This window comes from Pristis pectinata, chromosome 4 (assembly GCF_009764475.1).
Source record: "Pristis pectinata isolate sPriPec2 chromosome 4, sPriPec2.1.pri, whole genome shotgun sequence".
In the NCBI taxonomy this organism is placed as follows: domain Eukaryota; kingdom Metazoa; phylum Chordata; class Chondrichthyes; order Rhinopristiformes; family Pristidae; genus Pristis; species Pristis pectinata.
Window position 1 is genome coordinate 90,892,459 of NC_067408.1, and position 207,132 is coordinate 91,099,590.

At 40.9% G+C, this 207,132-nt stretch overlaps 1 protein-coding gene across 1 annotated transcript; it reads left to right on the forward strand.

The window, feature by feature from the left end:
* Window positions 1–70,595: 70,595 nt before the first annotated feature.
* Window positions 70,596–194,058, forward strand: LOC127570071 (immunoglobulin superfamily member 3-like). The gene is made up of 10 exons (XM_052015328.1): window positions 70,596–70,999; window positions 121,147–121,524; window positions 154,243–154,650; window positions 157,400–157,789; window positions 160,469–160,870; window positions 162,095–162,496; window positions 176,495–176,902; window positions 181,095–181,505; window positions 186,528–186,950; window positions 193,044–194,058. The coding sequence occupies exons 1-10, from the start codon at window positions 70,960–70,962 to the stop codon at window positions 193,217–193,219; spliced, it is 3,438 nt and encodes a 1,145-aa protein (XP_051871288.1). The 5' UTR covers window positions 70,596–70,959; the 3' UTR covers window positions 193,220–194,058.
* Window positions 194,059–207,132: the final 13,074 nt, after the last annotated feature.

Sequence of the window (207,132 nt, forward strand, 5' to 3'; positions counted from 1 at the left end):
CAGGAACTTGAGCACAGCTGCCTTGCTGGCTTTTAACAGAGCCAGCTGTCACCAGAAACATCAGTAAACGAACAAGGGATGTGCTCAAGTGATTCTTCCATTGCCTGAACCATTCCTGGTGACTTTTGCAGGAATCCAAGTTAGAGGTTGTCTGCTACATGTTCCAAAACTGTGGGATAATGAGGGACTAACCCTTGTCACCAACGAGGCATCAAGCAACGAAGCAGGAGCTTTTCAGTATCCCTGGCTGGCAGAACTTTTGGAGAACAGCTCATGAAAGCATCCTACTAGCAACGCTACCTGAGCACTCCCATGTAACCCCTTCTACTATCCTTACTGCCACCAAGCAATTACTTTCTGTCACTGGAAATGTAAGGAGCAAATCCAAATCAAGAGTGAATGCATCAGACAACTGGATTTCATCTGCTTGCTTTTATTTATTCCTTCACAGGATGTGGACGTTGCTTGCAAGGCAGCACTTGTCCATCTGTAATTGCTCCTTGGACTGAATGACTTATTTGTCCATCTCAAGAGACAGTTATGAGTCAAGGAACAATCAAGGGACAAGCCAAGTAACTATCAAAATGGAAGAAAGTTCAAAATGGGAGCCCAGTCCCAGATAGGTTAAGTTGGAAATGTCTGTTTGGAACCAGAAGTTAAAATAAGCTGATGTGGGCTGGCAGGAAGTCCCCATCAGAAAGTGGCTGATGCTATGTTTACAGTGCTGCCATTACTGGTAAGAAATTTTAGGTTACTTTTGCCCCCGTTCAAGGTCAATTATGTTGTCAAACTAGAGGGTGAGGGCAAGGAAAGAGGCCATACACAAATGCAAGAGAGAATCCTATTAGTAGAAATAGAGCCAGATATTTATTGGTTTATTATTGTCACTGGTACCAAGATACAGTGCAAAACCTGTCTTGCATACCATTCACACAGATCAATACATTACACAGTGCATTGAGGTAGTACAAGGTAAAAACAATAACAGAATACAGAGTAAAATGTCACAGCTACAGGGAAGTGCACTGCAGATAGACAATAAGGTGCAAGGTCACAACAAGGTAGACTGTGAGGTCAAGAGTCCATTTCATCGTATAAGGGAACTGTTCAGTAGTCTTATCACAGTGGGATAGAAGCTGTCCTTGAGTCTGGTCGTATGTGCCCTCAGGATCCTGTATCTTCTGCCCGATGGGAGAGGAGAGCGAATGACCTGGGTGGGTGGGGTCTTTGATTACGCTGGCCGCTTCACCAAGGCAGTAAGAGGTATAGACAGAGTCCATGGAAGGGAGACTGGTTTCTGTGATGTTCTGGGCTGTGTTATTTGACAGACTTAATTATGTCCTACAGGACTATCAAAATCTCATTTAATGAAGTAATAGAAATGCTGCAACTCAGTGTCATTGGAGTTTGTGAAAATTTATAAGTTTTTGAAACTAATAAGAAGAGACTAGAGATAAGGCAATAGGAGCAGAAGTAGACCATTCGGCCCTTCGAGTCTGCACCGCCATTTTGAGATCATGGCTGATCCTCAACAATCAATATCCTGTTCCTGCCTTGTCCCCATATCCCTTGATTCCCCTATCTATAAGAAACCTATCTAGCTCCTTCTTGAAAGTGCCCAGAGAATTGGCCTCCGCTGCCCTCTGAGGCAGTGCACTCCACAAATTCACAACCCTCTGGGAGAAGAAGTTTTTCCTCCCCTCTGTCCTAAATGGCCTAGCCCTTATTCTTAAATCATGCCCCCTGGTCCTGGACTTCCCCAACATCTGGAACATATTTCCTGTCTCTATCCTGTCCAATCCCTTAATAATCCTGTATGCTTCAATCAGATCCCCTCTCAATCTTCTCAATTCCAGCGTGTACAATCCCAGTCTCTCCAACCTCTCAGCATAAGACAGTCCCGACATCCCCGGAATTAACCTCGTAAACCTACGCTGCACGCCCTCTATAGCCAGGATATCCTTCCTTAACCCTGGAGACCAAAACTGTACACAATACTCCAGGATTGGTCTCACCAGGGTCCTGTACAAATGCAAAAGAATCTCTTTGCTTTTGTACTCAATTCCCCTTGTAATACAGGCCAACATTCCATTAGCCTTCATCACTGCCTGCTGCACTTGCTCATTCACTTTCAGTGACTGATGAACAAGGACTCCTAGATCCCTTTGTATTTCCCCCTTACCTAACCCCACACCATTCAGATAATAATCCACCTTCCTGTTCCTGCTCCCAAAGTGGATAACCTCACACTTATCCACATTAAACTTCATCTGCCAAGTATCTGCCCACTTACCCAACCTATCCAAATCACCTTGAATTCTCCTAACTTCCTCTTCACTTGTCGCACTGCCACCCAACTTTGTATCATCAGCAAACTTGCTAATGTTATTCACAATGCCTTCATCTAAATCATCAACATAGATCGTAAACAGCTGCGGTCCCAGCACCGAGCCCTGTGGCACCCCACTAGTCACGGCCTGCCATTCTGAGAAACATCCATTCACCCCTACCCTTTGTTTCCTATCCGCCAACCAGTTTCCTATCCATGTTAATACCCGCCCCCCAATTCCATGAGCCCTAATTTTACCCACCAATCTCCTGTGCGGCACTTTATCAAATGCCTTCTGAAAGTCAAGGTATACGACATACACTGAATCTCCCTCGTCTATTTTCCTGGTTACACCCTCAAAAAAACTCCAGTAGATTAGTCAAGCATGATTTGCCCTTAGTAAATCCATGTTGACTCGACCCAATCCTATCATTGCTATCCAAATATGCCGTTATTTCATCCTTAATAATGGACTCTAGCATCTTCCCCACCACAGATGTTAGGCTAACTGGACGATAGTTCCCCGTTTTCTCCCTCTCTCCTTTCTTAAAAAGTGGGATAACATTAGCCATTCTCCAATCCTCAGGAACTGACCCCGAATCTAAGGAGCATCGGAAAATGATCACCAATGCATCCACAATTTCTAGAGCCACCTCCTTTAGTACCCTGGGATGCAGACCATCTGGACCTGGGAATTTGTCAGTCTTCAGCCCCATTAGTCTACCCATCACCATTTCTTTCCTAATGTCAATCCACTTCAGTTCCTCTGTCACCCTCTGCCTTTTGTCCATCCTTACCTCTGGGAGATTTCTTACGTCTTCCCCCGTGAAGACAGATCCAAAGTACTTATTAAATTCGACTGTCATCTCCCTGTTTCCCATAATAATTTCACCCGATTCGGTCTTCAAGGGCCCAACATTGTTCCTAACTAACTTCTTTCCCTTCACATACCTAAAAAAGCTTTTGCTATCCTCCTTAATATTCCTGGCTAGCTTGCCTTCGTACCTCATTTTTTCTTCCCGAATTACCTTTTTAGTTAAATTCTGCTGCACCTTAAAAATTTCCCAATCTTCTATCTTCCCACTCAGCTTGGCTCTGCCATACTTCTTCCTTTTTAACACAATGCTATCTCTGACTTCCTTTGTCAGCCACGGTGGCCCCTTTCCCCTCTTTGAGTCTTTCCTTCTCTGGGGAATAAACTGATCCTGCACCTTGTGCATTATTCCCAAGAATACCTGCCATTGCTGTTCCACTGACAATTCTGCTAGGATGCCCGCCCAGTCAACTTTAGCCAGCTCCTCCCTCATGGCTCCATAGTCTCCTTTGTTCAACTGCAAAATTGACCCTTCTGATTTGCCCTTTTCCCTCTCCAATTGCAAATAAAAACTTATCATGTTTTGGTCACTACCTCCCAATGGCTCCTTTACTTCGAGTTCTCTTATCAAATCCTGCTCATTACACAGCACTAAATCCAGAATAGCCCTCTGAAAACTCTATTGCGGCAGTTGTGCTACAGTGAAAGGGAAGCAATGACAATATAAAACCATAGAAGGGAGGCTTGCATAGCTGAGATGGATGAGAAATGTAAAGAGTATACTTTAAATAGCACTGCTGGTGATTGAACAAAAAATTTCAAAGTTAAAGTCAAGACATTAATATTGACCCAGCCACTGTGAAAAAGGATACATGTGACCAAAAGTTTAGTGAAATGCCATTAGCAAGAAGCTCATTAAATCTGAGAATATATTTTGATGAGTCTCTAAGAACATTTAGACAAATGGAATGCATGATCCTCCATGGTGAATAAAAGCCAAGATTAGAGTGGCTGATTGTGTGATCAAGCCCAACTCAAGGGAGGGATTGGCTTATAAATTATTAAGGATCTAGCGGGTAAGACTAGAGGTTACCAAAAAAAAATCAAAGGACAAAACTGAAGGCTTTTTACCTGAATGCATGTAGCATTCAAAACAAAACATTTGAATTGAGAAATATGATTTGACAGTCATCATGGAGACACAGCTGCAGGATGAGATTGAGACCTGAATATTGAAGGATATGGGACATTTAGGAAGAACTGGATGGAGGAGTGGCTCTGCTGGATCCAAAATTGGCTGGGAGTTAGGAGCAAGACAGTAGTGGTAGATGGGTGTTTTTCTGACTGGAAATCTGAAACAAGTGGTGTACCACAGTGATCGTTACTGCGGCCTTTGTACGTAATGGATATAAATGAAATAGAGAATGTGGGGAGTATGATTTATTAAGTTTGCAGTTGACACAAAAATTGGTGGAGTAATAGATAGTGAAAAAGATTGTCTAAGGATACAGTGGGACAGATATCAGCTGGAAAGTTGGGTGGAGCTGTGGCAGATGGAATTTAATCCAGACAAGTGGGGTAATGCCCTTTGGGAAGTCAAATTTGGTAGGACATATAGAGTAGATGACAGGGACCTTAGGAGTGTTTTTGTACAGAGAGACTGTGGGGTGCAAATCCATAGCTCCCTGAAAGTGGCAACATAGATGGACAGGGTAATGGAGAAGGTATTTGGTATGTTTGCCTTCACAGGCCTAGGCATTGAGTATAAGAGTTGGGAAGTCATGTTGCAACTGTACAAAACATTGTTGAGACTGCACTTAAAGTACTACATACAGCTCTGCTTGCCATACTGTAGGAAGGATGTAGTAGCAATAAGAAAAAGTGCAGGAAAGATTCCCCAGGACATTCCCTGGAACTGGAGGGCTATAGTTAAAAGGAGAGATGGATTGGTTGGATTTATTCTCACTGGAACGTAAGAAGCTGAGGAGTGACCAATAAGAGGTTTATAAAATTATGAGGGGCATAGATGGGATTGATGGAATGTTTTGCCCAGGGCAGGGGGAGTCCAGAACTAAAGAGTGTGGGTTTAAAGTGAAAGGGGAAAGAAATTAAAGGCAATCTGAAGGGGAAGTTTCAACACAGGAGGTGGTGAATATTTGCAATGAGCTGCCAGAGGTGGTAGTGGAGGTAGTTACTATTTCGATGTTTAAAAGGCATTTGGATAGGTACTTGGATAGGAAAGGAGTAGAGGGGTATGAGTCTAATGTGGGCAAATGGGATTAGCATGGTTGGCATGGACAAGATGGGCTGAAAAGGCTCACTTCTGTGCTATACATTTCTATGATTCTATATTAATGAAGGTCTTAGTGAAATAAGGAAACCAAGTTCAGGAAACCAGGGTGCAGAATTGACTTGCTGGAAAGGAGAAACAATAAAGCAAGGTGTGTACAGATCCCCCAGTGGTAGCCATGGAGTATAATGAAGAAATTTTAAGCACTTGTCAGAAAGTTAGGGTAATAATCATGGGGGAGTTTAATCTATATTTAGAGTGGAAAAATCAGATGGGCAAAGGTAGATTAGATGAAAATTCATTCTGTGCTTGAGCTAATTTCTTTGAACAGCACATTCAGCAAACCAGAGAGCAGACTATACTAGACCTGTATTGCATAGAGATAGGATTAAATAATGAACTCAGTGTGAAGGCACCCATAGTCAGCAGCGATAATAATATGTTTGAATTTTACATTCAGTTTGAGGGAAAGAAGAAAGGGTCCAAAACTAACATCTTAAACTTAAAGACAACTGTGAGGGCATGAAAGCAGAGCTAGCTGACGTGACCTAGCAAATTAGGTTGAAAGATTGATCTCCCTAGATACAATGGTGGGCATGTAAGGGGATCTTTCAGAATGCACAAAATTAAGACCCACTATCTATGGCTAACTAAAAAAGTTGAAGATATTATCAAACTAAATGAAAAAGCATATAACACAAGTGACTAGACAGAAGATTGGACAGAATAGAAGAGAATCAAAGGTAATCAAAAAGAATCAATGTTAACTAAGTGAGCACTGGCCCAATAGAAGTTGAGTTCTGGAAATTAATAATGGAAAATAATGACCTGACAGTTGAATTAAACACTTACTCTGTATTTGTCTTCACAATAGAAGGAATGACTAACACCCCAGAAATGGTTGTGTTGGAAATCAGAAGGGAGGGAGGAACTCTGGAAAATTACAATCACCACATAAGTGGCATTGGGCAAATTGTTGGAGGTGAGAATTGTGGGCTTTCTGGGTCCTAATGGACTTCATCCTAAGATCCTAAAGAAAGTGGCTTGTGAGATAAATGATGTTTTGGCTTTTAATTTTCCATAATCTCCCATAAACCTGGGAAAGGTTTCATTAGATTAAAAACTAGCAAATATAACTTCTTTATTCAAAAAGGGAGGAAAGTTGAAAACAGGAAACAACAGCTCAGTTCGCTTAACATCTATTAAGGGGAAATATTAGAAGCTATTTTTAAATAGGTTAGAGCAAGCACATAGAAACATTTAAGGTAATCGAGCAAAGCCAAGATGGGTTTTATGAAAGGGAACTTGTGTTTGACCACTGTTTTGGAATCTTGTAAAGACGTAACACATGCTGTGGTTAAAAGAGAACCTGTGGATGTGCTATATTTACATTTCCAGAAAGCATTCGATAAGGTACCATATTAAAGGTTACTGAAGTGAATAGAAGTTCATGGTATAGGAGGTAACATATTGGTGTGGCGAGAAGATTGACTGGCTAACAGAAAACAGAATAGGCATAAATGGGTCTTTTTCTGATATAACAAGTGGTGTTCCACGGGGGATCAGTGGCAGGGTTGTAATATTTTCCTTGGAATCTAGAACTAGGTGCCTCCCTTAAAAAGGGATCGCCCATTGAAGTAAGAGATGGGGCAGAGTTTCTTTTCCCTCTCAGAAGTCTCGAGTTTTTGTACTTTCTTCCTTAAAGGGAGGTGGAAGCAGAGTTTATGGATATTTTTAAGGCAGAGGTTGGTAGATCCTTGAAAAGCAAAGGGACGGTGGGTTACTAGGTAGGTAGGATTGCAGAGTTGAGGTTATAATCAGATTAGTCGTGATCTGATTGAATGGTGGAAGAGGCTTGAGGGACCAAGTGCCCTATTCCCTTCTCCTAATTTGTATTTTTGTACAAATGGAAGACTTGAGGATAGATTGGGAAAATGTAATTACTATGAATATATCACAATCATATTTAAAGAAGATCTGTAGCAACATGAAGATATGTTTAAGGATTTGTATACAGGTCATAAGGGGGATCAAGCTCACAAATGTATTAAACAAAATGCCGATCTAGCCTCCTGCAAACCCAGACTGGTTCTGTACGCATTGAAAATAAAAAAAGCACTGCACAAATTGGAATGACAAGGGTTAGTGGTGAAAGTGTAACAAAGTGATTGAGTGACACCTCGTCACAGTGCTACCTAAGTCAAATAAGACCGAATGGCTCTGCAGAGATTGTATATTGACCCTTAATAGAGTTGATAAACAATTTTCTCCACCTGCATCTCAGGATTCATGTAGCTAATTGGCAGGGGTGAATGTCTTCTCTAGATTAGACTTATCTCACCCCTATGCTCAGCTTAATGGAGATCAAGAAAGACAAGAATACTTGCCAATCATCACCCACTGGGGGGCTGTACTGTATGGGGTAAATTCATCACAGAAAATATTCCAGGATAAGATGCTTCAAGGGTCCAGCACTGATTGTGCAATCAGGATGATATCTTAATCCTAACCACCACAGAGAGGGGAAATCTTTAGGTACTGGAGGAAGTGTTCAGAAGACTGCATCAGCATAACATCGAATTTTTAAAAAAATGCACTTTTGAGCAGAAGGAAGTAATTTACTTGGACCTGCAAATAGATGAAAGTGGGCAATTAAAGAGAAGGCTAAGGCCATCATAGGAACAGGAACATCTGTAAACATTACCAAGCGCTGGTCAGTCCTGAAGCAGGGTTTTGACCCGAAACGTAGACAATTCCTTCCCCCCCAACAGATGCTGTTTGACGTGCTGAGTTCTTCCGGCAGATTGTGTGTTGCTCCAGATTCCAGCATCTGCAGTCTTGTGCGTCTCCAGCAGTTAGGACAAGGGGTCAGTTAGAACACTGGTGCTCTCTCCCAGAGAACAAGGTTGTACATGAGCTCTATGGTAAAGCCTCTTGATGGGGTGGCCTCCAGAAGAAGGGTATTGAATGCACACATTTTACATGATACCCGCAAATACTTTTCCCCCTGTCATTCCAAAAAAAATGGTGAATAATTGCCAACAGCAGCAGCCAATAGACTGGAGGCAAATGCGCCAGCATCACCTTATCCCCATGGCGGAGATGCTGCTGGCCATTAATGAGTCTGTGGTGTGTAGCAGGGCAGAACTAAGACACAATCCTCCTCCTCACTGCCAATACTTGGTGCAATGGCAGGACTGCAAGCAAGTCTGTATGTAATGTCAGGAAGGTCCAGCAGAGGGCTTTGTGGAACTTTGGAGCCATCCCTTCAACCTTGGAAGTGCTGGGCAACTCCATGAGCACACATGTAGATCCAATGTCTGATAGCTGATGTCTCTGTTTCCATTGCAGTTCATGCAGTCACCACATGACTATGCTGCAGTGGAAGCTCACATTGCTGCCTTCATAGGTCTACATTACAGTAGCAGGGGTGTCAGAGTGCTCCAGCAGTTCCTGCTCTGACAGATTACGAGGACTGCTGTGCCACCAACTGTTGGCATATTCCCTAGGAGTATGAATTTTCCAACAGGGACTTGACAGGTTAATGACTTCCTTCTGTGCTGTAAATTTCCATTATTCCATGAATCTCTTGTCCTCTCTCATGGTGATAACTCTCTGGATCCAGCCACTGTAACTCCACCTACCTGAACCTCCCTGCACAACCCTAACCCTACCTCAGCAACGGAACACGACGGACTACTCTTTGCACTACCCTACCATGGACCATTGTGTCTTTGTTATGTTTTTGCACTGAAGTCCTGCATTTGTATGGTATAATTTTATGCATAAGTTTATATTCAGCGTGTACCTATGTACCTGTGATGCTGCTGCAAGCAAGTTTTTTTATTGTATCAGTACCTCACCATAACTTGTGCACATAACAATAAACATGACTCGACTTGACCATTGACCTTAATGTTAGCTGCCAGCCAGCCAGTCCAAAGTGCTGCCATTCATACTGATTGGTGCAGTCTGAAACAGGGCCGCCTTGAACCAGAGCAGCTTGAGGTCATCCTACAAGGTCTCTACCACTGTAAGATGGCAGCCTTTCACCAGGCATGCCAGGCACGAGGTAATGCTGAGCTGAAGTTCTTATACACTAAAATGCACACTGACCACAGACACAAAGATGCTTTGATGAACAAAGTTGTTCTGGGTTTTAATTTAAATTTTTATTCTCCGGTGGTTTTCATTTTTCATGTTGTGGCCAGATGGATGTGACTGTCACAACAGAGAGTGAGGGAAGAAGAACATGGGAACTGTTAATGAATAGGGAATATGGGATGTTTTCCTTGTTAGTTGGATTAGTTGGTCCTAAAGGCATCCTCTTTATTTGATCTTTCTGCTCCAGTCTGTGGTAAGGGTAGAGCCATCATGATAGTGAGATTTTGTAGACCAAGACCCACTCTAGTGAATACCATGTGCCCCTTTACAGTAGTCTAGTTAGCAGTATACTTAAATATCCCAGTAGCTTACAAGAGCAACATTACTAGGCTTTTGATGGAGGTATGCCGCCCATGTGTACATGGAGTCAAGGGAGTTTCCTTGGTGTCCACAGGTTGCTACTAGGCTCATTGTGGATTCTCAGATATCATTGATACAGAGGATTACCACAAAATGAAGCATCATGACTGCTGCTTGTATAGCGAGCACTGAGCAGTGTGGTGTATAACCACACACCAGCTGGACATAAGGCAAAGCAATCCCTTCTGCTAGTGGTACATTCTGCATTGATATTCTGGGTTCTCACAGTGGCGTGACTGTAGCCAGAACCACCCTACATCCGTGGGAAGCTCAGAGTCTTCATGAATTGACTCTGCCTGCTGCTCTTTTACAAGGGAGAATGAGATATGTGCAGCTCTGCTGGAATAGAAACACCCATGAACTCCATCCTGTAACAGTGCACTGTAAACCGGGACAGGTCACATGTACCTCCTGCTCCAGTAAGGAAAGTGCTCAACAAGTGATAGTCCGTGCCCACTGTGACTTTAACAACCACTGGCAAACTGCTCCTCCTATGACTCTGCAGTTGTATTCCTGGTTGCAGCATGTGACTTATTTAAGTGAGCACATTCTCACCAGATGTGGACTACTGCTTGTGGCCCTTCTCTCCCTCATCTTCCTCTTCTCACTTGTCCTGCGCTTGTGTCCTCTCCTCATTCGCCCTATTATCTGCATGTGGAGAGAAATGCCTGTTAAAACACTGATTTCTGGGAGGTCACGGGCAATACAAACATATAGTTCCACTCCCTGCAGCCTCTACAAACCCAAAAGAAATCGAGATGTCTCAAACACTATTTTGCCAACGCAGTAGAAATCAATCAGCAACAAATTGGCATGTAATTAATATATCTTTAACTGTGCAGATTAGGTTATGGTGCAGGAGGTGTCACCTACCCTGTTGAACATGTGGCATAAGTTGCAGCACTGTTCTAATTTGGCAGCAATAGTGGTAAACCAGCATGGTGTGCTCATTGACAGCACAGTCTGTCTACTCTGGATAACGTCAGCAGACAAGAGCCTCAGATGCACCAGTGCCCTTAGATAAATGGCAATTACCACAATTCCTACTGTAAGTGCTCAAAGGCATTCATCACGTGCCAATGTGGACACAAGGCAGTCAAGTATTGTCCAAACAATGAGCTTCATGTTGCTGGATTTTGCACTTCATGCACCTTAGGAATGTACAGCAGTATACAAGGAAATGAAAAGAGATTATTTTACAGGGATGTGGTTCAGCAGTGAGACAAAAGCTAAAGGGATAAATTTAGAGAGAGATAAAAGTGAACCATTATAAGCTGAGCAAAGCACGAACAAATTGTCCATGGAAATGGTTTCAGACAACAACAGTAGTGCTTCCCCTGGATAAATGAAACCATCATATCAGGAACATTCTTTTATAACCATCAAGATCAAACATCATTGATGTTGCCTCTTGTGTATTCATGATTTCAGATCTTTGTGGACATACATGAAAACTTTGAGAGAAAAGAATATGCAATCAACTACAAATGTCTGGAAACGGTAACCAATGCAGCATGAGTTACATATCCCAGAAAGCAGCCTGATGTTGTTGTGAAAGACTTCTAAGATTTTTGGCTGATAACAAAGGAAGACAAGACATAGAAGGAAATGGACCTAATGCAAGAAAATGGGATTAATATCAATGGGCAAAATGGTCAGCATAGATGTAGTGGGCCGAAGGGCCTGTTTACATACTGACTCCATGACCCTAATAGAATACACGAGGCTGTAAAAGTTTGTGGAGGTCTGGTAAATGCAAAAGCAACTTGTGATGATAAAATGCTTGTTATATTATTTCACAAATTCTTTTAACCAAAATAAACTTTATTCATAATAAAAGACAAACTATATACAATAATAAAACAGTGCAAACCTTTACATTCGTTTACAGATAAAATTTTAAAGCTGAATTTCTTACCTCTCAACTATTTTTATTACATGTCAAGTGCAAACAGCGAGTTGTTGGCAGTGCTGAGTGAAAACCACCCAGCTCTGAACATTTCACAAATATGCTATAATAGGGAGAATGAAGTTGAAAAAAGTATAAGGATATTAATAGACTCGGCGTCCACCAAAATGTGATCAGACCACACTTAAACTACCGTGTCCAGCTATGTCACCAATACAGAAGGGAAACTTTCATGGTCGAGCAGCAGTGCAAAAACGAGCTGCAAGAATTGTCTTTGGAGAATGAAATTTTTCTCTTGCTGTAGCAATCGGAACAATTTATGCAAATCAGGAGCCGCCTTCATGGCACAAACAATTTTATTTTGCTTTGTTATCAATCCAATTAAAAGTACCATCATTGACCAATTTAATCGTTGAATGTATGATGAGAAAAGACTAGTGAAACTAAATCAGTTAAGAGTCAGTTAAGGCTTGAATTTTGTAATAGCTAACAAACACCTGTGTTAATTATCACATTGGGTTAGAAATTTCACAGTGTCAGAAAGTCATGATCAAGTGGCACTGCAAAAGGAACCACCCAAGTGGCTAAGTTCTATTACACATATGGCCAAAGGTTGAGCTAGCGTGGGAAATTGGATGCGCTGTGGATGACTGGAATGGGAATAAATTGGCATAGGTCATAGCATCAGGAACAGGAAGCATGGGAGCAAGGGGTTGATGTCAGGGTGATGTATTGGGATCAACAAAGGTCAGGACCAACAGGAGCTGGGAGAACTGGCAGCATTGAGATTCAGTTATGTTAAGGTCCTGCAAGTGGTTTGGGCTGGAATTATGTTGGGATCTTGGAACAGTTGATGTTTCTCATAAATCCCATTGGAGGCCCTGAAGACATTGGCAATGAGTTTGGTCGGTGGGAAAATATCACCAAATCTAGTTACAAGAGGTCAAACTGCAAATCTGAAATCAGACCGGGCCCTTAAGTAGTATAAAGGAAGAAGGTGAGAACTTAAACAGGGAATCAGGATGGCTAAAATGAGCCATGAAAAGTCTTTGGTGAGTAGGATTAAAGAGAAACCCAATGCATTTTATACATGCTCTAAAAGCAATAGGGTAAACTAGGGAGAGGGTAGGACCACTCAAGGGCAAAGGAAGGAACTTATGCCTGAAGCCAGAGCAAGTGGCCGAGGTATTAAATGAGTACTTTGCATCAGTATTCACCAAGGAGAAGAACATGGAGGATAGTGAGATCAGCGAGGAGTATGATGATATTCTAGGACATCTTGAAGAGCATTAAGGTGGATGTCCCAAGGGCCTGATGGGATCTACCCGAGATTATTGAGAGAAGCAAGAGAGGAGGTCGCTGGAGCCTTGACAGGGATCTTTGTATCCTCTTTAGCCATAGGTAAGGTCCCAGAGGACTGGAGAATAGCCAATGATCTTCCTCTGTCTAAGAAGAGCATTAGAGCCAAACCAGGAAATTATAGGCTGCCTTGCATCAGCGGTGGAGAAATTATTGGAGAAGATTCTCAGGGACAGGATCTACTTGCATCTGGAAAGGCATAGATTTATTAGGGATGGTCAGCATAGCTTTGTGCAGGGTAAGTCATTGTCTTACAACACGACTGAATATTTTGAGGAGGTGAAGAGGATGATTGATGAGGGCAGGGCAGAGGATGTTGTATTCGTGGACTTTGGTAAGGCATTTCAACAAGATCCCTCATGATAGGCTGATCCAGAAGGTTAAGGAACACAGGATCCATGGAGACTTGGTAGATTGGATTCAAAATTGGCCATGGAATAGAAAACACAGGGTAGTGGTGGAGGACTATTATTGTGACTGGAGGTCTGTGACCTGTGGTGTTCTGCAAGGATCAGTGCTGGAACCCCTGTTGTTTGTGATATACTGTATATAAATGATTTGGTAGGCTGATTAGCAAGTTTGCAAATGACACAACAATTGGCCAAGTTGTGGATAGTGAGGAAGGTTGTCAAAGGACTCAGCAAGATATAGACCAGTTGGAAATTTGTCAGAGAAATGGCAGATGGAGTTTAATCCAGACAAGAATGAAGTGATGCACTTTGAGAGGTCAAATGTAAGAGGAAAGTATACAGTAAATGGCAGAACAATTAAGAACATTGATGTGCAAAGAGATCTTGGGGTGCAAGTCCATAGCTCCATGAACATGGCAACACAAGTAGATAGGGTAGTAAAGAAGGCATATGTCACATTAGCTTCATTGCGGGATGTTGAGTATAAAAGTTGGGAAGGCATGTTGCAGTTGTATTAAACTTCACTTAGGCCACGTTAGGAATATTGTGTGCAGTTCTGGTCATTGTATTACAGGATGGATGTGGAAGCTTTGAAGAGGGTGCAGAAGATGTTCACCAGGATGTTGCCTGGATTAGAGAGTATTAGGTATCAGGAGCGCCGGAGGCTGAGGGGCGACCTGATAGATATATAAAATTATGAGAGGCATAGACAGGGTCTATTTCCCAAGGTGGAAATGTCAAATACTAGTGGGCATGGGGTTGAAGGTGAGAGGGGGAATGTTTAAAGGAGATTTACGAGGCAGGTTTTTTTACACAGAGAGTGGTAGGTGCCTGGAACGTGCTGCCAAGGGAGGTGGGGGAAGCAGATACAGTAGCAATGTTTAAGAGGCATTTAGACAGACATATGAGCAGGCAGGGAATGAAGGGATATAGATCATGTACAGGCAGATGGAATTAGTTTGGATTTGTATGGTTGGCACTAACATTGTGGGCTGAAAGGCCTGTTCTTGTGCTGTACTGTTCTGTAACACAAGACCCACAAAGAGAGGAAAAATAAGAAGCATAAAATTCTTGGCTGATGTTCTACCTCTTTTTCCAGCACTATGCCCATTTCCATTGATTCCCTTAATGCTCAAACATCTACTTCTGCCTTCTTTGAATGAACATAACAACCGAGTTTCCATCGCAATCTGGGACAGAGAATTTCAAATGTTTTAACCACTCTTTGAGTGAAGAAATTTCTCCTCATCTCAGTCCTAAACAACCTTCCCCTTATTCTCGAACTATTGCAACCCCTGATCCTAAATCTTCAGTTGGGGAATGCATCCTCTCTGCATCTAGCTTGTCAAGCCCTTTAAGAATTTTGTAAGTCACAATGAGATTTCTTCTCATTCTTTTAAATTCTGAAGAATACAATCCCAGTCTATTCAAACTCTCCTTATATGGCAAACCTGTTCCCCGTCACTAGTCTGGTGAGTCTTCCCAGCACTGTCCTGATGGTAATTACCTCTTCTTCTGTAAGGTGACCAAATCTGTACACGATACTCCAAATGTGGTCTCACCAGTGCCTAATGCATCCTAAGACTTCCCTATCCTGTAATCAAAACCTCTTAAAATAAAGGCTAACAATATCTTTGTTCTGAAATAAAATACCTATATGTATAATAATTGGGATACCATTTGCCACCCTAATTGCTTTCTGCACCTGCAAGTTGGCCTTCAGTTACTTGTGTACAAGCAGACCTGGGTCCCTTTGAACATAATTACAACCCAGTCTCTCATCATTTAACCAAAATCCTGTTTTTCTGTCATGTGAATCAAAATGGATAACCTCACATTTTTCCACATTATATTCCAGTTAGGGTTCAGTAGAAAATTTGAATGGGAGCTAACCATTGAAGGATTTATACACTAAACTCTACAATCATGGGTCTGGTCAGGCAGCTTCCCACCAAACTGAGAGGAAGCAGACCTCAAATGCATCATAAAAGCCTGCTTCTGCGATCATGGTCTGGGCCATCCACTGGCAATGCATATATAAATGAATTCACCAGTGGTTACAGCAAAACATTAGATGAGCGCCATTTAATGCCACTATATCCAAGCATTTTCATGCATAAGTGCAATACAAACATAGAGGATCTGGATCGACATCCCACAAGAACTGCTCAGTAAGCACACAGTTGCATTTGCCAGTCAAGTTTTTCTGTTCTTTCATGCAGCTCACAAGAAAATTACACTTTGGGGAAGAATTTCTAGCTCCTGGAGCTCAGTCATTCAAGTAATGCGAATCCACTATTTACCCCTGAGAAAATGATAACATGGGTGCAACGAGCATTCAGGTGTGAATAAAACAGTCCATCTACTCTTTTTATTCTATCCATTCTTTCCTGGTATTATTATAACAGATTTTCAGTAAACCCTTTACATGGCTCTTATCTTTTCTATAATGGAGTTTCCAAGATTGCATTCAATTTTTCATTTGTGGTCAGAACCCATGTTTTATACAAATTCAATATAATTTCTTTGTTCCTGAACAAAATAGTTAATTTATAATACTCAGGACCCTATTTGACCATTCCCACCTGCACAATTGTAGTTCTGCCCAAAAAATCTATGTTTCTCTATTATTTAAATTATATTTCTTTCCATTGTTTTATTTTCTCTCCAAATACATTAACATCCATTCATTGAATTCAACTGCATATGTCTCCTATCACATTGCTCTAACCTGCCTACGTCTTTATGAACCTTTCCACATTCTTCCTCAAATTGTCACATTTTTCTTCAAATCGTCACACTCTTTAATTTGGTGTCACCAGGAGGGTAGAAGATTCCCTAAAGCCAAATCATCGACATAAATGAAAAACAAAAGATTCCCCTCAAAATATATCTTCTAGGATACACTACTAACCGCATCGTGTCAATCCAAAAAATATATACATTTACCTTTAGTTACTGGTTTCTGTCCATTAATCATCCCTGCTTGCATTCCCTTTAATTGTTGCATGTCCTCATTATTCTGATGAGTCTATCACGTCTTATTAAATGTCCAAAAATCCATATCACTTTCACTGTTTGCAATTTCCACAAAGAATATCAGTTAACTAAGTCACAGTTGACCATAATTTTTTATTCTTCATTTAATTGTAGAGATTCCTCAGAGTAGTCTTTCTGCAATTCTAATAATCTTTCCTATAGCCTGGTGCCAAAAGCTGCTTTCAATACCCTGTGTGACTTGAATTAATGTGTTGTACAAAATCTATGTACATTTTTCTTACATAATCAATATCTCTATGCTCTTCACAAACTTACACTGACTGATCCTGATTATTTTCAAAATGGTCACTAATGTTGTCTCATATTATGGGTTCTAAACAAGTAACTGTCCATTTTTAGGTTCCAGGTTAGGGGCTCCACCTGATGAAACACCCATCGGAAAGCCAGAATGATGCAGTGAATTACTTCCTTAGTATTAACATTGCAAAGTTGTGCACAGCATGTGAATGGATTTCAAACCTGTGCAACCAGTGCCTGAAGCTTCCTGCAAGGAGCATGAAGTCTCAAAATGACCCCTTTGAAGTTTGGTCATACCTGAGGTGGGAATAATAAGCCTACAATTTCCTGGATCATTCTTTACTCCCTCTTTCCAATTCATTTTTGTTTTCAGTCCCTTCAACACTCATCAACCTTTCAAGGGGACTAATGTCAGAATTCCCTCAATCACTTTGGAGCTTGACATAGTTTTTAAATCATTTTTGCAATGTAGGTAATGCTGGCAAGGCCTGCATTTATTATTTGTCCCTTTTCATACTAAACCTAAACAAACCAGGAAAATAACTCTTAGTAGGATGAAAGTGTTTTTTGTTTTTGGGGCTAATTTTAATTCCATCTTCCTAACAAAAAGGAATAGTCAAGGTGTTGAAATCACACAGTCTTAAGGATGCTAGAGTTATTGGGAGCTGACCATTTGCAATTTAAACCTGCTCTTCTGAGGCAAACATGAAGGGCATTGAACTCTAACGGAAGCCGCAGTGAGTGTGAGGTGTTCTTTTATCTGTTATTCTCAGCTACTGATATACTTGGTAGATAATGTGAAATATTTACCGATAAACTTCAGTTCAAATTGTCTCATACTTTTCCTATTTCTCACTCAAATATTCACCACCTTAAATCACATCCACACTTTGTACCATTTTGTGGCTGCCACTGTAATAGTCTGGCCAAGATGGGGGAAGAGCATTTGTGTTTATTCCTGTCCTTATTTCCTTGAGATCCACTTTGAAGATAGTTCTTTCACCAAATATTTAGTCACTTTTTCCTTATTGCTTTCATTGGCCCCATGCTCCTTTTTGATAATGCTTTTGTGAGACACCCTGGAACATTTTCCTGCATGTAAGGTGTTGTAACACAGAGAAATAGAGCAGCCAGATCACAAGCACTTCACAGAAATATTGCTCAAGGTGGAAAATTGTTGGCTTCTCAGGCCCTCTCCACACACAGTCAGCATACATGTAGCTTGGATGAATCTGAATTTCCAGTGGGAGGAACATATTTTTGATTGCTCATGCCCAACACATGAGGATTTTTGATGTACTCACCTCAATATTCCATTCCATTGACAGGAAACCAACCGATGTGGAGACTAACATTGAGCATCAGCAACCAAAAATAAACCTCCCTATTTACACCATACTTCTCTCTTTGAGCAGCCTTGGCCAAACTATTCCCTTTCTTGCTTTCAAACATTTCTGAAGTGTTTACTCTTCTTATATAATTCTCTTTTGCTTATTTTGCTCTTCCAGTTATATGTGAAAATACTAATACATTCCAAGTTGCTGTTCAAATGGCAGTGATTTCCCCTGCTACCAAAACCAAAGGAAATGAGCAAGCATAGACTGCTCTGTTTTTGGAAGGTTTTGCAACTAAACCTAACCTTGTCTACCCACTATCTCTAGAGTAACCAACAAAGATCAGTGGGCAGCAAATAGCAAGACCCATGGCAAACCCTTCCTTCCTCGTAAGAGGGGTCAAGAGCAATTATTGCAACCAGCTGCCATCTTGCTTGAGGTCAGCAAACTCAGCACAGAATTACGGTCCATCTGACAGAGCCATGCCAGGAACCGATCTCAACCACTACACTACTTGGAACGTTGCCATCAGGATGTCTTAAACCCACTGAGGATTTTTTTCTACTGTAATGTATTCAAAAACAGCATTTAACCCCATTGAACAAACAATTATACTAATAAGTATTTGCAATCAACAGCCTAGATTTACTGTGTAACATGAGGCTGAGAGCAGCTTTCCTTTCAAAAGCTGATGTATTGGCATATCCCTGGTAGTCATTTGACCTTTCTGAGCAAACCTTTCATCTTTAACCCATGTGTCATGAGCAGAGAGTTCAACTGTAACCTTGTGTGTTTGCAGAATGATGCAGAATGCAATACATTTTCAAAATTGTTGTGGTCATGTTATGATCATCCTGTGAACGTTGGTAGGAATTTTAGCTGTTAGAACTTTAAACGGGTCAGTTAAAAAGTTGCAGGTCAGCTAAGTGCAGGGAATTTGATGGCGCTGTTATTAGTACCCCTGACCAGAATCAGAGCAACCAGCCCTACTACATGAATAGCATCCAATTGGACATGTGAGTCAAGTGCCTGCCTGCTGCAGCTGTTCATTCTGTGAAAGGTGAAACTTCCCTTTATGGGGCAAAGGGGAGCAGGAAAATTCCAGTAGGCTCCATTAGCGAATTTTTGGGCACTGTGGCTTCTGACGAGCTCTTCATTTCCTGTTGGAAGATTCGAATGAAAGCCCCGCCTCACCACTCAACCACAAGACAGCAAATATCCCAGTGGGCATCTTTAAGCCAGTCAGCTGTCAGCCAGATGTACCAATTTTGGGTGGGGTGTTGCCCAGGGGATGGAAAATGGCAACAAGAGTCCAGATCTCAAATAAATGAGTGGTTTCAAGGAGAGGCTGGCATGTATCCCAGCCAACCCCCATAAGCATGGGTGAAATGCACTCGTAGTTAAAGTCCATATCTCCTGCGTACGCCTTAATACATTTTCATGCTTGGACTTGGACACAGTGCTGTTGACACCTCGAAGAAAGGAGTTGGATCAAGTTTAGGAAGGAGGTTTATGCAGAGCTTGAAAAGACATGAATCTGTTGGGGTGAATGGCCTGTTTCTCTGCTGCACGAGGAGAGATTAAACATCAAGAGCAGTCAAGAGCAAGAAAACAGAAGTAACAAGAGGAAGTGTAAATGCAGAATAGTTATCTGAAATTACCAATGGAATATGGATTGAATACTAGAATCTGAGTTAAACACACCAGAAATGCTGATCAGCTGAAATTGTGGCACATGGTGTTGAGTTCACAAGGCTATGATCTGCTGTGTCAGGTGGTGAGGTAATGTCCCGTAAGGTTATGTTGAGTTTCAGTGGAATTGGGCAAGTGCCCAAGGATGGAGAGATCAGAGTGAGATGCGACACAGAATTTCAGAGTCAGGCAACTGGAAGCTAGGGCATTAAACCTTTCATTTTCTCCTCCTTTCCCCACTTTTTTTCTGCATTTTATACCTTGTTTCAGCTTTGGTTTTTCCCAATTCTGGTGAAAGCTCATCGCCATTTTTCTCTCTGTCTATGGATACCACTGGAAATACTGAGTTCTTTCACAATTTCTTGGTTGTATTTCAGATTTCCAGTATTTGTACCTTTTTGCTTATGCACATTTAAACCTGAGTCTTCTCTTGAGACTTAGACAAATGGCCCTAGTCATCAAATCCAACTTTTCTCATCTCCTTTTCCAGCTTCACCACCTGCAAGGTCTACCTTTCTAGCTTTAGTAACTGTGGGTGGTTAAATGACCTCCCAAGAATGGACTGGTCATCTTTTGCCCTCCATCCCACCCCCACCAAACTCCCCATCCCACATCCTGTAAGACCTGAAGTGGGCTTCTTCAATGCAAGTTAAGCTTCAGTTTGAAGAGTTTAAAAATGTAACTTCCCAGGCAACCCAAACCCAGAATTTCTTTGGAGTTTAAATTATCCCCAGTGTGTCTGTCACTGGATCATCTTTCACAGAGTCCCAAGGCACTGACAAAATATCATCTTTCACTGTATTTATTAACAGCATAAATCTTGAGGTGGCTAATAAAAAATATATTAGTTTCAGTATCCAGATGTGCTTTATATCCCATGGTAGATAGATTTGAAATACAACCTTATTACACCAGCACTAAACCAAGTGGATGAACATTCAAGCAACTACACCTGAATGTAGCTCAACACTTCTGAGTCCAGAACTTTTCAAGGTTATCATAGAAATTCAATCTGTTTGTATGGCATTACTTTGCTTTTTCATAGGAAGAACATGTGTTATCCTGAATCAGCTAAAACTACTATTAAGGTAACAGGTTAATTTTACATAAATATATTAATGATTTAGAACATTGTTAGCACAGTGTAATTTTTCTATGAGTTGCTTCAATATTAAAAATATTTCTCCATTTGACCAGAAAGAATATCAGCAGGCATTTACTTTTCTTTCTGTTTGGTTAGACTTCCTATTACTTATCAGTCTTCCTCCTCATATTATCAATTGTTGCCTTCTTGCACATGGGAATAAATGCCATGGTTGTGATAGTCTATTGGCTCAGCAGAGTAATAAAAACCAGAAGCAGGCTTGAAAATGTAGATGATAATCAATCAATTTTATAGAACCTTAGAGTTAAATAGGAACCCTGGAGAACACAAAGTCAATTTGGATGTAGAACCTCAAGATGAATAAAATAAGCTGGATGTTATTGGCCTAGTTCTGGTTCCTGGAATTACTGCTCACTGTCTGCTCTTGTGCACATTATTTGTGCTGGGTGACATTCAGAAACATATAAAGATTATAAAAATTGCAGTAAACAATTAAAAATAAAAATTAAAATCCATTAGCTAAACACACACAAAACTTGACACAGGGTTGGAGAGTCATCTTCACTGTGCTATGCTGGGGAACTCCAGCAAGAGTGGGCACGGTGAAGAGTCTAGTGGTAGACTGAGCTGATAGACTTGGCCTCAGGATCTGCCATTAAGCACCAGACCTCTGCGGTTCACAGCTTGTGTGGTTAACAGCTGAAGTCGGTCCAATCTGCTCCAAATAATCAATTAAGCAAGTCCACATGTCCAAGGGAATGTCACTGTCTGATATATCAAACTATTGTTTCAAATTCCATTATGTACTCTTTTAACAAAGTCTCTGACAAAATGGAGAGATTGCTGTATGTTTCCCTTTTTTTTGAGTTCTGAAATAATATAGGAGTGGTGCTAAATCCAAATGAGCCTGAGAAGGGCAAAGGGATTGCTAACTTGGTGCTGCCTGCTCACTTCAACATCGAACTGTTCACACCAACCATGCTGGATGCATCATCAGAGGGTTTCTAAATAGAGGTAGCTTGCATTGTATAAAGCTAACATGTATTGCTTTAGGGGAAGATTCGATGTGACTATCACAAGTGCTGGCAGTCAGATGGAAGTGAATCTGGCCTGGGAAACACTGAAGGATGTTATGTCATGGGAGTTGCTGATTCACTGACACTGCACTAGAGACCTTGGTGGAGAAGTGGCAAAGCAGGAGAGATGTTCTATATCCATAGGAATCAGGCAATGGGTTCAAGATGGATGTTGAGGTCAATGGCAGTAGTCAAGCCTCAAAGATGTATGCAATGCCAAAACAAGCCAATGGTGGCTTGTACCACAGGGATGCATGCAGTCGTGACTAAGTCAAGGCGGTCCTAATTGTCCTCTATTTAAATCTCATTTTGGCAAACATCTCCCAACCCTACCAAAATAAAAAGTCACCTCCACCCTCACTAGTAACATGGACAAAATGACAAAAGTGTGATGTCCTTCCCAATATGCATGGCTACAGCCTCATCACCCACCAGCAGCACTGGGGTCAGCTCTCCAGTGCATGCTGATGGATGTGAAGGTCCACTTGCAATACACACTGGACTGTCACTGCGCATGCTCTGATGGGCTCCCTGGTATGGTGACCGGTGCAAGTTGACCCAGAATTTTCCCCAAATGGTACCTTTTTGAGTTCTAAGGTCAGCCATATAATCAAATTTCTTAAGCAAGTTAAAATAGAAGTTTGGAGGTATATTTTCAACAGGACTAATCCAAGTTGATTGGCCAGGAAATTCATCAACAATTCTGTGTTTATTAGTAAGATGATAGATGCTAACATTCCCTAATAAAAGGCACCATTCCATGTTAGTAGTTAAAGATTATCTCATCAGACAGGCAGAAACCATATGCAAAAGATCTGAAGATAAGGACAGCAGAATCTCTTGTAGTTTTTGTATCTGTTCCTTTCAACCAATCATATTGAATTTACACTGATGGCTGTTATCTAATTGATTTAATGCCCAGAGGGGAAGTGAACAATTTGTTCAACTTCGAAGAAAATACATAGCTGTAAAATTTCCTTTTTAATTAAGGATACTTAACATTGCAAGCTACATTATTCTCCATACTTATCTTTAAAATCTCCAGCCTGCTTCTTAAACAAATATTGAAACAGTTTGTCTTCGAAGTTGTTAATTAACATAGAATTGTTTTTTTGTTTGAAGTTTGTTTCACACATCAACTATTCCTTGGGAAAAACAGTTCTTGTAAAGTCTGGTCTCATTATATGCTTGTTAACTTTGTATCCAATACATGAACTTCATGTTTCATATTTTAGTTGCAGAATGCAATGAAACATGAATGCACATCACCTCCGCTTTCATTGTTTGGGGTAAAATAAGATAAATTTTGTTGTTTGGTGTAAAATAAGACAAGATAACATGTCCAAGTACCTTTTACAAGTCAGAGAATAAGTATAGCCATGCAGAAATAGAGGAAAATTTGGAGGTCAAAACAACCATTCAGTAGGATTTATACATATCCTTTTGCAACCAAAGAAGATTGTGAGATTGAAAGAATGCAGAAGAAAGTATGAAAGGAGAGGGTGCAGTGGTTAAAAATATATAGTACTGGAAACAAAGGATAATCTGTGTTGAATGTAGGAGAGGCCATGTACCAGGGTGATAAATTCCATATTCTCATCAGGAAATGTGAATAAAAGGGCTCCATGTCATTGTAGACTTATTTTTGTCAAACTCCTGTCAAAGGTGCAGATTCAGATGCTTTTATCTTCAGAGCAAATTGTCCCTTAAAGTCCTTCCGTTTATTACGTGAAAAAATATTCAATGATGTAAGCCTCTTGTCTGTTTATATTTTTAGTTCTCTGATCATCCTACTTGCTCACTCTGAAATCATTCCATTATTTCAGATGGGTAGGGATCAAGTGAGATGGAAAATGTTTAAAGTCAAGGATTCTACCACAACATGGCTTCACCCGCTTCTGGATTTAGCTGTAGCAATGACTTTGAACACTCTTAAGCAAATTCCACTTTTCTCCTACTTTTTAAAATTTCTTAATTACCTTCTGAAATGATGTAAACGTGTGTGACTAGTCTGTGACTTGTCTGTGCTATTTTCTTCTGAAGTCTCAGTACTAGTACATACAATTATAATTAAAGTGAAAAGTATGGCTCAATGTTTCTTAAAGTATGAATTAAAAATAGAGATTTGTTTGTTTATTTTGTCCCTTCAGACTTCATGAATTAAACCTACACTGTTACAAAATTAAGTTCATATTATTTTATAGGAAAATTGACCTTGAAACATTAGCACACTAAGATGCCAAAAGTGGTTTTAGAAAACTCATAAAGTGCACCTTGTGGTCAGTGCAGGCTTCTGCTTGCTGGCTGTGACAATGCGTGTCTGTCTACACCATATGATATTTCCTGCCCAGAGAGCGATAAAGAGTATTGTTTGAGGGTAAATACAGTTTCATCCAGAGTTCATTAGAGTCTATGATTGTTCTAACTGTATTATTGAAGGATTTTCTAAGAATCATCTGAGAAATGTCAGGAAATAATATTTGCCCAGTTGATCTTAGTATGTTCAGCTGTAACTAACTGAAGAGCACCTTGTCACAGACCTGCCACATTTCTGCCTGGTCAAGTAATGCTATGAATTACTGACACTGCAGGCAAACGATTTCCTCTTACTTGCTAGTCAGTGAACAAGTGAATTAGCTTTATCTCCAGTGGACTCACCAAGAGATTTAAAAGGATGTATAACTGCAATTTTCAAAGGTAAAGGAGTTAATCTGAACTGGTGATTTAAAAGCTAAATCCATTGATCTGAGTTGCTGATTTTTATTTACAAAGCTTGAAGTAGATACCTCTTGCTCTTGGAAAGTGAAACAACTATCTTGTCACAGAATATTATTTCACTGTTGGTTGGAATAAAAATCGTAACCAATGTATTTTTGCATATATGCATTGTCTGCTAAGATACAAGAGTGTGTTGTGATTCCTATGACCATAAGCATTTAAACGAGTTGTAAACCACCTGTCCACAGGACGGCTGAGGACATAAAGATATGACTTGTTGTGTTGTTAGCTGATCACAACCAAGGATCATTTGATCTCAGACCCACTCAGTTGGGGCAGGGCATGCAGAAGGGTGGTAGATGGATAGGTGAATTAAATAGGGTGCCTGATCCTGAATGTTATGTAGTGACATTACATTTGTATGGACACTCGATGAGGGCAGGAGTTGACTCTGCTCTGATCACCCCTCGACAGTTGAAGGAACTGCTGACAGCTGGGAACAAGATTCATCATGAATAATAGCCTCTAGGCTGAAAGAGCAGAGGACTGCTGTACTGTGACAAGTACCTTCAGGAGAGAAAAAGTCACAAGGAAGCAAAATAGAATTTATTCAATTTATACCACACATTCTGAAACTAATGTACAAAATAAAGGATCTCTATTTTCTCTCCCTGATCAGTGAAGCTAAGCAAATAGACTCCTATTCAAACCATTATTTGGCCTGTCAACAGCAGGTGTGGAGAGATCTGTCCTTTGAATTTTTCTTCCAATATTTGGGAAGCTGTTTCTTTCAATTTCCTGTGTCCTGGAGTCAATTTCAGAAATGGACTCTCTGGGGCTTACAAGACGGAAATCTGTGCTTTTCATACCTAACACATCAAATCCGTTCATGAAATATTCTGGAGTACTCATTTTATTCCAGAGTACACATTAACAGCTGTACCATATGCAGTTGAATATTGAGGTTGGGGCCAAATGACTGTTTTGGAAATGAAAAGCCCCAATGTCCTTCATCAGTTCATAATTGTATGCACTAAGTTCACATTGTCTAGGAAAGCTTATCGGAACTCTATATGTTCATGCCTGGCTCTCACACTCCAGAGGCTAACCTAACACTGAAGCTCATGGAAATATAGAATATGCACTGTTGGGAAAATGTACCCACCTATACCAGTGCATGAACCAGTAACTATGTTTAAAAAAAACACCAACCAGTGGACCCAGCTCATTAATCATACCACACAGTTAAAATTCCCTGGCTCTCAAGCCAATGCTGCCTTTCAGCTCTACCAGACAAAGAGCCACTACCATCAATCACATTCCCAGCCTTCCACTTCTATCCCCCGCCCTGAACACCGATCCCAAATTAAGATGAAACCCAGCAAGTGAAAATCCTGCACCAAGAGGCAGCCTGAGTTATAAAAGGAGCATAAATGGGAAATGTTAGTGGACAGAAACTCATCATCGTGTTATCTCTTGGGAAATATAATTATTAATATGAAGATGGGAAAGAAAGGCTGCTCTTTGCTAACTGTTAAAAATCGACACTTCATTAGGTATGAGAGAGCAGCACTAAATCCTCCATTTAGGATGTGAGCAAACACAAGCTGATTGTTGCTGCACTACAGCAACATTACTGAGGCAGAAACACTTTAAAGTTCCGTGCTTGACCGACAGTTTAAAGTGTGCTCAGTATTCAAGCCTTCAGTTTTGTAGCAAATGAACAATTAGTAATTATTCTTTCTAATTGCTCAGTATCCTGGATGATTTTCATTCACATTGTGGTAGTTCCTCATTTCACTCCACATTAAACATTTTTTTGGATATCTTATGCAATTATTAGGCAGATGGGGGTAAGAGATTAGTGTGTTCTTAGACCTAGACCTGGTGCTAAATAGGACATGCTGAAGATCGGTCCTTAGGCCTCATTTGCACATTTGGGGTGAGTTGTTGGTGCTGGTCACATCTCCACAAGGAGAAAGCAGGCTGACGTTGGATGAGGTGGGGGTGAAGTGATAGAAGGTTGTAGGACTGGAGGTCAAATGACAACTCCTGTGGAAAAAGGGGGAGCTATCTTGTTCTCTTTGACTTCATTGATTGCCACTGATTGACTGCTGAGAAACTCAGAGTGGAGCTGCCTCAAATTCTGCCCTGCCTCTGAAGCAACTCATGCTGGGCTCCTAATTTAATATCATCTGAAGAATGATCCCTACAAACTGGGCAGCAGAAACTTTGACTGTGCTATGTAGGTTAACTTTGCTCTTTTTTCTGGCTATAAAATGGGTAAAACTGTGGCTGTGTTTCAGGAGTTAGTCACACCCATTAGATTAACTACTTCAAATTCGGTCTGTGGTCAGAGACAAGAGGGTGTGACTGCAAGTGAGGCAGGGAGGGGGATCCAAGAGGTAGTGCTGGAGGAGTCTCAGCCCTTGAGCTTGTCCAACAGGTCTGAGATTCTTGCTCCCTGTGCAGATGAGAGTGGGGGCTGTAGGAATTTGAGCAGCTAGGGACAAAATTAAAAAGCAGAACCAAAAAAGTAATAATCTCTAGATTGCTACCTGAGCCATGTGTAAATTGGCACAGGGTATATAAGAACATAAGAAATAGGAAATAGAAATACTGCTTCCCTGGGCAGAGAATTCCACAGATTCACCACTCTCTGGGAAAAGCAGTTCCTCCTCATCTCCATCCTAAATCTATTCCCCTGAATCTTGAGGCTATGTCCCCTAGTTCTAGTCTCAGCTACCAGTGGAAACAACTTTCCTGTCTCCATCTTGTCTATCCCTTTCATGATTTTATATGTATCTTTCAGATCCCCTCTCCTTCTTCTGAATTCTAGTGAGTCTAGTCCCAGGCGACTCAATCTCTCCTCATAGGCTAAGCCCCCTCTTCTCCAGAATCAACCTGGTGAACCTCCTCTGCACCACCTCCAAAGCCAGTATATCTTTCCTCAAGTAAGGAGACAAGAACTGCCCGCAGTACTCCAGGTGCGGCCTCACCACTACCCTGTACAGTTGCAGCATAACCTCCCTGCTCTTAAATTCAATCCCTCTAGCAATGAAGGCCAACATTACATTTGCCTTCTTGATAACCGTTTGGACCTGCAAACCAACCTTTTGTGATTCATGCACAAGCACTCCCAAGTCCCTCTGCACAACAGCATGCTGCAATCTTTCACCATTCAAATAATAATCTGATCTTCTATTTTTCCTTCCAAAGTGGATGACCTTGCATTTACTAACGTTGTACTCCATCTGCCAGACCCTTGCCCACTCACTTAACCTATCTCTATCTCTCTGCAGACTCTCCGCATCCTCTGCACAATTTACTTTTCCACTCAATTTAGTGTCATCAGCAAACTTAGATACGCTACACTCGGTCCCCTCTTCCAAATCATTAATGTATATCGTGAACAGTTACGGGCCCAGCACCGACCCCTGTGGCACCCCGCTCACCACTGATTGCCAACCAGAGAAACACCCATTTATCCCAACTCTCTGCTTTTGATTGGTTAACCAATCCTCTATCCATGTTAATATATTACCCCCAACTCCATGCATCCTTATCTTATGGATAAGTCTTTGATGTAGCACCTTATCAAACGCCTTCTAGAAATCCAAGTTTAAAACATCCACCTGTTCCCCTCTATCCACTGCGCTCATTATATCCTCAAAGAACTCCAGTAAGTTTGTCAAACAGGAACTGCCCTTCCTGAATCCATGCTGTGTCTGCCTAATGGAACCATTTCTATCCAGATGTCTCACTATTTCTTCCTTAATGATAGCTTCATGCATTTTCCTGACTACAGACTTTAAGCTAACTGACCTATAGTTACCTGCCATTTGTCTACATCCTTTTTTAAACAGTGATGTGACATTTGCTGTCTTCCAATCCACCGCGACCTGCCCAAAGTCTTGAGAATTTGGTAAATTATCAAAAACGCCTCTACTATAACTTCCACCATTTCTTTCAGTACCCTGGGATGCATCCCATCAGGACCAGGGGACTTGTCTACCTTTAGGCCCACTAGTTTGCTCATCACTACCTCTTTAATGACAGTGATTGTTTTGAGGTCCTCAACTCTAATCACATCCATAACATCTCTCTGTGACATGTTAGACGTGTCCTCCACCATGAAGACTGACACAAAATAGTCCTTCAAGACCTTGGCCATTTCCACATTACCCAATATTAATTCCCTCTTCTCATATTCCAAGGCTCCTACATGCACTTTAGCCACCCTTTTCTGCTTTATATAATTATAAAAACTTTAAGATCAGAGAGTTAAATGCATGGCTCAAAGATTGGTGTGGGAGAAGTGGGTTTGAATCTGTGGGACATTGGCACCAGTATTGGGGAAGGAGGGAGCTGTTTTAATGGGACGGTCTCCACCTGAACCACGCTGGGACCAGAGTCCTGGCGAATCACATAACTAGGGCTGTGGATAGGGCTTTAAACTAAATAGTAGGGGAGTGGGTTCAACAGATTGGAAAAGTATGGATAAAGTAAAAGGGAAGGAAAGTGCAGGGGAGGTTACTGAAGTCTCCAGAATAAAGAATAAGACAGAAAGTTTAGAAAGGGATAAGAATTTAACTTCAGGCAAAATGGAGACAAATTTGAGAAGAAAGGTGGTGAATACAGGACTGAATGTTTTATATCTGAATGCATGCAGTATACAAAATAAGGTAGATGAGCTCATAGCGCAGTTAGAAATCGGCAGATAAGATGTTGTGGGCATCACAGTGTCGTGGTTGAAAGAATATCACAGCTGGGAGCAAAACATCCAAGGTTACACATCCTATTGAAAAGACAGCAGGTGGGCAGAGGGGGTGGGGTGGCTCTGTTGGTAAAAAATGAAATCAAATCCTTAGCAAGAAGTGACATAGGATCAAAAGATGTAGAATCCTTGTGGGTAGAGTTAAGAAACTGCAAGAGTAAAAAGACCCTGATGGGAATTATATACAGGCCTCCGAATAGTAGCCACGATGTGGGGTACAAGTTACAACAGGAGACAGAAACGGCACCTAAAATGGGCAATGTTACAGTGGTCATGGGGGATTTCAACATACAGGCAGAATGGGAAAATCAGGTTGGCACCGGATCCCAAGAGAAGGAATTTATAGAATGCCTATGAGATGGCTTTTTAGAGCAGCTTGTGGTGAGCCCACAAAAGATGAAGATGAACTAGATTTGATAAGGAAACTTAAGGTAAAGGAACTCTTAGGAGGCAATGATCATAATATGATAGAATTCACCCTGCAGTTTGAGAGGGAGAAGCTAAAATTGGATGTATCAGTATTACAGTTGAGTAAAGGTAACTACAGAGGCATGAGAGTGTTGTTGGTCAAAGTTCATTGGAAGGGGACCCTAGCAGGGATGGCGGTAGAGCAGCAATGGCAGGAGTTTCTGGGAGTAATTCGGAAGATGCAGGATCATTTCATCCCAAAGAAGAGGAAGCATTCTAAAGGGAGGATGAGGCAACCGTGGCTGACAAGGGAAGTCAAAGACAGCATAAAAGCAAAGGAGAGGGCCTACAATATTGCAAAAATTAGTGGGAAGGTTTTAAAAACCAACAGAAGGCAACTAAAAAAGCAATAAGGGGAGAAAAGATGAAGGTAAGCTAGCCAATAATATAAAAGAGGATACCAAAAGTTTTTTCAGATATATGAAGAGTAAAAGAGAGGCAAGAGTGGACATCAGACCACTGGAAAATGATGCTGGAGAGCTAGTAATGGGGAACAAAGAAATGGCGGACGAACTGAATAAATATTTTGCATCAGCCTTCACTGTGGAAGACACCAGCAACATGCCAGAAATTCGAGGGTCAGGGGGCACAGGTGAGTGTAGTCGCTATTACTAAGGAGAAAGTGCTTGGGAAACTGAAAGGTCTGAAGGTAGATAAGTCACCTGGACCAGATGGACTACACCCCAGGGTTCTGAAAGAGGTAGTTGAAGAGATTGTGGAGGCATTAGTAGTGATCTTTCAAGAATCACTAGAGTCAGGAATGGTTCCGAAGGACTGGAAAATTGCAAATGTCACTGCACTGCCTGGCCTGCTGAGTTCCTCCAGCATCATAGTGTTTTTCATTCAGACCACAATTAGAGTATTGTGAGCAGCTTTAGGCCCCTTATCTCAGGAAGGATGTGCTGGCTTTGGAGAAGGTCCAGAGGCAGTTTACGAGAATGATCCCAGGGATGAAAGGGTTAATGTATGAGGAGCGTTTGATGGCTCTGGGCTTGTACTTACTGGACTTTAGAAGGAATGAGGGGGGATCTCATTGAAACCTACCGAATATTGAAAGGCCTGGATAGAGTGGGCGTGGGGAGGATGTTTCCAGCAGTGGGAGAGTCGAGGACCAGAGGGCACAACCCCAGAATTGAAGGATGTTCCTTTAGAACTGAGATGAAGAGGAATTTCTTTAGCCAGAGGGTGGTGAATCTGTGGAATTCATTGCCGTAGACGGCTGTGGATGCCAAATCATTGGGTATATTTAAAGCGGAGGTTGATATGTTCTTGATTAGTAAGGTTGTCAAAGGTTACGGGGAGAAGGCAGGAGAATGTGGTTGAGAGGGAAAAATAAATCAGCCATGATCGAATGGTGGAGTAGACTCGAAGGGCCAAATTACCTAATTCTGCTCCTATGTCTTATGGTCTTAAACACCTACGAAATCCTACCCTTTACAGTGTGATAACACTTGATCTTTAGATAGTGTTTAAATACAATGTTAACTTTAAAATGTGATGCTGCTCATTGGTATAATTAACTTTTGGGTATTCTCTAGGGAATGAACAGCTGTAAAAGGAATTTGGTTGCTCAACATACTTCAAAGGACACCAGCAATGTTATGATGTCACAAGTCAATCTGGCAGTATAAGTTTTCTCTTGGAGATGTTTAAGAGATTAATTGTCTCTTCCTTGCATGATAGTACTTTAATTTTAAATCAAGTTTAAAGGTTCCTGTTGATGTTTCATTAATATTCATAAGACTGAGGAGACTTCTACAGAAAGTATATTTTAATTAACCATAACAACTGTCAAGTAAGTGGTTCTGCTGGGTGAATTACAGAAATCCCATTAATTGCATTGACTATAGATTGGAAGAGGAAGCCTATGTTGCAATTAAGATATCCAAGTGAAGTCTCATTGTCAGACACTTAGCAACATATTGGACTGATTATGCTGAGCCAGCAGGTCCATAGAGAACGTGTGAGCCAACATGTTCCAGACTTTCACCTGTGTGCACTGCAACATAGAAATCATGATGCAGAGGAGGTCAGGTGAGTTCCTGCTCTGTCTTTGGATTTGTGAAATAACCTGAGCTGTGAGACTGAATATACTTTGTATCTGGTCCCTTGGCTTTACATCAGCTGGGGTGGCGTTGTATCCACCCTGGCTCCAATCATTTGAATGAGGCTGCAAACCTGCAATAAAAAAATGAGGATTGTGTTCTTTTAACTTTATTTTCATTAATTTTTAGTAAGAATTGTTATTTTTTAAAATTGTTTACATCTTTTCAGGTGCTTCAAAATGATCCTGCTGATCATTTGGAACTAGAGAAAAGGCTGTATGCCAGCATGAGGACAGTCTGAGGGCAGTGTCTTACTTATGCTGCCTGATGCCTCGTTGGTGCTCAATGCTTCACAGGATGGCTGTGGTGGTGAGGCCTTGAGATTGTTAGTTGGGTTGGTACCGCTGCAGGATGGGCATAGTGGGGGAGTGGAGGTGGTGACTGCATGCCCAGGTTAGCACAATTTGGCCTGTTCTCAATGTATAATGGTTAACTCTGACTCTTGACTGGCACTTTTACTTCTGAGTTGGAAGGTTGTGGGTTCAAGTCCCACTTCAGAGATTTGAGAACAAAATCTTAGGCTGACAATCCAGTTTAGACTGAAAAAGATAGTATATCTTCAGATGAAATGTTAAACTGAGGGCCAATCTGGTGAATATAAAATTAAAATCAGAAAAACTGCAGATGCTAGAAATCTGAAAAAAAATCAGAAACTGCTGGAAAAACTCAGCAGGTCAAGCTGCATCTGTGGGAAGAGAAACAGTTAATGTTTCAGGTCAAAGACCCATTGTCAGAACGCATGAATATAAAGGATCCCATGTGACAATTTTGAACAAAAGCATAGGAATTATCCTTAGTATCTTGGCCGGTATTTATCCCTCCACTGAATTTATGAAAACAGATTAACTACCTGGTTGTGATGACGTAGCTGTTTATGGGAGCTAGTTGTCACAAATTTGTTTCTTACATTGCAAGAGTGGCTGATTTCAGGAAGCATTTTGTTGGTTGTAAAGCACTTTGGGATGTCCTGAGGTTGTGAATGGCACTACATAAATGTAAAATCTTTACTTCATGTGAGCTGCGAAGGTAATGAGTTGATATAATATTTTCTGAAACAGTCAGTCCCACAATGTTAGAATGATAATAAGAAAAGTTCATAGAACTCTCATTTGACAGCATTATTTTTCAAGTTGAAAACTAAATGGCAAAGGTGATCTACAGTGCAATATGTTTGACCCTGGAGTCTTGCCAGAGTCGACCAGTGCTGACTCTCTGGAGTTCATGGGGTCAGCAAGAGTGTACCCCATTGATGTGGTTTGGCAGATGGTGTTTTCAGTTTGAGCTCATTGCTGCTCAGACTGCCACATACAGCGAGGAAATCTAAGGGACCTGACTCATTGCCTGTGGGAAGATGGGCAGGATGTGTCTAGGTTAGTTCCAGGTGATCAGTCCTGTTTTTTTACTTTGTTCTTTGTGGCTTGTTGGATAATTTCAGTGAACAGTTAAGACATTTTTTGATGACGATTGCAAAATATTCAATTCCATTCCCAATTGCATCAAATGAATAAATTGCATCAAATTGATCAGACTATGACCACTTGCATCACTTTGCACTAAAATAGACCTTGTTTTTTTTGTTCTAATTCTGTCCTTTCTTGTAAATATTGTATATAATTTATGTTTAATGTATGTTTTTCTTGTGAATGCTGCTTGTCTGATGCAATGTGCCTGTGATGCTGCTGCAAGTAAGTTTTTCATTGCACCTGTGCAGACATGTACTTGTGCATATGACAATAAACTCGACTTTGACTTTGACTTTGACTTCTGACTTTTCACTTTGAGGCAGATGATTACCCACGTGCAGCAAGCCCTCAACATTTGGCACAGGCTGATAAGTGACGTAATCTTTACTTTGTGAAAGTGCTAGGCGCTAACAATCTCGAAAAAGAGATTGTCTAACCATTTTCCCTTAAAAGTTAAAGGCGTTACCGTTGTTGAGTCCCCTTCTATCAACATCCTGGTGAATTACTGTTAACCTGTAACTCAACTAGTCCAGCCACGTGAATACTAGAGCAGGTCAGAGGCTGGGTATCCTGCCATGAGTGACTCACGTCCTGACGCCCTAAACTTTCCCCACTGTCTATAAAGCCCAACCTCCACGCCTGAATGAGTGCAACCCAATAACACAGAAGAAAATTGATAGCATCCAGGACAAAGCAGCCTGTTTAATTGTTACCCTGTCCACCAACCTAAACATTCATTCCCTCCTCCACCGATCCATGGTGGCTACTGTGTTTATCATCTATAAAAAGTACTGGAGTTACATGCTCAGGCTACTCCAGCAGTACGTCCCAAACCCACAAACACTACCACCAAAAAGGAGAAGAACAGCAGGTGCATGTGGTTGCTGCCTTTGCCAGCCATTACCTCCTTCAGGGGCTTCCATCCCCATGTAACTCACCTTATTCTGTGGTAATTAAAATAGCAAACTGTCTTGTACAGGCATTCTGAAACTAGGTGGCTTCCATTGCGGCCTCCAGCCTTTCCCAGCCACATAACTCACGGCCTCCCTGCCTCTGCCATTCACTGGCCTGCTGGTTTACCGGCTAGGCCACGGCAACATCCGCGTGATTTGTCCTCAGAGAACACCTTGTCACCATTACCATCTCTGCCATTTGCTTTCTGCCTGCACCTACCTCAGTGTCGTGCCCTGAGCAAAACTATTCTTATTTTTCAGCGCCATCTCCAGACTGGTGGCTATTCTGCAGGTCCCTTCAGACATCAGATCCACTGTGTCAAAGAATTTTGCCTGAATTCAGTGCCACTTCCCTGCACTAACACCACATCCTTTGATTTGTTTAATTTCCAGAGACCTTTTGATCTCTGTATTGAATCTAGTCAGCATCTGAGCCCCCACAGCCTTCTTGGGAAGTGAATTCCAAAGGTTCACGATAATCTGGGCAAAGGAATTTCTTCTCATCTCAGCCCTGTGGGTCTGAGCTCTTATCTTGAGACTGATCCCTTGTTTCAGACACCCCAGTTAGGGTAAACATCATCCCTGCAGCTCCCTGTAAAGATCTAACAATTTTGCTTGTTTTACTGAGATCAGCTCTCATGCTTCTATACACCAGAGATTGTGTATTTTGTCATTGAATCAAATAGCACGGACACAGTCCCTTCGGCCCAACTTGTCCATGCTGACTGTGTTGCCCAGCAAACTAGCCCATCTGCCCGCGTTTGGCCCGTAGCCCTCTAAACCCCTCCTATCCATGCACTTATCTAGATGGCTTTTAAATGTTGCTAATGTGCCCGCCTCAACCACTATTTCTGGCAGCTCATTCCAAATACGCACCACCCTTTGCGTGAAGAAGCTGCCCCTGATGTCCCTTTTAAATCTCTCACCTCTGATCTTAAACCTATTGTTTTTAGCACTCCCTCCCTGGGGAAAAGATTATGTGCTTTCACCCTGTCTATGCCCCTCATGATCATATACCTCTATCAGGTCATCCCTCAATCTCTTATGGTCCAGAGGATCAAGTCCTAGTCTACATAACCTCTCCTTGTAACTCAGGCCCCCAAGTCCAGGCAACATCCTGGTAAATCTTTTCTGTGCTCTTTCTACTTTAATAACAGCTTTTCTATAATAGGGTGACCAAAACTGTACATAATACTCCAAGTGCAACCTCGCCAACATCTTATATAATAGCATCATAACTTCCCAACTCCTATACTCAATGCCCGGATTGATGAAGGCCAGTGTGCCAAATGCCACCTTCACCACCTTATCTTCCTGTGACACTGCTTTCAGCGAACTATGTACTTTGACTCCTAGGTCCCTCTGTTCCATAAACATGACCAAGGGCCATATCATTCACTGTATACATCCTACCCTGGTTTGACCTCCCAAAATGCAATAGCTCAGATTTATCTGGATTGAAAGCCATTTGTGAACCCTCAGCCCACATACCTAGCTGATCTAGATTCCCCTGTAATTCCTCATAACCTTCTACACTATCTACAACACCACCTATTTTAGTATCATCTGCAGACTTACTAACCATGCCTTATACATTCACATCCAAATCGTTTATAGAAATTACAAACAACAAAGGTCCCAGCACTGACCCCTGTGGCACACCACTAGACACAGGCCTCCAGTCGAAGAAACGACCCTCGACCATCACCCTCTGCTTCCTACCACTGAGCCAATTATGAGTTCAATCGTCTATCTCTCCCTGGATCCCATGTGATCTAACCTTCAGACTAGCCTGGCATGAGGGACCTTGTCCAGACTGCTTGAACTCTCCTCATAGGACGTTTCTATTCCAAGAGTCAGTCTGGTGAACCTTCAATGTACCCTCACTACTGCAAGTATGTAAGAAAAGAAAAGATAAGATTTCTTTATTAGTCACATGTATACCGAAACACACAATAAAATTCATATTTTGTGTAGAGTGTTCTGGGGGCAGCCCGCAAGTGTCGCCATGCTTCCGGCGCCAGCATAGCATGCCCACAACTTCCTAACCTGTACGTCTTTGGAATGTGGGAAGAAACTGGAGCACCCGGAGGAAACCCACACATATAACCCTCCTATAATAAAGAAATCAGAGCTGTACGCAGTATTTCAGTGCCGTCTCATCAGGAACCTATTTTTGCAGTAAGACCTCTTGACTCGTACCTAAATACTCTTGTGATAAAGTCCAGCATACAATTTGCCTTCATAATTGGTTCCCAGCCGAAGGAACTGAAGAAGACTGTGGTAGATCAGCCACGATCATATTGCATGGGGTGAGGCAGGGCTGGCTTGAAAGGCCAAGTAGCCTACTCCTGCTCGTCTTTTCTTGCACGCTCTCACCATTTAAAAATACACTACTTTTCTATTTCTCCCACTGAAGTTCCACATTATATCTGCCTTGTCCTTGCCCATTCTCTTGAAGCCTGCTCCTCCCAACCCACACTACCGCCTTGCTCTGTACCAACAGTTGCTGTCTTTCAGCTCCTTATACTAGAAAGGCCAGGGGCTTCTGTCTCTTGTAGTCCCAGGCTGCAAATGCCAAACCTGTACTCTTAACAATCTCTAAAGGTGCTGGGTTTAAAATGTCCCTTCTGGGTTTTTACAATGCTATCATAAGAGACCTCGCCTATGCTCCATGGTGCTAATAATCTCCTCAGCTTCTCACCATGCCTCTGGCCCTAATACCAGCAGCAATATCGCTTTCCTCTTTACACACATGGCTTCATTGCTCTATTTTGTGTCACATTGTTTACACTCAGGTACATCTCCGACTCATACCATATACAGAGAAAATGGCTGAGACCTCTCGTCTTTCTCAAGTCCACCAATGTTCCTGCCTCATCTTCAGCCTGCCATCATCACTGTTCTTCCTAGAAAACTCTGTTCTCTTCCCTCACACTTGATTCCTGCCTTGCTACTTCCTTGGGTGGAAGTATCCCATCCTCGTCACCAATGCAGCATTCACAGGCTCCTTTCTAGTGTTATTCAGTAAGGCAATTAACAAGGGTAGAGCTACTAAATAAACATCCTTTTACTGAAGGCAGTGAACACTCATCTAACAACAGTGGCTGGTACAACAATGTATCATAAATCCTGGCAAGTGGTACACACAGTTATTCAAGGTACATTGACTTAGAAATACTACAGCTATCATTTGCAAACAATATTTCTTTCATGTGTTTCCCTTTTGTCATCACCTTCGGGAGGATTCCCCTTTTCCCGCATACTTCGCACCCTGCATACTTCATGCCTTACTATTCTTCACCTGTGAGCCTCAGCAGACAGTATGGTTCACTTATTGTTCTGATAGCTTCGATATCGACGATTTGTAGACAATGTGTGATTGTTGGGAATGAAAATAACAAGACAAACAAATCCAACTTTTTCCATTTTCCTTGGGCCTATGAATCTTAAGGCAAATATGTAGAGATGGGTTTGTATTCCCGAGATCTTTAATGTAAAGTTTTGAGACAAGCAGACATGGATCACATTTGAGTAATTGGTCATAATGTCTGTTTCCAATATATTTTGTTTCATGTGTCTGGTGCTTTACCTTGATTAAACCTTTTGAAGTTTTACTCAGTTTTTGTGCAAGGTTGGTTGCTACAAAAACTGCTGCTTGCTGCAAAAATTTAGTAGGCACTTCCAAAGAAAGAAGTGTCTTCTCTGTTTCTCTGTATATGAGTTATTACATCATCTTGGTTCAACATCAGCAGTTGATCAAAGAGTGCACCATAATTTATGCACTCTTCTGTTGAATGAGTCCATTAAAAATATGCCAAACCATTACTTGTATATAACAATCTTCATTTGTAGGCATATTTTGAGCTTCATTGAAGAGTTAATCCTATTATCTACTTTAGAGTGTAATATGATTAAAGATACATTAGAAATTTTTCACTCCTTGAGTTGAAATGGCAGTTCATCCAGACCCTCAAGACTGACAATGACAACATTATTGAATGGAAAACAGACCTGACTAACAAGAACAGCCATAATCTTACAGAATGGTGCATCATAACAACGAATTGTGGGACCTGGCCAGTGTTGCTAAGGCCGGCATTTATTGCCCATCCCCAATTGCCCTTGAGAAACTACTAGTGGGCTACCACCTTGAACTAGTGCAATCCTCTGGTGAAGATACCCCACAGTGCTGTTGGGTAGGGAGTTCCAGGACTTAGAATGGCGACACATCTCATAGTCAGGATGGTGTGAGACCTGGAGGAGAAACTGCAATTGATGGTGTTCCCGTGTACCTGTTGCACTTGACCTTTGCAGCAGTAGAGGTGTTAGGCTTGGGAACTGCTTCAGAGAAGCCGGGGTGAGTAACTGCAGTACAGTTTGTAGATGGTACACATTGTAGCCACCATGTTTAAAATTAATGTTTAAGCTGGTTAATGGGTCAAGCAGGCCATTGAGCTTCTTGAGTGTTGTTGGAGAGGCATTCATCCAGGCAAGTTGAGAGTATTCCATCGCGCATGTGACTTGGGCCTTGTCAATGGCGTAAGGCATTGAGTTGTCAGGAGGCGAGTAACTCACTGCAGGATACTCAGCCTCTGACCTGCTCTTTGTCGCCATCGTCCTTTTGTGCCCAGTCCAATTGAGTTTTTAGTTATTGATGTTTCCAAGAATATTGTTGTTAGGGAACTTGGTGATGGTAGTGTCATTAAAAGTTATTAAAATTAACATTTTCACTTTGGTGTAACTACAGATTGGAAAAGAATTGGAAAGCCATAAAATATCAGGTGATTTCCTGGGAAGAAAACACAAAAGTGATGTTGTATTTCATATTAATATTTGTGAGAGTGAAAAGTTCATTGATCTGACTACATGCAGCTAAGGAGCTTATTCAGGAAGCAAAGGCTAGCAAGGCAGCAGTATGAATACTAGTATAATAATGACATTGCACAAGAGAGCAATATATCCTCATGGATATTGGAGTCAGTGTTAAATGTAATGTGAACTAAAAGATGTAATAGTAGTCAGCTGTGTTGGGTGCAGCATAGAGCTTGCTTCCTATTCTTAGTTGTTATTTTATGCCTTTCAGTCTAAAGGGTTGTAGGTTCAAATCCTAGCTGTAGTTTGAGTATATAATCTAGAGTGATGATCTACTATAGTACAGAGTGAATACTTAGTACTATCAGCTAAAGGCTTTTTGTAAAAGACATTAATCCAAGTTTAATCAACCTTTTCCAGTGAAAATTGCAGACAATTACAATTGAAGTTCAAAGAATTTCTTGAACACTCTTACCAGCACAAGCATATATATGATTCCCTCCTGTACAAAATGGCTGCAGTGTTCGTGTACATTTTATGTTGTGTGTTGAAACTTAGTAAGGCAACTCTTAATTATAATCGTTCTTTTTTTCTGATGAGGAAATTTCCTAAGGTTGCATTAGAACATGAAATATACCTGGTCTCCACTTTAACCTGTTTAGGCCTCAGTTGCCAAAGACTGTTCCCATAGCTGAGCCCTTGTTTGCTACAAATTGGAGTAGGTCTTTATTGCACAATATTTGGTAATGTTTTATAGCCCAGAGGTTGGACAGAAACCCACAATACTATAATTACCTTACAAAATTGAGTTTTTTTCACAGAGTGGAAAAATAAATACCCCACCAGAGTCTGCAACTAGCAACACAAAGTATAAATCAGCTTTATTAAATGTGAAACCAAGACAATGACAAAAATCAATACACTAGGCTTCCCTTGTAAATACCTGACTTATACCTCCTCGGGCAGTGAAATTACCTCATTTATTCCAATGGCACTAGAAAAGCTGAAAGCATGTCCATAACAGAACTTGTTGAAAGATATGAGACCTGGGGGCAGGGGCAGGGATTGAAGGGGTGGATGTGGTAATCTATTACTGGTAAACAGATAGTAAAATGATAACCTATAACTCTTAACAGGTAGTATGAGGTGGTGGGGGGTGATGTTGGATCTGATTAAAGACCAAGAAGGTAATCTGTGCAATATTGGATGAGCTGTGGATGTTGACCAGGAAAACTCTGAGCTAGCATTAACTAAGAGTTACTTCACTACAACTATCCCTGCCTGACAGAAAGCAGAGGCTGCAGCAGCCTGACTTCTAGAGGTGATCCTGCTGAAAGGCAGTGAACCCCAAAACAACCACAACTCCTTTTCCCAGCTTGATAATCCTGCCCCAATAGAAGTTAAGTCCAACATGACTGATTTGCCATTTTATCTGCTGGAATTTTCTCTCAAGTCCTCATGAGGCAGTCTACACACAGAGACTATTAACAGAGCAACAAGGCCATCTTAAATGTGTGAGGTAGGTGTCCAGTGAAAACATGGGCTGATTCTTCGTTGCTTGCACAGAGGAGCAGAAATGTCATTTTGGCTGTCAGTCCTAAGTAGGAAGCTATCAGGCAGCAAGCTATAATTACACATGCTTCCAACAGAGGGACCACATTATAGCATATGTGCTCATAAAATTCAGAAAATAGGAATTTCTCCTCAGTTGCATTCACAACCCAATTCCACTTCCCACTGTTTGTGATGATGGCTATAATTAGCCAATGTCCCATCTACAACCATGAGCCAGTGATCCCTGCCTATGTGGAAAGGTTCAGACCTATTTGTGAGAGTATAAAAATAGCCACTCAGATGAAGAACTCAACATCACCTTCCAATCCTGTACCTGTAAATCACCCTGCACTCTTGCCCTCTACCACTGTCCCAGTGAATTTCCATTATGCTAGCTTCAAATTCTTCAGTCTATTACACAAATCACTGCCGTGTCTCATCTACTTTTTCACTCGATACAACTTTATCCCTCTGTGGCTGCCTCTTCCATTTTGACTGGACACCCCTTCTCCACTCCTGTAAGCTCCCTCACCACCAGCAGCAACACTGCTCAACCCCTCTTCCCCCATCCCACCCCCACTTTCAGTGTCAGAGTCATCAGATTCACCTTTCACTTACCCATTTCTCTGGAACCTGCAGCATGATGTTACTCTATAGAACATGTCTTGCTCCTGGCCTTCTCTCGTAACTTTTCCTTGGTGTCTGTTTCTCCACAGAAGCACTGCAGGTGATTCACAACATCAAAGGCACTTTAGTGAAGGAAATTGTTATTGGCTGTCCAGACTTGTAGCCTGATGTCCCAACATGTCAGCACCATCAGAGAAGGAAAAGGACAAGATTATGAAACACAACCTTTGGGTAAGTGTTTTCATGATGTTGCCAACTGATTCCTTTATAACTTGGAAAATGAGGCTGTGGACCAACTTGGTTGCTGACCAGAGAAATTTCCAATTAAGATTGTTGTTCTGCAGCACATTACATGATCTATTTATCCTGTGATCCATCAGCAAGTTGTGTCCGTTTTTAAGTAGTCAGACATATACTAATTGTATTTCAAGCTCACCAACTCTAAAACTATTCCACTGATGTAATTAGCACCATTTAGCCAACAACATATTGATCTTAAAAAGAGGTTTGATCTCCACAGAAATAATCAAACACTGCAAGAAGAGAGTTAGGTGGTTTGAGAATTGTATGGAAATTGAAAGAATGTGATCTTTATCTAGATCAATTTGCATTTTGATATGTCCCTTTAAAAGGTGTTCCTTAATTGTCCTAGACTCCACTGCGACTTTTGTTTGGTAACAGTCTGCTTGTCAGTCAGAAAGTCCTAGCATTAAGTCCCACTCCAAAATAACTCGACCCTTGTGGTACTAGGGGAGTTCCACAATGCCAATGGTGCAGTTTTTAGAAACAATATTAAACTGCTTTCTTCTAACATTAACACAGAAGATACCATTGCATTATTTTGAAGAGCAGAAAGGAAGTTACCTCTCATGCCCTGGACAATATTCATTCATCAGCCACCACTGCAGGAACAGATTCTTTGATTATTATCATATTTGCTCATGTGGGAGTTAGTTGAAGTGATAACTGCATTAAAAAAGTGACTACCCTTCAAGAGTACTCCATGACTATAAAGTGCTTTGGAACAATGTGAAAATGTTAAATAAGTATAGGACTTTCTTTTTAATGCCTCATACATTATGAGCATGAACCAGTGTGGAACTGAGGCACACAGATCTAGAAGGTGCAGATCTGATCTCTAATCTTAGGGTATCACTTGGGGTGTTATAGTAAGCATGCTCACTTGAGGTAATCAGTGGGAAAACCCATGTGTTCCCTTTTCTAATGTATCTGGGATTCCTACTGAAAAATATGTGTGCATTGACTTTGTATTGGCCATCATGATGAATTAGACCTTGGTTCTCACTAAGTTCACAACAAGGAAGGGTTACTTAGACAAGTAGCAAAGGGGCTATGCTGTGGATACATGAAGAACATGGAGGAAATAAAAGAAAGTTTGCCTTGTCCCAGTGCACAGGTTTCTACCATCTCTATTGAATGTGTAGCACTGCTGAGTCATTGGGAGAGAACTGTAGAGCTAATTTGGAGATTCAGTTACATGGAGTAGTGTGTTTTATTGTGTTGATGTTGAAAAGGTAGCACAAGGTTAACAATTTCATATCATCAGTCAGCACTTGAGAGAAAATGCACAGACATGATGGTATTATTTGAATTATTGCCAGATCCAAGTGATTTGGAACAAAATCAATTGTACAGATTATGTTGAAAATCAAAAAGCTACAGATGCTGGAAATTTGGAATAAGAACAGAAAATGGGCGAAACACTCAGCAGTGTTTCAGTGAAAGGTCTTCAACCTGAGACATTGTCTGTTTCTCTCTCCACGGATGCTGCCTGACCTGCTGAGTGTTTCCAGCATTTCCTGTTTTTATTTTGGATTTTCAGCCTCTGCAGTATTTTTTGGATTTTCAAAATGTACTCATATCTGAGGCCATTCTCTTGTAACCCTCACAAGGCATCAGGCCCAACAGTGTACCTGGCAGGGTACTGAAAATCTATGCCAAAAACTGGCTGGAGTGTTCAAGGACATCTTCAACCTCTCACTGATGCAATCAGAGGTTCCCACCTGCTTCAAAGGGGCATCAATCATACCGGTGCCCAAGAAGAGCAGGGTGAGCTGCCCCAGTGACCATCACCCAGTAGCACTCACACCTACTGTGATGAAGTGCTTTGAGAGGTTGGTCATGGCTAGAATTAACTCCTGCCTGAGCGAGGACCTGGACCCACTGCAATTTGCCTACCGCCACAACAGGTCTACAGTGGATGCAACCTCACTGGCTCTTCACTTGGCTTTGTGGTGAATTCAGCCATCAATTATGGGGCAAGTGGATGAACAACACAACAGGACACATTAAGACGAATCCATTCATTAGAGGGGAATTTCCTTTTTTGTAACTTGACTTGTGGTGTCCTCCAGCTATTTTGCTGTTCCCAGTGGGTTACCTGGTTGCTGGTGGTGCTATGTCAATGAAGGTCATGATACTCAGTTTCCTAGTAATTCAATGGCTGTTTGCCTTTGGGACATCCTGACATAATGAAAGGCACCTTAAAAGTCTTTCTTTAATGAAATGTATGAGGCAACTCCAAAAGACCAGCTGATCTTTTCCTGCCAGTTATTTTGCAAGTTTATTTTTCTGATCACTTAAACCCTTGTTTCTTTTACCATTCTGAAGCCTTTGTATCCTTACCAATTATACTATGAGGTATGATACCACAGTGAGTAAGTTACTGGCTAAGTAATTCCGAGGCCTGGACTAATAAGCCAGGGATATGAGTTCAAATCTCAACTGAATATAAATGACATCAATAAAATAAATTTGGGATAAAGCATTAGTAATTACATAAAGATGACCATGAAACTACCAGATTGTCCTCTACAGGAGAATTGTCAATGATATAAGTGATACAGCACAATCATAGAAACGTTACAGCCATTAAGAATATCCCTGCAACCCTGTCAGTCACATTCCCTTCCCTATTGACCTGCAAATTATTCTCCCTACTTGCCCATTGAATTCTCTTCTGAAAGTCCTATTTGGTCCTGTTTCCCCTACCTTACAGACAGTGAGTTTCAGATCATAATTATTCCTTGCATCAAAAAGTTTGTCCTCACATCCCCCTTGTACTTTTGCTCCAAAATTTAAATCTACGTTGCTGATCCTTGAACCACTCACAAATGGGAGCAGATTCTTTCTATTTACCTCATCTAAGCCAGTCAGGATTTTGTGCACCTTGTCAAATCTCTTCTCAACCTTCTTTGTTCCAAGAAGAATATCCCCCGCTTTTCCAGTCTGACTTTACAGCCAAAATCCCTCATCCCTGGAAACATTTAACTAAATCTTTTTTCCACCCTCTCTAGGACCTTCTTCATATCCTGCTTAAAATATGATAACCAGAATTAGGATGTAATACTCCAGCTGTGACCTAACCAGTGCTTTAGACAGTGTTTCAACATATTTTCCTTACTCAATGCCTGGAAAGTTTCTTACTTCAAGAGCAATATGAGATTCCCAGGATACCAGCACTGTCCACATCATATGAATGAATGAAATGAAAAAATGACAAGGATAAAGAACATATGTAATGCTAGGAATTATAATTTGTGGATCTGGTTCTAAATTAAAGGAAAGGGTTGCAGTGATATATATTTATATGTCAAAAGTAAACTGTAGTCATTTATAATATATACAAGAAATACAAAAAACAGCACATTGGCTTTCTTTACATTCATGGTGTTGTTCAGTCTATACATTCATTGTGCTATTGGTTCCATAGATTTGTAGTGTTAGCACATTTTGTGTACAGAGCACCATTGCCACCATATGGCTCCTGGGACAATACAAATTTCAAGTATTTGTGAGTCTTCTACCCAGGGCTTAGCCCCTCAATATCTAGTGGTAGAAGGACATTAAAATGCACCAAGCTTTAGTGTGTCCATTAGCATTTCTTCCTGCAGCCTGGAATGTGCCAGCTGGCACACTTGTGGACATCTTGTTGTATTGGGAGATCACAAGTTTTGGGCAGACCAAAATGTGCCTTTCACTGAGCTAATGATCTTCCAGCAGCACTTGCATTTATAAATATTTTTCAATTATGTATTAGACTGGTATTAATGTGACTTTATCTGGTGATTAATTATAGTATGGCAGAATGTGGGCTACACATCTTCTTAATGATGACCTTTTAATTCATCCTCTGCAGATTCTATGGAACCCTTGGTGAGTAGTCAAATTCTACAATATGCAAGCAACTAAAAAATATGTACAAGGCATTCTAATTACTGTGATGTACTACTCGATCAATTAAATCATAAATCGTCTGAACACAACTTCAATGATTCCCTCATTTACATGATAAGTAGCGTGCCATAGCTAATTATTATCTGTCAGTAGAAACTTCCAGGTGCAAAGACAGTTTTCATTGAGGACCTCAGGCAATTCCTGCCAGCTATTCCTGAGATTTGCTTTGGACTCCTGTAAATGAACAATTAAGATATAAGTCATGTTCATACCAACATATCATGCAGGAATTTTAACAAGCTTCCATAGGTTTTCTATTTTTTATCAAATGCTATAGGCATTTTAGACTGAGAATGAAGACAATTCTTGATTTTAAATATGTTTATAACATTAGTGAACAGATCAATCTTGCTAAGATCAGTAAAAAATCTCACTTACTCTCAGCTTTTTATACCACAGAGACCAAACTACTGTAGTGATTCAATCTGATGAGGCGTTCTACAACCTATCCATTGGTCGAACTGGATTATTTCCTGTCATAAACATAACCTGGTTAAGGGAGGAAGTATACTGAAATCCGAATGGAGCAAATGATGAAGAAGACTCTGGAAATGATAAATTTGTGCAGTTTGCCGATTTTGCTTCCAAGTTCCACTGGGATGGATTCCATGACCTGACTACACACTGGTATAATACTACCACCTGACTACACATTTCAGTCTACCTGGCATTAAATGAAAATGATCGGGAAGTTGATCTGGCTGAAGTATTTACAGCTTTTTAACTGCAATATTCAGCAGCCTGGTATCTATTGACAATGTGAACTCCTCTAATTTCCTATGTTTTGAGGATCATATGCAAAAGACTGGGTGGAAGTGCTTAGGAGTAAGCATCATTATTTCGCTGCCCCCTGTCTGTCAATGCCAGTCATCAGAGTTTACAGACCTAGAAGACTTTAGCTGGATTTCTTTGCATATCCTGTCCTCTTGGCACTATGTTTCTTCCTGGAGGTAAATGAGGAAGCATGTCAATTTCTGAATGAAGGCCTCTAGCCCACTTCCACCATTAGCTACATCAATCAGTCACTGGAGCATTGAATTCCTTTGCCACTGGCTTCTTCCAGCTAGTTTCTGATGAACCTTGCCAAATAAATTTGGCAGAAGCTTAACACTACATGAAATTTCTTGGCACTCTATTGAAGAAGGCTGGGCAATTAATTTCCTTCCTTATGAAAAAAGCTAAATAAAGCAAATGAATCCATCGACTGCAAGGTTCCCACAGATGCAAGAAGTAATTCACAGTAATCATACAGCACTTAATGCCCTAAATGAGAACTGTCACAACTTCCTGAACTGGAAACCATTTAATGTAATTAGTAAGGAACATGAGTCCAGTGCCAATCAGTTTATCTTCCACAATAATCCATGACATCAAAGTTGATGTCCCAAGGTTTTCACCAAATTCTAATTCATCATACCTGTCCCAGTGGTGCAACCCATGACTGGTAGTCAAGGCTATATTGGCCTTGTAATCATTGATTTAACTCTAACATGGCTTCCCCGAGGTTAACAGCAGATATACTGAGCCCTGTGGAGTTTAAAAAGAGTAATAAAACAAAAGAGCATTCCGAAGTGTCATGTTTGGTCCTTGAGTAAATCTCCTGCAGCTCTGCAATACAACTCAATCATAGGCTTCAGAATCATTCTCACTCCCTGTGTATCACATAACATGGGAATGAAGAATGGTTGCTATTTTCTGCAGATGAAGGGTAGATTGAAGCACATGGTAAAGGACGTCTACCCCAACAGAATGAGTAATAATTCAGGGTCTTTACAGTAGTGAATTTAAACCAATTAAAAACTCATTCAAGCACAATCTGTTAGGACTGGAATTGAAGTGGGGGCACAGGCACAGTGAAAATAATTTAAAAATAAGTAGAGTGCTTCTTTGTGTTGTACTCTGACACATTGGTCTTCCTTTTTAGAAATGTGCCTTTTCACCTCTAGGATGATATATTGAAATATAATCGGTAAATGCCTAGCTAGAATTGATTGGTTAAGACATGATTTTGTAATCGATCAGCATTGGTCAAGTGGTAGTCTTACAACATTAAATTTAAGATGTTAAAATCTACATAAGTAAATAAACATTAATATTTAACAATATGTAAAGACTGTTAGTAAATATTCCTGGATTTTAAGAGTTAACCAGCAATATGCAATCCTAAAAATGAAGAAACAAATCTTCCACAGAAAAGCACAATTCCTATTTCTGGATTCACTTAGATGGTTAAGATACTTACTCTTGTGGGAATGTAAGTAATTGAGGCAGTGTTAAAAATAGTTCAAATTATATGGAATCTGTGCAAAAAAAACTGTGAGTTTAATGGACAAAGTGGGCTTTTATGCAAAACAATGTATCATTATATCTTATGTTATTTTTATTGTGAGGGATAATAGCATGAACATCTTGAAGACTGTACTGAATAGTAATTGTATTATGCATGGTTTTTCACATCCACCAAATCTTGCTGTCAGCCACACATTTGTTAAACTGATGAAAAGTTGCTTTTGTACAAGACTCTCCCCTGCTTCTCCATTATTTGGAGTTCTAGTATGCTCAACAGAAAGATATTTAATGCCATCTCAAACAAGACATTCTGATAAGATGGCATTCCATATATTTCTTATTACATCAACTGAAGAAATAGAAGCATGTGTTGCATGCCCTGCACAATTAAATATGGTATCAGTGTTAGCATAAAATAAGCAGTAAAGAAAAGCAGTAGAGTGAAGTTGAACAAGTACTTTGAAAGAGGCATGTGCCAGGTGAATTCAAGTCTTTCTCTTATAGCACAAGTAATGTGGTCTGTAGCCAAAACATAGACAGAAAGAAGATTTGTCAGACTGATCCCGAAGGAGAATGCAGCTGTTGAACATCTTTTTGCTGTGCAGTTCTCAAGGCGTTTTGAGGCCAATGTCAAAGAAAGTGCTTCTGTTTCTTCAACACAGTTCCACCTTTAGTAAAAAGAACTCTTATTATCTCAGGGATTTTCCTGACACAGTACAAGGATGTTCAAGGCCACTTAGTTACTTGTCATTTATTAGGAATGTCTGTCAGCCTTGACTTTGGCTTGTGTGGGTATCAGCTGTTGCCAATGATGACAGGGAAGAGCAAATAACTTCAACAGTAGCTATTAAAGGACAATATTCAATGGTTCTCCAAGGAACACACACCCCTCCAGCTGCACTAACAATATGAGTACATGTTGCATACAAAAGACTTCCATCACACTTCTTAGTTTCAAACTTGATTATACTTAGCAGCACACAAAAAAAACCTTTGCACTTAATTGTGGCTCAAGAGTCAGATATCAAGAAACAATATAAGATAAGATATCCTTATTTGTCACATGTACATCGAAACACACAGTGAAATGCATCTTTTTTTCCTCAAGTGTTCTGGGGGCAGCCCGCAAGTGTCGCCACGCTTCCCGAACCAACATAGCATGCCCACAACTTCCCAGTCTTTTGGAATGTGGGAGGAAACCTGAGCACCCAGAGGAAACCCACGCAGACATGGGGAGAATGTACAAACTCCTTACAGACAGTGGCTGGAATTGCCGCCCGGGTCGCTGGCACTGTAATAGCGTTACGCTAACCGCTACACTACTGTGCCTGCCCTCCAATATCCATGGGCAGGTAGCAAGTGTGCCTTAATGAAGATTGAGGAGTTAACAATGTGGCTACTATAAGATAACAAGTGAAAGGATAAAGGGAATCTGGATTTCTTGTTGAAGAGCTCAATTGTCCCACTTTTACAGAGAACTTGCAAAAAATTCTTTTGCAAATGTTATGGGAAAACGTGGCTAATGCAAAATGATCATGTCCATCAGTCCAGAGAAAGACTTGCTATAAACCGACTTGGTTCATTAACTCCAACAGTTAGAACATAGAACATAGAACAATTACAGCACAATTCAGGCCCTTCGGCCCACAAAGCTGTGCCAAACATGTCCCAACCCTAGAAATTACGAGGCTTACCCATAGCCCTCTATTTTACTCAGCTCCATGTACCTATCTAACAGTCTCTTGAAAGACCCTATCGTATCAGCCTCCACCACCGTTTCCGGCAGCCCATTCCATGCACTCACCACTCTCTGAGTAAAAAACTTACTTCTGACATCTCCTCTATATCTACTCCCCAGCACCTTAAACCTATGTCCTCTTGTGGCCACCAATTCAGCCCTAGGGAAAAGCCTCTGACTATCTACCCTATCAATACCTCCCATCATCTTATACACCTCAATCAGGTCCCCCCTCATCCTCAGTCTCTCCAAGGAGAAAAGGCCGAGTTCCCTCAACCTGCCTTCATAAGGCATGCTCCGCATTCCAGGCAGCATCCTTGTAAATCTCCTCTGCACCCTCTCTATGGCTTCCACATCTTTCCTGTAGTGAGGCGACCAGAACTGAGCACAATACTCCAAGTGGGGTCTGACCAGGGACCTATATAGCTGCAACAATACCTCACGGCTCCTAAATTCAATTCCCTGATTGATGAAGGACAATACACCATATGCCTTCTTAACCACAGAGTCAACCTGTGCAGCTGCTTTGAGCATCCTATGGACTTGGACCCCAAGATCCCTCTGATCCTCCACACTGCCAGAGTCCTACCATTAATACATTGAGCAGAAAATATGGGATTCTGGCGTTTAAACCAATTCTGAGCAGGTATGATTTTACACCCAAAATCTTAGTTACAGCTGTACCTGAACTTACCATTTCTGGCACATCACAGAAATTGATGTCACAGTGTTTTTCCTGCTATTGCTTTTTAATAGTATTCAAGCCTGACATTAAAAATTGAAATTCTTCCACAAATGCACTTTCTTGAGTACGTTCAACTTAATGTATGTAAGTGATTGTTTAATTACTTTGAGCTTTAATTTTCATTATATCAATAAAGAGATTTAAATGTGGAAGATGGCATAAATTCCATTGTTCCCCTGGCCCTAGTTGTCTTTATTGATTTCCACCTGTTGCTTGCTGGGTTTTACATTCTGTTGAATGTTAATACAATTTTCAGGAAACTTGAACAAGAAATTAATGAATTTTCCCAAAAATGTGATCCAGGAAAATCAAGGGCAATGAAACCAGTCAAAACACTTTTCAAAATATTTTAATCTGACCCCTTTTTTTAACCAGTCATCTGAGGAAATGGTGCTAAATGAAATGTTTCTGCTGTAGCTTAATGGGCCAAATGGCCTCCTGTGTCATGAGGATATTTGAATTATGAAGTATGAACTCAAAATTGCACAATTCTCAACAAAATCTAAGAAAACTTTCAAATGTGATGTTCTTTCATCTACTTGAATTAAATTACTTAATGCACAAGTGTGTGGAGAGTCTGAACCAGGAAGTCATTGAAACTCACAGACTGCAGCTCCATCACTACGGGACTGTGGCCACAATTTACTGAATGTGGGTGAGCAGTGCAGTGGATTACTTGCCACCTGCCTGGATGATGGATCTGTAACACTGAAGAAGCCCAGTGCCATTTGTGAGATGCGAGTTCATTGTGGACGGATTGCACACAGTCTTTTTCCCAGGGTTGGGGAATCAAGAACTGGGGGATACGGTGAGAGGAGATAGATTTAATAGGAACCTAAAGGGCAACTTTTTCACCCATGGGATGGTCCGTTTATGGAATTAGCTGCCAGAGGAAGTGGTTGAGGCAGATACATTAATAACATTTAAAAGGCACTTGGACAGGTACATGGATAGGAAGAGAGAGGGATATGGGCCAAAAGTGGGCAAATGGGACTGGCTTAGCTGGGAATCTTGGTTGGCATGGACCAGCTGGGCTGAAGGGCCTGTTTCCATGCTGTATAACACTGTCTAATTGAACCCCTCTGCTTCTTGCTAAGGATCTGTGATGTGTGAGGCTCAATTGCAGCCTTGGTCATGTGATTTCAACCCCTCTCCCGCAAGCAAAGTGCCTCACCCATTTGCATCACTGCTTCACATACTTGAGCGCTATTGCTGATGTAACATGGTCTTTTGCAATGTGTTCCTAGAAATGGCACAACCTCCAAACCCACAACTAACCCTGCTCCCAATGTCAGCTCCAAAGCTACAGTTTTATTCTCTGCCTTAAGACTGTATTCACCTCTCCCTTCAGCCTGAGAGTGGACCATGTTCCCAGTCAGAGAAAGATTATCTTTGCCGTATAATGGATCTGAACTCCACATCACCCACCACTCTCTACTAACACCATTTGTTTCAGCCCAAAAACCTCACAAACTTCATATCCAGCTTCATATCAAACCTGCTGAACACAAATGACATGTGACACATTCACTGAGAATGAGAAATTAGTCAAGATTTACCAATAGGATGATGGTATTTTCTGTGGAACAACAGACCAGCCATGCTGTCTGCTGTGGCTTTACATAAATATTCCATGCTAGCAAACCCTATAGCGGTGTGGACGTACCTTCACCAGAAGGACTGCGTGCTTCAAGAAGGTGGCTCACCACAACCTTCTCAAGGGCAACTAGAGATGGGCATTAAATTCTGGCTTTAATTATTCCCACTTCCTGTAAATGCATAAAAACAAGAGAAATATTATTGCCCAACAAACTGTAAAATATTAGTAACTGTTTGTACTGTGGATTGATATCAACTCTATTAACCTTTTGCCTTTATGCCTACTTACTTACTTCACCAACTTTGTTCATTGAACTAGAAGCAACATATGTTTGCACATTATTTTGCTTTTATATCTGCTTACTTTTGTTACACATCCCTCAATGAAAGAATATAAATACAAATAAAATAACTTTTCAAGAACTTCTCAATAAATTGTTTTTTTGAAGTCTAATGACTTGTTCTTAAATAGACAGTTAATTTACACCCTGTGCAGTGTCACAAACAGCAAAATAATTGAGTGGAGAGTTAATCTGAAAGAATTGGAATAAAGCTACAAACACTGTTGTAACGTTTGGGTTTACATGGAGATCATAAGAGCAAAAAGTTGCTTTTTATTCTCCATGTATAAGCTAAGCATGGTCAGGTTAAACTACCTCATTATTCCTTTTTGCACTATTTTCTTTATTTATTTTTTGGTAGCATAGTAATTTTTATGCCTTGCTCTGTAATGCTGCCGCAAAACAACAAATTTCACCACATATGTCAGTGATAATAAACCTGATTCTGATTATATCAATATGATAATTTGTTTACTGGAAAATTCATAGGAGTCTCAACATGTTCTCAGTATCTAAGAAACGGGAAAGGAAACACAAGGCCATGCATATGCCTACAGGCTAAACCTGTTTGATCAGATGTATTTATATATAAAAATTTACAGAAGCAACAGAATCCAGCAGGATATTAATAAATAGTAAAAGTGAAACTTACAAATTATATGACTTGCTGACAAATAAAGGAAGGTACAGCTGTAAATCCCTTTAGCTCTTCCATTGAGTTTAGAATTTATCATCCATACCACTAATGGTGATTGTGAAAGGAAGGCAATTTTGCTGTTCATCATACTCCAAGTTAAGGCTGGATAACCTTGAAGTCTAAGAACAATGAGAGAGTATGTGAATAATAAAACATTTTCAACTTTGAAGACCATATAGCTAATAGCGAGACAATCCGCTGAAACCACTTAAACACATAAATTTACAATATATTGAACAGAGATTTTTGTTTGATTTAATGTTTCTTCTAGCACCTAAATCTGTCTGTAGGACTGAAATGAAATTAATGTATGAAATACTATTTATGCTAGAATTTTCAGAGCAAAGACTCACTAGTTTTAAGCCAAATACACTGGGTTGCATTATCTCCACCAATTCCACTAGAAATGGAGAGAAAATGTCCCTAATCTGCTTTGAGCAAATCCGAAGCAAACATCAGAGTGAACGATTCTGAGTGTCATTAACTTTGTTTACCCATGTCGAATATTTAACATGTAAAGTATTTCAGTAATTTCTTATGTTTAGAAATAGAGATCCAAAGTTTCAGAAAATAGTGAGAAGTGACCTTTAACTAGTCCATTTACTCCAATAATCACTGTACACCTATGTTTTTAAGCTAAGTGATCATTGGTTAGTGGACAACAAACTGGTCGGAAAATGCACAATTTCAGCAATATTCAACATATAATCCCATCAATTTATTAGAGAGGCAAATGGGAGATGGCTAAATTTTGTAACCATTAACTATGTATGTATGGTAAAGGTAGCCCTGTGACGTCTTGCAATGGTGCACTTATATTATATGAAGTAACTTATAAATACAACAGCATTCAACTGCCAGCTCATGTAAATTGTACTGAAAATGAACACTGATACATATGAACAAATTATGCATTGCAAAAATGACAGTGTAACTATCCCAATACAATCTCTAGAAGGGCAGAGCATATGAATTAGAAAGAGGAGTAGGATGCCCTAGCCCTCATGCTTGCTTGTGTCTCCTGCGTCACATTAACTTTCAGTTTTTTATGTACAAGGACATGCAGCTCCCTCCAAACACCAATGCCTTTCAATCTCTCACCATTTAAAAAATACCCTACTTTTATAGTTTATATATAGAAGACTTCACATATTTCTGCTTTATATTTCACATTAAGCAGTGATGTGGGAAGAGTGGTGTACTAATTTTGGCAAATATTTTTGGGGTTATTTACATATTCCCAGGAGGCTACTGGCATGGAAAATCTATTATTGAGATTGGACAGGAGATTGCATGCTGTTGCAGAATTTATAGATTGCAGTTTGCTAAAATTGTGTTTTGTAAGGTAGCAAATAGCTCTTCAAGCAGTTCAACACTGCATAAACAATCCTATTTCTTTTGTAGATCTCTTAAAATTCTGATAGAGAAACTGAGACAAGGGAAAGGAGCTTAGTTCATAATGGAACACCACAGGACCTTTAATGAGATGCCCAACATAAATGTCATGAGCAACATGATGCACACCTGGGCATTAGGTAAGGTGTTTAATGATCTGAACAAATCAGTGAAGGTAAGAAAATTCATTATTATTTTAGTATGTTAAACATCTGTGATAATACCAATTACCTCCTGCTGTAGAGTCTTGAGTCATTTTCAGTGTTTGTCACTAACTGCACATTTAGCATAGGGTGCACATTAACAACACATCCTTCCTCTGCAAGCACCCATTCATTTATACCGTTTACCCATTTGGGCCAAAGTAATCCTACCATTAAATGTGACTGCATGCTGACATCTTAACTGATCATAATAATTGCCACCATTCACTTTAACAATAATTGCAGAAGAAGTCAGCTCATAACAAAAGAGAGAGCAACATTGAAGAGGAGAAACAAAAGAGAGTGACATGAAAGAGGAGGACTTACTAAAATCAATATCCTAATCATGACAAGATTAGTGAGGTGAAATGAATGCTCAAGTTACTTTGATATCTCCTCTCTTTTCCTTTACTAAAGTACTCCTAATGGAAATCATAAGGACATTTATACGATTGCTCCTCTTTTCCTTCTGAAAGTACATTAAGGGAAGCCAATGCAGACAGAGTTGTATAGGATCCTTAATAGCACACAGTGTCAGCCATTCTATATCTGCTAAAGACCAACTCCAATCACTCCATCATGTGAAATTTAAATTGTGAGAATGTCTGGGTGAGACATGAGGAACAAGTGACTAGTCAGAGCTGAGGAGGAACAGCTATCTGTTCCTCTGAACCTCTCAGCACTAGACTAATATCTAATATCTGCAAGGATTACATACAATCTGCTCTTCATACTTTTCCATCACCAACTCATTTCTAACCCCTATTATTGTATCAGAGATGTGATTAGATCTTTTATTTCTCTACGCTAATACTTGCTTCATCCCTTCTCTCATCCTGCATTTCCATTTCCCATCAATCTCATTGTATTTCCTGCTCTTCCTGCTCCATTTCCATGCGTTTCTGCAGTGAACCCTTTCGGCTTACCCCAACCTTTCCATTGCTTCTCCCACCCATTCACCTTCTCGCCATGGGTCACCTGCCTTCTCTACCATTTCTCAGAGAAACAAAGGACTTCAGACGCTGGAATCTAGAAGAAAAACACAGTGATGCTGGAGGAACTCAGCAGGCTAGGCAGCATCTGTGGAGAAAAGCACGAAATGTTGACTACCTGCTTTTCTCCACGGATGCTGCCTGGCCTGCTGAGTTCCTCCAGCATCATAGTGTTTTTCATCTGCCATTTCTCAATCTTCTGTCATTACTACCTGCTTCCCCGTAACCCCTTTCCAATTTTCCTTCCCCTTACCTCACCACAAGATGAAGATAAACAACTTCAGGATGCTCAGTGTTCCTCATGCAATCTTCTCCCATGTTGACATTTGTGGCAGAATCATTATGTCATCATGTTGTCTCTGTATGTGCTTAGTGCCATTGCAAGGACTTTAAAAAATCTTAGTCTCCTCTTGAAAGTCTAAATTCCTAAATGACAAAAGACAATGAGAGAATTTTAATAAGTGGAGTATCGTGAAGCTGCAATGAACTAACAATGATTTAAATTAGGAAAAGTGTACCATCACAAAGAAGGTGTGTCATACTAAACTCTGCTGGAAAAGTAATCCAAAGAACTTCAACATCAATAATATTTGGAATGCAGTTATCCCACTAAATGAGAAACAGTGAATTGGAGATCCAATTTATATGTTGGTGCTGCAGTGTTAATTAAGAATATCACTATGTGCAATTCTGTTTGTTAGGTTAACACAACTTGAAAAGGTTCCTAAATCCCATGAATTTCAAAGACATGAGCAGCCATCGTGTAACCAATAATGATTTGAATACACCAATATAGAGTTTTTAAAAAAGGCAAGAATTTGCCTTCATGTAGTACCTGCAACAACCTTGGTTCATTCAGAATGTTTCACAGCCAACGAAGTTCTTCTGTAGTGAAATCCAGAAAGCAGTTGACACACAGCAAAGTCCCACAAATTGATAAACACCCAGTTAACTTGTGTTTGGTGTTTGTTGTTTACTGAATAAGTATTCAGTAAATCACTCAGTATTTTTAAATAATACTGCAGGATTTATAAAATCTACACGACAGAGCATGCTTAATATGTTAGTGGTTTAATATGTTGTCTAAAAGATCTCATACGTGATAACACATGGCTTACTCAATATTGAATTGAAGCTTAGTTTGTGTGCTGCTGTTTATGGAATAGAGCTTGAAACCACAACCTTTGGTCTCAGAGGTCATACTATAACTGCTGTGCCAATGCAAATGGTTTTACTGGACCTTCTTGTTGTATTTAATGTAGTTTTTATTTCCAACAGTGTTTTCCCCTACTCCTGAAGATGATAAAATATGTTGGGCTATGGTATCAAGAGCCCAAGTAAAACCTCATCCATCATTTGTTACATATGAATTTAAGCAACAAATAGGCTTCACAAGTAAACCTGACTTTGCTCTAAGCTATCATTCATTTTTGGGTGAGGATCTCTGGACAGCAATGAGGAACTTGAAGCCACTCTGATCATTGGACACTGAAACCACTTGTACCAACCCACCACCATCCTGTTTGAAGTCAATTAACTCAATACAGACAAAGGTTGATTTGGGATTTTCCTGTATTGCTTTCATAGGATCGTAGAATTATCAAAAATGTATGACAGAGAAGGAAGCCCCACTTGTCAGAGTTCTCCACCCTAATCCCGTGTTCCTTTAGCGCTGCAGGTTATGGCGCTTCAAGTCCACATCCAAATATGCAAGTATGATGAGGATTACTGTCAACACCATGCTTTCAGGCAGTGAGTTTCAGACCTGGACCACTCCCTGGATGAAAAATGTTTTCATGCTTCTACCAATTAATCTAAATCTATGCCCCCTAGTTTTTTACCCCTCTGCTAGGAGAAATAAGTCCTTCCTACTTATCTCGGCCCTCATAATTTTATATTCCTTAAATGAGTCTCCCCTCAGCTTCCTCTGTTGCAAAGAAACCAATTTTAGCTTATTCATTCTGTCTCATTACTGCATCTTTTCAGCCCCACAAGACCTTCAGAAACCTCCTCTGTGCTCTCTCCAGTGCAATCACATTGTTCCTGTAACGTGGTGAGCAGAACTGGTCAGTGGTCAATTTGTGGGCCAACTAGTCTAGTATACATTTCTGGCACAATCTCCTTGCTCTTATATTTTATGCCTCAACTAATAAAAAAATCCCTCATGTAATTATCTTCACGTTATCGATTTGTCCTGCTACCTTTAATGAGAAGAGCACATACACATACACAACTCAGTATCCTCCCATTTATTTTGAGCTCTCTTAACTTGTTCCAGCTCCCCAGATGCATCACTCCACATTTCTTTGGATTAAATTCCATTTGCTATTTTTCTCCTCAACTGACTTGACCGTCTGAATCTCTCTGCAGTCCAAAGCTTTCCTCCTTCCCGTCAAATGCATGACCAATTTATGTATCATCTGCAAACTTCTTTACCCTGCTCCTACAATAAATTCTAAATTAAAATATATTACAAAAAGCATGGAACCCCAGAGCAAACGGTCTTCCAGTCACAAAAACACATATCAAATATTACCTTTGCTTCCTGACACTGAGCCAATTATAGATCCAATTTACCAGTCTCGATTGAATCCCGTGGGTTTTTACTTTTCTGACCAGCCTGCCATGTAGGACCTTGTTGAAAGCTTTGTGAAAATCCACCTAAATTAGCCATTTGCTGTTGTCTTGTTAAGTCAGATCTCAGCCTACTAAAACTGGCTTTACCCCAATTTAAAAACCTCCTCATTTATCTTTGACCTTTTCTGAATACGTTAAATCTTAATGAATTATAATCGCTACCACAAAAATGTTCTCCCATTGATATTCTGTCCACCTGCTCAGCTTCATTCCCAAAACTAAATCCAAAATGTCGCCCCCTCCCCCACTCTTGTTGAAATTTGTTACATACTGCCTGGAAAAGGTCTCATGAATACAATTTTGGAATCCTATGCCCTCTATGCCTCCTACACAGACTGTCTCCCTTATATTATGTGGGCAATTGAAATCCCCACAATTGCTGTATTGATGATTTTGCTCTCGGCAGAAATTTGCTTGCAGATTTGCCCTTCAATTTTTCTTGGACTGTTTGTAGGTCTCCAGCACACTCCTAACAGCATAATTGCTCATTTTATCTTCTTTAGTTCAACCCATCTAACCTCGTAATGTATCATCCATCCCCACAGTTGTGATTATTTCTTTAAATGATATTGTCCCCCCACCCTCTTTCTTATTGCTTTCTCCAGCTTGTCTGAAAATTCTGCAACCAGAATAAATTAGTTTCCAGTCCTGCCCCTCTTTAAGCCACAATTCTATAATAGTTATAATATCACACTTTCACATGCCTCTTAGCTCCCGCCCCTGCCCTATTTACCATATTCCTTCCATTTAAGTGCATTCCATTAGCAGAGCCAGATTTCTTCTCTGAATATTTTGTAAACTTTGTTTCATTTGCCCTTCCACCTCTTTCTAAGCAATTCTTTGGCCAATCAAATTATTGAAGGGGTTATAATGGGGAGGGGAAAAAAAACATGTTTTAGCAATAAGAAATATCTTGCAGGCACCAAACTTTGTGGGCATCAGTATCAGCAAAATTCAAAGATGGTATCTGGTGCTAACAGTTATACATTGATCAATTTAACGAGTTTCGCCTTGTATTTCAAATTACATCTTCTAGCTGATGACATATGTTAATATAGATGGATGATAATTCCAGACTTGCTTGTTAAATGATTCATAAATCTGTACAATATGTAAAATCCTGCAGGCATCTCTCTAACTTCTAAGTAACATTCAAATTGTATTGCTGGGATTCACATGCACCACATTTATACTCACTGTCAGTGAAGAACTATTTATTTATAAAAAATTTGAAACACTGACATTCTTGGTATGCCTTAGTCTCCATCATTCTCTTTCTTCTTCTGCCTTTTGTCTTTACACTTTTAAGTCTGCATCTTTCTGCCTCTCACTTCCTTTTCCTGAAGCTTTTTCTTTCTTCTATCTTCCTTTCATTTTGCTTTCGTTCCTTTGTTTTGTGTCCTGTTTATGTAAATCGGCTCTTTCATTTTCCAACCAATTAGAACTGAATGCAGTTTCCAATCAACATTTATATTCATCTTTCCCACTCTTTTTGAGCCTCAAGCGGTCTCTAATACCCAATTAAATATCCATATTATTTTTTGTAAATATGTCTCCCCATCAAAGGAGAAGTTGTGATTTTAGAGTCAAAGTTCCCATTTCTTTCTCTTAAGATCTTTGAGTTGTAGAGTAGGAGCTCTGTAATAGTTACTAAGAAATTAAAGGATCTAGCTCAAAACTTCCAAGGATTGTGATTACGAATATTATTTCAGTGCTACATTTACCGGTGCCCTCTATTACAGACACTCCCACACATCCATCTCCCTAAAAAAAACAACCTGCCAACACAATCTCACCAATGTTTCTGGAGTTGATGAGCATATCTCATTTACACAAAATGGTAGGTTTAAACATCATTGTTGATGCCTGTTGATGTCTGTTATCCCTTTATCCCTGAGACCATGCAAAACCAGTGGATGCAAAATATTTTATACCATTGAACAAAATCAAAATCTATGCTGAAGAAATTAGATACTTTAACCTTTCCTTATAATTTGGAATTAAGCCATTGCAGCTCAGCTTCATTACCCTTCCCTGCGCCAGGATTTCCCAATAACCAAAACTGAATGCAGAGGATGAATTATGGCAAAAGCTAAATCTTAAACAGATTCACCATTTCAACTTCTGGTGATGATGATCAAGAATGTACCATAGGTGTTTTTAACCACTCGTTTTATATATGCCAGCATATGTAGAACAAGTGTGTCAAAGTAATATTTGAAAATGATATTGATCTTAGCATGAAAGTTGTTAAAAGATAGACTATTATGGCATATTGTATGTCGTTCTGATTGATGATTTAGTTGTAATATGTGATTTTGGACTGGAAGCAATATCACAACTCAAGAAGCATAAACAGATCTACAGGATCTGAAGCCCACAGTCCAATACACAACACATGACTTCAAGAACAGATGGTGGGTGGAAAGTACAGCCAGCTGATAACCATGACACTCATGGATTAGAACAAGGAACAGTACAGCACAGGAACAGGGCCCTCGGGCCACGATGTTGTGCCGAACTCATTAAATTAGTAATCAAATGCCCAACTAAACTAATCACTTCTGCCTACTCAATGTCCATATCCTCCACTTCCTGCACATTCATGTGCCTATCTAAGAGTCTCTTGAACACCTCTATCGTATTTGCCTCCTCCACCATCCCTGGCAGCACATTCCAGGCACCCACCACTCTCTGTGTAAAAAACCTGCCCTGCACATCTCCTCTGAACTTACCCCCTCTCACCTTAAATGCATGGCCTCTGGTATTAGACACTTCAACCCTAGGAAAAAGATACCGGCTGTCTGTCTATGCCTCTCATAATCTTATAAACCTCGATCAGATCTCCCCTCAGTCTCTGCTGCTCCAAAGAAAACAACCCAAGTTTATCCAACCTCTCCTTATAGCACATGCCCTCTAATCCAGGCAGCACCCTGGTAAACCTCTTCTGCACCCTCTCCAATGCCTCCACATCCTTCCTGTAATGGGGCAACCAGAACTGAATGCAATACTCCAGATGCAGCCGAACTAGACTTCTATAAAGCTGCAACATAACTTCCTGATTCTTGAACTCAGTTCCTTAACTAATAAAGGCAAGCATGCTATACGCCTTCTCTACCATCCTATCAAGCTGCGTAGCCACTTTCAGGAGCTATGGACTTGGACGCCAAGATCCCTCTGCACATCAACACTGTTAAGGGTCTTACCATTAACAGTGTACTGCAGATTCTTCAGCACTGTCAAGAACAGCTACAAACCTGACACCCAAGGACCAAACTGCTAAGTGCCAAGATCGGAGGGGAGTTCACATAGTCGAAAAATGTCAGCATCGTGTCCCAGACCAATATCCCCAGCATCGAGGCTCTGATTATGCTCGACCAGCTTCGATGGATCAGGCCTGTTATCCACGTCCCTAGCACCTGACTTGCAAAGCAGGCACTCTACTCTGAGCTCTAACAGGGCAAGCAATCCCTAGATGGACAATCATAGAGTTAGAGGATCATAGAATTGTACAGTGCAGAAAATGACCCGTTGGCCCACCACGGCCATGCCAACCTTTTTGCCCATCTATACTAATCCCATTTGCCCATATTAGGTCTGTATCCTTCTATGCCTTGACCATTTAAGTCTTAATGCCTCTTAAACATAACTGTACCTGATTCCACCATCTCCTTTGACAGCTCATTCCAGATGTCAATCACTCTCTGTGTATAAAACTTACCCCTCAGATCCCCTTTAAAACTCCTTCCTCTCAATTTAAACCTATGCTCTCTTGTTTTTGATACCCCTATCATAGGAAAACGTTCTGACTATCTACTCTACCTACGCCTCCTATAATTTTATATACTTTTATCAGGTCACCCCTGAGCCTACTTTGCTCCAGAGAGCACAAGGCCAGCCTATCCAATCTCTCGCCGTAACTAATGCCCTCCAATCCAGGCACAAACTAGTGAATTTCCTCCTACTCCCTCCAGTGTAACCATATCCTTCCTATAATGTGGCGACCAGAACTGCACACAATACTCGGTGTCCAAACCAGTGTTTTGTAAAGTTGCAACATAACATCTTAACTCTTATATTCTATGCCCGACCTATGCCACTTTCAGGGAACTGTGGAGTTGGACCCCTAGGTCTCTTTGGTCATCAACATTCCTTCATGCCCTACCATTTACTGTGTATATCCTACCCTTTTTTACTTCCAAAAATGCATCACCTCACACTTGCTGGGATTAAATTCCATCTGCCAATGCTCTGCCCAACTTTCCAACTGATCGATGTCCTGCTGTAGCCTTAGACCACCTTCCTTGCTATCCAGAACATCACCAACTTTTGTGTCATTTGCAAGGGAAATACTTGAAGGACGTCCTGAAAAAATTCCTTGGAAAAAGTAACTTCCTCAGCAACTCGTGGGAATTCCTGGCATGTCACTGCTCAAATGAGCGAAAAGAATCTGGGAAGGTACTGAGCATGTGGAATGCCTCCCCCTCCGTCATGCTTCCCCTTCCCACCTGTGGCAGTCTACAGGTCTTGCATAGGATTCATTAGTTACCTCAGAACCTGCAGTGGAGGTAAATCATTCTTGTCCCCGAGGGACTGCCTAAGAAGAAGACAAAGCTTTAGACTTCTAACAATATTTAATTTGACTGTCTCCCTGCCTCTGACCATGTGGGTTCCTTGGAAACTATTGTTTAATCCAGAATTCAGAGTTGACAGGTGAATTCCCTCAGCAGCAAACCTTATAGTGTTGATCGCTAAATGTATGTCAGATTTGGAATGCAGAACAAAACATCTTAATTTGCTTGTTAGCCCATATTAAATCCTTTTTACTTATAAAATAACATTGAGTGAAATGTTACACACAAAACTTTTTAAATTAAATAATAAAAACATCCACTGTAGAACGTGAAAGTGAGATAATCAGAAAGTTTTTTTTGTTCCACTAACACAACTTCAACGAAATTAGAAACAGCTCATAGTTAAAAGCACAATCATAATCTCTTACTGTATTCAGAATTTTAGATTATTCTATCTTAAAACACATAAAGGGCAATATGCAGCTACACAAAATTTTTAGGACAATGAACATTACCATGTTGTTCATAACCAGAGAAGAAGTATTTGCAGTAAAATTGCAAGAAGTTACCAACAACATCATGAAGAAAATGGATTCCAAAGCACATTTTTTGGGGGCACTAGAAGTGTTCTTTGACACACCAATCATTGTGTCCACCATGATCCTGGGAGCTTTGAGCCTCTCGTGAGCTCAGCAGTGAATGTAGGAACCTATTCTGCAGTCAGACATTTGAGATTCAGAGGATAGATATACCTGGTCAGATCTCAGTGGCCATCTTCATTGAAAACGATAGCCTCTGGACACATTGTTTCTGAACAAAGTGCACTGTCTGGGTTCTTTCAGTAATTTGCAGGTGAGAAACTGACCAGATTCAGAGCTCACCACAGCATGACTGTTTATTTCCAAAGACCTCTCCAAGCTAGTTCAGCAAGCCTCTCCAGACAATTGTTACAACCCAGAGAGCAGTCAGACCAAATGACTGTGTACTTAATGAAAGGGGAGCCTTAAAGCCACAATTACCCTTTAACAACCAATTGTAAATGCACTATCAGTATTGGTATTGGTTTATTATTGTCACTTGTACCAAGGTACAGTGAAAAACTTGTCTTGCATACTGATCGTACAGGTCAATTCATTACACAGTGCAGTTACATTGGGTTAGTACAGAGTGCATTGAGTGTATAGGTAAAAACAATAACAGTACAGAGTAAAGTGTCACAGCTACAGAGAAAGTGCAGTGCTTTAATGTGCAAGGTCATAACAAGGTAGATCGCGAGGTCATAGTCCATCTCATCGTATAAGGGAACCATTCAATAGTCTTATCACAGTGGGGTAGAAGCTGTCTTTAAGTCTGGTGGTATGTCCCCTCAGGCTCCCGTATCTTCTACCTGATGGGAGAGGAGAGAAGAGAGAATGACCCGGGTGGGTGGGGTCTTTGATTATGCTGGATGCTTCACCAAGACAGCGAGAGGTTATGACAGAGTCCAAGGAGGGGAGGCTTGGGAAGCAAGAGTAGTTTAGGATCCAAGTACACAAATCTAGCACCAAGATGGGGGAGACAGGGTTAGCAGAGTGGACTGCTTATGTTAATTTAAGAAAGGTTGCTTGGTAGAGAAAGAGAAATTAATAGTGGGTCCAAACATGGACCAAACATATTATAAAGGACAAATTATGATTTCACAGACAATGAGGTTCTGTGTATACAATTGTTTTATGTTTATCTTGCAGAAATAAGCACAGGGCTAGTGAAAATAAATCTTTATTTAGATACCAGAACAAAAATATTGGCTGGTAAATATGATCTGTTTCATTAATGCCATTGCTGCATTGAAAAGCTTGTACATTAGGATACTAAAACAAGCGAGAGTTCCCCTTCAGAGGACCTATGTGAATGATCAAAATGATTGTTACTCACATTAAGAGAAGTGAATGTGCAAAGAGCTTCCAGGTATTGTGCGTTAATAGTTTTGTCTATTGTTTGCCTAGTGTATAAATGAGATGGGTAATGGTTTCCCACATTACCCATCTCATTTATATTTATATTAAATGTTAATATACTAAAACTAGGCAAACAATGATGCTTTGTATTTATCTAAATCAGTTTTAATTTTTCAAACCTATTTGATTCAACAGGTTAGCTTTGACAAGTTTGAATTAGTGTTTATTTGAAATCAGGAACAATCTGGTCATAAAAGGTGAAATCCTCCCCTATGACTTCGCTTTTATTAAACAGAATAGTCCTTTATTCATCTGACTCCAAAACAGTCACAATGACAATCTCACCCAGAGAGTGGTGAGTACTTGGAATGCACTGCCTGAGAAAGTGGTGGAAGCAGAGTCACTAATAACATTTCAGAAGTGTTTAGACAAGCGCTTGAATGGCCCAGGCATTGAAGGTTACAGGATTAATGCGGGAAGGTTGGATTAATACAGCTCGCTGCCCACTGGTTGGCATGGATATCAGAATCAGAACCAGGTTTATTATCACTGACATATGCTGTGAAACTTGTTGTTTTGTGCAGCAGTACAGTCCAAGACATAAAGACATAAAAATTACTATCAGTTACAAAAATAAATAAATAGTACAAAAGAGGAACAACAAGGTATTGTTTGTGGGTTCACGGACCATTTAGAAATCTGATGGCAGAGGGGAAGAAGCTGTTCTTGAAATGTAGTGTGTGTCTTTAGGCTCTTGTACCTCCTCCCCAATGGCAGTAATGTGAAGAGGGCATGTCCCGGATGGTGAGGGTCTTTAATGTTGGATGCTGCCTTCTTGAGGCACCGCCTCTTGAAGACATCCTCAGTGGTGGGAGAGTTGTGCCCGTGATGGAGCTGGCTGAGTCAACAACTCTCTGCAGTGTCTTTTGATCCTGCACATTGGAGCCTCCATACCAGGCTGTGATGCAACCAGCCAGAATGCTCTCTATTAGAGTGTGGTGGGCTGAATGGCCTGTTTCCATGCTGTGTGACTCTATGACTCTATGGCAGTCACTACTGTAGGGCTCTGTGAGAGACATAGGAGCATGGAGATTTATTTCCTCAATTTCCAGTTTCCGTCTCTTCCTCTCCCCCACCTTCAGTACAATTTATGTTGTGTCATTGCTCGTTAACCTCTAGCACCTCACCCTGGTGGCTATTCTTTAAATGTGAGCCTGGACAGACCATTCACAGAGTGCATTTCTATTCGCACTCAACATTTGAGACGAGACGAGACGAGACGAGACGAGACGAGACAGCTTTATTAGTCACATGTACATTGAAACACACAGTGAAATGCATCTTTTGCATAGAGTGTTCTGGGGGCAGCCCGCAAGAGTCACCACATTTTCGGCGCCAACATAGCATGCCCACAACTTCTTAACCCCATACATCTTTGGAATGTGGGAGGGAACCGGAGCACCCGAGGAAACCCACGCAGACACGGGGAGAACGTACAAACTCCTTACAGACAGTGGTGGAATTGAACCCGGGTCGCTGGCACTGTGATAGCGTTACGCTAACCACTACACTACCATGCCTGCCCATCCCCATTTCTGCCCATTTCTACACATCCCTGCACCCATCTTCCAGTCAGCCGTGATCATTAGGATTGGATATCCTTTTTAATTTTGCTGCTTTCCCCAAGCAAAGATGAGATCAGATCCAGGTCCCTTTAACTCTCTCCGGATGAACACTCTGTTGATTGTGGTGGAGCAGAAATATCTAAGGGAGAACCATAGGTGTCCGTGAGTGTGTTGATGACAGGGCCCAAATTTATGATGGGTAGCCTGGATGTTAGTATGTAGAGTTAAGTTATTATGAAATAAGTATTTTTTTCTTTCTCCTATAATTTCCTTTCCTCCCCTCTGGAGCGGAACAACTCCTTGCTCAGATATTTTTCCATTCTTGTCATACACCCTCTAGTTCAAGTGCCACGAATCATGTCAGGCAATCTCACCTGATAGCTACTCAATGCAGCAGGTATTACTGTTGAGCCCAAATCCAGCTTCAGCTCTTATCAACACACTTCACTTACTGGTAAAATGATGAGAAGCAGGAATCATCCTCCTTTTAATCTCTTAAAAGGAGACACATTGAGGATAATTGGAACACCCTTGCTTAATCCCTGGTTGACAGCACCTAATTCCATCCAATGCATTTTGATAGTCTGACATGCAAATTTATGGATCTGTTTGACTTTGCTAATCATTTGGGAAACTTAGAGTGCAATAGGAGAAGTTTATACCAGGAAAAGTGTAATAATTGACTAATATTGTGTTAGGGGTATCTCAGTGGTGCTACTGTTTTTGAAGTTACTTTGTAAGATTCTTAAAAATAGTAGTGTATCTCATTAATATTGTGAATAATATGCAAATTACATAGAACCTACCAGAGGGTACTTTTATTTCCTTGACAACCAGTGTTTTGTAATATTATTGGTTATCTGGTGCATTGTTCTGCTCAATGAAATGAGGGACGTTTAGTCCCAGAAATAGAACACTTTGCTATTTTTTCCACTCATTATAACATAACATTTCAAACAAGTCACTGAGGAAATGTAGGTAAATTACCCTCTAGCTGTACCATACAATGAATAGGAAAGAATTTCATTGCTCTAGGTGGTGAAATATGTCTAATGTAAAGTGTTACTTGTTAGAGCACATTTTCAATGGTAATTGTGATGAGATTAATTTGAATGGCATGGTATTGCATTAATAGTGTGTGTGGAGGAAGTGCCTAAAGTAGCCATTTTACCATATGCATGTTATTTTTGTTTTCTACTCAATAGAGACTGTTAGTTAAGTTTGGGTGTACTACATGGAGCAGTGTGGGAGGTCAGAGGTGAAATGGGGGGGGGGGGTTGGTTTGCATTAGTGACCTTGATTGTGTGTTTGAGGTCAATAAACTTCTTTTTGCATTGGATCCAGGCCCTTGGGATCTACATTGAGATCACCTGCAGCCTCATCCTACTGGTGCTTGATGGTGCATCCTGATGGCTTCCAGGATGCCTCTCCTTACATCCACCTCTTCCTCCAGTGGGTCTGGGACAGCATCTGAGAAACAGGGAGTTTGCTTCCTTCCATGCTCGGCCACCTCCCGCCACAGTGGTCTCCTGGCTGTCAATGACTTCCACCCCCAAATGCACCCACAAAGGACCTCCCCTAGCAGAGTCTGGATTTGATCACCTTGGGGAAGAATAGAAGGTGATCAAATCCAGACTCTGCTAGAGAGTACCAGGGCCAAACTCCTCAAGCTCCTCATAAGTAACGCTCTCATACCAGGAAGCGAGGTAATGACTCTTTACTACACTGCCTCTGGGGTAAATGTGTCTTCTCTTAAACAAGACCAAAAATGTATACAGTTTTGGTCTCACCAAGCTTCTGCAGATTTATTGCAAAGCTTCCTTACCTTTGTATTCCAAACGCCGGTAATAAAAGCCAACATTCCGTTTGCCTTCCTAATTACTTGCTGCACTATACTTGCATGCAGACTTCTCTAAGGACATTCAGACCTTTCTGAATGCAAACATTTAAGAGTCTCATGCCGATATCCGGCTTTCTTATTCTTCTTGACAAAGTGGATAAGGTCACATTTACCTACATTCAACACCATCTCCCAGAGAACATATGGATTGATAAGTATGAGTCATCTTTCTTACTCTCAGTGGCCAATCAGGGAATCAGATTGCATCTAAGGTCACCACCTTTCGCCAAGTCCACAACCAGACATGATTAGAGTCATGGAGTCATAAAGCATGGAAGCAGGCCCTTTGGCCCACCAGGTCTACACCAACCATCTAGCACCCATTTGCACTAATCCTACACTAATCCCATTTTGGTTTTGTCACATTCCCATCAATACCTCCAAATTCTATCACTCCTCTATACACATGGGAAATTTACGGTGGTCAGTTAACCTACCGACATGCAGGCCTTTGGCACGTAGGAGGAAACTGGAGCACCTGGGGGAAATCCACATGGTCACAGGGAGAACTCCTGTACACCAGAGGTAGAGCAGCAGCTGCTGGTACCACTGAGACGCCCCAAAATAGGAATGGGCAGGAAATGGGATTGTGGTTTTTACTGCTGCAGAAAGCTTATTAAATACTATAATATAATTGGTAAATTGATTTATTATTGTCACATGTACTGAGGTACAGTGAAAACCTTGTCTTGCATACCGTTCATACAGATCAATTCATTGCACAGTGCATTGAGGCAGTACAAGGTAAAACAAAACAGAATGAAGAGTAAAGTGTCACAGCTACGGAGAAAATGTAATGCAGGTAGACAATAAGGTGCAAGGTCATAACGATGCAGATTTTGAGGTCAAGATCTACCTTATAGTACTAGGGAACCATTCAATAGTCTTATAACAGCAGGATAGAAGCTGTGTTTGAGCCAGGTGGTACACCACGTCATGATGCTCTCTATTTCCTTCCTGTACTCCGACTCATCGTTATTTGAGATACAGCCCACTATGGTGGTATCACCTGCAGACTTGCAGGTGGAGTTAGAGCAGAATCAATGGTTTTTACAGTCTGCCTAGGGAACCATCCCACAGGATCCATCATGTCCTTCAGGACATCCCATGCTGACCACTGCCTGATCGACTTGTGGTCAAAGGTATTTTCTGAAAGAACCATTCCATGAAGGACAGGTTGTCCCATTTGAATGGGACGTTGCGTGGCAATGAAGCCAGGCCCGTCCTTCGCAACCGGGGACGGGTAGAACCTTGGCACATAGCGACACTAGGTGCTTGTGTACTTCGGTTCCTCGCACAGTTTGAGGCAACCCTGCACAGTGATGGCCATCAGGACAAGGGTGAAGTTGGGTACGCCTCTGCCCCTGTTGTCTGGGGACTCAGGCACGGTGATCTAGCGGACACGTTCCTTCTTGGATCCCCAGATGAAAGGGAGTTGTGTATGGGTAAAAGAAAGGGACCAATTCATCCATCTCTCAACTCGGACAGATGTATCAGGGAAGATCAGCTCTGTGATCCGCTGCACACTCCAGACAGCGAGGTTTCACATGCATTAATAAATTAGCAGATTAGGAACCGGACTAATTATAGTTCTATAATTTATGTTTAATTTATTTCAACTGGAAATGACCAGCAGCGACAGCACAGGTTTTTAATCACGTTATTTCCTTTCCTAATTCCTTCCCGTTATTGGCTGTGTTTTGAGAGCGGCGCACGACACAGCCAACCCATATTCCTTTGTCTCTCTCTCTCGCTCTCCCTCTCTCTCTGTCCCGCTGCGTTCAGCATCTACTTCTCCGGCCCTCCTACCTTCCCCCTTTGTAGCCCCTCTGATTTTGCGTCAGGGCCTCCCTGTGCCTCTCCATCCTGTTTCACTCTGTCCTCCCCAAACTCCACTCATGTTTAGCGATCTCGGATCCATTTACCTCTCTTCCCCCCCCCTTTCTCTCCTGTTTTCCAGGCTTGTTCAGCCCACATTTCCACCCACACTTTGACGTCGAGATCCAGCCCCTTCTCCTGCACTCTCGCTGTGTAATTGGATCCCATTCCGGCTGTTCCAGGGCGGATCCCATGATTCAAACCATCCTATAGCCGGGGTGCGTGTGTGTGTGTGTTCGCAGTGTAGCCTAGTAGCTGCTCGAATGCAATGAAACGCGGAGGAGCCCCGGAACACACCTGGTTCTAACCTCAGCGAAATCCACCCTCGCCCTCTCACTGTTTACATCGGTGTACTGGTGTTTGGCATCGCCTGCCCTGAACTCCGGCACTCTCTTCTTCTCGCCTCCAGTATGGAGGCACGGGAGTCAGGCTGAAGCCGGGACCTTCAGTGATTTCGGATAGTTGTGAAACAAACCGAGCTGTAACGTGTTGCGAGCAGGAGCATTGTTCAAGCAATTGAATCTGCGGCGAAAATGAGCTACCTTCCCATCCAGCTGATGGTTTTGTTTTTGGGTGAGTCGTTTTATCTGTTAACCAGTGGAGCTCTACCTTCTGGGATTTTGAATTGTTATTAATGGTAAATGCAGTGGTGGATAAAAAAAGTACATTTTAAACAGGTTAGGAGTTTTCGATTGACTATGATTTTTTTGGTGTGCATGTGTGTGTATTTAAGTAGCTTCAAAGATCCTCTGATGAACTTCTGACATTTTGCAAGCTCTGGACTGAACATATTTAAATCACATGTGCTGAAAATTCAATCAGTCTCAGAAGTGATTTCTACCTGATCCAAGTGTACAATGCAACAAACGTCAGGTCTTTGAATATCAGTTGTCAGTTGTGCCATATTTTTCACTTGTGCAAATTTTTCGGGGGATGATGGCGCTGGAAATTCAGTGAATGCTACAATTAGATCTCGCTCTGTGCACCCGTTTTCCGTTTTTTTTCATTGATAGTTTGCCAGAGGTTCACCGTCAGTCTGTTACCGTTGAATTTCGGGACTGCAAGCCCCATGTTTGTTTACATGGCTGTCATCAGGACAGGCTGATCAATTTCGAGTCCAAATTGGTTAAATGCTCATAAAGATTATTGAATTATGATCACTGTTCCTTTGGTTTTAAATTTCTTTTTTGTATAACTTGTGATAATGCCGTAGGCAAAGGATATTAGAATATCACTTTATGTGCAGCTTTAGAATCGAGGGAACAGTAGACTAATTCCAGTCAATGAGATCGGGTCTTTAATATCCTCTGATCTCAATTTAAGCTGTATACTCAGCTGTACATGATTAACAATATAAGACTTCCTTTGAATTTATTAGAATTTGTATTATTCCTTTGGCACATTTTCATTTTTGACTTGTATCCCCATAATCCCTGCTGAAGTTAAAACCACAACATTGAGTTGCCTCTTGTGCATTTTTAGAAATTAAAAATCACCTCAATGAGGTAGTTCATTTTAAGAACATTTATTGTATTCCTCAAAGTGAGAAACATCGATTGGGGGATGATGCCCTGTTCTATTTTGAGCTTTCAGCAGTCATGTCAAACATTTTTGAGTTGGGCAAAAAATACATCTGTCCAACCATGTGTTACCACAACATGCTCAGAAAAGCAGGACTTACTTTTCAAACAGAATTTTTTGACTCCCACAGCACTCTCATATTTGAACTAAACTATTGAGTGGTATGAAAAAGAGCACACACAAATGCAGAATCACTTCCATCAAGACAGATCCAACCATATCCACCCGGCCCCTGTGCAATTCTAGGGAAGAGGAAAAAACAAACAAACCTCTGGTTCTGGGAAAAAAATTCTGAGAAATTCCTCAGTCCCTCCCTAAAGTAATTCAGGGAGACCATGGTAGCAGTTAACAAGTAACATATCCCATATGGCTGGAAACTTATTCTCACAGGCAGCTGTGAAGTTTCCACTTAAAGAACTGAATCCTTTCTGCATGTTTTAGCACTTCATTCCAGAGAGCAATGAACTGCTAACTCGTTGATAATGGATAATATTGGCATGAGTCTTGTCCTGCATTTCAATCCCATGTTAAGTAATCTTATCTAATTAGGCTGTCTCCAACCCTTTATTTTAGAGAGTCATATAATTCCACATTTCTTCCGCATCTTCCCCCCCTCAATCCTCCAAGCCAATGTTTTGGTTCTGCCACAATAATTCTCAGAATCAGTTTCCTTTACTAAATGTTTAAAGGATGAGTTACATTCTGCTCACCTTCCTGTGCATTTCTAGAGCTCCAATATCTTTTACTGTGTACAGGGACTGAAACAGGACACAGTATTTTGTGACATAACCTTACTTAAACCATTGTGATGCCCCTTGTTTTGTATGCTATGTCCTGGTGAAATCCAAGCCATATTTCTAGTTCCCATTACTTTAACAAGTTCAATCAGCATATATTGTGCAAATCCTTTACATCCAGCAGTGCAAGACTGCCAGTGGTTAAGGAGCTGAGTGTGAAAATGAACAAAGCACATGAATTATGAATTGAAGTGCTATGATCTGTGCCTTTTTGAACAGCTGGTGACACTCATGCCCAGTTAAATAGGAGCATTGCCATATTTTACTCTTCTGTCATAAAAGCTGCCAACACCATGGGAAAGTATTTATTTGACATGAATACATGATGTTACCTTGGCTGTCCTTTTGAATGCACTCCCGTGCAGAGGCTGGTGCTCTGCATGTAACCATTATTGTTTACATTGTGCTTCCAGTAATTTTGATCTTGTTAAGATAAGTTCAATACTGTACAGATTTCGTTGCTGTAAAGATTTGCATCCATCTTTGTGTTGGGTGTGAAGCTGATCTGTATCCGTCTGCAATGAGGGCTATGATAGATTTTTCCATTAGTCCTTAAAATTTGATCCCAATCCGTCTAGAATTCCTAGTCTTAGAAATAGGATAGTTTGAATTTTCCATTGTGCAATCTGAAAGTTCTTTGGAATTTAATCTACAAAAATCTCAGCAGATGTATTTTGTATTTTTGGATGTGTATGTTAAAATAATTGAAGGTAATGTAAAATAGTGGGAAGAATGGTTGTTGATAAGATATCTTTATTAGTCACATGTACATCGAAACACACAGTGAAATGCATCTTGGCATAGAATCTTCTGGGGGCAGCCCACAAGTGTCGCCACGTTTCTGTTGCCAACATAGCATGCCCACAACTTCCTAAGCTGTATGTCTTTGGAATGTGGGAGGAAACCAGAGCACCCGGAGGAAACCCACGCAGACATGGGGAGAATGTACAAACTCCTTACATACAGCGGCGGGAATTGAACCCGGGTTGCTTATGCTGTAATGGCGTTATGCTAAATGGCTACACTACTGTACCTGATACTGTATTTGGCACTGTTTTTGTTCCATTGCTTTATTAAAATTCATTGTTCAACATTAAGAAAGATATTCAATAATATAGCATTCTTCATGACCCCAGCAATGATATCAATTGGTATGTGTTTCACACAACCACTTTTAATGGAAGATGTTTGGTCATTTAAATTGGTATTGGTTTATTATTGTCACTTGTACCGAGGTACAGTGAAAAGCTTGTCTTACAAACTGATCGTACAGGTCAATACAGGTCAAATACTCTTATGTCTTCAAGTGAACTCTTAATGAAAACTGCATGGCAAATTTGAGACTCCTAGTTTAAGTTGGATATACTGGGGGACCCCTTGTTTGTGTGATACTGACACAGATCCTTTGTTTAAAACTGTAGCGGTTCAATCCTGCTCACAGTTTGAGCTCAACAATATTTTAAACAACTTTACCTTCTGTTGCACATTAAACAAATCAACAGCCTACCCAATGCACCCCTTTGTAAGGAATCGTAGGCATATGGGGGAAATTTGGGAATTCTGCTAGTCTCCCTTTGCCAGCTACTGCTACCTGATGGTTTTCAAAATATCTTAGGTGGGTGTAAGCAAATTAGATGCTAATGAAGGAAGTCCATCATCTGATGCATTTGCTATTATTACATTCCTAAGAGGCAGGTAATTTTAAATGTTATTATACTGTGAACTATAGAACAATTCATTGCAATTGACTTGTGTACTGAATGTAAAATGTTGCAAATATTATCTGTGGGCTTTGGTTACCCAGAGGCAGCTGTCCGTGGAATTACTCAAGGCCAGCAGTTGCAACATGCCTTTCCCCCCCACTCCCAGGCAGATTCCCAGAGTCAGCCAGAAATTCCATCAGGAACCCGCTCGAGAGTAATTAAATGGGTTGATTTTGGAATTATCTTCCCTGGTCAGCATCAGTGACCACATGTTTAAAGCACAGGTATAAATGAATTATTCCAAGAGAAAAAAATTGAGCCCCACATGATGAGAAAATTGGGTTTCTTTTCAAATTCTATGATAATGGCAATAAAGCGCTCGCTGTTCACTGTGGCTTTGTTTTAGTCATGTATAATACCTACAACACAAAAATTAGATTTAGATATAATGGAATGAAATTATAAAGTTTGGATATAAGTAATTTTTGAGAGTTTTTGAAATGGAAGGAAATGTAAACCAATCTTGGCATTTCACAACAATGTGATATAGATCTGTGATTGCCAGCTATTCTTGGAACAGAGTGCGATGTACAGTCTCACTAAGTGTTGTGATTAGATATCCCTGCAGAATCTTGTTATACTTGCTTCACCCCACCTGCGGTGAGATAGGAATTTGCTAGATGTTCATCTATTTAGTTTTTGTTATTTTTTCCCAAATAAGGAAGCACATAGGAAATTTAACTATTCAACTAGCCCGACAGCTGTGGTCAAACCAAGCATGATCAGCATATGTAGCTTCAAATTGTAATGTGTTTTGTTTGAAAAGACTCTCCCACTGAACCAGTATGAATTTATTCATTTCTCTGAGCACCTATACATGTGGAGTGTTTATGTGAGATTGTCAATTTCTGTCCACTTGTGAATGATTATGGGATGCTCACTAGTGTGATTGAGCAATAGGGGTAATATTGCAACATCTTGTTTCCCAGAAGAACCCTTTGGCCAGCAGGCTGAGGAAACTTTTGTATTTGAATTTTGGTTGGTGCCTCTCATCTCTCTGATCAATTGCACTTTATAGAACCTGTGTAGGTATGTGCAGCATTTACCTCTGTACACACTTGAAGATGCTATGGAAGACAACTGCTGATAGATTAGTGGAGGACCCATCATTGTTATAACCAAAGCATCTCCCTAAACCGGCTCTCAGTGGTTTAGTTATACTGAGCCTATATTATGGCACTGAAGGTCAGAGTGGTAGGGAACTAGTACCTGCGTTTGGGAAGGGAATAAACCTGTAAACCTCTGCCGAACTGTGCTGATAGCATTGTTGCTGAAGGTTAGAATAGATTAAAGGTAGTGTGACTCTATCATGAAATGTTCTGCTTCTTGCATACATTTCCTTGTCCCATTTTGTCTTCACGAGTGACATTATGACAGTTGTATTTTACACTGCTTGCACTGATTAGAAGTATTATTTTACATATGGATTGCTTCCCCCTACCTAACTAAGAACAGCTATCAGATTTCTTAATCAGGATAACACTGTCTATTGTAGATTTTTGTTTTAAATTTTGCACCAACCTTCGGTTGATAATAAATGCTGCAAATGCTGAACATCCAAAATTTAAAAAAAAGCTTGAAGTACTCAGCAGGTCGGGCAGAACCAAGGAAAGGTTATTAAGCTGAAATGTTAGCTCTGTTTCTCTGTTCACTGATGCCGGGTAACCTGCTGAGCACTTCCAACATTTTTGATTTTATTTCTGTTTGTCATGACCTAGCCTTTATGCTCTTATCACTTGTCCTGTAGCGTTGCCCATCAATGCTTACCATGTGTAGCCACTGTCAATTTATCAGTTGCATACAAACTGCTTGTGCTGTTGGTAGTTTGTTCTCTGTAAGACCAAGTAAATCACACGTCATATAATTGCTGTCCCCTGCCCTGTATATGTGGGAACATATTACCCTTTTATAAAAATTTTAGTGCTGAAGTATCTTACTCATATTGTACGTGTTTGACTAACATTGTATTTCTTGAACTGCGATCTACCAAGTTTTCTGCGGATTGGAGCTTTGTCAATTGACTGGCCACTGTTTTTGTATCATACTCATTAGGGGTTGTTAGGTAATCTTGGCTTAAAAATATCAGCCAGGGTATGAAGCAGAGAAAGCAATTAATAAAAAAAACCTGTAATGCTGGAAATCTGAAATAAAAACACAAATTGCTGCAAATACTCCAATAGGTCAGGCAGTATCTGTAGTGAGAGAAACAGTTAACATTTCAGGTTGCTGACCTTTCATCAGACATGCTGACTATATCCATTTATTAATCATAATCTAAACTCATGTTTGTGCTGGTAGTTTTTTTTATTAGGAGTGGATGGGGGATAAAAAAACATGCACGTGCTGTTCTTTGCACGTACCTGAACCAGTGGTGGAGGGATTGAATATTGAAGGCGGTGGATGGGTTAGCACACAAGAAGTTTTGAACTTCTTGAGAATTGCTGGAGCTGTAATGAAACAGCTTGGCCAGTGGTGCTGATGATTCTGGATCCAGGTCTGGCATAAAGCTGGAGCTGATATCTGATAGAAGCTCGTATCTGGGCCAAGCCACAGGGTTGTTGTAGGAAACAACTTCTAAATGATTTTCTACTCCAAACAACTATGAAGATTTAAAGTTATGGGATATTGAATCTTTCAAAGTTGCCTCGCACTCTTCTACCCCTGACAGGTATGTATTCCTCTCCCCACTCCTATTAGGAAACAACCGGTACAGATATAATGTGATTTAAAATGGAAATGCTCAGCAAGTCTGATCAAATAAATGGAGAGCATTCTATCAGTCTCCTGGGCGTGCCTTGTAGATGGTGGAAAGGCTTTTGGGTGTCAGGAAGTGAGTCACTCACCATAGGATAGCCAGCCTCTGACCTCTTTGTGTAGTTACTGTATTTATGGGTGGCACAGCTGGTAGAGTTGCTGTCTCACATCTCCAGTAATCCAGGTTCAATCCTAACTGTGGTGCTGTCGATGTGGAGTTTGTGTTTACTCTGTGATCATGTGGGTTTACCCTGAGTACTCTGGTTTCATTGCACATCCCAAATATGTGTGGGTTGGAAGGTTAATTGGATTCTTGATCCTTGCCCACTTGTAGGCTTCAGGCTTGTAGCCAACTTAATAAACCAGTGGAGATGTACCAGCAATGTAGTCTCTGAAAATTGCTCCAAATCAATTGACAGGATAGGGGAACCACTGTCATTGCTACTCCCAGGTCAACACGTCCCACATAGAGGTTCTGATCATGCACAGCCAGCTCTGGTAGATGGGCTACATTGTCCACATGATTGGCACCAAAATCCAGCTCCATCACAATAAGAGTTATCCAGAAGGAGAGAGAAAACACTTCAAGGATGTTCTTAACGTCTCCTTGGAAAAAAGTGTAAGAACCTTAAACAACTTGTAGAAATCCCTGTGCTGTGACCAGTCAGAACTGAAGAGAGGCATTCAGGGCAGTACTGAGCAGCTGCAGTCTCCACCTTGGGAGCTCACAGAGCCATGTGAAAGTAAGAGAAGGAGCATACAACATTCCTAACTACTCACTCACCCCATCAAATATTACCTGCAGATCAGGCATAGACCTCATTGGAACTCGGAGAACTGGAAGCCAAGCTTGACTCCAAGAGGCAACCTAAGAAGAGACTGTTCCTGCGCAATGCACCAATAGCCAGCCCTAATCACTTCCATATTCCTTAATCCAAATGAATAACCAGTAAGTGTTGATAAATTAGCTTCCGGTCAAGAACAATGATCCCATTTTATGTTGCCTGTAAACACTATGGTAGCACAGTTAGGCTCACTGAAAGCTTTGATTAATATATAGAATGGCTTTATTGTCAATTCTTAGAATGCCAGCCTCATCTAATATTGTTACATTGAGTAATAACACAATGATGAAGAGTCTTTTAGTCAAATTCTATATTTTCTTATTTATTTTCATTATTATTCATGAAGCTTTGTCTCTGCCAGATCTCGATAGAACTTGATTTTACACTGCAGTGAACAGCAGGGAAGTTCTAAGTTTCAGGGCCCTCATGACCCATCAAGGAAGCCGGCAGCACACAAAGGCCATTCAGCCCTTCTTGCTGCAATGACTCTTTGTAAGTTTAGTCTTATACCAAAACTAAAATGTAGACTTAACTGGATTAAAGTAGATTGGGCTCATCTCCTGTTTTCATATAAGAAGACATGATCCAATGAAGACTGTTAAGCTTTTAATAATAGAAGTAAGCTACCCAGCCATCTGAAATATAAACAGAAAATGCTGGGATACTCAACAGGTTAGGCCAGGCAGCATCTGTGGAGAGAGAAATGGTTATCACTTTTGGTTGAATACCTATCTGCTCATTTCCAAAGTAAAATTGTCATGGTACTTAAGACTCAGTGATGCAGGATTCTCTGTCCATAGTTTAACTGCTTGGGAATCCACCTTTATTTTGTGGAGTTGTTTCATGAACCAACCACTTTAGGAATACCTGGGACTAGAAATTCCTCTACAACAGGAAAGACATACTAAAACAGTACCATGCAGTGGATTCCACTGGCTTTGTGCAACCCCTCCAGGCAGTACCTTTCTGTTATACATGACCCCAAGGTGCTTGTGTGGTGAATCAGGCCTTCCAAACTTATGTTGAAATGAAGGCAATAATGGAACTAGTAGAGGAAGTCAAGAATGACTGTAGATACTGGGGGTTTGGGTTGGTGAATGATAGAACTAGGGTTGGACAAGTTGGAATTTTGGATACAAGTGCTAGTGGTGGTTGGGGTGGAGGTCAGATACTATTTAACTTTGCAGAGTTAGAAAGGGGAAGAGCAGTGAGGTGGGATGGGAGTAAATAGCAGGGAAGCAACTTATGGGAGGACCTACCTGAAGGATACTAGATGCTGCATTCTCTCAACCACAACCCAGATCCCTTTTATTCAAATGTCAAGCCAGGCTTTGTGTCTCTAGCTAATGTCTGCTTCAGTGGGAGTGACTTGCATTACTCATAGACCTTTGATTGAATAAGTGATATAAGAAAGAGCAAGCTGCTTGATGTCATTGCATTTGTCTGGAGGGCTCATTATGTCCTAGAGGACCTGGTTGAAATTCGCAGAAGGGTATTGTGCATACAGAAAGGACCCAATCACATTTCACAATTGAGTTTTGGATACAATTTAGTGGTACAGGGCAAAAAATGTTGCACTCTGAGTTTCTATACCATGATAATTGGCAGCTGTTCCTCAAAGGTTTTCTCCAATTTAATATGTAGGAATACATTTTCATGTACAAGCATAGACTTTTTTCACTCTTCAATGAATGCTCCACAACAATTTTAAATTTGGAGTCAAAAAACAAACTGTTGGAGGAACTCAATGGATCAAGCAGCATCTTTGGAGATAACGAGATAGCTGAGGTTTTGGATCAATGCCCTGTATCAGGGTTTGGGCTGATTAAGATCCAATGTGGACCATATTCACACTGAGGCACAAAAAGGAATCAAGATATTTATAAGATCACAAAGGTATAAGGTATTATACAGCTTTAAACTTTATATTTCATCTGTGTGCTTACTTATTTATGAATTGTAGTCTTGTTTTGAACCAGTTTTCTGACACATTTTATTCTGACATATTTTACAAAGGTTCAAAATAAATTACATACAAGGAAATTTAAAGAATAACCAAATTCCATTAACTTAATTGCACGTCAGATAAACATCAATCTCCTTGATAAAATTAGTAGGTTTAACAAGGATTCATGTGAAAATTTCAGGGGGGAATGGATTACAGAACAAAGCATCAAAGGATAATTTGGTAACTGGAAGTCAATCTTGCATTACGGTTGTGGTAGTTGTCTCTGTAGACAGCTGCACTAGTAGCAACCAGAGAGAGAACTTCGACACTGAGATGTAACACAACATCAATGCTGTAACCCTGATTAAGTTATGGGCCATGAATCACCTACGTTAGATCATTTATCATCTTGCCTTTGTACTTAATTGCTTTCTTGGTTCAACTCCCCTGGGGTTACTAAGCATCTTCTGCTTTATAGAAACAAATGATTGTGTTTGTCATTAACTAGTCAACTGGATAAATTGCATCTTGTTTATGATGAGGATTGTACCTGGTTATGAGCAATGGGAGATCACAGATATGCAGTGTTTCTTACTCTTTATTCAAATCAGCCTGGTGGAAGTGGGAAAGTTTATCCAATGGTAAGAAGACACAAATTTGACGTGGTGAAAATCATCCTCCATTCCAGCGTAAAAAGGGAAAAGGAGAAACTCCTCTTTGTAAAACTGAACTTGTTGCATTAACTCTGAGTATTCCAGATCTTTAATATCAAAACCACCATTTTGTTATTGATGGAGCTCATTATATGATTTTTAGTCACGTGTCTGATATGTGAACAGTAAGATTCTCAGCAGAAGCATCAATTTTTTTAAAATAGGTTTTACTTTTAGATTTTAGGCTTGAGGATGATGGACATTGAGGTGAAGTACTGGTGCCTAAAAGGTCCCATGAAACATTCATCCCGCATCAGCAGTGCACTACCTGGATTATTGTCCTTTTAGTTATCCCAGGAGAGTGGAGGAAGTATTAAAGTGCCTCCAGGTTTCCGTGCTTGTTGTAAGTAGCTTTGGAGAAATTAGTACATCTCAGCTCTGCCTCAACAATGGACAAACTTCTCCAGCCAATCGTGCTTCTGACAGTTAGCAAAGATCCAAGGCACCACCATACATTCATCATCTGCATTTAGGCAACATTTTTTTACACAGTGGTTGATATCTTGAATTTGCTGCCTGAGCAGATGGTGGAATTGGAAACGATCACTACACTTAAGAGACATTTAGACAGGCAATTAAATAGGCAAAACATTGCTGGGTAGTGCGGGCAAGTGGAATTAGTGTAGATGGGCAAAAAGGTTGCCATGGACATGGTGGGCCAAAGGGCCTTTTTCTATGCTGGACAACTCTATGACGTGGATGCTGTGAGGAAGAGGAGGAGAAGACCATATCCACAGTGGGAGTTCAGGCAGCACTTTCAGTCATTCAGGTTCAATTAAAAGCAATGATCTGGGAACAGTACTTCACAAAGGAGGCGATGACCGAACTATGTCAGATGCTGCAGGCACAAATTAAACCCCAAACCTTGCACAGCATTTCCATTAACTGTCAAATCCACCATTGTTCCACGTTGCAGCAACTGTCATCAGTGACAACTTACAATTTGCTGTTCTATTACTGTATCGGGTGGTGACCCAAGCACTCTTCTCCCAGGGAAGGACACAATTCATGTGGTGATCGAGATGCCCTAGATTGCACTTAACTTTTTTGTCAGTCCTTAATATAATGCATGGTATTGTAGCGGTTAGCGTAACGCTAATAGAGTGCCAGCCACCCGGGTTCAATTCCCGCTGCTGTCTGTGAGGAGTTTGTACGTTCTCTCCATGTGTCTGCATGGGTTTCCTCCAGGTGCACCAGTTTCCTCCCACGTTCCAAAGACATATGGATTAGGAGCTGTGGGCATGCTATGTTGGCGCTGGAAGAGTAGCGACACTTGTGGGCTGCCCCCAGCACATTCTCAGTAACTCAAAAAGACGTATTTCTCTGTGTGTTTCGATGTACATGTGACTAATAAATAAATATCTTATCATCCTGCCATCTTTCTCAATAGAAACGAATATTAGTCCCAGAAATCCATTGATCTCTGCCAGATTTCAGGTAGCAGTCATGATTCATTTATTTTGCACAACTTCTCTGTTATTCCTTTATTCCCTTACAGCCAGGTCTGAAACTGGCAACTGGAGTTTAGACCAGCCATTGTTCCTCCAGTATGTGGGTTTGACTCCTTGTCGTAAACCAGAAATACAACTGAGATGCCATCAATGTAGACACGCGGTGCTTCTACTGCCTGCACTGCTGGGGGAAGCCCTGACCGCGTTTCCAGCTTTGTGGTGGATTGTTCCCTGACTCTGGCACACTTCAGGGTCAACACCGGCAGAAAGAGGTGGAGGGGGAGCAATCAAAGGGCCAAAGATAGGAAGAGTAAGAGCTACAACGTGGGTTAGGCAGAAGAGTTTTTCTCGGCAGTCTGTGCCGTAGGTGCATGCTGTGGGTGGCAGTGATGGGAATGAAGACTGCCAGACTGTGGGAATGAAGCAGCCGTCCTTCCTGAACCTGTGTCTCATCACTCCCACCACCCTGAGTGATAACCGGATGTAGGTGTGGCAGTATTCCAGAAAAAAAAATCCTTGACATTGACTTCTGGAGCTACTTGAACTTAATTCAGCTGACCTCTGAGTTTCTTTTATTGGACAGCTGATCTGGATTGCGTTTTAATTCGCATGAGGCAAACTGGATCTCCCTCTTCCTGCCCAACCTCTGGGCTCGGTTCTTCAGTGGTGAGGAGCTGGGAATCCTCTCCTGTGATCCCATCGTACTTCTTCGTGTTTCATGCCGTTATAGAGAGGGGAGTTCCCTTTTAAGGGTGGCCAACTCTGCCTGGCGAATTCCCAGAACCTATTTCACCAAGTCCCCATACAAACGTGAGTGGGGAAATCAGTGCATGTATCACCTCTGCTCCACTTTTTGAAGGTGATCAAATTTCTTGCAGTTTTAACTGCCCGTAATAACCCGATTTAAATTAAGTTACTACAGAGGTAGAACCGGCAAATAAAGCAGGCTGATGGAGAGTGAAACAACTTAAATGGAAACTTTTTCTCTCTGGAACAACTGGAAGTTACACAATTAGTGTACAATTTGCTTGTTCAACCTCATGGTTCAGAAATAAGTTACTGTGTGAAATGCTTTGGGCTGTTTAAACATGATGCAATACTATATTAATGCAAGTAGTATTATTCTAATTTCAGCTTCGGGATAAGTGAGTTTAAGTTGATAAAATGATTTTAAAGCAAGAATGACGGCACATTTTTTGAATGGAAAATGAGCAAACCTTCAAATTACTTTTTTGAGATGATGAGCAAAATACCATTTAGTTGCTAATATCTATTGATTGCAAAGACGATAATTATCTCGTGGTCCTAAAATGTATTTGATAGGTATCCAGAATAGGGAATCCTTATCTCTTGTACTGAAGAGTTTTGGTTGTACTGAAACATTGGAAATGACTCACCCCTCCTCCCCAATACATTATCAATTATGTCCATTCTTCATTTTGAACTAGATTACAAGTGTCCTCAAACTATTCAACTATGACTATTCATTCTTTCCTCCTACGACATTCACCTTTTCTATTAGCTTCAGTTGGAAAGTGACTGGAAGTAGAAAACCTGTCTGCTCCTTGGGATATGACATTAATTTTAATTTTGTGAACCACGTTCTAGGCTGCCACTCTACTCCTGAGGAATTGCTGCAATGTTTAGATTGTTTAAGCCAAGCACCTGTCTGTCCTCCCTGGCGAATGTGAAAGATCCAAAGGCATGCTTAAAAGAAAAGCAGTGGGATTCTCACTATCTGGCCAATATTTATCTCCTAACCGACACCGTAAAAATAGATCATCTGATGGTTATCTCAATGCTCCCTAAGGGACCTGGTCTTGTGCAAGTCAGTCACTTTATTTCCCTGTACTCAATGGCATCTGTGCTCGTAAAGCATTCAAGCATTCTGCAGGCTGTAAAAATTGCTGCTGTCCAGATAGCCAAGTGGTCTCCTAAAATACATATTCTTTCTTGCTTTACCTTCCTTTCCATCCTGAGGTAGAATGCAGTATTAATCCTTGAATAAGCTAAAGTTGGTCATGATGTCAGCTACCCCAAATTTTCCTATTGCTGGATGTTGTGAAATGCTGGTTAACATATCACTCAATGAATCTTTACTTTCCATGCACACAAACTACTTGTAGTAACACGCAACACCTGTGTTCCTAACTCAGGGACTTGTTAGTCAAACAAGTTGTAGCAAGCGTCAATGCGCACTGTCTTTTTCCCAGGGTTGGGGAATCAAGAACTAGTTGGCATAGATTTAAGGGGAGAGATTTAATAGGAACCTGCGGGGCAGCTTTTTCATCCAGAGGGTGGTCAGTATATGGAATGAGCTGCCAGAGGAAGTGGTGGAGGCAGGTACATTAACAACATTTAAAAGGCACTTGGACGGGTACATGGATAGGAAAGGTTTAGAGGGAAATGGGCCAAATGCTGGTAAAATGAATCAGCTTGGATGGGAATCTTGGTCGACATGGACCAGTTGGGTCAGCGGGCCCGTTTCCATGCTGTATGACTCCTGACTATGAGTAGCCCAACAAGATTAAAAATATTAGCAATAGTGCAAAGTTCATTACAATGTATAGGTAATGAACTTTGTGCTCTTGTTAATCTCTATAAATGGAAAATCCTCCTGCCTGTGTGTAGTTTTGGGGCCGATAGTGAACAAGGCGATTGATGGATGTGAATTACAGAGATCTTTTGATTTCAATGCCTGTGCCATTCCGTGAATATACTATGGAAAATTATACAATTGCAAGTGTGAATTTTCATCTAGTAATCACTGAAAACCAAAGTTAGCTTGCCGGGATTAACAATGCAGATAATTCCCCTTCTCCTGGGTAGTTACGGGAGATCCACACTGTCACAAGCAGAACTGATCAGACTTTATTATTTTAAAAATGTGGCAACAGCAGCACAGACCCATCCTGAAAGTGCATTTTAGGAACAGAGCAGTGTAGAAGTCAATGCCCAAGTGGTGTTAACTCATGTGAAATCTTCATATTTCAACTGAAAATAGCCAGTGGCATAATTATAGACTTTGTCTTTATAATACTGGGGTAGTTGCTGGAGAATGTATTTTAAGTCCTGTAACATGAGGGTGACGTACTGGCAGTGATGGTGCAAGCAACCTACACCAATTTAGTATTGTCACTTAAGCTATGTGTTGGTATGGTGTTAAAGCAAATTGGATTTCTTAAAAATTTATTGGTACCCAGATCACTGGGCAAGGTAAATGTTGGGAAAATATTGTGTCCTTCTTGGCACCTTTAGCTTACTGTGCAAAGACCAGAAAAATCACAAGATCACAAGACAAGGGAGCAAAAGTAGGCCATTTAGCCCATCGAGTCTGCTCCAAAGAAAAGGGAAAAAAGAAAAAGAAATGAGACATTGGGGGGGGGGGTGGAGAAAACACTATTCTAACCCCAATTTCTGGCCTTATCCCCATATCCCTTGATACCCCGACTATTTAGATATCTATCTATCTCTTCCTTAAACGCCTCCAATGATCTGGCCTCCACTGCTGTACGTGGCAAGGAATTCCACAAATTCACCACCCTCTGGCTAAAGAAATTTCTCCTCATCTCTGTTTTAAACCTGTACCCTCTAATTCTAAGATTGTGCCCTCTGGTCCTGGACTCACCCACCAAGGGAAACAGCTTGACCACATCTACTCTGATGACATTTCCATTTTAAATGAGTTTATAAACAAAGTAGTAAAGCGGGAAGAGAAAAAGAAACTCTGGTGCTGCTGGGTGACTGACCCACTAATGATGGATCTGTCAGAGGGAGCTCTACAGAGCAGAATTTTGATACTATTAAACTTCAAAGTACAGAAAATCAATTCAAAATGACTGAGGAAAACGTAATGCTGTCAAGTAACACTACAAGGGTGCAATAAGTCCAGAACCATTTACGTAGCAAGCGCAAGTCTTGAATAATTCTCAGCAGCTAAGATTATTTGGGGTCAAGGGCTCCATAAATTTGTTTGATTTTTGGCACTGAAACCATCTAAAGACATCATGAATAAAATGTAATGTTTGGCAGCATTGACAAAATCAAGTGATTTATGGGTGGTTTGTTCCATGTACGTGGAAAGTTCTCACAGTGCTACTTGGGAACCAGCACAATTCAAGGCTGGGGCATTACACAGGCACACTTTTGTTTTCATTAACATGTTGGACCATTGGTGGATGGTGTGGTATGTAGCAAGTGCCACGTGCTTTCTGGTGATAAATAAAAACACTGATTCTGTAAACAGACTGTCCATAGGCAGCATCTATGGAGAGAAGCAGTTAATTTTTGAGTTGATGATCTTTTATCAGAACTGGGAATAGTTAGAGGTAAAACAAATTTCACGATGCAGGGAAGGGACACCATCAGCTAACTTTGCAAAGTTAAGCAATTGAGTCTGCTTGATGGCATTCCTATATTAAATGAATTCATGGAATTGGATGGAAGGTAGGAGATTTAAATGACAAATAGGGTGATGAGCAAAGAAAAAGAAGGTGGTAATGGGAAGCAGGTGTAGTCTGGAGGAGATGCAGGTGTAGAATAATTACCTGATATTATCATAGTGGAGTGTATGCTGAAAATGTGGAATAAAAATGCTCAGTGCTGATTATCCGAAATGACTGAGCTCCATGTTAAGTCCAGAAGACTGATGCGTCCAGTCAGAAGGTGAGATGCTGTTCCTCAAGTTTCAGTTAACTTTGATGCAGCAGTGTAGGAGGCTGAGGACAAAGGGCTCAGGATGAAGGAGGGACACAGCATAAATCTGCCAGGCCAGGACAATGCTTGTGAAGTGAATGGCGGTGTTCCACAAAGTGGTCGACGAGTCAATGTTTGTCCTCACCAGCATACAGGAAGCAGCAGGCACATTCTACCAGAATGGAAGAAGCACAAGTAAAATCACTGCTTCTCGTGGAAAGGGGTGTTTGGGCTCCTGACATTGGGGAAGGGAGGAGGTAAATGGGCAGATGCTGCATCTTCTGCACTCCTACGGGATGCTGTGATGGCAAGGGGAGGAGATGTAGGTGGAGTAAAGCAGAACACTCTGGAGGGAATATTTCCTTTAGAATGTTGGAAGGGTAGGAGAGGGGGATGGTGCTGCTGGTAGTTTGGGAAATTACAGAAACTGTTGATTATTAAGGCTGATGAGATGGAATGTGAGGTCAAAGGGAATGATATCCTGGCTTGAGAGGGGAAAGAGGTGAGAGGAGGGATGGTCTGATGACTACCACATCCACAAATTGGACTATGAGAAATCTTGCTTTCCTTAAAGCAGTCAGATAATGTGGATGTTGAATTGGTTGGATGGATTCTTAAGCTCTTCGTGATGTTTCATTGGCCCTTGAACAAATTCCAGTTTTCTGGACATAACATTTTCTTTGTTTCACTGAGGACATAAATCTTTCGTTGCCTCACTTCCTCTTCTAGGACATCCTTCACTTCAAAGAGTGACCTAACCAGGCTCCAATCATGAGAACCTCCCTTGTCTGGCTGAACTCTTTCCTCAGAAACCCTTTCCTTTAACTCTACACATTTTCTCCAGATAAAATTTGCTGCTATGGAAACCTGCAAAGGTTCTTGTCAAACCTGCTTTTTCAGGATATGTTGAACATTCTTTTCCCTAGTATGAATTGGACAAGTTCTTGACTTCCAATACATGCTGCTTGTGTGTTAATATACTTAATTAATTTTTCTTCAAATTTCCATGCCTCCCATACCTTTTCACACAGCCCATGTCTGATTTCTTCCCTTCCTTTCCAAACTTTCTCTCTTTCTCTCCTACTCTCTGGTTCTGTGGAAAGAGCTTTCCATTTGCCTCTGTTATTATTCCACTGACTCTCACATTTAGCTGGAGTGTATTTCTTCACACCCCATCATGTGGACTCCATTCTGTTCTGCCAGTTTTGTATCTCCTTTGTGTTTGGTCTGATGATGCCATTTTCTACCTTAGAACTTCAAAAATGTCCTCCTCCCTTCTCAACTGTGGGCCCTTGATTGAGTCCTTTCCATTCCCTGGACATCTGCCCTCTCAATTCCCCCTAATTCACAAAGCCCTATTTATGCCCGGGATGTGATAGTCTATCTGCTTTATACAGATCACCTACCATCACTTCGTCCACTTCCAATATGACCTGTCCAGGCCTTCAAATATTTCTTGAAGTAAGCCAGCCTTTTGTTTTTATTTCCTTCCGGGCTGGCACACTGGATCAATTGCTCATAATACATTCTCCTCTACAGGGATCAGATAGGTGAACATCTTATTTTGAAGACTGGCCATTAGAATGACCAAGGGTGCCCCACTTAACACTATGCTGCAGGGCACTGATTCATTGTAGTACTCTTGGTCCTGCAGTCCAAACAGGAGCAGATACATATCCTCTATACATTAAACAAAAAGAATTTCACTTGGGCTGCGTACTGTTGTGCTGGGAAGCCCTGCCCTCCACTGGTACTGTCCCAGCAATGAATTGGTCTGTGGCTCGGTGTTAAGGGGCTGCTGTTGCTCAACACATGGAGCAGGTGCTACCATTGGTCCACATCAGCTGTTCTGGCTAGGGTGAAGCCCTGAACCCCACACCACTCACAGAGGCCGACTGGGATGATTCATCGTTCGATTTCTGCCTGGTCACGGGCACAATGGTGGACAGCAGGAGGGAGGGTAAGCGTTCATGCAACTCCCAGCAGCTCTGTCAGTATCATGTATATTATGGCAGACATGGTCGTGTAGCGGTCAGTGTAACGCTATTACAGCGCCAGCGACCCAGGTTCAATTCCAGCCACTGACTGTAAGGAGTTTGTACGTTCTCCCTGTGTGTGCGTGGGTTTCCTCTGGGTGCTCTGGTTTCCTCCCCCTTTCCAAAGACGTACGGGTTAGGAAGTTATGGGCATGCTATGTTGGCACCGGAAGCGTGGTGACACTTGTGGGCAAAAGATGCATTTCACTGTGTGTTTTGATGTGCATGTGACCAATAAAGATATCTTACCTTATAATGCCAGAATGACTTCTTTTGGTGCTAATGCTCTTATAGCCAGGTACAAGTGTACAAACGTGTTAAATAGGAGCAGTAGGCCACTCAGACCTTCGCCTCCTCCATCGTTTAATGATTATGCTTGCTCTAATTGTAATCTCAGCTCTCCTTTCCTGTCCACCCATAATAATCTTCCACCCTTGTACTTACTGAAAGAAGTACTTACTGAAAGATATTCAATGTTTCTGCTTCCATACCTATTGAGAAATAGAATTCCAGACTCATAACTCTCTGATACAAAAAAAGATTCACCCATCTGCTTTAAGCTTCAACTCTCTGTCCCACTCCCACTCAGTGTTTGACCACCCATGCAGCCCCAGTGAAACTCAACGTAAATGGAAGAGCAGTGCCACCTCTCTCCACATTGCATTTTGTAGCCTTCTGACCTTGATACTGACTCTGATAGGTTCAGACCTTAATTATACAATTTTTGTGGTAGGATGCATTGTGCCTGCTGTTATTTCCCATATTGATTAAAAGGAGTAGGTTGCTGCTTGGAGTGGGAACCCTCCCTTGGAACAATATATTGACAGGATGGCCTGTTCCTTGATTTTTTTTTCATCAGGCTGTTGATACCTCCTTTGTTTTGCCAGTTTTTCGGGACTCCTACCCATCTCACATCTGCAGCTATTCACATGCTGTAAGCAACCCCTTTTGCATCCAAAGCTGACTATTATTGAATTTATTCTTGAGTGGGAATTGCACTGGTTTAACGGTGAAATAAATTGTCAACTTGTCCTCTGGTTTAATGTGGACAGTTGATTGTTGGATGCTGAAGGGCTGGTGATATTGAAACATAAAGTGGAAGTAACAGAGGTAATTGGATAAGAGGGGAAATTAAATTGTGTGAGAAGCCTAGTTTATTCAATATCAGCATCAGCCTACTTATTTTAAGACATGACGTGTGTGCTGCTGAGCTGGTTGACATTGATGGCTGATTCATTGTGGGATGGTGATTCAAAAGGAAGTGGACTGATCGGATATCAGTCTGGAGTAAAATCTTTGTGATTGCTTATTGTTTGTTACCAAATTACTGTTAGGTGTGAATAATGTCAGTAAGGAATGTTAACAGCAGGACTGCTGAAAGCTCCATAGTGATAACTACTATAAAATATTTAGGTAACATGCTCATTACTGATTTCAAGGTGCTCATTACCTATTTCACTTTTTAGTCAGACTAAAACTAGGACCTTGAGGGCTGGAAATGGGCATCATACAAAAGAAGAGAATGTGATGTGAAGATGAAACGTGTAGGAGGAAATATACTGACTCAATCTCAGATGCATTTAAAAACAAATGAAAACCCAAATTTAATGCCTGGAAGCTTAATTGTGCATTTAACTGACTCTTCAGATTGCTTTGGGTTTAAGCTAAAATTAATCTACTGCTTGACACCCACAAAACGTCTGCCTGGTTTGGAACAACTGGGTCACATGTTAATTTGTTTGGTTGCTTTTTGGATGTGGGTCTGTTGGATTTGTAAAGAACTAGATTGCAGGAAAGGAGATTACTCACCACCCAAATTTCAATGAAGTAAATTGTCTGATGCAGTAAACCTCTTGCCTGTTATCTGCGCTGACAGCTAACTGAAGTGTCCATCATGCTTTGAACACCAGGATCTAGACTGTGTTGTAGTGCAAGAGACGTGGTTTTTGTGAAGTGGACGACATTGAAGTTACTTTTATTCTTTCTTGTCATTTTGAGAGAGAACACCATTTTGTATTGTGTTGCTGCCAAGCTCAGAGGTAGACAACTGGTACAATTCAATCAAGTGAAATGAAAAGATTTGGTTGTGATTGTAATAGAGGCCAGTCAGATGTCAACTGATTCTCTTGCTTAGTTGCTGTAGCCTCAATTTTGTGATTATAAACATGGTTTAGATCTGAAGGCTATTGGGAGGACCTAGGCAGATTCAAATGAGATTTTACTAATGCACAGATATCAGGGGGTGCAGGGAACAAAGTGATGAAAGGGAAATTTGTATGCAAGTGAAGTTTTAAGCTAAAATCCAGGTAATTTGGAGTACAGTGGAAGAACCCTGAAGGGCTCTGGAAAAAGTTGAGATGCAATCTGAATTCATCGACGTAGGTCAAGGAGGTTGGGAGAAGAATAGTGCTCAGCGGCACAACATTCTCGTGGCTTGGCATTGCAGTATGTCTGCAGGGAGGTGCTATCAGGCTTTAAGCCACAAGTGACTGTTGCCATCAATATACTGTAGCTACAGATATCCATACATCGGATGAATCCACTTTTCTCTTGCCTTGGGCTCTGAGACCAAACTTGTTTGTGGTCATTACCAGCTAGGTGTGCCCCCACCTTCGGATGTTGTAGGGGGCATCTATGCAGCTAAAGAAAATCGGTAAGCTCGCTGTTCATTGTTCTGACGAACACGACGTATGATAGCATTGAAACTTGGTTGTCCATGGCAGTTGCTAACATTTCAGTTATTCTGGAAGACAAATAAAGATGTTGAAACTGCAGAGGATGGAACTAGAATTCTTTCTACCCCATGTCATATTTTTATCAGTAGAGTTGGTCACTTGGGGTAAAATTCCAGGTGCTTCATTTGGAATTTTTTGTAGTGTCCATTGACTCTTTCGTATTGCTGTTCAAGTAACAAGGACAAAGCTACCAACAAAAAAAAATCATTTATTGAAAGTGGTTAACATTTTAAGTAATCAGTGGCTAGCTGATGTACACAGTTCTGGAAGGTACTTGTATTCATATATACTGCACTACTACATCTTTAAAATGTAATAAACCCATGCAAACACCACCTATGTGTTTTGGTATTTGGGCATTGCTGGCAAGGCCAGTATTTGTTGCTCATCCCTTGAGAAAATGGGGGATGAGCTGCTGCCTTGAACCACAGCAGTCCTTCTGGTGAATAGACTCCCATAGTGCTGTAAGGAAAGGAGTTCCAGGATTTCAACCCAACAACAATGAGAGAGAGAGGGGCTGAATTTCCAAATCAGGATATGTGCAACCTGGAGGGAGTATGAAGGAGGCGGTGTTCCCAGGTGTTTGAAGTCCTTGTCCGTGGCACCTCCCAAGTCCACAATCTCTACCAATATCAGAGTAGTCTAGGTGAATAATTGCAGTGTATTTTGTAGATAGTACACTGCAGCCAGTGTGTGCTGGTGGTGGAAGGAAGGAATGTTTATGTATACATTGTTATTTCAGTGGCTAATTATTTGCCTTCAATTCATTATTGTAAAATTATACAATGAGTTCTTTTAAGAGATGAGTACACAGTTCCTAAACAAATTTACTCATTTCCTTCGTTATCTTGACTACATATTTCTAACCTACAAGCTAAACTTAAGATCACTACAGTATCCATTCCAGGTACAGGTAATTCCAATAAATCACTTCCCCAAGTAAGTTTCACACCAACTAAACTTCCATCCAGGAGCACAATTGTTACTTTAATTATGTATAACCATAAATATGTTGTATAACATATTTTCTGAAGATCGATTGTGGGCTAGTAATACTTGTTAACTACTATAGCAGTTACAGTTGTACATTGTTTTTGTGACGTTAATAAACACCATAAATCAAACCATATCACATGATTCCTTCTAAGGCTTCTCATTTTCATGCCTCTGCTCTCCCAATGTCGTGGATGTTGACTTCCCATAGATTTGAAACCTTTTCTCTTTCACGATGACCCAGTTGAAGTTGCGCAGAAATTGCCTCTGTCCTTCCCTTTGGTCACGGTGCATTGAGTTGACGTCAGTAAGTCCAGACCTAATGTAGCATCACTCATGGGTTTTTGAACTCTTGAATTGCCTCCAAATGCTATACGTTCCTCCCTGAAGCTCAGTCTGAGCTTAATTCAGCCCATTCAAGACAGCAAACAACAGAAGCCCTGTAAACATCAAACCCTTTCCCAAGACTTGAGCTGTCTCATCCAGCAAAACAGCATCATCTGACTGACTGACTTAAAATGACCTTGCTGCAGCACACCATACCAAACTTCTTGCCTTTCATCTTATCTGTGGATCATTGCAATGACAGAGCTGTGATACTAGGACTATAATGAACTGATTGCCTTGTTCTGTCCAAAATGCATGCTATTGAGGACAGCCAGTATTCCCATTACCCTGAAAATGCTAAGTCACTGTTTAAATGATACTCTGAACTTAGTCTGTTCAAAATGTGCTGTCCTCCTCAATGGGACTTCTCACCCTGGTCTGTTTTACTGGCTCGCTTGCTACTTTGCACCAGCTTGTCGGGGCCTCTGGCAGATGCTACCACAATGAACACCTTCAACCCAAAAATCTCTCTGCCATCATAAGTCAGTATTTGCAACATAAGCATGCCCAGCTCTTGCCTCCAGGCAATTGAACTGTCAATGCTATAAACTGAAGGTTTCAAAAAAATGTTGTAAATGTATATTGTTGATGTTTAAAAAATCTCGTAATAAAGCCACACTTCTGGGACTGTCTCCATTCTGTTCACTGCCCAACCATTTCACCATAATCTTTGGCTCTGTACCACTTGATCTTCTTTTGATCTCCTTGGCACAATAGGCACAATACCACTGCATGCATTGGCCAACATCTGGCTTGTCTCCTCCTGGGAAATTCTCACTTTCAGCTCTCGGGTCGCTTTTCAATCCAGTCCTTGCGTTCGACATCAGACAGTATGTCATTAAACTCCATTTCCACAGGTTTTGGTGTTTTGCATACCTTGATCACCACACCTGCCCCTGGAGGGAGCTGCCCCTCTCATCCTGGTTATATTTTCTCTCTCCCACTCGGATTGTGAAATGGTAGATATCAGTCTCTGGCTGTGATCACTCTGTTAGACCTGTAGCTGGCAACTCTTGTATGTCTGCGAACCCTCAACTTGACGACACCTCAAATCCATCTGACCAGTGGACCATCTGGGTGGGGCCTGTGCACCTCAAGGTGTGTGCAGCTCCTGCATCTTTTCGATTCCAATGCTGCAATTCTTTCAAACACGCATTCCTCCAATCCATTTGAATCCAATCAATGTCCATGTAAGTGGATAAGATAAGGTATTTATTAGTCACATGTACATCGAAACACACAATGAAATGCATCTTCTTGCATTACTGAGAATGTGCTGGGGGCAGCCCGCAAGTGTCGCCACTCTTCCAGCGCCAACATAGCATACCCACAGCTCCTAACCTGTACAGCTTTGGAATGTGGGAGGAAACCGGAGCACCCGAAGGAAACCCACGCAGACACTGGGAGAACGTACAAACTCCTTACAGACGGCAGCGGAATTGAACCCGGGTCGCTGGCTCTGTAATAGCATTATGCTAACTGCTACGCTACTGTGCCACCTCCAAGGGCACACCTCTGTCTATAACCATGATGGGTAACTGGTCCGATCTGTTTCCACGGGCAACCTAATATTTTATCTTCCTCCATAACATGGAGAGTCACCTCTGGCATAGGTGCTGAACACTATTTTGCTCTTCCTCCGAAAGAGAGCATTAGAAGTGATTCCACGGCACACTCTGCATGCTGAAAGACCAGCATGCAGCAGTATTGGTAGGCATTCTTATCATGGCATTCTGAATTCATAAAGTGGCCTTGAATGAAACGTCATTATGTTCCTCTTTAGGTGTGCAATAAATTCTGTTCAGTATATCCACTTTATCCAATACCAGCAGGTGGTTGATGCACTCCCTCATCCCCATGGTCTGAGGCAAAATGGGACTACTGTTGTTGGTGGAATTTAAAAGAAATCTCATGGCATCATTAAAAGAAAGAGCAGGGCGTTCTCTCTGGTTCCTGGCCAACATTCATCTCTTAATCAAAAGCACAAAAATGGATCATCTTGTTATATATCTCAGCTCAGTCCTTGCTGTTTGCTAATTGGCTGACAGTTTTCTCTAGATGCAAAGGTAATTACATTTCAGCTACATTTTAATTGAATGCAAACAATCTGGGATGTTCTGCAACAACCCATATTAAAAGTAGATAAAACTAGAGGATACAGGTTTAGGGTAACAGGAAGATCTTTTGAGGGGAAATCGGAGGGACTTTCTTCACCCAGAGAGGCACTGCCTGAGAGACTGGTTGAAGCTGGGTCACTGACAGCATTGAAGAAGTGTTTAGATGAGCACCTGAATCACTTTGGCATAGAGGACTGTGGACCAAGTGCTGAGCAATGCGATTAATACAGATGGGTGTCCACTGGTTGGTGTGGCCAAGTTGGGCTGAATGACCTGTTTCCATGATGTAAGATTCTTTGAATCAGATTTGCTGCATAAATACAAAGTTGTTTTTTGCCCCCATTTATTCAGACTTATCCAGACTTATCTGTAGTTACTGTAGGATCAAATAAACTCGTACCTTTTGAAATAAACCCAAACTCATTCTCTACAACCTGGTAATCAGTATTAATTATTTCTTTCACTGAGACTTGAAAAAACCTCTGGCGAATGCTGATAACCCATCGTATTTGGGGTAAAGCCAATTAAAATTCTATGTTTGGGTGGGCAATCCCTTTCCCTTCGTGAAACCTTATGATTTGCAAGCTCTCAAATGTTACATCTTACAGAAGTGTATTTCTGTGCGACTCTGAGCTGATGCCTCTAGACGTGCAGCTCTGCACTGTCTGTAGGGTCTCCAGCTGCTTACCACTAACAGTAGCCTTGTCTTTGATTTAAAAATCCCAGCGCCCAGCTGAGTTGCAACTTAAATGAGAAGAAATAGTAAAGAAATTGTTATTTGCGTGATGCAGACTAGAGCATGTGTTCAAATGTGAATAATTTGGGTTTGGTCTGCTGTTTAAAATGTGGAATTCAGTAGACATTTACACAAGTGCAGGCTAGGGTGAGCTTTTAATAAATATTTTGATAGCTGTCCAATAGTTTCCAATGGCTTACTGTGCTTGCAACTTGCAAAAATCATGATTCTATCCTGATTAGTTATACCCATTGCTATATAGAACTCTCATGAATTTGCTCTCTGGAGAGCTCGGTGTCATTTGGGTTGGCTGCTTGCTTTTATCTATCTTCCACTTTTTGCTAATGAGAAGGCCTAATTATAAATTTTGATATTGAATGGTTGTCAGCTCTGGTTTACTGTGCAGTACAGTGGAAGGGAGATATAGAGTCACTTTCAGGCAGCAGCTGTCACACAGCTGTTCGAAGCAATATTAAAGGCTCTTTTATCTATTTCATTTGGAAATCTCGCTCTTCATTAACTAAGACAACTGCCATCAAACTGCCTCCTTTAGTTACAGGATACAAAGGATCTACCACACGTGACCCATTGTTTGCTAATAGACATGTTGCTAATGGGGAGCTGTCAGACAGACAAGTCCACCTTTGGTGTTGTTGACTTACTGCTGCCTTGGCCCCAAGATGATTGCATTTGTTTATCCTTTCTATTCATGATGATATGGCAGCAAATAAAAATGGCTCTTGAAGGTCAAAGCAAGTCGTAATTGCACTATATAGGGAAAACCTCTTCATTTTAGGCAGTCCCTCAAGGCCAAGTATGACTTGCTTCTGCTCCAGTTTTCTGTGTTCCAAGGTGACTGATCAGGCCATGATGCAATATGCAGACTCCTTACACAGGTGGGGCAGATGAGTAGTATCGAAGGTGGTGAACTCCTATTTTCACTGGGTTTCTTGTGTGAAAAGACAGTGTTGATAGTATCTAACTTATGTTTAGAGGTGCCTACTGTAGGTAGTCCCTATACGTGAGTGCAAGGATAACTGCTGCCTAGTAGTCCATGAGCTTTGTGCCAAGGTCTTGACCTTTGAACATTCCTTTTCTTAGACAGCCACTGTGCAGGAGATGGCAGTGAATTTCATTGCCAATATCTGCCTTTGCTAAGAAGTGGTTCTCCAAATACAGGAAGCAATCTTACTTTCCAGATTCTTGTCATGGATCTTTATTGTCGAGAAGCCATACTGAAAGCAGAGCAAGTTGGCACAGGACCTTTTTGTTTGTTTTTTCAGGTGTTAAATGTGGAGCACATCCCCTAGTGTGCTCCATGAATGAGTAAACAATAACTAAGATCATGGCTTGTGAACGTGCACATACACAACTCGTGTCTGTACTGCAGCTTGTTCACCAAGGTTGGACTGGTCTTGGTTCTGGAGTGGAGGTGATATAGGCTGAACAGTCTTACATATGAAGACAGAAAAGACTGAGGATTTTAGAAGCTGGGGGACTATAGAATGCTGGAAGAATTCAGCAGGTCAAGCAGCATTTGTGGAGGCAAAAAGTGTAAATTGATGTTTTGGGTCAGAACCCTGCATCAGGACTGAGAGAGCAGAGGAAAGGATGCCAGTTCTCAATGTTTCTGTCTCCACTGCATCTGCTCTCAAGATGAGGCCTTCTGCCTTAGAGCTTCTGAAACTCCCTCCGTCTTCCTGAAACGTGACTTCCCCTCTGCCGTACTTGATGGAGCCCTCGCACTAATTTCCTCCATTTCCCACAATTTTCTATTCACACATCACACCACCCCTCCACCTTTCATCCCACCAGCCTCTGCATCCAACAGATCATCCTTTGCCATTTCCAACAGCTTCAATGTGATCCCAACATCCCTTCCCATCACTGGCACTCTCTCCCCTGCAACTGCAGGAAGTTTATGTAATATCTGTCTTTGCACCTCCCCCTCTCACCACCAGGGACATAAACAGCCCTTCCGAGTGAGTCTGAGGTTCATCTGCACCTCTTCCAACCTGGTCGACTGCGTTCAATGCTCACGAGGTGACCTCCCCTACACTGGAGGAACCATGTGTAGACTAGGCAACTGTTTTGTGGAGCACTTGCACCCTATCCACAGTTAACCATCTTGAGCTTCTGGTTGCATGTTATCTTAACTCTCCTTCCCACTCCCACACCGACCTATCTGTCCTTTGCCTTCTCCATTACTACAGTGGGGCCAAGCACAAATTGGAAGAGCAACATCTTGTAATCCTTTTGGGTAGCTTATAACCCAATGGTATGAACATCTGAATTTTCCAATTTCAAGTAACCCACATGCCGCCGGTTTTCCCCTCCCACACATGTCCATCTGTCCACCTAGATATCTTGAACATAAAAACAGAACAGTGGGTTAAGCAGCATCTGTGGAGGCAAAAGGTATAAGTCAACATTTCAGGTCGAGACCCGGCATCAGGATTTAGAGAGAAGAGGCTCTCTAAGCTGAGTCATGGTTTGCTTGCCATCATGGAGCAGACAGAGATTGGAGATGAATTTCTGAGGGCGGCCAAGTTTGAGAAGAATTCTCTACTGTTCGTGACAGAGTCAAAGGCATTTGAAAGGCCAAACGAGCCATGTGGAATGATTGATGTGGCTCCCTCCATTTCTCTTGGTGTTCTTGTGGTGAAGGTGATGTTTACTGTGCATATGGGTGACCAGCGTCCACACTGTGACTCGGGGAAGACCTTCTGCCACTGGGTGAAGGTGGTTAAGGAGGACCATGGCGATAACAGCAAGCTGACTACTCTGCAGTTACTGTATTTCTTTCTTTTTCAATCTTTTTATTAGTTTTCAAATTAATACAGATTAATATATAACATCAATGTTTGTACATGTAATACAAAGAGGTTGGGAGAACAATCGTGGCATAGATAATCATAAAAAACAATAAAGTATAAAAAAATCTGTAGATCCAACGATCTCTTAGTGAATGAATATAATATAAAAGAAAAGAAAGAAAAAGATTTATTATAAAATATAAAAGAACCAGGAAAAAAAAATCCCCAAAACAATAAGAAAATTTATAAACAGTATATCAAACCAAAGTAAGCTAAAAAAAAAATTCAAAAGGAAAAAAAAAAGCTGGACTAAAATTTCTCGGTAGAAACAGCAAAATTATGTCGTCAACATTCCTCTAAGTTGAAAGGTTATTACAAGGGGATTTATATCATGTGAAAATATTGAATAAATGGACTCCAAACTTCCTCAAATTTAAGCAAAGGATCAACAGTACCACTCCTAATTTTTTCCAAGTTTAAACATGATATAGCTTGAGAGAACCATTGAAAAGTAGTAGGGGGTATTGGATCCTTCCGTTTAAGCAAAATGGATCGTTTGGCCATTAATGTAACAAAGGCAATCATACAGTTAGTGGTGCAGTTACTGTCTTGATGACGGTCACGACTATGGTGTCTCTGAGGTCCCTGGTGTGTCTTCCTCTTCGCAGATGTGGAAAATGAGGCTGTGAATTCGTGGGTGAAATTCCTCTCTGTTAAGTATTGAATTTGTTCAGAAACTGTTTGCTCCAGCGTGTAAGAATGGCTTCCGAAGATCAAAGTTAAGTAATTAAATTCCTATCATGTTATAAATACAGTGAAAAATCTGACCTCATTAAACTGAATAGTTTGTGTTTGGTAAGTCAGACTGGCCTCTGAGTTAAGCTGTCATGAATAGCACAGTCAGTGCCAGAGTCACTAGTCTTTGAAATGAATATAAGTAACCAAATCAAAGAGCGATTTTAGCTGGCTGAGAATCGGGGATGGGAGGCTGAAGCGAGTGATAATCCAAGTAGCTCCACAGACTCCGATGCTGGGTTGGTTTGTGCTCCCAGGCCTCATTTATGTCTCCCTTCACTAAGCCTAACATGAAGCCAGTGTGCATGACAAAACTGCACCCCCCCCCCCCCGACAAAATTATCCCGAGTCCGCCTAAGTTTTGATTTTCATTGTGTAATTGTGTAATCATGATCCAGATAATGTACGTACCAGAAAGATGTGCATTACTTTCATAAACCTTGGTGGTGGTGAGAAGCATCCTACAGGGATTGTGTCCTGGCCTGTTCCTTGTATATGTTTCATTATCCGTATCTGTAAAATAAATGAAATGACCAAATCCACACCTCCATTTATTTCATCTTCTTCTCTCCCTGAAATGGAGGCATGCTGTCATGCGGAAAGTGATTACTACGGCCCTTGCATTCACAGCAACGAAGAAGTACGATGTGGCTGGCTCTGAACTCCATTGTCCTTTGGGATGTGGGGCGTCGCAGACCAGGCCAGCATTTGTCACCCCTTCCTAACGTTACATTATTTCCGAAGGCAGCTAAGAGTTAACCCCACTGTCGTGGGTCTGGAGTCATGTACAGGCTGGACTGAGTTAGGATGGTGGATATTCTTCCTGCAGAACATCAGTGGACCAGGTGTCTTTTTATGACGATCCATAACTTAAAGGTCACCATTCGTGATAACATCATCTTCCCAGTGTATTTAGTTACTTGAAACCCAGCTGCTGTGGTGGGATCTGAACTTGTGTCTCCAGATTAACAGCTGGCTGGCTGGCACTCCAGTAAGTAGTAAATTAATCACCATGCCCACCTTGAGTTTCGTGTTCAACAACTTCTATTGAAACCATTGGTTTCTTGACTAATTTATTTCAGTATTCCTTATAGACCAATGCCTAGGGATTGGATTTCCCCTTTGACAGAAGTGTTAAATGGGTGCTATGTATAGAGATAATACCCAGTTACGTCCCCTACAGTGTTTGTGAAATTGGCTAAAACAAGTCAACAGGGTGGTTGACACCCAGAAACCTGCCCTATGAGACCTCGCCCAATTTAGCATAGCTCCTGACACCAGTGACTATGGTGGACCAACGGCAGGAGGGCATCAATCCTCAAAAGGCCCACTTCCTGTGGCAGTCAGACAGCAGCAAGCTGCACTTTGGACGTCCCCAAAATTTGGTAGCTTAGGGAAGATGCATGATAGTGGGGATGCCCCATGCACTGGGGGTATGAGATGAGGTGGAAGGGCCTGGCAAGAGGAGGCAATAGTGGTCATCTCCAGGAGGGAATGCCCCAATGCATGCCAGAAGAAATGTCATGGCCTTTGTGAATACGTCAAGGTGAGCTTTACACCCACACTAAAACAATTTCATATTGACTCAGACTTGCTCATTCACTTGGACCCACTCACACACAGTGTCTGTTAATCATGAAACTTGCTGTATCCCTGCTTCTTTCCCATATATCCCACCCTCTTCCTACCAGTGTGTGGAATCCCCTCTACTACCCACATAGGTCAAGTCTCCAAAGGGACAAGAGATAAGATAATATAAGGTTTCTTTATTAGTCACGTGTACATCAAAACACACAGTGAAATGCATCTTTGTGTAGAGTGTTCTGCAGGCAGCCCACAAGTGTCGCCACGCTTCCGGCACCAACAGAGCATGCCCACAACTTCCTAACCCATATGTCTTTGGAATGTGGGAGGAAACCGGAGCACCCAGAAGAAACCCACGCAGACACCGGGAGGACGTACAAACTCCTCACAGACAGTGGCCGGAATCGAACCTGGGTTGCTGACGCTGTAATAGCATTATGCTAACCACTACACTACCATGCCTGCCTTACCTCCGTTTATGCAAAAGCAGCAGGGAGTAGGAGAGAGACCACTCTTGTGGGAAGGGGGACCCAACAGAAGTGAAGATGCTTCAACTAATGGGCAGTGGGGCCACAGAGCCCTAAACTTCCTCCCGAGGGAATGTGGTCTGCAGTTAGACATGCGCTCATTAACAATCGTTCATTTGTGAATACCGCATTTCCTGCAGGAGAGAGAATGCATCGCCCTATGAGGTATTTCTGTCACAGCTTACTAGTGCAATTATGTTCAGCGTATAAATATTGGCCACCTCTTCCCCGTCCCCAGAAGAGGAGAGCTTGGGAGTAGGAGGGAAAACTGGAGGAGGGGTTGGGTGAACGATGATGAAAATCACAGTGCATCATTGCACCTGACGTCCCACAGTACTGCCTCCGAGACTAGCAACGTGAGGGCTGAGCAGAATAGCTTAGAGGGATGCCTGTTGCTAGAAGGTGCATTTGGGCAGTAGCAGAAGTCTGGAACCATGCCTAAGGAATCTGGCCTCGGGGCTTGCTGGAGAATCCATGCACCCCGACTGCTTTGGAGCACTCTGACGAGATTGCCACGCTTTCATGACAAAGCTGGTGTCAATGGCAATGTAGATAGTGAGTGCAATGCCAGACCTTCCTTACCACATGAAGGAATTCTTCAGCTCTGTGCAAGAGTTTGAGTGGAGCGGAGAGAGCCATGATCTCCACTCTGGATGTCGTGAGCACTCTGCTGGGATTATTGACAACTCCATCTCACTAGGAGTGCAGGTGGCAACTGCTGCAGGGCGCCAGTGGGAGCCACACCAGTCTCACTGCTTCTGTGCAGCTGCATGTTCATCCCGCTGGAAGAATGATCTCTCTGCATGGGAGCAGCTTGAAGCCATTCCGGAGCAGTCATGCGCCACCAGGCAGTAGTTTGATACCCTTGATGAGCAGCGAGATGCCTTTTAGAAACAGATTGCTGTAGTCAGTGGATACAGTGATGCTACCCAGGAGCAACTTGCGGTTCCCGAGGAGCAAAGCAGGATGTCACCTGTGAGCAGATTGCTCTCCTGCAGCAGCAGAGGTATGGTGTTCAGGAGCCAGTCCGCAGGAGTGCGGAAATGACCTCCTGCTCATTACCTCTTCTTGTTGGTCGGAGTCCTGCCCAGCTTGTGCAAAGAGCTGGCTTCAAGGGGAGGAGTGAAGGCAGCCGGAACCAGACGCGTGCAGTTTGGGGGCTGTCAGCCAGCCGGCTCAGGGTTGTGCCAGGCGATTGAGACAAGGGTGACGTGGTCTGAGTTGTGGCAGATCATTGTGCCCTTGTCCACCCAGTCCTCGATGTCAGCTGGTGTGCAGGTTTAGGACATTGAGGTCTCACCTCCTGAAAGGCACTAGTTCACCCCTCACTGCAGTCAGGTCCCAAAGCCAACCATCCCAGGCTGTTGTTTTGATCAGTCCTGAGGCCGACCCAACCGGGGCAACACCTTCTCATGGGTCATTAAGGGTATCTGTGAGGACGCAAAGAGAGCAGGATGGCTTTCCTGCAGCCAGAATGTAGCCACACAGCAGCAGTGCTGGGATTTTGAGACCCCCATATAAAGTAGCCAAATGGGAACGGCAGAATTGCCATGATCTTTGAGCTTTTTTTGAATTAGTTTGTTTTCGTTCTCTAAATGATTCTGAATGCACTTACACATTTGTAACTGTGCCCTCAATTACAGCAAAATACCTCTTTCTTTGTGCAGAGATAAGTGACACTGGGGTGGCTACTGCTGGCACTGCAGCCATCCCATAACGCCTCACTTGGACAAGTTGCTAATGGACTGATACTGCACAGGCACTTGTTGAATGAGTGAGTGAATGTCAGCAGCTAAATGCTGAAGAAAGCATCCTATTAGTTGCAGTGTTTGGAAGGTGTTTGAGCAGTCTGCAGTCACTTCTGAAGCTAGCCTGTCAGAGCTTCCACTTAAATGGCACAAAAAGCAACCAGATGCTCCTAGTTGTTCCATGACTGTTCAACTTGGGTTGCTCTGATTAAAACTGGTGAGAGTGGAAAAGGGCATTTGTGTGAATAGTGATATTGTGTACACACTGCAAAAAGTCGGGAGCATTAATGTGATTAGTGCACAAATGTCCCCAGTCCAGGTTCCCAATGGGTGCTATTTCACCCAGAAAGGACTGTGAGCGCTTGTGTTAAATAACTCTATGCACAATCAAAAATCAGGCATTAATTGATGCAAGTTCTGGGCAAGGGAAAGAATAGTATTACTCACTATAGCTGTCTTCAACCAGATTCAGTTGTGGGCTGGTGGAAGCACTCTGCTTCTGAGTTAGAAGGCTACTCACATAATCTAGGTTGCCAATTGAGTGCAGTACTAATGAAGGGCCATCCTATTGGAAAGTTTGCCTTCTATATGTGAGATAGTAAAACAAGGTGTCACATCGCATCTTATGCAATCAATGGAATCCAGATTTCGTGAGCACCCGCTACAGTTTTCTGAGCAGATGCTTTTACTAGTTTTGAACTTAAAGCATTTCTGCTTTAAAATCTTCTGCAATGAGGTGAAAACCACAGGAACCAGTTTGTTAAGGGGTTAGCTGATCTAGCTTTAAGTTCCACTTGTCAAAATGCACACTGTAGTCAGTCAGACAGGCATGAGTTATGATGACAAGTGGGTTGGGGAGTGACGGTTTCAGAATGCAGACAATGGCTATAGTAGGTGCTGGGTCTGTCTGTGATAGCTAGGAGCACTCTCAACTGGCAATGATCTGACAGTACTCTTCACAGTAAAACCAGCAGAGAGTTGGGACCCTTTGGGGGTGAGGGTGGGAGGTATTGCAATGGATGCTTAAAATCTTAAGTTTTATTTAACTTCTTCAGATATCGAATGTAATTCCAACCCCTAAGAGCATCATCCTCACCGGTAAAATATGGAGTTGTGGAATTCAGCAATGTAAGAATGGAATAGTCGTTGTCCATTTGTCATTATGATAAAGACCCCAGTGGTGATTGAGCTCCCTATCAAGTTACAAAGTGATTGAGAAGTATCCAACTGAACTGTGACCATAAAAATCTAGAACTGTAGGGTTGGAGATGACATGATTCATAGGAACATATGCTGTAATCTGTTTTCTTGTCATTGAGTTGACAAGGAAATATCAGAGTAATCGGAAGAATTATGATATTGCGATTATGATAAAGGTTCATACCTGGTAAAGGTGTACACTAAGTTATATAATATTAGTACAGTGACCCATTATCCATCTCTGTCCTTTAATCATCTTTCTGTTTAGCCTGTTTTCTCCCCTCTAGAAAAGCCTTGGAGGAGAAATTGTTTTGCAGTACGTGCCTATCCTAAGCAACCAGATGAGCAGTCGGAGGGTTAGTGCTCAATCCACACACTGCTGAACTTGGACCAATTTTTCAAAAGCATCATGGGCATGTGCATGAACCAGTGATTGACCGCCTTAACTACCTGACCAAGAGGCACAATGCTTCTTCCCACTGAGAAATTTGTCAAAAATTTAGGCCTGTACAACTTGTTTTGTCTTTGACCTTGAAGTCATTGGGGAAATACAAATTGCTTTTATGAAGGAAAATATCCAAGTAGAGTAGAACTGTTGTTCACCCAGACATCACAAGAATTCCTATCAGTAAGGTGTTCCACCATTCCCCCCACCCCCAATCCTAAACAGAACATCCAGATACCTGGCTAAGGGCCATTGCTGGTGAGGTGGCTGACTCAAAAAGTGATGTCTCTGCTGTGGTGAGCTGCCTTTGCAACAGAGATCAGCGTTCACAGCTCATGGCTTGGGACCACTCTGTTCAGGAATGGGCAGGGTACACAGAGTGGTGAGTCTTGGCCCAAGGTTATCCCTAAATCAACACTCTAGAATGTATACATGACATTGATATTCTATTAAATAATTATTGATATTCTATTAAGTAATTTTCCCCTTTGTGCTAAGCTCTAATGTTGATTGGTTCAGAAAACAATCATGTACTTCATTGGGGAGTAAAATGGAAGATTTGCATTTATATAGCACCATTCACAATGTCCCAAAATACTTTAAAATCAATATGAAGTTGACCACTGTTGTAATGTTGGGAACATAACAGTTAATTTGCATACAGCAGGCTCTTCAAAGAGCAATGTGCTAATGATCATATCCACTATTTTGGTAGTGCAGAATGAAGGATAAGATTGGTCAGGATACCACAGATATTCAGGTGCTTTCTTTAAAATAGCATCTTTTACACCCTTTTGAGAGAACTGATGAGGTCTTGGTTTACACTCTCATCCAAAAAGCAGTTCCTTCAACAATGAATTACTTACTCAGTATTACATTTTTGTGGCCAGATCCCTGAAGTAGAACTTGTATCTACAAAACTGTGACTAATGTACAATTGTTATCAACTGAGCCATTCTTGTCATTATGGTGTTGCGTCATTATGGTGTTGCATCATTATGGTGCTTTTAGAGCCATATTCAGAATCCTTTCTTCATTTATCATTATCTAAAGGGCCTTCCAGTGTATGTTTTCCTGTTATGTTGAAAGAATATGCTACCATTGAACCTCTGCAGTTTACAAATTTCTGCTTCTAAAATACGTAAGGCGTTGGTATACAGGTGCCTTCATGGAGTGATCCATTACTGAAGCTAGTTTGGACCAGTCAAGATCTTAGGACAAATCTTCCACAGCCGTTAGAGATATCAATGTGTGAGGTAATAACTGTTAATGGAAAACTTCTCAAGGAGTTTTCACAACCTGATGAAAGTAGCTACTGAAATGGGCCTCCACTGTATAACATGAAGACTGCCTCATCTCAAGATTGAATTCAATGAGCGTATGGGAAAAAAAACTGCTTTTATATAGAACTCAAAATGTCCCAAAATATTTACAATCAATGAAGTACTTTTTGAACTATAGTCACTGCTTTAATATAGGATATTAGCTTTTTTTTGATCCTTATAACCTGATAACATTTAATTCAGAACACAGAATTTTTAGCAGCATTTTAGGATTGGATCATGCATTGACTTTGATGTACCCCAAGGGTTTTAATGGTTGAGCCTGTTGGAAAGGGAGAATGCTTTCAACTAAATACTGTTTGCCAGTAACTTTCTGCTCTATTTTCCATCTTATTACCACAGCCCTTTTTATAACTCCATCTGCTCCTTAGTGATCTCCTTCTGCCAGCAGAGCTGTTTTAGTGAAGAGCACTTATAATGAGGTATCGCAGTGCTGGCAGGAAGAAAGTTTTTTTAAAAAAAAGTCTCTCTGGTTGAGCGGTAGGAAATAGTCCCATATTGACTTGCACGGAGCATGTCAGGGTGACACTCGATTCACCTCCAAGTTATCTTTGTAGGTTATGTTCTGTTTTCTTTTAAATTACAAAAGGAATGTTCTATTAATTCTCCAAGGCTGCTGAATAAGCGTGCATTAGATAATGTGAAAGCTATGTTGCAATTAACGTGTTGACTACTGTGCATGGAGTGATCCATTCCTGATGTTATTCTTAAAACTGTTTAACACCACAGGAGAAGATTCTCTCTTGCTCTGTCTGGGTGTATAAAGGAAATCATTGTAAATCATGCAAATACTCTCACCGTATAAACCTCAAATTCCAGTTCCTAACCATATAGATGGACAATCTACTCAACACACAGCAACTATCAGTGCAGTGAAAGATCAGTGAGTTAGTGGCAGGGTGGAGTGGAAGATCTTACTAACCTCATGAGCAAAATGTTACAAATCTTTTGAAGAACCTCTATTACTTCACTTTAGTTTTAAGTAGCAGTTAAGTTGAAAGAACAAATGATTTTGTGTGAGATTTTAAAAGAAGGAAACTCATCATTAACAGAAATCAGAATTATGTTCTTTTTGGCTTCTGAAAAACAAATAAATCTGTGGGGTTCTGACTGGCTTATTGAAGAATGGGGTGAGCTCATCTGAATCAAAATTATCCCAATAATGTCAACTTATGAATTGCAAACAAAAATGCTTCTTGTTTGATTCCTAGGGAGATACTAGGAGCACTCCACACCCAATCTGGTGGATGCAGGGGACCAACCTATCCCTTGAGAATTGGTGGTTATTGATGATTTACAGATTTTTTTTAAAGGAATCTGGCGCCTGACTTGGATGGACTTTCTGGTCAATCAATATTAGCCTAAGAAAAGTTGGTGTTGGCTACACAATCAGAGGCTAAATGAAGCTGACTTCCCAAAGCAAGCAGCATTTCAACCATGTTCCTCACCTTTCTCTGAGTTTTTCTCTGAGTAATGAACTCGTGCCATTTTGAAGGTATTTAGGTTTGTATTGTTTGGGCTGTAGACGCTTCAAATGCCCATTTGTGAGATTTCCACTGCTTCCCTTTGCCAATATTTTTGCTATGAATTCAGATTCATTGCCCCCACATGAGGAAACATCCCCTCCAGATCCACCTGTGAACACCCCTCCATGGTCATGTTTCAAATGAGTCTGCCTTCACTCTTCTCCTCTTGGGGCTGGAGTCCAAAGTTTCTTCATAAAACAACCTGTCCATTCCAGGTATCAATCTAGTAAACCGTGTCTGATCAGCTTCTAGTGCATTGCCATTCTTCCTCAAATAAGGAACACGTGGTCTCACCAGTGCTTGATATAACTGAAGTATTATTTCCCTACTTTTGCATTCATTTCCCCTAGTCGTAAATAAAGTATTTCATTAGCTGTTAGCTTGCTGTAATGGCTTTCCTAATTACCTGCAGACGAGTCTTTTGTGAATCACGTACTTGGACACCCAGATCTCTCAAAGCTCTGCAGTCTTTCACCATTTAGATAATGCTTTTTTAAAATTTTCTTGTCAAAATGGACAATTTACCATTTTCCCACATCATACACCACTTTGCCAGATCTTTGCCCACTCAGTTAACCTCTCTATATCCTTCTGTAGTCTCCGTATACCCCCATCTCAACTTAATTTCCTACCTATCATTGTATCATCTGAAAATTTAGCAACCATACCTTCAATGCAGGACTAGCTTATCTGAATCAGAATAATCCTAGTCGTGTATATATATAAATCAGAAAATGTTGAGGCCCCTGCACCGATCCCTGTGGCACACCACTTGTCATATCTTGCCAAGCAGAAAAATATCCATTTATGCCTATTCACTGTTTCTGATTGGCCCGCCAACCTTCTGTCAACATGCGCTAGTATGTTACTTGCTCCACCGGGGGCTTTCATTTTTTGCAATGTCCTTTGATGCGGCATCTTATCAAACACATTCTGTATATCTAAATTTAATACATCCACATTATTCCCTTTATCCACAACATGTCTTACTTATTCAAAGAACTCCAGGTAATTAATCAAACATGATTTCCAAAATCATACTGACTTTGCCTGATTACCTGGAAGCTATAGAACTGGTGAGCCTCACACCAGTGGTAGGGAAGTTACTGGAGAGGATTCTTAGGGATTGGATTTATGAACATTTGGTCGTGTCTTACTAACTTGATTGAGTCTTTTGAGGAGGTGACGATGGTGACTGAGACAGTGGATGTTGTCTACATGGATGTTAGTAAGGTGTTTGACAAGGTTCCTCATGGGAGGCTCATTCAGAAGATTAAGATGCATGGGATCCATGGTGAATTGGCTATTTGGATTCAGAATTGGCTTGCCCATAGGAGACAGAAGGTAGTGGTCAATGGGATTTATTCTAGCTGGAGGTCTGTGACTAGTAATGTTCTGCAGGGATCTGTACTGGGGCCTCTGCTGTTTGTGATATCTATAAATGATCTGGATGAAAACGTAGATGGGTGGGTTAGTAAGTTTGCAGATGATGCAAAGATTGGTGGTGTTGTGGATAGTGTAGAAGACTGCCAAAGGATACAGCGGGAAAGAGATCAGTTGCAGATATGGGCGGAGAAATGGCAGAAGGAGTTTAACCCAGCCAAGTGTGAGGTGTTGTCAGTTTGGGAGATCAAATGTAAAGGGACAGTACATGGTTTATGGCAAGATCCTTGACAGTGTTGATGTACAGAGGGATCTTGGGGTCCAAGTCCATAGCTCTCTGATAGTGGCTACATTGGTTGATAGGGTGGTAAAGGAGGCTTGGGGCGTGCTTGCCTTTATTAGTCAAGGAATCAACTTCAAGAGTCAGGAAGTTATGTTGCAGTTTTATAGAACTCTAGCTAGGTCGCATCTGGAGTACTGCATTCAGTTCTGGTCCCCCCATTACAGGAGGGATGTGGAGGCTCTGGAGAGGGCGCAGGAGAGCTTTACCAGGATACTGCCTGGATTAGAGGGGATGTGTTATAAGGAGAAGTTGGACAAACTTGGGTTATTTTCTCTGGAGCGGTGGAGGCTGAGGGGAGATCTGATCTAGGTTTATATGATTATGAGAGGCATAGATAGAGTAGGCAGCATCTTTTTCCCAGTGTTGAAATTAATACCAGAGAGAATGCATTTATGGTGAGGGGGGCTAAGTTTTTTTTACACACAGAGAGTGGTGGGTGCCTGGAATGTGCTGCCAGGGGTGGTGGTGGAGGCAAATACAATAGAGGTGTTCAAGAAGCTCTTAGATAGGCACATGAATGTGCAGGAAGTGGAGGGATATGGCCATTGTGTAGGCAGAGGGATTAGTTGGGCATTTGACTACTAATTTAATTAGTTCGGCACAACATTGTGGGCTGAAGGGCCTGTTCCTGTGCTGTACTGTTCTATGTTCCAGCAATTTCCTTATGATGGATCGAAGATAATTGGCCTGTAGTTTCCTGCTTTCTGTCTGCCTCCCTTTTCGAATAAAGGTGTTATATTTTGGAACCTTTCCTGAATCTATGATCTTTGAAAATTAAAACCAATGTATCAACTCTCTCAGCAAAAACCGCAGATGGTGGGAAATACGAAACACTCAGCAGGTCAGGCAGCATTTGTGGAAAGAGAAACTGTCAATATTTCAGGTCAAAGACATTTTTAAAAAAACTCTGAAAGAGAGAAACATTAGTATCAAGTTGAAGGGAGGAGGGGGGAGGGAATGGACAGAGGGAATATGTCTGATGGGGTGGGGCCAGGGTTGCGCTGAAGATAAGCTATAAATGAGGTCATTTAGTTGATGGGTTAATAGGGACAGATAGGAAGACAGAACATGAACCTTTATTTGTAGAAACTATGAGCAATTAAAGAGTGAGAACACAGACAAAGGAATGCAAGTGTTGTGAAATGAAAGGCTGCAGAACAAACCATCTGAGCTAATGGAGAAAGAAAACCTGAGCCATGTCACAGATGGATGATCAGACTTATTCTGATACAGACAGAGAAAACCAGTTACCCGAATTTAAGGAATTCAGTTGAGAGACTGGAAGGTTGCAACATGCCCAGACAGATGATGAGGTGCATTTCCTCAATGAGGAAGAGCATAGGGTCTTGTGTAACAAAGGAGGAGGCCACAACGTATAAATCAGAGGAGGAGTGGGATAAAGAATTAAAGTGGCAGGCAACAGAAAGCTCTGAGTTGCCCCTGTGGACTGAATACAGGTGTTCCTCAAGGCAAACATCCAATCTGCATTTGGTTTCTCCAACTAGAGCAGATCATCTTGTGAAAACAGAATGCAGTATTGTGGATTGGAAGTTGACTATATGAAAGGAAAAGATGAAAGAAAAGGTGTTGCATCTGCTGTGGTTGCACGTGAGAGCCGTAAGAAGGGGAGTGATTAGTGGAGAGAGAAGAGGGGACAAGGGAGTTGTGAAGGGAACAGTCCCTTTGAAGTGCTGAAAGGATAAAAGATGGGGGGAGGGGAGGGAAGTGTATGGTGATGGAATCTCCTTTGAATGTAGTAGAAATTGAGAAAGATTATCCGTTGAATGCGGAGGCTGATGGCTAGAAGGTGAAGACCTGGGGAATTGTCTCCTTGCTCGGTGGTGCAGCCAGTAAAGATGTTCCCTCACAACTGCAGTGACCCAGCTTCGACCGGTGCTGTCTGTGTGAAGTCTGCAGGTTCTCCCTGTGATGGTGTGGCTTCCCTCTGGGTGCTCTGGCTTCTTCCCACATCCCAAAGGCGTGCAGTTTGACTGGTCACTGTAACCTACCCCTAATGTGCAAGTGAGCGGTTAGAATCTGGGCTGGAGAGGGGTAGTTGACAGGAAAGTGGGGAGATTTGTGTAGGATTCGTGTAATTGGTTGTTTGATGATCGGCATGGACTTGATGGGCTGAAGGGCCAGTTTCCATGTTGTATGAATCCATGATTTTGAGGATCACTCCTATATCTTCTCGCCCACTGCTGTTTGATTTCTTTTGTCATCTGTATCATTTCAAAAACAATCTTTTTAATCATTTCCCAGGTCCCTATTAATCAATTTGTGTATGCTTCCACTCGTATATTATAAATGCATCTGCTGAATCCTTCCCTTGTCTGTTTCTTTTCTCCTTTCCTCCTTTGCTTAATTTAATGATTTGCCTGGTTATGCTCAGAATGCACTTCAAAAGATCACACTCTCAATGCATCAAGAACTCATCTTTTCTCTCCACAGAGCTGTGTATTTGCATTATTTTCTATTTCTACTTCAGATTTCCCTCATTGATTCTTTTATCTTTTCTTCTTCTGGAAAATTCCATTAAGGTTTAAAAACCAATAAATCAAAAATTGAACATTATAAAATCTAGAAATTATTTTTTTAAAAAGGGAAGAAAGATCAAGGGATGGAAATTGCTAAGTTGTTCCAGTTTGACATCCTGGGAAAATATGAATCAGCACCTAAATGGCGAGGGCAGGGTACTTTTGGAGCCCTGTTGTCTTCCATCCTGACTTGTGTTTGTGCTAATGGCTGTGGCTGGGGCTGCAGCTTTGTCTCAGGGAGTCATTCTGATGTTAATCATCTCATCATGCGAAGCTCCACTGCCAAATGTGCATAATGCCGGTCGTTCTGTGGTTGTCGTCCATTCACCCTGACTGGCAGATTAGCATTTGCTAACAAACAGCACACACTGCCTTTCTCTCTTGGGGGATCTCCTGCTGCAACCCAGTGGCAATTGCCTGAGGGTGGAGTGTCCATTTCTTAAATATTGTCTGACATAGGCAGCAACTTCACTGGCAAAGGAAGGATGTATAAAGAGACTTTCTGACAGTGAGATGCTCCAGAGCTTTCTGTCAATAAAGTATTGTTTGGGATGTAGTGACTGTCATAATGTGGGGAAGAGGGTGGTTAATTTGCGCACTGAACATTCCCATGTGATAAGTGGAACCATACAACAGAGGCCAAATGCTGCAAGACAATAAACTTGGAGGAAGGATCTAGCTGGGCATAAACAGAAGTGGGAACATTTTTTGCTGCAGTCAGGCACAAAAATAGTGATCCTTTAATGTGCTGCAGGCTTTTAAGATCAGCTCTGGCAATTCCAGGGCCTGAAATTGCTTCCTTGGAGAGTGGGATTGCTCCCAAGGCAGAGCACCATATGCACCAGGCACATGGCCATTACACTGAGCTGCGACATTGGGGAGTGGACTGACTTAACGCCTGTTCACTGCTCTGTTTGCTGTGAACACGAGCACAAGCCGCAAGTGACGATCAGCTCTGTAATGTGCTGAGTGGCGTGCCTGTTTCTTTTAGGATATTTATATAATTGAGCACCGAGCTTGTGAATAATTATTATTCAAAGAAGAATTCTTTTCAGAATTTGCACTCAGCCTGCAGGCAATTGGCAGTTCCTCAGCATCAGCTAATTTATGCAAGTTGCAAATTTGAACAACATCAAGCATTTAAAATGAAGTATAATGTAGAGCACGCCGTTTATTGCGTTGACAACAAAAACCCGAGGGCACCTTTCCATATCCTGGTTGATTATTACTGTCATTTTTATGGATCTTGGCAAATTTCAGGCTGCACTTTGAGCAGCTACCAGATCAGTGACAGCAAGGATGGGTTTCTGAGTGATTGGTGAACGAGGTCAGAAACATTTTGTTCAGGGACAGATTAAAGTTATTAAATTCACCCACCCAAAAACGTCTTTCTGCCTGTTGCTGTGCACTATTGCGGGAAGGTGTTAGCAGAAGTTTTAATTGACTTTTGGCTCATAGGTCAGGTTTTGAGCTCTGATAGTCCTTATCCCCATGCTCTGCCCATCCAGCTTCTGGCTTTGACTGGGTTCACAGGACTACATTTAGATACTCCAGTACTTCAACTTAATTACTCAATTCATGCCAACTTTGAACAGATGGTCTGATTAAAAATAAAATATGCAAATATGCCATCTTGCTCTAATGAACTTCTGTATTACATCAATCTCAGCCAGGTTCCAGGAGTTTATACAAGTGTTAGTTTGTGCTCAGTTTTTCAACCCTGTAACTAGTAAGATCGCTCAGGAGGTTGAGTAGGATCTTTTTGAATGTTTGGTGTTACTCAATCAGTGAAAAATTTCCTAGCTCTAATATTTGTAAATTGGGTTTTCTGTATTGATTTAATGTTGACTCTAAAGGTTTAATGAATGATGAAATATTGTTTTGCATTGTGGCTGAATACAAAAATAATTCATTTTTGGAAGTGTGGCCACGTAACAAGGGCATGAATGTCCTTCTCTTGCCTGCCTGCCTTTTTAATGTGTTCCCTATGAACCCAAAACATTATTAATTGAGAATATTTAATGATTTCTTAAACTTTCAAAACAAAATTATACTACATGTGCACTAGCAATACCATTTTGTAATTTACTCATTCTTCAGGACAAGTGCCTCAACATTAATTGTTCATTCCTAAATGCCCATGATGAGGAGCTATTGCCTTGAACCACAGCAGTCCTTCTGGTGAAGGTGTTCCCACAGTGTTGTAGGGTAGGGAGGTCCAGCATTTTTACACAGTGCTCAGGAAGTACAAGACATACATTTCCCAATAAGGGAGGTGTGCTACTTGGAGGGGAATGTGCAAGTGGCAGTGTTCCCATGTGCCAGTTGCCCTTGTCCTCCTTGGTGGTGGATGTCACAGGTTTGGGAGATGCTGTGAGAGTAGCCTGAGTCAATGTTGTAGATGGCCCACAAGGTGGTTTGGTGGCAGAGGGACTGAATGTTTAGACAAATGGATGGGCTGCCAAGCAAGTGGGCTGCTTGTTTCTGGATGGTGGCAAGCTGGTTGAGAGAAGTTGGAGCTGCACTCATCCAGGCACTTCCATTTGTGACTCTATGGGTGGTTGTTTTTAACCAGAGATTTCCACCTGATAGCCACACATGATACAAATGTCCGAATAGTAGCTCTAAGAACTTGTTTAGTGGATCTTTCAAATAGGAATTGTTGATTCCTACGGGGGATTTAAAGGGACAGAGGCACAGGGTAGAGAAACTGCTCAAAATGTTATTGAAGGTCCTATATCTCTGCTTTATCCATTTCGTTGTTTACTGACTGCCCCCACCTCCATCCATTCTGTACCATGGAGCGTTTTCTTGAAATGCTGTTTGTCTGAACTTCGTGAAAACCATGAGGCAGTTGTCAGCAAAGTGAAGCTGAGAGCTGATTAGGACTTTGAATAGAGGCCAGTAGGTCACCAGCAACTCTCCACAGATAGGTTTCTTAAAAAGAATATTTAACTATCTTTTGATGGTAGTCCCAGCTGCCTTGTTAAGGAGCATTGTTAATGTTAGATGTGAACTTGATTATTTCAGTGCACAATATCTATTCAGCAGAGGCCAATTTTGGGAATAGGATCTGAAAACGGTATTGGATCCTCCAGTTGCGTTGCATGGAATTATGATCTTGTATCTATGCCTGGGACTAGTATATCTGGGTTTGACTCTCTGGATTGACATGTTGTATCTGGTATTTTAAGAATATTCCTGGGTTTAGGGTTTTACGACCATCTCTGGGTCACTGAATATTATTGTGATGTTTGTAGTAAGGAACTGTACCATTAATGCAAGTTTCCTAAGGGGAAAAATGATATAATATTCAAAATATTATAAAATTCAAAATAAAAATGAATTAAAGGTTCCCTTTATGATATTGAGATCTTTGACAGGTGGTTCTTGGCCTTTGATTACTGCTCAAAGCCACATATACAAAGAGATTTGAGGCAACATTTCAGGAAGGGTTTAAGCAATAACAAAAGTTTTAAACAGTACACAGGGACCTAGGGATATACATGCATAAATAAGATGTTAGTAAAGTGCATAGGATTCTGGAATTAATAAATATGAGGCAAAAGTTACAATGGCCACAAGGAGATATTGAGCTTTTACAACCCTGGCTAGGCTACAACTAGAATATTACTTCCAGTTTTAATTGCAACATTTTAGAAAGGACTTGAAGGTAGCAGAGAGCGTGCAGAAGAGATTTCCCAGAATTTTTCCAGGGGTGAGGGATTTCGGTTGTATGGGTAAACTGGAGATGCTGGGGTGGTTCTCCTTGGAGCAGAGAAGGTTGAGAAAAGATTTGATCAAGGCGTGCAAGATTCTGACTGGTTAAGAGAAGAAGATGGAGAGAAGCTGTTCCCACTAGCAAATTCCCAGGACACAGATTTAAAATTTTAGGTTGAAAGTGGATGTGAGGGGGGGAGAAAGATTTTACTCAAAAAAATGCATATTGTCTGGAACTCTGACTGTAAGGACAATGGAAACAGTCAGTCAATATCTTTTAAAAGGAAATTGGATATTTCATTGAGAAAGAAGTATTTGCAGGCCATGGATAAAGAACAGCCACTAGGGCTGGTACAGACTAGATGGACTGAAAGGCCTCTAAAACAGAAAATGCTGGGAACACTTAATAGTTCAGGCAGCATCTGTGGAAAGAGAAACAAATATACTCTTCAGGTCGAAAACACGATGATGCTGGAGGAACTCAGCAGACCAGGCAGCATCCACGGAGAAAAGCAGGCGGTCAATGTTTCAGGTCAGGACCCTTCTTCAAGACTGAAGACAGGAAAAGGGGAAGCCCAATATATAGGAGGGAAAAGCAGAGCAGTGATAGGTGGACAAAAGAGGGAGGTGAGATGGGCACAAGGTGGCGATAGGCAGATGCAGGTAAGAGATAGTGATAGGCAGGCGCGGGGCAGGAGGGGAGAGCAGATCTACTGGGGGATGGGTCAAAGGTAAGGAGAGAAAGGTGAAAAAAGGTAGAAAAAAGGAGGCTAGGAAAAGGAAGAGGAGAAGAAGCATGGGGGTGGGGGGTCCCCAGTTACCTAAAGTGGGAGAATTCAATGTTCATGCCGTTAGGCTGCAAGGTTCCAAGACGGAAAATGAGGTGCTGTTCCTCCAGTTTGCGCTTGGAGTTCTCCTGGCAGTGGAGGAGGCCGAGGACTGACATATCAGTGATATTGTGGGAGGGGGAGTTGAAATGACTGGCAACGGGGAGATGCAGATCCCACCCCCCGCGCCCCCCCCCCCCCCCCCCCCCCCACTCCATCTCTGATATGTCAGTCCTTGGCCTCCTCCACTGCCAGGAGAATTCCAAGTGCAAACTGGAGGAACAGCACCTCATTTTCCGTCTTGGAAACTTGCAGACTAACGGCATGAACATTGAATTCTCCCACTTTAAGTAATCCCCACCCCGCTTCCCCACAACCCCCCTCCCCCACCACCACCACGCTTCTTCTCTTCTTCCCTTTCCTAGCCTCTCTTTTTTACTTTTTTCCCCTTTCTCTCCTTACCTTTGACCCATCCCCCAGTGGATCTGCTCTCACCTCCTCCCCCACACCTGCCTATCACTGTCTCTTACCTGCATTTACCTATCACCACCTTGTGCCTACACTGCCTCCCCTCTTTTGTCCACCTATCACTGCTCTGCTTTCCCCCCCTATATATTGGGCTTCCCCTTTTCCTATCTTCAGCCCTGAAGAAGGGGCCTGACCTGAAACGTCGACTGCCTGCTTTTCTCCATGGATGCTGCCTGGCCTACGGAGTTCCCCCAGCATCATAGTGTTTTTTCATCTAGATTCCGGCATCTGCAGTCCTTTGCTTATCTGGCTTTTCAGGTCGCCAGATGCTGTCTGACCTGCTGAGCGTTTTCAGCATTTTCTGTTTTTATTTCAGGATTCTTGCATCTGCCGTTCTTTTTGATTTTTATCCTATGCCATAACTGTTCCATGGTTCTGTGACGGTCCCCAGTTTAACCCGCAGACTCTGTTAGATTAGCTGCAGAATAGGCCTCACCTCGAGCAATCTAGTGAACAGCCAGGTTCTCATTCTTAGTCATAATCCACTGCTGCTGTGGAACAGGATCATGCTTCATTGTGATGGAGACGGTGATTATTGACTACTGGACGAATGTTACTATGGGTGAGGTTCTGCATCGCTGTCCTCCAAAAGGAGACAAAGGGAAAAGAAAAATAGAATCCAATTTTAAGGAAAATGATTTCTTTCATAGCTCTCAAGAGAACTCTGTATGCTAGAACAGTCTTGCTGATAATTTAACTTCTAGGGACCCAGAGCAGGACTATTCAATTCATGCTGTTTGATGTATTTGTTTATTTCAACAGTAATTTCATATAGTGAGTTTGATGTGTTTCTTAAATCAATCCTGTGATAATTTTTTAGAACTGTCTTCAGAAAATAGGGAATGAATAATAACCTTTGTGTTAGTTTAAGCAATAACATGTCATCAAGGATTGACTGCATGTTGCAGTAAATGGTTTGGTGCGGTGAAATATATCTCTGTGTATTGTGCTTTGTACAGTCAAGCAGTTTTATTCATATTTGTACCTTAACAAAGGGAGAATAAAAGGAGAGCTATATCACCGAGCTGTGTGAGCATGGAAATGTATTCATGTTTTCCTGTCATTTCTTGATTTGAGATATTGTTCTTGTAAAATAATCCAAGTTCAAGAACAAAATATGAAACTGTAGCAGTTAACTCTTTCTTTTCTTGAAAATGCATTTTGAAATAATAACTCTGATAACTTAATCTAGAAACATGAGTGTGTATAACTTGTTTCAGCTCCGCTTGATACTCTAAGTCACATCGGTCCCCAGACACTGGACGTCTCTTCTTTGCTCAAAATCGAGGTGGTATGTAATTCCTCAGCAGTCCACAAACACACCTCTGTTAACTTTCGTCCTGGATTAATGAGAACTATTGACTCCACAATAGAACTTGATCCTTGCCTGTTATTCAGTTTTTAAATTCAGGATCTGTCCTTTTTATTAGATTCTGTTCATTCTTACTTTTCCTTAATATATCTGCACCATTGGCATAGACTAAGTGAGCTATTATGTACAGTGGGTAGTGGACATTTTATGTTATTTGATAGGGAGGTTTTAAGTTGGTTTCCTAAAATGATATTTGAAGCTGTTTCAGATATTTTTCACTTTTTTCTGTTGATTATGGGTTTCATTTATAGTACTTGAATGAATGAAATTGTGATAGTTAGGCATCCTCAAGCTGTGTAGAGACCTGTTCCTGTTTATGGTCTAACCTGTTCCTGGCTATTGTTTATAGCCATAGGAAACATCTTCTCTCAAGTGAATGTAGTTTTGGAAATTATACTCTAATTGCTGTTTGTGGACCCCTGTCATTTCAAAAATTCCAATCATGAGTAAGAGGGCAGTGTCAAATATCTGTGAAGTTATGCATTCTTCATAAAAGCTCCCGTGATGGCTCAGCGAGTTTATTCAATGAATAGTAAATCCTGTTTGATCCTCCTCTGAACGCCTTTATGATGCATTTATACGATACATTCTCACAACTGACTCTCAAACTTGTGCAGTGTACCTTGTTTATTAAGGGCCAAACTGAATGGTACACTCTCCTCCATGAAGTCTCACTCAGGTTAGTCTTGACCCATGATTCAAGCTGGGTTTCTAATTGCAGTGGCAGTTATAAATAAAGTTTGGATAGTCGTGTTGTGAATGCACCTGTGGCAGATTTCAACAGAGGGTATTTTACAACCAAATTGTAAACACCATTTATTTACCAAGGGGAAATTAGCTGTGGTTTATTTGCTGTGGATTGTGTGTGTATGTGCATGTTAATGTGTGCTTGCACACGAAAAGCATAAACCTTTGAGGAGATGATTGAATCTTGCTTCAGTGGTACCTAGAGGAAAGTTTTGGTTATTATTTCCAATGACGATTCATACGTCTGAACCCAACACTGACTGAAGGGACTGGAGTGTGCCAGCAGCCTAGGAGCTGTTCCCCAGCAAAGTGTGCACATCTTAAGGAAAAGAGCATTGTCCAGAATGGAAAGGATATTCTTCATCATCTGTCTGTCAACAAGAAAATAGAAGCTGATGCAAAAACATAAAATGCACGCAGCAAGTTGGGTAGCACCTATGAAAATAGAAACCAAGTTAACGTTTCAGGCCATTAGAGCCTGGAAAGAGAGAAAACAAGTTAGTGTTAAGTTGCAGAGAGGGTGGGGAAAGGCTGGGTAGGACAAAGGGAATATTTTTGATGGATGGGAGCAGGATTGTTACGGAGGTAAATGGTTGAAGAAGCTTTCCGGTGATAGATTAATGAGGGAAGTTGGAGAGAAACCAAAGGACCTGCTAAAATTGTAAAATGCAGGTCAGAGCTTTAGGAAGTTTCCAGTAGATCAGGCAGGGTCAGCGGAGAGAGAAAAACTGATTTAATGTTACAGGTGGATAAGCTACAGCAGAATTGCCCAGTTCTGATATAAATGGAGAAAGCGAGTTACTCGAAATTGTTGAAATCAACACAAGAGTCCCATAAGCTTTAAAGTGCCCAGATGGAAGGAGAGGTGCTCTTGCACAAGATTATGCTAGGCTTTGTTGGAATAGTGCAGGAGGCCACAGACAGGTCAGAGTGGATTGGGACGGTGAACTAAAGTCACAGACAACTGGAAGACCAGGCACACCCTTATAGACTGAATGTAGGTGCTCTGCAAAGTGTGTTTGGTTTCTCCAGTGTAGAGGAGGCCACAGTGTGAGCACTGGATGCAGTACACTGGACTTGAAGTATAAGTGAATTGCTGCTTCACGTAAATGGACTGTTTAGGTCTCTGATTGGTGGGAAGGAATGAGGTAAAAGAGCAGTTGTTTCTCTAGAGGTTGCATGGGAAAGTGACAACTATAATCTGTTGCATGTACTTTGACAAATCATAATCTTATATTTCCAGTGATTTAGTGGTAAAAGTGATCCAAGTCTGGTGTCTGGCTGAACAGACCAGTGTGCCTGTGCAGTTAGGTGACCTTGGCCAGGCCTTTGTGTAGAACACTCCGACTGGCCTTGAGGCCCTCGGTTATGGAGGGAAACTACAGACCATTTCATTCCCTGTTATTGTGCAAAGACTGTTGGAAAGAGCAGGAGTTGTGGACCTTCTCAGGCCAAACTGTGGTTCTCATGTTATCTCCACTCAAGGTTAACTGGAGCTGCAGTTTGTGCTGTCCTGGTTGACAAATGAGGAATTCCTCATGGGGTGTTGTCTTCAGTGGTGGTTGGTGTTCATGGAATGCAAACCCAGTGAGAATCAGAGCCAGCAGCAAAAGTTTTGAGGGTTCGGGAAACATAATTCTGATTTGCTTATCTTGCATGGTAGATTAATTTTGAGAAATAGCATGTTTCTAACCATACACGTCTTTTTATATAAATTCACTTTTACAGGCTTGTGCACTGCTCAGAGGCGAGTTCAGGTACAGGAAGGCCCCCTGATCAGAACAGAAGGATACCACATAACCATATGGTGCAATGTGTCTGGATACTCAGGATCTACGCAGCAGAACTTTGAGTGGTCAATCTATCTGCCTTCAGCGCCCGAACGACAAATCCAGATGGTCAGCACAAATGATCCCAACTATGCCTATGCGGTGTATGCAAGCAGAGTGCGGAATAAGGAGGTCTACGTTGAGAGAATTGACCGAGACTCGGCCCTATTACACATTACCAAACTACAACTGGAAGATGCAGGGGAATATGAGTGCCACACTCCGAACACAGAATCTACATATTGGGGATCCTACAACGCCAAGGGGAATCTGACAGGTAGGTGACTCTTGGCTTTGCAGTGATAGCCATTGTCTTTGTTAATTGATGCACACATATCAAACATCTAATGTAGAACATTCTCATTGTTAAAACAATGAATTTTAACAACAATTATTTCACATTTCAACAATGCTGAAACAATTATTTTGAAGCACATTTGAATGCAGATTTTTCTCTTGAGGATAGTGAATAGTTTTACCTGGCCTGTTTTATAAAAAAAAAGACTTAATTTTTGATTAGTTTTGTAGACATAATACTGTATTATTATACAATACTGTATTACAACTTATTAAAGTAGGTTTCTGCTTATTTATTATATCTGTACTGAAACTTCAATAAAGTTGATATTACGGGCAGGGGCCTCTTTGGAACTGATCCCAGATGTAATATGTAATTCAAGGCAGTTTGTTGCAAAAGTATTTTGCATGCCAGGAGTCTGAATAATGTGTTTCATCTGGGGCCAATTTTACAGGTAAAGGTATCTGTCTCTAATGTGAAAAACATGAAAGGGTCCAAAAAAAATGCTGTTGCATTTCCCTTACAGCAAGTGGTGTTGGGAAAATTGCATTTCAGTATCACACAGCTTCATGCTTGAGAAATTTCTATTTGTGCACCATTAGCCACAAGTTTACAGTGGTACAAATAACGTAAGCTGCTTCTAAGTCAGTCCAAGAAGAAGATCTGGTCATGGAACAGGCTTCCTTAAACTACAAAGGATCATGATATTCAAGCAGCTAAACATGTCTTTGCACTTCCAGCTTCTGTGGTAGAATGCAACAAAGAGTTAAATGTAATGTGAAGTTGTTAGCTCAGCCTCCAGATAAAGGAGTGTTTCACAAGCCCTAATATTCCATGGCCTATCTTGTTTGCAGGCAACCCCCTGCATTACAGCCATTTGGATAATGGAAAAACATCCTTATAGAATTTGAAAATTACTTCCGAAAAGTTTTAAATATGGAATAAAATTGGCTCTCACAGAATTTATGTAAAGAATAAGTAAACAAATAAAGAAATTTCTTTCAACTTCCGTTCCTTGACACATATAGAAAGGACACTGCTTCATATCACAGAAAATCGCTGTTACGGACCGTTTTCTGGGAATAAAATCTCCCTCCCCTACCCTGTAACATGGGAGTTGCCTGTACTTGCTATGCAATTGAATTTTATAAAATTTGGAGCTTGCTTAAATTGGACCCAGAATCAGAATTATTATCACTGAAGTATGTTGTGAAATTTGTGGTTTTGTGGCAGCTGTAAAATGTAAAGACAAAAATCTATAAATTACTAAAATAAATAAATAGTGCAAAAATAGCAATAATGAGGTAGAGTTCATGGATCATTCAGAAATCTGATAGCAGAGGGAAAGAAGCTGTTCCTGAATTGTTGAGTGTGGGCCTTCAGGTTCCTGTACCTCCTCCCTGATGGAAATAATGTGAAGAGGGCATGTCCCGGATGGTGAGGGTTCTTAATGATGGACGCCTCCTTCTTGAGGCACCGCCTCTTATAGATGTCTTCGATGGAGGGTTGTGTCTGTGATGGAGCTTGCTGAGTCCATAACCCTCGGCAGCCTCTAGTGATCCTGCTAGTCAGAATTCTCTCCACAGTACATCTATAGGAATTTGTAAGAGTCTTTGGTGACATACCAAATCTCTTCAAACTCCTAATGAAGTAGAGCCACTGGCATGCCTTCTTCATGATTGCATCAATGTATTGGGCCCAGGATAGATCCTCTGAAATGTTGTTGCCCAGGGACTTGAAGCTGCTCATCCTTTCCACCGTTGACTCCTCAATGAAGACTGTATATAATTTGTATATACACAGCAATCACCAAGACTATGCAATGACGTCAAACAGCAGGCTTTAATAAATGTTTTGTTTGCACAAAATATTTCTACACATGTGATCTGAACACTCAGGCCTTAAATGAAGGGCTGAGGGCCTACGTAGTTGAAGGGGGCCTGACCTTGCCAGAACCGCTGCTGGGGAGTCCAAGGCATTCATTAATCCATTAATCATCCAGCTTGGTCCTCCTATAAGTGCTTAATTTTAATTTCCCTCTATCCCTCATACTTGATGACTTTGGATCCTTTTCACCACATAGATCTTCCCAAAACTGACCCTCTCCACCAGCCATGCCTCCAACCCCCCCCCCCCCCCCCCCCCCCCCCCCATGATCTGCAGCCCAGCTGTATTCTCTACAACTTCTGCACGGTGGACACGTGGCCTTTGTGCACACACTGCGGCCACTGACTGCTGCATAGTGCACAGTTTGCTGGGCACGACGTATGATAGAAATCTGTGGCTGGGGAACCTTGCGCGAGCCCATTCTCATGCACACCCGGATGTTAACCCATCCTTTCAAGTTCCATCCAATTTCTAGTTCCCCATATTTGCAACATGAATATGAACAGACATTTCCCTAATTTGTTTCAATGCCCCTCCTGTCTCCCATGTAGTGTGAAAGGTCATGGCTATCATGTGACAGTGACAACACTGACCCCTCTGGTCGGATGACAGCACTGCTCATTGGGTTGGAAGACACGCCACTGTCAATCAAGGTTTGGCTCCACCCCTGCCCCTCTGGGCACACCTAAACATTGGCTTTTGTAAAACACCTTTGCACCTGGCCCCGAGCGATTGGCTTGTTTGAATCACCTGGGCTGGCTCCACCCCCAGCCCTCCAGCAGTATAAAGAGTGCCACATGCTTGTTTGCTGTCTTTTTGTCTTCTCTGAGGGAGGTGGAGGTAAGCTGTGCACTGCAAGGGTAATTAGTTAAGGATCCCTGGGACCTAAGAGCTGATGCTTGCACTGAGTCAAGGAGGGTGGCCGGTATCGTATTGTTTCTTCCTTGACTTGTTTGTACCCAGTTTGTTTTGTGTGTGTGTGCATCTCATCCCCATTGCTATTTCCCCCACGTTTCGCGATCACCAGTGTGTGTGTGAGTGTGCATCTGTTCCCATCCATCCTGTTCCTGCGTCTGTCTTTGTGAATAAATCATTTTTCAAAATCCAAAGACTGTGTCCAGTGTCCTCTACCTTTGAGACCCCAAAGGACCTTTTCTCACAACACCCTGTCAATCAACGTGGTGAAACAAGATTACTAATTCCACATTAAATACCTGGTTTGTGCACTGCAAAGCTGTGCCTGCACTCAAATTTGAACTTGGGGTGGTACAACTGCTGTGGAGAGAGCCTGAGTGCCTCTTTTATGTGGGTGCTTAGGGTAGCTAAAGATTACCTGAAGTAATGTGGTGTCCGGTACATCAAAAGTGACAGGCAGTTAGACTGACCAGGTCAGCTGACCTGTCCGTATCGTTGTGATACGTCGTGCACTACAATACGTATACTCTCCACTGCACCTGAAAAGCTCCTTGAAGAAACACCAAGATCAAATTCGTAACGGGTCAGTCACAGAGAAGAAAATGGAAAATTCCTCTCTGAAGCTCCACCCCCTCTCTGCCCACCATTTCTTCTCTGATACCCTGCAACTCTGCTGTCATTTCTTGTTCGCTGATTACTGTTCACGGTAACCTCCTCTTGTACGTGCTCAACACCGCCACATCAAGAAACAGATCTCACTTGAATGAACACAACAAATAAATATTCACCAAGCAAGCCAGCAATCTGATCTGTGGGGCACGATTCCCTGTAACAGAACTACTTCCTGATATCTACCAGCGTGCTTTGCTTGAAATTGTGACCCCTGCTTCTCCTCACCCAGTTAGTTGAAACAAATATCATTTCAAACACAGTCTAGTTCTTTCATCATCCCTTTAAACCTCAATCAGGTCACCCTCAGGCTATGTCTCCTTAAAGTGTAGCAGCCCAATTTCTTGAGCCTGTCTTCGTAACCAAGATGGTTTAAACTGCAAATTAATCATGTAAGCTCTCTGCACCCTTTCCAAATCTCAATGTCACCCAGTGTGTGAGAATATTGTAAATGGGGCCTAAACAAGATCTTGTGTAGGGAAGAAACAGTGATCTGATTCATCCTGGCTTGTGCGTGATGATCTGCAAGCATTCGGCTGCTCCCACGCAATTGCCCTGGTGTAGAGTACGGATGTGTAGATGCATCCGTTGCTCTGCTCTGTTGCTAGGCTTGGTGTGTGGTCCAATGGAGAAACCCTTTCATGCTTTGGTCCCCTAGCATTAAATGAGGGATCCTGTATTGGCCACATCCCTGGCAGATGAGCAGATCCTGGTATGATCCACAAAACAAAAATGGAGTTACTCGTCTTTGGTCAGCATCACTAAACTCAAATACAATTCTCAGCCAATGACTGTCTTTGCATACATTAATTCTGTTTCTTTCCCCCGATGTTGTTTGACTGACGGAATATTTCCAGCACTTTATTTTAATTAACCAGTTTATGTCTCTTTTCAGCCTATTGTACATCCTCCTCACAGTTTGCTTTCTGTTCCATATTTGGAAGCTGAGTTGCCAGCTCGGTCTCCTCACAGAAGTTGTAGATGCAGATTGTTCACAGCCGAGGTCCAAGCATTTATCCATATGGCACTCGGGGCTTATCCAAATCCACCTACAACCACTTTCAGCCATTTCTCAATTCATCACTTTAGCTTGCCACTAAACCCAGGGTATCAGCTATATAGAGAAGCCTCTTGTGCAATACTTTAGCAAAAGCTTTCTGAAAGCAGCATTTGAATATAACAGATAACTGCACAAAATTCAAACGTGTATTGCTATATTTGTTCCAGAAGTATAGGTATCCATAAATGGAATTTCTATTTCTGCATTTTCTTGCTATTATTATTTCTATATACTGCTTTTGATTTATTTAATAATCTTTCATATGGGAAGCCATGATATAGGAACTTTCACTATTTCATTTTGTTAAAGCATACTAAAATAAATCAAGAATATTTTCCAAGCAAATTGTTTTTATCTGATGTACATCCTTTGTTATCTTTTAAACCACCTTATAGGCCCTTGTCCTATCTATTCCTATAATTTCAATTCATTGACCTATATTGAATACACTGTTCTCCTCTAAATACAGCTTCTTTTTCTGTGGGGATTCAGGCTCCTAAAATCACAATTGCAAGTTGTTGATTCTGTCAAAGGTGAGTTTCTTTTTTGGACTGTGACACAAATTAATTTTTCAGTGTGTAAAAAGCATGAGAAGTCTCACGTCGATGCTGTATTTCAATTGCTGAGCTGGTGCCAGAGGCAGCTCTGACTGTCAGCGACGTTGTGATATAAATGAAGCAACTCAAATGCTTCAAGCAAGGAGACTTTTGTTCCCTCTTCTGCTGACAGTAGGTACTCAGAGCCACCACAGGCTGCTGTTTCCTTCTGGCTGGAGGCCACTTGATGTGCCTTTTTTCAGTATTGTTAGCCTGGTTGAGCTGCAATTTCTTTCTTTTCTCTCTCTCTCGACAGCCAAGTTTGCATAAAATTGATCAAACCCACACGAGGTGACAAATTAAATTGAGAATGTGGACTTTTAAGGGTATATAACATCCACTGCTAATGAAGTATGGTTTTAAAACATTTTAAGTGTCTCATTTCTAAATTTAACCACATCATAGATTGAACTAATCACCATTTTGCATTTCTACTAATTATGCTCTTTTGCAGACCTGCACGGCGCCTCCTACATGAGGCTGCAATTTATTTCGGGTCTGACTACTACACACCAATGTAACTGGGAATGGTTCTGTATAGTATTGTGAATTTTGTTCTGTTATTAAAATAGAGTGACTTACAACTGATGGATTTGACAACCTGATTAAAAGTGCATGTTTTGTGATGAAGGTATTTCCAATTGTATTATTGGCACGGCACGGTAGTGTAGCCGTTAGCGCGACGCTATTAAAGTGCCAGCAATCGGGGTTCAATTCCCGTCGCTGTCTGTAAGGAGTTTGTACATTCTCCCATGTCTGCGTGGGTTTCCTCCTGGTGCTCCGGTTTCCTCCCACATTGCAAAGACGTACGGGTAGGTTAATTGGGTTTAAAATGGGTGGTGCGGACTCGGTGGGCCGGAAGGGCCTGTTACCACGCTGTAAATAAAATGTTAAAAAATTTAAAAAATACCACATCCAGTTACCACTCAAACGTTGAGGATTTTTAAAAATATTTTTTGTTTTGCTATTATGTTCTAAAACAATGACTTTTATGTTCAGTGATGTGCAAATGAACTTAAACGGAGATGTAAGAAAAAAAACTGCTCAAATCTGGCTATAATCTTTCCTGATTGTAAATTGGTAACAAAGTAAAAATTTTACCTCATGATCTTTGGTAGTAATAATGTAAGAATTCCAAATCTTGTGAGGAGACTTCCCATTATCACCAATCCTATGATATGTGCTCTACTATATAATTATGTAGTACTCCAAACTATTAGTAAGTAGCAACGGTATATTGGAGAACCACTTCAGTGGAGGAGGAACTGACAGCGTTGATTTTCTTTATAGCTGAGGTCCACATAATGCAGGACTGACCAATTCCTGTAAATTGCACTCAGTCTGAGACAACTGTCTAGTCCTATTGTCTATGCAATTCTGTGCACTAGGGTAATGTCTTCTTTGATGAATAGATTGGCGTATTGACTGTCAATACTGGCTGTTATATTATCTCCAATGATCACTTGCAAAAATAAAAGTAAAATTTAAGCAGTTACACAGTATTCTATCTAATTCTGGTAAACTTTGCTTGAGGCAGGGTACATTCTACACAATATTACAAGTTTCAAATGTTAGCTATAGATCATGCTTTCCTGGTGTTTGTGTAAGCACTGATCTATATCTGGTGCTGGAGTGTGCAGCACTAATACACTGGGGTGTCCTTCCATCCCCATTACCATCCCCATTGAGTCTTCCTACCTCTATTATTATTGACATGACATCTTTCCTCAACGTTCCCCCGTGATGATTCATGCCACTATTTCAAAAGCTGTACCACTCCTCCACTGCAATCTTCATATGTCAATTCTGCAAAACAATGAATGTCTGTGGATTATTCAACTGCAGGAAGCATTACATTGTTCACAGCCAATGCTGTAAATCTGTACTTTCCACCAATTGTCTTTGGCTGGGAATTGGAAGAAAATCTCTAGTGTTTTATTTCCTGATTTTCTTGCCCTTGTCCCAGATTCATCAGGTTCCTCCCTCTGTAACTGAAAGGGTTGCATCAGGTGAAGATTCACACTGGACCAAAACACCTTTGTTTTAGTGGATACTCAAAATGAGTAGCTGAAAAGGAGAGTCAATGCAGAGTTTGCTGATCTCAAATGGGCACCAACTGGGTCCTATATATTCCTTTGCATCTAAAGTACAGAAAGGAAGTCCACAAAATAGCTAGTGACCCCTTGCAGAGCGTACAGATCAATATCAACCAAGGGCAAGTTCAGCCTCAGCTGCAGAGCCTTTAAGACTGAACAGCCTATTGGCATCCATTGTCAAGTGTCATACACAGTATTGGCAAGCAGCCAACAGCTTTATAACTGTCCCAGACGAGAGTCAAGTGCCTTCATGGAAGAGACGATTAACAAAAGAAGGACTTAAAACTTCTCTGCTCCCTGAATCCATGTAGTACTTTCATCCACAGAGGCATCAAAGGCATGTCTCCGTCAGTACTAACACTATCTTCGAGAATTTTCAAAGCATTTGCACATCAGTCAGTGTAAACAACGCTGTCTGGCAAGGGCATATCTCTTGTTTCCAGTCATTGTTTTTTTTCAACTCTTACATTTGACCCTTGACATAGGTCAATCCTCGGGCAGTCTACCAAGGCACTGTTGAAGCATACTTAAATCAGTATTTCAATATAATTGTCTGGCAAACAATTTTCCAAATAATTTTCTGCCGAGTGCCATGGATTTCTGAATTTGGGTGTTTGAGCTGATAGAATGGAAGTTAAATCTCCTTCTTGGAGTGAAAGTCGAGTAGCTATGGGAGTACAGCAGGGAAATCCAATCCTTCTGACTGAAATTGAGTCCCGGGCTCAGTTTAATTCAAACCCATCTGTCCTGAAAGGCAGAAGGAGCCTGGATTTTCCAGTCAGCATTATTTTAATCCCGGCAGTGATCCATGTAAAAAAAAATGTTAGACAGTTCTGATGAAGCAAATGCACCTAGAGCATTCGGCTGTCTCTCTTACAGATGCTGATTGAGTATCATTTGATATTCAGCATTTTCTGCTTATATTTTCAGTTTTACAGTTTTTATTCTCTATATTTAATAAAGAATTCCAATCTGTGCGAGTCACAAGTTAAAAAAAATAAAACTCATAAAACTCTACTGTTTCCCTCCATTGCTGGTGATTTCTTAAAATTGACAGTCCAATTATGTGAGAGAGCTGAATTACTGTGCAATTAATCTGATTCACAAGTCACCTAGGTATAGCAATTTAGAATGGGAAAAGGTCGCTCGGTCTCTCAAGTCTCGTATGCTGTTCTGTCTGATTCTGGATTTTCAGTGTCTCGGCTTCACTTGTCTGCCCGTGATCCGTCAGGGCCGAACTTTCTAATTGTTAGGTGGTGAGAGTGAAAAATCACTATGGTAGCTATCTGTTTTATTCCCTTGATAGCCACAAAAAATGTATTTCTGAATTTGTCACTGGCAGTCGGAGATGTTTTAATCACCTGTAATATTTGTTGGATAGCACTGGCAGGCGGTGGTAGTCATATATGGGCCTGCAGCAAAATGTTCAAAGAGTGTCTCACCACAGCCCTCAAGGTAAATCCACGTACTTCTGGAAAGCCCAGTCCAAGGTCTTTGTCGATGCTGATTGGCATCTCTCATCTTGTTCCATCATTTCAGCAAAGCACTCTTGTCTTTTGGTGCAAAATAAAGAAGTCTAAACTAGTTTGTGTGCTGAACCATTTCCTCCTGTTATGCCAGTACTGACATTGTAAAGAGACGTGTAGGAGCCTCTGTAGTTCTGTACTCCAGTATCTCGTATCCCGTTCTACTGGCTGTTTGTGACCCAGGCTAGGACGATCGCAGTCAGAATGCTGTATGGGAGCTTGCTGGTGGATCTTAGCAGCAGGGCATCATTTAGTAAGTGTGCAGAGTTCCGTGTGGTACCAACTATGGGGGAGGAGGAGGACAGCTGTGGACACTATATCACCAGAACAGATAGGGCTCTGTGATAGAGAGCAGTATGGGTCTGTGTACAATCTTGAGAAAGCAGGAAGAAAGCTCAGGCCTGATGGTAGGATGCATGGGGGAAGGAAGGGAAGGCAGGCTCTGTGCAGTGCTTGTGTGTGTGCTTTGTAGAATAAGGTGGAGTGGTGCCATTTGATGAGTGTTTGCAAATCCTTCTGGCTATTAGTTTTGTTAATTGTGGGAATGATAAACTACATGCAAGTTCAGCTCTAGCATAGGAGTCTTTACTTTCTAAATAAACATAAGAACATAAGAAATAGGAGCAGGACTAGGCCACCTGGCCCATCAAGTCTGCTCCACCATTCAGTAGAATCATGGCTGATCTGGCCGTGGATTTGAGATCCACCTACCTGCCTTTTCCCCACGACCCTTAATTCCCCTACTATGCAAAAATCTATCGATCTTAAATGTATTTGTGTCTTTAATATATTTAATGAGGTAGCCTCCACTGCTTCCCTGGGCAGAGAATTCCACAGATTCACTACTCTCTGGGAGGAGCAGTTCCTCCTCATCTCCATCCTAAATCTATTCCCCCCCCAATCTTGACGCTATGTCTCGTCGTTCTAGTCTCACCTACCAGTGGAAACAACCTTCCTGCCTTTACCTTAGCTATCCCTTTCATAATTTTATATGTTTCTATAAGATCCGCTCTCATTCTTCTGAATTCCAGCGAGTATAGTCCCAGGCGACTCAATCCCTCCTCATAGGCTAACCCCCTCATCTCCAGAATCAACCTGGAGAACCTCCTCTGCACCACCTCCAAAGCCAGTATATCCTTCCTCAAGTTAAGGAGACCAGAAATGCACACAGTACTCCAGGTGCAGCCTCACCAGTACCCTGTACAGTTGCAGCATAACCTCCCTGCTCTTAAATTCAATCCCTCTAGCAATGAAGGCCAACGTTCCATTTGCCTTCTTGATAACCTGTTGCACCTGCAAACCAACCTTTTACGATTCATGCACAAGCACTCCCAAGTCCCTCTGCACAACAGCATGCTGCAATCTTTCACTATTTAAATAATAATCTGATCTTCTAGTTTTCCTTCCAATGTGGATGACCTTGCATTTACCAGTGTTGTACTCCATCTGCCAAACCCTTGCCCACTCACTTAACCTATCTCTCTCTCTCTCTCTCTCTCTCTCCAGACTCTCTGCATAATTGGCTTTTCCACTCAACTTAGTGTCATCAGCAAACTTAGATATGCTACACCTGGTCCCCTCTTCCAAACCGTTAATATATATTGTGAACAGTTGTGGGCCCAGTACCGACCCCTGTGGCACCCCATTCACCACTAATTGCCAGCCGGAGAAATGCCCATTTATCCCAGCTCTCTGCCTTCTATTGATTAGCCAATCCTCTATCCATGCTAATACATTACCCCCAATTCCATGCATACTTATCTTACAGTCTTTTATCTGGCACCTTATCGAATGCCTTCTGGAAATTCAAGTACACAACATCCACTTGTTCCCCTCTATCCACTGCGCTCATTATATCCTCAAGGAACTCCAGTAGGTTTGTCAAACAGGGCCTGCCCCTCCTGAGTCCATGCTGGATTCAGATGTCCCCACTTTTATCCAGATGACTCGCTATTTCTTCCTTAATGATAGTTTCACACATTTTTCCTGACTACAGATGTTAAGCTAACTGGCCTACAGTTACTTGCCGTTTGCCTACATCCTTTTTTAAACAGTGGTGTGAAATAAGGAATTGAGACCAATCTGCCAGGACCTGCCCAGAGTCCAGAGAATTTTGGTAAATTATCACAAATGCCTCTACTATAACTTCTGCCATTTCTTTCAGTACCCTGGGATGCATCCCATCAGGACCAGGGAAGTTGTCTACCTTTAGGCCCACTAGTTTGCTCTCGTGGGCTGAAAGGTAGACAAGTCCCCTGGTGGGTGAAAAGGTGAAATTGGACTGTTCCTGCCTCTCTCAACATTCACTCACTAGCGCGCACACACAGATGTTAAGGCATTGCAATCCGTACAATGGTCTAGTTACAAGGTTTGCTTTCTAACCCAGCAAGCCTGGTTGTAAATTGGCTTTGGTACGTTAAGCCAGGACCAGGCCTGAGTGCAGTTGAAGAGGCTGTGATTGTCTCATCACTCACATGATGACTGCCGAGGGGGGTAACTGAGTAGCTGATGCGGGGACTCATTATCCACACATTCAGATTGGTAGAGTTGGTGTGGGGGATGTATAGGTAGAAAAATGAAATAAGGAATTGAGACCATTGAAGTGAAAAGTTTATGGATATTTATTACCATTACCTTTACAGATAGACAGATGGATTGCATATTTTAACGCCATATGAAACCGCTGCTTATCTCCATTGTAAATTGATTTAAAAATCCATTGAAACCTGTAACCAGCTGGAATGTACATTACAGAATGAGGCCTCTGTGGACGCTGCAATTATTATGAAATCCCAGCTTTTCTGAGCTCATTAAAGACTGTGTTTTTGGGTTTGAACTAGACAATCAGCCCTGTGTTGTTTCACAGAATGATTTGAAGTCCTTTTAAAGTTATTTGTTATAAATTAATTGGTCAAGAAATAAGTGCCATTGTCAGCGTATGTAGAGATTAACTGTAATTTATTTAATGCTATCAACCCAGTTGGCTGCATTTCCCCTGGTGATTTGTGGGCAGAAGAAGCTTTACCGTTCATTTGCCAATTGTAGTCTCAAGATGTTGAAATGTGGAATCCAGCATTAGCAATTCTATGAGTGCTACAAGAGAGAAAGGGATCACTAAGGAGATGTGTCCTGTGTAGATCCATGTTTGAATCTCTCCAATTGGGTTGCCAGCTATGCCATTACATTGCAAAGCTTCATGGTCTCCATGGTAAGCTATCCTTCTTCATCCTTTTATTTGTCTGTAGCCTTTGATGTGGTTAACCACTGTTACCCCTGTGCCCTGTTGGATGAAGGATTGATCTCATCTCCTTCCATTCTATCCACTCATTTGTAACCACCTGCTTCTATTTCTGCTCCATCTATTAACCCTCCCTTTCACCACCTCAAATTACCCTTGATTCCCTCCCATTTCCTCTCTACACACTGATCCTCAATGAAAACATCCAGAGCACCCAGGGAAACCCACACAGTCACAGGGAGAACATGCAGACTCTACACAGATAGCAGCCAAAGTCAGGATTGAACCTGGGTCCCTGGAGCCATGAGCCAGTAGCTCTACCTGCTGCACCATTCTGCTGCCCATCTGACACACAAACTACAGTGAAGGGGTTGAAAGATGCAATTATGAGACGCACTTCAGTGTCATCAATGTATACTTGGAATCAATATATTTTTGAATGTTTTCATTGAAGATCAGTGTGTAGATATGAAATAATAGAAGGGAATCAAGGGTAACTCCTTGAGGTGGTGAGATGAGGCGGTGATGTATTAGATGGAGCAGGACCTAGAAGCAGATGGTTAAAAATAGGTGGATGGAATGGGAGCAGATGAAGCCAGTCCTCCTGACTGGATGACCTGGAGGACACACAGTCACGGAGAATGCGCAAACTCCACACCGTCAGCATTGGAGGTCAGAATCAAAGGCGGGTCACTTGAGCTGTGAGGCAACAGCTCTACCAGCTGCGCCACTGTGCTGCCCATTTGCCAATTCCACCAATCCCAGCATAGGCAAGAGGCCTTTTCTACATTTGTTACCACATACTTGACTATACCAGTCTGTCCTGGCAGCCTTCCATCTTTCACCCATTGTCAGCTTGTGCTCCTTCAGACTTTGCGGCTCCTATGCAATCAAGGATCACCTCTTCACCCCAGTGGTCACAGCTCTATATTGACTCTTCATCAGGTATACAACCCTCAGATTTTTGCTGTCTTCCAGTTCTGATTTGAATTGGTCCACTATTTGTAGTTGTGCTTTTAGCTGCATGGGTCTGAAGTTCTGAAATATCCTCCCAAAACGTCTCTTCCTTGCAATATCCTCCTCCTCCTCCTCCTATGCAATGCTCAAAATCTATTTCCATCTCTTTACCTTTTTCACTGCCAAATGTTGTTTGATAATCACCTTGAAGTGTTTTATGATGTTAAAAGTATTGTATAATTGCAAGTTGTGGTTGTGCTGCACTACAACATGCACACACCTTTTGTTCTTGAACCAATTCAGGCATGGTTGGAAATAGAGCCCCATCAGTGAGACCAGAGTAAGCTTATTTCCCCAACCACGGCGGGGGGGGCGGGGGGCGGGGGGCTGGAAGCAGCATGTGATCTCTTGGTCTTTTATCAACAGCATCAACTAATTAGAGAAAAGGAAGGTTAAAGCAAGAACAGTTTTTTCCTACCACTCTTTTGAATTTTCTCTTTTCTTAACTCCTTGTTTGGTTCTTGGTAAGTCTCCTGGAAATTTTATTCACTTCTTGGAATTGCACTGTCAAAAGGGAACATTCTGAATATATTGGGGTTGGAGTGGATCTGTGACCTTGACAATTCTAATCAGGATAGGGTAAACAATTAAAATTGTTTAATTGGAGAGAGAAAATGTAACCAGGCTTAAATTCGATGTGGGAATTCTGCAAAATGTGAATTTAATAAAGCCAACCCATTGAAAGGTACAACCTGAGTCTGTCAGCAGGATGATGGCCAGCACCCCCTCTTCACAGGCATGTAAACGAGAGAAACCAATATGCACTTTAAGGCTTGCTGTTCATTGGCTAAGGGTGGCATGCTATAAGAAAAGCAAAAACTAGAGATGACAGAAATCTGAAATAAAAGCAGAAAATGCAGGAAGTGGTTGGGTGGCATCTGTAGAGAGAGAAACAGGGTTAATGTTTTAGGTCAGTGACTTAAAAGCTTGTTGCATTGTGACACTACAAGGACCATCTTTGCCACAGGCCCACTGCAGCAAAATTCGGTGGCACCCAAAGCATCAAGCTTTGCTGAACGGCCTGTAGACACTTTCCCATGGGCTGTCTGCCAATGTGGAGCGCACTGGAGGAAATTTGCAGGAAGTCTGTGAGTGGGGTTGAGTTGGGGGAATTGCAGGGAAGAGAACCGGGCGTTGCAAGCCTCATAGCAGCTGGCATAGGGGGAAAGGAGGTGGTGAGTAGTGGCATTGGAAGCTTTTTTTTTCTGGAGTCCATGGATGATGGCTCACAGGGAAGAGAGGACAGTGGGTCAGATGTTCAAGTGGACCCTGGGGTGAAGGGTTGACAGATTGGGGCCAAGTGGGGGAGGGGTGATTGGTGAGGGGAGGTGTTCAGCTAAGGTTTGGTGGGCATGGGTGACTGCAAATGGGGACAGGGTGGAGCCAGCAAGTAATTAATTGTGCAGGGAACCTGACATAGGTCCCCTTCAAAAGGCTTGGACCTTCTCTAGGAGGTCCCATTACATTATTGCTGCAGTAGAGAAAGCAATGCTATGAAAACCTGGAGCAAAAAAGCCACAGATGTGGGAAATCTAAAACAAAAATGGAAAATCTAGAAGAGGTCAGAATTCATCAGTGGGATAGAAACAGATGTTTAGGGTCAAGGACCCTGCACCAGAAGTGAGGAAACGAGTGCTTTCAGTTGTAGAGAGAAGGAGGGGTGGAGAGATCAGAGGGAGTGTTGGTGATAGACTGCAGACTAATGTTGTTAAGGTAACAATTACTTATAGAGAAAAATAGCAGTTGGAACAAAATGATACAGAGACTATTTGAAACAAAGGCACGCTCACATTGGTGGGATAAAGGGGGAATATGTGAAATTGGTACATTCATTATCAAAAACAGCTTGCTTCAGGAGTTCCCAATAATAGGTGCACCTCGTGACCTAGTTTCTTAGTGTTGCAAAGGGAATGATGTCATTCCATGGTTATCATATAACATAATTTTATGTACATCCAACAAAGGCACACCCACATCAGTGGGGATAAAGAGGGAATATAAACACATTATTTGCGAAATTGTAAATCGTGAGCCTGGTGAAAATTCTGGAATGGTACAGTGCACTCCAGAAGTGGTCACAATCACATTGCTCTCTGAAACTAACCCATTCTCATTTACTAGGAGTTGGGGGAAAAACCATGCAATGTCACTGAGTTTCTAGATCTACAAGTACTAACTTTTTTCTTAGTATAGTTTTACTTGAATTGAAATGACCTTGAAATGGGAATCCACTAATATCACATAAAGTGCTTTGTCACTATTTGGGTCTATGATTTGAACATCCCAGTTTCGTGTAGCGTGAATTTCTCTTTCTTGAGAAGTTACAGATTTGACGGGTTCTCTTCTAATCCATTTCTTCACCGAAAGCATGAAAAATGCTTCCCTTTTTAGTCACATGTCAGTATAATTGCAGGATTAATTTTGAATCCTTAATTTAAAATTCTCTCTTTTTCTGAATAATACATGATTAATCTGTGCTGATGCTTTGATTGCTAAGTATCTCATGCTTCAAATTGTACCAATCCCCTTTCAAAGTCTTGGCCCAAGATTTCCTGACGGTGACAAAGCAGCCTGCACTCGCTGCTCAACTAGTTGATCTCTGTGCTTTAGCACATTTTCTGGTGACATCTTCCTCAGTTAAACCACCTCCATCTCACTCAGCAAGTACACAGTGAGGCCCGTGTAAATATAAATAGCATCATGCTGCTGTGCCTGAGCAAGCCCCACCCACAGAAAAGCTATGTGTTTAATGTCCATTAGAAATCATCACTTAACAATCAGTGATTTCCCTCTACAGCTGCGGTTCATCTGATCCCGTGAATAGCTTTCATTGATGCCTCCGTGCAGCTTCCTTGGAAAACAGCCCCAGCGACACCCAGGGATTCCTTCGTATATGACCTCTGAAAGTGGAGAAGAAACATTCGGGTTAGCACCAGGAACCTTAAGTCCATACACTGGAAGCGCACACAAGTCCAGTATAAGTGGTAGAAGTGCACTACCTCTCAAAACACCCACTCACCTCTCCCATTAGCCACTATCTGCTAATATAGGAGGTATTATAGGAAATCACAACTTGAGTAGAAACAAATCATTCTTAGTCCTAAGGGACCTGTTAAGAAAAAGGGGAAAGAACACCTGTGGCTGTCCATACACCCTTCATTTCTCTTCCTGCTGTATATGGTAGAGATTTTATCTTGGTTCAAAATGGCCTTACGTGCTACTTTTGAAAATAGGAATAGTATATAATATTTTATTCACTGATGGTAGCTCCTGAGAGAATTAATTTCTTGCATTTTCTTCATCTAACCACCGCCATGAGGACTTTTAGATTTTACTATGTAAAATGCTGTCTTAATATACTTGATTCAAAAAAGATTTGGCCACCGAAGAGACTTTGAATGGTTTGAAATAAGAGCATTTCCAGGAGGTTTACAAAGACAAATATTAATAATCTTTCACATTTAACACAAGTGGAGATGACACAGACAGGTTGACCTATTCTACTCGATTCAATATGCCCAGAGACTAGTACAATAATCTGCACATGCAGAGTGAGGTGCAACTATTTCTAGCCTGCATATAAACTGACTGCTGGCAATACCAGATATTCTTTGTTATGGTTACAGTTCACGTATGTTCATGGTGTGTGTGGTGTACTTATGTATTATATGTAAAGGATTCGTATAGACAGAGGATGTAATGACATCAATATTGTAGGCACCATCTGTAGTGCATATTTTCCTGTTAGGGTAAAATAAACATTCTCGTTTGAAGCTCCTATGCCCCGTAACTGTATTGTGAGTGGAACCTCCCAGCATGGTTCACCCTGGGATATATTATGGTGCAGTCTTCAATTTCAATGCAGTGCAATAATAGGCAAGTGAAATGTTTTTACCGCATCCATTATGTGGTGAAAAACTTCCAGAAATAATGTTATAGATTTTGTTTTTTATGTAATTGGGTCATATCCCAAGGGAGTATTTTAAGTTGTGGACTGTAGTATTTGCACAATGGTAAAATGTATTGGGTTGAAAGTCATTTTCACTGGCCATATAATAACAGAGTAAATCTGGTAACAAACTGGCAGCACAACTCAAGCACTGTTGGGCTAGTCCAAAATGTTGTGAATGATGAGCTCTTGAGGGAGCATAGCCGACTCTGGTCTTTGCTAGGAGAATTCCAAAAAAAAGTAGTTTTGCACATTCAACAAGTTCTCTTACTCTAGTGTGAACAGTTCTCATTTGCTGCTAGTATTTTGGGATATTTTACAATATTAAAAGCACGATATCAATGCAAATTGCTGTTGTGACATTTTTTTGATATATTTAGTCTGCATCCGTTTATGTAACTACGATCTTTGTTCAATTTTGTAATTGTAAATAATTATATGTATGAATTTGCATAATATGCCATTTATATATCATCACATGTAAAACGACTTCATTATCAGTAATGCCACTGAAGATCTAGAGGCATTAATGATATTTTGCATTTTATGACCACTCAAGCCCTAAAAAATATAAATCTGATTGAATTAAGCTCCTCATGTGGCTGTTTCCGTCATGTAAAATGAAGATAATCCACTGATGAAATAAGGGGGCAGCTCACACACACATTCTAATCATTATGTGATGTTAGGTTTTCTTTTGTTGCAACACCTTTTCATACATTGTTTTGTTCTGTATTGGATACCAGACTGTAGAGTGTGATTGATCCAAAAGATTGGAATGAGGGAGAAGTGTCACTGTTCAAGTACATTGCTACACTTGTGTACAGAATTTTTTAGGTGGTACACTGGTTGGATGTGGTGTGTATTCTTCCATGGTTCTTATTTTATTTGGGCAATTTTGCTAACCAGACGGAGGTGGTAAGCCAGAGAAACGAGCCAGATTGAGTCTCAATGAGTGTAATAATTTTCTCACACGGGACTAGTTTCCATGAAGCATCAAACCATATTGACTGTGTGGGGATCATATTGTCATGCTGCTACTTTTGTACAATGCACTGGCTGGGATATACTGTCTCAGGATCAAGTGGGGAATGACAAACACTGCAAACTGTTTCTACCATGGGAGTTGGAATTGATCAAATGCTCTTTGTGTGAAATCGAGTTTGCTGGTTGCTATGATAAGCAACATCTGGCTACAGCTGAGAAGAAAGCCAGGAATCTACATATGTTTGGGCCCTGGATGTACTGTATTTAGGAAGAAGAGTGCTGGAAGATTGAGAGGTTCTGCAGTCTCTTTCTGGTTGGCTTGGATTTTGAACATGACCAGAAAAGTGCAGTTCAGAAACGTCTGCCACGTTCTATAAAACTGCTGAAATCTCTCTGAATCCTTCTAAAAGTTAACAATGGCTTTTGGTGACTATTGACTCATTTCAAAAATGACTCTTTCCATGGTCACCATATATTAAAAAAAAGTCTGGAAACACATTTAACAGTAAAGACGCAGACACAAGAGATTCTGCAGATGCTGGAATCTGGAGCAACACACAGAAAATGCTGGAGGAACTCAGCTGGTCAGCCAGCATCTATGGAGGGAAATAAACAGTCAATGTTTCAGGTCAAGACCCTTCATCAGGACTGATTCTCAATGAGTGTAATAATTTTCTCGCACAGGATTAGTTTCTGTAAAGCATCAAACCATATTGACTGGGGATCAAATTGTCAAGCACCTACTTCCGCGCAATGCACTGGTTGGGGTATACTGTCTTAGGATCAAGTGGGGAATGATAAACACTACAGATTGTTTATTCCCCTCCATAGATGCTGCCTGACCTGCTGAGTTCCTCCAGCATTTTATGTGTATTGTAACAGTAAAGACCCTTACTGCTTGACTAAATTCACAATGTTTACTTGGACTGGGTTAGGTCAGACAAAAAGTGGCTGAAGAGCTGGTTACTTGGTATTGCATCCTGACTATTGCCACCATTTTACACCCATCTCATCAGCATTTCAGAAGGTGGTGAATCTCTTTAAAAACAAAAACGTCTGTGGCTCACACTCCAGGCAGCTGTGAGAGTCCAGCCTTTAAAACTAAAGAAGTCAAATTTAAATTGATGAGCTTGGATGTATAAATATTACTTAAGCTTGACTCTTTCTTCCATAACAAGATTGTTTTTTCACATTCAAGCATGCAGTGCAATGTTGAAAATAGGACACAAGATGCACAACCTTTAAAAACAAATATAACAATAATTATTGAAAATGAATTCTATGAACAAGCAATGTAGAACACTGATTAGTGTTATTAGCCATTCAAATAACAGCACTTCTGCAGTAAAATTATGATTTTTAAAAAAATGTACATTTTGCTTCTTTTGGTCACGATCACTATGTCTCTTGCTGCAGGGTGCAATACTAACACTCTTGCATTTGGTGAGAATATTGGATGTACAGTATGACATTAACCTTCCTTCCTCAGGTTGCAGCCTTTTAGATCATGCCAGTAATTCCTGACTTCTCAGAGTGACCTATTCCTTCCTGGCACTTGATCATCAGAAAAAAAAAGTCAAGACCTGTGCCTAGTTGTGACAGCTAAAGGTTAATGCTATATCAAAGCTGTTATCTCCACAGGTTTAATAAAGGTCCTAGGCTTGTGCTGAAATAACTCATTCTCAAATTGAATTTTACAAGAGAAAATGCACCTGGAAATTCCCCAGCTACACGAATTCTGAAGGAAACATAGTGGAAAGAAGAGGATAATAAAGAGCCATCGAAAAACACTTCTTCAATGCCATGTTTTACTGCACTGAAAGTGACTGTTCTCTCTGTGCTAGTGATGATACAATTGTTTGCACTGTATATTCTCTCACTCCGTTGAAGACAGGAGTATTTGAAACATGTTACTCAAGTCTAATTATGTGTGCCTCTCAAAGCTTTCCACTGGTAAAGTGATGGTAATGATTTTAAAAATAACCAGTGAGATCAGCTCATTAAAATGTTTTATGCAGTTTGATACAGTATTTTAAAATGTTTGATACAGTGAACCATTCAAATATTCAGAACCTGTTTTCCAACAAGGCTTCACACCATTTGCTCTAATACTGCAGCCAATATGCAAATCTCCTGGATGTCAACTCTTTGATGGAACATAAACTGACAATAGAAAGAGGGAAACATTTGGTGTTACTCAAATTGAAAAAGGGTCACACATGATATAAACCTGAGATCAATACTATGCCCACATTTGTTCTTGTTACATCCCAGTCCATATCGTCTATACCAAGTACAGTCTTGAAATTTGATTCAAATTAAGGCTTTGGCAAGTAGCAAGAAGGATCATGGGCAAATGATATTCTGGTAGACATTAGCAGGTTATTAGAATGATCAGGCAGGTGGGGGATATAATCTTAAGTGTCTCATTACTAGGTAATACATATTGTGAGGAGGAAACGGTGGTAGTTTACCTTCAACAGAGTGTGTGATGGACAGGGACGCAAATGCATAATTTCTTAAGTGCAAGCGGAGTTGATGAAGCATAAGAAAAGGGCAACTAGATTTCATGTTTTACCAATAATTTCTTGGAATTTAGGACTAAAGAAGGGCATCCCATTACAGAGAGGACATTAAATCCATAGACATGGACAATCTGGCTTTATCAGCACAATGCCAGACACAGGTACAGTAATGAGGAGAGATTTGAGACTGTGTCTCAAAATAAATAGAATTTTGATGGCATGAATAAATATTTACCAATTATGCAGTGAGGGAAAAGGATTGAAAAACCTCGCTCAGAGGATCGATTGCTAAGTGGAATGGTTTGCCACTGGAAGTAGATTGGTTTGAGCCCATTGTGCCCACCATCTTGGACATGTTAGCTCCTGTTTTGCACTTCAGATCAACCCGGCACCAGATGAGTGAACTGAATGGCATCTTTCTGTGCTGTGACCTTTGGAGATTCATAACAGTGATTGGTTGAAAACATTTCTACCTTCACTTGCCATGTGGCACAGTTCAATCACTTTATTCCATGACAAAATCAGTGTGCCATTCTCAGCAGAAACTCAGTTTAAAATAATTCCAAGGACCTGCATGATTATGCCCTCTACCACTTCTTTACACATCAATGTTTCTGATGGGAAATGATGACTTAGACATCAGACAGTCTGAAAACCTGCTACTGGGTCTCCGACACTCTATGGGAGTGACCTCTGTTCATTCTGTTTCCCTGAAGAAACCCCAGCCTTTAATCTGCACTTTGACACAGTGGTAGAATTAGGTGTAAGAACTTGTGTATGGGGTCTCACTTTCATGACTGCACACCTTGCTCAATTCAGAAGCATGCATTGTTTTAACACCAAGTTGACTTCATTTTAAAAAAAATTATTGCAAGGTCAGGAAAGTGGTGAAGGAGAAAATCATCTAAGATCTTTTTGAATTGCAGAGCAGCCACAAGGGGCCAAATAGCATTCACCTGCTCCGGTTATATTCTTAAGAATGCAGACATAAATGAACTTTTCAGTACTGTTTGAACTTTTCCTTTTTGTGTTTTAGGATTATTTATTATGCAGGATGGAATTTGTATAAGACAAAGAGGATACATTGAATTCTAAAGTTGATCTTCAGTAAAATCAATCAATGCTTCTCACTCTAGCTGGCCTTTATTAACATTGGTTACCGTTGCAGAAGTAATATTAAAATAAGAATTCAGATCTCAGCACTTGGAATATAGAGCAAGATCTTGAATATCATACATCGTATAAAATGCAGATTAATTAATTAAAAAGCTGAAGTTTGATCTTCAGTGTGATTTTTATATGATTGCAACCCATAGTGTAAAAATCTGCAGTTTTTGTAGGTTGATTAATAACACTGTTTTCTAAAGAACATATTACCAGATGGTACATTCAAATATGTGTGTAATTTTTTGAGCTCTGTAAACAATATATTATGTAATTTTGGTTCTTGCCAGAAGAAATGTTTTGCCGAAAGCAAAAATGAAGTTGAAGGTTGTTGAAGTTCTAATGGTGGCTTTAGTTTTCAAATCATTTGCTTAGCGGTATTATCTTCCTGAAAACATTATACATTGAACTGCAGAGTCCATTCCCATGGTGCTTCAGTTTTGTGAAGGTGTCATAGCAACATTTCGCCTCAAAAGTGTGATGGCTAATTCATCAACACTCTTTATGCATACACTGTATAATTGTGCAGAACCAAAGCACAATTTATTCAATGTGCCTAAGTGCTTAATCCCTCTTCATGAATACCAATAAAAATTGGCAAGGTTTCCAGCACTTTCTGCTTTTATTTCAGATTTCAAGCAACTTCAGTTTTTTTGGTATGCTTATCAGAATAATTTATGGTATTTGTGTAAAGTAGGGCATTTTAATTTATAAATACCTTTTATCACAATATCTTTTTAAAATCCCATTTTAATTTCCCTTTTGCTGTGGTTGCTTTCACCCAGATCCAAAGACCTATTCAATACACCAAATTTCATGCTACTTCATTCTTACTAACAGTGAAGGATTTCTGTGTGATAATTTGCATTGTGTTCCACAATCTAATATCCTGTTCTTCAGTATCAAAATCTTTGATATATTATGTAATGTTCAACTTCATTGAAAAGTCACACTCCACTGCAGACCTCTTGCAGTCTCCCACCCTGAACCTTTCTCACCTTGGATCATGAACGAGAGCCAGGACCCTGAGTTAACTCGTTATAAGATAAGATGTCTTTATTAGTCACATGTACATTGCAACACACAGTGAAATGCACCTTTTGCATGGAGTGTTCTGGGGGCAGCCCGCAAGTGTCGCCACGCTTCCGGGCCAACGTAGCATGCCCACAACTTCCTAACCTGTACGTCTTTGGAATGTGGGAGGAAACCAGAACACCCAGAGGAAACCCAAACAGATACACGGAGAACATACAAACTCCTTACAGACAGTGGCTGGAATTGAACCTGAGTCTCTAGCGCTGTAATAGGGTTACGCTGACCGTTACACTACCGTGCCTGCCTTCCTTTTCCAGTAGCAAATTTCTGAATTGCAGGCAGAACCCATGTTATATAAGGGTTTCTGAGCTGATTTCCCCATAAGTCAGAAAGGTCCATTTTTTCATAGTAACCCATATTGTATCACACTACATACATTTGCTCTAATTCATTCATTTCATTGAATAATCAGTCTAACACTACCCATTAAATTAATGGAATATATACTGTATCCAGTCATTAATGAATACCATGAAACATTATTATTACTAGCTTAAAAATGCTTTAAAAATGTATCAGAGAATTTATGTGAAGTTGGATTTCATAAGTCAGGTCATTTGTAACCTGGGGATCCCCTGTATTTGAACGGGGTTAAAGAATCTGTTTTTGACATGTAAATGCAGGTAGAAAACATGTACACGAATCATTGCCTCTGTTCCATAATCCAACCAGAAGTGTAAAGGCAAGTTCACCATAGAATGTATTGCACTACTAAACATTAGACAATAAGATCATTTTCTTTCCTCTATTTTGTTTAGCTGAACTTTTAAAAAAGTTATGGTGGTAGAATATCCAAAGATGAATGGAGCTTTTAGCCTTCACTCCCACTTTATCCCTTAACTTTTACATCTTTAAAGTTCCACAGCCACATCCTCCAGTGTTGACCTTGAGCTGACTCTTATGAAGGGTGTGGGTATGTGATGTGGGTTGATTTACTCATTGTCTGCTCTCTCCTTTGAATTATGGCCTTTTCTCAACTTTTTATGTTCCTCTCAATGACAAGGTCTGAAGCCACATCTGTGCACATAATGATGCACTCTTTAGCCACCTCCGTAAATGATTTGTGTGCTGTGCCATCTCTGTCCCAATGACAAATTTCAGTCTCGGCATTACTGGGAAGGTGTAAAATAGCCAGTTTTCCTGAGAAGGATTAGGCATCTTTAAAATGCAACCCTCACCAAGATCTGGATAAAGTGTGGGCCCTAAATTCATGAACTTCTGATTTGAGGCCAAAACTGCTGAGGCAAACAAAAAAGAATAAATGATAAAGACACATACGTTAGACTATTGTTTATTGACTACAGCTCTGCCTTCAATACAATAATTCCAAGCAAGCTTGTCACCAAACTCCGAGACCTAGGACTCAACACCTCCCTCTGTAAATGGATCCTTGACTTTCTAACAAACAGACCGCAATGTGAGGATAGGCAGCAATACCTCCGGCACGATTGTTCTCAACACTGGTGCCCCACAAGGCTGCATCCTCAGCCCTCTACTCCCTATACATTCACGACTGTGTGGCCAGATTCTGCTCTAACTCCATCTACAAGTTTGCAGATGATACCACCATTGTAGGCCGTATCTGAAACAGCGATGAGTCGGAGTACAGGAAGGAGATAGAGAGCTTAGTGGAATGGTGTCATGACAACAACCTTGCCCTCAATGTCAACAAAACAAAAGAGCTGGTCATTGACTTCAGGAAAGGGGGCGGTGTACATGCACCTGTCTACATCAATGGTGCTGAGGTCGAGAGGGTTGAGAGCTTCAAGTTCCTGGGTGTGAACGTCACCAACAGCCTGTCCTGGTCAAATCACGTAGATGCCACAGCCAAGAAAGCACACCAGCGCCTCTACTTCCTCAGGAGGCTAAAGAAATTTGGTTTGTCCCCTTTGACTCTCACCAACTTTTACGGATGCACCATAGAAAGCATCCTATCTGGATGTATCACGGCTTGGTATGGCAACTGCACTGCCCAAGATTGCAAGAAGCTGCAGAGAGTTGTGGACACAGCCCAGCGCATCATGGATGCCAGCCTCCCCTCCTTGGACTCTGTCTTTACCTCTCGTTGTCTTGGTGTAGCAGCCAGCATAATCAAAGACCCCACCTACCCGGCTCATTCTCTCTTCTCTCCTGTTCCATTGGGTAGAAGATACAGGAGCCTGAGGGCACGTATCACCAAGCTCAAGGACAGCTTCTACCCCACTGTGATAAGACTATTGAATGGATCCGTTATACAGTGAGATGGACCATGACCTCATGATCTACCTTGCTGTGACCTTGCATCTTATTGCACTGCACTTTCTCTGTAGCTGTGACACTTTACTCTGTACTGTTACTGTTTTTACCTGTACTACATCAATGCACTTTGTACTAACTCAATGTAACTGCACTGTGTAATGAATTGACCTGTACGATCAGTTTGTAAGACAAGCTTTTCACTGTACCTCGGTACAAGTGACAATAATAAACCAATACCAAAAGAGCAAATATTTCTTGAACTCGAATGTAAATTTGAATGTTGACTACGTTATTGCAATATTCTTGGCAGCTAATTGTCAAGTTGACTGCAGGCAGGTCACAGACCAGATATTAATTAATTACTGTACTTAAAGACATATGCACAATATTAAGATTTAGAACTGAAGAATGAGAAGACACAAGAGAGTGCACATTGCCGGAATCTGGAGCAACAAAACCATCCACTGGAAGAAGTCAGCGGGCCGGGCAGCATCCATAGGAGGAAAGTTGTTGTTGACGTTGCAGGCCAAAACTCTGCATCAGGACTGGGAAGGGTTCCTGATGCAGCGTTTTGGCAAAAAGCGTTGACAATTCCTTTCCTCCCACGGATGCTGCTTGACCTGCTGAGTTCCTCCAGTAGATTGGTCCGTTGTTTGAGAATGGAAGCACTTGTTTACACGGTGTACTGAGAATGGGCAGTTCACTGTTTGCATTAACATTTGATGAAAAATTGTGCCCATGTTCTGCATTTGATAGAATAGGTGGATAAAGAGAACCGGAAATAGGATGGGGATTATTTTCTCACTTGGTAGAATAATGTCACTTTCAAATGATGTTTTATTCCCCTCAAGGCATTAATGCTTCAGAAATTGAAAATTGATCTAGCAGTCAGATTTCTGCCCGAACATTGCAATAGTGCTTTCTGTGATCTTTGGATCAAGTACATGGGTTTTTACACAAGTCTTTAATCTATTTCTTGGGTACTGATGTACAAAAAAAAGTCACTTTCCCTTCCTTCTCTTTCTCTCTGCTTCTATTTTATCCTTTAATTTATTATCATTTTCTTTTACTCTGACTTTTCATCTATTTTGCAGCCTAACTAACCACATACTGCTGGGATATTTGTTATTATTTTAAGAAGGTAACAGAAAGAATAGAGGGTTAGTTATGGATACGAACAAAGGATGGAAAAGTACTTAAAAGGATTATCAGAACAAAATAGTATTGGCTGTATATTTTAATTCTTTTCAAAACTTTTGATTTCTTTTCATTTTTCACCCTGAATTACCTTTACAGGTTTTTTTTCTTTTTTTTTGTTTGTTTGCTATGGGAAATATTGCATATGCTTAAGATTAGGGAGACAAAACTAAAAAAAACATTGGTTCTACAACTGACAGATAAAATAGACATTAAACAGAAGAAACTCCACCATAGAGAAACAATCCAACAAATATTTAACATATTTTGATAACAATCCTTAAACCAGTTGTTTTATGCTTTGAGCTTTATTGGAAATGAATGATTTGAAATTTTATCTTGGGTGTAATTGGTATTATGAGAACAGCTAGAATTAATCCTCTGCTGAGTGTGACACAATGGGATCCTATCCATTTCCAGCAATGTTGAATGCCTGCCGATCACCACAGCTTTAAAAACAAATGGGATCCGCCAGCTATCAGACAATGTAACCTTTAAATAAATGGTTCCCTTGATGGCTCTGTGAGATATCTCAGTGAGTAGCTGGACCACAGAGGTTGGGCCCGTGCTTTTAGCTGACCTTTGGACTTGCAGCATACAGGGGTTACCATCCCTTGGAGTGCTGCATGTCTGAATGGTTTCTGTTCCTCGTACACAGGATTTGGGTGTTGCTGACGTAACCAGTACTTGCTGTCCTTGACAAGGTGGTGGCCGTCCACCATCTTGAAACTCAGTTCCTGAGCTGAAGATACTATTGGATATGATGTTCTGGATAGAGTCCCTATGAAAATGAAAGAGTGCCGATATATTTCCAAGTAAGGATGATTTGTGACTTGGAGGGGGACCTGCAGGGTGTGGTGTTCCCCTTCTCTTCCTGCCTTTGTCTTTCTAAGTCTGGGTGCACGGTTTTATTTCAGAAAGGGCCAGATTGCCCATCCATTTCACCCCCGAGGGCCTTTCACATGAAATACACCATACATAACCATATACTGAACCCAAAGCTATAATTTGTCAATGTTTCCATTTAGATTGCTACCAATCAACAACAAGCCAGTAATAATTTTCTTATTTTAAAATGTAGTAATTTTGGCTGGTATTTTTATGGACTTCTTCAAATTATTCTTAAAACTCTTGCTGATATTGAAGACTCATTAATAGCCTGGGCCTTTAGTCTAACCAGCATCTCGTTATTGATTTTAAAATTTTTTCTGTGTTACAAATTAAGCATGCACCATTTACTTGGCATTGTTTACATTCTCTCTTCTAAACTTATTCCACTTCTTTCTTCTTACTACTTTAGTAAACAATCATCTCACTCTTCATTTGAAGCAGGATTAATTTATTTTCATGGAAATCTTTCTTTTTCTATCTTTTTATTAATTTTCAAATTAATACAGATTAATACGTATAACATCGGTAATTATACACGTAATACAAAGAGATCGGGAGGACAATCATGACATATATAGTCATAAAGAATAAAAAATATATTCTAGGCCCCACGGTTTCTTAGTAAATGAATATATTACAAAAAAAAATCAAAAAGAGAAAGAAAAAGATTTATTATATAAAAAAACCCAAATCGAAAAAAATTATAAGTAATAAAATGAAACAAACTCAAAAAAAATTCTGAAGAAAAAAACACTGGACTGATATTTCTCGATGAACAAAGAGCATTATTATGTCGCCAATTCCGCTCCTCTAAATTCAAAGATTATTGAAAAGGGATCTATATCATCTGAAAATATCGAATGAATGGACTCCAAACTTCCTCAAATTTAAGCAAAGAATCAACAGTGCCACTCCTAACTTTTTCTAAGTTTAAACATGATATAGTTTGAGAAAACCATTGAAAAGTAGTGGGAGGGTTTGGATCCTTCCATTTAAACAAAATGGATCACTTGGCCATTAATGTAACAAAGGCAATCATACGACAAGCAGCAGCAGATAAGTGGCCAGATTCCATCATCGGTAGCCTATTTTCATGGGAATCTGTTCCACACTTTTGCAATTATAATCCACAAAAACTTTGACATTGCTTACTGCCTGCAGAATTTAAAAAAAACTTTGAATGAAAGGTAGAATTTGTCTCTAAGGATACAGGTTAATCAAAGCAATGCACTTACAGAGTGAATTGGACTTCTTATTTCAGATGATGAAAAGGTTGTAATAATACTTTTAAATTCAAAGCAGAATAGGATAAGAAGTTTCAAAGCTTTACCTGTATATTTTACTTATTCTACATTTATATATTGTTTCTAGTTCAACAATTTCCAATTAAATTCTTTCTATCTTTATATTCAATCATCAGCAATAATGAGGCAGTTGTGCTGAAATTCATTAGGCCCAACCTGCTCAGTTTTTCTTCAAATGTCAACCCCTTCATCCCTCAATTGCCTGCTAGGCAAGTATATCCCTCTTCAAATAAGCCTACCAAAACTGTTCAAAATATTCTAGGCATAACCTTGCCAATGTGCTGCGTTGTTTTACCAAGACTTTTATACTCCACCCGCTTTTTGCATTGATGTTCCATTTGCCATCCAAATTACTAGCTGTGTCTGCATGCTAACTTTCTGTGATTCATGTACGAGGATATCCATATCCTCTGTACAACAGTATTTTGTACTCTCTCCCCTTTTAAACAATATTCTTCCAACCAAAGTGGATAACCACAGGTCTCGCCACATTTTACTCCATGGGTAATTCTGGTGCACTCATCCTCAGCCAAGATGTTGCTGAAGGCTGTATCCAGACTGTTCAGTGATTCTTTTGTCAGGTGCTTGACAATCAACTTGACAGAAGCTTGGGTAATGACAAAGGAATCCCTGCCTGTTAAGCTGGTGCAAGCCTCAGCATCCTTCAGTAGCATCCTGTTTCCTGGTCAGATACGTAACAAACTGTGTTTCGGATGCCAGATCTTGTCTGAAGTGTTTTGAAGGGCTCATTTTGGATGAGGTTAACAGTTAATTTGCCTCCTTTTACATTCGCTGAACTGTTTTTGTAGAGCTACTGGAGAAAAGAAAGTTAGGTAAATGAAGGTTACAAATATTAGACTAAATCTGAAATGCGTGAATGCATTTTATAAAGTAAACTATTGTCATTTCAAATGGCTGCATCTATATACCTGCTTCACTTTCTTATCCTATTCTACTTTGAATTTACTACAACCTTTTTATCTTCTGAAATAAGAGGTCCAATTCACCCTGTAAGTGTATTGTTTTTATTGAAATGCAGCACGAGAGACAAATTCTACTTTTCCTTCCATGGCCCTTGATGTCAATCTACGGTAAAGAAATGACACTATGTGGCTCACATAAGTCCCAAGGATGTCCATTGACCAGATATTGGGTTGTTCATAGAAAGGTTCTGATGCTGGGATGCATTGTAGAAGTCTCTTTCATGTGGTCCCTTCTCAACATTTCAAAAATTGCTGGTATGTTCTGTTTGGAACAGAGCAGTGTTATACAATATTTCCAATGCCTTTTCACTTTCAAAACTTTTCAATGTCCTACTTCTCCAAGATTTATTTTAACACCTATATGTAACTGGAAGATGTTGGTCTCCCAGTAAGATCATGTGCCTTGTAGGATGAAGGTGGTCTTTTCCTTGGAGCTGTTAAGTTCTGAGATAGCACATGATGGGCTCTGTAAGGGCCTGTTGAGCCAGAGCTGGATTCTGCTCTGACCCTATTCATGTGATGGGTTCTGGGGGGATTTTCTGGAGATCTCAGGCCTGAGGGAAATCTCCCCACCAATGTATCTCTTGCTTTCCAACCAGAACTAACAACATATCACAGGTATGCCTCATGATCTATGAGAAAAAGATCCTGATTAAATCCTGACAGCAATTGTACCTCGTAATCCTACAAATCGATAGGGATTCTGCTTTGGATAATTCAGGATTCATTGCTCATTACTATTTCAGGATGCAAAAGAACATTGGGTCAAAGATGTAGAAGTTATGCTGATGCCACTCTCTCCAGGAAGCCCTATCAGAAGGTGCATGGTTTATGACCATGGCTTCATTTCCATGCTAGTCAAGTGTTGAATGTGTCTCAGATGCACCTGATGTTTTAGAAGCATCCTCCTTTTCTTGGCAGAGTATCTTTGAGCTGATCTTGTTTGGCAGTGGTATTTCCTTGTTGTCCACTCAATAATATCACCCTGTTGATTTCCTCTGCTCTACAAATAACCTAAAATCATTTTCTCTCAGTTGGTAAGAGTTAAAAGCTGTTGCCAGCTTTGGAAGGGCCTGGAGATCATTTCCCTACTTTGATCCCTCTTTGCTTTATGATTCTGAAGAAACAAGTTAAAACTTCGCTTTACCAGATTTTTGCTGTTGTTTGTTGATACCTTTGCTATATTTCAGTCACAAGTTCTATACACGATCTCCTGTCTTTCCATAATTAGCACCTCCAATATAACAACTCATCAGCAGAAACTTAATTTTTAGCTCACAGGGTGCAGGTTTTAATTGTGAGTTGAGTTACTCCCAGGATAAGCAAGGCTTCTTCTTATAACTGGGTCAAGGCTTGATGTCTGCGAGATGCCTACCTGTGACTGGTTTCTTTTTGACACAGGCACATAATTCCTCCTGCTAGAATAATTCATAAATGTGAATAGCAGCAGCACTCTTTGATGTTCTATCTAATTTGACTATCAGTAGGCAGTGAAATAAAGGATGTAGTTAGATATTTGGACATTGGAGATGAACTTCAAAGGGCTAGCGTGCGATGCAAGATGTAAGGGAATGTTAAATGGAGGAGACTGTGACAGGCAATCACCTAGTGCATGAAGAAAAATGTGTACTTCGAAACCCCAATGATTCTGAACTTCAACACAGAGAATGTGATGAATTTTCTCTGAGGCCATCCTCAGGCTGCTAAGGTGGTCTTCTGGAGATTGGTCACATTCACTTACTGCCCTGCTGAACTTATCAAACTACTTTGTGCAATATCAGTCCTGATCATCCTTGGTATCATGGTGGTGCTTTTAGTTGCTACTTTTGCTTTCTTCCAAGTGTCATGAGGTTCTGTATTAGCGAGTCATGACTCCCGAAGAAGATCCACACCTTCTTTGCTTTATTCCCATCTCTGCAGCATAGTCTGTAAAACTTGAAACCCTCCCCTCCCCTGGCAGGTGCCATTTTCAACCCTCCGGGATCCTAACCCTTTTAACCAGACTCTGAAATTCTGTTTTGGATTTGCTCTTTTGCCCACCTTCACCATTCCATGCAACTTCCTCTTCCGCCCCAGGTTTTCATGGTCTCCCAGCTCTGGGCTATTTTTGGTCATTCTCACATCCTGATTCTTCTTTGGAATTTTTTTTAAATGAAGTGACTCCAGGACTTCAAACTAGGCTCTCATTCTGTGGTAGTGCCAGCCAGAAGCCTTGTCATCCTGTGGAACGGGGCCCTGTGTCCTCAGCTGTATAAACTAAAGAATTTGTATCTATTTGCTCATCACCGGTGCTGTTAATCATTGGTACTGTTTATAGTAGTGAATGTACTGTACATTCATATAAAAAAAATCTAAAATAACTAAAAACTAATATCTTAAGTGTAAAATAAAAATACAAAGTTGGTTAGCACAATTTTCTGGAAGGATGCTGTTGAAGTATAGCAGATGTTTGCTTTTGTTTATTTAATCTTGAGTGTCACAATTACAACAGGGTACATGGGTACATGAATGTTGAATACACTGATCTTAAATTCTTCTTTTAATTTTAAAGAAGGTGTTAATACATCTGCTGATAGACCAAAGCATTCATGCTGAAATATTTACACTTTTTAAAATGAAGAGAGCCAAGATGCTGCTAAATAGCTCTGGGTGTTGACTTCCTCATGGGTAATGCAAAATTCTACCTTGTCCTTTCTTTTATCTTTCTCACTTGTTTTCATAGCCCTCTGTATTGTTCTTTAATCCTAAAGGATCGCATTAAAAGGGAACATCTCCACAGTAAGGATCAATATGTCCTGTAAACAGTGTTCAGAATTAAGCATAGTTAAGAGCTGCACAAGATGGGCATTTCTCTGAGTCTACAAAGAGTGTCATAACAGACTACCCATGACATTAACATGTTGTAACTTTTTACTCAAGTGACTTTGAGTCACTGTAAGATACAGCACCGAAACATGCCCTTCAGCTCGGCGAGTCCACCCAAGCCATCAACTACCCATCTACACTAATCCCCTTTTCATTTTTTTTCCTCCCCACATTCTCAACTCCTCCCAGATTCTCCCACTCTCCTACAGTGGCCAATTAATCAACCAACCCACACACCTTTGGGATGTGGGGAGAAATAGGAACATCCAGAGGAAATCTATGCAAACACAGAGAGAACATGCAAACTCCACACAGTCAGCACCCAAGATCAAGATTGATCCTGGGTCTCCAGCACTGTGGGGCAGCAGCTTCTGCCAACCATGCCACCGTGTTGCCCAAAGTTGAGCTATCAATTGTACACCCTTGTACAACCCTTTTAATAAATGATTTTTTGTGGTATGTCCTATTGATCATTTCTGTCGTATTCTCTTCTAGTTATTCCAGATACACTCAGTGCAACATCTGTACCCCAGACCCTGAATAAAGTAGAAGGTGATTCGCTGGAACTGGTCTGTGAAGTATCTGAGCAAACACCATATCACACGCATGTGGCCGTCACATGGTACCTACAAAAGGGAGAGCAGAGTCTCAAGGTCATCTCTCTAACACGAGATTTCATTCTACGCCCTGGAGAGTCATATAAGCAAAGGCAGGCATCAGGTGATGTACGATTGGACAAGATTGGAGCCACGTCCTTCAAACTCACCATCTACAAACTCCAGGCATTTGATCAAGGAGATTTCTACTGTGAGGCAAGAGAGTGGATCCAAGATCCAGACAAATCCTGGTATACTATAGCTACCAAACGCAGTGACAGAACAACTGTGAACATAAAAGCTACTGGTAAGGCATTGTTTTATGGTGATTTGTCTTCAAAGGATGTTTCAAAATCAATATCGCCATGCTCTGAATAAGCAGAGGGAGAAGGTGCTGGCTCACAATTATATAAAAGTGGCACTAAAAGAATGGTGGTCACAGTTCCAGAATACGAAAGGCTGGTTATTTCTCGCTGGTTGTTTCTGAAAGTGAGGCCATGTCAACTTTTGATGCCAAATAGAGGTCACAACATAGTGTTGCATTTGGATTTTTAGCCAGCTTTCATTAAGAGGTTATTCAGCCAGGTTAGAACACTGTCAGGGGTTGTGTCCTGACATGCACTGAGAATGGATTATTGAACAAAAAGCAGAGAGTGGGAATAGACAAATCTTTCTTAGGTTGGCAGGCTGTGAATTATGAGGTAGTACAGTGGTTATGGCTTGGGACCCTAGCTTTTCCTAATCTATTATCAGTGATTTGGCTGAGGGGACCAACTGTCATCTTTCCAAGTTTGCTGCTGAGACAACACGAAGCTGGATTATGAGTATGGAGGAGGATCTAAAGAGGTTTCAAGGGGCAGTAGACAGACTGAATGTGAGCAAAAAAACATGGCAAATGTTTCAAGAACATGAAAAAAAAGTGAAGTTATCTACTTTGCTGCACATTACAGAAAAACAGAGTATTTTTATAAATGGTGGGAGATTGGAAAATATTGTTGTTCAAAGGATCTCAAGTGTCCTTGTACATAAGTCACCGAAAGCCAACGTTTAGATTCAACACTCAATTAAGAAGTCGAGTGGAATGTTAGCCTTCATTTTGAGAGGTATTGAGTACAGGAGTAAAAATGTCTTGCTGCAATTATAAAGGGCTTGGTGAGACTGCACATGTGCACGGTTTGGGTCTCATTACCTAAAACTAAAAGGAGATTCTTGACACAGATGGACTGCAGCAAAAATTCATTAAAGTGGTTCCTGGCTTGCTGAGTGTGCTGTATGAGGAAGGACTGTGTACACCAGGCTGGTATTCTCGAGAGTTTAAAAGATTGAGAGGTGATCTCATTGAAATTTCATTGAAACTTGTATAATTTTTATAGAGTGGATGTAAGGAGAATGTTTCATTTGGCTGAGGAGCCATCTAGAACCAGGGTCAAGCCTATAAAGGATAGGTCATTTAGGACTGAGATGAGAAATTTCTTCACACAGTAGGTGACGAATCTTTGGAATCCTCTATCCCAGAGGGCTGTGGAGGCTCAGGAACTGATAGATTTCTGGATATTCAGGGAATCGCAGGATATGGAGATAATGCAGGAAAATGACATTGAGGTTAAAATGTAGGATAGGCAGTACAGTAGCACTTAGTAGAGTCGCTTCTTCACAGCGCCAGAGACCCGGGTTCGATCCTGACCTCGGGTGTTGTCTCTGTGGAATTTGCACGTTCTCCCTGTGACATGTAGGTTTCTCCTGGGTGTTCCAGCTTCCACCCACACCCCGGAGACATGCGGGATTGGTGGGTTGATTGGCCACTGTTAATTGCCCCGAGTGTGTAGGTGAGTAGTAGAATCTGGGAAGAGTTGATGGGAATGTAGGGACAATTGAAAAAAACATTAGGAATATGTAGGATTAGTGTAGGTGTGTAGTTGATGGTATGCACAGACTCAGTGGGCCAAAGGGCCTGTATCCGTGCTGTATGACTCTCTGACTCTAAAAGATCCACGATCTTGAAGAATGACAGAGCAGGATTGAATGGGCAAACGGCTGCATTCCCCCATTTCTTACGTTTAAGTTAAAATTGGATTGAAGGCTGCTGCAACCATTGCAACATCTCTTCGATGCTGTGCATCATATGTGATTCATGAGTGGAGAGGCTTGGTGATGTGTGTTTCCTCTCCACGTGGAGCCTACCGAACCTGTCTTGTTTTACAGATTCTCCCACGCAAATACTAATCAGGCCCTCAGATCAGACATATCCAGACTATTGGCAGCAGAAGTGCAGGTTCAGGGTATTTGGGAAGACCTATACTTAGCTACTCAATCATACATTCTTATATCCACTTGGGTTATTTGGTTAATTTAGTTAATCCCTGTCAACTACAAGCAACTGGTGTAATTCACCAGCGTGGGCATCCCAATTAGCAACTTGAGGTGGGGAGAAATGACAAAAACTGAGAAGGTGGTGGAGACAGGCATTTAAGAAACATTTGGATGAGCCAAGGCATAGGAAGCTATGGACCAAGTGCTGGTAAATGGGATTAGTATGGTGAGGTACCTGATGGTCAGCATGGACATGAGGGCCAAAGGGCCTGTGCTATACAACTTTATGACTCCAGTGAAGGGAAGATTCCTATTTCTCTTGATATCTTAGTGCTCTCACTGGTTAATATGCTTAGATGGTCTCCAGATGTAGACAGAATCAGGATGTCTGCTGAGAAGGAAATCAAAGCAAGTATTCCAAATGCTGATGATTTGAAATAGAAACACAAAAGGGTAGAAACACACCAGATCAGACTGCATCTGTGGCAAGAGAAACAAAGTTAACATATTGAACTAATGGGCCTTTAGCAAAACTACAGGCTGACCCTCACCATAGGTGAGCGAGTACCCAGTGTGGAGTACGTCTCATGGCAGCAGGAGTCAGAATTTTTAAGAGGAAATTGGAAAAGTTATGAAGCCTGGAAGTGAAACTGAAGATATAAGTAACGGTGTTAGGCTTCACTTTTAGTTGTGATTCCTCAGCACAGGATTCCCAAGCAGTAATTGTTATCCATGTTCTGTTACAGATAAGAACTTCAGTGTTCATTTGGAGAATGAAAGGAGAGTCTTCACAGCTGGAGACAGCATGGAATTAAGATGCATTATTGAAGCTCAAAATATACAGGACCGATATTTCTCTATATTGTGGATTTATAATGGTACACAAATTGCCAACATTGGCCGCAATGCTGTACCAACAGTCAATGTTGACTACACAATCAGAGAGCGCTTGGGATATGTAAGGTTTGCAAAAGAAACTGATACAACATATCTGCTGAAAATCTACCACGTTCAGCTGGAAGATAGCGGCAAATACCATTGTCGGGCCACTGAGCATGAGAAAACAGTGACAGGAGATTTCATTGCCAGAGACACAAACAAATCTAGTAAAAGTTTAATCATTGTTCAGCCAGTCAGTAAGTAGCTGTCTAAAAATGTTAATTCTCCCTTGCAGTATTATCAACATATAATCTTTTAGTAGCCAGGAATAACTGCTGAAGGACTCCAGAATTATTTTGTGTCCCCTTTTGGCAGATAAAGAAGCTGATTTGATGCAGCATTGCCTCCAGTTCATGTGCTGTTTGTCAGAAGCAGTCTTTCTCTGCAGCTACTGTTCTCATATTTTAAATTCAAACAATCCAAGCAAAGAGTTAAGTTGCTCCGAGCAGTGGGAAGATAGTGTTGCTAAGTGACAAAACTCTTATCAGTATACAAGAAAACTCTTTGAAACAAAAAGTCACTCATGGTTACATAAGCTTTTTCTTTTCTCTGATAACTGTTTACAAGGAACCAGTTTCTCGACTCAACCCCTATTTTAATAACAAAATGAAGTGAGTATTTGGACCCTATTTACTCTTCTAAGAGGAATAAAACATAATGATGTCACAGGAGCAAAAAAGTATTTTTGGGACAGTTTATATCTCTAGTTTTGCTATCATACAGCAGTCTTACTCCAAAATATGTTTGCTACAAGCCCTTTTGATTTTGAATGACATGTTTTTGACTGTACTGAGTGATGGTTCAGTCTACAAGAACTTGGTAACTGCCCTACAATTTCTATTGTCAGAGCAGTATTCATGCAGGCACAAATTAAACCCGACCACACTGGTTGACTGGTAATCACTAGCCAATGCTACCAGTGAATAAATTTCCATTTGTTTATTTTTTCCCCAAAAATGATCATAACTTGGTTTTTACTAAAGCAACATTACAATGTGGTCTTCATGTCAGATTTCAAAGTGGAGGTATATGAATCCTCTGTAAAGGAATGAAAAGTATGATAAATGTACTTTGTAGCTAGAGGCACTTATTGGGTATGCTTCAAACTGTGGGTTTCAACAACACGAGATGAAGTGATCAAGAGAACAGCATTAAAGTAATGCGCTGGGCTACCGGTAGAGCAGAGTTGAAGACTCCACCCTCTTCCTCCACCAGAAGTTTCACCTGCCTCAATTCAGGGGCTGCTCGTTTGGACTCAGTTTCCAAATTCATCATTAGTATTGACAGTGACGTTCAAAGTTTAAAAAAAATTAAATTCAGAACAGTGTGGGAACAACTGGATTATGGTTGTATTTACTCTTGCTTGAACTTTCCCCTTTGTGGGATAATTGCAACAACCATCCTTTTTGCAAAATAATCTCTCTGAGAGTAGAATTTGGAATGAACATGCTAGAATAACATTGCTCATAGTAACCTACAGTCCTGTGTCCTCTTTCTGCTTAAAAGTGGGAATTGAAAGTGAAATGTCCCTGTGGGGAGATGAAACCAACCAAAAGTGTTCACTCATCTGTAACATTAATATATTCTTTCCAACGTTTGTTATTCATGGTCAATGCAAAAGTCAGTTTCCATAGGTAACTCTGCATTTCCTATAGTCTGAAGCTTAATCTTTTATAGGAAATAATCCAGGATGGCATTGCCAGAAGGCAAACACTGGAATTTTTTTAATCATTTGGATAAGAATTGAAAATAACATAGCCGACCCATGATGCCATGTCTTCAAGCAAGGAAAGGTGCAAACTCTGTAGCTCAGGCTAAAAATTTAAAGCAAGTTTAATCTACAATAAGATTATATCATATCACAATCAAAACAGGCAATTTTTAAAAAAAAGAGTTAGCATCCTCAGAACAGTTTATTTAAATTTGAATGTGCAGAAATCGACATAATGAGCCTAATCCAATCATAGCTACCAAGGACCTAGGGAATTAACATCACTTTTGCACCAGATATAGGCAGCTTCTGTTTGAATCAGAATCAACACAAAAATAAAATGAGAGGAGATGATTTGTATATTATGTTGATTAGCAATAGCATAGTAATTAAGCTGGTTAGATTTTGAAAAATATAAACATTATTTTTGACTGTTCACTTACTTTGCAAAATTAATAGTATTTCTTCACATGGTATTGGCATAACCCAGAGTTTTGAAAAAGGTTGCTATAGGGAAAGTGAATGCTCTGGTTATCATCTTCTAAAGTTTTATAGATTCATGGAAATGTTCCTGTGGATTGGAGGGCAGCAATCATGACCCCACTCTTTAAGAAGCGGGAGAGAGAAAATGGGGAATTTCTGACCTGTTAGACTAACATCAGTGATGGGAAAATGCTGTAATCTAGAGAGATTGAGTAGACTGTGTTCTCTAGAGTTTAGAAGAATGAGAGGGGATCTCATTGAAACACACAAAGTTCTTAAAGGGCTTGACAGACTTAATGCAGGGAAGAGTCTACAGCTGTTGGTCATAGTTTCAGAATTGGGTGTATTAAGACTGAGATAGGGAAAAATTTCTTCACTCAGTGATTGGTAATCCATTGGAATTCCTTACCCTGGAGGGCATGGAGAGTCATTCATTGTGCTCATCAAAACACAGATTGATAGATTCTTGAATTTTAAGGGAATCAGAGGATATGGAGATAATGCTGGAAAATGATGCCGAGGTAAAAGGTCAGCCATGATCATAATAAGTGGCAGAGAAAGTTCATAGGGCTTGATCTCCTGCTCCTGCCCCCGCCCCTGCTGTTGTTTCTTATGCTCGTACATTCTTAATTCTCTTTCCACAATACTACCAATTGTACTAATAGTATTTTGTTTTCTACAGAAAGTAGTCTGAATGTCACTGTTACCAGTAACACCACCAAGGTTTTGGAGGGTGACATGCTTAAGTTTGTCTGCAACGTTCATTCACTAATCAGGAACCACAGTCGTCTCTCTGTCACCTGGCAGTTAATAAACAAACGGGGACAGGCCAGGGACATCATCAGCATGGACCAGGATGGGACCCAAGCTATGAATACATTCTATCACAAGCGTGGCGCTACTGGAGACCTCCGGTTGGTCAAACAGTGGCCAGGTTCTTTCATGCTGCAGCTCCAGAATGCAGCAGTATCAGATGATGGAGAGTACATTTGTATGGTGGCTGAATGGATCACAAATGTAGCTGGAGATTGGCAGCGAATAGGAAAACAATCTGCTCGCACAGTAGCAGTGGTTACTCCCCTTGGTAAGTGCTTGCACCAAAAAGCTGAAAACTGGAAACTTTCTGTGTCTTTTCCTCCAGTTAGTATCTGATTATCCAAAAGGAGCTTTGTAATCTACAAGGTTAAACTGTTTGATATACCTAGAATTTCTAGGTCAGTATAATAGAATGATGGGCTATGTGGGAGGGAAGGGTTAGATGGATCTTAGAGCAGGATAAAATGTCGGCACAATATCACGGGCTGAAGGGCCTGTACTGTGCTGTAATGTTCTATGTAGTATGTTGACTTGGGAACAGACTCTTTTAGTATCGGGCAAAAAATGGAGAATGGGTTAATTGATAATTATGCAGTTAAGCTGCCTTTAGAAAAGAGAAGCCATAATATGATAGCATTTTATAAAAAGATTGAAAGTGATTTTGTTTAATCTGAAATCTAATCAAAGCAAACTATGACGTTTACAGAGCTGCCTATGGAGATTGGGAAAGCTACATTACAAGGGATGATGACAAACATGCAGTGACTAACATTTCAAGGATTAATACATAGTTTACCACAAATATGCATCCCTTTTGTGGCATAAAAACCCAACAAGAAATATTGGCCAACAATAATTAATAAAAGAAGTCAGTATGGGGAGCTCCTGGTGTTTATTTTGCCCAACTCATGCTTATCAGTTGTTTCAGAACCAAATGGGAATTCTCCTTGAGGTTGCTGGTGGCAGGTAGGGATGTGCGGGAAGTACGGTAGTGAGAATAAGGAAAGAGGGTAAGTATGATCTCTGCGGTGGCCCCAAGGTAACGTACCTGAAGAAGGATAAGTCTGTTTAAGACATGGCGATTTAAAATGTAACTAGGCCGGGCTGAGAACTACCCATAGTCAGATAATATTCTGGCCAGGTTTAAATGTAAAGAATAACTACACAGCCAAGATATTGTACATATGGATGCCTTCAGGAAAGGAAGATGAGGGTGAGTGGTGTTGGGGATCTTGCTGTTGTTTTGTGGTGTGAAAAGAGAGAAATGCTCCTTTGGTCTCCAGCACTAAACACTCGCAAAAGTGTTTTCTGTCAGTCTATTCATCTTCACATTAATTTCTTTTGACCCAAGGGTGTAGAAATGAGTACAATCAGTAGCCAGTACTCTGATGGGCTAGCATTGATGACCAAAGTTGAATTTCTTACCCCAGACTATTTTGATTTTAGTATTATGGAAGTTGACACAAACACCTTTTTTTTGATGACTTCACAGAAACCGGCTTCAGCGTTACTGCAATAACACGAACACCATTGGTGACCTACAACAACACGTTTGAACTCCAGTGTTTCATCAAGCCCAACTATCCCCCTCAAGTGTCAGTATCTGTAAAGTGGAAATTCCAGCCTAATGAATCAACCAACAGCTATGATATAATCACTTTTGCACGTGACACATCTATTACATGGGGAGATAAGGCAACAAATTTTAAAAGTAAAACAATGATAATAAAAACGTCATCCAACAACGTTCGTCTGGCAGTCTCTAAAGCCAGTAATTTGGAGGCAGGGAAATATGAATGCATTGCAGAACTGTGGCATCAAAATCAAATGGACCAGTGGGTGATGAAAACCAGTAAATCTTCAAATATTCTGGAGGTGAAGGTTAAACCTCCAGGTAAGTGCCTGACCTTCTCATTCTGTTAGACAGCTACTTATGTGCCTTGGTTAAATACATCAATTTGTCTACAGTCTTGTCCTTCAGGCACCCTGCCAGTTTTTAAATTTGTTGTACAGTACAAGCTATTTAAGTTTCTAAACAATCTGTCTCCTGCTTTGCTAACATTCTGAAGCCCAGAATGTTAGTTAGTTGACAATATTTGGATTGTCTAATGTAAAAGCCAACAATTTCTATTACTTTAGGCTGCACATTTTCTGGTTATTATTATAAACTTTTAATAGCACAGAGCTCTGCATTATGCTCCAATTACTTTTCACATACATGCTTGGCAAAAGATATTTTAAGTAGATGGTGTTTTATTGTCATTTTTAACCCCTTTTTCTCTCTAGGAGGTATCAATTACTTACTGAGATAGTTTCACAGGCATTGGGTATCTTGCCCAGGGACTATTAAGCATGTGCTTCGTAGTGAATGTTGCATGATCTTATTTTTCCAGTAGAATCTGGATGCTGAGGCACTTTTGAACTATTGTCATTATTTAAGGTAGAAACCTTGGCAGTCAATTTTCAACCACCACGCTTGCAAAATTGCAATGAAGATTTGCTTTATTTTCAGTTATTGACAGATAAATGTTGGCCAAGGCACTGGAAATAATTTATCTGCTCTTCCATGGGATCTTTATCATCCACCTAAAGAGTATGCATGACCTCAGTATCATGTCTGATCCAAAAGGCAATGACTTTGACAATACAGCACTCCCTCACTACTGCACTACAACATCAGCCTAAGGCTTAACTCCACAACCTTTTGAGTCAAAAGTCGAGAATAACTGAGCCAGCGATGTCAGATAGAATCCCCACCTCGACACTAATTCTGATCAACTAACTCAGCATGACTCATTGGGAAAGCTCCTAAGCCATCAAATTTTGTTTGTTGATATTTTGAAAACTCTTGCATTCACTTTCCAATAAAGTATGGTTTGCCTCAAACCACCTCTCCATCACAGTGATATCACTGTTTAGTTCACAGACAGTTTTGTGGTATCAGTAGATGCCCTGCAGCCTCCCTCCTCGTGCTACATTGATGAAGCTTCTTTATCAGCTCTAAAAGACATAGAATTTCATTGCTGATTATCAGTTATGGTCTCTCTCCCTTTCCCTAAGTTCATAGTTTAAACTTTATCTCTTTCTTTCCGTCTCCATCACCTTCTCATCCTAAATGTCACTGTCCCTTGAGATGAGAGTTAGCATTATTCAGATTTCTTGTGAGAAGAATCGAATGGTGCTTGTGGCCAGTAATGTTCTTGCTATTGCATCCCAGCAGCAATTACAGTCCCTGTGCGTCAGTAGTAATGAAAGTTCAGCTTTGAGTCATTTGTCAGAATCACCAGCATGTCAGATTTGTTCCTTAACTCCTTCTCGCGAATTATTTATTAGGAAATCTGAGGGCTGCCTCAGATAATTTCAAGTCCTCTTTAACATTCAGTATGCTTTCTTAAAAATTACTTTGGTGCCAAAAAGGATTTTTTGGGGGGGGGGTTGATGGGCTCTTTCTTCAGAATCCTTCTCAGATTTAACATGTATATGAATACAGAAGAAACTACTAAAAGAATTCTTGTGGGAGAACTTCCAACAGAACATAGAGACCTCAAAATCTGATGAAACTGCACGTCTTACATGTGTGAAATAGATGCCAAATGATCCTATTTGACAGCCAGCATGCACATTCTGAGCTGGAAGTCCACTGTCTACTATGTTCTTATGGGTTTTAGAAGAGAGATTCCAGCCTCACCAGACATTATTTCCTTGCATAACTGGAAAGCCTCCATTCATCGGAACAGTTTCTCTCTATTAGTTTGTCCAGATCTTTCATAATTTCAAATATCTCTATCAGATCCACCTTTTCTATCTGAGGACTAACCACCCCAGCTTCTCTAATCTAACAGTGTATCTAAAGTCATCCCTGGAATCATTTTAATAACTCTCTTCTCCATCCTCAGAGGTCTTCATATCCTTAAAGTGTGGCACGCAGAACTGGACACAATGCTCTAGTTGTGGTGACCTGGTGTTTTATGAAGGCTCATCATGACTCCCTTGCTCTTATACTCTGTGCCTATATTTGTAAAGCCCAGAATCCATATGCTGTTAAACACATTGTCAGTCTGCACTGCCACATACAACAGGCAACAATGCACACATGACCTGAGATCTCCCGGTTCCTGTGTCCCTTTTAGAATATTGTCCTCTAGTTTATACTGCCTCTCCTAATGTCCCTTGCTGAAATTTAATGATTAGAATTTGATTGTCATGGAATCCTACAACATGAGAGTACTGCTTGTCTCATTATGCCTAATCTGGGTCCTTTGAAAGAGCTATCCCAAATAATTCCATTCCCCTACCTGATAACCCTGAGGAAACATTTGTTTCTTTTTCTGTGCTTAGGGTAGTGACAAAGCTGAAAGAATCTTGAAAGCTGATATCTCTGGTTTTTGTTCCCTCAAAATCAGCCTCAGGTCCTCTCAGTGGTTCCTACTGGGCCATAACCTGCTGTGGGAACAAACCCAGTTTTAACCTGCAGATTAGGCAGGAAGAGGTGTTTGTGCTCATTTTACACTGCTTTACAGCAAACCTGCCCTTGATACTTCAAAGAGATACCTTGAAAAGCTGGGAACTACAGCTTGCTGGAGGCTGTCTGAAAAATAATATCTTCAGGGGTCCACGTATTCCAAAAAATCCTTGGCAGCCTTGTGTGGGTGAATCAGGTTGATTGCTCAATGGGATCTTTAGATTCTGGACCCAACTGACTGCTTCTCCATTCATGGGGCATGAGCCAGTTCCTGGGAAATGCTGGGACCTCTCGGCAGTGCAGGCAGCATCTGCAGAGAAAATGAGTAGTCTTCACTTCAGATCTGGATTCTTCGCTAAAATAGGGAGATCACACAGATTAAAGGGGCTTTAAAAGAAAAAAAAGAGGGAGTAGAGAGACAAAAATATGAGCAAACTAACTCAAGAGAAGGAATGCAATGATGCATAGAGTGTTTAAGTGGAGTTCAAAGAATGAAGAAATAAAAGACACATATGAAATGTGAGTGTCTGAATATTAAAAGAGCTGGCATTTAGACTGGTGGAGAGGAAAGGATGTAAAATCTGTAAAAGTGAGCAGGATGCATGGACATAGGAACCAGCCAGGACAATAGGAATGAAAATGGGCCGGTTCTGTAAAAGGCAAATAATCTACTTCACCGTTTATCAGTCAAATAGTGCAGGTTAACAGCACCCTTGATAATGGCCTTTTTTCTCCGCTTCCCCCCCCCCAGCTATTGAGCTCCTTGATCATTGCAACTACTTTTTATGCTTGCTTTCCCACCAGATTAAATCCACCCTTGATATATTCATGTCTTTGATTTCACTCATGCCATCTCTCTCGATAGCTACTCATTGACTTGCTGAGAGTTTCTACCACTTTCTCTCCTAAATGGATACGAGACTTTTTAAGAATCTGAATTAATTAAAAATTATATTTTCATGTCAAAGAAATTATTTATAAAGCCATTAATATTACATTTTTAATTTCCATACACTTCATCATCCTACCCAAGATCAGTTTCCTTGATACTTAACTGGGGAAAATGATACCCGCTATGTTAAATAGCACGCTGGATACAAATGTTGTGTAGCACCTCTCCAGTTCTGGAACAAAACCTTGCTCCGGCCTTCTGAGTACAAATTGCTGCTGTTTGTGGTTTATACAATTTGTTGACTTTTGTTTTAGAATTGATACCTAAAGGCTCCACAGAAGAGCAGTTAAGAAGAATACTAATGGAGTCTGAGCTCTGGGTGGGGAGTTATTACTTTGGCTTTTACAATCTTTTATACATCTGATTAACTTAATATCGTCTTCCCAAAGGGATATTGGGAAATACTGTTTTTCACTATTGTTTCTTTCGATCAGTAAAGTTGAAAATTGTTGTGATTGTTTTCTTTGTTTCTAATAAATTATAATTGTTTTCACACATGGAAATACAACAGGATTGTGTGACACAGTGCAGGATATTTCTAACATTGGTATTGAACCGGAGCTCAAATTTGATTAGTGGCAACATAATTGCATTAATAACTCCACACATGCAGCTGTTGGATGCTCAAAACTTATTTTTGCTTTTTAAATTTTCTTCTGTAATTTTCTTACTGTGGAAATGTATTTGTGCTCCAGTTTCAAAGACACTCCAAATAATACCCATTCACATGTGAGCCTTGATAGTGATTGTTAAACTATTTAGTCTTCTAAGTATCATAGTTAAACTGGTTACCTGACTGGTTTTCCACATTCCTACCCTATGGTAAATTTTAAGACAATTGCTGCAACTCCTACAGCCCTAACTCAGTAATTTGGGATCAAGTAGACACCTTCCTGTTCAATATTGCACAGCTACTCATTGTGTTAACTGATTGACAATTAGGACTCTTGACCTTACAATCTACCTCGTCGTGGCCTTTCACCATATTGTCAGCTTGCACTGCACTTTTTCTGTAACTCTAACACTATATTCTGCATTCTGTTATTGCTTTTCCCTTGTACTACCACAATGTACTGTTGTTGTGAAATGATCTGTAAGGATGGCATGCAAAACAAAAGTTTTTCACTGTACTTTGGTACATGTGGTGATTAGCAGTTTGCTAATTGATCTTCCACAGCTTTGATTAGTATAATTTGAAAGAGAAAATTGAATTCTGCTGCTGGTATACTCTTGATTTCTTTCTAATCTTCGGGTAGATTTGCACCTTTTCTCATTTAATGACAGAATTATGTAGGTCTTATTATCATACCGTTCAAAATCATTGAATTTTGTGGCTTCTTATTAAATTTTAAGATTACAACTTCTTTAACTTTTCAAAATATACAATTAACTTTGCTTAATTAGAATGTCCAATTTCAGTTTTAAAATCCTTCAGGTTACTTCATTTTCTTTTGGACTCTGTTGTGAGTCAGTTGTGCATTTTTTTTCATTAGCAAGCACCAATCAGAAATGTTTTCAGACCAATGTCAGATTACAGATTATGCAATGAGACAAGAGACAGAGAAGGACAAACAAATGGAGCAATGAGGAAGTTCAGGGAGTCTGGAGAATCATCTATAGAAAATTACAGAGGCAAACATTTCTTCAGGTACAGAGACCAATTGATTAAAAGTTGCTTTCCGACCAGAGCTCCTGGAAAGCCATATTGATGTGTAAAAATTCTTGCAGTTAACTACTGAGAAATCAAACACAGTCAACTCCCCAATTCTGGTAGTATTTTATAACAAACCCATTCAGCAGCTGAGATCCAGGGAGACTAATCATGATGCGTCCTCTTATGACTGCCTGGCCCAAATTAATAAAAGATTAATAAGAAGGGAGCATTGAGAGATCAAGAGAATCAACTTATTCTGGTGCAGCTTTGAATGCTGCAAAAGGCTTTATCATTTCAGTGTAAAAGCAAGAAACGTTAATTGTCACATCTCTGGAACAGTTCAGACCAATTCAAATGACTAATAAACACCAATTCAATAACAGCCAGCTGGTCTAAGTTTACCTCTCCAATTAGAATGATGCCTACACAAGATGAATTCATAACACCATAAAAATCTTAGCATGTCTTAAAGGCTATAACTTGTTGTTAAAATGATGGTGAGCCTAGTCGCATCCACTGGTTCTGCTGTACAAATGCTACAACACCTTCAGGCAAGATTTATGTGTGAGCATTCAGATGTTGGTGTCTGAGAGGCACTGTACCATGCTCAGTTTCATGTAAAGTGCGTTTTGCCGACTGGCTCATTGTCGAAGTGCATAAAAGCTGTGAAGTTGCTGCATTTGTGCAGTAGATACAAATTAAACCTACACAGTAAGTTGAAAGTCTTATTCCATCAACCAAGCATAATGATGTGATGACTTTTTAATTACTACCAATCAACCTTCCTAACATTGAAAATTAAACTATTGCAAGCGAGGAGCTCCCATCAGGTCTTTCTTGTGAGATTTGACAAATATAAAATCGTTTTTTTCCAGTTTTTATTTCACCCCCTCTCTCTTTGATTTGGCATTGAATCCACTTGCTCTAAATTATTCTTCATTAGCCCTTCCTTAGTGATATCACAATCCATTAATTTGATTGAAGGTGTATGGTTCATTCCCCTGTTTGCTCCCATCCCAAGAGCAGGGTTTCCCTCGCTACAACATTATCTGTCAAATTTGCAGCAGAACATCATCATTATTAAAGAGACTAGGGTTAACTTAAAGCAGACTCCAACAGTTGCCCAACTACAGCAAATGCCTTTTGCTGTAAAATGTAGTTGGCACAGCCGTGACAGGCTGAATCCTCAAGCTTTATATTAGAGTGAAGTGAACTAGTTAGAATTGCTGTGAAACTATTTTCATCAGAAAGGCCATGAAATTTGAGAAAGTCACCTTGGGAAACACTGGACATTTTCAACCCATTTGGAGTTTAATCAGTTAAATATTGTGATTGTACTGAGATCCTGTTGATAGGGAAGCTTGGTATTTCAAATTCACTCAGAAATGGAACCCATCGAGTACTGTTGCCCTGTTCTATGTACTACTTGCCATTGGTATAAATTATGGTTTAGAAAACCATAGCCGGCAACGCAAACCATTTGCAACAGATGGTGCCTGTGCCTGAATGTCATCCAATATTTGGCATTGTCTCATTTATGTTAACCCAGCAAGGTATTGACAAACACTAGGGACACAAAGCAGCCTACCAGTGAAGAGACTTTTGCCTAGAAAGTGAATGAGCTGATAATGACCAGATATGTGATCTGATTTCCAGCATAACAAAATTCATTGGTTCATTAGGCCCAGACATCATGCACTCAAATACCTTTCCACCTATAGGATGGGGATGTTGGAAAACGGGTCTGTCAGGGTCCCAACCTGGACAGCCAGTGCAGCAGGCAACTGGTAGGAATGGTAGTAGAGGGGAGGTGGGTTGCGGGGAGTTCAAGGGAGGTCTGGGTACATATACAAGTTTAAAAGGGGCTTATCAGACGTGGACTCACATGGCCAGATGCCAGTGTTCAGAGACATGCATGGGCAAGTGTGGTAGCATAATTACAAGACTGGTAGTCAGAGCTCTGCACTATTGATTCAGGAGAGTGAGTTCAAATTCTGCTGTGGCAGCTGGAGAATTGAAATCCAAATACGTAAATACTTCTGGAATTATTTTCAAATGCTGTTCTTGGTAATGGTAGCTATGAAAATACAGGAGAAACAAAGGACTGCAGATGCTGGAATATCTAGATGAAAAACTCTATGATGCTAGAGGAACTCAGCAGGCCAGGCAGCACCCGTGGAGAAAAGCAGGCTGCTCCCATGATGAGTTCTCTGCCTCTGCCACATCTACTCCCATGATGAGGCTTTCCACTCCAGGACATCCTAGATGTCCAACTTTACTAACTTCCCCCTGACTGTGGTTGAGAGAGCTCGCACCCATATCTCTGCCATTTCCCGCACCTCTGCCCTCACCCCCACCCTCCGCAGACCCAACAAGGATAGGGTCCCCTTATCCTCAAATTTCATCCCACCAGCCTGCATATCCAACACATCATTCTCTGCCACTTCCGCCATCTCCAACAGGACCCCACCACCAAGCATATCTTCCCCTCCCCACCCTTTCTGCCTTTCGCAGGGGCCACTCTCTCCACGACTCCCTAGTTCACTCCTCCCTCCCCACCCATCCCGTTCCCACCCCAGGAACTTTCCACTGCCCCCACCATAGTTGCAACCCTTGCCCCTACACCACCTCCATCCAGGGACCTAAACAGTCCTTTCATGTGAGACAGAGGTTTACCTGCACTTCCCTTAATATCATCTACTGCATTCGGTGCTCCAAGTGTGGCCTCTACATTGGCGAGACCAAACACAGACAAGGTGACCATTTCATAGAACACCTGCACTCAGTCCATAACCATGATCTACATCTCTCTGTTGCCAGTCACTTCAGCTCCCCCTCCCACTGCATCACAGATATGTCAGTCCTCGGCCTCCTCCACTGCCAGGAGAATTCCAAGCGCAAACTGGAGGAACAGCACCTCATTTTCCGTCTTGGAACCTTGCAGCCTAACGAGATGAACATCAAACTCTCCCACTTTAAGTAATCCCTACAACCCCTCAACCATGCCGCTTTTCTTCCCTTTCCTAGCCTATCTTTTCTCTACCCTTTTTTTCCTCCCTACCTTTGACCCATCCCCCAGTGGATCTGCTCTCCCCTCCTCCCCCACACCTGCCTATCACTATCTCTTACCTGCATCTACCTATCACCACCTTGTGCCCACCCCGCCTCCCCTCTTTTGTCCACCTATCACTGCTCTGCTTTTCCCTCCTATATATTGGGCGTCCCCTTTTCCTATCCTCAGTCCCGAAGAAGGGGCCTGACCTAAAATGCTGACCACCTGCTTTTCTCCGTGGATGCTGCCTGGCCTGCTGAGTTCCCCCAGCATCATCGTGTTTTTCAGCTATGAAAATACAGATTGCCGCTAAAACCCATCTGGTTCACCAATATCCTTCACTGTAGGCAATCTATCACTTTTATCCTGTCTGGCTTGTATGTGACTCTAGACCAGCCAATATGTTTGACCCTTCACTGCCCCTTCATCTCTGGAGAAATCAGGGATGGCAACAAATGTTGGCATTGACAGCACCAACAATATCCTGTGAATGATTTTTAAAACATCTGCCCTTTAATACTAACATGGGTATCATGAGCTTCGTAAAAGTCAGTTTTCTGCACGAGTGGCCTGTAGCTTCCATGAGTCACCTAGAGATGGGTCCAGGTAGGTATTGGCTGACCTCGGATGTCACTGCGTCTGTCATCTGTCAATAAGGAGGACTTGGAAAGAAAATCAGACCTTGTGGAAATCACATTGTCACTGATATTTTCCTTTCCAGCGAATTCTAATTGTGCACTCCACTAAAATGTGGTAGCATGTATTCCAGATTTCAGATGGTGTGACTCTGGCTGCAAGGCAAGATTGTTGCAAAATTTGGGCACATTCATCAGATTGCATTAATTAGATTTGAGCATTATCAGCCAGGTTGTTAGTGTGAATGTGGATAGGAAAAAGCAACAAGTTGCAGAGAGGGATTTTAAACTAATTTTAAATATCAAACAAATTTCTAAATTAAGAAAATTCATGACGTTAAGGATGGAGAAAGCCAAAATAAAAATACTTTCTTCATCAGTCAAGGAAGGTATCTGATGAACTGACGGACACCGCACATTGTTGTTTCAAAAGTCACGCAGCGATGAACTGCGATTTGAAAGATAGACCAACAGTCTTAAGAGGTCGAGGAACTCCTGCAACGTTCATCTGCATATCCTGGACTGTAGAGGAAAGTCTTGGCTGGTTCTGAGACATTCCATTTCTGGGTTGTCAGCTAACTTCAAAATAAAAACCCAGAAATCAGTGCAAGTATGAACGGAAATTTGGCATAAAAACAATCTAGCAAACCGTCATTGAGGTCTATAAATAAATTACCTCATGATAGATTGCTAGATTTTGGGCTGTTACAAATTGTAGCAACCAGCATAAATAAACAATAATCCTTTCATCAAGAGTTCAGATTGTTTACAGGCCCTCATTAAATCAGACTAGAAAGAGGATGCACAGTCTCAAAATAAGAAGCTGTACTTTGGGTAATAACTCTCCTGCATTTGTGAGCACTAATGAAACTGGGGGCTGGATTTAGCTTCTGGGTAAGGTGATTATGCAAATTGTGTTGTCTTTCATAATAAAGCAGCAAACCTCTCAACACCTTCATTAACACAGTTCTGAGAAGCTCTGGGAAATTGCATAATATCCACCCACTTACGGGCTATGGCAACCAATTATTGTTGCAATGAAGTGCTCAGTCAGTAACTGCAAATGTTCAGTCGAGAATTTAGACATTGAAGCTTTTGTAAAACGGAGCCATTTTCCTCCTCAAAATGTGCATTTAGTTTCTCACACAACAGCCCACCTTTGTCACCCTAAATCACCTCCAATTCACTTGTGCATTTCTCATTCATTGTCCAGGAGAGCATGCATCATTTGTTATAATTGCCCAGCTAAAAAAACTGAAAAGAATAACATAATGTTCCAGCTTTTGCTTTGTTATTGAAATTATGCCAGCAGCATTCGCTATTGCAGGATTTGAACGACTGCATCTAATATGTTTTGCCCAGCTCAGGTTATCCCCTTAAACTTAAAAAAAATCTTTATTAGTATCCTGTGATAATATTGTTGTATTTAATCTGCTGCTTTTTCACAAGCCAACGGGGAGTTATAATTAGGAATACAAATTGGCCTATTAATAACCATATCTCAAAGATCATTAATTCTTTCACCTTTTGTTCCAATAGTTCAGGAACTCTCAGGGATTTACTAGGTGTTTACTAGGTAATAGGGATTTACTATTGTGGAATTGTTGTTGAAATTTGATTTTAAGATTATTGGTGAAATTTGCTTAAAATTGCTCATTAATAATGCCATTCATAAAATTGACCCATAATTGTGATAAGAAAAATAAATAAAAGCAGTAAGTGAAGGAACAATCCAGTGTAATATTGAATTTAATGCATTTTATTCAAAACAAAATTAAACAGTAAATAAGAAAATGGAAACTAACAAGAAGAATATATGTAGTTGTAAAAGAAAGACTGCACAAAGTAAATGTATTTGCATGCAAGCATGCATAAATTCTGTTTATGATTGTATATGTGTTTTGCTTGTGTTTTCACCTATGGCTAGCTGTCTGAAAGTCTTTCCATCTTCCCATCTTCATCCTTGTATCAGTGTCAACCTGTGTGACTATATCCTTGATACTATCTGTATCTTGTGTGTCGTTTTGAGTTGGCTCTTGCAGTTTTGTATGTGTGGCATTGTTCTGTAGCTCAAAAATACTTATAAAAAAACAAATTGAGATTTTATCTATTGTTCTCCCTTTCTTTATATATCAAGTAATGTTTTCACATCCAGCAATCAAAAAACAGAAGCACTGCTTTTTCCCTTTTTATTTTCTTTCTTTGTGCTTTCCACTTTGTTCATTCCAGCCAGCATCAGTAATATGTCCATTTACCCACATTTATCCATCCTGATGGATGACTAGCCTTTGTTTATGAAATGAGCCATAAAATTAAACATTATATGTAGAGAATGTGTAGTAAATTGGGTCGACACCTTAGAGTGCTGGACTATATTCTAGACGTCCATAATGATGCACTGGCTGAAATCGCAAGCATAGTTGATGTCATAGTGAGAGGATTAAAGGTATTGGTTTTTAAAAACTTGAAATATTTGATCCTCATTTCAGAATGATTTGAGGATATACAGCAGGCCCATGATAGAAAGCCATTGCTAGATGAACAGCACTGACATTTATAACATAAACATCAGAGTAGTATAGTAACACGTTATCCATTAATGCAGGCCTTATCTGCTCAGCTCTATTAATCAATGTGTATAGCAGATGCACTGTGCTGCTCGAAAGCCCATGAGTGCCACATAGAGCTCTCTAAATCCATTTGTCTGGGAACTGTCGTCTGTGCAGTTTCAGGCTCCCTGTTTTAATTGCCGGCGCATGCAATGTGATGCACAACATCGTGGAATGTAGTCAGCACTCAGCTGCTTTAAAGTGGATGACATGCTGGTGGCATATCAGTAATGCAATGTTCTTCAAAAATGTCAGATCAGCATCCACTTCCAATAAATGCTGTGCTTGGAGTAGCTATTTCTGGTTATTGTGAATTCTCTTTTAAATGTCAGGTCCAGCCAGGAGTGTCCCAAGGCACAGAGGGCCTGGAAATCCACAAGCCCAGTGACCCATGCAATTGCCACAGTTTACCTCTCTATGACCTCACAACTTAACCCCAGCAAAGACTTGGGGGTGGGGAGGTGGGTTAGTGGAAGGGGTCATTTAATAAATATATTTCAACTAAGATTTTACACAAGGCAGCCATGCTGCCAAGAGTGTGCCTCATATGCCAAAGTCCAGGTAGAGCAGGAAGATGCTATACCCAGGCCCAGGGGGGAGTGGAGGAAATGAAAGGACTTGGAATTCTTTGAGAATCCAAACCATGACATGCCAATGGTGCCATATTACAATACTGTTGTTCAAAGCCAGCACTATTCCCACTGTTAGCCAAGGACTTGTAAGGAAGTTCATGGAATCAGTTACACCTACTTGTGACACCACTAACCATGCAGGTAGTAGGCAGAGGCTTCACCTCCAGTGCCATGATTGGGCCCTCTTTGCAGAGCTTTCTTTGGACAGCAGCTGAAGTATGTGGGAATGAGTGCGATCAGCCATGAGTGATGTTGAACCTTCAGCCATTATTTCTGCAGTTCAGAATGAAAAAATAAACTATTGGTTTTAAACAATGCTTTATTCTGACAGTGTTTAGAAATTGGATTGGTTAGCACCCGTTTTTGTGCTCTGTGCAACTTAGTCACAATGACCTTCACCTGACACCCCACCAACTTGCCAATCATCTACCAATCTAGATGAACCAGATGAACCATCAACCAGATGAAGCTGTCTAGCCCACAATCCCAATGCTACCAATTTTTCTTTGCCTCCCCTGCTAATCTTCAACCCTGAGCCCCCCCACTACCATTCCATCAGATCTCCTGCCCTTCCTTCCATTTATCCCCCCCACCCCATTCGCCTACTTACCTCAGTCCAAGTCCTGTGCCCTGCTCCAGACTGACTTGATTTCCTTTGCGTGCTATGTCATTGTGGCATGTTCTTTGTGTAAACCCTGTTCGGTAGCACATTATCTTGGGCTTCACGTGGTACTGCACTTTCCAGTGTTAGGCCTTTTGGGGGTGGGGGGGACTATTAGTTGGTCACTGGGAACCAACTATTGTGTCTAACCACTCACACTACACTTACGAAGCATCTATTCCACACAGTAATCTGTTTCCAAAAAAACAATTTGCAAAGAATTGTTTTATCACATGGCTGCTTGTTACCATGCAATCTGAGGAACTTGCGATCTATGAGTTACTTCTAAATCGCCAGCAGGAGTAACATTACATTTGGCATGTTAATGTGTGAGTGCTTTGATTAATTATTAATTTGCTGCACATTTGCACAATAGAGATGCAAACACAGCAACTACACAGCAGCTTTTTGGATATAAAACCTGTTGTACATCACATTGATGACCTCAATGAATATTGCAATACAGAGACGGCGTCAGTGCTGAATTACTCCAGGGAATGTTAAAAGCAGGAACGGGGGAAATGTTATTCTGCTTATCAGCCATGTTTCATACCATCTCCGGTGCTAGCTAGATAAAGTCAGGTGAAAGTTAGTTTCTAAACTGCCCAGCTTGTTTCTGAGTAAAGAACCTGAATTCTCTAAAGACAAAATACTCAGCAATTACTTCATTGGCTGGGGAAGAAAAATCTGCAAAACAGCTCTTGAGGCACTGTGGCTTTGAATTTGATTTTCCATCCTATCTGATGATTCAAATCAACCAGTGGTGAAGAGCAATGTTGACTATCTGCTGCATGGGTTATCATCTGTAAGGAGTTTGTACGTTCTCCCCGTGACTGAGTGGGTTTCCTCCCACATTCCAAAGACGTACAGGTTAGGAAGTTGTGGGCATGCTATATTGGCGCCGGAAGCGTGGCGACGCTTGCGGGCTGCCCCCAGAACACTCTACGCAAAAGATGCATTTCACTGTGTTTCGATGTACATGTGACCAATAAAGATATCTTATCTAATCTTATCTCACTGGAGTTCTGGAGCTCAGTGGGGGAAAGAGTGAGGAAGAAGTAGAGGAAAGATTAGTGTCTTGCTAGTAACCAAATTGCCTCAGTGCAGATAGTGGAAAAGTGCTTCGTCCTCCTGCTAGTGGTTAGAAAGCCTGAGAGCGAAAAAATGAGCAAATTATGAATAAAATGTGTTCACCTTTGTTTTACTTGTGACCAGCTCTTTATTTGTCCTCACAGATGGGAGATTAAAAGTCAACCAAGCAAAACGAAACCTTGTGGTAACAGAATATGACAATGTTCACTTAAGCTGTATCATCACAAATCAAACAAGTCCAGACTCTCAATTCTCTGTACAATGGTATGTCCAGAAATCACTGGAGAAAGAGAACAAACTTATTGTGAAATCAAACCGTGACTGTGTGTTTGAATATGGGAATGAGCTGGGAAGACATGAGAGGAATGAGCGAATGCAGCCTGCAAAACCTTCAAGTGGCCATTACACTTTGGAATTATTCAAGGTTGACATTGATGATAGTGGCAAATACTACTGCCATGTGGAGGAATGGCTGCTGAACCCCAATAACTTCTGGTATAAAGTTGGAGAGAACAGGTCCGGAATGACCTCTGTCACAGTCAAGCGACCAGGTACTGAATCCATATTTCTTTCTTTCATATATTCAACAAAAGTGTGAAGCATGTATGCTTATGAACAACTCTGTGGAGTAAGATCCAAGTGGTTAAATCTGATCACAAGCCACTCATTGCAGGTTGTTCCACATGTTTCCCTTGATAACTGCATTGGGAAAGGGCTATTCCCCACCTATTGGTCAAGAAATGATAGAGAGCAATGACCTAGAAATTTATAATGCACTATTAAAGGTGTAGTATGTGGTTATTGTGCAATATGCCAATGACCATTTAGCTCATGACTCCACCACTAAAAACACCTGAGGCCAAGCATCCAATGAGGAATATTCAGGGCCAGGGGTAATTGGGGTTGAAAGGTGTGCCCGAGGTGATAGGGCTGGGATGGGGAGGGGCAATGTGGGAGTGGTGTGAACTGTGGGCATGGAAGTTGGTACCACGTGTGGAGGATCCCAATGAGTAGAAGTTTAAATAATGAGACTTAATGTAGTGGGGTTCCAGTCCAGCACTGCGCAATAAAACTACTCCAGTTGGAGCATTGCATGGGGAATGATAGACGTCATTTATAAAGTCATAGAGTCAAAGAGCAATACAGCATGGGTACAGGCCCTTCGGTCCAACAAGTCCATGTTGATCTCGATGCCCACCCAGCTAGCCCCAATTTCCTGCGTTCGGCTCATATCCCTCTAAGCCCCGCCCCTCCACGTACCTATCCAAGTGCTTCTTAAATGACACAATTGTACCTGCCTCAAACACTTTGACAGCTCATTCCATATACTCACCACCCACTACGTGGAAAAAGTTGTCTCTCAAATCCCTTTTAAATCTTTCCCCCTCACCCTAAACCTATGCACCCTGGTTTTGGACTCCCCTACCCTGGGGAAAAGACTGTTACCATCCACCTTATCTATAACTCTCATAATTTTAAACGTTGCTACAAGGTTGCCCCTCATTTTCCTACGTTCCAAGGAATAAAGACGTAGCCTGGGCAACCTGTCCCTATAAATCAGGTCCTCTAGTCCTGGCAACATCCTCGTAAATCTTTTCTGCATTCTTTCCAGTTTAACCACGTCTTTCTTATAACAGGGTGACCAAAACTGTTCACAGTACTCCAAATGCAGTCTCACCAATGACTTGTACAACTACAACGTAATGTCCCAACTCCTATGCTCAATGCCCTGACTGATGAAGGCCAGCGTGCTAAATGCCTTTTTCACCACTGCCTACCTGTGATGCCACTTTCAACAAGCTATGCACTTGTACTCCTCGGTCCCTCTGTTCCGTTACACTCCCTAGTGCCCTACCATTCATAGTAGAAATCCTACTCTGGTTTGACTTTTCAAAATGCGTCACCTCGCACTCATCTGTATTGAAATCCATTTGTTACTCCTTGGCCCACTTCCCTAACTGATCAAGATCCCCCTGTAATCTGTGATAACCTTTTTCATAACACCTCTTAATTTCATGTCACCCATTAAGTTACTGATCAAGCCTTGTGCATTCACATCCAAATCATTTATACAAATATCGAGGGTCCCAACACTGACCCCTGCAGCACACCACTAGTCACCGGCCTCCATTCCAAGAAACAACCTTCAACCACCACCCTCTGCTTGCTACCTCCGAGCCAATTTTGAACCCACCTAACTAGCTCTCACTGGATTCCATGGGACCTAATCTTCCAGACCAGTCTACGATGCGGTACCTTGTTGACAGCCTTGCTGATGTTCAAATAGATAACATCCACTGCCCTACCCTCATCTACCTCTTTGGTTACCTCTTCAAAAAACTCTAAAAGGTTCATTAAGCATGACTTTCCACGCACAAACCCATGCTGACTCCTCCTAATCTGATTCTATCCATCCAAATGCTGGTAGATCCTGTCCCTCAGAATTCCCTCCAGTAACTTCCCCACTACTGATGTCAGGCTGACTGGCCTGTAGTTCCCTGGCTTGTCCTTGCTGCCCTTCTTAAAGAAAGGAACAACATTAGCCACTATCCGGTCTTCGGGAACTTCCAGAGGCTAACAATAAAGCAAATATCTCCTCAAGGCCCTCTGCAATTTCTTCTCTAGCCTCCCACAAAGTCTAAGGATGCACTCGGCCAGGCCTTGGGGATTTATCCATCTTAATGCACTAAGGCTGCAAATACCTCCTCCCTGGTAATACGAATGTCTCCAAAACATCTCCACCAATTTCCCTTATCTCTTGAACAACCTTGATTTTCTCCTCTAACCATTCAGGAGAAATATTCATTAAAGATCCCACCCATCTCCTGTGGTTTGAGACATAGGCGGCCCTGCTGATCTCTCAGGGGACCTACTTTAGTCACCCTTTTACTCTTTACATAGCTATAGAGCCTCTTGGGATTTTCCTTAACCTTACCTGCCAGATCCATCTCATACCCTCTCTTTGCCCTCCTGATTTCCATCTTTTCTTAATCTTCTTATAGTCATCAAGTGATTCACTCGTCCCTGACCTCCTAAACCCAACGTATGCTTCCTTCTTTTACTTGACAAGAGTCTCAATACATCTCATTAGCCAAGGTTCCTTCAACTTGCCAGGTTTACCCTTCACCCTAATAGGAACATGTTGCTCCTGGATTCTTGATATCATACTCTTAAAAGCCTTCCATTTGTCATTCTTCCTTCCCTTCAAACAGGCTCACCCAATTGACCTCCGCTAGATCCTGCCTAATTCCCCCAAAATTAGCCCTGCTCCAGTTTAGGACCCTAACCTGTGGACCTGTCCTATCCTTTTTCATCACTATCTTAAACTAATAGATTTATGGTCACTAGAACCAAATTGCTCCCTGACTGCCTCTTCAGTTACTTTTCCTGCCTCGTTCCCCAAGAGAAGGTCCAGTATTGCACCCTCCTGAGTAGGGCCCTCTGTATATTGACTCAGGGAACTTTCCTGGGCACATTTCATAAATTCCACCCCGTCCAGGCCCTCAACGCTCTGGGTAGCCCAGTCAATACAGGGAAATTAATATCTCCCACTAATACAACTCTATTATTCTTACGACTATGCGCCATTTCTCTACGCGCCTGCTTCTCAAGTTCCCGCTGACTTGGGGGTGGGATCTATGATACAGCCCCACTAGAGTGACCTTCACCATGGTTTTAAGTGCGCCTGACATAGAAATCGAATCAGATGTACAACCTGCTCCCGGGAAGCACTTGGTTAAATTCTAGTTACGCAGGATGACCATGGCCATTGTCACATTTCAGTCTGGAAAAAGTCCATTTTCAGTTATGTATCACTGAGATGAATACCCTACACAATTAACTTCCTGTGACTATGCTAATCTTGAAAAGTGAACAGAGAATGTTCTGCTCTTGTCTTACTCTCTGATGTGTGATGGTCCATGTCATCCTTCTAAAAATGTCAGTTTTCCTGGTTTTAAACTGAAGAGTCAAAAGATTTTACAGATCTTCTTTCCTGGCAGAAGCCATTAGACTAATCTACCTAATTACAACTGAAGTCCAATTTATTACCATTTCCTAAGGATTTGGGAGTTATTTGCTGTGTTAATGGAATTGTAACATCCTACAAATTGTTCGTTAGACTCTGGTATTTGCTTTCAATTTTGTGGCCATAAACTAGTGAGTGGAAGGGCCTGCCGTGAGCAGTTGCCACTTCTGATTTGTTTGGCATTTTGCTGACTAGACCACTGATGGATTCGGCTCCAGGGTAAGTGCATTATTATCTTTTATGTGTTTCTTAACTCCTGCCTTCCCGTGGCCATCGACCCAAGACCAGTCACATAAATTATTGTATCTAACCTTTGTGCTGCAGATAGTGAAGACTGTGAAAATGGAGCAAATCTGTCCTGCTCTTTCCATCTGCTTGCAGCCTCAATGCCAGCTCTCCAATAATTGGCAGAGAATTATTAAGACTATAGCTGTTTCCACTAATACCAAGAACCAAGATCCACTTACATTGGATCATCAAAGTGAGAAAGTTGAATATAACTCCCTCTGGCATTTTATTGGCCCTAGTTGTAACTGGAGGTTGGCTTTGGTATCAGACAACCTAACCCAACCACAGCCAATCCGAACCTGACTGGAGCCTGAGGACTTGAAATTTTCCAGAGCATCATCTGCAGAATTTCACACCACATTGAATAATGATAAAATTTAAGCAATCAAATTTCCAATTAATTACATTAAAATGTTGTGTATCCACAGAAAACAACTTACAAACAGTCAAGGCTGAAAGGAGTATTTCTGTACCCGAGGATGGCCAGATTCGACTGGATTGCAAGATTAGCAACCGTACCAAATTGGATTCCCAACTGTCCGTGGCCTGGTTTACTCAGAAAACCCCGGAGACAGATAGCTATCCAATTTTCAGTCTGAATCGGAATACTGTTTTTGAGTATGGTAGTTCAGTGGATAACAGTATGAGACTGAGGGATAGGCTACAGTTTGAAAAATCTACCAGTGATTTATACAGTTTGATACTTCAGAAAGCAACCATTTCTGACACTGGCAGCTACTACTGTAATGTTGAAGAGTGGCTGCTTGATCCTAATAATATGTGGTATAAACTGGGAGAAGATCAGTCCGGATTGACAACTGTCACCGTACAACAACCAGGTACTGTATAGCTATTTGTTTCAGTTTGGGAGAATCATGGTTTACATGAGCTACACTTATTTACATTAGGTCATATAAGATCAAGTCACCACTTTAGAAAATTTTAAATCAAAATTGTGTTTTTCCATTAGCTTATGCTAAAAATTAATTAGAGTATGTGCAGAAGGTACATGGAAATAAAACTGTCTGCCAGTTCCAGTCCCCATATCCCACACTTTCCAGCCCTCCCTCATAGTTGCACACTATTCAGATCTGAAGATAAATGTCCAGTTCTTCGTGATAGCTCAGTCTAACTCCGGGAGCTTCATGCCCTGCAGTACAACGGGAGTTCATTCAACAAGTCGTCAGCTCCTCTCCATCTTCTCAAGGGAAGTTGGGGGTGGCCAATCACTTTTGACTTAACCAATGATGCTCAGTTTCCTTTTAAAGAAAGAAGTAATTGCAATTCTTCCTAGTTGATTGATGTGTAATGTGGGAGGCACAGTTTAAAATTACAATGTTTACATCATAACCACCATAACTATCGGCTCCCACTTTTCCCTTGTTCTCCTTTCCACCGCCTCCTCCAAGACCTCTACTCCAGTCTGAAAACGTGGGGACCACTAAAGAAAACACAGGAAGGTGGAAGCAGGAACAGGCCACTTGGCCCTTCAAGCCTGCACTAGCCATTCTCTATGATCATAGCTGATCCACACTGGCTTCATCTCCACTGTGCCAGTTCCCTATTTAGCACACCACATCCATATTATTACATTACAAGTGCTATAATTGTTGCAGAATAACATAAGAAATGGGAGCAACAGTAGGTCACTCAATCCCTTGAGCCTGCTCTGCCATTAGTATGATTATAGCTTATCCATTCTTGGGCTGAACACCTCTTTCCTGCCCTTTACCCATGCTCTTTGACTCTCTTGTAGTTCAAATGTCTATCAGTCTTCATTTTTAATCTATTCAATCATGTTTTCCTACAGCTGTCTGGAGTAGAGAATTTCAATGAGCCACAACCCACTGAGAGAAGAAATTCCTCTTCATTTCAATCTTAAGTGAATAGCCCTTTATTCTGAAACTATATCTTAGAATCCTCCATCAAGAAGAACTGTCCTCTTGACATTCACCTTGTCAATCCTCGTCAGAATTTTATGTTTGAGTAAGGTCACCATTCACTCTAAATTCCAATGAGTGTAGTCTCAACCTACCCAACATTTCTTCATACTTAAACCCCTTCATCCCAGGAATCTAGCTGGTAAACTTTCTCTGCATTGCCTCCGATGCAAGCATATTCTTTCTTAAATGTGGAGATCAAAACTGTATCCAGTATTCCAAGTGTGAACTCACAATTGCCTTGTAAAGTTGTTTAAAAATTTCCCTATTTTTAAACTCAATACTTCTTGCAGTTAAAGCCAGCATTCCATTTACCATTCTAATTACTTGCTGTATTTGCATCTAAACCCTCCTGTGTTTCAGGTACTTGGGTCCACAAATCCCTTTGTACTGCATCAATTTTTAGTCTCACTTAAACTAATAATTTTGCTTTTATAGATAGCCTCACACTTTCATACATTATACACCATCTACGAATTCCTTACCCACTCACTTAACCTATCTGCATCCCTTTGCAACCACTCTTTAACCTCTCACAACTGGCTAACCCACTTACCTTTATATCATCAGCAAATATGCCAACAGTACACCCAGCCCCTTCAACCAAGATTGTAAATAGTTGTGGCCCCAATATAATCTGTGTGCCAATCTGAAAATGACTCACCTATCCAGGCCTTTGTTATGCTTAAATTGCGTTTGTAATTTCCACTTAAAATTCGCTCTCTGGTATCCATTACAGAAGCTGTGTCAATGTTATGGGTTAGCATAATCCTTTTGGTTGGATAATGCAATTTTCATAAATTCAGTTTTCCAAGAGCTAAGGCTACAAGACTGGCCAGTGAAATGCAAGCCAGCTATCTATTTTGTACAGTCAGTAGGCCAGTAGAAATATTCCTCAAGTTTTATCCCTCATTTTAATGCAATTCCCTTGATTTTTATCCTGGTATTCCAAGTTAAATAAAAGCCAAGCTTTTTAAAGTTCATATGCAACAATTTTGTGAAGTTTAATACACCCCTACCTAGACATTGGATAAATAGTACTTTCTTTTGGCACGATGTGATTGAAAATTAGCTTAACCCAGTGGAAAATATGTTCATAATTATTTTGGATCAAATTGTGTCAATTTCACCAAACACTTAGTGTTGCAAGTCACTTTTATGACTTTGATGTGATTTCCATGCAAGGCTTATATGGAAATGACCATGCATTGGAGGGGAATTTAGATCACATTACCCTGTGGACACCTATTTTGCGCACTCCCAGAGCAACGTGGTCTTAATCCTACAGCACTGCACTTTGTATGTGAAAATATGTGAAAATTTTGCGCAAGTCCTTTGGAGAACCCGACAAATTCAAACATATTTCTTGCCTCCCCCTCCATCTATAGTATCGGCATCCTCAGTCTCAAACCACCTTATCTCCACATGCTGATCTCTGCAACACCCACCATCCCAATCACAAACCACCCATTTGCTGGACTCTTCGACCAACCTCAAGCTTAGCCATAAGAGAACAGGACAAGGCATCACATTTTCCAATTTTAATATCTGGCTCTGAGGCTTTAGTTGCAAAGCAAGTGTTCCACCACGTGAGTGCCTATCTGACATACCCTTAGTGAGCACTTGAATTTCTTGGCATACACACTATTACTAGTAAACAAGTTGTTAAGCCTCCTTATGATATTATACTGTCCTATCATATACAAATACTTTATGGCCTAAATTTAATGGTTCATAACCTCTGTGAGCATACATAAAAATGGGGTGCGGGTAAAAGAACACAGAGTTGACATTGAAGAATGGCAATGCAACCAGCCAGATGTCCTCAATTTCCCTGAATAATACCTGTGGCATCAGGTACACAGGTCATTTTACAAAGTACAGATGATATTAAATGGACAAAAGTAAGCAAACAAATCTAATGATGTAGTTTTGTCTTGCCAGAGGCAGTCTCTTAAAAACTCATTAACTCTACTAGTGTTAATATTGACTTAATCAGAATGTGACTTTGTTTTTTTGAACAATTAGATTGAAATATCATTCAGACGTTCTTCTCTGCCTTATTTAGTCCATCATATTTAATCATGACAACAATATAATCATGCAGTAGGTGTATTTGATAGAAAAGATGCGACACTTCAGGGATTGTGACTGAAATTATTAATAATAAATAAATGTTTCTTAAGTCGAACTTGTCTTTGAGAATGGCAAAATATTAGTATTCTGATGCATTATAAAAAAAAGTCTAGCAAAGTTTGAATATTGAGATTTGTTATAAAAAAACAAATATAGCTACAGTGGAGCTGAAATACAGTAAACTGTAAAATTGATTTGAGCCAAGTGGCAATTCTTTGGTAACAGTTTTAAGCATTGGTATTTAGCTTGTAATTTCTTTGAGTTTTTTTTAAATTACTAAGTTAGCAGAAGCTGCCTGTTAGTTCAATTTAACTATTAACAGGTAATAGTTAATTAGCTGCAAATGCCTAAAAGAAGCTAAAGTCGAGAATTATTCGGAGTAATTTTAATGCAAAGGTAGATTTTGCCTCAGTTCTTCCAATGGTTTCTGCAAGTATAAGGCATTAAATGTTTAACATTTTGTTGCACAGTATAAGCTGTTGTGCCTTTATATATGAAAATTTCTGGGCAGAAATTCCATCTTGACTAAACATGCATGCAGTAGATCCCTTCATCTTGAATCTCTCTGATTCAGTCATTGAGCTGGAATGTGAGTGGGAAAACTCCTAACTCGTAAGGTAAGGGGTAAAACATCTAAACAGTTTGCCCAATATCACAGTCACATCTCAAAAAGAGATACTGAATCTGAATGACACCAGTGTGATTTTACACAAGTGTGACTTAGTGCAAAGGGAGACCCACTGAAGATAACAAGGATCCAATTCAATCCAGCAGGTACAATAGAGAAGGCTAGAAGCACAGAAAGAATTGTGGCTGTGGCACATGACACACTCCTGGCTTTTCAGCAACTTAGCTGTTATTTATTTTAATCTGTGGTTTTAGATTACAAAGGGAAGCAGGCCATTTGAATGTGAGGAGCCATCGCAGCTTGAACCAACCCCTGCTTTTATCACATCAGCTGTAAAAATTGAAATTAACTTAAAAATTATAATTGTTGATTGCAGCAAATTCATAGCAACAGTCTTTCTTTGCTTCCTCCATCACAGGAATGAAAGGGTTAACGTGTGAGGAGCATTTGATGGCTCTGGGCCTGTACTCGATGGAGTTCAGAAGGATGAGGGGGGATCACATCAAAACCAACCAGATTCTGAAAGGCCTGGATAGAGTGGACGTGGAGAGGATGTTTCCAGTAGTAGGAGAGTCTAGGACCAGAGGGCACAGCCTCAGAATAAAGGGATGGCCCTTCAGAACTTAGATGAGGAGGAATTTCTTCAGCCAGAAGGTGGTGAATCTGTGGAATTCATTGCTACAGAGGGCTGTGGAGGCCAAGTTATTGGGTGTATTTAAAGCAGAGATTCTTGATTTGTAAGGGGCATTAAGGGTTGAGAAAAAAATAATCAGCCATGATTGAATGGAGGAGCAGACTCAATGGGCCGAATGGCCTAATTCTATCTCTTATGATCTTATCATTTATCCTGTGTGTGGCTGGATCTGGGCAGGGATTCTTGAAAGGAAGGGGGCTGTTCCACCCCATCTGAGGGAAATAGTGTCAATATTTAGAGTCAATTCAGTGAACCTTTCCTCACCAGTGAGAAGCTAGATTCAGAAGTCAGGGGACCACAACAGTGTGGTTCTGATTCCCTGACCTTAGGACATGACTTTCAGTAGGCATCTTAAGATTGGTAGATTTATTTTACAGATGGATGGAGGGGAAACTGATTTGTACAGGTTTTCAAACACTTGACATTAAATATGCTCTCTCTTTGTTTTTGACTTCACAAACAGAATTTAAAATGCAGTTGGATAAAACAGAATTGAATATTAGTGTATCAGAGAAGGACCTGTTCCAGCTCGTCTGCAATGTAACCCAACAAACACAAGATAATTCCCAATTTGCCGTATCCTGGTATGCTTGGAAAGTCAAAGAGGATACTGATGGAATCATTAAGGAGACTATTTTAAAAGTTGATCACAATTCAGTGTTTGGATTCGATGCCTTCATGGATGGAGCTAAAGGGATGAAGGACAGATTGCAGTTCGAGAGACCTGCCAATGGATTGTACACACTGACAATACAGAACTCTGGCAAAGGTGATGCTGGGAATTACTATTGCAACGTCGAGGAGTGGATTCAAAATGCCAACAACATCTGGTACAAGCTGGGAGAGGATGAGTCTGGTCTGGTCACTGTCACTGTACAAAGCAAAGGTAATTTATCATAGAAACATAGAATGATTACACCACACAATGTGACTATTTGGCCCATTGTGTCCAGAGTAATTCGCTTGTTCCGCACCCCAGCCTCTTCTCCGTTTTTTCCCTCACCACATACAATTCCATCTTGAAAGCCACAATGGAAGCTGCCTCTATCACGACTGCAGGCAGTGCATTCCACATTCCAACCACACACTACATAAGAGCTTTTCCCCCAGGTTTCTCTTAATTCTCTTTTTTTATATACCAGTGACTTTTATCCCTTGATCCCTCCACCAATGGGAACAGGCTCCCACTGTCTGCTCTGTCCAGACCACCATCATTTTCCATATTTCTATCACACCCCTCCTCTTCAAAGAAAACCATTGCAGCTTGTCTAATCCATTCTTGAAACTCTAGTCCTTCATCCTAGGAACCATTCTGATAAATCTTTTCTGGGCCCTCTCTAATGCCTCACGTCCTTCCTATTACGTGGTAACCAGAATTGAACACTGTATTTCCATTGAGGCTGGACCACTGTGCTATAAAGACGTCTCTGCTTCTACATTCCACCCCTCAGTTGATAAAGCCTAGAATTGTGAATGCCTCATCAACTGTTTCCTTAACCTACTCTGCCACTTTTGATGATTTGAGTGCAGCTACTCACGAGTCCCTCTGCTTCCACGCTCCTTTTAGAACAGTATCCTTTATTCTATGTTGTTTCTGCTCATTCTTCCAACCAAAATGACTTGCCTCACATTATTCCACCTTAAACTTCACCTGCCCCTTTCACCAGACTGTCCGTAGCCTACTTCAGTCCATCAGTATCCTCCTTGCACTTCACAATACTGCCAAGTTTTGTGTCACCTGCAAATTTCTGGTTTATACCCCCCCACCCCCCCAAGTCTGGGCCATTAATATAGGTTTAAAAAACAAGCAATGGCCTCAACACCAATGTCTGGGGGTGCCACTGTTTGCCTTCTTCTGGTTTGATAAACAACCAACTCACTTTATCTTTGGTTGTATCATTTAGATTACGTGAAATAACTAATTTCAGTACAATCCCACTTCTTAGTGCTGAATGAACCAGGGCACTTGAAACAGGTGGCTATATCTTGTGATACAACATGATGGCCCTTGAAGATTTATGGGGTACCTGAAAGGATTTAGACATTTAAAAGGTCATTGAACACCTCTTTATTCTATGTGTGAGCAATATACTTGCTGATTTTGCGATGCTGAATGGAAAAGAGCCAACAGCACTCCCTCAGAGCTGCAATTAAGTGTCAGTCTGCATTATGTACTCAAGTCCTTGGAGTGGGGCTTGAAACTCCAGTGACCTGGCTCAGAGATAACGGAGCAATTACGTAGCCATGGTACCATAGAATGGAATCCTAGAAAATTAGGTTGCAGAGAAAAAGAACAAATATGATATCTGTTCTAAATTTGTCTCTTTGGATCTGAACTTGTGTCCTCTTGGTGCAAAATGATGGCTTAATCTGAAAGTCAAATGTTTACTTTTATTAGTCTGTTTACTACCTTGTGTACCAATGAGGCATAATGAATTCCAATCAAATGTTTACTTTTATGTTAAAAATAAATGTAATTTATATTAAAATCATCTTGAATTTATATTGGTAAGTGACTTTGGACAGGTCTTGTAACTTCAGCGCACTCTTAATTGCTGTTTAAAGTCCACAGTAGCCCATGGATATGTTCAGGGAGGTATGGGTTTTATTCCAGGTGCCCTGGTTTCCTCCCACATTCCAAAGACGTACAGGTTAGGAAGTTGTGGGCATGCTATGTTGGCGCCGGAAGCGTGGCAACACTTGCGGGCTGCCCCCAGCACATTCTCAGTAACGCAAAAAGACACATTTCATCGTGTATTTTGAAGTACATGTGACTAATAAATAAATATCTTATAATATCTTATCTTACTGTCATTCTCCTGCCAGTAGATCTAGGTTGGATAAAGGATCTGTGAATATATGAGGAAAGAGTGGTGGGGGAGGAAGTGCAGTAAGATGGAGTTCAGGCTGATTTTTTTTTGTGTGTGGAGTGTTTTGTGTTTCCTGAATGGAAGAGACTCTGCTGAATATATATTTTAGAAGTAAAGTACTGCAGATACTGGAAATTTGAAGTAAAACAGAAGCTGTTGGAAATGCTATACAGGTCAGGCCCTATCTGTGGTAAGGGATGTAATATTGCATATCCAAAACATCAACCCTGTTATTTGCACAGATATTGCAGAATTGAATGGGTGTTTCCAGCAATTTCTGGTTTTCTTCCTCTATTATCTTCCTTATTATTATTGTTTTATGAGATCAGTGAAAGATTCCTTGAAGGCGGTTGAAAAAAATTAGAGGCATTGAACATGAGGGAATGCAATGGAACTGGGATGAGGACAACTGCTTTAAACTCAGCTTATCTGCAGCTAAAACCCACTTGTTGTCCACTAACCAGCATTCATTCCATCCTCGGGCAACTTCAGTTCCTGTAAATCTGCTGCAAAATTCTGCTCACTGACCACAGCCTCCAATGACTTAAATTTCCAGTTTTGTGCTTAAAGCTCTACTTTGTCATCTCCCTGTAATTTTTTGTCACCTTAAACTATACCTCTGACCATTGCAACTCCCACCCCAAATAGGTTATTGCAGGCTCCTCCATCAAATGCTTGGGCTCCTTGTTCAGTGCGAGTGCCAAGTGGATAATCCACCTAGCTTTCTCCTGAGGTCCCCACTATCACCAGAAGCCAATCCTCCATCAAGAAATGGCTGTGAACACTAGATACAGCAAATGGTATGAGGACAGATATCACTGCTGCAACACCCTCCTTTCCAAAACTAGCTGCATCTCCTGTTGAGCAGTAGAGTTACACCACTGGCATCTATTGAACAACATGAAAGTAGCCAGATATGTCCTGCCACAACAAAAAAAGGCAGACAAATCAATCCAGCAAATTATCACCAGATCAATCTACACTGTGCCATCAGGAAATGATAGAAGGTGTCATTGAAAGTGCTGTCAAGTGGCCGTTTGCTCATCAAAAACTTGCTCAGCTTGGGATTCCTCCTGGACCACTCCGTTCCAGACCTCCACAGACCTGGTTCAAACCTGGACCAAAGAGCTGAATTCCAGAGGCAAAGCAAGTGTGATTGTCCTTGATACCAAGGCAGCATTTGACTGAATGTGGCATTAAGGAGCTTGGGTAAAACTGAAGCTGACGGGCATCAAGGACAAAACACTCCAATGGTTTAGGTCATAACTCACACAATGAAAGACAGTTGTGTTTTTTGGATGTCAATCACCTCAGTCTCAGGAGATCATTGCATGTGTTCCTCAGGCAGTATCCCTGGCCCAACCATTTAAGCTGCTTTATCAATGACCTTCCTTCCACTTTCTTTCAATATATTCATTCAAGGGATGTGGGCTTCGAAGGCTCAGCCAGCATTTAATTGCCTATCCCTAGTTGCCCATGAGAAAGTGGTGGTGAGCTGCCTTCTTGAACCGCTGCAGTCCTTGAGATGCGAGTATACCCACAATGCCTGTTAGGGAGAGAGTTCAGGATCTTGACCCATGTGGCGGTGAAGGAACGGTGACACATTTCCAATTCCGGATGGTGGGTGGCCTGGAAAGCAACTGGCCAGGTGGGGGTGTTCCATCACCATTATAAGTTTAGAAGTGGGACTGATCGTTGATGATTGCACGCTGTTCAATTCAATCCCTAACTCCTCAACAAATGAAACAGCCCATGCCTGCGTGCAGCAAAATCTAAATAACATTCAGTGTGGGCCAATAAATGGCACAAAGTTCTGGGCAATGATCATCACAGATGCAAGAGAGAGAGTCTAACCAACTGACATTGGTACTACCATTCTTGTGTCCCTCACCATCAATATCCAGGGGTCCCATTGATCAAAATCCTAACTGAAGCAGCCATACACACTTAGTGGCTACAAACAGCTGGTTAGAGGCTGGGTATCCCTGCAGTGAGTGACCGGTGTCCTGATACTCCAAAGCTTTTCTACCTTGCACAAGGCACATGTCAATTGTGTGATAGAATACACTCCACTTGCCTGGACGAGTGCAGATCCAGCAACTTTCAAAAAGCCAACAACAGGATAAAGCAACCCCATCAACCCCTAGTGCACAGTGAGTACAGTGCATGCCATTTACAAAAAGCACCACAGTGACTTTCCTGGGCTACTCCGATAGCCCCACCCACAACCTCCATCAGCAGAGGGACAAGGACTTCAGGCACATGAAAACGCCATCAGCTGCAGCTTCCCTCGAAGTCAAATGCCATCTTGACATGGAAATATATCACCGGTCCTTTATCATCACTGGATTAAATCTTGGAACTTCCTATGCAACAGTGTAATGAGAGTACCTTCACTGGAAGGACTGCAGTGACAAAAAGGATTCACCATCACCTTTCCAAGGGCTTTAGAGATGGACAGTAAATGCTGACTTTGCCAGCAACATCTAGATCCTGAAAAATGAATATATTTTTAAAATCCCTCTAAATCTCACTTTCTTCTTTTGAAAGAGTATCCTTAAGACGCATATCATCGTCATAAAACAAGGAAACTAGCATTTCACCCCACTGCATCCATGCTAACTATCAAGCACCTATCTACACAAATCCCATGTTTCCCCTCTCATTCCCACCAACTCCCACCACCACCCCCACCCCCTACTTTCTGGGGCAATATACTGTTGCCAGTTAACCTACCAACCAGCTTGTCATTGGTACATGGGAGGAAACCAGAGAACCCATGCCTTCACAGGGAGAAACGTGCATATTCTACACACAGCATCCTAGGTCGAGATCAAAACAGGTTATCTGGAGCTCTGAGACTTTTGTCACACTTCTTCAAATTTCCTGCTCTCTGCTCAGTATTATTCTTTATATCATTATACTTCTGTACAAACGCCTCAGGGCAATTTTCTGTGTTTAAGTGCTATGTAAATGCAAGTCGATGCTGAGTTGCAGAAGGGGACAAATGTGCAGCAGTAGCAAAGCAGCAGCTGGCAGTTCTACAGCACTTTTAATGTTTGGGGGAAAAAAGGCCCAAGGCAGTTCATGGAAGTGTGTAATTTAAAGGCTGTGCTTCAGTTTCACATTTCTTTTCGTAGTCAAAAAAGAAACCCCTCTTTGTAGAGGACAAAACCAGTATGGGAATTCAATAACAGCTACGTTTGACACGCTTTCAGCTGTTGTTCCACAACACAGTGGCATCAGTCAGTATATGTTCCCTCAGCCAGCCAGGAAGAAATAATTTGAAAGTATACTTGATACTGGCCCCGACCCTGCATGAAAATGGTGTATTAATCAGCTTTGCCCACCTTATTTGCTAATATTACTTAGATTTATTTTGGGAACATGATGAAATGGCTATTTATATTTAGATAAATGGAAAGCAAAACCACACATACTGCAGATCTGAAACAAAAACAGAAGATGCTGGAAATAGGATGTCTCATTAGTACTGTAAGAGAAACGATGATGCCATCTACGTAGGTTTAAACCTTCCTCGGAATTAGAAAGGATGTACTCATACATATGACTTTGCTTCTTATGATCTATTGGGGCATTTAAGCTAAAATAATGTGATTTCTGTCAGCGGGTAGAACCTTCAGGCAATTCTATCCTTTTAAATGCCTGCTGCCTATGAAATAAATCTCCTATTCGTGGAGGAAGCCCAAATTAAAAAAAGAAAATAATTATATTACAAAGGCAATTGTGGTTTGTATTTGCAATTGTGTCTGTTCCAGAAAGTCGCGAGAACAAATGTTATTCAGGAGCTATTCACCGATTTCGGAATAACATCTGCCGCCTTGATTTTTTCCCTATTAAACCACATGAAATAATAACAATGGGTTCATTTTCTGAATTGATCATATGTCTTGGATGAAAAAATTGCTGAGCCATCAGAATACTGTCCCAAACTGTTTACTTTAGTTAGAACAATGGAATGTTTTAGACACAGGTCTATGCCTACAATTGAATGACATGGCTTGAAGAGAAAGAAATATGAACCAGTTTAATAGGAATGACAAAAGCAAAAGCAAGGTTCTGATCTTTTCATTGTTTCTTTCCTGCAGGTTCTTCTCTTCAGCAAGCAATTTGTTCAAATGATGCCCTGTTTTATTTCATATTTTTCTATCCCTTTCCAATATTTGGAGTCCTTCTTATTGCCATTTTACTAAACACGCTACAAGACTCTAAAACTCACAGAAAAAGTCTGATGCCAAAATGGTGTCCCCATACTCTGGATTAAAGAGCCAGCGGTGACTTATTCCCCACAAGTCTTGAGCCACCGGATTTCAGAATAGGACCAGGGAGCATCGCTTAACAGAAGGAAAAGAAAGAATTTTGGATAAAATAATTTGACATTAAGCTGAAAGAATCAAGTTTGTAATGAACTAGTGGTGAATATTCACCCTAAAAAAGAAAATCAAAATTTGAAAGCAAAGTCGTCCATCCCTTGTATCATGAATGCACATTCTGAGGGTCAACATGATTGAGAAGTGGGGGAGATAGGACACATTTATTGTAAAATGTTTGGCTCAATTGGCTTCCATCCCAATATGCCTGAAAGAATTACTTGGTGTAGCTGGAATGTTTAATTTCACACTTATGTCTTAACTGTGCCTAGAAATTCATTCTTGGTTGATAGCGCTGAGTGCACTGTACATCAGTAATATCCTGTTGGTTTGTCTCTGAAATTCCCTGATGCAGAACACCAGTGTCTTATTGCTGCTGTTTGGCATGGTTAGCACAATGACTGTTGATGAATTTCTAGTTCCTTTGCAATATTTTGCATGAGCATTATCACATTAGTCTGCTATGTGTAATAGGTCTGATTGTCATTAAAAACCAGACAATCTACTAAATGTTAAGAATACAGAACTGTACGATGTAGGGAAAATATTGGGACTATAATCTAAATTTGAGGATTTCTTTCCGAAAGCTTCATGACTCTTAATTACCCCATTGATTTGGTTAACAAACCTACGAGTCAACATTATATCCAAGCAAGTCACAACTGGAGAGATCATTGTACAGCCAGACCTCCTGCTCAACCAGCCACAGCTTAGAATATTGAACACAGAAACAATGAAAGAAGTATGAAGACCACAGAACCCAAGGAGAAGCTGTAGAACTGAAGGCTCATAGATATTGTGTCAGGCAAACTTCATGTTTGACAATGTCAAATGACTATGATGTGCAATAGAAAAGTCACGGAGGACACCTTGTGCAGGTGGTTAATGGTCATCAATGTTATGATTGCATTATGACTTAAACGAAGACAATGTAACCCAAGTGCAGGATGTGGGACAATGAAATTCCATTCCTTCTAGTGAATACAGATGAAGATGAAGCTGATATTAGTAAGTACAGCCAATCTTTCTCATTTATGAATTTTTTGATACAGAAGTCAAATCAAGCTGCAACTTTTGTAGAATGGAAAGTAGTCATGCAGCTGAATAGTTTTTTTTAATACTTAGTTTTTTGCACTTTTTAAGATAACTTTTTATTCCATGTCTGAACAAGAATCATTATAGTTGCCTGTTTTGTTTCAATAGTGTTCTTTGAAAGAGTGCTGTTTGGTCAAGAGAAATGGTTACAAACCTGAACAGATCTATTGACCAAAAAATTTCAATTTGTTATCAGGATATTAGCCTTTGCTGAAAACCTGCCAGTCTAAATCAAAAAGTACTTGCCTCAGCTCGCTCACCTTGGAAAATCTTGAAAAACTGTCATTTTTTGCTACATAGCAGATCCCTTTCTGTTTACTAAATCAATCTTAAAATCTTTGAGTACCTGCACACAATTAAGAGAATGAAGATGGGGTTTAATTATCTATGATTTCTTTTTAAAGGATAAATACTTCCCACTGAAATAAAAATGACATTTATTGGAGCAGTGTATATAAAAAAGAATCATAAATTCCACAGGACAAGAAATAAAACAATAACAACTACTAAAATCACTAATATTAATGTGGGGAAACAGAAGTGGCTGGAGCTGGTTGCGAAAAACGAGCAGGAAAATGGTACAGTTGGAAACATTTTACCTCAACACTGACTGCCTAAACAAAAATGCCTAGATCTCCCTGTAAAGGCTGGTTTGTAAGGTTTTCAAGATGAATATGTCTGCTTTCAGACATCACATGATTTGAATTCATAGATGATTAGTTATCCAACCTTTAATGATTCATAAGCTGTTCGCCTGAAGGCCATTGAGTGAGCCGATCAGAACGGAAGCAATTATTTAATGGTTAGTTAGTCCATCTGGAAAATACTCCTGTATTATCATATACAATGTACATATAATGAACACTGCACCAACATACACAACTCCTAAACATCAGTCCATGGTAAATCACTGCAACCTTAATACCTAGTAGTTCTAGCTTTGACACTATTGCTCTCATTACCAGGATTTAAGAACAAAGAAGCAGATATTCCATCTGGGCATGACCAATGAAAGCTTCATACAGTATTTTGTTCCTTGTAATATTGGGTTTGTTCCTGTTTTGCCATCATCTTTTGGTAATTTAAGAACACAGATGATTAATGTATAACAACAACTTTGAGTAACCAGCTGGTCTGGGGTTTCTTTGAAGCAAATAGTTAGACTGTATTTATTTTATCAAGAGTTGTTTCATGAGATGGCATGAGAGCTTAGTCTGAATTCAGACAGAGGATTCATTGTCAGACAAAGGATCTTCAGGTGAGTATGTGATCAATGGAGCATAATATCTTTATTAGCCAGGACTTCTAACCACTAACTTTCCTGAGGCAGTCCCTCAGAACTGACAATGACTTTTTTCCACCCTGGTCCTGAGGGGTGGAAGTTGCCTGTATGTAAAATGTGAGGTGGCCCTTACGCACCAGCTACCACATGGTCTTTATAGAGTGTGGTTTTGGTTCAATGGCAAAGAGGTCCAAGACAATTGGAGACTAAACTTTGCTGCACAGACTTAGCTGCATGCACGCACCCACACAAACACACAATCTTGCCTCCCTCCTTTTCCTCGGCCTAGATAATGCCACCTGAAGCCCGTGGCTTAACCCAGAACCTTCAGACCTCTCCAGAAACGGTGTTGGTGGACTACGGTTAGCAGACGACTCTATGGATGGGTTGGTGGGTACTAGCATGTGGTTTCCTGGTGGGCCCTTCTCAGCTGCCATCAATACCCTAAATTTTGGGTGGGGGTCACTGTCACCCATTCTCTTTAGTTCAGGGGTACACCATCTTCCATACTGCTCTTTAATAGGAGAATTTAAAAGGAATGGGAAACAGGTTTCTGAGTACACTAGTGCATTTGCAAAGTGTAGCTGAGCACATCCATCAGTAGAGAATAAGTGAGCAGTGGTTGATGACTTGGCCAATTTATTCTCTTCCACCCAACTCCTCCAATCTGCCCCATCACTCGAGTCAACATTCCCATGTGCTTTACTATTACCAGATTAAGTGATGGATTTAAATCTTAAACCTGCAGTGACATGAGATGTCATTGGGTTGATTATGTTATTCCCTTTCCTAATCTCAAGTTCACACTGTAATGAAACATCTGTACTGCACATCCTGGTCTTCCTAACAAAATAAACTGTCTTTGATTTTCTGTGCTTATAAAACATGCTAAAGGAAATTCATGGTTCAAAAGTTGTTGTTTCTGATCATGGGCCAGCTGGTCTTATTTGAATGAATCAAATCAATGCTTAACATCTTGTACACTTAAGCTGGAGAATGAGGTACTTGCTAGCTAAAGTAACTTCCTTTAAATTGTGAAGCTAGTAATTATTCAATATGATATGCAGCAAAGATAACTTTTAGAATGACTTGGTAAATCAATGCAGGTTCTCCCCCTTCTCCCCAGGTTATGGCAGGGTTCCATTCCTGAGAACTGTTCATAACCTGAACAGTCTGCAATTTGGAAATGCAGCCACAAACAGAGTTCCCACATGACAGAAGATGCCTGCAGCAGCTGGCAAATCCATCACACCATCTCCCAAATGTAAGCTGGGGAGGACCTGTACAGTTTAATGTAGCCAGGGATCTGAAGTAGCAGTAGAAGAATTAGCTTTATTATACAGTATGCCACTTTTCCCTTCGGCATTTTGAGCAATCTGAACTTTATAATTACATAAAACAGAAGCACTTTGACTAATGATAAGAGTCCAATGAAACATCACAATCTACAAAATGATGGAACTTAAATGATAAATTAGCTATCAAATACAGTAGATGTCTGAGCTTGAGTTTCAATATATGTTAAAGACTTCCATGACTTTAATAGGAAGAGGTAATTACATTTTTGTGCAGTTCACAAGTCAAAGAAAAATTATTCTGCCTGAGAACTGTAACAATTTTTCAAAGGAGCAATGCAGTGAAATCTATTAATTTAAAAAAAACACATGAATGAGTCCAGAAACAGTTGAAACAATGCTGGACTCTGGAATCTAACAGGAGTAGGACAAGATATGGAAGGCAGAAATTTAGATGAGATAAGCAGATCTTTTTTTAAAAAAAGTGGTATCAAGAAAAAAAGTATTGAAGATCAGGATTCAAATTTCATTTAGTGGTACATACTGTACCTGTAAAAGTGTTGGGTGAAAATTTCCACAGTTTTAATCTGGAATATATTTTGGGCAAGTTCAGTTTCACCTTGATAAGTAGGTCAAGAAAACAAATTCTAACTTTGCTGGAATGACCTGCAGAGTTGTCTAACAGAGTGAAATAATCGTGGTATTTGTGAACCGTAGCATTTGGCACCATTGAGGCCATGAATGAGTAAGGGAACAATAAAAGGTACATACCAATTAAATCTTGGCAGATTAAGCTGAGAAGGACATAACCTATTCTGTGCTGCAGTTTACAACTTGAAACATCAAATAGTAACTTCAAAAAGCAAATATAATTGGGTCTCCTATGGACCTTCAGTAAATGCACAAATACTTTGCTTTCTGGATTGAATAATTGAATAGGAATATGAAACAGCCAATCTTTAAAAGTTTGTGTTTGGCACTTCATTGCACACTGTAGGAAAAATCCTATATTCAGCATTATTTTGGCAATACAAGTCATGCAAGCATACTCTTTCATTAATATTTAAATGGAGGTATAATGACATGAATGATGTACAGCATTCACATCATCCCCTGCGGGGAGATAGATAATGAAGGCACAAATTGCAAATGCTGCAATTTTCCAAGGGTAGGAATTATTAGCATATTTTTATAAACTTTCACTCTCTACTTAAGAGAAAAGCAGTTTTATATTTTAAAAAATGGAAATATAGACCAATGTACTCCATTCAAATTGGTTCTGCAAGTGGAACATGAGGAATCCTTAGTTTTCACCAGTGAATCTGGCGAGAAAGCAAACTGTCATTTTTTTAAGCAAAAGAAAATTCAAAATAGTATGCCACACAATAGAAATCTAGATCAGAAAATGATTCACAAGTTCTTAGTTCTCTCTTTTAAAAATTGTCCACTTAATCAGAGTGAGTAGTTCATATCTTCCTTTATTAAGTATGATATCAAGTATTACTGAACCAGAATATGTTATATCTGTGTCATTCTAAAGCCCTAATGCTCTTATTATTTTCTTAGTATGTTCATTTCTCAATTCCTCTAATCTTACCAGAATCCTGCTGGAATATATTTGCATGAGCAACTTTGCAATACCTCACGCCATCCAAATGCCCAATTTTAAGTCTCACCTAGTGATTTCAATAGGGTATTTGATTATGTATGGCATAATACTGTCACTGGCTGTTTTTTTCAATCTGAGTCTTTGGAACAAACTGTACGATCCAATTGGGCCACTAAGGAACAACTAATTGGAGGCACACCAATGATTCAACCTTCTAGCCTGCTTCATTTCCTTTTTGAGGTAAGGCTTGCTCGTTACCTTAGACAACCTGTCATTCACAGAATTGTACGCAACAGAAAGAGGCCATTTTAACCATCAAGTGTTTGTTAGCTCTTTTTTAAAAAAAATGCTATCTAGTTTGTCCCAAAACCTACTTCTCCATAACCTTGGAATTTTATTCTTCTCAGGGTGGTGTACAATTCAACTTTGCAAGTTACCATTTAAATATAAAATCGCATCTCCCAATTTTGCTTCAATCTGTGTGCTCTGATTATCTACTTGATGGAAGTGGTTTCATTACTGATTCTACAAAACCTCCTGTTTTAAATACAATGTAACTTTGGAAGGGTTGAGAGGTTTCCGATTTTTGCTGGAACTTGTAATTATCATTCACACCAGTGCCATTCAGCAATGACCCAAATTTCTTGTGCAAAATCAAATGTGTTTGCTGGACAGAATTTTAAAAAGGGCATTCAAATGATAGTTATACATTTGAACCTATTTTGTCATGAAATGTTTTCAACTGATGTCTCAGTCTTCTAGTTCTCTCCTCAACTGGAACACAAGCTGTGGGATTAATTTGCCTGTTTATCTGGAAAAAGTGGAGGAGAGGTAGATGATCAGCTTTGATCTCAGAGCAGAGCAGACTTAAAGGGCCAAATGACTTCCTCCTGATCCTATTATGTATCGAGAGATGCAACAAATCTCACTCCAATCCTCTATAAATTTGAATTTCAAAGAGGCAATAGGTTGTATGTTAATATGTTTGCTAAATTATAATTAAATGCATCCTTAAAATTAAAATCAAATTTGACATGTTAAAAGTAGAGGCTTCATAAACACATCTTTCAGCGTTAGTTACTTATCATAGTAAATGCATTAAATACTTAACTAAAACAGCATCTATCAGTTTTGAGTGTGCATTTAAAATTAAATATTTTGTTGGTATGGATAGTTCTGCTGAAGTTTAAGTACCATATTAGTGATGGTAAGCTTTAATGATCTCATATAATTTACAGTGCAGTTATCAACTTCTAGTTCTCCCCCATCACTCTGCCCACCCCCCCTTTAATGGCATATGTACTAAGTTTGAACAGTCACTGGAGAGGATCAGGCACTAACCTGATGGATAACAATCTGAATTATCCACACCATTTGTCACTGGATCTGGGGAGTAAACAGACCATTACAAGAATAATCATTTGCTTCTAAAACTGGATCCACTGAATGGTTTCTCCAGTGTATTGTAAGCTATCTCTTGGTATGCAACTTAACACTTTCTTCAAAGATACATTTTATGTATTAATTCTATTTAATTTTGCTTCATTCAGGATTTCTCAAATCTTTGAAAATTTGACCAGTCAAAAGGTTCTGTCTGTCTTTGGCATAATTACATTAAACAATTTGATTAATTTAGTAAATTTGTATTGTTATCACTGAACAAAATTGTTGCACTTTGTAACTATAGTGATGGCATTTATCAAATGAACTTGTACTCCCTGCACTGCCTTCAAGCAGAGGTGTTATACATGAAGTGACCCTCCTGGTTTGAAGTCTTATAGTCAAGATCATGTATAACGTGCTTTACAATATTAAAATTAACTGATGAGTATAAGTGTCACACAACCAGCCTGATGTACAAGCTTCTTGCTGGACGGGCAATTATTTTGGCATGTCCTGCTATTCAGTTAACCTGATGTTAAATTTCATATTGTGAGGTGGAGCCTTTACTCCAAACCATGATCACAACCATTTTCGTACTGTTTGCACTGTAATATGTACTCACTATAATCTAGAACTCCTGTAATAAATGGGCACTTCAGTTGGAATGTAAACGTAGCGTAAGATGTTGGGATATTCCCAATTTCACATTGTTTGGATGGACATCCTATTTTAGAAGTTTTCTATGTATCAATAGTGCATGATACTGCTGAATTTAATTTGTGATATGAGTGTTTAATGTGAATTTTAAAATGTGATGCGCTTTGTTTGAAACCTCTTGTTATTTAGTTGTTAATAAAATGATGGATCTTGAAAAGATTGTTATGTTTTACCCCCGACTAAACAGCTGTGATTGTGAATTTTTCAATGTTCAACTTAAATCCTGCTGGTTCATGGACACCAATTGCTCTCTGTTCTTTCACCTAAGTGATCAACTTTCCTCGTAGGTAGCAAGAGTCAACAAATGGCATCAAGATAAATGACCAGTAAAAGATTAAATATTAGCCGGAATACTGGAAAAACTCCTTGGTCAACTTCTAATAGTGCCTTTGTACTTTCTTTTTGTGTCCATCTGGAAAAGCAGTTTGGGCCTGAGCTGAACATTTCATCTGAGAACTAGCATCTCTTACTGTGCAGCACTCTCTCAGTATTTCAAGTCTGCTTTGTGCTTACAAATGTTAAATAAGTTTGAACTACTAATTTCTGACTCAAAATTAGGAGTGCTACCACAATGGCAGGACTGATGTCTTGTACATGCTGTGCACTGTATACTTTGGGCAGAAGGAGTGATCATCACCTCAGTAGAAACTTTATGCAGAAGCACAATGGTCCATCCAGCCCAGCTACACAGAATGTGCTTGGTGTACTCTGCTACTTCAATCCCATTTGTTGACTGAAACTTACTTACCTCTTGAAACCAAAGGAGACTTTTAACTTAAATATCACCATGACAATTCAGGCTTATGTGGCACTTCTTTGTTTTTGGGAATATAGTTATTGCTCTTTCAGTGCTTTAGTCCTTTTAGTGAAGAGTTTTGTAGGGAATTTCCAGCTGTTACCCCCAGCATCAATGGTGACAATATAACCAAATTAAAATAGTGCATAATTTGTAAGCTAAAGTGTTTGTGGTAAAGTTTATGGGTCGGGGAGATGCTAAAATATCTTGAGGGCTCCCTGGAATGCAGTTATCACACACGATAGTTGTATGTGGGGAGGATATAGACAGTTAGGGTAGTAAATGTGAAGTTAGTCACATCGGCTGGTTTATCCTTTAATATGTTGAGTTTCTTCAGTGTTGTTGCTGCTGCTTCATCCTTTCAGTCAAGTGGAAAGTATTCCATTATATTCCTGATATTGTGGCTTCTAGATGATCAGAAAGCACAAGGGATTCTGGTGAGCCATTTGGTGCAAAATATACGTTCTCTGATTTTCTCTTTAAAAGTTACCTAATTTTTGCAGCTGGTCCAGCTGAGGTTCTGCTCATTGGTGACTCCCAAGATGTTTATAGCGGGGAGAACTTAATAGTGGTGCTACTGAATGTAAAGTGGAGGTAATTAGGTTCTGTCTTTGCAGGACAATTGGTAGTTGTCAATTAGCACAACTCGGATGTTGTCTAGGTCTTGCTGCATACGGGCATGGACTATCTCTATCTTATGAATTGCAAATTGAGCTGAATTTATCAGCAGATAGCTCCACTTTTGACATCGTCAAGTGGGGAATGTGCAAAGAATATAGAACAGTATCTTGAAGAAATGCTATATGGCCTGAGATTGAGATGATTTGCTCCCAACAAAGCTAACTACCTTTATGACGGGTATGACAGCTATTGCTGAGCTTTGTTTCTTATCTCCATTAACTTCATTTTGATTATTGCTTCTTGTATATCACACAGTCAAATGTGGTCAAGCACAATCAGTCTCATTGTACCTGTAGGATTCAGTTGTGCTTGCAAAAGGAATGTAATGAGTTCAAGGTGAACCTCAAACAGTGTATCAATGAGTAGGTTATTGGTCAGAAATTATTGCAAAATAGTAACTCCTATTGTGATGATTGGGAGAAGGCTGAGAGCACAGAAATTAGGAATTAGTTCAGGCTGGAGTTACAAGACCAATTTCACATACTTGTGTACATGTCAGTTTAGCTAGATTAGAAAAGCTGACTTGAGGTGGCGCTTGCACCTGAGCACAATTCTAAATTACTACAGTCCTGATGTTGCTGGGTCTATCAGCCTTTGTCTTTCTTAGTGGTCTCAGCTGATACCTAGTGGAGTAAATCAGATCAGCAACAATTTGGCTTTGTAGGATCATGGGGATCCCAGAATGATTTTCACTTAGAAACCTCTGGGTTTGGGAATGTTTATGGATCTTCTCATTAGCTGCCAGTCTCACTGAGAATTATATTTTTTTCCAAAAATGTCTTAAATGAGCAACTTTGCATCCTGCTATGTCTAATATTTATGGGATAAATTTACACCCATTTAGAACTCTGATTATCTGCAGGGGAACCGTGATACACTGATAAACGAAGTGGGGTTTCAATCCATGTAATTTTGAACAATGCAAATGATCAAAGAAATTTCTGATGGCAATAATTTTGTGCAAAATTTAAATAAATCAGTTCCACATAAATCACCTTCAAAAGAAAACATAACTTTCCAAAGAATTGAAGGGCAAGAATTGAATGTTTGTTATTCATTTGTGGAAATTGATTGCCACTGGCAGGACCAACATTTATTGCCCATCCTTTAGAGCTATGAGTTTTGCTGGGCTATTTCAGTGGGCAATTAAGACAATCACATTGAGTAATAGAATAAAAATATTGTAATATGATATATAATAATAATTTTCCATCTAGTCTGAATTATTTTTGTTTACTGCTGACAAGGTCAACATTTATTGCCCTTCCCTGACTACCACTGAGAAGGCGGTAGAGCCAACTACTTGAACCACCATAGTCCACATGGTGAAAGTACTTCCACAATGCCACTGGAGAGAATTCTGCGATTTAGACCTAATGACAGTGAAGGAACATTGATGTACTTCCAATTCAGAATGGTGTGCAACTTTTATAGGGGCACTTGCAAGTGTTGGTGTTTTCATGCACCTGAAACCCTTGTCCTTGCTGATTTTAGAAGATATGAGTTTGGAAGATGCTGTCAGGGTACACACTGTAGCCGCCGTATGCTGATAGTGGAGGAAAGGGATGTTTAGACCGGTGAGGTGCCAACAAGCAGGCTGTTTGTTACGGATGACATTGAGTTCATTGTACTCATGACTTGTGTCGTGTAGGTGATGGAAAGGATTTGGGATGTCAGGAGGTGAGTGTAAAATGGAAAGCAAAATTGTTTTCTTGTTCCATCAATGTGCTCATTCTGCTTGAGACTAGTCTTTTGTAATCTGGGTTTTCAATTCAGAAACAACAGATCCTTTGGAGTTTCTCAGGCAGGAGTTTGTGTTGCTGTTTAAACCTCTTCAAAGTAATTTCAAAGCCTGAAATCTTCCTCAAATTCTGTCCTATGTAGTAAAAACAGAATATGCTAGAAATATTCAGGTCAGACTGCATTCTGTGGAAAGAGAAACAGCTAACATTTCAGATCAAAGACGCTACATCAGAACTGGATGTGAGAAAACTTGAATGATAGAATGACAGCTTGTTATGTAATTGTATGAAATTATTCATTGGTAATCAGTTTATATCTTAGTTTAATTGTGATTTTGTAGGACAGAGCCCAAAAGCCAAATAATTTAATGTATCCAGGTGTTTTAATATGGAAGGCAGAGGAAATGAATACTCCTCCTGCATGCATTGTTGACTGTAAATGAGACCTTTAAAGTTACTTTTAATTCATTTTCTAGCAGCTAGCTCAGAAAATGGAGCACAGGAGACCAAGGAGCAGGTAAGTGGCAAAGTGAGTTAGAAACTTATTGATTGCTCAAGAGTATAAAAGCCCAGACTATTATAACACTCAGACTTTACTTAAATCCCACCAGTTGACTAATATACAGAAACAAAAGACAAGGGGCAACTGCAGCTCCTATAATTACAACTGACTAATTCAGCAGTACTAATGGAATAGAAATCTTCTGCCATGATAAAGATAATGGATTTAGTCAATTAAACCAGTTTACATTTACATATCTCACTATACTTGACTCAGAAATGTACAACTCTCAAGTCTCCACAGCCAACATCTAATCTGTGGAACAGTATTTTATGCTGAGAGCACATTGGCAATACTGTGTCACCCAGTGAGCTGGAGCTGGAAGGGAACTAATGAAGGAGTTAAAGTGAGCAGTCCACTTTACAGCAAAGAAAACCCACTAAAAGGTCTTCACAAACTACAGCAGACAGGACTTCTACAAGTATGGTGATTTAAGCAATGAGACATTAATTGCATAATGCAAATTGCCTGCAGAAAATCAATTACAGCAGTGTGATCTCAAGCACGATTAGAAGGAATCGCCAATCATCTTCATTCTGGTTGGAAATGATGGGTGTCACAAAATGAGGACTACATTATGTGGCCATTTCTAGCCACAAGGAAGTACACCCACTGAACTTTAAACACAGATGTGTATTACAAACTGCCGTTCTAATGCATCTGGCCACTGGCCTCAGCAAGTCCATTGCTTTCATCACAACAAACTCACAGTTTTGGGCACAGAGTTATTCTCACAGGTTATGTAAAAACAATTCTAGACTCTACCAAATCCAGAATAGCTCCTTACTAATTCTTTCCTGACATGGTAAATACTCCAGCTGCTATAAATGGTTTTGTCTTTGATTAAATTAATTAATGCCTGGATATTAAACAAAAACAAATTTCAGTGTCTTAACCACTTTTATCTGAATCCTGTGTTCTACAAGCATTGCGTTTTACCTTTTCATTACAGGAAAAGAACCAAGGTAATTAAACTATCCTTTTCTTGAAATTCCAACCTGCTTGTTTGCACAGTGTGTGATGCTTTTCATCACTAAAATTACTACTTTGAAGTTGACAGGACAAGAATAACCCCTGTAATTCTGGGGCATGGATGAAAAAAGGGTAGCAAATTTGAGAGGATTTTCATGAAAATCTCAAACAGAACTGTATGATGGGCTATCTCACTGTAGGAGTCTGTGTGAATGAAATCAAACACAAACCTCCACCTGAGAAACTCGGAGGGGTCAGCTGTTTCTGCAATCACCGTCTCCTCAGAATATTGTTATACATAATATTCAAGGTAATAACAGGATATCAAAGCAAGAATAAAGTGATGAAGATGATAAAGCTGTTGGTACTAAACACAAAGATAGTATATTAACAATTTAGATCTCTGTTAATTCACTCCCAATGGTTCCTCAGGCAGTTTTATTCATGCAGCAAGATACCCAGAATAAACCACCATGCTACATGTGGCAATAAGCCCCATGCGTCATGTCAGGTCAATACTAAATAAATTGATTTTAACCAGAACAGATATTAAAGTGCCATAATTCCAGACAAGGGCCACAAAGGAAATCAACATAGGAACTCATGATCCAGTGACTCCTGCTGATGGGCAACCTCGTGCTTAAATATTAGATGGCAACAGGATTGGACTTGACATTGATTTTACTTTTGAAAAAAGCAGAAATAAGTTATGTAGCCCCTTCAGCATTCCTCCTTATTCAATAAGGTCATAGCAGATCACCGGACTTCATAGCCAGAGCACAAGAAACAAGACACAAGGAAAAAGGAGCAGGAATAGACCACCTGGACCAACAAACTTGTGCTGGCATTCAATATAGAACATAACAGCACAGTATAGGCCCTTCGGCCCACAATGTTGTGCCAAAATTTTATCTTGCTCTAAGATCTATCTAACCCCTCCCACATAGCCCTCCATTTCTCTATCATTCATGTGTCTATCTAAGAATCTCTTAAATGTCCCTAATGTATCTGCCACCACAACCTCTGCTGGCAGTGTGTTCCACGCACCCACCACTCTTTGTGTAAAAAAAAACTTACCCCTGACATCCCCCTTATATCTTCTTCCAATCACCTTAAGATTATGTCCCCTCATGTTAGTCATTGTCGCCCTGGGAAAAAGTCTCTGACTGTCCACTTGATCTATGCCTCTTATCATCTAGTACACCTCTATCGTCACCTCTCATCCTCCTCTCCAAAGAGAAAAGCCCTAGCTCACTCAACCTATCCTCGTAAGACATGCTCTCCAATCCAGGCAGCAACATCTGATCATGGCTGATCTGCCCAGGTCTCAGCTTCTCCTCTTGTAACATTTCCACATTGCCTTCAATTTCCCAATCTCTCAGAAATTTATTCTGACCTTTTTTAAATATCTCACTCCAGTGATCCAGCCTCCACAATTCTCTGGGATAGAGAATTCCAGAGATTTACCACCACCTTTGTGCCCAACTATACTGACCTATTCCTCTAATACATGCAAAGACAGTATTCACAGTACTCTTTGCATCCTGGATTCCAAAAATTTATATCCATCCGAGTAAGGATTTTTCCTCACTTTAGTAGTAAATAGCTGACCCCTTATCCTGAGACTAATGCTACTTAATTCTAGATCACCCAGCTTAAAAAATCAAGTCTTT

Excerpts from the sequence above, each read along its gene's own strand:
- LOC127570071 (XM_052015328.1), top strand. The coding sequence starts at position 70,960 with ATGAGCTACCTTCCCATCCAGCTGATGGTTTTGTTTTTGG. Across the intron at positions 154,651-157,399 it reads TGTGAACATAAAAGCTACTG|ATAAGAACTTCAGTGTTCAT; the intron begins GTAAGGCATTGT and ends GTTCTGTTACAG. Across the intron at positions 181,506-186,527 it reads TGTCACCGTACAACAACCAG|AATTTAAAATGCAGTTGGAT; the intron begins GTACTGTATAGC and ends CTTCACAAACAG.